Source organism: Cryptomeria japonica, chromosome 3, assembly GCF_030272615.1.
Source record: "Cryptomeria japonica chromosome 3, Sugi_1.0, whole genome shotgun sequence".
NCBI classification, from domain to species: Eukaryota; Viridiplantae; Streptophyta; class Pinopsida; order Cupressales; family Cupressaceae; genus Cryptomeria; species Cryptomeria japonica.
Genome location: NC_081407.1, coordinates 634,183,597 through 634,471,954, shown reverse-complemented (window position 1 = coordinate 634,471,954; position 288,358 = coordinate 634,183,597). Strand labels below are relative to the sequence as shown.

Sequence of the window (288,358 nt, the reverse complement as noted above, 5' to 3'; positions counted from 1 at the left end):
CTCATCGATATCGCAAGGTATCGTGGATTCACGTAGGACTTTGTCAAGGATTTCTTTATGAGTCAGGGAGATACACTAGACCTTGAAAATGGATATTTGCACAGGGGTTTTATTTAGTTGATTGACTACATTGTATGTTCATGTTGGATAAGAGTTTGATGATGTTCCTTGGAGTGCGACCTTGGAGCGACAGTTAGCTACTGCACAATCAGGTTTTTTAACCTTTACTGTAAGGAAGTCAAGTAGCATATCAACTTCCTACACTAACCTTGAGAGGAGGGTAACATGCAAAAAAAAAATTACAAATCATCACAACAGTTATAGAAAATAGAAATAGATATAATAGCATTTAAACCATAACATGGTGATTTATGTGGGGAAAACCCTTTTAGGAGAAAAACTCCACACTCCAAAAAGCCACCCAATATATTATTCAGCAATCAAAAGCATATTACAATATACTTGCAGAGAAAGCTCTTCATAGGAGTACCACTAATCAAAGATTCAGAGGTAACTCAATAGCCATAAGACTCTTACACACAACCTCTATCTCATGGAACTCATATATAGGAGATACAATACAAGAAACCGTCAAACAATATTACAAAACCATGGGGTAAAACCACCCAATAAGTTGTAGCCAACCTTATCTCCCTTCTAGATACCCTATGACGTGTCCCTCCCTTTTTATAGCTCATTTATGTGTCTGATGTATTTTATATTTCCTATTTTAGGAGTACAAAATTTTGGAGGCCATAACTTGAGAACTGTGTGTCTGATTGACAAACTGTTTGAAGCACCGAAAAGATTGCGAAGTTCTCTATTGACTCGTAAACTGCTACACTATTTATGCCCACTTTTCAAGACATTTTGGGGCCTCTAAAGTCCTCAAAATCAAATTTAAACCTTTCATTGACCCCTCCAAAATGAAAAATTTAATATCTTCAAAACTAGTCGTGATCTTGCAACGTAACTTTACCGAAATACTTATCTAGCCAACTAGAAGCTTTGAGGGGAATTTCGCACCATTTCATGCCCAAATAAAAACTTTCTATAAATAGAAACCTTATGTAAATGCAAGGTTGAGACACCATTTTCCCAACATTTATTGTAATAGTAGTGACGATTTCATTGGCTCAACTAATATATTTAATGGTTAATCATAGGAAGCACATGTGTAATTAGCCTATTGTCTAGTGAGTCTGAATAGGAGGCCTTTCCCTTATCATGATTACAAAATGGATTATTAAAAATGGTATGATCAGTGTTTGATGTTTCTTTAGGATTTCCAATATTAATATCTCCTCGATCAATGAGATCTTGAATAAGATTCTTAAGTTTATAACAATTTAATGTTTTACGACCTATAACTCTGTGATATTAATGGAAGTCATTATCATTCCACCATGTCAGTTTGAATAGGTCAGGCTAGTATGCTTTTTATTTCAGGTAATGCTATTACATTCAACAAAATTAATTTCTTAAGTGTAGATTCAATGAGTTCCGGTAGGGGGTATAGTTTTTCTTTGGATTGTTGTTCCTTGGCTCATGTTGATTGTTAGATTGAGATGAATTTACTATGATGGTACTATTATTAGGGCCTTGGAGTTGTTGGAATCGTGTTGTCATTGATGTCAACCAGTATAGGATGGAAATCGGTATGGGAGATGTATGTGCAGTGTTGCCATTGATGTCATCTGGTATTACTATCATGGATGACAACCGACAGTGTGTGCAGTTGAGGCCAACCAGTATGCAAGCTAGAGTCATCGGTATACAAGTTGTTGTTGAGAATGAAGAAACTGGTACCTAGTGAACAAATGGATGAACATGTTAGTATACATGTTGGTACTAACCGGTAAGATGATGATCGGTAAGATTGCAGAGTGCATAGGTCACCAGTATGCTAGTGTGATGCCATCTAGCAGGACTCCCACCAGTAAATGATGTTATCCCTGGAAGAAGAGAAGACTGAAGAAGGAATTTTGCCTGAGCAATGTAGGGAAATTACATCTGCCCAATAACAGGGAAGTCACACCAGTGGCCAGCAGATGACATAGTTCCTCTCCCACTGGTGATTGGCAAATTGTGAACCATGATGTATCTACATCCACCAACCGGATGATATGTGTGAGCCTCCAACATGTGAGATCAGTGATGTGCACCTAATCATCAAAGTAAGTAGATGAGCTATCGAAACAAACAAGGAGTGATGAGTTTGTCACTTTGACAAACCGACAGAGAGGAAAACCTACCAGATGAAGGAGAAGGAAAGGTTCAGCTGCAGACAGAGAGTACAACTGGAATGCAGATGCAGTTTGATGCAAGGACAGTTGAAGACTACTTCCATGATGTTATCATGCATGTTACCGACATGAAGGCAGACGTAGTGTCCACCGGTAAACAGGGCTACTGGTATGCTAGAAAGTACACAAGTGAAAGGCTTTCTTTAGATGAATATGAACATGTTGATTTGTAAGGACAATGACCGATCAATATGATACACCAACAACACAGAGATGAGAACCGGTATGTGTGATGATTGAGTTGACATGATCCACCAGCATAAGGAAGGTGAAGGTATGAAGGTTAACCAGTAAGGTAAGATATATCGATAGGGTTAGAGAACCAGTAGGCAAAGAGGGACCGGTAATATGAAGCATATATTGGTTGTGTGTAATTGGTCGATGACCATGTTGGATTGACATAGTGAGCTAAGGTGGATGCCGATAAAGATGCCACGTGGAGTCGAGGTAGCGGACATGCATACAGTGGTAGATAGAGTGTGCACCGACGAGGTTGTTGCATAGTTGGTCAACATTAAATGCAGACCCCATAAATCATGCGATGTGTTGCAGAGGTGTGCGGCTCAAGGAAGGTCAAATAGAGGTGATCGAAGGGAGGCATTGATCGATGTGAAATGTCCAGGTACAGAATGAGGTTGGTGATGCAATCTGTTGAAACATTTATGGTGATTGACCAAGTGCCTTTCCAATGGACTGTCTATGTTTGTCAAGTATAACAAACGTGCCTTGGAAGAAAGAAGATATGGTAGGTGATTCCTGATTGCCCATAGGTTGTTTATCTTCATGTAAAACAAGATCTGATTGGATACTAATACTCCTCATGATCTATAGAAGAAACCCTAGCGCGCCAATAGTTTGAAGTTGTATTTTGGTGGGAAAGCTCAGCTATAAGAATGGAGGCAAAAGACTGGATTTGATGATGTTGCCAGAAGGTGTGAGGCCAGTTGAAAGAAAAGAGTTGATCTAATTGTGAGAGTTAAGCAACTAAGAATTTGGAGGTGCAACCGGTAAGAAGGCTTAGTAGGGGACTAACCGGTAAAGGTCTGAAATTACAGTAAGTTGTACAAAGTGCATCAGTCAAGACAACCGGTAGTGTTAGAACCGGTAGGAAAGAAGCAGTAGCAAGAAAGAAGCAGCAGTAGGCAAGGATTGAGCAAGGTTTAATGGGTACTGTGGAAGTAACCGGTAACCAGGTGGAAAGGCAAATAATCGTTAGAGCCTGAATCGGTAAGGGAGTTGCAGTGAGCAGAGGTGAGAAAAGAAAGAGAGTGAGAAGAGAGAAGAAAAGGCAGAGGCCGTGTAGAGGAAGAGTCAAAGAAGGTGAGAAGAGAACCGACAGAGAGTAGAGCAGAGGTGGATCGGTGAAGAGACATATCTGTGAGGTTACATAATTCATTTGTAACCAGAATATAATTATTTTATTGAGTTTATCTATTGTATCTCACTGAGTTGGAGCTCGGTGTAGGGGTTGGTGCTCCTTGGGTTGGTGCCCTAAATGTTGTAACCAATGTTTTCATTGTGATTCTGGATTGGAGCAGTAGACTCCAACAGCTTTCTCACTGAGGTTTTTCCCATCTTGGGTTTTCCTCATATATACCAGTGTCATGTGATGTGCCTTTGTGTGATTGCATTATGAAGTCTTTCATTATCTCACCAGTAGGTTTACTTATGTTTGCTTTGCTAACCGATACTCACTCTTAGGATCAAAAGGTGAAAGAGTTTTTGGAAACCACTGATTCACCCCCTCTCAATGGTACATTGTGTTCAACGGGAGGGAGATGACAAGTTGGGCCCTATCGACAACTCTAGCATCCACCACCCCATCATTAGTAACATTCTTATTTTTGGACCAGAATTTGGGTTTTCCATTAGATGTGTTGTTTGTCAAATTGTTCACCTTAGAGTTCATCAAAACACCTTATGCAATAAGTCCCTTTTCTCATTTAATTCCCTTTTCAACCACCCAATGCAATGAATCAAGGAATTTCATTTGAAGGGGATATTTCATTCGCGAGACTATATTTTTCAGTAAACATGTCTACTTGTTCTTTTTCAAGTATGTGACAAGGACTTCTATGAGCAACTGATCACCAACATTGTAGGAAGGAAGTAAAATATTCCCTTTCCTTTTGTTTAGTTGTACACAAGTCCATTAAGGTTATTGTATTATCAATATAATGGGAAAAGTGTGTGATAAATTGTTTCTCTAGTTCTCCCCATGTTTGTATCTATGGTGGGGAGTGAGAGAGCCACTCTAGAACTTTACCTCTTAACCTCCAATGATAGGGGTGAATAATGTATGTATCTTTCTCTAGAACCTCTATAAATGCAGTGAAAAAATATCGGATGTAATCTCTAGGGTCACCCTTCCCCTTATACTTCTCAAATTTGGGAGTTTCAAAATTTAGGAGAATTGGTGGCATACACATTGTTCAATCAAAATGATAAGGGCGGACATATTCCATAGTATAACTATTTTATGTGTTCCTTGTTTGAAGGTTAGAAATTTGTCATTATAATTTTTGGATTTATTGTATGAGGATGTTTGTTTGAACCAAAGGCATATGGACAACATGATTCAGGTTGATAAAATAATTGGTAGTGGTATACACAAGTGGTTGTTGAAAGGTCAAGTGATTAAAAAGTTGAGAATTTTTAAACTCACTTGGTGGTGTGAAATAGGTGAAATGTGTGCTAACATTAGGTTGAGTGCCAACAAATGGGTTATGTGAGCCTTGATTGGGTTGTGAACCATTTTGATAGCTATATGTCAAGCCCACAAAGATGGGCGTGGAAGGTTGAGATGTGGTGGTCATTAATCCCCCAAGCATCAAAGTAGGAATTTGTGAAGTAGTGGAGGATGTTTGAGATGAAATGCTAGCATTTGTTTGAGATGAAAAGTTAGCATTTATTTGAGTGTTTACAGATGATGAACTAAGATTTACACTTTGGGTAGAAGTCATAGTGGCTTGAGTTGATGTTGAATAAGTACTTTGTGCATTTGAAGACATATTACTAGTGTGAGGTTGGTGACAGGGTGACCCTTGTGCTTGTCCTATGTTCGAAAGAAGCATAGCCCCGAGATGCATAATGGTCATGATATCAAAGTCTGATGACAGTTTAGCTCTGTTTTATGTTATCAATAAAAGGTATCTATTTGGATCATGATTGAAAAGGTCATTAAGAAGTGTGAGAACATGGGTATCTCTTTGTGCAGCCTCAAGTTCCTCAAGAGTTAAACTCTATTAGAAGGTTTCTATTGAGAACATGTTATTAGAGTCTGATGGCAGGGTCGTGCCCCTTTGGGCATGTCTCTGTGAGTAGGATGACAAGTTCATAATGCATGTAGGATGAAATTAGGGTCATTGTTTGGATCCATTTGACTCTTACCCTTTTACGATCGAGTAACGCGCATCAAGAACTTCTAAGACAAACTAAAGATGCAAAAATGAGATTTTCATGACAAAGTTAAAGGCTAACTATTATTTTATTTTTTATTTTTTAAATTTTTTATGACTAGGAGAACTGATGGTCCTAAAGGAATTTCCAAGGATTATTGATGATTATGCAGGCTAATGACACTAATTACTAAGAAACCCAAGGACAAAAGAAGACTTAGATGTTCAACCTAGGATATCAAAGATTGTCTTGACCTGAAGATGGATGTTGATTAAAAATTTGGGGAAAAGGTTTGTACCCTATGCTAGAATTATGAGCAAGGGAATTGGATTATGATGATTGGATAATTCATAGAGGTCTCAACTTATCAATAATTTATTTGTCTCGATCTTAAGATTACTATTTTTGGGTAGTTCTTGATGCAACTAAGTTGATGGTGTCAATAAATCTAAGAAATTTTTTATTGCAAAGGCTAAAGGATTTCTTATGGACAAGTAATCTTTATGCACCTATGGACACTAGCAGACTCTATAGATAAAAAAAGGTTTAGAGTAATTTCAATATCAATCATAAATTTCAGAATGACCCTAAAAGCACTAGTTTGTCAGTCAAATATGGAATTGTATCTAGACGAATGAAAAATAGATTTTGGACAAATGCAAGACTAATTTTTGGATGATTGTGGAATAAATACTAGACAAATGACACTAATTAAGGACAAATGTGAAAATAATTTTGTATATATGGGAAAATGATTGGACTCAAATTCAGAAATTTGTATTTTCCTAGGGAATCTTAAAATTCTTGGTTTGCTTCAGAAAAATTTGGACAAGTTGTTGATCAAAATGTCAAAAAACAATAGAGATAGTATGGTTGGTGAACTTCCTAATTCTTACTATCGTAACTATGTATGTTCAAGGGCCAGATTTAACCCCAAAATTTCACTGGTTTCTACACATTCAAAAACACATCAGATAATGCCTATTCTTATGGATAAGGCTTCACTACGATAATCTCAACCCATAGCTTGGAATCTCTATCGATGCAAGTGTAGGGACACCTAAAGGGGTATATTCACTCTTGTCTTTGCAAGAGACGACAGGTAGGGGCCTTCAAGATTGGAAGGATGACCCCATCACTCTCTCCTTGGAAATCTATTCGTAGCTTATGCAAAGTCATGGATTTTTATCTCATCCCAAGGGAGCCATATGATGAGTATCTTGGGGGCACAACTAGCTATGCCCTTACATTGGAACTATCTCAATGTTTGGTCAAAATAAAGGGTAGTCCACTATAGAGATTTCTAGTTGCAATTTAGGGGACTAGCACCCTACGAGCATCTAGCAATTCACTTAAGACTTTCATCAACCCTACTCGAAGTATAGAATACCTCTCATAAATGTGGGTATGGAGTCTCATTTTGGACTGACAATGGTAGAAGCTAATACCTATTAGATCTTGACATTAGTCTCAATCTATATGTATAGCAACCCAAAGGAAAGATCCGCTTAGGGTCGTCCCCTAGAGTCATCAATTCTCTAGGTTGACCCTTTTAAAAAAAAAAAAAAAATAGGTTCTATAACAGATTGTGCAAGCACACCAAACACTTTCAAACAAATTTGTTCTTTTTGTTGCTCCAATTTAAAATGTTTTTTACTCTAAAAATCATAGACAGACTTCTAAACTACCTTTACAAAAACACATGATTAGTAAATTTCTATATTTTTTTGGTCTTCAACTTATGAGCATCATAAACTAAAGATTAAACATTAGTAGTTGGTGAAAACCAGTAATAATAGAAAGCACAACTGAAACTAGAAAATCCAATTAGTTAGATGTGAAATCTGAGACTTGCAAATGCAAAATTTTAAGCTAGTAGATGTAAAATCAATTATGACAAATGTGAAAAGCATTACACACAAATGCGAAAATCATTGTCAACGAATGCGAAAATCTCAAATCACACCAATGAAATTCTACAAACAGATAGTTGTGTGTTCTTAGAAAACAAAGTTAGAACATTAAAATTGGTGTAGGATACATATTATATTTCATTCTATATGCTACAACACGCATCTGGTATTTGGTAAGTTCTATATATTCATCTGGTTTGTTGAGTAGTTATTTTGTGTGTAATATTCATTGGTGTTGTCTCCTTAATTGTCATTGCTCTTCTCTCAAACTGTAGCGTTCTAAATTGTCCTCACTTACAATTTTGCCTGCATCTAGGCCCTCACCTTGGTGTTCATTCTCTAAGGACTGACTAGGAACTAATTTTGCTTATACTATGCAAATTTATCACCATTTTTACTTCACACCTCATCTTGCCTTCAATTTGTGGTCTCTAATTGGGTAGGACCAAGCGTAGCACCCTGGTCCCCTCAAGACCAAAGTGCCTAGTGCCTTGGTCCTCCCAATTAGGACCTAATTTTGGGGCCCTTAACAGTTGTGTGATTTGAGCAAGAATTTTGGCTCCATGTTAGCTCATGTCAGAAAATTAAATTGTTTTTTGACAAGCAAGTATAAAAGGAGGTCTACCCCTCTCATTTTAACTTCCACACACATGAAATTAAATTCAACATCAATCAATCAAGCATTCAAGTTCAAGTGAGAAAGTAATCAATCTTCTTTCAAGCATTGGAGCAGAGATAAAGTCAAGATTCAAGCATTGGAGCTGACATTCATGTTCTATGTTGTTGAAGACTTCATGAAACCCTAATTTTGTGTGGAGACAAACAAAACTGCACGGGGAGGTATAGCATTTTTGTTTCAATCATTATTCACCATCTCCCTCAAAAGGAGAAAATTTCCATTACTGCAATTCAATCATATTTCATTTCTATTTCATGGTTAATTCTAAAATTGGGGTTTGACCTAAGGCAAAACCCTATTCCTAACCTATTTCCCCTCTCTAATGTGTGCAGGAGTAGGTATAGAGCTATGATCTTCAAAATTGGCTTTATTTACACTGATGAATCAATCCCCCATTGGAGTGTAAAAAGTGTGAAGGACCAGAGCGACCACCATCCTGATCCAAACAAATTAGGAGCTCCTTCTAGGAACAAATCCGAATACATTTACATTTCTCAACTCTAGGTTCATGGCTCGATCCGAAGATTGTACCTTACTATTCATGCATTTTTACATCAATTCCAGCACATTTACCCTAATTTCAGCATTTTTACAATTCGACTTAGAAGAGGGAAATTCAATCCAATCCAGTAAATCCAATAGAATTCTTAGCCCTTATCATTAATAACTTGTGGCTATATCCATTAGATTTACACCCCCCCCCCCTCTCTTTTAATGTAATGGTCCCTAAGTCTAAATATTAGTGGTTTTCATACATCTAATAGTGGAAATGCTATTATTTTCACCACTACACAAATGATGTCCTAGAATTTTCAGTTTAACTATGAAAAGCAGCCAATTGTTAGTAGAAAAGACATTCTCCAAAAACAAGTTAAAATTGTAAAAATCAAAATGCTAGAAAGCAAAAATGAAATATTGAATCGTTTATACATGTCTACTATACCTGACAAATGTAAAACTACAAGCAACGAATGCAAAATTTCCATTGATCAAATGTGAAATACAGTGAAGATAATTGCAAAATTTTTGAAGCGATTGCAAAACTGATTTGTTGCGAATGCAAAAGTTGATGTTGTAGATGCGAAAATCAACATTGTAGATGCGAAAATCGACGTTGCAGATGTGAAATATAGAAACACTTGCAAAATGTCAAATTGTTCTTGTAAAACATAAAAAAAAAATCAGAATTGGAATGTTGTCACATTCATGTCGGGTTCACCAAAAATGTATACGAGTAAATTCATCATTCTTTAATCAAATTAACAGGTAACCACCAAGTCCAATCCAATTAATTAACATCTGAATATAATATCAATTTAAACCTACTTAATAATATCCAACGATCAACAAATGAATCCAAACATAGAAAAAAAACCCAATTGAACTTAAGTATAACACTTCCATTGTTCTTTTGCTTCTTACGTGATGTTAGCTCTCAAAGTTGCACTATGAAAATCTACAGGATGATGACACAAGAATTTGAAGATAGTAGTTTCTAAAAAAGGGAAATTGATGCTAAATTTATAGATTCAGAAAGGATTGTTTGGATGGTTGGGATACATTTGAGAATTGAATTGAGCAATAATTGAGATTCAATGTGATAAGTTGGTGTAAGAAGATTACAGATCTGATTTGGATATCAACTAAATTGATTGGGAGTCAAATATGATTGATTGATTAATCAGGGAATTTGATTAAATAGCTAGTTGATTAGAAGACTGATTTGATTGATTAGTTAGCCGAATTATTAATCAGTCAGGAAAAGGTGATTGAGAGTTAGACTCAATGTCAGTGGCAGTTAAGAATTTGACATGAGATGTAGGAAATTAGAATGAAATTTCATTTGATTTGAATTTGGATTTTTAAATATGAAATTTGAATTTGGAGGGAATATGATTAAATTAAATAAATTTAAGAAACTTATTCAATTTGGAGGACATAATTAGATAATTAAACAATTTAAAGAAATTATTTATATGAAAAAACAAAAATTGAATTTATGTAAACAATAAAAATCGTTTAATTAAATAAATAATCTTAATTAATTAAATAATAAAACTATCTAATTAATTTAAAGGGGAATGGTTAATCGATTAAATGATTATGATAGAAATTAAATAATTAGTTTATGATGAAAAAGATGAATATTAGTGTAGAAAAAACTTAAATTAATTAAATAATTAAAATTATTTAATAAATATAGAGGAATATTTAGTGATGTTAGTAACGAAACAATTTTAAGTGTCTACACTAAGTACAACAAGATGCTATTGTAATGAATTTTTCTTTTGTAGTAGATAGAGATATTGAATCCTACTTCTTACTCAACCATGAGACCAACCTATCTCCCAAGAAAAATGCACTGCCGCTAGTACTTTTCCTGTCATCAACATATTCGGCCCAATCTACATTTGCGTATGCCTTCAACATGAAGTCTTCATTCTTTTTATACCCAAGACCAAAATTTGGGGTACCTTTCAAATACCTGGAAATCCTCTTCACTGTTGGTTCCTTTGATTGCTTATCTAGTCTAGAGGCAATTAATGATAATAGTCCTTCAATCATAGATATGTACTTCTTCTTATCAACTTCTAGATATTTATCATATTTGCTCAACTTACAACCAACAACCAAGGGAGTAGCAACCAATTACAATTCTCCATTTCAAACTTCTTCAGCATCTCCTTGACATACTTGGCTCAAGAAATAAAAATTTCATCTTCTAACTATGTAGCTTGTAGACCAAGGAAGAAAGATAACTCAACAATCATTGACATTCCAAATTCCTTTTGCATCTCTTCGGCAAACTCTTTGCATAGACCATCATTTCCTCCAAATATAATATCATCAAAATAAACAACAACAATCAACAATTTGTTACCTTCAACTTTGAAATACCTTTACTGAAATTCTTCCTTAACAAATATCTATCAAGTCTATCATACCAAGCTCTAGGTGCCTATTTGAGTACATATAATGCTTTCTTCAACTTGCAAACCATATCCAAATCTTCTGACAATTTAAACCCATATAGTTGTTCAACATATACTTCTTCTTCAAGTTCTCCACTTAGAAAATCTAACTTAACATCCATTTGATATACCTTAAAGTTCTTATAAGCAATAAAAAGCAAGAAACACCCATATAGTTTCCATCCTAGCTATCAAAGCAAAAGTCTCCTCAAAATATATACCTTCAACTTGTGAATAACCTTTACATACCAACCTTGCCTTGTTCCTTGTAACATGTCCATGTTCATTTAGCTTGTTCCACAACACACACTTAGTTCCTATTACATTTTTGTCCATTGGTCTGGGTAGAAATTCCCATGTATTTTTTTTTTTGTATCTAATTTAGCTCTTCTTCCATTTATTTTATCCAACTATCTTCTTTGATTTCATCTTCATAATACTTTGGTTCAACCTGTGAAACAAAACAATAATTTTCTTGCTCATTTGCTTTTGCAACTCCTCTTCTTGTCTGAACACCTTTATTTATATCTCCAATAACTTGATCTTCTAAATGATTCTTTCTCACATATTTGGCTAGAGTCTTAGGCACTTCCTTAGGCTCTTCTTCTTCTTCTTCTTCTTCTTCTTCATTTATCTCTTTTTCACTTTTTTCTTTGAAATCTATCTTTTTTTCAGCAACAACTCGAATAATCTCAAACTCAATCTCCTATTTTGATTCAAAGGCAGTCTGATCCCATTCCTCACATACTTTTATATTTGTGCTTTCCACTATCATGTTTAGTCTCTTGTTGTAACAATGGTTTGTTTTTTTGTTTGTAGCATATCCCAAAAATATTCCTTCATATGCTCTAGTATCAAACTTTCCTACAACATTTTCATCTCTCTTGATATATCATTTAGTTCCAAATATTTTTAAATAATTCACTGTAGGGGGTCTTAAATTCCAAATCTCATAAGGCATATTAGTATGATTAACTCTTATATGTACCCTTTAATAATATAGATAGCAGTACAACTTTTTTCCAATACACATTAGCCAAGTTAACATCTTTCATCATAGTTCTAGCCATCTCGATAACATTCATATTCTTCCTTTCTACAACTCTATTTTGTTGAGGGTTATAAGGGCAGAAAAATGTCTTCTAATTCTATGTTTTTCACAAAAGCTATCAAATTCATCTGAAGTAAACTCTCCTCCTCTATCAAGTCTCAAACACTTGATTTTAGAATCTACTTGATTTTCAACCATTGACTTGATCACTTTAAATCTCTCAAAAATTCAAATTTTTCTTTCAATAAAGTAACCCATATTGGATATTGTTGGTCATTGTTGCTGCTAGGATGTGTTGTTGTCATTGATGTCAACATACTCCTGTGTATTGCTCTGGTGATTTCAGATTGTGAAGATCTTATGATCCAGTTTGTAGTGTTGTTTTGTTGATCACTATTTTGCAGAGCTCAGTATTTCCTCCAATATATTTTGGTGTGATCAGATCTTGTGCTAATTTTTAGGTATATTTATTGGGATGGTCTTGTGTATCTTCAATTCATATGGATCATGATTTGGTGCAACACAAGTTATCTTTCTTCATGACAGTTGCTGATTGGTTGTTGTTCTTGAGCTTTCAGACATTGACTAATGACAATTTGTTAAGTGGTGTCGGTGCAGTTATTTCTGATGATTCTAACATGCTTGTTGGTGTTTCCTAGTTGTTTCCTATTTGTTTTGATGATCTGCATTGATTGTTGGACAATTTTTTGGTGGTTTCTATGAACTGGTGATAATTTTTGTGTTATGCGGTTTTTCTAGTGGTGTAGCGTGTTGCGGTTGATCTTGGCATGATTTTCGGTGGAGTTGTGTGTTTCAGAATTTATTTTAGGTCTATGTTATGCTATGTAAATCATTATATTGGTCCCATGGTTGATCTTTGTATTGTGTGATGTAATTTTGTAATTGAGGGTTGAGGGTTTAGCTAACCTTGTTATCAAGGTTGATGATTTGTACATATAGGTGATATTGTCATGTAATTTAGGTGTCGAGGTTCTGTCTGCATTATTAGAGAGAGGTTTATGCATGAACAAGTGATTCATCCTTTGGTGTTGTGTTTAAGGAGAGATTGGTGTTGCAGAGCAGACATTTGTGCTTAACCAGAACTGTAATCAAGCATTTGGAGATGCTATTCTTTCAGTTCATTTCTTCCGGATTGTAGTCTGAATCTTATTGTAAGTCAGTGAGACTTCCCTAAGGGTTGTATTCTTCCAGGACATTATATTTGAGCAATGAGCTCTAGGCAGTGTGCCTGAATGCATGTGCATTCCCCATTGTAATATTTTCACATACTACTGCAAATAATCATCTTACTATGGGTAGGTTCCCACCGTCGTTTTTCCCTTCACCGGGTTTTCCACGTCAAAATCTTGGTGTTGTGTTTTGTGCTCTCAATATCTTTGTTGTTACTACATTTTATCAGATATGTGTTTTGTGATTAAGTTTTTTGCTCCGGTGAAGACTGATTCACCCCCCCCCCCCTCTCAGACTTCCTTCTTGATTGCTACTAGCAATTGGTATCAGAGCTAGATCCTCCAATAGAAGTTTAATCGCTTGAGGAGATCTGAGATGGCAGCTCAAGGTGTTATCTTTAAGAAGGACAGTCTAAGATTTGATGGGAGTAACTATTCTATATGGAAGGACCGGATGGAAGTGCACTTGAAATGTCTTAGTGAAGATAATTGGAAGATTACAAAGAATGCCTATACTATTCCTCTGAATGGACCGACTACTCCTGATGAGATCAAGGAAGTTGAACATAATATTAGAGCAAAGGAAGAATTGCTTAGTGCCCTAATTGATTTTGAGATGACAAATGTAATGGGACTTCACATCGCACATGAGATTTGGGTAAAGCTTGAGATTTTATATGAAGGTGATAAACAGGTGAAGGTTGCTAAGTTGCAGAGTTTAAAAGGAAAATATGAGATGTTGAAGATGGGAGATGGTGATAACATACACTCTTTCATGGCTAAGGTGAATGATCTTGTCCTAGGTATCAGATGTATCGGTGGAATGATTGAGGAAGATGAAATTGTTGCCAAGGTGTTGAGATCTTTACCTCCTGCTTATAAACATAAGGTTGTTGCTATTGATGAGATCCAGAGTGTGACTATAGTGACAAGAGATATAATGGTTGGAAAGATTGATGCATTTGAGCTAAGTGAGTTTGGAGAATCACATGGAAATTCTGAGACTACATTCAGAGCATCTGCATTTGTATTCGATAAGAAAAAATATGATCTTGATGAGTGTAGAATATCTAGATATGAAAGAGAGAGAAGAGAGATGGAAGAGCAAGAAAGAGAGTTTGATGAACTTGAATCACTGATTGCCCAGAGATTGCCTAAAGGAGCCAGTAAGTATGAAAAAAAATTGCCTTTGAAATGTTTCTCTTGTAATAAGATAGGACATTTTTCTTCTAGATGTCTCGAGAGAATGGCTAAGTATGACGGGCATGATAAGTTTGATAAGCATGATAGGAATGATAGATATGAAAAGAATGAGAAGTATGATAGACCTTACAAGCCTAACTGAAAGTATAGGAATCAGAAGAACTATTATTATGTTCTTGATGAAGGTATTACAGATGAAGAATCAAAAGGAGATGAAGTTGTATTCCTTGCCATTAAGGAAGATGGACCTATACCTGTTGATTCCACTAGTTGTACTATTGAGGAGAAATCTTTAGCTTCTAAAGTTGAAGAGCAAGATGAATGGGTAATTGACAGTGGTTGTTCACATCATATGATCAGTGATAAAAAAAATTTGTAAGTATGGAAAGATATGGTGGTGGAATAGTTAGATTTGGAGATGACAAAGCCTGTGTTATCCGTGGGAGAGGTTCTATTTCTTTTGATGGTAAGCATAACACTGATGATGTCATGTATGTTGAAGGTTTGAAGCATAATATTTTGAGTGTTGGATAGATGGTTGATAAAGGTTATGATCTACAATTCAAGGATGGAAAATGAAAGATCCTAAATGCCTTCAGTATAGAGATTGCATTTGGAACTAGGACTGAAGGTAACATTTTTCATTTCAATGCTGGTGAGAAAAGTTGTTTGATAGCTCAAATTGATGAGAGTTGTTTGTGGCATAGGAGAATGTGTCATGTAAACTTTGATTCAATGATTAAGACCATCTCTACACAAGATTTTAGAGATCTACCTAATATTGTTAAGCCTGTTAATCTAGTATGTAAGGAATGTCAACTGGGTAAGCAAACAAGGATTTCTTTGAAGAGAAAATAGTATACATCTGATGGACTGCTAGATCTTGTGCATACTGACTTATGTGGACCTACGAATGTTAGAAGTGTGTAGGATGATAGATATTTTATGCTACTAATTGATTATTATTCTAGGATGATGTGGGTTGTCTTTTTGAAGGAGAAATCAGAAGCGTTGGACAAGTTCAAGATATTCAAAGCAAATGTTGAGTCTGAGTCTTGATCGAAGGTGAAGTGTCTGAGATCTGATAGAGGTGGAGAATTTTGTTCTATTGAGTTCAATTAATTTTGTGAGAAGCATGGGATTAGAAGACAATTATCTGCTCCTAGAACCCCTCAGCAGAATGAAGTTGTTGAAAGGAAGAACAAAATTGTCTTGGATGTTTCAAGGACTGTGTTGGTTAAAGGAAATGTTCTGAAGATCTACTAGAAAGAATCCATTAGAATTTTTGTTTACACATTCAATAGAGTTTACATCAAAGGTGATATCGGTAAGACCCCTTATGAGCTATGGTTTGGTCATGTACCTACTGTGAGATATTTCAGAGTATTTGGTAGCAAATCTTATATCAAGAGAGATGAGAATATAGGAAAGTTTGATGCTAGAAGTGATGAAGGAATTTTCTTGGGGTATTCAACCAAGAGAAAATCCTACCTGTGCTACAATAAGACACTGGGAAAGATAGTGGAGAGTGCAAATGTGAAGGTGGATGAGAACCTTGGAAAAGAGATCAAAGCATGTGGTTTTGATGATGGACATCGTATTGCTTTAATGCTTATTCAGACTGAAGTACCTAAGAAAAATGATATGGTAGAGATAATTAATTTGGATGTTGTTGTTGTCGGTGAAGAAGTGCAGGAACCTGATAATCAGAACAATCAGAAGACTCTGAGGTATGTAAGACTATATCATTCTGAAAATCAGATTATTGGTGATAAGAACAAAGGTGTAATGACTAGAAGAAGGTTAGTTGCTAAAGAAGTATGTTTGATTTCTAAATTTGAACCTAAAAACGTTGTTGAAGCTTGCAAAGATGAAAATTGGATGAGAGCTATGGAAGAAGAACTAGATCTGATTGAAAAGAATAATACTTGGGAAATTGTGCCTAGACCTAAGGATAAGAATGCTTTATGTACAAAATGGGTATTTAGGGACAAATTGAATGAAGTCAGTGAAGTAGTCCGAAATAAAGCTAGTCTAGTTTACAAAGGATATTCTCAGACAAAAGGAATAGATTATGAGGAGACTTTTGCTCCGATAGCCAGACTTGAAGCTGTTAGACTGTTGCTTGCTTATGCTACTTATAAAGAATTCACTTCCCTTTTTTTGCAAAGTTTAAAAAGAACCTCATTGCTATTCAGTGCTCCTAAAAATAATCTCACCATCATTTGGGCTTTAAAAAGAATCAAACTTTTCTTTCTTGCAAGTATAAAACAAAGCACCAATTTCACATTTTACTTTTTTGCAAGTTACGATATCATTTGTCATTTGGGGCTTTAAAAGGAACCAACAAACTTTCATTTCTTGCAAAAAGATAAACAGAACAATCAACCTTTTGTTGCAAGATTAAAAGGAACAAGCCACTTTTTGCTTTTGACAAGCGATTTACTTTTGTTGACCAATTTTTTTTATTTTCAAGTTCAAATATATTGTTTTGTGGATTAAAAAAACATCATGCTTGTTGGAGCAACATCTCCAAATAGGACTTAGAAAATTATTGCTATGAAGAGCTAAAAAGAAACATTGTTAGCTTTGTCTTAAGTGATAGGTATATGATATCCCCTTAATTGGGTGATAAAAAAGCCAAACTCATTTTTACTTTATTTCTTTCAATTTAGCATTAAGATAAAACCTTTAGCAGGCCTACCCTCCTGAGGTGCTGATAAGGCCAGTGTGAGGGGAACGACCTAAGTGGGGAACAACTTTATTTCCAATTATTCCAACCCACTATAAACAAATGTGGAGGCTGATGAAAATCCCCTCCAATGGTTTTGCTCAGTGATTAGCCTTCCTCTAGTATCCATGAGATACGTAAAGCCTTTGTTTTAAAGTTTGGGAAGCCTACTGAGGGAGTTTATCACTGAAGACCGAACGGAAGCCTGATTACAAACTTTAGAAGTAGAAACCTCGCCGAGTCAGTTAGCCAAACATTTGTAATATCATAGTGCAAGGGTTGGGAAGAATATGCCCCCAAGAAACTCACCATATATCTCCCAAGAAAATGATCCAATTGAGGAGCAATTCTCTTTGGTTCAAATTCTAGACAAAGGCAAAAAATGGGCACACCTTACTGTGTGATAGGGCTATTTGAGCTGACAGAGTATCAAGTGTGGGCTATTGATATTGGGAATGACCTTTTTGACAATAGTGGAGTCTATCTAATTTGTCTTTTGTTTGTTCGAAAACCTATAAAAACAAAAGCGGATTTGAAAAGATCTTAAACAAACATCAACAGTTATAAAGAGAAAAGAAGAGTTTCTATGTGTTTGTGTGCTTGTCATATCTTCTTGTCAAACAAATCATCCACCCTTTGAAACAAGTTACATCCCAAAAACAAAATTCTTGAAAAAGCCATCAATGATTCATGTTTTCAAATCTCTCAAATACGCGAAGAAGTCAATTTATCGAAAAACCAAGAAGAAACAAAGTGAAAAGAAAGTCCAAAAGAAAAGAAATTTCTTGTACAAAAACCGTAAACTATTTTTAAAGCATCGCACCTTCATCCATCTCTATCACAATTTTAGTAATGGTTTCACTGATGATTTTGAACTAGAACCACTCGCATCACAAGATTTCTTTCAAAGATGAGCTTTATCCTAACAACACAATCAGGGTCAATGCATTCCTTCATCATAAATTCCACAACCCGTAATCACCTATTAGAGATTCCAAAATCACACATATTCTATCTTCTATAATCCCATTTCAAATTCACATTCCAAATTTACATATCTTCCATAATCCCATTCCAAAAATCCACATTTCCAAGTCACATTCCAAATTTACATATCTTCCACAATCCCATTTCAAACATCCTCCATATCTCATATACATTTTAATCACACTTCACATTCCCACATCTTCCATACTTCATCACATTCATAAAGTCATATTCTAAATTCACCCATCTTTCTCCATTTTCTCATAAATCATTTCCACATCTTCGCTCTTCATATTTCCTATTCACCACTCATTTCCAAAATTCATACATCTTCCATGTTCTGAAATCAAGTCATCAAAACATTTCAATATTTCAAATTCACATTTCCAAAATTCATACATCTTCCATATTATGAAATCAAGTCATCCAAACATTTCCATATTTCATATTTTCAAATCATTTTTCAAAAACACATATCTTCCATAATCCCATTTCAAATTCACATATCTTCCATAATCCCATTTCAAATCCATATTCCAAATTCACATTTCAACATTCACCATCTTTCATAAATACCTTCCATAATCACACTTCAATAGTTCACATATCTTTCATAAATCATTCATCTTCCATAAATACTTTTCATATTTCATCTTCTTCAAATTCACGCACTCATTCCAAACACATCACAAATCCATTCCACTCTCAACACACCAAGGTTTTGTCTTTAGTTCTTTTAGGATATTGCTAATCACAACAAAACATACTTTCTAGTGTGTCTCTACATCTAGGATTAGTCATCCTAAGGGGGTATCACTAAGCATCTAGATAGATTAAAACTAGATTTTTAGTACATCCTCTCATAGCTAGGTAGCTTGTGCTTTGTAAAACACAAAACCTCGCTACACCTCATCTCACAATTATTTAAAACCAAGCAAGCAATCTCAAAAAGAGGTTTGCTGATATCCAACCTTTGGTAAAAGGAGATCATTCATCCATACACGTTTCAACACATCTTCATAATTATAAAATCATAGAATCATAAGACAGGAGTCAAACACCCACTTTTTCACCCACAAATGTGTGCTTCAAACATGGCTATGACTAGGTCTCAGAGTTAGAGACAAACTCAAAATGAAATATAGGAAGAAGAAGAATAAAATGTTAACCCCTTTTCCAGAAGAGGAGACCCAAACACCCCTACACAAGCACAAATAGAAGACACGCTTAGCAAACCCAGATTTAATAGACTTTTTAAAGAAGTTCTCAAGGGAAGTGTTGATGTCCATTTTCTAAAACTTGCTCAAGAAGGAGAAAATCTCACCACAAACTTTGACGTATCACAACTTAGGGATGTACCATAACAATCCCAACATAGCCATCGGAAAGAACAAAATCAAGGTGACAGGGGGGCAAGGAATACACATAACTATGATGATAACTATCAACAAGGCAACATCCAGCCTCATCCTACAGAAACATATATGTTGAGACAACAAATGCAAGACCTCATCCAACAAGTACACTTAAGGAAGGTCACAAAAGCAATATACTCTCAAAGATATATGTCCATATCCTTTTGATAGAAATGTATACATGTCTCCTTTCCCACAAACTTTTGAAACCCCAAAGTTTAATAAATACAAAGGAAGGGGCGACCCTAGAGATCATGTGCAATTATTTTTCTCCACTTGCTTAGAGGTTGCATATGAGGACACATATGAGGACACATATTTAATGTGCCTTTTTCCCCAAATTTTGGGAGGCTTAGCCATGCAATGGTTCTCATGCCCACCCGATGGGATCAAGACCTTTGAGGACCTGATACAAAAATTTATCACTCATAATGCGCATAACATAGAACAAGATGTTTCCATGGTTGATCTATGAAATACAAAACAAAAGAATGGTGAGTTATTCTCAACATTCTTACAAAGACACAGACACCTTTCAAGTACACGTTCCTTTCCCATTCCTGAAGAATAATTAGATGAAATTTTTTATTTCAAACTTAAATAAGGAAATGGAATTCTACTTAGACATAAAATGTTTAGACAATTTCAAAGATGTAATAGCTCAAGGACTTAAAATCAAGAAAGCCCTTATCAAAAAGGGACTTTTTAAAATATACAATGACAACAAGGAGGGTCCAATACCAGCCTACAATAGTGACAAACTGAAGTTTTGGGCCAAAAACAAAAACATTGTTAACGATGGTGTTGTGGATGCACGAACTGTCAAAATTGCCCAACCCATTGTCAAAATTGCAGGGCAAGTAGATAATCGCAACAATCCCCCTACCAATCAAGGTAATCTACAAAACAATCAAGGAAATCAAACATCGAATACACATCAAGAGGAACCAAAAAATAGGTACCCTACCTCCAAACCTAATCGCACCTACAAACCCTTGGGAGAACCTCTTGAAAAGATTTTATGACAACTCATCTCTTATGATCTTATCACATTACCTAAAACATCAAACTATGAACCAAAGGTCAAACCTTTGTGGTGGAGAGATAATGAGTATTTAATAAGGGAAAAGGACGCAAAACAAACAACTACCATCGGTTAAAGGATATCATTCAAGATCTCATTGATCGAGGTGACATAGAAGTGGATGGTCACAATGCAAAAACTTCCAATAGTGATCATACCATGTTCAAAAATCCACTCCCATTATATGAGAAAGGAGGTCCCTCCCATCAAAGTAAGAATCACTATAACACAACAAACTATACCCATGCACCATATACTTATATTGTTAATAACCTGTATAATGCCAATAAACAAGTTGCAACCATTACAATCAAAGGTAAAGATCCCGCATGCAACATTGTTACTCGTCATAGTAATATTACTGTACAAGGAGCACCATCTAGAGCTGTATACGTGCCCAAACATTATAACCTTGTGGATCAATTAGATAAGATGCTAGCACTTATCTCCATACTAGAGCTTTTGCGCTTATCACCCTCATACAAAACCATCTTAGACCAAGCTCTCCAAGAAGTGTCAGTTCCACACGACCTTAATACATATCAATTCCAAGCCATGGTGGATAATCTCAAGTAATCCCCATGTCTCACTTTTGTAGAGAATGATGACGCGTCCTTTTAACAACCACATAACGCCCTTCTCCACATTGAGGGATTCATACATAAACACATAATCAAGCGAGTCTTGATTGATAATGGAGTTGGCCTTAACATTTGCACATTATAGTTAATCACAACATTGGGATATCCAGAAGATGTAATAGATGCCAGAAAGAGGATCACAATCAAGGCCTATGATGATGCAGAACACTCTTCTAAAGGGTGTGTTACTCTACCTATCAGGGTAGGACCTATAGTAAAGAATGTGGTTTTCCAGGTCCTAGACCTCCCTCTTCCATACAATCTCCTATTAGGTAGATCATGGATTTGTGTCATGCAAGCAGTACCATCCACTTACCATCAATGCATCAAGTTTTCACATAATGGAGTAGAGATTACTATCCTTGGTGATGCCAACCCATTCACTTTTTGCAACAATATAAGGCATCAACCTCATATCACAGTTCCTAGCAATAGAGAAGCCACTGCCTCATCATCTTACATCCACCCCACAAATCTCAGCAGTCCACTAATCCCTACACCCAAACAAAAAAAATTGAAAATGAAAGTAAAAGACGAAATCCCAAGAGAGTATAATATTAGTCAGCTTTTTTATGTTGCACAACTACCCCTCTCACCTCGGACTCATGGAAAACCACAACAGTCACTCAAGCCACTACACTTGAAGGATTCATCCTAGGCAGATCATAGGAACAGGAAACTATTTATGAATATTTGGTAGGATGGATCTACAAAGACCCTTCCGATACAGCTAGACAACAGGTCAGGATCCCTACAGAAAGGTATGGTAAAGGTTTCACTCTAATGCAAAAGATGGGCTATGATGGCCATAGTGCATTAGGATCCCACAAACAAGGTGTACAAGAGCCATTAAAACCCTTGTTACAACCACAAGATACAGTTGGACTCGGATTCCATCTTGGTTTAGGAGGTTCTTCTAAGCTCCGAATTTTGAGCAAACAAAAGTAGACCACTTCCAAATTCATCCCTTCTAGAAGATGAACATTGTCTATTGCAGATCAATCTACAAGATCTAAAAATGCGAGTCACGCCAGCACTTCTCACTCACCGTGTACACAGACATTGAACATGTGAAGGGATATACAAAGGTCACTCACTTCCATATTGCCACTTCTATCCATTTCAGATACTCAAGCAACACCAACCGCCCTATCAGATGCGACACCTATAATAGTTGATCACAAACCTTTCAACCCTGACAACATCCCTATAAGGTACAGTGACATAATTATACCAAGTGATTATGAGACTAATTCAAATGAATATGAATGGGATTTTATACATGACTCTAATGAGGATTCTTTAGACGATAAAAGAGTTGACAGAGATCCATGGATCAAAACTTTTTGGGATCTAGTTGAGGAGAATAATTCAACAACATATAGGTCACCTCCCAAGCCTAATTACAAAGAGGATAGTACTGACGATGACCTTGATTCCTCCATACTTGCCCTAACTAACGCATCTAATGAACTTAACCTGATCGATGAAGCAATGCCAATTATCCACCCCAAATTCATTGATTGGGACCAGCAAGATTCCCCACATATTGACACCTTCCAAAAGGATGACGCGATCATAGACTTTCTTGAATTAAGGGATAACATACCAAGCAGGGACCACAAAGATTGGTATTCTATTGAACTTAACATCGCGACTTACTTTGGAGAGAATGCCAAACCTTTCAGTCACAAAAATATTACAATCAAAACAAGATCCTCAAGTGAAAACCGTACTATGGCATTTGTGGAAACAAAAAGAGTAAAAATAAAGGACGTATCCAACGGTGAAAATATCTCTGAGGCACCTGAGGATGGAAGGTTTGACATTCTTCCCTTCAGTACTAATTATGAGAGATCGTCTATTCTTATTGAAGAAACAACGAAGGTCAATCTGGGGGCACCCAAAAATCCACACATACTACATCTAGCAAAATTACTGACTCTATCAGAATATCTTGATTTTATAAAGTTCTTTCGCAAGCAACAAATCAATTTTGCATGGTCCTATGTAGACATGCCAGGATTAGATCCAGAACTAGTAACACATCTTTTCACAATTGCAGAATGAGCCAAACCAGTCAAACAAAAGCTCAGAAAGATGCACCCTCAGATCGCACTATTGGTAAAAGAAGAACTCAAAAAGATCTTAGATGTAGGTTTCATAAGACCCATTGACTATGTAGAATGGATCTCCAACCTTGTACTAGTGGAAAAACCAACTGGGGGCATTCGTATCTATATAGATTTTAGAGATCTGAACAAATCATGTCCTAAGGATGACCTCCCTCTTCCAAATATTGATATGATAGTGGACCTCACAATAGGACATGCAATTCTATCACTCATGGATGACTTTTTTAGGATATAACCATATAAAGATTGCTCCAGGGGATCAACACAAAACAACTTTTACATGCCCATGGGGTACATACTATTGAAATGTGATGCCATTTGGTCTCAAGAATGCAGGGACCATATATCAAAGGGCAATGACTACTATCTTCCACAACACGATGCATAAACTAATGGAAGATTATGTGGATGATTTACTAGCTAAATCATTAACAAGAGAGGGTCACCTAGCCGTACTAGACAAAATTTTCACTAGATTGGAGAAATACAATGTACGCCTAAATCCAAAGAAGTGTCTTTGGAGTAACCTCCAGGAAGCTCCTAGGATGCATTGTCTCAAATAAAGGCATTGAGGTTGATCCTGCAAAAGTCAAAGCAATTATGAAAATGTCACCTTATAGGAACATCAGTTAGTTGAGGACATTACAAGGAATGCTACAATCAATTCGTCGCTTCATCGCACAATTGGTTGATAAATGTCATCCCTTCACACATCTGCTTCATAAGAATGTTCGTTTCAAGTGGGAAGAGAATTGCCAGCAAGCATTCTAGTAGTTAAAGGACTACCTCATGACGCCACCATTACTAACACCACCATCTTTAGATAAGCCATTATTGTTATACATATCAGCTATAGCTATGACCTTAGGAGTCTTACTTGTACAACATAATGCAGAAGGCAAAGGATGTGCAGTATACTACATTTCCAAAACACTGGTAGGGTATGAACTCAATTATACCCCTATTGAACGAGCCTGTCTAGCAGTAATTTTGGCAGCGACCAAATTGAGGCACTACATGCTAATACACAAAATACAACTCATTGCCAAGATATATCCACTCAAGTACCTACTCAATAAAGAAGCACTAACAGGTCGCTTGGCAAAATGGGTTAAGCTCCTCAACAAGTTTGACATAGAATACGTGGATCAAAAAGAAATCAAATGACAATTCATTGCAGATCAGTTGGTCGAAGAAACACTCATAGGAAACCATTTGCTCATCTCAAATTTTCCTGATGAGGAAATATTCAAAGTCCTACCAGCACGACAATGGAAGATATTTTGATGGCTCATACACTAGACATGGTTCAGGAGTTGGCATTCTCTTCATCACACCTCAAGGTGATAGCATTCCAAAATCATACAGGCTCACATTCCCATGCATGAACAACATAGTAGAATATGAAGCCTTGATCATAGGAATATGCATGGTTGTGCAGTGGAACTTAAAGGAGGTACAGGTCTATGGCGACTCGCAATTGGTAATATGACATTTCAATGATGGATACCAAACTAAGGATGATAAGCTCATGCCTTAAAAGAAAATGATTGATAGCTTCAAAGAATTATTCACAGCTATCACTTTTGAGCAGATACCTCGAGATCAGAACTGAGCTGCGGACACAATGGCTACAATAGCCTCTCTCCTCGATCTACCCAAGAATTCAACACAATACGAGTTCTTAGTTGAATAGCTTTGGATCCCCGCTTATGATATCCTGGAATCTGAGATGGTATGTCAACTCATCGGTCCCGATTCCTCATGGTATGGTGAGTTTTACGTTTACCTACACGACTAAATCCTTCCACCTAACTAGTCAAACAACCAACGCAAAACCTTCATATGCTACTCTGCTCAATACACCATCATTGCTGAAACCCTATACCAATGAGGTCTTGATGGTACTCTCCTCTGATGTTTAGAGCAAGGTGAGGTGACCACAACTTTAGAAGAAGTACAAGAAGGTATTTGTGGGGCTCATTCAAGTGGCCCTTCATTAGCTAAAAAAATCGTGTGAGCTGGCTACTATTGGCCCTCTATCGAAAAATACTCCTACTACTTTGTCATAAAGTGCAAGAAGTGCCAAGTTCACGAAGATCTGATACATGCACCAGTGCAAGAATTGCAACCCATCACAACACCATGGCCCTTTTGTCAGTGGGGACTAGACCTCGTGGGTAAAATCCATCCAATGGTCACAATCACCTTCTAATGGTTTTCCCTAAAAGTTAGGAACATCCTTTCCTACCAGGAATAAACAATCACCTTCCTCATACTCTGATTCGTCATCTAAAATACCAGCATCAGCCTTAACATAATAGGCTTTCTTATTGAACTTTTCCTTGTTTTCCCTAAATTTTTGTCTAGCTCCCTTTTCCAGACATCTATTAGCAATATGACCAATCTTTTCACATCTAAAACATTTAAAGGGTAACATACCTTTGTACTTGTCGATGCCTTTCTTCAATATCCTCACAAAATTTTCTTCTATCTCATCTGGACTCTCTTCATAATCTGAACCATCTGCAGATACTTTGAATGTTGTCTCTGATTTGTCTTTGTCCTTTCCAAACTTTCTTACTTCAAATGTAGTCAAGGTACCAAACAGTTACTTTTTGGTGAACTTCTTTAGATCACAGGTTTCTTCAATAGTTGAGATCTTATCATTGTAGTTTACCAGTAGTATCATCGGGATTTTGTCAATCACATCTTCATCATTCAATATGCCTTCGAGTTCTATGATCTCATTAACAACGTTGTCAAACTTTTTAAAATAGCTTACAATGTCTTCTCCTTCTTCCATCTTCAGGCTTTCATGCCTTTGCTTAGCTGTTAGCCTCTTTGTCAGCTTAACTCTCTCATTTCCTTCAAACATATCTTTCAGCTTCTGCCAAACCTCATAAGCAATATTCAAAGAGATAACTTTTGTCAATTTAGTTTTTGATAATACACTAAAGATAGCATACCTTGCCTTCTCATTTTCTTCATAGGCCTAAATCTCATCTGGAGTAGTAACACCATTCATTGGTTGAAGGAAAGTGATGGGAAGAATTGACATGACAAGGTGTGGAGACCAAGAGATTTACCATAAAGGCATTTTTTTATCTCTACACTCCTCAAGGTACATGGAGAAGAGATCCCTAGGCACATTGGAAGAATAAAAAGGAATTAAAAATTCCTTGGGAAGAGACAAGGGAATTAAAAATTTCCAAATAGAAATTTCATAGAAGGAATGAAGGAGAAAAGGAATTAAAAATTCTTTGGGAAGAGAGAGCATGGGAATGTGCAAAGGATTTGAAATCCTTTAACATAACCAAAGTTGGTGCATTTAAGTTTTGGAAGGTGGAGGGACAAACTATTTATGACAAATGGTTGACTTACTCCTAATCTCGAGGATTAGGATTGTGGAAATGATTAAGAGAGGTGATTAGGTGGGTTAATGATGGCTTAGAGTGCAAGTGGGAAAGTTAGGAGGATGTGACATGAGGAGAGAGAATGAGTGGAGGAATATAAAATTGGAGAATAATATTAAATCATGGTTCTAGAAGAATTAATTAGAGCTAGTCAAAATTAGGAGAACTGATTTGTAGGAATCACATGATTGGGTTAATTAATTAGAATTAATTAACTAAGAAGAGTTTGAGGAGAATGAATAATTTGGACAACTTTAGAAGAATGAATGAATTGGATGACTTTAGAAGAAGGGAAAATAATTAATTTATTGGCAAATTAACTATTGGACTATAGTGACGAATTTAATTAAACCTGATTTAATTAATTTGGAGAAGAATAAGGATAAACATAATTAAACAAATTAATCATGTAGAAAATCTAAATTAATTAAATATTTAATTTAATTAATTTTGGATGTCTACATTTTGCCCCTCTTTTACACAGTGGCAAAATTGGTAGTGGGTAAAAGATAGAAGAAGATGCCCCAATGTGAAGATGCAAATTGTACACGCCCTCTCGAGAATTTTATCAAAGAATTTTATCAAAGAATTTGTAAAAAACAATTTGGGAAAATTCTTGAAAAGAAGAAAATGATGACAAGAAGGAGAGAAAAGGGAAGAAGGAGAAAAAAAGGAGAAGAAAAATAATTTGGAAGAAAAAGGAGCAAAGATGGAGAAAAGTCGAGAAAAAAGGCGAAGGGAGGCCCTATATAAGTCACACGGGGCCCAAGGAGGGGTCATTGTCACACATAAATTTTATAGAGCAGAGAGAGAGAGAGAGTAAAGCAATGGATCACATTCCACACCAAGAGCATTGTGCAGAGAACATCCAGAGGTACCAGCGACCACCTGAATTTGGCCCACCGATACGTACCCTATCCCCAACTCTATGTTTTAGTAGATATCATTAATTAGGGCAATAAATAGGGGGGAAACCCTAGCGAATCGCAGACGTCGATCACAGTTTCAACATCTGCGCAGGGGATCACCATTTGCGGAGGCGATCCTCATCCGTGCAAACAAACATCATCTGTGCAGACGTTGATCGATAGATCAGCATCGCCGCTCTAGAAGAAAATGGGAAAAAGGGTTGGACTACGGAATGTCATCTCTGCATTGTGAATCGATGCAGGAGTTGCAGTTTCAATAGCTTCACCTAAGGAGAAATGTCATCTCCACGTAGGGGAGAATGGGGGAAAAATGGGATATTAGGGTAGAGTTACGGGGTGTCAATGAGATGCCTCGAGGGTAGCATTAGGCCAGAATAGGACAGAAAAGATAGTTGATGGAGTGGTGTGATTGGGTGCAGGAGGATCTCGACATTTTGTCATCACGGAAGAATTGGCCTTCCACGATGGCATTGTTCAGAGAGCTAGGGGGACAGACAGGATACTCCCAGCATGGTGTGGGCTAGGATTCATAGCACAGTGGTTGTGGATTCATTGCCATGCAGCCATGATGACCACCTTAGTAGAGAGGTGGAACAGTGAGACTTGCACATTCCACTTACCGATAGGTGAGGTTACCATCACTTTGCTTGATGATTGGAAGATCCTGAAGGCGTCGATCAGAGGGGTGATTTTGGAGTACAAGTTGGAACATGAAAAGGATTACCTCCAGAGGGTATGTTGTACAAATGATCTTCCCATGGATCAGAGACGAATGATCTCAAGGAGACTGATGGAGCATCATCGGGGTATCCCACGATTGGTTCTATTCATCTACGAGTTGATCAGTGGGAGGATGATGCTTGATCTCAGGGAGCATAAATTTTCAATTGGTTGGAGTAAATGTTTCTATTATATGTTGAAGGATGGAGTACAGTACACATGGGGCACAACCATGTTAGGATAGTTATACCATGACATGCACAAGTGTGTCTACTGAGGTTATAAGAACCTCAGGACCGATGTCACGTTGCTTCACATCTGGGCATGGGAGCACATTGCAGTTACACGTCCATTGGGAATGTAGGACCGATGAAGGAGATACCCCTATGTCGACAAATACCGAGGGCTTTTGCATTATACACAAGTCAGTGCAATGTGGTTTTGGATATGGAAAATCGATGAGATGGTAGATTTTACGTGGCACCCTTGCAAAGATTGCGGGGGGTGGTAGTGAGATTATATGCTTCCTTGGGTGTAGAGCAAGAGCTAGTTATTTGGCCAAACGGTTCATGTGATTGATCAGTACCTCCCTCACCGAGTTATGAGGTAGTTTGGTCATTAATAAGACATGTTAGGGCATGAGAGTACGCACCCACATATCAACAAGGAGATAGCCACCTGGGGGATACTATTGGACCGTTTGCAATGCACCTCATCTCGACAAGGGCAGTGATAGTGGTTTGGATGAAGAGATTAGCTATTGATGATGTAGGGTGCACCAGGTTTTATAGTAAATGGTGGGAGGCTCATAAGCCTGTTCGGCTCGGCAGACCTGGGGTTTTGGAGGAGGATGATCTTGCACCCTCGGTTAACGAGATAGTTGGGGGAGAGGGGGATGGTCCTAGAGAGGGGGAGGCAGTGAGAGGAGGGGGAGGAGTTAGGGGTAGATGGCAATTATCGAGGAGAGGAGGGAGGGAACAAAGGGCAGTTGCAGCGATGCCAGTGCAAGTACAAGCACCAAGACAGGTTCAGGCTCCAATTGAGAAAGTAGGGCCAATTACATAGGTACAAGGACCATCGACAGATGGAGTGGACCTAATGGACATAACAATTGGTAAATGACAATAAGAGGGAGAGCAAGCAATGAGGTAGATTTCGCAGGCCATTTTGGATCAGACCATTTTGGACAGGGACATAGACAAGGCCCAAGCTCAAAGTTTGGAGGAGCGGCTGACAGCCGAGAAATAGAGGGTTGAGCAAGAGAGGGTAAGTGAAGACAACTTGCAAGTAGAGCTGGACCAGTTCAAGGAGGAGGAGGATTCCTTGTGGAGGTATCTAGAGGCTGCTATCTCTAAGTGAGATAGCTACAAGACAAAGGTCGAGATGACCTTAGTGTTGGCATTTGGCATAATTGATGCAGATGAGGTGATGCAGTTGAAGTTTGATGACTGTACCGGTAAACGATAGAAGTCTATTTGTGATGAAAAGATTGAGATTCTATGAATAGATGACATGATCAGTTATTTGTGTTATCATTGATGGCAACTGATGCTAACTGATGTTCATGATGTTTTGTTTTTTCATCTTAGTGATATGGTTTACCGAAAGACGGGGTTTACCGATAGAGAACTAAAGTCTATGAAATAGGACTTTAACCGGTAAAGTAGAGATGTTTTGATAGGATCTGATGATCAGCAATGATTGGTGATTTGAGGTTTGGATGGTGAACTTGTATCATGGAAAGGTGTATCTGACTGGAACTCAAACTTCTGAAGATTACCAGGAGGCGTGTTTCAAATTTTTGATGAAGTTTTGCTAAGGTTTTAGTAGGGTTTAAGACCAGTGAAGAAATCATCAAACTGGTAATGATTTCTGTTATGATGGTAATCGAAAGCAAGTCTACATGAAGTTGGTAACATAGCACAACCCATGTGAAAATATTTTATTGTTTTTTTGGTGCGATTCAAGGAAGAATTCCTTGGGAATCTGTGAAACGCTTAGTAGAGTGTTTTGAGGGTTTGACTTTGGTACATATCAGATTTTTGTGATGGGTTACGATCAACCAACGATTGATATTGTATTTTAATTTGTTGTAATGATTTGTATATCGATCTGTGATGATCTTTAATGATTTGAATTGTAAATTCATGATGTAATTAGGGTTTAGTGGCCAACCTAGTTGAGATGGCTATTTAGGAAGATACGGTTGATGTTTATGATGTCGGTGGTCTTAGAGAATGTGTTAAGTCATCCAAGTAAAGTGTGAGATCTGCCTGAGAGTTGCAGAGTGTTGTGTATAACTAGATCTGATCAAGAAAGCAAAGAAGTGAAAGTAACATATCATTATTTCACTGTTGTTCCCTAACAGTTGCAATAGGTTAAATCCCTTAACCGGGTAGGTCCTAATAGGCCTTAAAAATTTAAGTCCCCTAACAGGGTAGCTCTCTAAAGAGTGTTAAATCCTCTCACGAGGTTGATCCTAACAGATCATCAAGCTCCTAACCGGGCTGTTAGGCAAATCCCTTAACTGGGTGACTCCTAACAGGGTCTGCTCCTAACCGGGCACATTATAAGCTCCTAACATGGCGTACTTCAAAAGAGTACAAATATTTGTGGGTGCCAACTCCCACCATGATTTCTCCCTATTTGTGTTTCCATGTCAAAAACTTATGGTGTTCATGTGTGGAATGTTTTTCATGTGATGTTCTTGTTTATGTTTCATTTCATGAATTATTTCTGAGACACCAGTTATGATGTTTTATCATAAGTTTATCAAAGGTTATCGGTACTGATAAGGAGTTGTTTGAGAAAGTATTTCATCTGATTGATAAGGTTAATGAGCTGGTAAATGATCAAGTTTATATGATTGCTTTGGTGGTGAGAGTATTAATAGTTGTGGTAAATGATTTGATTAATGTGTTAAGCAAATCTGATAAAGAGGTTGTTAGATCTGATTAAAGAAGTTGAGATATCTTTTAAATGGTTTCAAATCTGAGATAAGTTTGATTTTAAGTTTAAAGTTTCAATTGGTCTTGATACTTATTCACCTACTCCACCCCCCCCCCCCCCCCCCGGCTCTCAGTATTAACCGGATCCTCATAGGATTAACAATTGGTATCAGAGCTTTGGTCCTCTTTGTGCAGAAAGCCTAACCGCTTGTGGAAAAGATTATGAGGAAGTCAAGATGATGAAGAAAGAGGGTCCCAACTTCAACAAGGATAACTACAAGATCTAGAACGACGGAATGAAGATCTACATCAAAGGTCTTGGTGCACAATATTGGAAGCAAGTTGAAACAACATATGTTTCTCCTACTACTACTCCCTTGACACTGGATGAACTTAGAGAGGGGTAAGATAACATGCAATCCCTACAAGCTATTGTAAGTACTTTATCTGATTCAAAGTATATTGATGTTCAAGGATTGGAAACTGCAGGTGAGGTTTGGGAAAAGTTAGAGACAATATATGGAGGAGATGAGAATGTTCAAAGAGCCAAAGAGGAAAGCTTGAGAGAAAAGTTCGATGATATGAGAATGCTTGAAGGAGAGAATATTGCATAGTATGGTCAGAGAATCAAAGAAGTTGTCGGTGGCATAAAGAGTACGGGAGGTAAAATAGAAGATGATGCAATAGTAAGTAAAATGCTCAGGACTTTTCAATCTCAGTATGCTATAAGAGTATCGACAATCCAAGAACTTAGATCTATTTCAAAGGATAAGGTAACTATTGATTCATTGATTGGTAAGCTTACAACTTTTGAGTTAAATAGTTTTGACAATAGTGTGATAAAATCTATTGAATCTACCTTTAAAGCTTCTGTTACCGGTTCATCTGCTAGAAAAGGAAAAGATACATGTCAAAATCATGAGTGCAGGACAAGTCATGGAAGTAACTGGGGAAATGAAGACAGTGAAGATCAAGTGACGGAACTTGAGCCACTGTTAGCAAAAAGATTTCCAAGAGCCACTGGTAAGTATAAAGGAAAGCTACCTTTGAAGTGTTTCTCTTGTAGTAAATTTGGTCATATTGCTGCTAACTGCCCTAACACCGATAAGAAAGAGAAGTTTAGAAGATTAAAAGGAAAGGGCAAGAAACATTGTTATGTTGCAGTAGATGAAGATGTGACCGATGAGGAGTCAGAAGAAGAAGATGACAATGAAGAAATTGTGTTTGTAGCCATGAAGGAGGAACTATCATATGAAAAGGCACTAGTATCTCATATGGAGAATATTGATGAATGGATTATAGACAGTAGCTGCTCACACCACATGACCGGAGATAAAAGTAAGTTCATAACCCTTAATTAACTTTATGGAGGTGTTGTTATATTTGGAAACAACTCTCCTTGCATGGTGAAAGGTAAAGGTTCAATCTCTCTGAATGGGAAGAGTAATGTTGATGATGTGTTTTGGGTTGATGGTCTTAAGCGTAATATTTTAAGTGTTGGTCAGCTCAATGATAAAGGTTATTTGCTTGAGTTTAATAGTCGAGTCTGTAGAATTCTTGGAGGTAATGGTGAACTGATTGCTACTGGGAAGCAAACTAGAGGTAACTTATTCCATTTGAATAGTAATATTAATAATTGTTTGGTTACAAGAATGGAAGACAATTGGTTGTGGCATAAAAGATGTTGTCATGTTAAATTTAATAATTTGGTTAAGATAAGCAAGTCAAGTGTTGTAAGAGGATTACCCCAACTTGTCAAACCGGATAGTGTGATATGCAAAGATTGTCAAATCGATAAGATGACCTCTATTTCTTTCAAGAGCAAGAATTGTATTTCTGAGAATGTTTTAGATTTGGTACATAATGATCTTTGTGGCCCTATGAGAACAAAGGGTTATTACGGTGATAGATATTTCATGATCTACACCAATGACTATTCTAAAATGATGTGGGTGACATTTTTGAGAGAGAAATCAAAAGCATTTAATAAATTTAAATAATTTAAATCTCTAGTTGAGAAGGAAACCAATAAGAACTTGAAGTGTTTAAGATCGGACCAAGGAGGTGAATTCACATCTGATGAAATTGTTAAGTATTGTGATGAACGGGGTATAAAGAGACATATGTATGCTCTGAGGACACCACAACAAAATGGCATAGCAGAAAGGATGAACAGAACAATAGTTGAAGTTGCAAGAACCATGTTATTGTAGGGTAATCTATCCAAAATGTATTGGAGAGAAGCGGTCAGTACTATTGTATACAAATTAAACCAGGTACTAGTAAAGAGAGGTAACAATAAGACACCCTATGAGCTATGGTATGGAAAAACACCTTGTGTAAGTTATTTTAAAATATTTGGAAGTCAATGTTTTATTAAGAGAGATAACTACACTGAGAAATTTAATGCAAAATCTGATGAGGGAATTTTTCTTGGTTACTCTTCTAAGAGTAAGGCATATAAATGTTACAATAAGAGAACTAAGAAAATTGTTGAAAGTGCTAATGTAAAAGTCTATGATCTATCTAATAAGTCTGAAGGTACAAGTAGATCAGAACCTAAAAGGGATGGTAATGAGGAAAAGTTTGTGATCATTGAACCAGAGGCAATAAATAATGAAGAACCGGTAAATGCAAAACTAGATGCTCAACCAGTAAGCGATGACAGTGAGGAAGAAGATGAAGAACCCGATGAAGAAGATGCAGAACCGACACAGGCAATACCTAGATATGTCAGATTGAATCATTCACAAGAGCAGATAAGTGGTGATAAGAATGCAGGTGTGCAAACCAGGAGAAAGATCCAAGAGAACTCATGTTTGATATCTGCAATTGAACCCAAGTCTGTTAAGGAAGCACTAAAGGATGATGATTGGGTGAATGAATAATTAGATCAATTTGAGAAAAATCAGACATGGTCACTTGTTCCTAGACCGGAGGATAAGAATGTAATTGGAACAAAATGGGTCTTTAGGAAAAAATTGGATGAAGAAGGAAAGATTGTAAGAAACAAGGAAAGGTTAGTCTACAAAGGGTATGCTCAAGAGGAAGGTGAGTATTATGGTGAAACATTTGCACCTATTGCTAGATTAGAAGGAGTAAGGATGCTACTGGCATTTGCTACATATAAGGGATTCAAAGTTTACCAAATGGATGTAAAATCAGCCTTTCTAAATGGGATTATAGAAGAAGTATACATTGAATAGCTGGATGGATTTTCCTTGACCGATGATAAGGACATAGTGTGTAAATTGCACAAAGCACTATATGGTCTAAAGCAGGCATCGAGAGCATGGTATGAGAGATTACATGCACATTTGATCAAAATTGGATTCCAATGTACCAGTGAGGACAACAAGATTTATTAGAAGACTGATGGAGACAAGATGCTGATAGCAGAAGTGTTTGTTGATGACATAATTTTTGGTGGAAATGATGACATGTGTATGGACTTTGCTGATATAATGAAAAGGAATTTGAAATGTCTCTAATCGGTGAAATTAAGTTCTTTATTGGATTATAAGTCTAACAACTGGATGGTGGTATTTTTATTTGTCAAACCAAGAATATCAAAGAGGTGTTGAAGACTTTCGCCATGGAAGACTGCAAACCGGTAGGAACACCGATGGTGACAGGTTGCAAGTTGTCAAAGGAAGATGATTCCCCTGTTGTTAGTGAAAAAGAGTACAGGTCTATGATTGGCAAGCTACACTATGTTGTCCATAGCATACTGGACATTGCTCATGTTGTTGGATTAGCGGCTAGATTTCAAAAAGAGCCTAAGCAGAGTCACATGGTGGTTGTGAAGAGAATTTTTTGGTATCTCAAAGGCACAATAGACTATGGTTTGTGGTATCCCTATAAAGGAGATTTTCCTTTGGATGTCTTTATTGATGCTGATTGGGCAAGTAATGTGGATGATCGGAAAAGAACAACCAGTGGAGCTTTTCTACTTAGAGGGAGATTAGTGGCATGGATGAGCAAGAAACAAACACGTGTTTCTCAATCTATAGTTGAAGCATAGTATGTAGCTGCATCCATGAATTGCACGCAGGCAATATAGATGGAACATGTGCTAGAAGGATTCAAGATAGATATGTTTGAACTGGTGACTATCTATTGTAATAATACAAGTGCAATAAACATTTCTAAAAATTCGGTACTTCATTCCAAAACCAAGCACATTGAATTGAAGTATCACTTCCTAAGGGAAAGAGTTCAAGAAAAGGAGGTGAAGATGGAATATGTGAAGAGTAAAGATTAGTTAGCTAATATCTTTACTAAGCCCTTACTGAAGGCTAACTTTGAGTTTCTTAGAGGTAAACTAGGGGTTAGACCCCTACACCGGAAGAATTGGAATGATGGAGATCCATCAATCCTGTGGATTTCATGTTTATTTTTCACTAAGGATTGATGAAGGTGCAGGCTACTCCTTTGGGGGAGCAACTTTGATGTAAAGTTCTGATTCAATGCTCTGTTATAATTTTTCTGATTTGAGTAGCAAAGATGATGGGAGAGGCAGCAGCAAAATTGAAGACAAGTGATGCATTTACATCTTTGACATTGTTGTCAAAGGGGGAGAAGAATAGAAATCATATATGGCAGATATGGGAGAAGAAAAAAAATTAGATATGGAAGTTGAAGATCATATTGAGAGAAGCATTGGTTAAGAGGGAAATGACAAAAGGAGGAGAACCAGTTGATGATGTGATACCGACAAGCAAGTTGCAGATGATGATGCTACTCTGATTGTATACCTGATTAGTGTTGCCATCAATGCCAAAGGGGGAGATTGTTGGCATTTGGCATAACTGATGCAGATGAGGTGATGCAGTTGAAGTCTGATGACTGCACCGGTAAAGGATAGAAGTCTATTTGTGATGAAGACATTGAGATTCTATGAATAGATGACATGATCAGTTATTTGTGTTGGCATTGATGGCAACTGATGCCACCTAATGTTCCTGATGTTCTTTTTTGTCATCTTAGTGATGGTTTACCGGAAGACATGGTTTACCGGCAGAGAACTAAAGTCTATGAAATAGGACTTTAACCGGTAAATCATAGATGTTTTGATTGGATCCGATGATCGACAATGATTGGTGATTTGAGGTTTGGATGGTGAACTTGTATCATGGAAAGGTGAATCTGATTGGAACCAGAGCTTGTGAAGATTATAGGCGTGTTTCAAATTTTTGATGAAGTTTTGCTAAGGTTTTGGTAGGGTTTAAGACCAGTGAAGAAATCATCAAACTGGTAATGATTTTTGTTATGACAGTGATCAACAGCGAGTCTATGTGAAGTTGGTAACACGACACAACCCATGTGAAAATATTTTATTGTTGTTTTGGTGCGATTCAAGGAAGAATTTCTTGGGAATCTGTGAAACACTTAGTAGAGTGTTTTGAGGGTTTGACTTTGTTACAGATCAGATTTTTGTGATGGGTTACGATCAACCAACGGTTGATATTGCATTGTAATTTATTGTAATGATTTGTATGTCGATCTGTGATGATCTCTAATGATTTGAATTGTAAATTGATGATGTAATTAGGATTTAGTGGTCGACCTAGTTGAGATGGCTATTTAGGAAGAAACAGTTGATGTTTATGGTGTCGGTGGTCTTAGAGAATGTGTTAAGTCATCCAAGTGAAGTGTGAGATTTTCCTGAGAGTTGCAGAGTGTTGTGTATAACTGGATCTGATCAAGCAAGCAGAGAAGTGCAAGTAACAGATCATTCTTTCACTGTTGTTCCCTAACAGTTGCAACAGGTTAAATCCCTTAACCAGGTAGGTCCTAATAGGCCTTAAACATTTAAGTCCCCTAATAGGGAAGCTCTCTAAAGAGTGTTAAATCCTCTCATGAGGTTGATCCTAATAGATCATCAAGTTCCCAACTGGGCTGCTAGGCAAATCCCTTAACCGAGTGACTCCTAACAGGGTCTACTCCTAACCGGGCATATTGTAAGCTCCTAAAAGGGCTAAGCTCCTAACATGGCGTACTTCAAAAGAGTACAAATATTTGTGTGTGCCAACTCGCACCGTGGTTTTTCCCTATTTGGGTTTCCACATCAAAAACTTGTGGTGTTCATGTGTGGAATGTTTTTCATGTGATGTTCTTGTTTATGTTTCATTTCATGCATTATTTTTGAGACACCGGTTATGATGTTTTATCAGAAGTTTATCAAAGGTTACCGACACTGATAAGGAGTTGTTTGAGAAATTATTTGATCTGATTGGTAAGGTTAATGAGTTGGTAAATGATCAAATTTATATGATTGCTTTGGTGGTGAGAGTATTGATAGTTGTGGTAAATGATTTGATTAATGTGTTAAGCAAATCTGATAAAGAGGTTGTTAGATCTGATTAAAGAAGTTGAGATATTTGTTAAATGGTTTTAGATCTGAGATAAGTTTGATTTTAAGTTTAAAGTTTCAATTGGTCTTAATACTAATTGACCCCCCTCTTAGTATTAACTGAATCCTCATAAGATTTACACTTAGAGATATTAGAGGCAGCCAGGAGTGGGGGAGCCATTGGATAGATGGGGGAGGAGATGCAAAGGATGGATGAGGAGTTAGAGATGCTCTATGCTAGATTAAGCAGGTCAAAGGTAGAGGCTATTAGACTACAAGGGGAGAGGTATGTGGCCCAACAACTACTGATTCCTACAATATTCTCCGTAATTTTCTCAAAGATTACAAGTGCTTGCCAACAGATCGAGAGATTGGCATGGGAGATCCATTACTACGGGGATCTATATCATTAGGCAGTGCTAGTAGAGCAGAGGGAAACATCCTATGGAGAGAGTACCCCATCCCACATGACACAAAATTAGTAGTCGGGTCCCTCCGTTGGGATGAGAGCACCACAACCACCTCAAGGGGGACCTTCCAATGCAGGAGATAGAGAGAGCATAGGCTAGTGCTCGTATATGTGTGACATTTTGACCCTTCAGGGCTATCATTGTACCATGATTGGACACATTATAATTTTTGAGATACATATGAGTCATGATTTTGGCGGTGGCTTACATGTGTACTTTAGCATGGACTTTATTATGGATGTGTGATTGATGATTTGTGATTTATGATTATGATGATGCATATTATCTGATGTGTTTGTGATGCATGGTGTATGCCTATATAATATGTATGCATATGTTTGTATATGATGTTTCTAATGTGCTATGGATGCAGGGTGGATGCGTGTGATTTGTATGATATGTGTGATTATGTGATATTGCATGATTATTCCTAACCTATGATGTATGCAGGATGGGATTTGAGATGTATGAAATGGATGTTTATGTATGAAATGCCTATAATGATGTGTAAAATATAATGTAATGGACGAGCTTACAAAATTGTACCAGAACTCTTTTTATTTCAAATCATGTCTTTATTACATTGGAGTTGAAATATAGCTTGTAATATAGGTGTGATTGATTTTGAAGTGCATATGATATCTACTTGTGATGATATGAATGCTTCTAAAATGAAAATAATGAATGGATGTAATGAATGCAATGTATGATGGAAAATGCAACTAAAATGATTACGGTGACAAAATATAAATGGTGAAATAACTAAATGAGAATGAAAAATATGATAACTAAATGAGAATGAATATGTTAATGTAATTCAATGATAAATGAAAATGGTAATGATAACTAAATGATGGAATAATAAAATGCAACTACATGACATCCTACGTGTAAATTTAAATGAAAATGCATAATTTTTTTTTTATATAATGAGCCAACCATAAAACAATGATATAGGACTAGACAGAAGAAAGAGAGAGTGGGAAAATGAATAAATTTAAGTCTCCAAAATAGGGGGAATGGAATGAAAAAAATGGAATGAACGGGTGGTGATTTTTGTTGTTGTGTAGATGTGGAGAGAAAACTGAGTTTCATATTGCCAAGGATGATCTACATTAATGATTATAGGAATCAAAATGTTGTGAAAATCCAAGGCGTGGACTAGACTCTCAGACAACAGGTATCTCAATGCACACAGGCTCACAAACATCATGATGATGTAAATGCAAGACTGCAAGATCGTACAAGAGAAACCCTCAAACACACCATACCACAAAAGATGCCCCAATATACACCGACCCGGGACATACTAGGATATAGAATGATCATGGTGGCCCTAGACAAGAATAATCATAGGACATAGAGATGCAAACCAAAACAAAAGATCAAATCATGCAAATGACATACACATGACTATCTCTAGGATTAGGATTAGGATTATGATGGTGGTGTCCAACATAGGAAGGATGCATCCCAATGGGCACAAGGTAATTGACAGGAGTAAGTAGGCAATGGAACAGATGGCATGCACAAGCGAATGAGAATGTGAGATTGATTGTTAGGATTTGATTAAGCTTGTGTGGATGGATGCTTGGATGACGTGCAAGTCAAGAAGAAGCTCAAATTGATGGGATAAGCTTAGAAAAATGGGGAAATCTCAGTGTGATGGGATAAAAGCTTAGTTTATTGGGACGATCCTTATTAGGGTCTGGAGAAAAGCTCATCATTTCATGAGAGGAATGCGATTATGATGGATGTGGGCAAGCATTGCAAGCGATCGAAACGGAAGCGACCTGCACTAATGAGGGGAACGGATTGATGGGCTAAATGCCAAATTAATGGATTGCATGACTAAAGAAATATGGATATCAATGAGGGGAGGGGCGAGGGGTAGGCGATGGCCAAAGTCTAAATGATTGATGCGCAGTCCCATGCATGGAGAGTTGTCTTATCAATGATATCACTAAAATAATAGGCATCTTAGGCGAGTAAGGTGTGATGTTCAAGCGTGTTAGGGTAATCTGGAGGCTAATTAATGACTTACACTAAAGAATATGGATATTAGGCGGGAGGGTGGAAAGGTAATGTAAGCAAGGGGATGAGTGTCTGAAGAGACAGTGGATCTGACTTATTTATCTTGACGCTTGAGACTAGATTTTCAACAAGGAACTTGCCCATAGCACCACAAAGTGGTTTTCACTAATGGATGAATTGCTTTTTTCTTTGCTTTTTTCATTTTTTTTGTTTGTATTTTTTATGATTTTTTTATTTTTTAAATATTTTTCAGATATTTGAAGAGTGGTAACCTTTGAAAAGTAGGTATAGAATCTCTTCAGATTCATGATATTCATGGGTTCATCCAGAGGATCTCCTTCAGGTGTAGTCAACTGGTAGGCTCCTGTGTACAGACATAAACGTTCTAACTTCAAAAACAAAATGAAAACTCTTTATTCTTAAATAAATTCATTTATTTCTTTCACTACTATCCTTAATTCAGTATTGTCATTCAAATATGATCCTTACATACACAAATTTCTATGATTGAAATAATGATACTTATTCAATAAGGGAGTTTTAAATAGTATTTTACAACATGGGGTCTTCATAGTAGTTCATTTGTTCTATACATTATTCATAGTTACATACAATACTTAAGCTTTTCATTTGCCTTAAGTTCAACTAACAAGAAATTACAAAGTAGAGGATGAGATGTGTCCATTTATCTTCAATCCAAAGCTATCTTTACTTCAATCCTTAGAATGAAGATGAGAACAAGATTCAAGTACTTTTTCCAGCCAACCTTGAAGTATACACTTCCCCGGAATTCTTCATCTATTTAGAATACCCGACCCTCCACGAATTGCTTAGCAAAAAGGAATTTGATAAACAAGATGGAATCTGGTGTGTGCCTAGAATGATACATGCATTTTCTATTTTCTAATTCATTTAAGAAACAAGCAAGATCATAACAAGGATATGGTAGAGAACATAAATTAATCCATCTATTTCAATGGTCAATAAGTTACTCGGGTGAGTATGATGTCATGCATAGCAAATAAACATAGTTTGGAAAAGCAAACTATTTTCTCTATAAATTCCACATTCGACACACGTCCCGGAAGGTAACTTTCCCCACAAACACAATCATATCTAGATTTCCTATTGTTCGTTTGATATCCAAAAATGAATATAAAATAAGATAATCTTTCATTAATTAGATATAGAAGAAACAATATTTTGTTAAATAGATATAGAAGAAACAATCTTTCGTTTACAACCAATTGTATCTAATAAGAAAACAATCTTTCACTTATATATTTTTAAGTAAATCAAGGATAAGAATTAAAATTATAAAGGTGTAACGCATGTATGCACATTTTAGCATATATATGAATATAAAATACAGAAATAGAAGTTATGAGTACACATTCTTTCTATCTATTTCTCATAAAAATAAAAATAGGCTTCCACATATACAATAACTCATTATACAATATTTCATCTTCTATGTTTTCCGAATTCAAAATTTACAATGCACAAGTTCTCTATCCTCCTATATGTTTCTAGAAGGTTTGGTTATCTAATTTATAAGATTTACACTTATGTATATCAACAAATTTAGAGAAATATTTCCTTAGTCCATATATGTATATATAATTTACAATAAATGTATTTTGATGCCAATCGATATGATTTTCATATTCAGAAATTTAAAAAATTGTGATTCTAATATTTTCCTATGATATCATCTTAATCTAGTTATATTCAAACTTTATTTCTTTAGATTTCCATTATAAAACATCATTCGAATGAGACCCTACCTGTGAGCTCTGTTGTATTCCAATTGATTCTTATGTGAAAATCTATTGACTGCATATCTTCTCTTTTCTCTGCCTTCCTTCTAAATTTCGTATATTCTTCTTCCTTTTCTGACTGTGTGTCGTTGTGTGTGTTTTACCAAGACAACAGTCTTATTTATATATTTTTTTCCAATTACAATTTCTCCTAGTTTCGGACTCACATTAACCATATTGACTATGTCCTCTGCTAAATACTTAGCACGTCATAGTTAATTCATCAAGTGGCAACCAATATTTACCATGCGCGTGTGGAAATTATAATCCTAAACAACTTTGAACTCTATGAGTTCGGCTGGCAACACACAGTCGATCACTGTATATTGTCTGCTACTGTAATTAATACATATAGAGTTACATGGGGTTTCAACTCTACAAACATGTATATGTATGTATACATACATATGTATACATACATATACATACATACATATGTATATACACATATGTATGTATGTATACATACATACATACATATACATACATACATATGTATATACACATATGTACATACATACACACACACACACACACACACACACACACACACACACACACACACATATATATGTATGTATGTATGTATACATATGTGTATATACATGTGTATATACATATGTATATATACATGTGTATATACATATGTATATATACATATGTATGTATATATATATGTATATCGAGACCACTAATATACATACATACATGTATGTATATATATATATATATGTATGTATGTATATATATGTATATATACATATACACATATATATACATATATACATATATATACATATATACATATATGTGTGTGTGTGTGTGTATGTATGTATATGCGTATTTGTATATATATATATATGTATATGCGTATATATATATATATATATGTATGCATATATATATATATATATATATATATATATATATATATATATATATATATATATATATATATGCATATATATATATATATATATATATATATATATGTATGCATATATATATATATATATATATATATTTATATATGTATGCATATATATATATATATATATATATATGTACATATGTATACATATACATGTGTACATATACATATGCACACATATACATATACATATGTATATATGTATATGTATATGTATAGGTGTGTGTATATATGTATATATATATATACACACACACACATATATATATGTATATACATATATACATATATATATATGTGTGCGCGCGTGTGTGTGTTTAATAAATTGATGACGAGAAATAAACATAGCATTCATCCATTTATTCATATTAACAATGATTCAAAATACATACATAGTCACTTTAAAAACGTTCAAATCAATCTATTTTTCTTTAAATATGAATTCAGTTTTGAGTAGTTGTATAAGAATTTCATCATTCCAAAATTAAACAAGCATTCTATTTAAAGTCATTTAACATACTCATCTATGCAAGATGCATTCAACAAGATCTAATGTGGTGTGTGAGATTCCATCTATTCTACCGAAGTCCAAGAACTAAAACAATTCTACCTGAACCATGTTCTCGCCTTCATTTGCGTTCACCTGTTCCTGCATTCACTTGCAATTGATTTGTCATTAGCAATGACGATCCCCAATTTCATAATAAAATAATACTAATCATTCAATTGCATTTACATATCAAAAAGGAAATCAATTTAAATCATTTCATTGCATTTAAATTTCCTTTTCATTATCATCTAATTTCACTTAGAATTTCAATTCCATTTAATAAGAAAAAAATAAGCATTATTTTCCTAATTAAATAATTATAGATAAATACGGTTCATGACATCTTGATCCATATTTTGCAGTAATAACATAAGGTCCAAGCCAATTAGGCTCAAACTTTCCTTTCTTTGATCCTGGAGACTCTTCTAGTTTTCCATAAGCATTAGGTCACCAATGTCAAATTCCTAGGTTTTGAATTTCTTGTTGTCGCTTATCCGTAAGCGATTTTGATATACCCAAAGATGATTCAAGGCCTTGAGACACCTTCCATCCAACAAATCCAGCTCTTGAAATCTGGCCACTCTATATTTTGCGTTAGGGAGGATGTTCTGCAACAATACATGTAATGAGGGGATATCAATCTCAAGAGGAAGGACAACTTCAGAATCAAAGACTATGGAGTATGGAGTGGCTCCTGTGGGGGTGTGAATGCTTGTGTGGTAGGTCCAAAGGGAAAGATGGAGTTGCAAGTGCCAATCACAACTAACTTCATTGATTTTTTTCTTAAGGATCTTGATAAGAGTTTTATTTCAAGGCTTAGCTTGACCATTACCTTGCGGGTAGTAGGGGGTGGAAAAACGGTGTTGGATGGTGAACTTCTAGAATAATTCTCTAACATCCTGATTTTTGAAGGGTCTGCCATTATCTGTGATAATAAATTTAGGAATTCCATAGCGACAGATTAGGTAATTCGTGATGAACTTGGAGATTTGCTTGCCAGTGGTGAAAGTGAGTGGTATGGTTTCCACTCACTTGGTGAAGTATTCTATAGTAGTTATTATGAATTTATGGCCATTGGATGAGGCAAGATGGATTTTTCCTATGAGATAGATCCCCCATTAAGAGAAGGGCCAAGGTATGATAAACGGTTGTGGATCCTGAGAAGGCGCATGGATCTTATTTCTGACAAGGGATACATTTCTTCACATAATGATATGCATCTTCTTCCATTGTTGGCCAATAATATTTGATGTGCAAGAGCTTCTTAGCCAAAGTGAGGTTGCTTGAGTGTACTCCATAAATACCTTTGTGCACTTCATGTACTACCCATTCAACCTCCTCTTTGTCTAAACACCTTAGGAGGGTTCCGTCGAAATGCCTTTGAAATAGGGTATCATTGAGGATAGTGTAGCGAGTGGATCAATATATGAAGGTTTGAGACTGAGCTTAGTGAGGTGAGGGGGAATGATGTTATTGCGAAGGTAGGTGAAGGTTTCTTGGTACCATGGGGAGTCGAAACCAATGAGGACACACACCATTTTTGATTCAGGGACATCATATGTTGGTACTGGGAGTTTCTCCACCAATAACTCACACTTCAAACTATTTGCGGGCATCTGCAAGAGAGAACCAATTGTAGCCATTGCGTCAGTAGCTCTGTTGTTTGTCATAGGAATTTTCTCAAACTGAATGAAGGTGAAGTGTTGCTTGAGATCCTCAACCATGCTTCGATAAGGGAGAAACTTGTCATCATTTGTCTGATACTCATCATTTACTTGTTTTATGACAAGTTGGGAATCTCTGTATACTTGCAGTTTTGTGATCTTCCATTGAATAGCGATATGAAGTCCAGTAATGAGGGCTTCATATTCTGCAATGTTGTTGGTGCAGGCAAAGGATATCTTATAGGATTTAGGGATGCAATCTCCTTGAGGTGTAATCAACAAGATGCCTGCCCCTGGTCCATTTTGTGTGCAGGAACCATCAAAGATAACTGCCATTTTGTAGATGTGGTGATAGTCATAATCGCATCATTAGGAAATTCTGTTATGAGGGGATGGTTACCTTGAAGAGAAGCATCAACTATTTGGTCAGTTATGATTTGTCCTTTTATTTCCTTCTTGTCTACATACTCAATATCAAATTCACTCAAGAGTATGACCCATTTTGTTGTGCGTCCTATGAGAGAAGCTTTGGACAACAAGTACTTGAGAGGATCAATCTTTGCTATTAGTTTGGTGCGAGTTTCATCTTCTTGTTAAGCATGTAGTGATGCAATTTCTGAGTACTCAAGACTACCGCAAGTTAACCTCATTCTATGGGAGTATGGTTAAGCTCATATCCGATAAGAGTGCGGTTGATATAGTATATTGCATACTATTTACCTTTGTCATTTGTTTGTGCTAGTAATGCGCCCAGTGCCATTGTAGTTGTTGATATGTACAAGAGGAGGGGTTGTCCTAGAATAGGTGGCATCAAAACTGGAGGGGAGGCCAGATATTCTTTCAATTTGTCAAAGGTCTTTTGACATAGGTGGTCCCGCTTGAATTTGGTATCTTTACGTAGAAGGTGGGAAAATGGGTGAGACTTATCTACAAGTTATACAATGAATCGATGGATGGATTGAGGTTTGTCTTAGAGACTGCGAAGCTATCTCAGTGTCCTGGGAGGAGGCATTTCATGATTTTTTTGACTTTGGTCGAGTCCATTTCTATTCCTCTATGAGAGACTATGAATCCCAATAACTTCCCTGATGTGACCTCGAAAACACACTTCTTAGGGTTAAGACGCATCTTATATTTCTCAAGTCTCTCAAATTTTTCCTTAGGACAAGAATGTGTTCTTCTCTTGTTTTAGACTAGCCTACGAGATCATCCACATAATCCTCCATAATGTTGTATAAGAGGTCGTGGAAGATAGTTGTCATGGCTCTTTGATAAGTGTGTCCTACATTATTTAGACCAAAGGGCATGACTTGATAGCAAAAGGTACCCCAAGGAGTTATGAAATTTGTCTTATGTTAGTCTTCCTCTGCGATCCTTATCTGATTGTATCCTTAAAAATTTGTCCATTAGGGAGGGCGTCTTATGTCCAGTTGTGAGGTCTACAATCATGTCTATATTTGGTGTGGGGAAATCATCTTTCGGACATGCTTTGTTGAAGTCTCTAAAGTCTATGCAGATCCTTATGCCCCCAACGGGCTTACCAATAAGTACAATGTTTGAAACCCATTTAGGATAATCTATGGGTTTGATGAATCTGACATCTAGAATTTTCTGAAGTTCTGCTTTAACCAAGAGGGCAACTTGTGGATGTTTCTTGTGTAGCTTCTATTTAAATGGCTTAGAATCTAGTTGAACAACAAGATTGTGCACTACCAATTATGGGTCAAGGTTGGGCATGTTAGCATAAGACTAGGAAAAGTTTATTTGTGTCTCTCGTAGGAAACTCATGAAATTTTGTTTATGTTGATCTGTAAGAGACTTGGCAATAAGCACATTCTTTGTATTGTAATTTGTACCCATGTTGATAGTGTTGGTCTTCTCGACGAGTAGAGGAAATTCCTCCTAATTCAGGGGAACCATGGTAGGTGAGTCAATATCCTCATCTTTTAGCACTTGATCCAAGTTTTCACTAGAAGATACGTCCTTTATTTTTAATTTTTTTGACTTTGAGGGCACCTCAAAGAGGTTTTCACAAGGGGACTTATGATTTTTCTTTTTTATTCTCATTGTTGCGACTAAGGAAGTTGACTTCACTACCAAAGTATGCCTCCCTATTGAGCTGGATTCCATTTATAGATGTGTGGTCCTCAAGGTCTTGTATAGTAAGTAATTTCAGAAGGGCATTGTCATCAACACAGGTGGTCCTCGTTGATTCCAATCAATAAGCTCACAGTGAACAAGTTGAATCTCAGATGAGGTGGAAGGGGTAATAGGGGTGATGGTGTTAATGTGGACATCGTCAAGGTGCTCGAAAGGCATTTCGTGGAATTATTCTTCATCGAAGTCTTCAGTTTTAGTAGGAGGGTATGTTAGAGCACATGTGACAGTGATCTTAGGCACATGTGAGTAACCTAAGCCCTATTATGCTTGTAAGAGATTGGAGAGATAGGTGTTTTTCTTCCTTGTTCTTGTGGTCCAAGACCATGTCCTTTATAGCCCATCTTGTCTATTGTGGAAGATGCCTTAGGATACATCTATTTGGGGATATTTGTTGGTGCTTCATTTTTTTCCCGGTATAACCAAGAAGTGATATTAGTTTCCAAGCTTTCTTCGTCAATTGGGCTCCACTACTGAAAGGTGGTCTTCTTGCACTTCATGGTGGGTTACTTTTGAACCTTGAATTCTTTAGGTTTTCCATATGACTTAGGAGAGGGTGGGAGTTGACCCACATAAAGGGCACTTTGAAGGGTGTGCTCTCCACGACCATTGCCAAGTATCTTGACCTTTCTCTCAAGTTGGGATGAAGTGGATGTGACGTTTGATGGATAAGATGGAGATGGTGGAGTAGGTGTATTGAGAGAGCAATGATAGGGGTGTTTCCCTTCAAGAATTTTGCAATACTAGAAAGGCTGTGGATTAGCCAGGATGGTAATCTCTCTACCATTATAAGGGAATTTTAGGAATTGATGATAAGTGGAAGGAACAACTTGAATGGAGTGAATCCATGGGAAACCGAGGAGAATGTTTCATGGAAGATCAAGGTCTAAGACTTGACACGTTGTTTCCACTGTTGTCAGGCCCATTTGAAGAGGTAGTGCTATGGTGCCTCTCGAGACCCTTTCTACATCATCGTAGGCCTTTATTGTGATCTTATTGGAAGGATCAACCAAGTCTTTAGAGATTCCCAGTTGTTTAATCAATTTATATGTACATAAATTGAGGCCAGATCCACCATCTATAAGGACCCTCTTGATCTTAGGCTTATGGACAATAGCCTCAATATGAAGGGGTTTATTGTGAGATGGATAATTGGATAGGGAATCTTTGGATGTGAAAATGAGGTGGTGTTGTGTAGCAAGGTTACTGATGAGGGCTTGGAATTGGGTTGCGTTAATGTTATCCGAGACACGAGATTCCAAAAGGGCTTGCTCAAGGATCTCTTTATGGATGGGTCAAGTCTTGAGGAGTTCTATGATGGAGATTTGTGTAGGTGTCTTACCAAGATGATCAAGAATATCATACCAGCGATGGATAACATAGGGGCTTGTGGGGGAGGGGATGAGCTCCCTGAATGGTTACTCTTCCTTTACAAGTAGTGATTGTTGGCATTTTGATGATGTTTAGTTGTGATTGTCATTGATGGACACACACTTATTTGATGTATGAGTTATTCTCAACCGATAGTTGTTCAAACTGGTATTGTATGTCAATGTATGCATAGTCTTTGTTTGTTGAAGACTATCGGTGTTTTGCAGAAGAAGCTTACCGGTCATAGCATGACTGAAGACCTCAAGCAGTATGAAGACCTCAAGCGAAATGAGGACCCCTAGCGGCAGTTAATCTTTTTGATCGGAACACTATGTTCCAATTTTCCAGTCTTTATTCGTTAACCAGTAATTGGTATACCGTGTTAAACTAGTATAATTGTAAAGTGTGATGAGTTATCATCCACCGACATCGATGCGGTGATTCAACCGGTAGACTTGTAAAGTGTGATGGGTTATCATCCACCAACACTTTGGTGGTGTTTCTGTGTCATGTTACCAAATGTGTCTAGATGCATTGTACCTAGGAAATTGTTGTCTAATCTCGTTGGACCAACATGAAATGAGATTCCTTTATGAGGACATCATGTCTAGGGTTTTGATGTTGTTGATGTATGCGAGGTGTTGGAGAGAAGATAAGGTCTGTGTGAAAAAAGGTATCTCACAACAGAGATTGAACGTGCAAAGTATAGAAGACTGAAGTAATGTTGCAATGCATTAACAGAGAGTTGTCAAGGATCTAATCAAGCATTTTGTGCTACTATCTAGATCATTCACTTGTTGATTACTAATCTCTTCGACAAGTCTGAAACCCTTAACCAGATAGGCCCAACCAAGCCTATTGTAAATCCTCTAACAAGGTGGTTCACAGTTGTGGATCTAAAATCCTTTAACATGGTAGTCTTTAACAAGACTTATCTCCTAACAGAGATCTAGATTCCTAACAGGATCTGTTCTAGTGAAGAACATTGTAAGGCCTTAACCGGTCTGGTTACTATTCTGCAGATAGTTGATTTGTGAGGTTTACTCACCGTGGTTTTTCCCATTTGGGTTTCCACATCAAAATATCTTGTGTCATGGTGATTGTGCTTTTGTGGGTGAATGCTCTATTTTCTATTTTGGCTTGTTTATGTTTTAACCAGTTTGTTGTTTAAACTACTACACCGGTCTACAACAAAATTGCTTAAGACTTTGGTTAAGTTTTTAGGCATACTAATTCACCCCCCCTCTTAGTATTCATCGATTGGTATTAGAGCCAACCTTTCTCTAAGTTTAACCACTTGAAAGGAGATATGGGGGAACAAAGCATGAGGGAACTCACTCACCATTTTGCTGAATCTGAGAGAGCATATGATGAACTCAAGGTCAAGTTTAAAGCCTCTTTAGCCAAAACAAGAGAACTTGTTGAGCAATTAATGGAATTTACTGAAAATAACTCTTCTAATGAAGAAGACATGGATGCCCTAGTTGGAGAAGTGGAGAAACTAAATGAATCAAAAACTAACCTAAGGAGGGAGCTGGAAGGACTGACTATCAGGATGAGTCAGGAGCTAGAAAACAGAAGAAAAGCTGAAGATTTACTAAAGGACAAGGAGCATGAGATCTCTAAATTGAAACAAGAAATCGGTACCATTACCGCTTATCTCCAAGAGGATAAAGAAGAGAAAGAATAAATACAAGCTGAACTAAATGCAACCATTTCTCATAATGAAACCTTGATGGAGACCGATGAAGCTCTATCCAAGGAACTTGCTGAGACAAAAGAGATACTTGCAAAGTTCAACCTGACCGCTGCAAAATTGGAACAAAAGCTGGAATCAGTGAAGCCATCAAAGGATGCCACTGGACTTGGTTTCTCTACATATGAAGAAGGTGAAACCTCTGGAACCAAGAGTGATGCACCAAAAGAGCAACTGGTACCTAAGAACAACAACAAGAGAAAAGGTAAGCCAAAATTTAAACCTGTATGCTTTAACTATCATAAGGAAGGACATACTACCAATGTATGTAGGAGCAAGGCTTAAAATAACTTTCCTTACATGCAAAACAATGTGGGTAGAACTGGTAGATTTAATGGTCATTGCTATGCATGCAACAAGTTTGGGCATAGAGCTTTTGAGTGTAGGTCAGTTGTGAACAACTCTGGAGGTTATGCACCAAGATCTAAAGGAGTTGTCCTGGAACCTCATATGAACTGGAACCCAAACTGGTACAGAACCTATGACCATTGGTCAAATGGTTATGGAGCGGCAAATAGTTGGAGAGCAACCTGTTTGATCTGTCGTGGTAGCGGTCACACTGCTACAACATGCAGGAAGAAGAATGGAAAGGTGAACATCAACCCATGGAGAGCACTTGGTATGGTATGCTATCATTGCAACAAACCGAGACACATCGCCAGAGCATGTAGATTAAGAAAGAATCCATCGAGAGACATACCGGTTGACTCAAAAGGAAAGGTCGATGTTGAAACCATTCCGACGGATATGGATAAAACATGGAAAAAGAAATCTGCAGAGAAGCCACAAGATGAGCCAGTTTCTGCACTCAGTGTGGAGACCCCTGAACTGGAAAATTGAGCTTCGAAAAGCTTAGGGGGAACATATCAGTAACAATGTTTCAAACCCCTGGAGTATATCGGTAAAGTGCCTTTATCGGTATTAGGTTACCTGTCAACCGATAGAAGAAATGAAGAGGTAAAGTTAGGGTTTGTGCCCTAATGGTGAAGCATTTATTATGGTAGGTAGGAGCATGTTTAAAAGTGATTTTTGTCATCATTTTTACTTACCTACTTTCAAAGAAGAAATTTTCTAGCTTGAGCAGCACAACAAGAGCAATTCATCTTGCATTCAAAAGAACTCAGAAAGAAATCTTGCACAAGATTTTGCAACCATTTCAAGCTTTCAGTGTGGAAGTCAGATCGGTAAAGCAAGCTCTTGAAGAAGTGTGTTGTGATTGAAATCGGCACACCCTAGTTCGAAGTGTGAAGGTATTTCTCGTTGAAACATTCTTGTCATTTGGAATTATTTAGATATGGCTTCTACATATAAAATCCCTTCTAGTTCTACCGAACCTAAGGAATCATCTGAGTTTCTTAGGAAGAAGGTGAAATATAATGCCCTATCTCAAATTCCCACTGGAGTCATTATCGAAGGGGATGTTTTAAGATACATTGATTGCAAACTGGAAGACCTAGGGTCTCTGGTGATTCACTCCCAGTTGAGTCTGTTCTGTGGAGATGTTAAGAAGATTAAACTTGAATACAACGTGATCGAGAAGAAGAAATTCCACAATGCAATATATTTTCTCGAGGAATTTACAGAATATCACATTAGGATTATTCTTAGTAGGGTTCATGGTGACAAGATGTATCTTGAGCGAACCCATGATATTACACCGGAGGCAATCCATGTCGTGACCGGTTTCTGCAATGTTGGAGAAGTCCCTATTCTTCGCAAGATCACCAAAACCAAAGTGACAGAGCTCACCGGTTCTGTGAGCGACCAACGAGCAATGACTGTAAAAACCATTAAAGATGACTTGGTGAAGTATGCGTGCATGGTGATTGGGTATAGAGTATTTTATGCTGGTAGAATGGATTTTGTTCCTACAGCTGTAGTGCATGCTGCTTATAGGATGATCAAGGAAAATGCAAAATATGAATTATGTACCTGCATGCAAAAACAACTCATGGAGGATCTAAAGTCCATCAAAGAGGACAAGACACTAAGGTTTAAGTTCGGTCAACTGCTTGTCGGTTTGTTTTTCTATTTTCAAGGATATTTTCTAGGAGTTGGTGATGTTCAATGGTCGAGAGACCTATTGGTTTCAAGACAAATAAAGGAGAGTCTGCAAGTAGTAGGATCTGCTTATCCGGAGACTTTGAACAAGTATTTTGATGAGTTCAGACTAAATATGAACTAGAGAATGTGAATATCAGGTGATTTGGTTAAAAAGTATGAAGATGATATATGTTTCACAATCAAAGTGGATCACTGCATAATGCAAGCGGTTGAGCCTAGACAAAATAAAATTGAGCCTATGGGCTATGAAGTGGTAAATGATATACTCGCAGGGTATGCCTCTACCCTACTTGCTTCACCATTGGATCCAAAGAAGAAGAGGACCGCTACTTACTCAGAGAGGATTAAATCTATTGAAGTACCGAAGCAGAAGAAGAGGAAAGAAATGCCATCGGTATCGACACCAGTTGCATCTACTACCAATCCTAAAGTGACTAAGAGGTCACCAGCCCAAAATATTAACTGCCGCTAGGGGTCCTCGTTCCGCTTAAGGTATTCATACCACTTGAGGTCTTCATACTGCTTGAGGTCTTCAGTCATGCTATGACCGGTAAGCTTCTTTTGCAAAACACTGATAGTCTTCAACAAACAAAGACTATGCATACATTGACATATAATACCGGTTTGAACAACTACCAATTGAGAATAACTCATACATTAAATAAGTGTGTGTCCATCAATGACAATCACAACCAAACATCATCAAAATGCCAGCAATCTCCCCCTTTGGCATTGATGGCAACACTTAGGGAAATTTGACATCTAAGTGCTTACAAAACAAAAAATGATGTCATAATCAAATTACTCCCCCTAAGCATATACACTACTCCCTTTGCCAAAGTTACAAGCATGTGCAAATTCAATGCTGCTCCCCATAAAATTTTCATGATAGAGTACTACTCCCCCTTTGCCAAAAATGACAAAGTAAAACATGCCTCAGCAATTGACCATAAACATATTACATAATCATGAAAATAGAGTATATGTCTATGACAACAAGGAATAAAACTTCTCAAAAATAGATTTAAAGTTTTTCAAAAAATCCTTCATGTCTGAAGACCAGGAATTGAGAAGTGAGGCAACAATTTCACTCTCGGTCTTCATCTGGAAGGCTAATTCTTCCATGGCATCGATAGTGCTTATCTCCTGTGTGACAGTAATAGCCTCCAAGTTCAGAAAGCATCTTTGAAGAACCTGCAATTTTGGTAATAGAAGCAACTGGAGCTCCTGTAGATCTTGAGTCCGATTGCAGATCTCTGATTCAATCTTTGCAATCTGATGCAATCTTGACCTTTCTCAAGTTGGGATGAAGTGGATGTGACATTTGATGGATAAGATGGAGGTGGTGGAGTAGGTGTATTGAGAGAGCAATGATAGGGGTGTTTCCCTTCAAGGAGTTTGCAATACTAGAAAGGTTGTGGATCAGCCAGGATGGTAATCTCTCTACCATTATAAGGGAGTTTTAGGCATTGATGATAAGTGGAAGGAACAACTTGAATGGAGTGAATCCATGGACAACCGAGGATAATGTTGCATGGAAGATCAAGGTCTAAGACTTGACACGTTGTTTCCACTGTTGTCAAGCCCATTTGAGAGGTAGTGCTATGGTGCCTTTCAAGACCCTTTCTGCATCATCATAGGCCTTTATTGTGATCTTATTGGAAGGATGAACCATGTCTTCAGAGATTCCCAGTTGTTTAATCAATTTATATGTACATAGATTGAGGCCAGATCCACCATCTATAAGGACCCTCTTGATCTTATGCTTCTAGACAGTAGCCTCAATATGAAGGGGTTTATTGTGAGATGGATAATTGGATAGAGCATCTTTGGATGTGAAAATGAGGTGGTGTTGTGTAGCAAGGTTACTGATGAGGGCTTGGAATTGGGTTGCGTTAATGTTATCCGAGACACGAGATTCCAAAAGGGCTTGCTCAAGGATCTCTTTATGGATGGGTCAAGTCTTGAGGAGTTCTACAATGGAGATTTGTGTAGGTGTCTTACCAAGATGATCAAGAATATCATACCAGCGATGGATAACATAGGGGCTTGTGGGGGAGGGGGAGGAGCTCCCTGAATGGTTACTCTTCCTCTACAAGTAGTGACATTGCAGTCATTTTGAGGATATGAAATGGAAGGTGAAGCACCTTGAATGGCTATCCTTGCTTGGGAGGGTTGACTTGATGATAGCAGATGAGGGACACATTGAATGGTAACCCTAGGTCAGTGAAAAGCAGGGGAAGGATTAGCTCCTTGGAGTGTGATGGTGTTGACATGGGTATCAACAGGTTCTACATGACCCACCAAGGAGTCAAAGCTAGAAACGTAATTGGTGTAATCATAATGAACTTCATGAGATGATGAGGCTTTGCCCTTACCATATTTAGGAAAAGGATCGCGGTACATCTTAAGTTTGTCATTGGAATTACTAAGTTTAGCGATTGCAACCTCAATATCACCCTTGCCAATTAGGTCTTGGATGTAATTCTTCAGTTTCATACTCTTGCATGTATCATGACCATTGACATAATGGTACTCACAATATTCATTCTTATTATACCACCGAGGTTTGGGTTGATTTTCATCGGAAGGGTGAGTCATCAGAAAGAGAACGACGCCATCCTTGACAAGCTTCTGGAAGATGACCGTAATGGGTTTGGTGAGCAGAGCGTACTCATGCTGGAGTTGATTGTTGGAGTGAGGAGGTTGACCTTGGACGGAGACATTGTTACGAGGTTGGGATTGATTACGAGGGTTGGGTTGAGTGTTGAATAAATTGTTGTTGGTGGTGGGTTTAGAAGGGACAGTCACGATCTGGACACGCTTGGCATCGACGACTCCATCATTGACGATGTTCTTATTTTTAGACCAATACTTGGGCTTGTAATTATATGAGGAAGAACCTTGATTATATTTTTCGCAATGTTTTAATGTTCCTTCCTCCAAGAGGACACACTCTAAGGCTAGACCTTTATTAGTGATTTGTTCAAAGGTGTCCAGGCATTGACAAGTCAAGGGTTTAGATAGTTATGTTACCAGGTTATGTTAGAATAACTCAATTTGGTGTGACTGGTATGTCCTAAGGAAATTTCTTGATAAGATGCCACCACCTTTGAAGAAAGTTGGCAAAGGTTTCTCTAGGCCTTTGCTTTGCATTGCATAATTCCATCATGGAAACATCATTCTCAATGTTTTAAGTGTAGTGGGACACAAACTTCTCTACTAGGTTTGGGAAAGATTTGATGGAGCCATGTGGTAGAGTGGAAAACCAAGCAAGGGCATCCCCACTAAGACTTTTAGGGAAAAGTCTTCTAAAGTAGACATCACTGTAAGAGACCTCTTGACAAAGGACAAAGAATTCATGGACATGGTCTCTAGGGTCACCCTTACCTTTGTACTTCTCAAACATGGGCATTTCAAAACCAGAGGGATAAGGTGCAACTAAAATGGAAGGGTCATACAGACGAGGACATATTTCTTTGACAGTATAAGGTCTCTAATTAGTTCCATCCTTAAATTTTTTAATAAGGTCCTTCGTGTCTTGAATTTCCTTCAAAATGTTAGGTTGTTGGTTGTCGACATTAGGGACATAATTACCCATGTTAAGCCCTGGGATTTGGCTGGACATGGATGGGGTACCACCACCACCAATGCATTGATAAATTAAATTAGGAGGTTGGGAACTAATTTGAGGATGCGACCTACAAATAGTGCTAGTGAGAGGTAGACTACTGTTGATTTAGTTGGCCAAGTTGTGAAGGGGTATGGATGACCTTGGAGGGTTAAAAATGCTTGGATGAATGGAAATCAAAGGTAAACTGGTCGTAGGTGTAGAAGTTGCAGTTGGTGGATGGAGAAGGGGATTAAGAATGGAGTTGTCTACAAGTTCACCTTCCAGCGATCTATCAAGGATCGATCAGTCAAAATTCAGGGGCAACCGTGCCACTTGGGTGATGAGTTGAGCCACAAGATTATTGGTATTGTATTTGAAAAATCTTTCCATCATTTCTTGATTGTAACAGTCGTCTACGAAAGATTGCACACATGGTGAAATCTCAAGTTGATCAACAAGTTGTTCTTCTTCTTGTTGGGGATTTTGATCTAAGGGGTGACTAGTCTCATGCATCTCATTGCCCTCGGTGGTCATCTTTGCTTTTTGTGAGCGAGTCAAGACCATACATGGATAACCTTAAAAATGAAAATGGTAAAAGAGGACTTTGGAAATGGTTTGGATTTGATGATGAAAGGACTTAACAAGGTTTGGAATTATTTTGAGTACGATTGGATTGAAATTGATTGGGGATGGTCCTTGGATTAGGACAAGAGTGATTTGATTAAAGCGACGCCTTAGCCCTTGGATTAGGACTTAGACGGGGATTGATGACGTCGATCACAAAGCAAGGTTACAACCAAGCTAGGGAAAATTTAGACCTTTGGATTAGGTATAATGGATTAAAACCTTCTTCTACTTAGGACAGACTTACACTCCTAAGAAAAACAGGGCAAAAGGATTAGGGTTTTGATCAACCCAAATGATCAAGCAAAGGTACTTGGGGGAGATTCTTTCCCAAGCACAAAAGCCAATTGATGATTGATTAAAGACAAAGGTCTAAATCAAACTTTCACAAAGTATCGACCTTAGGATGAGGTTGATTGATTGATTGGCTGGCTCAATTGATTGATTGGATGATTGGATTGATTGAGGTTGATAATTGATTGTGATAAGTCCTTAGAAAATATGACAATAATTATGGAAGAAAGAGGGTTTGACTAAAGAAAAGAAAATGTTAGGAAGGCAAAGGTTACCTTAGATGGACAAGTGACTCAATAAGTGATTTTAGGTAATAGCAAGTTGGACAAAGGGATGTGACCACTTTGATTGAGACTTTGGGAAACACGTGATCTTTGATGGAAAGCACAATTTCTCAAAAATTCCTCATCAAACTCGTTGTGACCATGAAGGTAATCGTGTAAATGGTGCAAAAAGGTTCTATGTTTCAACAAGAGCTTGCAGTTTATATACAAGAATTATGAGGCTTGAGGATTTGTTTGTAGCTAGGCTTCTTCTTCTTCTTGACTTTGCGATAGATGGACTTTTGGGGATGTTTGTGAGACTTTGTTTTATGGCGCATGAGTGAAAAATCAATCAAATGTTGGATAAATGAAATTTGGAAATGTTTTCGACTTTATCTACTCTTGGTAAGAGAAATCAAACATGAATAAACACATTGGCCAAGGATAACACTTTATAACAAGTGTGCGAGGGGATCCTAGATTAGTCCAATAACAAAATTACTGGTTTGTAAAATAAAGCCACTTGAAAACATACAACCTAGGTTGAAAATTGGGAACCATTGAATGGGGCCTCTCACACAAAGCGATACCTCAAACAAGCAGACAAATAGATATTCTGGTAGCACTGGCTCCACTCCACGACACTCACTTCTTGGGCATACCAAATTCTCTTACCTCGAAGATCCGAAGATCTTTTAATCGAGGGATTCCTGTCTCATCTTTGAGTGGGTACATGAGAGGTTACTTTGGGGTACGATCTGCACTCTGTGCACCATCAATCATTCTAAGGATTTTGGCTACTAAAAAATAAGGTTCTTAGTACGGGACTCTCTTTTAGGCATCCATGTATGCTCTCTCCCTCGGGAGGCTTCCTTCTTGTAGAACATAGGTACTGGGGAAATCGACATAGGTAGGTAGCTAGCATTCATTGTAAAGACTTTCATCCCATGTATTTTATATAGCGACTAAGAGATGACTTGGCTTTAGCCCATTACCGCTTGGGTCATTCTCCCCTCACTAGCCTTATCGGCTTCTTTGGGGGACAAACCCTCTACCTAAAAAATAAAAATTCGAGTGTGGGTAACACTTTTCTCGTGCACTTAGGATCACGAAGTCCAAGGGGAGAGGATAGTGTGTGTTAGCTATGAGACCGCTCACACAAGTGCAATCACACAAAACACAAAAAATAAAAGTCCTTTTTAGTCCTACAAATATATATTTTCTATTCTAAATGCAAAAAGGAAAGCTACACTAGTGGAAAAGTGTTAATCTTTGGCAAGTGTGCTGCAACAAAAACGTTATTAGTCTGATAAGATGATCTTGGACACATTGGAAACCCTGTAGAACTCCAAATTTGATCAGTAACCAAAAATCCTAATCACCCCAAAGTAGATGTCGAAGTGCAGGCGCAAACGCCGAACGTCTGTGCAAGCACCAAAATAAGGCTTGAATCTAAAAACAAGAATAGAAAGCAGGAAAGATTTAAATTTTAAAACTAGAGGGAAGATCAAACCTATGGAGACGTCGAAGCACAATGTAGATGACGAGAGTTTGCGTAGAAGCCGAAAAAGGGTGTCCTTCAAAAAACAGTTAATTGAACAAAATTTGAAATTTGAAAATTGAAATAGAAAGTGGGAAAATGGTCCGGTGGAGACGTTGCTCCACATTGTAGACACCGAATGTTTGCACAGATACCAAAGCAATAATTCCAAAAAAAGTACCTTATTAGTCTAAAAATCCAAATACTTTAAAAATAAAATTTGCTAAATTTACTATTTTTGTGGTTTTTCAATACCCTATTATGATGTTTTTGTGTTTTTAGTCGAATTAAAGATGAGATAAAATAGAGACACTTTTAAAAACTAAGTGAAGCAGAGATGCCAACGTGTAAAGAGGAGATGCCAATTGAGAACCTACAGGAAATCAGTGAGCACGAAAATTCAAATTTTAAATGCAGATGTTTTTCCAGTAGAGTGGAGACGTTGAACCAGTGCAACACAGATGTCGAAGTGCAGTCTCAGATGCCAATTCAATAATCTTGAGAGAAAATTACTAAAAATCCACAAAAATCATTAGCAAAAAGGGACGTGGGTCCCACCAGGGGTGCCGAAATGAACCAAGGGAAAATCCTATGATGGTGATAATGGTTAGTATCAAATCAAACAAATACATAAAACACAAAAATGCATGAAAATAACCATTATACCTTCACATGTATTTTCTTGCTCTTGAGATTGGACCTTTGATGAAGTGAAGACGTGCTCTTGCTCCACTTGTTTGGATTGGTCCTTGGATTGGAGCGTGGAATGCTCCAGTACACAACAACAAGGTTGAATGATGGCTTGATGTAATGATGGATGTCAATATGGATGATGATGGCCAAGTATGGAGGGATTTGACTATAATATGGATGCTACAGGGAGATTTTTAAGCTCAAAAGGACAACATAAGATTGCACAGAGATAAGATATAGAAATGAAGGGAGGATACTTTATGTATCCAGCTTAATTTTATCCTTACTCTTAATCTCTGTGATTTATTCCAAGATCTTTTGACTTTCATCGAGTTGTGAATTTTTTTTTGTGTTGCGATCACCTGCTATCAACAAGCATTCCTGAGACTCTTGTCTCCAACAAACCTCCTCTCAAGCCAGAATTTCATTGTACTTGGTTTTCACCTCTTTTTCCTTATCAAACAAATCATTTATCAATCCATGGTTCATAATTCTTTCTTGGATCACACTTAATTATTCTTAAGGGGCGCTATGTCTGCAAAGATATTACCAAATTTTAATCTATTCCATTCCTTTAATTTCTCCTTTAGAAATTGTAGCTTTTTGAAAAACTTGAAAGCATGAGAACCCTCCAGAATTGGGGCCTCATCCCACCGCTGTTTGACCAAGTCCCAAAGGCCACAATCCCAAAGCCACATTTTTTCAAATTTGAACTGACAATGAACCGATGCACTATCTAACTGAATAATGAGCTCAACAGGAAAATGATCAAAAGCAACAATAGATTTAATGGAAGATTCAAAGAGTAAAGGTTTATCCTCCCATTTTCCTCCCCAAAATAATTCATCCAACTTTTCAGCAATGTGCCCCAAACCCCACCTCCGATTAGTCCAAATGAAGGCACCACTATTAGTTTTTATCTCACGTGAACCATTGGAGGAGACAAAGTTTTGAAGTTCCACCCAAGAGTGCTTGACGCCCATAGCTTCACCTTTCTTATCTACCAATTCAAGGGTTACATTAAAGTCCCCTCCCATAATAACCAAATGCTCAGCTAAGTTCTGCAGAACCAAATATATTTGTTGCCATGCATCCGACTACAACCAAGCCTTTGCAGGGCCATAAACATTGAAGACAAAAAAATCACAATTCAACCTAAATGAGTGAACTTTACATAATTGCTAGGAGGGAGAATTAATCAACTCCTCAACATCCACAGAAACCGAGTTTCATAAAATACCCAAATCACCAGCAACACCAATCGAGTTCACAAAGATACCCAACCACATCCTCCAAATTCTTAAGAGATTCACAGACTCCTCCTTACCCAGCTTAGTTTCCTGAAAACAAACTAAATTTGGCTTCATTTGATCTAACCCACACTTGATCAAACACCTTTTGTTAGGGACATTGCATCCCCTGACATTCCTACTTATAATCTTTATTGCTCTTCAGGAACAAATACCCCCTTCCCTACTACTAATTTGCTTTGTCCCTTGGCACTTCCTACCATGACAAGTTTGACTTTGTTGGACTTCCACCCTCAAGAGATTTTCTCTCCAAGCTTAGCCTTCTACACTAGATAATCATATTGACTTACTGTTAGAATATCCACAATGCCTCCCTCATCCATCAATCCTCATTCATCCTCTTCCTCATCCAAAGACATATAGTTTGAGTCCTCATTTGCCTCACTCTCCTCCCCCGCATCTTTTACATCATCCACTTCCTATGCGTTTTGATCACTCCCTAACCTATCTTGAGCCCCTTGCTATTCTAAACAACCAACCTTCATTACTTCCATAACTTTCTCCACTTTGGGCAGGGCTTCCCCTACTAAAATTGCCACAGCCACCTAACTATTAAGGGGAAGAACAATATTCTTAGCAAAAAAGGATTGTGCTGAAAAACCATCTAGGCCAGAAGGGGGCGAATTCGTAATAGGACCCTCAAACCTTGAAGAAAGACAAACTGACTGTGAAGCCATATTTGACCTTTCTGCTCTTAAAACATTCGCAATGACCTTTGAAATTTGGGGATCTCGATTTGGAGCAATATCTTTATTAGAAATTTTATCTTTTTGACTCACACTCTCCTCCTGAACAAGCTTCATTGAGCAGCCTCATCATTTACTTCTAAGGATTTACCCTTGGGACCAACAAAACACACCTCCTCTGTGTGTCCATCTTTTTTACAAATTTTACAATGCTCCACATTCTTTTTTATTTAAATCTATTGATGCCAAAACACTTCATTTGTGTTGATTTCCAAGGTTTTTGATAAGGGGAAATGAGGCTTCCATCCAATACAAATACTAGCATACATACTGAAATCTTTCGCCTCTATGGCTTCATCAGATTTAATGTAAAAACCCTGTGTATTTCCAATCGTCATGAAAGTTTCTTCATTCCAATACTTGCGTGATAGATTGTACAATCTTAGCCATATAGGAACTTCCTCTAAATGGGCAATAAGGGGATTAAAATTTGGTTCCTAATCTTTAACGAACAAACCCTTACCCCCCATAAAATGGGGCCATTCTTAAAAACCTAGTTTTTGTTTTCACCATTCTCCACTATCACCATAAAGAAACCAGCATAGTCTTAATATCAATTTTGAAAGGCCATTTGTCAACACACTAGTTTCTTACTCGACTAAAGGTAGGTCAATCCCCCACCTATTTCATAAAAAAGGCTCATGGCCTCAGGAAAGATACCGAGTCATTCCAACTCCTATTATCTAGAAAAAACGATAGGACCTTTGCCTTTGGCTGAGAATACCTTAACTTATCAACATCATCAAACCTCTAAATCTTCTTTGGCCTCTATTCTTCTCTCAAACCTTCATCTAGTCCATTTTCAGGTCTTCTGAAGAACCATAAAAACCCTTAAAGGACGGTACAGAGTTATTCCTCCTCCAACTCGTACCTTGATTCCAGCCACAATTTTTCTTTCTCAACGATGAGAACTTGTCTTCCTGCTCTGATCCTCCCATACCCATTTTGGCTTAGTCCAAGATCTGAAAGAAGAAGGGGTATTAAATCTAGGTTGATCCCTTTGTTGAAAATATCTGAAATCTCTCAATTGCAACCCTAGTCTCTTCCTTGATGCCATCCTTCCCATTTCCATGATTTGGATAGTATCACTTCAACACCCATATATTTTTTTTTTTGGCAAAATGCTACTTAAGGGGTAGCTCCTTTTCCCTAAAAATCAAATAAGTGAGAGTTACATTAGTAAACATATATACTAAAAAACCTCAACCCAAAGATTTGGGAGCAACATTTTAAAACTTTTCTTGAGAGAATTTCTCTTTGCATGCTGATCTAAGAGTCATTTGATACCTGGATGAAGTCATTGGAGATTTCTTCCTCTTTACTTCCATCCAATCTAGATAGGAAGGGGAGACCCGAGTGTCCTTTGGACATGCCTCAAGCCTAGTAGTCACTGGAGAAGTAAGAAGTTCAGACGTTGTAGTATTAGAAGGGGCAAATGAGTCTCCCACTAATGAAATCATCGTAGGTTCAACCACATTGGCCGCCACATGAGAACCAAATGGAAGAGAGGAAGGAATGGCAGATCATTGCACATTCGATCTTATGTTGCTTTTTGGACCACCATGAGATAAATTGGTTTCAGTTTGATTGTTGGGAGGAACAACATAGTCTTGGGGCTCTGCCCTAATCCACCAAGAGGCTTTGCCGACTGTATCCAAATTCCCACACTCCCCACGCTCATGAGTAGTACTCTTTTGACATTGAGAAGTGAAATGATCAATCAAGAAGCATTTTCCGCATCGAGAAACTATTTTCTCATAATCAACTGGCTGCACCCAACAACGACCTGCCACCTTCAGTGAGATTTCTGCAGGGAACCCTTTCAATAGATCCATTTCTACACATTCGTGCACATGTAGAATTTTGCTAGTTGATTGTTTCTTTTGATCTACAAATATATTTCCCTAGTCCATGGCCAATGGCTTGTAAGCAATCTAATTCCCAAAACCGAAAGGGAAGATAGGGGAGGCATACCCAGAAAAAAGCAAAGGAGAAGGTTTCATTTTGGGGATCAAATTACGGATAACAAGATTTCATACATAAGAAATCTCCCTGTAGAGCTCAAGGACCATATTTTAGCACCCAATCCTTGTCTGTACAAGATTCAAATTCCAGAATGAAAAACCCCTTTGCACAGGGGAAAACACAAATCTCTTCTTCTAATTGATCTTTCGAATTTTCTAAAATCCATGCATGCAATTCGCTTAACTTCGGCCATAATTCAGTGAATCTACAAATCAAAGCACGTTCTTGAAGAAATACCTCCCTATCATAGGCCAAATCATCCAAACAAATTTTAGGTATAACTGTCAAGCGGTTGACAAAAATTGTAGGTCCATGAGGAACATTATTGCCAAATGAAGCCACCGGGGAGGAGTGAGGATTAGGCACTTGTCCTTTAGCAAGCCCCAATGCCTCATTTTGTAGAGCTGAGCTGCATTGTGGAGGTGACCGAGGGATTTATGGCTTGGCGAGGGTGTACTGCCTGCCCTAGTTCCTAAATGCAACACCTCAAAGGATGAAATCTCTCCTCCATTAACAGATCCTTTACGCCCAGGATGGCAAGCACCATCAATCATACGATGATACCCCGACCTAAAGCGTCCATTGGTCATGGGCAAAGTAGAGAATGAAGCAGATGCAGTCAAAGACAAAGCAAAGTAGAGGCAGAAAAATATATTTGTGTAATTTAATCTAATTTTTTAATGCTTTTTAAATATTAACATTTAAATACATGACTTATATAAAAATATAAATTAATAATATTATTGCTATTATTATTAAATAATAATAATAATTTTGTTTTAATCTATTTGTTACGTGTACATTTTGATATCCCTTAATGTACTTTATATAGATTATACTTAAGATATACATCTTAGTATTACTCAAACTCTCATCCATTAGAATTAGTTTAATAAAGTTGAGAGTGCTTACATTGCAGAAGAAGATTATGATCCACTAGAATTAGTTTAATAAAGTTGAGAGTGCTTACATTGCAGAAGAAGATTATGTGAAGTTTGTGACTAGAGACTACTTCACCATGATCATTGGATAAAAGTTGCATTTCATATTGCAATGTTTGAAAATCTACAAATCTACATACACAACCAATAGAAAGACAACTAAAATGTATTTTCATGTATGAAAACCTACAAATCTACATACACAACCAATAGAGAGACAACTAAAATGTAATATACACAACCAATAGAGAGACAACTAAAATGTAATATACACAACCAATAAAGAGACAACTAAAATGTAATATAATGACTTGATAACCAAAAATGAATACCAACTTAAAGTAATTATTGACCCATTTTACAAAATTTCCAAAAAAAATCATTTATGAAAAATGTGGTATACTCCAAAGCCACCTAATTGAAATTGCCCAAAAAAACCCCACATTTTAATGATGGGGGATAATCTAAAAGGTCTAACCATTTTTAAAAAAGGAGGAATGGAGCAATATCTCCCATATATGACTGAATTGACTAATTTTAATCTCGAATGGGTCCGGTTAGGCTGTGACTATTCTAGCTCCAAAACAAACCTTTCGTACAACGTGTTAGTGACAGGTAGTCAGTCGCAACCGTTAATTGCAAAATAGTGACAGGCTAGTCAGTCACAACCATTAATTACAAAATCAACGATGTAAAATGCGCTACTAACACGCATATTAATCAATCCGTACTCTCTTTTTGAAACCAAAATTACTACCAGTATTTCTAAATAAGCAATGATCTAATTACATTATTGAAAATATAGTGATCAAATGAAATGATTTGAAAGCTCCGCGCAATCAAGGTATCTCCTTCAGTGACATTCCAGTGTCTCCAATCTTTTCAGAGTGTTATTTTGTAACCTTCGAATAATTCTCAGAGAGAATTGAGAATACTTTCTTCTTGTCCTCCCATCCGATTGTCCCGGCTTGCCCACCTTTTTTCTTTAAGCTGGTCCAGCGCACCCCCCACCCCTGCCATTTCTTCTTGTAGGTTCCCGTCTCGAGTTCCTTCTCGAATCAGCCGAGCGCATAAATGGAATGACCGGTCATCTCTCTGGCCCTACTCAAACATCGATCGAGTGAGTTCTGATGATTATGATTTGTAGGGTGGCATGGGTAGGTAATTGTAGGTCTGCGGCAACTGTAACTACAGTAGGGCATTCAAGTGCAGCAGTTTGTTAGTTACTTTTTCTGTGGCGCATTAAAAAATATAAGGCTTTACGCCTGTGATCTCCTGACTTCGTTCGCGAAGGGTTCGTAGAACGGTACTATTTTAAGTAACTATATTTCGTATGCTCTATAAACTATTGACTCGTCTGATCATCCATTGACTCGTCTTAGCAATAGCATTTTGACAGAAATCGTCTCGTTTCTCACATTTGTTTTCACCACTTACTCCGGGAAGGAGCAATTATTACCAAAAGAATTACTCCGGTAAGAAGGTGAATCTAAAGCATATTTACTTTAGGTCAGCTATTCCATCAGTGCCTTCTCGACTTAATGCCATAATCGTTCAAGTATTAATTAATAAAAGGCGGCTTACGTATAGATTTAGCTTTTCCCCTGCTTCTGAGCTGGTCCGTGGGTAATCAACTGGTTATAGCTCTTGGATAATCCCTGTCCGTTCGCGCTAGCACTTCACTGTTGTTTACCCCACGAACTCAACTGCTTAGACTGAATTTAATATGACAGTCTTAATCTTGATCGGGATCACAAGTGATTCTTGCTGTTTGGTTCAGGACTGGCCTGTTTGTTAACCCTTGAAACAACCACAATCCCAAGACATTCGCATGGATCTGAAAAATGCTCTTGGCCTGGAAATGAGTTTGATCTGTATGCCGTAACCTAGGTTCCTTGAATCTTGTGTTTTGAATGCCAAGATGCAGCTATGTGGGCGGTTGGCGGTTGTTATGATATTTCGGACAATTTGGAATCATGATGATTTTGCTTTTTAAAATAGAGGAGGAACCATTTAGATTTTCAAAAGGTTATTTTCTATTCACATTTTGCATTTCAAAAGTTCACATCATACATCAAATGATTTTATTGATGAATTCTGTAGTAGATTGGCGGTGCTGTTAAAGCAAAAGAAACGTGTGGTTGGATTCGTGGTTTTTAACATAGCAGCAACTATCTTTTGGGAAAAATTAGCAAATCAAATGTATAATATTTCAAAAAAGTGGAGATTTAAACAGCAAAAAGGAAAAAAATGGATTTAAATTTGAAATTTAAAGACATTTCAATAATATAGAGATAGAGAGTAAATAAATTTAGCCCATGAATTGTGGAATTTATGTTTCTTTGGGGTTTTTGAATAATTTTATAAAATGTTCATTTGAATAGGATTCTTTGTACACTAATGCCTTTGGAAGATTTATAAGATATCCATATGATATCATAGAGGTAATGGACTTACTCGTTTTTCTCATATTTGCTTCAGATCAATGGAGTTATGTCTTATTGGTTTATTGGATTCCTTATTTTAAAGGAGATCTCAACTTACATTTTGAAGATTTATGAAAAGTTTCAGGGTGAGTAAGAATGGCAAGTAGAGCGAATACTGCGGCACTGCCAAAACAACAATCAGATGCAGTATCCAAAGGTTATAGCTTTGCTTCCACTTGGGACCAGGTTAATTTCTTCCTTACTATGCTAAATCTGCATATTCTTGTTTGAATTTTAATTCTTTTTATGCATAGAACAAACGTTGATTTCTTTTCTTTCTTTTTGAGGGGCGAAGCGTAATGAGACGGTTCATTTGGTACTGGCAAAGCTTTCCCTATACCTACTTATTTTTAAGTCTGAAATTGTGTAAAAACAATTTTCTGCCTCTTAGAACGCTTTTCTGCCACCTATATAAGCAATTTATGTCTTAGTCAAGACCAAATTTAATGTAAATTATAGTCAGACAGTTACCCTTCCAGGCGATTTTACTGTTGAACTTGACTGTATTTGCAGTTTGCTTCAGTATTGCATTTCACTCTGAAGAGATTATAGTGGTTCAGCTGAACACGAGACATTACTTGTATTTTACGTAGACTTCTTCCATTCTTTTGATTTTCCCCGAATATTTAAACTAACAATTTTCTTTTGCCATTTTAGAAGGGAAGAAAAATAAGAAAAACGCATGAGTATGCAGTAGTATTACAAAATACATCCCCTCTTGTCAGGAAGACTGGGAGAGAAAGTCTTGGAAGCGCCTGGTGATAGTGTACATGTAATTCATGTTCAGAATCTGAGATCATATATCAGGCCATATCGGTTTTATAAAGAGGTGGAAATGTACATATCATACAAAAATATCAGTTAAGCAAAGGAGACCCAACTGATTGTGCTTGTGAGCAAACCTGAGTCTTTTGAAAGATACAAAATAGAACTGAACTAAGGCTTGTATTTCAACATAATATAGAAGATTACTGACAAGAGTTTTGAAACACAGAATTTACTGCCAAAAGAAGCCTGAAAGAAATAATATGGCAGTTAAACATAAGGGCCATAAACATTTGGAATCTGGCATTGATGATCTTTTGTCGTGTTTCACATTTAAACATGAAAATCAGAGAATACATATTGAATGTGTGAAACATGGGATCCAAATTACATTTACTGTAGTGGGGTCTTCAGCAACCTCTTAATCACAGCTTTTATATATATATATATATTACATAAACTTAATGAAATTACCAAAATATGCACGAATAAATAATGAATCAGATGTTTTCTTTTAAATTAGCCTATATTATATATTATTTGAATGAGGAGGATTCACCAACAACTCTATATAGATTTGTCAACATTCAATACTCATAAAATACTTTCCATGTATTAAAATTTGCTCTACTGTTTCCATTTATATGTAGTTTCTTTCTTTAGCGGCTAGTATTTTCTCATCTATTTAATTTTTTTTTAATCCAAGTACTAGATTCCAAAAGAAATACACCAGGTATGATCAACAGTGGTGCTTAATTTTCAGTTAACCTCAAATATCTTTTGAGAGAATCGCTTGGGAGGGTGTTTCTGGAATTGAATCAGCTTGATCCCGCTTTTCATATACCTCTTTTAATCTCTTCCTATCTGAAGGATCCCATCCCTTTAGGTTGTTTGATGTGAAGGAGCATTGACTAATTTTTTTCCTTAACCACTTGAAGATCATCATCCAGTACCCTTTCCCTTCTTGGTCTTAATAGATTTGGACCCCTCGAGTAACTAAAAAAGAAGTTTTTTTGAACACAATTTCATCAATCTTACTCAGGGCTTGATAGTCCTACATGGCTTAACCTATTAAATCTTAAGAAAAGTAGAATCTAGATACATGAAGGATTTCTATTTGTTTATGTTTTGTGTAAAAATCTTTCTTGATCTAATACCTTAGATGTTTTGTGTTAAGATCCTAGTTGATCTAATGGAATGTTACTAAACTGGGCTGTAAGGCCTTAGATGTCCTTTTAGCTTGGCAATAACTATTTTCAATTCTTGAGTTAACATCTTTTTTGCAGTCTGGTTTTTGCTTTGCTTTGATGCTTTTTCAAGAGGTTTTTCTTTGCTTTGACAGTTTTTCTTTTGAGATTGGCTAATAACAGAAACATAACTTGAGTGAAAGATATAATTTTGCAGTCCACCTATTGGTCTCATGTGTAGTCAAGCAATTTCAGCTTAACCGATCCGCATCTGCAAATCCTTGCACAGCTTAGATTAACTTTGTTTTTAATGTTGTAAAAGCCTAAAGGTCAGTTAATATGATCCCAGATAGGTTCCATTTGCTCAAAAAGATCTTGCCAATGTCACAAAAGAAGTTCTGGAGGAGCCTTTGAAGGGAATCCTGAAAGGAATAAAATCTACAATAAATTACCCCATATCAAATTTCAACTATCTCATCTGCATCTTGAAAATCACTAAGAAATAATTTTTGAGCATTCTAGCCACTGCACAAGCCAGATTTAAATTCCACCACTTATGCACTGATTTCTTAATATTTCTGCCTGTGGACATAATGACCAGAAAAGTCCTATTTTTGACAATTGAAGGTGCATCTGTTGTTTGTTCGTCTTCATTGATAGAATATTTAACAGATCCTTAATGGTAAATGGAGTGTTTTCTCCTCAGTATTATCATCCATTATTAGATTGGATTCTCAAATCAGCAGGCTGCCAACACTTTGTCAAACGAAAAGTAATTAGCTTGTTTCCAATCCAGTTAATCATTTAGAGAAATCCCTTACCTAAGAGCTTTGGAATACTGTGTAGGGAAATGCAACTGCATCCTCCAGTCAGCCCCTGAAAACAGAAATGACTGTGTAGAAGCATGTGAACCCATAAACAACCAGAAGAGAAAATCTTACCAAATACTCAAGCAAGATTGGCTCAGATCTTAGTTTCATAGATTTGTATCTTCTTGACAAGAACCTAAGCACATTTTATCTCTCTTGTTTTACGTGGTTTCATGTGCATAATTGGGACACCCATTTATGGCATGGCTTAAGTGCCATCCCAAACAGCAGCTGGTGGAAGGGGCTTGTTGTACCCACACAATTGTTTTGGATTGAGACATCTTTTTAGTCAGATCCTTGATATTACTTGTTTTTTTACCAGACTTGAATCCTTGTTATGGTTATCAATGTTGTTTCCGTTGTCTCTAGTCAATGTCTTTGTGAGGCTAACAAAAAGAACTTTTTAACACCTTATGCAAGGGGACGATTAGAACTTGAGAAGGAAGGGAAGGCAAAAGTGGCCTAAGGCATGAAAACGGTACATTTGGGCATGCCAATGTATTTAGTGATCCAATTTTGGTGAAAAAGTGAAGAAAATGGTTATCAAGACGCATGCAATGCACCTGTAGAAGTATACTTTTTGAGTGTTAAGTTGTGATTTTTGGACATCTAGTGGTGTGGAGAGTGCCTCCCCAAAGGACAACCACTTTGTGAGTGTTAAGTAAGGGAAAAGTGGACGTCTAGACCATTGGCATGTGCCTCTCCATTGAGTGTCCCATTTTAAGTGAAAAAGTGCATAAGTTCTCTCATGTCAACATGAAATTAGAACAGAAGTGATTTAAGTGACAAAAGGGAGTACTTTCACTAAGTGAGCAATGTCAACTGAAAAACATAACAAAAAATGCACACCTAGTGATGGCAAATGCCCTTCAAAGGAGTGCAAACTTAATAGAGAGTCAACATAAAAAAGTTTCCATCTAGTGCAAAAGTATGCTTCTCTCCGTAGGGTTTACTTTTTTGAGCAGAATGAAAAGGGCTCCCTTTCTATTGATGTGTGGCACTCTTTTTATTGGGAATGTTCAACTTAAAAACACATATGGACATTCAAACATGAAATTTTGCCATTAAGAGGAAAAGTGTGTTCCACTACATTAAATGTCCATGTTTCAACTTCAAAACTCAAAAAAGGTGTATATCTAGGGTACGAGCGGCGAGCGCACACATGTGAAGGGGTTTCACTTGTACCAAGGAAGGATGCCCATTAGAGGAAGTTCCCAAGCAGTTTGTGGAAACAATTTGTGTTTTAAGGCCTGTTTTATGTGCAAGCAAACTATTTTTAGCATAGGAATTTTTAGTATGCTTTTTATTTATCTTGATTCTTGATGCAAAATATTGTTAAAAACTTATAAATAAGCAGTATTGGCCCTTGATTTTTCTAATGTTTCTTTTTATGCCTATTTGCAGCTGAGATTACTATTCAAGGTTTGTTGTGATCTTGTTTATGTGTTGATTAGGTAAATCAATTTTTCTATTGAAAATCGCAGGTTTTGTATTGTTGGTTTTATGAAGTGTGGTAGTTGTACTTGCGTTAATATGTGTTTCCCCTCATTTGATTTGCTGAATCTTGTGTGTTAATTAAATTTCAATTTTGGTGTTGTACTTGCGTTTTTAGTCTCTGCATTTAGCTAAAATATCAAGTATGGTTAGCTGTTGTAGTTGATTACTTCCAAAAAAAAAAAGACAAAAAAATCTTATCTTGAGCAGAAATGCTGATAGGCAATTTCTTAAGTTTGGTTGCAATGCGTATGAAAATTCCAGAGATTTAACTTGTACATGTTGTAAAAAACTAGCGATTGTTTCCTTAAGTTCTAGGGTTAGTTTTGTTTTAAGTTACTAGTGTGCTTCTTTGTCTAATTTGAGTAAAGTTTTTGCTCTATACGCCGTTCCCTTTTGTGTTGTCCTAAGAGGCACAAATGAATACATTGACAGTGCTCTTTGTATGTACATGAGCTGCTAGTGACACATGCTAGTTATGTCCTAGAAAACCAGTAATGACTAGAAGAGGAAACTAGTTTGGGGTTAAATCATTAAACTAGTTCACACAAGTCTCTGTAGCAAGTTCGTCAGCTATATATGGGTTAGTAGTTGTTCAGAAACTCCTTCTGGTGAAAGAGGGTTTTTGGATGCTGTTTCCATGAGGTAATACCGTTTCCAAACTTGCATGATATGATCTGTAGTGATGAGCTTGGACACCATCAGCAACTTACCATTGTATGATTTTTCTATAACATTACATTTTACAAGAAACTAGAGAGATTGTTAGCTCTTGCATTTCACTTGTTTGATTCTTCTGCTTTTATAACATTTTGAAATGATCTTGCTAGCTCCTGCATTTCAAAATATGAGATTGCTAGCTCTTGCATTTTATATTTTTCAATTTTTGAAGTCTGTACGTGGTAGTTGTTTTTCTGCTGAATCCTATCTTTGTCTTAGAATTTCTTGAATAAGTAAATATGTTCATTTCAAACTTTATTTGATTGCTTTGCATCTGTAGTTATTTGTATGGTAGCTTTTCATTGATGGATCAATGAGTGTTGTTCTTCTATAGTTTGAACAAGCAGTCTTAGTTTATATAGCTGTATCTAGCATGAATATGAACATCATATGATTATTCTGTCAAGCCCTTTATATGTGGTATCTTCTTCGCATGCAAATGAATGACTTCATATTGACCTCTATTTCCTGGATCTGCATTATGTTATATACATTTGTTCTCGTAACAATGTTATTGTTAGAAACTTAGACTCAAATTTATAAGGTTAGCTTGATAATTTCCAGCTTTCATGTTTGGCTGATTGCAAATAATATGGCGGGGATATATTTCATTTAGAAAAATGTGTTTGTATATTGTAAGAACCCTGCTGGTTCTAACTCTCCTGAAATACTATTGCTGATTTGTTTTGGATTTTCAAGGGTTTTTCAACAATTTTTAAATAAAAATAACAAGTGCACCAGGCAACAATTGCTCATATAACTGAATCGATACCAAATATGGAACAATTGAATCTATATTATGCATTAAGTAACTGCTGCAAATGAAACTAATACATAAAACATACCCGTAGGTCCTCAGCTTATTTTAAATAAAGATCTTTGGAGTTTGCCAGCCAAAACTGGGAAACTGACCAAAATTGAAGTACAAGTCCAAAATACAATTTCTCTAGGCCAAAAATGAAATGAATCCACCTGATTATGCTGGGTGTTTGGAATGGTGCAACTAGATTGCAAATTAGAAAGGCGTTTCAGCCTCCCAGTCAAAATGTCCCTTTCCTGGACCCCAGGTGCCAAGCCTGAATTGTACGGCCAACAACTGGAAACTGTACGACTGCTTATTGAAATGAAATATGCTGCAAAAGGGGCGTCTAACCTGATTTGCCCTTTTTTTATTGGAAAATCTGCAATATCTGAAATAAAGAATCTCTGTTGAAGCACAATAAGACTCCTGAATGAAGCCTTCACAATTGCAATAATTCAGCTGATCTTCCACAACCTCACAATCATAGATCCACGAAGAATTTCCGTTTTCCAATGGCCAAACCTCTGAAACCCTTGTCAAGGAATTCCACAGAGCAAAATAGAAGCAATGTCAAATAATCAATAATATGAGTTTGAATTGCCTTCAATTCCCTTATAACCCCAAAAGCACAAATTCCAAGAAAGTACGCCCAAATGCAATTTTAAATACATTAAATGTATTTAAATCACTTTTCAATAGTTTAAATTCATCTTGGGCGTACTTCTACATTTAAATGATTTAAAATCACTTTTAATATTTTAAGTGACCTTTTAATTTTTTATAAAGTTACTTTATAATATTTAAGTGGCTTATAATTTTAATTAAGTCACTTTATGACTTTATAATATCCATATAAGTTAATTAAAGAACTTAACCACTAAAATATTAATATCTCCCTCAATATTCAGTCTTTTGACGTGTCGTCAGAAGCTGGGGTCAACACTGAATAACCCCCATGTGTCCAGGTGCCCTCACTAAAAATATCACAACTGCCAGATTGATTTACTATAAATAGTAAGTCCCTCAACTAAGCCCATACACTGATTGCAAAGGCCTTGGAACTGAAACCAAGACTGAACTGAAGAAGTGGAACTGCCTCTGAGACTCTCTATCCCAAATGTTAGCCTACGAGAGTCCAAATAATAGGCTAATCCCTCGAACTTTGATGCTCACGAAAATGGGGACATTACATATATACAACTCCTTGACAACCTTTTCAAGTTCCATTGAATTGGATTATCAGTATCTGATTTTTGACCATATGTTGTATGGATTTCTAATCCCAGTGGATATTTGGGTCAATAACTTGGGGTTGACTTTACCAATTGACACTTCCATTCTAGGTTGTCAGCTATATTCTTAAAATTTTAGATTATTTGGAATATATGAATGGGTTATTATTATTCTAGTTGGAGACTAAGAATTAGTTGAGTGACTGTTTCTTACCTCTGTTCATGAAATTTGAGAATTAGGTGCATGATTTTTTTTTTTTAATTTGGTATGAATCAATAGGAGTCAGTACCATACGCAAGCACATCTGGTTGAATTAAGTGAATTCAAATGGAAGTTTCCTGTTGCATTTTTTTGGCATGATCTATTTCAAGCATCTTGTTCTTGGTGAGTGTGTCATTATGGAGTACATATAGAGTTTTATGGTGTATTGAACTGATTGTGATCATGATTGTCATGGTTTTATTACGAGTATTTTTTTTGTATTTGAAATTAGTAATTTTATGTGTCTCTTTTTGAACAAATATGGGAAGATTCCTCCATTCATTCATTTAATAAAGCTTTTTGTTTTGTTTTATAGAATGCTCCACTTACAGAGCAACAACAAGCAGCAGTTGCAGCTCTTTCTCATGCAGCTGCAGATCGACCTCTTCCAAAGAATTTGGTATGTTAGTCTGATTTTGATTACCTTAATGTTTAAGGCTTGAAGTAGTACACAAGATATCAATTAGTATTGAAAAAGTTAAAGTAGATAAACTAGGAATGGTATCCTAATGTGGGATGCTGATCAATTAGTCTTTTTAGTGACACATTGTTCCCGAAATGAGCAAATTATATTTTTCTCGTACTGCATCATTGATTGCAGAAGTTCTCAGTCAAATGTTTTATTGTAACATTTATATTATATATAAAACTGTTGACATCACATTTTACAAAATGTGGAACATTTAAAACTGATCTTGCTAACTAATATCAACCAAATTGTCAATCATATTATAACATGTATGGACAATGGCATATGAACAACAATTACATTTCCAATCATCCAGAAGAATGTCAGATCATGAAAAGTTGTTCTTGTAACAAAAACATAATTGGATTTATCTTCATGAACCCCATGTAAGTTGAAATTGCAGTGAGCGTAATTCAGTCATCTTGTTTGTTGACTTTGTTATCATCTCTATGCATATTAAAGTTGAAGCCTTTCATCCATTTGCTTCATTGGGTCAACAGCAAATTGATTGTTCCTGGACTACCTTATAATTCATCGCACACCTTACCTTTTTGATATCTATGAAAGGTTTGCTATGAATTTTTGAGGCTTTTTCTTGTGCATATTAAAGTTGAAGCCTTTCAACTATGTGCTTCATTGGGTCAACACAAAATGATTGTTCCTAGACTACCTTGTAATTCATTACACACCTTATCTTTTTGATATCTATGTAAGTTTTGCTATGAATTTTTGAGGCATGTGTAATGGTGACTGTTTGAATGGAGATTTGTAACTGTATATGTTACTAAAAATCAAAGTAGCTCAACAACAATCAAGATATCTGTTTACATACTATGAGAAATCACATTGCATAAATTGCCCTGTAAGAAATATGCTCTTAATTGGCTCCATTGATTGAAGTAAATATCACATAGATATGAGAATTAAAGATGTGAAATTGCTGATCACTTGAACTACCAAAAGTTACAGAAATTTTGTTTTGCTTGTTAATTATTTGTTCTTTGGTTTTTCTTGTTTGAATGATGACCATTCTTGTAGAATGCATTAAATTTGCATTGTCAGCTTTAATACAAGTTCATGTTGGTATGAAATTGAAATTTTTTTGTTCCCTGTTTCAGGCACAGGAACCCATTGTTATGAAGGATTCAAGTTTGGCCGTATTGTCTGTGGATAAACCATCACAAGCTTCTTGGCCTACAGAAGTAGTCTTGCTCAATAGTCATCAGGTGAACTCATTAAGCTTGGGACCATTTCACAAAACTTTCTGCTCTTATTGCTATATGCTTGTGAATGATAGTTTTATTTCAATACACTGTATTTATTAACCTAGTTGACAAATTGAAATACTCAATAAGTGAGAAAAGCTTTTGCTAAAAACTGTTTTTTGTTTGCATCAATGTTTCACATCACTCTATGATCCATCATGATGATGAGGAAGTAAAGAGTAAAGACAATAGGTTGCAGAGTTGGCATAATTAAAAATTGGGATTATGTTTCCTGGCTTCCGTGCTTCTAAAGTTTCCCCCTTGCCATCGAATGCTGTTTGTTGTGCTAATTCCACAATCCTATTATCTTTACTTACACATTGTGATGATGGATCATGTAGTTTGATCTGAAACGTTGACGCAAACAAAAGTTTTTTCCAGAAGCTTTTCTCATTCATTTACATGGACTGTGAGAATCTCATGTTCTTTAAAGATTGTGAGGTAGGGTAGAAACAAATGCATTGACAAGAGGTGAATGGACAGTGAGCTTGGAAAGGGTGTGCAAGCTAAAAAGAAGGTTTTTTTTTTAAAGATGGCGAAAAATAGGTTGTGTGAAATGGAAAAAAGATGTGGTCAAAATAGCAATGAAAGACATAAATAGAGAAGAGAGGTAGAAAATAAAAAAAGAGTATTGATGTGTGGGAAGAGACATACATTCATTCAAAGGAACAAATGCAAAGGAGACATGAAAACTAGGGAAAGGGAGTTGAGTCAGAAGAGGCTAAAAACATAACACATGACAACTTGAATTGACATAAGCTACCATTATCGATTTTAAGAGTGTTTAAGAATGATTGCTAGGAATAGCTTAAATTTCGTCCCTTATCTCTTTTGAGGTTGAGAGAGTGCTTGTTAATTTAAATTACTTACCTTAACTTCATTCCGTAATAATAACTGTCTTTCACTAGGACTTTGGTGGCCTCTTGTAATGTCCCCTTTTGGGAGGACTGTCATGTCCCCTCTTTTCTAGTCACCATCCAAGAAGGGTAGATTTGCTTGTTAGCCGTCTCCGCAGGCAAATGATGGGGTTAGGAGGTGTTTGATTCACTAGGAGCTATACTTGGTCAATTTTGGAGCTTGGTGAAGAATTATTCAATAAAGTTTAAAATAAAGGCTTATAAAAGCTTATAAGAGCTTATAAGTTACTATATTCTATAAATAGCAATTTTATTAAAAAGTAACTTTATAAAGTTAAAACTTGAATTGTACCCCATGGCTCGATTTCCTAGGCCAAGTTGATTTTAAAAGGTGATGGTTTTTACCATGATGATTGTACCCTCAAGGCTGGACGCCATATTGGAGGGAAAAAGATTCCTTGGAATCTTTATTTGATGCTTTGTGAGGTTTGATGAGGGTTGAGAGCATAAGAAAGGAGTCTATTCATTTGGAAGGCATCTTGATTTCATTTTTTATGACTATTTTCTGTTTTGCATGGTCTGCAGCAGAGTGTTCCAGATCTGGGAGCCATAGGAGGACGAAAACCCTCCAATTTTTGAAGGTGTGGACGAAACCCCACACTTTCAGCATCACCATGGCAGCATCAAATGTTTAGTATTTGGTCAATAAGGGATGTAGACAGCAAAAGTCCATCTTTGTGAGCATTGCCAGGTCTGATACATCAATTCTGGGCGGTTTGCAGTCAGCTTCCAGCAGTTACAGTAGTATTTATTGCAGGCCGCACCTTTCCCAGGCTAGCCGTACCACCATTCTTTCTTGGAATTCTCAATAAAATAAATTCAAGGGTTTTAATTAGGCTTTTTGGTACAAAATTTATTGTTAGCAGCAAATAAGAAGAATTCCCATGTTTATTTGATGAAATTGGTTCATACTGGAGCTACAGGAGCAGATAAGTGTGTAGAAAGCCCACCAAATTGAAGTCTCTCCTGGGGGAAGTTCGGGAATTGCATTGGAATTAGGAATTCTTGACAAATTTGTTTTAGATAATTATCCTGTAGGTGAATAAAGCTCAATGGAGCCATTAGTTGCAGCTGGAGTTGCTTCATTCAATCTTTCCACCTGTTCAGGTCAATAAAATCACCTTCAATTCCCAGCATTGAACTCCTCGTAGGCCATTATTGGCTTGGGTTGTTAAAAATAATCATTTATTTCCATTTGTTATTTGCTGATAAATAAAATCAGAAGTCTGAAATTCATTTTTAGTCAAGTATTTCATTTATTGCATATTCATTTTGCATTGTCAAATTCCAAAAGTCAATAACACGCAAGTTATCCTAAAAACCTCCTGCATTAAAAAACGAAAATTCCAACCGCTGGTCAAAGAAATCAAACTCAGGAAAACATATCAGATTGCTCCAATCAGCTTTCGACATCTTTCAAGGACACTAAATCTTGCCCAATATACTTGTAGAATTATTGCAGTTATGTATATTCAATCTGCTGTAGTAATTTGGACAGATTCAATTAGATGTTGTTTTGCTCTTCAAATGCACAGGTCTACTGTTTATATCAATCTGATCTGCTACCTATACTCAGATATATATGCGTGTAGGAGAATCCTTTCTATTCCATCAGGTCCGATTCTTTGGTTATTGATTTCATGTTTCCTCTTCTTTTCCTTGGATGCCTGCTTTATTATTGTTTGCAGATTTGTATTTGTGTTCTTGTAATGTTCCCTATTTATAGGCTGTCAATTACCAAGGGCAACATCTATTTAACTACCTTCTATCACTATTAATTGAGCCGAACTAACTAATTCTTTGTAATATAACTTATGATGCCATTAAAAAAAAACATGCCTAAACCCGAAACCAATATGACCCTATTCCCAGAAGAGGGCTTGGCTCCCTAGGGCACTTGACACCACCTCCTTAATGTAACCCAGATTACCGGAACTCAGTCCATTCACCCTTGGGGCTTTCTATTGAAGTGGTTTTACCCTGCCCTTCCCTAGCAGCACCCATCTCCCTTGGGGAATAGAAAATACAGAACTGATTATGGTTTAGGACAAAATTAAGACATTCTGAATTATAATATTGATTATCTTGCTATTTAGTATTTTCCCAGATTACATACTAGTTTAAGAGTTACTTAAACATGTTTGGTTTATATAATTGATTATTATTCTGTTATAGATATATATATAAATATTTAATGCATTATGATAAAGAATTATCAGTACTATGGCAGAAAACGTATAGTTATAGGGATCGGACCAGAATAACATGCAGTCCCTTTTTCTTAATTCCTTTTTGATGCCTTGCTACAATGACGTCAATTCCATATTATACTCTCCCTGATCAAAGGGATTGGTTGCATTCAAACAGCACGTCCCATGCCTTCTCCCTAATCGCATCTCTTGCAATTCGTGCCACTTCATAACAAAAATGGGTTATACAACTCGTGGCTTTTCAGTTTCCTTGTATAACCATTGTTTCATTGGATGGAAATGATTAATCATATGATTAGTCAAGATCGATACTTCTTTGATAGAAAACGAACATGCTTAATAATTTGTTTGTTGATCATTCTCCTTGAGATGAGGATGTATGTTATGTGATAGATGCAACTAATTACCATAATCGATCTGTCTATTCTTCTGCAATTTTGTTTCTCTAGAGACTTTACAAAATTGAGGAAATAGTAGTGGTGTAAGGTCAGGGTTGGGGATATTACAGTTCTGATCTCTTTGATAAATGTTCATATCATTCTTCCAAATTTTCTTATAATTATGATTTAGGTCTGCTCCTAAATCTGCTTTTAATGCTTCAGATATTTTGTTCTATTCAATGGATCCTACCTTCTTGAATGAAAACTTCTACACTTTATATCCTCCAATGTGAGGGAGAGTCACACCTCTTCTTAATGGTCACAACCTTTTACCACCCTTCGAAAGGGTCACAACCTTTCATCATTGCTGCCCTTTTGAAAGAGTCAATTCCTTATCTTCTTCCCATTAATGCTTCCTTAATTCCTTTGCTCCCTTCTTTCTTCCTTTTTCCCCTTTTTTCCCAAATGAAGTACTCTTCTCTCCCTTTTATATCTCATGTTTGAGGGAGTCACAACTTTTCATTTCATGCCTTTTTACCATTTATTAAACTTAACTAAATTTTAATTATATTAATTTTTTATTTATTTTTTTAATATTTTAATTTATTATGATTATTTATTAATAAATCCTATTTCAACAAGAGGACATTACCGTCCGCCCTTCCCAAAATTGCTTGTCCTCAAGTAATGTAGGTTTCTAAGAGCTGAATAAATCAACCCTTGGAGATTCGTATTTGTTCTTTAATTTGGTTGACCCAATGCTTGCACCATACTATGGATATCTCTTTGTGTTAAAGCTTGGGTGATCTTAACATGTATTGAGATGAGGATTTGAAGCATGATACACATCTATGACCTCAAATGCAACTTATATCATTCTAGTCATTCACATATCTAATACATATCAAGTATGAACCAAACACGGAGCATACACATGAATATATGCAGTCACGGAGTATACATGCAAATACACATGTTGTTAGATCCTTCTTATTTTGCTTGAGCTAGAAAGTGGGCCTAACCCCATCTTTCCTCTTGAGCCAGAAAGTGGGCCTAACCCCAACTTTCCTCTGAGATAGAAAGTTGGCCTAACCCCAATCTTTCTTTAGAAAGTGGGCCTAACCCCAATCTTTCTGCTCCTATTCCAATTTGAGCCAGAAAGTGGGCCTAACCCCAATCCTTTTGCTCCTATTCCATTCGGAGCTAGAAAGTGGGCCTAACCCTAATCCATCTGCTCCTAATCCATTTCGAGTCAAAAAGTGGGCCTAACCCCAATTCTTTTGCTTCTAATCCATTTCGAGTCAAAAAGTGAGCCTAACCCCAATCCTTCTACTCCTAATCCATTTTGAGTCAGAAAGTGGGTCTAACACCATTTTTTCTGCTCTTGTATGCTTATTGACGTGTCTTAAACTTTCTCCAGTACGTTTCAAACATTTTCTTAATATGTCCCATAGATCTTGAGGATGTAAGGGCACCATAATTACTAGATTGGTTCCTCCACAAGACTCCATTTGTTTATTGCCCCTTCTTCCCTTGCTTGGATGTTTTTAAGATCTTCCTCATCGTGTCTTGTTTTCTTACTTGGATTTCCTTTTGTTTCACCATCAAACATTACCTCTATATTACGTAATTGGCTTTCTTCCTTTCGATGACTTAATTGCATTAACTAATTTCCCTCAGGCTGGTAGGAACATGCTCTGATACCACTTGTAATGTCCCCTTTTGGGAGGACACTAAATCTTGCTCAATATACTTGTAGAATTATTGCAGCTATGTATATTCAGTCTGCTGTAGTAATTTGGACAGATTCAATTAGATGTTGTTTCACTCTTTAAGTGCAGAGGTCTGCTGTTTATATCAATCTGATCTACTACCTATACTCGGATATATTTGTGTATGAGAATCCTTTCTATTCCATCAGGTCTGATTCTCTGGTTATTGATTTAATGTTTCCTCTTATTTTCCTTCGATGCCTGCTTTATTATTGTTTGCAGATTTGTATTTGTGTCCTGATCTCTTTGATAAATGTTCATATCGTTCTTCCAAATTTTCTTATAATTATGATTTAGGTCTGCTCCTAAGTCTGCTTTTAATGCTTCAGATATTTTGTTCTATTCCATGGATCCTACCTTCTCAAATGAAAACTTATCCACTTTATATCCTCCAATGTGAGGGAGAGTCACACCTCTTCTTAATGGTCACAACTTTTCACAATTACCACCATTCGAAAGGGTCACAACCTTTCATCATTGCTGCCCCTTTGAAAGAGTCACTTCCTTATCTTCTTCCCGTTAATGCTTCCTTAATTCCTTTCTTCCTCTTTCCCCTTTTTCTCCAAATGAAGTTCTCTTCTCTCCCTTTTATATCTCATGTTCGAGGGAGTCACAACTTTTATTTCATGCTTTTTGACCATTCATTAAACTTAAATAATTTTTAATTATATTAATTGTTATTTTTATTCTTTTATATTTTAATTTACTATTATTATTTATTAATAAATCCTATTTCAACAAGGGGACATTACAGATCGCCCTTCCCAAATTTGCTTGTCCTATTATTTATTAATAAATACTATTTCAACAAGGGGACATTACAGTTCACCCTTCCCAAATTTGCTTGTCCTCAAGCAATGTAGGTTTCTAAAAACTGAATAAATCAACCCTTGGAGATTCGTATTTCTTCTTTAATTTGGTTGACCCAACACTTCAACCATACTATGGATATCTCTTTGTATTAAAGCTTGGGTGATCTTAACATGTATTGAGATGAGGATTTGAAGCATGACACACATCTATGACCTCAAATGTAACTTATATCTTTCTAGTTATTCACATATCTAATACATATCAAGTATGGACTAAACACGGAGCATACACATAAAAATACAAAGTATACACATGAATATACTCAAACACGAAGCATACACATGAATATATGCAGTCATGGAGTATTCAAGCAAATACACATGTTTGATCCTTATTTTTCTTGAGCTAGAAAGTGGGCCTAACCCCAATCATTCTTCTTGAGCCAAAAAGTGGGTTTAACCCCAATCTTTCTATTCCGATTCCAATTTGAGCCAGAAAGTGGGCCTAACCCTAATCCTTCTACTCCTAATCCATTTCGATTTAGAAAGTGGGCCTAACCCCAATTCTTCTGCTTCTAATCCATTTCGAGTCAGAATGTGGGCCTTGTTGTGACGTTTTCACACATCGCCCCATTGCAAATGGGGACCCCACTTTTTTCCGCCTTCTAGGGTAGTGGTTAGAGTCTTTTGCTATTAACCTCTGCATTGGAGAGGTATAGTTGGTCAAGAGGCCAGGAGTCGGGAGGATAGCCCTTCCTATGAGAGGTGAAATGAAGTGATGTGAGATGAGAAGTCAAGGCAAGAGGGTCACATAGGGTGAAATTCGTCTAAGTATGGAAAACTTCCATTGCTCATGCTTTGGAGCGAACTTCCTTTGCCTAGACATTCGAGCGAATTTTTTCCTTGACCATCAAAGTGGAGTGGTTGCATGGCATAAACAAGAGTTTGGTGGAGTTCAAGCCTATTCAACTTTGCAAGTATTTCCTTCGTCATCAAGGTGATCTGATCATATTTTAGTGAGAGGTAAGTTACTGGGGCAAAATTCGACTAAGTATCCAAGAATTTCCATTGCTCCTCTCTAGGAGCGAAATTCACTTCCTAATTTTGCTTCCATTGCTCCCCTTTAGGAGCGAAATCCCTCTCCAAGCTTTCCAAATCATATAAAATTACCTCTAGCCATCATGAGATGTCTTGGTTTGAACAATGAATGCAATCTCTGATTAGCAACCTTGAAATGGGCTGTGTGAGGGCCATTTCCATTGCTCCCTCTCAGTTTCAAAATCCTCTTCCTTTGTCCTCACCTTGGAGCGATTTTGCTTCGTGTGCATATTTAAGGTCAATTTGATGAATTACAACTAAAGCAACCTTGTTTTGATCATTTAAAGGATCAACTTCATCAAGTTCATCGTGATTTTGACTAAGGAACGGAGAGGAGATGGCAAATTCGAGGTCACTTCCATTGCTCCTCTCTAGAAGCGAAAAATGTTAATGCATGATAGCTTCGGTAAGATAAATGATTGAATGAGAGATAAATAAAGTCTCTCATTCAATCATTTATCATATTGATAACCATGATAAAACCTTCAAGCAATTAATTCCTCTTTGATAGCCATTCTACATTTGCATATAAATAACCTATTCATTGATAATCATACTATGCGTTTTGTTTATGTTCATCGATTAATAAATCTTGTATTTAGATGTATATCGATTAACATATATAATGATAAATAAATGATTAATGAAAACACCGATTAATATATCGGGTTGCATATAATATATCGGGTGGCATTATAACAAAGGTCACCGATAGTTATCGGGTGTTAAGCCTACACCGATAGTTATCGGTTGTTAAGGCAAACACGCCGATAACTATCGGCTGTTAGCATTGAGCAAACATCGATAGACATCGGTTGTAATACTACTCCCACACCGATTGGCATTAACATTGAACATGCATTTGTTTAGTATAAACAAAGAGGCACGATCAAGTAATGTCTTGATCGGTCATGACCGATCAAGGCATTGCTTGACTGTGCCCCATTTGTTATATACTTATATTTTGTGGCATTCGTGAGATAGGACATAGAAAATATTAAATGCTCCTCTCACTTGCCACAAACAAGAAGATAGTCAGATTTATACATTAAGGCAATAATAAATACAACAAGATTATTTTAATAGAATATAACTTGCATATTGAATGTAAATTGAATATCATTTACATGGTATCAGAGCTATAGTTAAATCAAACTTGAGGCTGTTCAATTTTACGTAAAATTCAAATCAAGTATATATTCAACAGAACATCATTACTAGTATGCTTGATATACAGGTTTGCATCAGATGGACTCCGCTGAAAACCATGATCTGTCAGGTACTTATCAATTTTCATGTACCAAGCCCGAGGAGCTTGTTTCAGACTATAGAGTGCTTTGACTAGTCTACAGACCTTTTGTTCTTGACCAGCAACCTTGAATCCTGGGGGTTGCGTCATGTAGACTTCTTCTTGTAAGTCACCATTCAAAAAAGCGCTCTTGACGTCCATCTGATGGACTTTCCAACTGAACTGGGCTGCCAAGGCAAGAACGAGCCGTATGGTACTTATTTTGGCTGTAGGAGCAAAAGTCTCCTTGTAGTCAATGCCTTCTTTTTGTGAGAACCCACGAGCAACAAGACGAGCCTTATACTTGTCTAGGGTTCCATCAACTTTGTATTTTACTTTGTACACCCATTTGCAGCTAATGGGCTTCTTCCCTGAAGGAAGATCAGAAAGGGCCCAAGTGTGATTCTTCTGAAGACCCTAGAACTCAGCTTCCATAGCCTGTTCCCTCTTAGGTATACCTTTAGCCTTTGAATATGTCTGAGGCTCAAAAACACTGTGTATGTTAGCCATGAGAGCAAAATTAACTGTATGTTGTTGTTTGCTCTTATTACGGGAGGTTCTATCCTCAATGAGCTCAGTATCCCTGAGATCACCAATGGTCTTGGCCCACCATTTAGGCCGGAGAGTAGAAGTGCTAACATCTGGAGGAGCTGGAAGAGGCTCAGGATCAGGAACAGGAGTAGCAGGAGGAGGATTATTCTGTGGAGGGAACTTAGGTAGTGCATCATTGAAAATGGATTCTGCATCATCCCGCCCATTAGGTGAGCCTAATGGAAGAAGAACACTGTGAGGCTGATCCTCAGAACACTGCTCAGAAGAAGGGGACTGAAAGAATCCTCTGTCTTCATCAAATACAACATCACGACTGAAGATAAGACGTTCAGTGTCTATATCTATCAGTTCGTAGGCCTTATGGTGATCACTGTATCCTGTCATCATGAGTTTCTGACTTTTGGAATCCAACTTGGAGCGCTTAGCATCTGAAATCCAAACATAGGCAACAGAGCCAAAAACCTTCAAGTGGCTGATCTTAGGCTTTCGACCAGACCAAACCTCTTATGGAGTCTTCCCCTTAACAGCCTGAGTAGGGGAACGGTTAAGGAGGTAGACAGCAGTAAACACTGCTTCAGCCCAATACTTATTCGGAACACTCCTGTGTTGTAACATTGAGTGAGCCATCTCAACAACCGTACGATTGCGACACTCGACAACACTGTTTTGCTGAGGAGTGTAGGGTGTAGTCAACTGGCGTTTGATTTCATGGGTATCACAGAAGTTGGAGAATGTAGAAGAACAAAATTCCCCCCCCGTTATCTGTCCTAAGAGTAACGATGCTACATCCAGACTCTTTTTCAACTAAGGACTTAAACTTCTGAAAGATACTAAATACATCTGATTTGTGTATAAGAAAGTACACCCACATCTTTCTACTAAAATCATCTACAATAAGCAAAAAGTATTTGCAACCAGTAACAGAAGATGTATTCATAGGACCACAAATATCAGCATGAAGTAATTGAAGTACCTTAGATGTGCGCCAAGACTCTCCATGTGTGAATGAAGTCTGATGGTGTTTGCCAGCTTGACAGGCGCCACATACTCCAAGATGCTGAGTCTGAATATCAGGTAACCCTGAAACAAGTCCCTCCTGAGATAGCTGAGAGAGATACTGAATGTTGAGATGTCCATATCTTTGATGCCACAAAGTGCTGAGAGGAGAAACACGAGCTGCTAGAGCCACTTCAGGAGAATCACCAGTGCCAAGAAACCTGTATAGGCCATGATCCTCTAGACCAACAACAACAATAAGACGAGTCTCCCGATCAATGATGGAACACTTGTGAGCATTGAACACCACATCTAGTTGAGGAGAATTCCTCGTAATCTGACTGACAGAGAGCAGATTAAGTTCCATACCAGGAACATAGTACACATTCAGGAAGATGAGATTCCTGCCACCAGACTGTATTTGAACAGTGCCTCTACCAACAACTGTATACTCCTCACCTCCACCGAATACAACGGAATCACTGAAAGATGAGAAATCTGTAAACCAGTCACGCCGATGAGAAAAGTGACGTGACGCACCAGAGTTGATGTACCAAGCAGAAGACCTGGCATGATCTGAAGACCTCTTAGCCATAAAGGCATAAAAGGCAGACTCCTTCTACTCGGAATGTTCAGCAACATGCGCCTTCTGGTGTGACCCTCCCTGCTTCTTTTGTTCAGAAGCGAGCCTCTGACGACAATCTTTCTTCATGTGGCTGTACTTGTGACAGTAATTGCACTGCACATTCTTCTTCTTAGCAGCATCCTGTGTCTGAGAAGAGCCTTTCTGCTGAAAAGGCTGAGAGGATTGAAATTTGCCGTTATCCTTGTGAAAGGATTTGGCTGTAAAAGCATTTTCCGAGGAGGCTGACGTAGTACTACTACCAAACTGTTGTTTCCAGCGATCCTGCTGTAGAAGTTTGGTGCCCAATTATGAAAACTTCAGGTCAACATTAGTTGAAGTAATATTGAGGGTCTCAATGAAGTGTTCATACGATTTCGGAAAACTTTTTAGAGTGATTACTACCATGTCTTCTTCCTCCATAGTCCGACCAATAGCTTCGAGCTGATCTCGAATGTCCTTAATCCTCGTGAGGTGTTCTTGTAAGGACATGCGTTCATCCATCATAATGGAGAACAACTGATTCTTCAGAAAGAATGCTCGACTCTTGTTGGATGTCTCATGCAATTCCTTCAGATGCTTCCAGATGTCGAAAGCTATCTTGTCGGAAGGAATCTGTGGTAACTGATCATCAGTCACAGAGAGTTTGAGAAGCATAACTGCCTCCCGATTGCGTTCATCAAACTTATCTTGATCTGCACTAGGTGTACCAGGACTGAGCTCTTTTCCCAAAACAAGCTGGTCAAGACGCCTATATTAAAAAATGGTCAACATACGCTGTTTCCAGATGTTGTAATTGTTGCCATTAAAGCGTTGACTGCCTTCTAACATCAGGTTGGTTAGAGAAGCCATTTGCACGTTTCCCAATGCACTGAAAACGAAAAAAAACTGAGAAGAGGCTTTGGCATAGAATTCAAAAATTTTGAATCCCATTGCAGAAACAGAGGCAGATGCAGGTATAGACTTCAAAAAATGAAGTACAGTTGGCATGAATTTCAAGAAAAAATTTCCGGTGACCCAGAAAAATCTGAAGAAAACCTAGAAATCCTTGCAAAAAACCCAAAAGGAATTTGCTGTCGGAATCTAGATCCGCTGGCTCGAAAATCGAGGCACCTAGAAAATTATGACGACAACCCAGTTGAGATCTCGAAAAACCCACCACGAATATGCAATTAGAAAAGAATTTCGACTGAATCTGGAGGGTCAAAACCCTAGCCGAAAATGCAGATTTCCGTCCAAAAATGGCAGAAAAAAATCTGCAGGCGGGAAAAAACGCGATCACAAATAAACCCACACGCACAAGCACAGGAAACAAAGTCGCGCGGCTAAGGATGAAAATCGCGATTTTTTTTTTTTACACAGCAAATGTAGGTGCCTGGAAAACACGCGAACCGAAAATCCGCGGTTTCAAAAAAATCCGAACAGGCTGAAACAAATCCGCGATTTTGTGGAAGAAAATTCCCAAACAAAATTCGAACAGAAAAAAATCCTTCAATTTTGTTTTTCAAAACAATAGAACAAAAAAAAATTCACACTGAATTTTTTGCTTTGAAAAAATTTCGAATTTTTAAGGAACCAGGCTCTGATACCATAAAACAGTGCGAGACACGCAATGGATTTCAAAGAATTGATTGATTTACAGAATGAGCAAGACGCTCATAAATAATACAAGAGTATTTACAAGAATAGCGAGTTTTTAATAAGAAACTGCTGAGAAGATCGTAGAAGATCTTACTAAAATAGAATATACACTATTGAGCATTAATACTAAAATTAACATTATTTTAATATTCTAATAAGGGGGTGACGACTTCTCCGCATGGAAATTCAGAATTCAAATGATTCTAAAAGAAAATAAAGTTGAATCATTTGTAAAGACTGAAACTAAAGAACCTGAGACTGAACCTGAAAAAGCAATTTGGAGAGAAGGAAATGATAAGGCTATCAAAATCATAGTCGATGGGGTAAGGAACAATATTATGCCCATTATAAAGAAACATGAAACATCTTTCAACATGTTCAAAGCACTTGAAGATGCTTTTGAGATATCCAATGCCAGTAGAACATTGGCTCTAAAAAGAGAGATAAATCATATATCCATGATAAAAGGGGAATCAGTCAATGCCTACTTCATGCGAATATCTACCTGAAGGGATGAACTAGCAACCCTTGGATATGAGATCCAAAGCAAAGAATTAACCATCATTGCTTTAGATGGGTTGCATAATATCTAGGAAACGTTCGTCCAAGGCATCAGTGCAAGGGATAACTTTCCAAATTTCAATAGGCTAAAGGCTGACTGTCTCCAAGAGGAATCAAGGCAAAATAAGAAAGGGATCAAATAAAAGAATATAGATGAAGATCTTCAAGTTCTAAATACGAACTCAGACAGAAAGGGCAAGAAGAAGCAATTCAGGAAGATAAAAGGTCGTCACAGCAAGAACTCCTTCAAGAAGGACCTCTCTCAAATTCAGTGTTACAGATGTGACAAATTTGGGCACTATGTTGCCAAATGTCCAGAAAGATCTAAACAAGCCACATTTGCCAAAACAGGAAAATCGAAAAGGGAAGAGGATTCCGAGAAGTATGTACTCTATTCAACACTCACAAATCAAGCATCAAACAAAGTGAACTCCTGGGTGATCAACAGTTGCTCATCCAGACACATCACAGGATTCAGAGAAGTACTAGACTCCATGAAAGAGGAGAATGATGAAGAGGTAACCATCGGAGATGACTCTACACACCCTGATAAAGGAGTTGGAAACTGCACCATCAAACTAAAGTCAGGTGTATCATTACAACTTAGAGGAGTGCTATATGTTCCAGGCATTAAGAGGAATCTTGTCTCAATATCAGCACTGGAGGACAATGGATACAGAGTGACCTTCATGGACAACAAAGTGTTGGCTTGGCCAAAGAACTCATCCATTAAGAAAGCTAAAACAATTGGCCAAAGACAAGGCTACTTATATGAGTTATGCACAGAGCCCAACTTAGCCCTAATTCATGAAACTACAGATGCCAATGAAATCTGGCATAGAAGACTAGGCCACCTAAATTAGTCCTTTATCATCAATGGGAGACCTTGTCACAGGTCTACCTAAGCTAAAGCAATATCATTCAGGGGCATGCACAGGATGTGCCCTAGGTAAAAATACTAAGGGTGCTTTTCAGAGTAGTACTAGGAAAACAAGTAAAATTTTAGAGTTAGTTCATTCTGATGTATGTGGACCTATGTCTGTAAATTCATTGGGGGGATATCTGTATTATGTAATATTTGTTGATGACTACTCTAGGAAAACCTGGATCTACTTTCTGAAATGTAAAGAATCAGAAGAGATCCTTAATAGGTTTAAAGAATTCAAATCACTAACAGAGAACTACTCAGGAAACAAAATTAAAACCCTAAGAACTGATAATGGGGGGGAATACACATCAGAATTATTTAAAGAGTTTTGTAAAAATTCAGGGATTAAGAGGGAGTTGACAATACTTTACAACCCTCAACAAAATGGGATAGCAGAAAGGAAAAATAGGACAATCGTTGAAGTTGCCAAAGCTATGATTCTTGATCAGAATCTAAATATCAATCTTTGGGCAGAAGCAACTAGCACTGTTGTATATATTCAAAACAGATATCCTCACTCTCATCTTGAAGACAAGACCCCTGAGGAAGTCTTTACTAAATCAAAACCAAATATAAGCCACCTTAGGATTTTTGGATGCCCTGTCTATATTCATGTACCTAAGGAGAAAAGATTAAAATTAGAGCCTTCTGGAAAAATGGGAATCTTTGTAGGATACAATGAAACCTCCAAAGCCTACAGGATATATATACCTGGTCAAAAGAGTATTGAACTAAGTAGGGATGTGATCTTTGAAGAAAACTTAGCCTTCAAAAGAGCCCAAAGCTCTCTAGATTCTGAAGTCTATATTCCCAACCCTAGCTTAGATAGAGATCCTACTCCTGAGCTTCAGAGGGAGAATCCTGAGGAAACTATGAGTGAAACTCAAAGTCCACCTAGAGAAAACCTCAAGAAAAGACCACTATGGGCCACCAAAACTGTAGAAGAAGTTCAGAAGTTTGTTGCTCCTTTAGGAACCTTTAGAGAAAGCAAAAGACCTAATAAATTCACTAGCTATGTTGCCCTTATGAATGACCTCTCTAAAGCTGAACCAAACAATGTATCGGATGCACTTGAACATCAAGTATGGAAGGATGCCATGTCTGAAGAGTATCAGTGCATTATGAAAAATGATGTTTGGGAGATTGTTCCTAGGCCAACCAAGAAATCTGTGGTTTCATCCAAATGGCTGTTCAAAATCAAACATGCTGCAGACGGCAGTATTGAAAAACACAAGGCCAGATTTGTAGTCGGAGGCTTCTCACAAAGGGAGGGAATAGATTATGAAGAAACCTTTGCACCTGTTGCCAGGTATACATCAGTAAGAGCTGTATTAGCCATTGCAGCAGCAAAAGGATGGAAGTTACACCAAATGGATGTTAAGACAGCCTTTCTAAATGGTGAGATCTCAGAAGAAGTCTACCTAGAGCAACTTGAAGGGTTTGAAATTCATGATGCAGAGTCTCATGTGTGTAGACTCAAGAAAGCTCTCTATGTGCTCAAACAGGCTCCCAGGGCCTGGTATGAAAGAATTGACACCTATCTCTCAGGACTAGGCTTCTCCAAAAATGATGCAGATCCTAATCTCTACTACAAAAGAAATAAAGGTGATATGCTAATATTGATCTTATATGTTGATGACTTATTAATCACAGGAAATGACCACCTTATAGTTCAATGCAAGAATGATCTATCAAAAGAATTTGATATGAAGGACTTAGGACTCCCTCATTACTTCCTAGGATTGGAAGTATGGCAGAATTCTTACAACATTATACTAAACCAAGGAAAGTACACCTTGGATATTTTGAAGAGATTTAGAATGCTGAACTGTAGACCCATGACCTCTCCTATGGAAACCAACTTACATAAACTTAAAGAAGCAGCAGCAGAGTCACAACCCACCGATCCTACTCAATACAGGCAGATGATTGGATCCCTGATGTACCTGGTAAATACAAGACCAAATATCTGTTATGCAGTTAATGCTCTAAGTCAGTTTATGTGTGAACCGAAGGAGATACACTTGGTTGCAGTAAAACACATTATGAGATACCTACAAGGTACCCTAAACCTTGGTCTCAAATATGAGAAAGTTGATATAGACCTACATGGATTTACAGATTCAGATTGGGCTGGAAGTGTGACAGACAGGAAAAGCACTTCAAGGTGTTGCTTCGGTCTAGGTTCAGCTATGATATCTTGGATCAGCAGGAAGCAGTCTTCTGTAGCTCAAAGCTCCACTGAGGCAGAATACATTGCAGCTTCTATAGCTGCCCGAGAGGCAGTATTGCTTAGAAAGTTGCTTGTGGGGTTGTTTGGGGAACCTATGAAACCCACCGTTATACACTGTGACAAACAGAGCTGCATAAAACTTTCAGTAAACCCAGTGTTTCATGACAGATCCAAGCACATTGAGATTCCATACCACAATGTGCGAGATATGGTAGATAGGAACGCAATCCAACTGGAATATGTTTGTACAGGAGATCAAACTGCAGACATTTTGACCAAACCCCTTTCCAGAGTGAAGGTTGATCACTTCAGAAAAGGTTTAGGTATGATAGAAAGGTAATTTGCTTTGTAATCTATAATTGCATACATATAAGATGTTTAACATGTAAACCTCTTTGTCATGTTAGGACAATTTTTGGATTCTATCCCTTGGGTTCATATCTAAGAGGTACGATCTCTCAAGATAGTGAACACTTGTATGGGGACATTATAAGGTGACGATCTTATAATGTCCAAACCAGTTATCATGTTGGATCTCTGGTGTGTCATGGATGTGCCATGATTGTGTTGTGATAAAACATCTGTATAAAGTGTTAGTGCACATATCACAACTTGGATAAGGTGAGAAATTAATCTTTCTCATATGATTATCCTTAAGTATTGCGTGTGTAGGCAATACTGATATCACATGCTTAGGTGATATCCTGTCAATCACAAAATTGATGTGATGAACTTCAGTATCACGTGTTTAGGTGATACTTCATATCATATGATTAGGTGGTATGATTTCCTAAGAATGTTTAAAATGCTAACTATCAATTGAATTGTGATGCTTGAATATATTGTCTACATTCATCTTACCTAGCTAAGAGGGAGTGTTAATGCATGATAGGTTCGATAAGATAAATGATCAAATGAGAGATAAATGAAGTCTCTCATTCAATCATTTATCATATCGATAACCATGATAAAACCTTCAAGCAATTAATTCCGCTTTGATAGCCATTCTACATTTGCATATAAATAACCTATTCATTGATAATCATACTATGCATTTTGTTTATGTTCATCGATTAATAAATCTTGTATTTAGATGTATATCGATTAACATATATAATGATAAATAAATGATTAATGAAAACACCGATTAATATATCGGGTTGCATATAATATATCGGGTGGCATTATAACAAAGGTCACCGATAGTTATCGGGTGTTAAGCCTACACCGATAGTTATCGGTTGTTAAGGCTAACACGCCGATAACTATCGGCTGTTAGCATTGAGCAAACACCGATAGACATCGGTTGTAATACTACTCCCACACCGATTGGCATTAACGTTGAACATGCATTTGTTTAGTATAAACAAAGAGGCACGATCAAGTAATGTCTTGATTGGTCATGACTGATCAAGGCATTGCTTGACCGTGCCCCATTTGTTATATACTTATATTGAGTGGCATTCGTGAGATAGGACATAGAAAATATTAAATGCTCCTCTCACCTGCCACAAACAAGAAGATAGTCAGATTTATACATTAAGGCAATAATAAATACAACAAGATTATTTTAATAGAATATAACTTGCATATTGAATGTAAATTGAACATCATTTATAAAAAACACTTCCATTGCTCTCCTTTGGGAGCAAATTTCCCTTCTATTGCCCTTGGTTAGGAGCGAAATCATCTCTAAGGCATTCATTGAGGGCTTTTGATAATCTTTTTGTGCATGAAAGCGAAACCTAAGGCATGAGTTGAAAAGACCAAGCTAGAGGATGAACTTGAGTTCATTTCCATGCTCTTGCTTAGGAGCGAAATATGCTTCCTTCGCTCTCCCATGAGAGCAAATTTGCTTCTAGAGCCTCACATTAAGAGGATTCAATGCATTCGAGTTGATGGAATGGAAGAAATGGGTAAAAAGGAGTTAAGTGTCAAATTGGAGGCTATTTCTATTGCTCCTCAATTGGAGTGGTCATTTCCATTGCCTTCTCCTTGGAGCGAAATGTTCTTCCATTGCTCCCCTCCAGGAGCGAATTTCACTTCTATTGCCCCAATCTTAGAGCGAAATCATCCTCAAAGCATTTGATGAAGGTGATTTAATGATTTTGTACACGAGGATAAAAATGTGAAGGAAATGAAATGTTGCAATGAAGGAGGAGGACGAAAATTTGGTTAAGTATCAAAAAATTTCCTTTGCTCCTCTTTAGGAGCGAATTATGCTTCCATTGCTCCTCATTGGGAGCGAAATTGCCTTTCTTTGCTTCTCCTTGAGAGCGAAAATTCTCCCTAAGCAATTTTGGTGATAATTTGAAACATTCCGCATAGGAGAAATGATAATCTTGAGGCATAAGAAGGTGAAATTGATAAAATTTGGCTAAGTGAGTTGAGTTTCCACTTCCATTGCTCCTAAGTTGAAGCGATTTTAGCTTCCATTGCCTTGATATTGAAGTGAATCCTACTTCCTTTGCCTATGTTCAAGAGTGAACTTCCATTGTATTGAGGATGGAGCGAATTCTTGTTCCATTGCTCCTTTCTTGGAGCGAAAAGTTCTTTCTTTGCTCCCCTTTAGGAGTGAATTTGCTCAATGTCAATGGCTAGCAATTGCAAATACATTTGGTGCCAAGCAAAAAGGTTTTAAGTGAAGTAATAAGTTGGCCTTCACCCTAAAAGGACAAATCCTTTCCTTCAAGCGCCTATATAAGGAGACTTCAAGCATTCATTTAATCATCAATCCAAAGCGAATTTCCTCTCTAGCAGCAAATTTCAAGAGCAGACCAGCGATCCCAATCAACATCATCAGCAAATCTGATCAGCAAGACAGCGAATTTAATCTGCAAGGAAGCACATCATCAGCGAACTCTATCACAAAGACAGCGAATTCAGTCATCAAGAGGAGCGACCTCCCCTATAGAAACACATATCAGACCCGCAACACATAAAATGGGAGATCATGTCAAATTGAGAGTATGTAAAGGTTATATATCATGTGTGTTTGATACCCATTTGTTTGCTTTGCAAGAGGTAAAGAAAAAAATCAAAGGGATCAGGTTGGAGGAAGATCAGAACAAGTATCCCAAGGAGGAAATTTCAACATCAAGGTCAAGATACAAGGAAGATGTCTTCAAGAGGACTTCATTGGCAAATACAAGGACATCAAGGAAGGTGACTACACAAGAAGCATTCACTTATACAAGAATATGATCCACACATCCAAGGATGCGTGTGAGAGAATCAACAACATGAAGGGAATCACAAAGAAAGAGTTTCAAAAGAGTGAATAAGCAGCTATGACATCAAGGGTTCATTCCAAGGCAGTATCAAGATCCAAAACTAAGAGGAAGTCAACATCTACACCTTGCACCGCCATGATTGAGACATTCAAGAGGATAGTTTCAGAAGAGTTAATCAAAGTTAGAAGATCATAATCATCACTGCTGAAGCTTGATAATGTTGAGTATCAAGAAATGTTATTCAATACTCATTCATGATGATGAATCCAGTCCACAAAGTACAAGTTGAGGTGTCATCCCAGTCACTACTCCAATCAGAGAAGTCCTACATCAGCATGTCTAGATGCAATGTACTTGACTCGTCCATGATGGCACAAACTCCAATGTACCTACCCCCGTTTTCTATTGGTTCACATTCAACATTGAACCTAAATGTAATTTTCTCATTGCCCAGAGGGAGTTGTCTTAACAAACCTTAATTAGGGTTTTCATCTTGTAATCTCGACTGTTGATTGTGAATCAATCCAGATCATTCATTAGAGTGAGCTCTCTATATAAAGCTCAAGCTCTTCATTTGTAAAGGTTAATAGTATAGCTTAGGAGAAGGAGGAATTGTTGTTAAGACTTGTAAATGGAGATACTCTTTTCATTGACGTTATGGTGAAATGTGTTATTTCAACAAGTCCCATGGTTTCTACTTCTCATTTACTTTCATGTTGATTAGATTGAATGGGGGAAATTGTTGAATCCATTTGCATGGAGTCCATTTAGTCCATACCACTAGCCTCTTGCTGATTGTAAGAGTGCCTTGTGTGGTCAATTGGAATTATATGAGCTTAACTTCAATTGTTATACGTCCATTGCTTATGCATTAATTTGAATGGTAATCAGTGTTTGATGATAATGATTTGAACATTTTTGAATTGCACCTTAGAAGATTGCATTGAGCTTGTGTTAAATCGTTCGACTTGATGGTGAGACCTTGCCTAGTAGGATTCCATCGAATCATTCACTCTTCTCTTACATTCTTAAGAGTAGCGTAGTCTTCCTAAACCCTATGCCTTTTGCCCTTTTTTTATTCTCCATGCAAGTAGATAGAATCAAGTTCCAGCAATTCAAGCATTCATGTGCAACGTAAGACCCCTTGGAGGAACAACGATCACAATGACCAACTATGCTTATCCACATGTCGTGACCCGACATATTAGGAACCTTGGAGTTGTCTCAAGTGATCCTTATGCAAATCTTCAGCATTTGAGAGACTCTGATCAAGAGAGGAAAAAATACTTTTGGGTATTTTATTCTGTGTTTGCATGTGCCTAAAAAACACATCAACAGGCCTAACCCCGATCTTTCTGCTCTTGTATGCGCATTGATGTGTTGTAAACTTTCTCCAATACGTTTCAAACATTTGCTTAATATGTCCCATAGATCTTGAGGATGTAAGGGCGCCATAATTACTAGATTGGCTCCTGCACAAAGCTCCATTTGTTTATTGTCCCTTCTTCTCTTGCTTGTGTTAAATTTAGTGATCAGATTAGATAAACAACAATTCACACAATTGCACAGATATTATCCTGGGAAAAGCTCTTGAAGGTTAAAAACTCAGCAACAAAGTTCCTTATTATATTTATTAATATGTAAGATGTCTTTACAATAGATTAGCTTCACTCCTTGAAGCAGAATCAATCAATTGATTGCACAATCCAATCTGCAAACCACGAACTTTGCAGAATGTATACGATCTGCTGTTTATATGTAATACAATCTGCTCACTGTATATGATGCAATCTGCTGTGCGAATGTAGACTCTTAAGACTGAGATACGATCTGCTGTAGATGGATATATCACTGCTGATGGATGATTGGCTTGCTGATGAATACTATCTGCTTGTGATCCAAACTGCTGGAGGATAATAATAATTCGATGCCTTGGAAGTGAGGAGGAACGGATCTATATATCCATGCATGGGTGACGCCAAGCAACACGCCTTCTCCAAAGGTTGGCTTTTCCATTAATCAAAACGCCTCTTCACCAAGTATCGGTTACATTATAACTAACCCATCTTTTTCACCAAGGGTGGCGGGATTAACAATTAATTATATTTACAAATACAAAATCGGCAAGGATATATATATTAAATCGGTGCACATAAATACATATAAATCGATCCATAAAATGTCTAAGGCCAGAAGGCCAATTAGACATTTAGATTTGTACTGTCAGTTTAGGGAAGAATACTGACCGATGCTATAAACATCAACATCTTGGATGTTCTTAAGATCGTCCTCATCGTACCTTGTTTTCTTACTTGGATTTCCTTTTGTTTCACTGTTGAACATTGCCTCTATATTATGCAATTGGCTTTCTTCCTTTTTCTTTCAATAGCCCCTAAAGCTCGTTAACTTCATTGCATTAACTAATTTCCCTCAGGCTGGAAGGAACATGCTCTGATACCACTTGTAATGTCCCCTTTTGGGAGGACACTAAATCTTGCCCAACATACTTGTAGAATTTTTGCAGTTATGTATATTCAGTCTGCTGTAGTAATTTGGAAACATTCAATGAGATGTTGTTTCGCTCTTTAAATGCACAGGTCTGCTTTTTATATCAATCTGATCTGCTACCTATACTCAGATATATACGTGTATACGAGAATCCTTTCTATTCCATCAGGTCTGATTCTCTGGTTATTGATTTAATGTTTCCTCTTATTTTTCTTCGATGCCTGCTTTATTATTGTTTGCAGATTTGTATTTGTGTTCTGATCTCTTTGATAAATGTTCATGTCATTCTTCCAGATTTTCTTATAATTATGGTTTAGGTCTGCTCCTAAATCTAATTTTAACGCTTCAGATGTTTTGTTCTGTTCCATGGATCCTACCTTCTCAAATGAAAACTTCTCCATTTTATATCCTCCAATGTGAGGGAGAGTCACACATCTTCTTAATGGTCACAACCTTTCACAATTACCACCCTTCGAAAGGGTCACAACCTTTCATCATTGCTGCCTCTTTGAAAGAGTCACTTCCTTATCTTCTTCCCATTAATGCTTCCTTAATTCCTTTGCTCCCTTCTTTCTTCCCTTTTCCCCTTTTTTTCCAAATGAAGTTCTCTTCTCTCCCTTTTATATCTCATGTTTGAGGGAGTCACAACTTTTCATTTCATGCCTTTTGATCATTCATAAAACTTAACTAAATTTTAATTATATTAATTTTTATTTTAATTCTTTTATATTTTAATTTATTAATATTATTTATTAATAAATCCTATTTCAACAAGGGAACATTATGCCTCTAAGTGGATGTAGTGTCTTGTTGTGGATGAATTCTTTGTAATGCTAAGAACAAATCTTTCAGTGCAGTCAAGCTTGATGTTTGCACTATGCTTCGTGATCTTGATGCTAGGAGCATCACTAGTCTTACCAATATACACTTTGATACATGAACATTTAATTTTATACTTTTTGAGTCGTGGAGAGGTTATCTTTGATCCTTTAGGAGACAAATCAAATTCTTAAACTTTCTTCAGAGGTTAAAATGAAGTTAGGATGTCTTTTTCTTTTAGATTTTAGACATCTTATTCTAGATGCCTTCAACATAGGGGAGACAAACAAGAAGGGTGTCCTTTGAGTTGTCAACCCTATTGATAATCTCCTAAATTTTCTAGTTTGTTTGAATGCCCTTGCAATGTGGTTATCTTAGTAATCATGATTTCTAAAATCTTATTTAAGTGAGAGATTTCTTGTTCCGATTGCACATCATTGTAGACATGAAAAAATCTTGTTGCAAGCATCTTTAAAACACCTGCTCTTTGGGCTGGATGGTGATGAGGAGATGCATGTAGTTAGAGGTCAATGTCTGTAGTTTTCCAATACACTTGAAACACAATGGAACCATCAGGTTTTGTATGGAGAAAAATGTTAAAGAAAGGGAGCTTTTAATCATTTTCTAACTTTGAACTTTAGGCTATTTGTCATATTGTTTAGATGAGAATAAAGTTCTTCAATTTTGTCAAAACCATGTTGCCAACTAAGATTTGTGTCATCAGTGTAACACTTCTATAATCTCTATTTGAGAGGGAGAAAGTTAAGGGGTTTCTATTCAAAGAAATCCATGGAAAGGTTCACTACAATCAGAAAAAGCGGGGAGCTCAAGGTAACCCCATCTACTTGTTCACAATGCACCTTTGAAAGAGAAAAATATTGATCTTAACCAGAGTTCTTTAAGTGAATTTTTTCTTTGCCCATGTACCTTTTAACTATTTAATCACACTTTTTTTAATGGAAAAGTTCTTTCTACACCATCTATCATATTTTATTTATCTACTTCCATTAGAATGTATTATTTTGCATGTGCCCTCTCAGCATCTCATGTTTTTATTGTGCGATCTTATCATTTTTCTAACCATACAGTGTTTGTTTTTCCAGAAGCTTCTTGCTCTATCTCATGGACTGTGAAATCCTTATGTTCGTTAGGTTAAGATTTAGGAACAAATTGCAGCCTCATACCCTGATTACAAGTCTTGAATAGTGGCATCACAATCCTGTGAGAAAAAAATGGCCTCCATTGCCCTAGCGAACCTGCATAACAAGCAAAAATTAAAGTACTCGAGGAAGATGAGCAAACCTTGCTAGAAGGCCACAAAAGAGAAGTAAAAAAGGGCTCTCTTCTTCTATTAATGTCTATTGCTGCTTTCATATAATTCCCTTCTTATTAATTTTCGTTGCTGTACTTCTTTATTTTCTTCTAAAATGATCTTTCTTCTTTTCATTCACACACATCACACTCCACAATACACACCCTTAACTATAATTTACAATCTCCATTTATACCTTTACCAAGGGAGCCTATTTTCAAAAGACATCACTCTTCATTCTTCAAGGGAGGCGTCTTTTTCATAGGTTGCATCTCTTAATAATAAGTCATACCTTCAGCAAAATCACAGCTATTAGTAGTTTGTTTATTCTAATAGAACAGCTGCATTATCAACCTCTTAAGAATTCACACTTTGTTATTAATTTCTATTTCTTATTCATGAATCGCTCAACCATATCGTATCAAGTCGCTGCTGTTGCCTTGTATATGAATTAATCGCTGTTCTTGGTTTTATGCTATCATCGCTGCATATTATTCTATTCTTTAGTCTTTAATTTAATCATCATACACATTTCCTTTCTATAATTGTAGAAGCGCTTGCCTTTCTATACTGAGATCTCTGTCATAGTTGTAGGTATCAATGATTTTGGAGTCAGCCAATTTAAGTTTGCCTCAGCGCTGCCATGAATATACAGATCTGTGCCTTATTATTAATTTGCTGTCCATAATGATGATTGTTGCTATCTTTGACTGATTTGTAATGTCCTCCCAGGTGTAATAGACTGGCCTGTTTGTTAAAATTTCCTTATCAAACTTGCTAATGGTATTCCGTCAAACAGTTGGCATACATAACATTTTAGTTCTGATTTTTTCCCTACTTGAATGTGACTGTGGTTTAGTTGGGCCCTGGTGCGTTTGGGTTTTAATGTTTTGCATTCGTACATTCCATTTTACCAATTTTGTATATAAGCAACATGAACATACAAATTAATCTTTTCCAAGAAATACTGAGAAATCAACTATATGAAACTATAAGTCGCAGTCCAAACAGTATTAAATCTCAGATCATTCTCTATTACAGCACCATGTAAATGATCAAAATACATCTCAAATGGCAGCTAAGAACCTGGTTTAATCCTGTTGGTTAGTTGCCGGCTCCTCACTGCTGGAATGACCACGACCCAGTCACTTGCTACGTCCCAGATTTCCTGTTTAGTAACACCTTATGCACAGTTGGCAGCATTCTACCACAGCTCCAGTCGCACCCCTAACTCCCCTTTCAACGCCCACAGAGTGACTGATAAAAAACCGTGTGACTTAAGCTGTTCACCATGGCCTGAAACAATGTAACAGATCAGCAAATAACCCTCAATGTGTAATAACCACAGCCTTAGTCAATGATGTCTTATAATCTCTCCAATCGCACAGTCTGACCACAAGCTTCAACGCTGGTTTGGTTGACTTGCTAATCACTGCTGCTAGTGTTCTTCCTTAAAACTGACACCCCAGTATAGTTTGCAACCAGAACGCCTTTTTACTCCTCGACTTATATTAGACAGAGAACTCCACGGCTATACCAGGCAATCTTCGACTTGTGAAGAGATATTCAATCCCATGCTAAGAAATCACTGCAATATTCCCACGTCTACCTCTGGCAGAACTCCAACCTGTGTAGAAGCATACTTTTCCAAGCTGCACGTTCACTGCAATTTTGTTTTGGTAATTTCTCAGGCCTGGTGTTGCACAGGTGTGGGAAATGTTGCTATTGAGGGATTTCGTCCCCAAAAGCCAAGGTTTCCGGAACTGTATTCCAGAACTCACAATCTTCAAGAATTTCACAATTTCCAAGATATCCCAAATCTTCATTAAATGCTCTATTTATGATTTCAGATGGGCACATTTCCCAAGACACCACAAATGTGGGATAAAGGAAAGATTATTATCCCTTATGTCTCCAAAAAGAAGGGGACTCTAAATTTTTGCCTATTAGCTATAATCCCAGTATTAAATAAATCACTAAAGTTAAATATTTAAATTTAACTTTAGGAACTTTTAATTTTTTTTTGCCCAATTAAGTAATGGCCCATTAAATTTGCAATCTAGGTGAGGTATAAAATGCACCAAAATATTGTCAACCAAAATTGCTTCAAAATTTACCAGTCACTGAGCCCAAATTGACTTGCTATAAATAGTAAGTTTCTGGAAAACCTGTCAAATCACCTCCGATTGGCCTGCAACTGAAATTGCCTTGGCCAAATCCATCAATGATCCCTGTAAGGTCTTGTTTAGCCCTCAGGACCATGGCAAAAAGGGCTAACGACAAATCACCTCGTGTCTGTTAAAAAGGGGACATTACATCAGGCTGGCAGGAATGGTGCTCCGATACCATGTGTAATGTACTCTTCTTGATTTACCCTAGATTTTGCCCACAAGATAAATTATTAGAATTATTGTCTGTTGATATTGTGGTCCTAGACCTGATCTGTTTAGGTTTGATCCAGTTCACATTTGCTGCTCACAATGATCTTCCCTTGGTCTGTATTTGTGTTCTTTGTAGTGGTCGCTGCAGATACTTCAATCTGTCTTCTTCCATTGATTTCCTTGTCTCCTCTTCTATGTCCTTCCTTTCAGCGCTGAGTGGTCTTTTATATCTTCAAAGGGGAGCGAGAGGTTGTGTCCCTTAATCTGAATGCAATTCTTCCAATTGATGCCTTCTTCCTTTATGACCTTTGCTCCTTCACTTTCGGTGGTTTCATTTGTTAAGATGAAATCATTCCTTAATAATCATACCTCATTAATCGAGGTTGCTAGCTTCAACAGATCACACAAAGGAAATCATCTTTTATTAGCCAGAAGTGTTTGTATTAATCTCTATGGTGACAGGGGTGCCTTGAGCATTATGTGTTATTTAATCTGCTATAGAATCAGAGCAATCCACTCGATTATTGGTGGTGATTGCTGCCTCAATACTGCTGTAGGTCACTGGCCTGTATCCACTTTTATGGGCAAATCGTGAAGTCTTAGGTTAAGATGATTTTCCAAGTGTGTGCCTTCTTGTTCATGGTGGAGTCGTGACAAGAACCCAAAATAGTTTAAGTGTACCAAAGTTATATTATTACATTACCAAAGTGATATTATTATAAAAAGTACTTAAAGTACATATGACTTTCTAAACCTACTAAATGTCCATTGTAATAATATGACACTAAGATAACATATAGTATGCTATTAGACACTGCAAATTATGGAAACATTCATCTTGCATCCATCAGCCTGCTTAAGGGATCCAACAAAAATGCTATTATATTTTGTTATAATCCTCTTCCAAAATGCTTTTGCTATCTTATATATTGATCATTGTTTTATTCATCAGATAGATAATCATAAAATAACTCTTGCTTTCTTAAAGCATTTTTTAGGAATTAGATTGTTCATTATTGAAATCAATAGTTTCAATTTTGCTTTTTTCCAGTTTTGTGTAATTGACCATCTTTTCGTCTCGCAGTTCTACAAATGGTTTACAGACTTGGAGTCTGCCATGAAATCAGAGGTTAGAATTGGGACATTTGTTTTATTAGCAATCAACAAAAATGGTGAACTGTGAATTATGCTTCTATGTGATTATGTTTAGTTTGAGTTTTCTTTGGTCAATTGTCAAATGATTTTATGTATACTAATTTTTTCTGCAGACAGAGGAGAAATATCGTCATTATGTGAACACATTGACACAACACTTACTAACATGTGACCAAATACTTCATCAGGTATATGGAGGGTTCCTTGACATTTACTTTGAGTGAACATTGTAGTTGAGATGTTGATAATTTGAATTCTTTTCATCAGTTATCATCTCATGTGGCCTACATATCTCTCTGTTTTGTTTCTGCTATAGGTGGACAGCACACTCACTCAATTTGATGATTTGCAAGCCCAGCATCAAGCAGTTGCTACAAAGACAAAAACCTTGCACGATGCTTGTGAAAGACTTGTAAATACTCTTATTTTCTACCATATTTGAGATAATTAAATATATTCATTTGTGTGGAGGGACTATACAAAAAATGCAAAACTTGACCATTTGTTTTTAACAATGGCAGGTATTGGAGAAAGAAAAACTCGTTGAATTTGCTGAGGCACTACGTAGTAAACTTAACTATTTTGATGAGTTGGAGACGGTAAGGTTTTGTGGATACTTGTCTCTGTTGATTCTGAAATGGGTGTTTCTAATTGTGCATTTGTGCATTTTTGCTTTGTGACATATGTCAATTTTGTTTCTCCTAACTACTTTTGTGCTTGTGAACATTGCGAGATTATTTATTTTGCTTGAATATGAAGAATACACAAAGAATCGCTCACCATTTTCACAAGTTTGTTGAGAAAATGTTATGTTATATATAAAAATTCCTGTCAACTCTGGAATTTTGTTCAATAAATTACTAAGCCATTATTTTTCTGGTACTGGTTTGTCAGATGCACGGCAAGGAATCAAATATCGATAGAGTTTCTTTTTTATCTGTAATGCAAAGTAATAAATTGTATATACCACACAGCTCAAAAAACCTCAAATATAAGGTCTCTTCTTTCTGGCTGATACTGAACGCAGAATCAATTTTGCACGATATTTAATGAATCAATGTTTAATTTCATTATCCCCTCCCTACCCATGTTGTCTTCTACCACCATTGTTTAGGCTCAATGACATTAATTATTTTGGATTCATTGTTTGTCTTAGACTGTTCCTCTTCTTGCTGATGACACCTTTCCTCATACTGTTGTATAGTTTGTTATTGTTGTGCTACATGTCATGTTTGGCATGGAGATCTTGCAAGATAATGTATTGCCTTGTTGTCAACAACTATATCTAATTCAACTTGACCTTGCTTTACAAAGGTCACTGTACCATATATGTTTGTTGTAAAATCAACATTGCGAAACTATTAGTTGCAATTAAAAAGCATAATTGGAATCACATTTATAACAATGAACCTATGCAAAGGCAACTGTACAATATATGTTTGCTTTAATCTACACGACGAAACTCCTTGTTGCAGTATGAAAGAATAATTGGAATCAGAGATCATAACAATGAACCTATAAAGAATATAAATAATAATGCTTTTAATGTATAGGTTGTGTTCAGTACAATGCTTGTTAGGACAGAGATGACTTGTCACAAAGTCAATGCCCTAACCCCAATATTGGAAATGCTGTTTCTGGGACCAATGGTTGTTGCTTAAGACAACTATTTAGTACTGTTCGAAGTACACTTGCTTAGCTGTTAATAATTAACAGTGTACTGAATTTGGTTTCAAAGCATCTGGTTGGTTATATGTTGATAACGATACTTAACATGGTGGACTTATCTTTGTGGTTCCCTTTCATTGCTTATAGTCATATACCATGAATATAAACACCTGGAAAAGATGGTTGTTTGTTTTTCCCATCTAAAATGTGTAATGTCCCCAATTTTAGCCTTTAGGCTAATAGGCGTTATAAGGAAATTAATTTCTTATAAAGTCATTAAAATATATTAATTATTAAAAATGACTATATATTTAATTAATTTAATTATAAAGTGACTTAAGTATAAAAATTAAAAATAATTAAAAGTCACTTAAATAATATTAAATAAATAAAGTGTACCTACCCCCTTCTAGAAGGTGTCTCATGACGGGTTATGGAAAAGGTTAAATAGAAGAGGGTAAGAGAAGGAAAGCAGACTTGATTTTGGATTGAAGAATTAATTGGTTTTGTAGAACCTAGTGGGTGTCTGCAGACTAAGGGTCTTTGGGAACGAAAACTCCCAATTGATCGCATAACTGAGAGGGTGAAAGATCTCTCGAGGGGTTGCTTAGAGAGTGAGGAGTACTTTCAGCTTCTCATATTGAGCGTAAAAGAGGATTTATATAAGATCGTGGTTGTGCTTCAGATTTTCAGACTGGGGAAGGTCACTTTATTGATGTATACTTTGGGCAAAACAAGATAGCTATATCCCTTTGGCACCTTGGCGATATTCATTGGTGATTTGTGGAGGCAGATCAAAGACATAAGGGCCTATCATCAACTGAAGTTGCAGACCTTGGATTCCACGATTTGGCTCATATCTTGCCATACATGCATCGATTCTGATTGGTATTGGTTCCAATGTTCATAGGAGACTGAGGCGATAATTTTGGGACCATTAGTAGGGTGGTTGGGTGTCCATTATTTACTCTGGAAGAGTCGAGCTGTGACAGGTCCGTGGCCCTTGTAACCCATCGATTTTCATAATTTGATGCCTAAGATTGCTCAAAATCATATTGTGAGAAAGGCGCTGTCCTTTAGTTGGGAATCTGATCATTTGGAAGGAGTATTCTGGGTACTTGTATGCAGATTTCATTGTGTTCTCAGACCAACTATGGCAGCAGCAGGGGCGGTATAAGATCCAGTTCGAACTTGCATATTGAAAGCTTCCTTGGATGGGCATTGCTTGATTCTTCAAAGCATCACATCAGCGGTTTATACCAGGTTCCTTGGCAATTCAATTTCATTAGATTTTCAGTAGTTTATGTGAATTTTTGGCTGCCCATTGTCCTCAGAATTTTCCAAGCATTAGATGTCAAGTATCTAGTCATTGGTGAAGACATTTGTAAAGGTTATTTGATCCTCTTCTATTGTAATAAAGGAGGGACAAGTTGCATGCTAATTGTTTGATGTAATGCTTATGTTGATTGAACTCTTGATTATTATATGAGAATTCATACCAAGTGTTTGTCGTAATTCCTACTTGCTGAAGCTATTAATTCTCAGTCATTTATATGCATGTAAGAGTTGAAGTCAGTTGGCCTTTCATTACTACTATCAGTCACGCTTCTCTAGAAGCGGATCCAACATCAATTGCAGCACTCAAACTCCTTTCAACCTCCGATTATCAGACTGTATAATCAGACCAGCAAGCTTGAAGTTGCATATGATGTGTTTGACAATATTCCTTGGGTTAGAATACATCATTTTCCACTCCTAGTTGGACAAGGGATATTACAAAATGGTTTACTTTTTCATTACCTTATGCCCTGATCATAGAAACAAGCATCTTTCTTGGGAATATTTTGACAAACCAAAAGAGAAAGATATTTTCAATTTCTTTGGATAATATTGGGATAATATCAGAAATCTAAAAAATGCAAAATATTTACCAAAAATTAGAAATATTGATTTTTTTTAATATCTAAAGGCATCCTAGTTGCATGGTTAGGGAGATAGAGAAATTAAAAGAAAGGTGCACCGATAATTTTGAAATATGGATGTTTTCTTTAAGATTGAAATCATTGTTTACAATCCACACTATATAGTGTGTTATTACATGGCTCTGCTTCAAAGTTTGAACACTCAAAATAATTCACAAACTACAAAATACAATTGTCAAGCTACAAATAGACCAAATACAAAGAAACACAAGATAAACAAAGCTAAGAAGGATAGCTACTGTGAAGGACAATCCACTAGGGGAATATGGTTCCCAATGATAAAGCTCCAATATTATGCTCATTCCTATGTTGATTCTACTGCTTTTCATGAAATACATTGGCCTCCCCCAAGATCTCAAGGTCATCCTCATCAATTGAGTCTTCCTCATCAACAAACTATTTCTAGTCAAGATCAATTTCATTGATGTCAATTGGTTTATCATCCTCGACACTCCCTATGTAATTAGTTTAAAAGCATTTGTTGAAAGCTTATACAAAATAAGAATAATAATTGCTTATTCAAAGAAAACAATAATTTCAATTTACAAATAGAAACACAACTTTTCGTTATCTTGAATTCTTTTCATCCAAAGGCAGAGGTTTTGGTGGACAACAACCAAACTATTCATTTGTTTTTTAGTCAAATGATTGTGTTTCTTGGAGTTAATGTGTTGAAACACACCTAAAGAACGCTCATGTACAAATGAACTACATGGTTGGCTCAAAATGTGCATTGCTATCCTTCTTAATTTTCTGAACATATTTGCCAAAAAAAATTAACCATTCATCTAGATTTTTTCTTTTTAATCAACATTGTATTACGTCAAAAAATTTCTCACTCTCCAAAAATCAATCATAAATTTCGAAGTACTTGGTCTCGAAGTGTTACTACTGTCTACAACACAAAGAATGGCAAAAGAACCCTTTCCCTTTTGCGCTGTGGGAACTTCTCTCAATGCAATGAAATAGGCTCTCATTCACCTCTTCAGCTTGAGTGAAAGCATAGTTTGAAGACTCTCTGAGTACTCTGCAAAACTCTACAAACTCCTGAGTCCTAGCTGAGTCGAGTCGACTAGACTCCCGCATCAAGATTAGCCAAGTCTTGGAGAGTACTCGGCCAAATCCTGCTCCAAGACTACTCTCCAAGGCTCTCCGAGTCTCAGGCTTGGACTCTAGAGTTTTGAGCTCAAATTCTTTTATTTGATGGTTGGATATAATAGTCACACTTTTTAAAGTGAAATTTCAACATTTTTTGCTCTTATTTGTCTCCCATTTCAACCAATCAAGCATCAACATAGCAAGAAGATGATTTGAGAAGAGAATTTTAAGGATTCAAAGTTGATCAAATCATCTTGGCACAAAAGGGGACAAGGTGATAGTAGGCCTATGGCACAACTTTCCAGTATACAGAAAGAAGGTTCTTTCAGAATACGTGGTCTTAAATGGGTAGCGGGTTGTTACACTATTGGATATAGGAGCTACTCATAACTTTATAGATGAAGGGCTCGTGGCAAGGAGAGGACTTAACAGATGAGTTTGAATGCTTTAGAGTAAGGGTTGCTGATGGTTTCATTCTCACATGCACTAGATGGATTCCCAATCTTACTATGAAGTTGAGTGACTATACCTTTTAGGCAGATTATTATATAGTTGGCATGTGAGATGGATGTGGTTTTGGGAATGAAGTGGTTCCATGACATTGGAGAGTTTACTCTCAACCTTCGAGCAATGGAGATTAAGTTTGAGGTAGAAGGAAGGAAACATGTTCTTAGGGGGATGTTTGATGGAGTGTTACACATCATTTCTTATAGAAGAATGGACCGGATATCTCGGCATGCATGAGCAGAATGGGCAGCAAAATGTTTAATCATGCCCACTACATTGGATCAGAAAAAGGATAACTATCCACCCGATCTTCAAGCTGTAATCAATAGTCACAGTAAGGTGTTCAAAGATATTCCAATAGGAATACCACCTGATAGAGGCATAGAACACATCTTGAGTTAGAGGAAGGGGCTAAACCAATAATCGTTACCCCTTATAGACATCCAAAGACGTTGAAAGATGAGATCAAAAAGACAATCAAATAATTACTTGAGTTAGGACATATCAGACCCAATAAAAGTCCATATGCATCTTCAGTTGTTTTGGTAAAAAAGAAAGATGGGATTTTTCGGATGTGTATACACTACAAGGCATTGAACAAGAAGACAATAAAAAACAGATACCCCATCCCACGTATTGATGAACTTATTGATAAGCTCCATGGAGCATGCTTCTTCTCTAAGATTGATTTGAGATTCGGATATTGATCAGATAAGAGTTAGAAGTGAAGATGTGGAGAAGACTGCTTTTTATTGTCATTATGGACACTTTGAGTTTTTGGTGATACCATTTGGTTTAACCAATGCCCCTGCTACTTTCCAGTTTACTATGAACAGGGTCTTTCAACACCAGTTGAGGAAATTTGTCCTTGTATTTTTTGATGATATTCTGATTTTCAGTAGGACATGGGATGAGCATCTTACGCACTTGGACACAATGCTGGACATATTAGAGAGGGAGTCCTTGTATGCTAAGGAGTCCAAATGTGCCTTTGGTTTAACAGAGCTTATTGTATTTGGGGCATATCATCAGTGTTGAAGATGTTAGAGTTGATCCAGATAAAATTTGAGCTATTATTTTTTGATTGTAACTAGGTAGAATGCGGATTCCAATTGCCTTAAGGCAACATGGAATCCGCCAAGGGCTGGGCCCTTCTCTTTCATCTCACATGCCACACTAAAGGGAAACGTCTTCCCTCTAATAGGGCCGACCCTATAACTAAAAGACACACGCCACTCAAAAGGGAAACGTGTTCTCTCCAATAGGGCCGACCCTATAAAGTAATAAAATAAATAAAAAGGATCAGCACCAAGCCGACCTCAAATAGCTCCTCTTGCCTCATATAAATAAACAACTACTTGACCACATTAATATACAATGACATCACATGCGATAATCATTCTGCAAGTGCGAAAATCAGAAAGAAAGAATTCTCAATGCGAAGTGAAGAAAGTGTGCATTGAGGTTATTGTTAATACAAGGGTGAACTTCAATAGAAGATGCGAATTGCAAGACATATATGAAGCCAAAGACAATTTCCAGATCTGTTCATCTGAAGGTCATCTTGCTGTTATATGCAAAACAGATTCGAGAGGTGTATTGTTGTGTGAAAGGCTTAGACAAATTGGTGTGCCACATCAAAGCTACCAGCTAAGTAATGTACTGTTACAATTGATAATTAATAGTGAGATTTGCGGATCTGTTGGCTGGGTTTTTCCTCCTAGGAGGTTTTCCCAGGGTATTTGTGTGTCGTGTTCATTTTGTAGAATTTATGTTTATGTCTAAGTCTGAAAGTAATTAAACTAAACAACAAATGTATTGATTTAGTAATTAACTTCAGTTTCTGAGTATAGTTTAAATCTGAAAGTCTAAAATTCAACATGGTATCAGAGCCAGGTTCGTACTAACCAGTGATCAGATTTAATCATGTAATTTCAGTCTCTTGTTCCTTCCTTCTTTGGTGACAGGTCCAAATAGAAATCAGATCTGAAGCAACACTGAAACCAAAAGAAAGAATTAGGTTATGGCATGTTGATCAATGAATTAGGTCTATAATTAATATAGACTGTAATATGTATGACAATTTAATAATGATTTTCTATCACTAACTGTTCATATGACGATTAAGTAAATTATGTGATGGAATTTGTAATACCTTTCAATCTCACCATCCAATTATGGGGGGAGACTACAAGGAAGCAAGAGTACTCGCCTCCAGCAGGTACACCAACCCCAAGTGTGGGTCAAGAGGCCAAGTTGATGGGTCCTTGGTGCCCTTGGGCTTGTTGGAGAGGGATAGTCTCGAGGCACCTTGGGTGATTCTCCTTGAGCTCCATAATGGGAACTGGTGTAGGGAGAGAAATGGTTTTTTGAATCCTTCATATAACTATGCAATATATAAGAATGTTGAATATATAGTCTATCAAGGCATAATGGATATGTTGACTAATCTGTTGTGCAGTGTCCAGACCAAGCTTAGTTGACAATAGTGTCCCCATATTGTAATCACTATGCACAGATCTTAATATAAGAGGGTCCCATTAGGGGACATTACACACACACACACACACACACACACAGAGCAGTTGTTGGAGTATGGAGTGCTGAAAAGGGCAAATCTGAAAATAATATTAGACTACTGTTTTATGCTTGATCCGAAGATTAATTCCTTTGATGTATTTGTTGTTGGATGACTAGAGGTTTGATCTTAAATACCTTTATATCCTTTATCGGAATTATTTTGAATATATATACCGCAGCTTACTAATTGCTATTGATTCATGGAAGTATAGTTCTCTATCAGGCTCTCACTATCATTGCTTGGTTAGTATCTTCATTGGTAAGTATACTTCACTCTCCTTGTAAACATTCTATGTCAACATCATTTGGTACTTCATTATTAAAAGGTATTAACACTTCCTCATCTATGATCTGATTGAGTTTTGACTATCAATTGAATAATTCTTTAATAGCTACATAAATCTGACTTTTCAGTTGAGTATTTGTTATCATGAAGTGTGAAGTATTATGGAAATTAATGATATACACTATATCTTCAATTGTTGACTTAGAATTGTCCTAGTTGATAACTATCGTACTTTTGTGAGCTAATTGTAGACTCTATTAGGTCATACTAATGGTTGAATGCATGTACTCTCAAATCTGTGGAAACCCTGGTGAGGCAGAAAATGAACATGATTTAACCCTTATGAGTTTCTTTGTACATCCTTCATGAAAATTAGATTTTTGTTATAACCTGTATGGTGATGTACAAGTTTCAGGTTGTATGTTACAGACTGGCTCTTTTAATTTGTTCACATAAGTATTGTCTCAACATTCTATGTATCATTGGCTATATTGTTAAAGGGATGCATCTAACTTATCATGAATGTTGTGATCCTCACCCAAGGTCATTTTTATATAACCTCCTATAGTAGATGATGTATGGCGAGGGCCAAGGCCATACTGACATCAGAAATCCATAAGCTTGGATTGATGTGGCTTCATAGGGAGCTTTGAAATTAGGCATAAGGATCTTCACACTCAATTAGAAGAAGTTTGAAGATATGTCATGATTATAATTGCGCCATGGATCCAATTCATAAAAGGTGAAGTTGGCATTTCTCATCCTTGTTTATGAATACTTATGATACTATGATGCTTGGCTATCAGTCTGATATTAAGGATTAAGAGGGAGCCCTATGATCTTCAATAAAACTCTTGGTATGAAAGAATTGACAATTACTTGATAAGCCTAGGGTCTTGTAAAAATTCTAACCTGTTCCTTAAAGTATTTGAAATGCTAATTTTGATTTCTTATGTGGATGATCCAACTCTGATTGATAAAGATAGTCTCATAATTTGATATAAGACAGAATTAGCTCAGAATTGAGATGGAAGATCTAAATCTAAAATGCATTACTTCTAGGTTAGAAGTGTGACAAGGATCTAATGAAATTATTCTAAGTCAAGTTTTCTATTGTTATGTTAGAATTATGGATTGTAAACCTATATGGAAACTAACTTGAAGAAGTTGAGTATGTCTGCAGCCAACTATGATTTTGCAAATTCATCTGAATAGAGGCAGGTTGATTGGTGAGTGCTTCAGCTAATCAAAGCTAAGCATATTGTTGCAGCCAAGCATAACTTGATATATTTGCCGAAGCTGCCATCACATTAGAAGACTACTTAGGTTCAGATTGGTCAAGGAATGTTACGAACAAGGAAAACACTTCAAGCATTCACTCGCTGCGATCTCTTAGACCTACATGAATAGTCCTAAGTTGCATTGAGTATTGCTGAAGCTAAATACATTGTTGCAAGTGTTGCATCAAGAGAAACAGTGTGGTTTCTCAAAATTCTTGTTATGTTGTTTTAATTTATTATCAGGGTTGTACAGAGATACCTGACAATTTAGTGTTTTATGGCAGGACAATCCTGTGTTGGAAATATTCTCACCAAGTCTCTTGAAGCTTGAGTACTTCAAAAGATAGGCTTGGAGCTGTGGAGAACATTGACTTGGTTGATAGGGAGTCTCAACCTCAGTGATACATTGTGTTGTATCAACCACCTTCTGCAGGCAATGCAAGGTGGTATTGTACTTTTCTCAGGGAGAAGATCAAATGTAACCATCCTCTACGGGCAATGTAAGATGGCAGAAAAGATCCTCTCCACCCTCTGCGGGCAATGTAAGGTGGATCCATTCTTTGCTTGTGTGCAAGATGGAGGATTATGTTTATTCCATTCTTTGCTTTTGTGCAAGATGGAGATTATGTTTATTCTATTCTTTGCTTGTGTGCAAGATTATTAGATTCCATTCTATGCTTGTGTGCAAGATGGAGGACTATGTTTTCATTTTATGCTTGTGTGCGAGATGGAGGACAATGGTTATGTAACTCCACTCTATCCTTGGGTGCAAGATGAAAGATTATGATGTTACATTCTTCTTTGGGAGAAGACTGAGGTAAAGGCAATGAATGGTGGATATGCGTAATGGATGGCATGGAAAGACTCCATGATGTGCATGAATACTTGTGTATGTGTTCATGACTTGCAAGTATGCAATTATGCATTTTAAAGTTTTGGATTCACTCTCCACAGGCAGTGCAAGATGGATACTATGGGCTACTATTTGTGGCTATTTGTTGTGATCCTCTCTAAGGAGTATTTGAAGTTGACAACTAAGTTCGGATTACAATTTAAACATTGTATGTATTACTTAGGGCTGGACCCTAATCTTGTAACCTGGTTGTAAGATTATCTTTCTCCCTAGTTAAGAGGGAGTGTTGATTGTAACTAGGTAGAATGCGGATTCCAATTGCCTTAAGGCAACATTTGAATCTGCCAAGGGCTGGGCCCTTCTCTTCCCTCTCACACGCCACACTAAAGGGAAACGTGTTCCCTCTAATAGGGCTGACCCTATAACTAAAAGACGCACGCCACTCAAAAGGGAAACGTGTTCCCTCCAATAGGGCCGACCCTATAAATTAATAAAATAAATAAAAAGGATCAGCACCAAGCCGACCTCAAATAGGTCCTCTTGCCTCATATAAATAAACAACTACTTGACCTCATTAATATACGATGACATCACATGCGATAATCATTCTGCAAGTGCAAAAATCAGAAAGAAGAATTCTCAATGCGAAGTGAAGGAAGTGTGCATTGAGGCGATTGTTAATACAAGGGTGAACTTCAATAGAAGATGCGAATTGCAAGACATATATGAAGCCAAAGACAATTTCCAGATCTGTTCATCTGAAGGTCAACTTGTTGTTATATGCAAAACATATTCAAGAGGTGTTTTGCTGTGTGAAAGGCTTAGACAAATTGGTGTGCCACATCAAAGCTATCAGCTAAGTAATGTACTGTTACAATTGATAATTAATAGTCAGATCTGAGGATCTGTTGGCTGGGTTTTTCCTCCTAGGAGGTTTTCCCAGGGTATTTGTGTGTTGTGTTCATTTTGCAAAATTTATGTTTATGTCTAAGTCTAAAAGTAATTAAACTAAACAACAAATATATTGATTTAGTAATTAACTTCAGTTTTCTGAGTATAGTTTAAATCTGAAAGCGTGAAATTCAACATTATTGATTGCCACCCCACTCGAGAACCTCACACAACTTAAAGGATTCTTGGGCCTTTGTGGATTTTATCGTCACTTTGTCAAGTGATTTTCATAGCAGTCTACTCCACTCACAAATTTGATGAAGAAAGGGACTTTTGTTTGGTCTACTGGGGCACAACAATGCTTTGATAAGTTTAAGCAGTTAATGAGCTCATGTCCTGTGTTGGCTATTCGAAACTTTTCTAGACCTTTTGAGCTTGAGTGTGATGCCCCAGGAGAAGGCATAGGAGCGGTTTTGATGCAAGATAAACACCCTATTGCTTTTTAGATAAACATTTCCTAAATCAGCGTGACCTCAATGATAGACAACAAAAATGGGTAAGCAAATTACAAGCTTACAATTTTTCATAGTTTATGTCAAGGGAAAGAAAAACATTGTTGCTGATGCACTTTCAAGGAGACCTCATTTGTGTTCCTTAGGAGAGAAAGCAGCTGATTGGAAAGAGTGGATTTCAACCTAATATGCAAAAGACAAATGGGCTTCAAGCATAATTGATTGTACCATTTAGGATAACAGGTCTACTGTTGTAAATGATCCATCATTTACAAAGGAAGGATATTATTGGTGCCAAGATCAACAATGAAGAAGAAAACATTGAGAGCCTTTCATGATATTCCCTAAGCAGGCCACTCGGGCTACTTCAAGACTTACAAACAAATTTGGGTACCGTTCACTTGGAAAGGGCTCAAAACTGAAGTTTTAAAATATGTAAGAGAATGTCCCACTTGCCAACATAATAAACATGAACATTCCTTGTCGGTTGGATTATTACGGCTGGGAAAGCATTTCGATGGACTTCATCACGGGTTTGCCCAAAGCCCAAGGTAGGGACTGTATTTATGTTGTGGCTGACAAATTAACAAAATTTGCCCATTTCTTTCCTATTTCAACCACATATACAGTAGCACAAACTACTGAATTATTCTTCAGAGAGGTATTCCGATTGCATGGGATACCACAAAACATAGTTAGTGATAGAGATAGTAAGTTCTTGAGTAACTTTTGGTTGGAATTGTTCAGATTGAGTGGAACTAAGTTCACTCCCAGCACCAGCTATCACTTGTAGATAGATGGTCAGATATAAATTGTTAATAAATGGGTAGGAGGCTACCTTCAAAACTACATAGCTGGGTAACAGAAGGCTTGGGCAAAGTGGTTACACTTGGGGGAGTATTGTTATAACACCAATTACTGTATCTCTATCCAGATCAAAGTTTTAAAACTCATACTCGCCGCGGACTCGGCAACCAAAAAATTGGACTCGGACTCGGACTCGTGAAAGACTCGCTAAAGACTTGGTAAGGACTCAGCAAAAAAAAAAACCATAGTTTTACAAAAAAACATAAAGAAATTAATGCATTTAGAGAACATAAGAGCCATAATTGAAACATTACACATGTCATATGATCTACAAACACTCAATATTTGAAATTTCATCATTCATACTCCTAGTTTCAAACTTTAAAATGTATAATAGCAGCATAAGTTTATAAATGTTTACAAAATTACATATAATGATATGTCCAAATGTAAAAATCAACAATGAACAAACTAAAGAGAAGACTACATCTTCCTCTTTCCAACTCTAGTGAAAACCAATGGAGAGATATAACTAGAGGGTCTAGTTCTAGGAGTTCGATGTGGGTTCTCTAGCTCGCCAAAATTAAGTTGAGGGTAGCACCACTTACTGGGGTCTGAGGGTGAGAGAGAGAGAGGGGTAGAGAGATAGGTCTAGATCTTGGGGGAGAGTGGAGAGAGTAAGATAGAGAGTGGTAGAGAGAGGGGATAGAGGAAGAGTGATAGGGAGATAGATAGGTATAAAATTCGGGGCAGATAAAGTGAGTGAGACAAAGAGAGCGAGAGAAGGGTAAAAGGAGCCTACTGATTACTGAAATTTGACTGTCTAAAAATTTAAAAGATCTTCTAAAACCTAGAATTTTGCATTATAACTCCTAGAGATCTGAAACCACTCTCAAACATCCTGCCAATATATACATGAAATATAACTTAAAGTATATACTTAAATGTTATATTTCATGTATATATTTTGATGAAGAGAATGAGGCTGTTTTAATCTTGTTTCCTCTCCTCCTTCAAACCCTACAAATTTGTTTTCAGCAAGCAACAATGCCAAATGAGTGAAAAAAGTAAAAAAAAAAAACACTTAATCGTGGCTGGGCGTGTTTAGTGAATGGCATGATCCAAGTGAAAGACTCACGAGTCCGAGTGAAAGACTTGCGCGAGTCCACTCAAAAAACTCGCGAGTCCTTGGGAAGGACTCGACTCGTGAGTCCTTGGCGAGTCGACTCGGCCCGCTAATGGACTCGCGACTCTTGGCGAGTCTGTGGCGAGTCCCACGAGTTTTAAAACTATGATCCAGATGACACCATTTATGGCTCTTTACGATTACGAGGTAGCCAACTTTCTGGACCTATTACTTGAAGATAGCAGGGTGCCCAAGGCTAAGGATGTGCTTCAAGAGAGTCAGGACATACTAAAGACCTTAAAGGAAAACATTCAAAAGGCCTAGAATCAACAAAAGCAGTATGCTGATCAGCATAGAGTCAAATGTTATTTTGAGGTCGGAGATATGGTGTACTTGATGCTACAGTTGTACAGACAGTCCACGCTCAAGAAGAGCGGTGCTAAGAAACGTAAGCCACGTTATTATGGACCTTTCAAGATCACTTGGAAAGTGGGAGAAGTGGCTTATGAGTTGGAACTACCGATAGAGAGTAGGGTGCATAATGTTTTCCATGTATCTCGTCTTAAAAAGGCACTTGGACATCATGTTGTACCTTATATGGAGCTACTTTCTCTCAATGAGGAAGGGAAATTGGTTTTAGTACTAGAGGCTATCATTGATACCAAGGAACGCACTTTGCGGAAAAGGATCATTAGAGAATACTTGGGCAAATGGAAAAACTTGCCTTTGGAAGATGCCACATGGGAGAATGATCAGATACACCAACATCCCAAGTTGAGATTGCTTGAGGATATCAATCTTGGGGAGGGTGGACTGTAACGTCCCCTCCTTAGCCAATTCCGCTTACAAGGTTAGCTATTAATGGTCCTCGTAGACTAATAGATTGGATAGACGACCCAAGCAGGTTGGTCTCCATAAAAATGTGTTAGGAGGTTCTTTTTTGTTTTTTTGTTTTACCAGAGCATTAAAATAATTACTCCAGTTAAGCTACATCGAATTTCATAATTTCTCCTTGGGTCATTTAAAACATATTTATAACATAAAGTTTCACCCTTCCTATGTTCTTATTTTTGGAGAGAGAGTGAAAGGGGACGTGAGAGATAAAAGAGTGACTTAAGTGGAAAAGGCATATAACATAAGGTGAGCGCTCATAAAGGGAATAGTTGAAAAGTGATCATTATTAAATTAATAAAATCTGATTTGGGGTGATAAGATTTTAACCCTAATTAGGGCGTAACTTGGAGAAGTATTTAAAGGCAAACTTGGGGCAAAGTTGTTATGTTGATAATATTTTCTCTTTCTCGCCTCCCTTGAGTAGCTTGTGGTTTTGAGGACCTTGGAGACGTAAACCCCATGGTTTCTGAACATCTACAACTGTGAGAGACTAGTCAAGGGTGTGAAGAGGAGCTCCATTCATTAGGGGTTTCCATTGAGCTTAAGGTGAATTAATTTTTGAAGTTCTAAAGCCTCCCCCTTGCTTGTGCGTGAAGCCGTAGTTTCTTATTTGGAGGTCTTGGCAATACGTTTTTTGAACATCTTTGCACAAGGATACATCAGAAGCATATTAGAACATATGGTGTGAAGACTTGGTAGTGATTTGAAGAGTTTTTGGACCAGCAAAGGAGTTGTGACAGTGGTTGTAGTGAAGTGTTTGGCTGCTTGGCAGGCCGACCCAGTCTTCTTCTTTTTGCAAGAGCAATACTAACACAATATCCTTCTAATTAGTTCTCTACTATCACACAATCAGCCTCATACAACAAACAGGTTATGAAAGGTTGCAGTAGTGAAAGGAATATCAAAACACATCAAAACATAGACCTACAACAGGCCGTACCATCGGAGGAATTTGGAGTGTACAATAAACCCCAACTCAAGGGGAACCCTTAGTCTATACACTCTATCACTATCACCTTCAGCTGACTACCATATGACAGCAGTTTGGAGAGAAAGGAATTAGATTTCTGATCTCTGTTAGTCTTTTTCTGAGTAAGCACCTCATTTTCTGAGTGAGCACCTCATTTTCTGAGTAAGCACCTCATTTTTCTGACTACCAGATATGTTAGTAGTGGTTTAAGGACTTCACTTGCTTGTAATAGAACTATTATCAGAAGATTGTTGTATTCATTTCCAATAGAATACTGATATAAGTATTGAGCTTAAATATGGTTTCAAAATTGTTTTCAATCTACTTCTTGTTATTAGAAGGCGGCATTTATCTTCTTTCTTTCAAAACTTCAAACAAAAAAACTACATCTTCTACAACTTCTGTCTAGCTTTGAAAGATCACATTCAAAGAGAAGACATATGGTATTGTTAATTTAATTAAAGAACAAGTAGGTGTTCTTCTTCTTCTGCTTAGAATATTCAGTGTCCCAGAGAGGATGGGACATTGCAGTACCTAGCTCAAACTATGAAGAAGATAACTACCCATGTGGAAGGCACTAAATTGAATGTACCTAACCTTATTTTTCATTGGTCCAAATTTAAAGGACGACATGTGTCCAATACATTGTAACTTTCTCATTGGCTGAAGAGGAGTTAGGCGTAACTAACCCTAATTAGGGTTTCATCATGTAATCTCGGCCATTGATCTTGAACCAATCCTGGTCCTTGAATTGTAATTTGGACCTCTATATAAGGTTCATGTTAGTCGCAGGTTGCCATTGATGTCAAACGTTACAGGTCCTACATATGTTTTCAATGCATACATAGTAGTTTGATGATTAGGGTTTGGATACAAACACATGGAAATGTATTAATGGATATCCGCTAGACTTTGATGCATTTGAATCACATTTTAAGTTGCTGTAGATGTTTCTCTGTTTTGTCATCTGTAACAATACAGTGCACCTAAATCAGAACACAAATACAATAAATGACAGCAGATATAATCTCGTGAAATGTTTTAGTAAAGACAATTGTATACCAATCAGTCGTGTGATGATCTCTAGTTCAATGGTTCCGCCGGATATTATGTGATTGAGAACAGAAAAATATTTAGAGACATATTCTTCTTAAACAGCCATGTTATGTCTACAAGATAAAGGTGAACTGTATATTGATCATGATTACAATTCAGTGTGCTGTTGAAATTGGCATACTATTTGTGGTGTTATAAATAGTTGAAGACAGGTTTTATGGGCTTAACTTTTTATAAACAGTTTTGAATAGTAATATGTGTTTTGTTAACAAACAAACTTAAATATTACTTTGCAGTTATAACCGGTGGGCAAGTGATAGTTGATTTTGTTAAACAAACAAACCATAAATAATTTTATACAGTTATAGCCCGTGAGAAACTGTTAACCGATCCAATTCTAAATGCATCTCTATATATAATGTTGATTTCGAAGATGAGGGGGTGTACAAAATAGGAAATCAATTCACGTGATAAGAAGCATAGTCTAAGCAATATTGGAAGCAGTCTCTATGATATGTGAATTCGTTCCAGTTCGAATAGGATATGCAGTTGTCAAGGTAGAGGATTGCGGACATTTTCTGTGTCTATACATATACACAGTCATACAAATGCTGTGATCGAAATTGTGAATGGTCAGATTACACAGTGAATATCATTTTAAGCTGCAACCAAGGTATCTGTTTCTCACAAAGGAAAGGTATTACTCAGATATTCAGTTCTCTATATCATTGAACAGTTTTGTTTAGAGGGTAATATACAGATTTGAATTCAGAAGTTCATATTTCTTCTCTTGGAGTACAGATAATATTTTCTGTTCACACATGAAATGCAATTTACTTAACATCTGTTCTAAGTTGAATCGCAGGAAGAAGAATATCTGAAGCTATATGCTAATTAAATATCAAACAGATCTGTATAGATGTGCTGGCTGCATAATGCCATTTATATTGGATGCTTTCTAAATATACAGAAATTCAGAAGTTAGGAGACTAATAAATCTTGCATATAATATATCTCTGAAAGTCTCAAGGATTGTTATTTCTAATTCTGCAATTATTGTGAAGTGGAACTTCTGTACTGTACTGTGTGGTTGAAGCCACAAAAACAGTAAAACTTATAGACAGGGGTTTGGTGACTCCTTAGGGTTGGTGCCCTTAAAACATTGTAATTGAAGTATATATTGTGAGGCTGGATTAGGACAGTAGATCCTAGCGGCATTTGTCACTGTGGTTTTCTCACATTGGGTTTCCACGTAAAATCTTGTGGTTCGTATTCTTGCTGATGCACCTTTCTCAGTTTCAGTTGTTGCATCTTTTATGTCTTTCAGTTTCCAGATTTAAGCTTGGTAAAAGTTTAAAGTTGTTAAGAAAGACTAAAGTTTTGTGCACTACTGATTCACCCCCTCCTCCTCAGTAGTACTTCTGTGTTCTACAGTTCAGTCCTTTCATTTGTAAGGGTTAATAGTTAATAGTAGATCATTAGAGTTAGCAGTAGAGTAGGAGGAGAAGACAAGAAATTATTACCAAGGCTTGATGGAATAAACATACCACTTTCATTAAAGATATGGTGGATTTTGTGTGTTATTTCAACATGTTGCATGGTTTCTACTTTCAAAGTATTAAGATTTGTTGATTAGTTGAATGGAATATTTTATTGTTGATGAATGGTGAAACCTAATGTTCATACCATTTGGAATTTGTTGATTGCAAATTGTAGTGCATGGTTACACTGAACTTATCTAAAAGCTTAACTTCAATTGCTTTATGCTCATTGTTCATGGTGTTGATGTGCATAGGTGATATGAAAAACATTTGCTTATCCTTAGGAGATTGCATCATCTTTGAGTGGAGGCAATTGCTACTAGTTTAAAGATTTGCTTAGAAGTAGGCATAAAAGAAATTGATATAGAGGGAGATTCATAGATATGTATCAATCGAGTAAAGCAAAAGAGGATAAAGAATTGGATTCTCCAAGTTTGGATTGATGTCGTTTGATCATGTCTAACGTAGCTCTATGACTTTTTGTTGTCCCATGTTTATAGAGAATCAAATCATGCAGCTGATTTTCTTGCCAACCAATAAATTGAATGCTAGTTTGAAATACATGTTCTGTCCTCTCCATCAGATTGGGCTGGATTCAAAGTGATACTAGAGGAAGATTGAAGGGTTGGATAGTGAGAAAATGCTAGCTCCCAATCCTGAAGGATTAAAATCTGTGGCACATAGGAATGGGCTTAATCATGGAGTGGATACCATGAAGCTTTTGATAATTTGTTAACGTTCAAACTCTCCCCATATATTGCGATCCTTTTGGACTCTTTTGACAAAATGGCAGATCATAGGGTCTTTGGTATTGACTACAATTGTCTGGAGAAAAAATGTCAATGCTCAAATCAGACGGCTATTCATTTTCGACATGACAAAATGGCTTTGGCAATCATGAAAATAGCTGGTTGTGAGAAACGGTAGAATGGGCATCTACATGATGGACAAGTATATGAAGCCTTCTTTACAAACGTGCTCCCACTAATTAGAATGGAAAGTTGGAGGTTGGTATTGGCTAGTGACTTGGTGAGGTTGGCACACAAAGATGATGTATTAAAAGTGGCACAAAACATTGGTTTGAATCCTTCAACTGGTGTCATGGGAGGCATATTTGATGCAAGCGCAGTCAAAGTGAAATAGATAACTCAAGAAGCATTGGTTTTCTTTTGGAAAGGATTGTAGAGGAAGAATATGGAGACCTCCTTTTACATTAGTAATTACAGAGATTTATCCTTCTTTATTGTTCAACTTGAGCAGTTGGCTGAGGCCATCGAGGGGACACTTCCTTTAATGTCTCATAGAATCCCAATGTATCGAATTTGAGATCGCAGGAGAAATTGTAATTTTTTTCTTTTATTAATATAATGGGAGCTGCCCCCAAGGCAGCTCACACGCACACACACAGATACACACACACACATACATATGTACACATATATACACATAGACATAGACATAGACATACACACACACACATATATCTATATGTATATACATATATCTATACGTATACGTATACATATACATATACATATACATATACACACACATATATATCTATATGTATACATATACATATACATATACATACACACATACATGTTAGAATTTTGTATAATATATTGCATTCAATATTAAATTTACATTAATTATTATTATTTTATGATTGGTAACACAAGAATTTTTAGCCTGGCTCAAGCTATGTGAGACCACAAATGGGGGATTTCATCCTTAGCGAGAACACACTGCATTGCTGCATATAGTCTAAAACAACAAGCTCAGTAGCCAGTAGGGGCACAAGCTCGTGAGCACACTAACCCTGCAAGGGTTGCGGCATAAAGGCATTGCACTAAAATAAATTATATTTTAAGTTCAATATAAAGCTATTAAAAATATAAAATAAAATTATATAAAATAGAATTACAAATAAAGATGAAAACTCAAATTAAAGGATAGGTGCAAATTTGTGCACCTTATTTAGGATTATTCCTTATGTGGTGGTAGTAGGGAGCCCCCAATTACCAGTGGTCCAGCAGAAACTTTGATGATAACTAGCACCACAAACTGCTAGAATCCAACAAAATGCTTCTTTCATACACCCACTGAACAGACTCATACATGCTTGTATTATCACAAAGAAAAGAATGAAGCCGTAATGGAAATTGTGGTAATTTATCATTGGGAAACTAGAACAATTGGTGGGATTTCAGTAGGAAAAATAAATGGTTTTTTCTGATGGATTTCTTGCATGATTTTTAGGAAAAATGTGCAATTTATGCCAGGATCTGACATCTTGCGATAATCACAATTTTTTCATGCAATCTGTTACTGTGGTCCTGATTACTGTATTGTAATATTGTATGGCATCATAAAATGTATTTTTGTAAGTTCCAATGACTTATTTTATGAACCCTGAACCTATAAACTAAATATTATATATATCTGTTATCATATGAGACATCAACCTAGAAAATAAATATATTAGTTATATATCATAACTGTGGTGAATTTTGCAATGGCAAGATGATAGCTACACAATTGGACACAGAGAGAAACTTTTTGTGGAGACTACTGTTTCAAATCTTTAGAAAAGGGAATAACAAACAGTGATTAGTTGCTAAAAATATGAGTATGTTGAAGTGATATAGATTAAAATTTGAGGTAACATTTGTGAATTGTACGTTTTGATCTCAACTTTCATCTTCCAGCCCCTTTGCATGTCATTGTCTTGCAGTCTTAATGTATGGTCAAATGTTTGTGATATGTCATGGAAAATATGTTTTACTCATTCAATTTCTTGTTTTTAGCTGCTATAAAGGTATAAGCTCTTTTTCTTTCTTTTGTTGCATCCGATGCAGATTGCCACACAGTTTTATTCGCCAAATATGAGTGTTGGAAGTGGTCACTTTCTTCCTCTGCTGAAGCGGCTTGATGAATGTATTTCGTAAGTAAATAGAGATCAGGAGTCAAAAACATTCTCCCATCTCCTTAAATTTATATTGAAAGAAATGTCTTACTAAGTGTAATATCAAATGGACTCTTTGCTGCAAAGTGTGCATTCAAATTTCACTAATTTTCATTTAAATTTATTTTTGTCATTTATACTCAGTTATATGTTTGAAGAGTCTGATTTTAAGTCTGCTTACATGACTCATATGAATATACATGTGGACTTTTGTTGTATCATGGAAGATATGTTGCAAACAATCCACAATATGCAGAGTCTGGCATTTACCTTGTGAAGTTCCGACAACTTCAGGTAGTTATTATCTTGATTTTACCACATGTATTAATTTGGTGGTATTATTGTCACTGACTACTCCATCAGATTACTACTCAATTTTATTTTTAGCCAATAGATACCATAGCTGGTAACATATTGTTGTTTGGACAGTCTCGAGCATTAGGAATGGTGCGCTCACATGTACTATCAGTGCTAAAGAATGCTGCTTCTCAAGTATGTACATTGATGTTTATTTAATAGGACCCAAATTTATTCCCATGTGTTTTCTTGTCAATTTGAAAATGAAATACAAGATACATTGATATGTAAAATTTATATTTTTTAATTTTTAAAGGTGTTCCTCTAAAACAAATTAAACAATCGTTGTTAAATTTTTTAAGCCTTTGTTTGTTTGTTTACACTCTAGCAACAACTTTTACCAGATTCTTCTTGGGCTTGGATATTAGGAGGGAATGGTATTGGACTAACTTGGCTACCATTTCCATCCTTCCCATCTCAAATTTTGAGTTCTAAAGATCTTTTGGGCCCATCCGCTCTTCCTACTGCACTTGAATTATGTGAGCCAATCCTTGTTCTTGCTAGCTGTAACATTAGTACATAATAAATATTTTAAATTTTTTTTTTAGGCATCTTAATTGGATTGAAATTAAAGAACTAAGTAGAGATTCTTACATAATTTGATGTACTAAAATTACCAAATAATTACTTATAATAAATAGCTCTCAAAATTAGATGTGGGGGTGTTTTTACACACATGTACTCACATACATATTAAACCAATTTTGCTAAGCTCTAAAATCTAAAAATAGAAGACATGAAAATTTTAGACCAAGTTATCAGATAATGAAAGTGACAATTAGACATAGAGTTGATTATTAGTGTATTTCCAGAACTTTGAAATTTTACATGCATGCAACTAACAAGAATTAAGAAAACTTAGGAAAAGTGAAATATCATTCATTTTTAAATATTCGTTGAGTAATTTGACCAGTGTTATTATACCTTGGGCCTTTACACTATGTTATATCTTCTAGATTTGGTTTCTTTGTTTCATTATTTTAGTAAGGGTTTGTTTACAGTTGTACTTTTCTATTGCCACTAATCTATCTTTTGAGTATCGTTGGTCTACTTTTGTCACTCATGAAACTTAATACAATCTGTTTATTTCTTTCTTTTTAAAATGATTGCTCTTCCCTTTATTTTTCGATCGGTAAATGATACTTCATATTGATAAAAATAAAATAAAAATACAGTCTCCAACATACTTTAAAAAGTTCAAATCAAAAGAAATCCATCCTCACTACAGCCACCATACAACTTAGTTCAAAATAAGCCTGATACTACATACAGAGCCTGACTAAGAAATCAAAAAACAGCGTATACGATAACTATTGAGGTGCACTAACCACCACGATCTCCTTGCCTTTCTCGCATCCATCCAAAATGCGCACACGCTGGTCCTCTTCATCAACATGATCATCATGAGCTTCCGGGGGGAAGCCAATCCACAACGACCTGCCTCCCTGGATTTTCTTGGAACCCCGAGGCCTTCCACGCTTCTTTTTCGGTGAAGAGCCCGAACTAGAATCCCCACCCACTCTCCTTGCATTGGAAGGGTTCCATTTCTCCAATTCCATGCGAATGTCCGCCTTCTCCCACGTCCGGATGTACTCCTGCACCCCATGCATTCCAATTTGGGCCAATGCTCTGCGAACTTCCTTGCTACAAATCGCGCTCCATAGAAGAAAAGGTCACAAGGGGGGAAGAAACTCACTGGAATGCAACCACACTCCGTTCGGGCACACATCCTTCACCATCCCGCGCCAACCGTATGAAACTCTCCAATCCATCCCTCCAGTCCTCCTTTACACTGTTAGATACCACCCAGTGAACTCTATCAACCCCCACCAGCTCAAAAGCCCAAGCAACAAACATAGACGCGATATTTGAACTCTCCCCGAATGTACTCATCTCCAAGAACAATTTTCACTCTGTTGAGGAAGTCTTGGTCTTCAAACCTGAATACATTAGAAAGTTGCTCATCTGAAATGGCGCTCCAAAAAGCCACCATAGGACGTGTCGCCCTTAGGGAAAAATTCGGCTCCATGACAACACTAAAACAACCACAACCGACAATATTTGATACAAGCACATTCTCTTCCATAATGCTCTTTACCGTACGGCTAAATTGGATGCCTATTGTTATGTTTGATAATATTTGTTATCCGACAAGGTATTAATTAATTGTATTGAGTGGGTTGTTAGTCTCGAGTGGTTATGTGTCGGTTGGTTGACGGTTGTGTACCTCTCGGCAACCGTCGGGTCCTTTAAATATGTCATGTATTGTCAAGGAAGGGGGATGGTATTGTCGGATCTAGTGTAATCCTCGGCCGACCATCTTTGGTCTCTTCTCTGTAATAATTGAATGTGCGAATAAAGATATATTTTCTGCCGTGTCTGGTATGCATTGTCATGTACATTATCATTTCTTGTACTTAACTTACTAGTTGTACCAACAAACAATCTTGTAGTATCCTAGATGGTAGTACCTGCCAGTAGTAATTTTGACTTTAAACAAGAATTCATGTACTCAAACATGTCACTTGAAATCTCCTTTTAATGAAATTCTTTTCCATCACTCAAGGAGACACAATGATCACCTCATGCCTTGCATATTTTGATTTTGACCAAAAGCATTCTCACATTTTTGAGCTTTCAGTGATCTCTTTATCGATGGATGTTCATTCTTTGCCATTCTAAAAGTAATTGAAATTGAAAATTATTCAATCTCCCTACATTGAGGCATATAGAAAAGGACAACAGAAACAACATAGACCAACAAGGCAAATATAACTATTTGAATGAACAGAGAAATGAGATTTTAGCTTTAAAACTTGACACATTATGTGAACCGTACGGCTGAATTGCTTTCGGCTGATGTGAACCGTTTAGCGTATAGTATTAACTTCTTCGGGGCATCTCCACCAGGCTCTACAGCATCCAATTTCAGATCCTCGCCTTGTGAATCTTCTTCGTACACCTCAGATACTTCCCCATTCCCACTCAGCGGCCTCTGTTCATACGATACATGCTCACTTAGTAATTGTTCGTACAACCCAGACACACCAACGCCGGATGTGCACAGATGAATATCATACGATGGACTTTGTACTTCCTCAATTTGGCCAATTTGTAGCATGTTACAGTCGGGGTGGGAAACTTCATAATCCTCCATTTGCCAGTGGAATAATCCATTAAGAGAACTCGTCTCATCTTCAGAGCAATCTTCTAGTTTGAGCACCCCTTCATCGTTGGGTTTCATGCCTTTCCTTCCTCTGTCCATACCTAACTCTCCACCCTCAGAGTCTGAGGGTGCCATTTTTTCACTCACCGCCTGGTTCCTCAAGTCAATGACATGCTTCCTCTCATCACTCTTGATCGAGAGTGTGTTTCTCTTCCAGTTATGATTCGCCTTGGCAGTAACCAACCATCCCCTCCCAAGGAGTGCATCGTACGCCTTCTTCTAAAACCGGATAACTACAAAGTCCAAGAAAAATTGTTGTGTCCCAATCATTACTTTTTGTGCCATCAATGTTCTGAACGACTGGATGTCGTGCTGGTCCGCACCTACCAAGTGGAAGGTTGGCGGCCAAAGCTTCGGCTTCCCCAGACATGTTCATGTGTCTTCTGGTAGTACTTTTACTCCCGAGCCTCCATCGACAATGGTGTTTGTCAACTTCTTCCCCATTATTTCCATCTCGACAATCGCCGACTTCCTCCTGATGCTCATCGCCAACAACATTGGATCACTGGATTCATTCCCTTTGGCTGATGGTTTTTTCCGTAAGTTCCTCCTTGTGTGGCTTACATTGGTTCTGGAAGACTGTGTCGTCACTGACTGTGTTGGTAATTGCCATTCTCAGTTGCGGCATAGTTTGAAGAAGGTCTGCCACCTTGATGGGTACAGTTGTTTGTAGTACCTGCCGGACCATGTTCTTCTCTGACTCCCGCAATGACATACTTGCAGTTCCATTGGAAGTGACTGGTTCCTTTGCCAACACTTGTTCTACTTCGTCTTGTTCCTTTTCCGTACCAGAGTTTGAATACATCGCCTTCTTTGTTTGTGCTCTTGTGATGACTAAAACTGCGGCCTCTTGTTCCTCCATGTCCAGCATATTAATACCCTTCTGATTCGGGCAGTTGGTGTCTTCATGGTCACTTGGTCCACACCATTTGCACAATAATTGTATGTTGTCTTTCTTGTTATGACAATCTCTCGCAAAGTGTCCCCATTCACTACATTGTCGGCATTGTATGATAGGATGTCCTCTGGAGTCGTACTGTATTTGGTTTCGTCCTCGTTGATTTCCATAACCACTTGGCGATACAGTGTGTGATTTCGATGGGCTGGACTCTCCCTGTGTGAAGAGTACTTGTGTACTTCTCATCTTCAAGTTGTACGAGCTCTCCTTGATTGAATGCCCCAACACTTGGCAAATTTCACAAAACATATTTCTAGGACAATTACCTTTCGTGTGCCCCTCCCTTTTGCACTCAATACATCATAGTTCATTACCTTCATTGCTGGTTCCTTTCTCAGCCTTCAATTCTTTCATCATTCTCAACATATCCCGTCGCAAGGCTCGTACGGTTTTGGATTCTTCGTCACTGCTACCTTCGGTGCTCTCATCATCATTGGTCTTCCTCTTCTCTCGAGAGGAGGTTTTATTTTCATTCTCGATGTCCATCGCTCGATTGTACGCATCGGCATATGAGGACAGAGGCACTACTTTCATCTTCTTGCGCAGTGAGGGTATCAATTCCTCCGTGAACCACCTCTTCTTCAACCCGTCGGCTGGCTGGTTTTCCATCTTGTTCAACAGTTCTTTGAGCCTACGGTTGTAAGCGCGTACACTCTCATTTTTCGCTTGCTTAGTATTATAGATTTCGGCCACGATCTCATTATCATCCTTCAAGAGTTTGAATTCCTCCTGGAATGCCTTCTTCAGATCACTCCATCTCGTCTGGTGCTGGGCGTCGAGGTTTGTGTACCAGTCAATGGTGATCCCCTGAAGGGTGGCGAGAAATGCCTTCAGCCAGTAGTCCCTGTCATTGTGGCCATTTGCCTCCCAAATGGTTATGCATGTTTTGCAATGCCGTACCGGGGCCTCTGACCTGTCTCTCGTGAACTTCGGCAGTTTTTGCTTCTCCTGGGTGTTCAACATTATTTTCACTTGGAAGATACGTGTGTATTTGCCTCTTGTGTCGGACCTGGGTGGTCTATTTTGACCGCTACGTTCCAGTGCTTTCCCTGCACTCTCGGCCACGCAGGCATCCTCTACACGTCCACCTTCAGCGTCCCCAACACTTCGAGTACCTCCAGGTGTGTCGGACTTGAGTGAACTGTTCCAGCCGCTACGTTCTGGTGCTTTCCTTGCACTCTCAGACACGCGCACATCCTCTACACGTCCACCTCTAGCGTCCCAACACTCTGAGTACTTCCAGGCTTCGACTCGTCTTTGTGCTCCCTCTGGCCGAGGGTCGGCAAATCACCTAATCGCTTGGTCTTGACCACCCTGTGGCCTCTTCTCACCTTTGATGGGATCTACGGACATGAATCACTCAAGGTTGACCCGATTTCTTCCCTGGCAATGGCGCCAAAATGTTTGCTGGTACAACTGGTAAGTTAAGTACAGGAAATAATAATGTACATGACAATGCATACCAGACATGGCAGAAAATATATCTTTATTCGCACATTCAATTATTACAGAGAAGAGACCAAAGATGGTCGGCCAAGGATTACACTAGATCCGACAATACCATCTCCCTTCGTTGACAGTACATGACATATTTAAAGGACCCGACGGTTGCCGAGAGGTACACAACCGTCAACCAACCGACACGTAACCACCCGAGACTGACAACCCACTCAATACAATTAATTAATACCTTGTCCGATAACAAATATTATCAAACATAACAATAGGCAATTTATGCCGACAACAAAGATTAGACCAAATGCATTACAAACATCATATAGAAAGATTAACTATTCATCTGTCCTAGTATAAAATGTTGATCATAAACAAAGTTTGCTGTATTAACCCCAAAGTGAACCAAATAACATGAATAAATCAGCTTAACTATGAAACAACAATATAATACCTTGTATGAATGATTTAGAATTCTGGTGCAGGTCTGATAGCATTCTATTGCTACTGATAAATTGCCAAACCAGAACTGAAGACACTGAGAGCACACTTTAAACTGCTGAAGACAATAGCCAGAAGCACCCAACACAAACTAGAACTTGTACACCAATCCAAATTGTACGACCAGTGTCATATGCCGTCATTGACCGTTATATATAGCCTATATTAAGCGATCATTATTATTAATTAATAAAATAATTATCAACGAATGGTTATTTGAAATTATTAAATATTTAATTATTTATTCAAGATTATTATTAAATTAATATTTAGTATTTATTATGAATAATATTCTTGAAATATTCTAACTATAAACATTTGGGTATATTATAAATTATACATATTAATAAAACATAAACATAAACAGTAATTATTGAAATTAATAATCTTATGTTAATTAATTAAGAATAATTATTATTTATGATATTTATGATTGCCGTCAGATAGAGAAAGGTGAAAAGGCATTCGCTGCCACAGATAGACATGACTCTCTAAGGAGTCTTTCCCCCATCGTAGGGGATATAAGGAGAGGAGAAGGTGGTAGGAAAAAGGGCCGGTGGAGAATAGGCAATGGGATACGATATATAAACGAAGAAAGAACTGACCAGATCGGAACTGCTATTCGATTACAGGCAGTAACATCTTATTATTGGAAATGCACTTAATATATATGATATGGGAAGGCTGAGAAGGTCTTCATACATAATTTAATAAATATTAATAATAATATAATAATTATGATTTGGAGAAATATCAATAATAATATAATAATTATGATTATGAACTGCTCTGCAGTGATATGCTTACATTGAAGTGTCAATAATAAGATAAACAAATAGGACAATTCAGATTGATAATTATGTAATATCAGAGACATCAATAATATGTTCTTAAACTGTCCAAATCACAATCAGCTCTATACCTTCTATTCCCTAAGGGAGATGGGTGCTGTTAGGGAAGTGCAGAGTAAAATCATTCCAGTAGAGAGCGCCAAGGGTGAAAGAACTCATGATCCTGTAATCTGGGCTGCGGGTCCCAAGGGTGAATGGATTGAGTTCCAGTAATCTGGGCTGGGGGTACCAAGGGTGAATGGATTGAGTTCCAGTAATCTGGGCTGCATTAAGGAGGTGGTGTCAAGCGCCCTAGGTAGCCAAGCCCTCTTCTTGGAATGAGGTTAGAAAGGCTTGGGTTTAGGCTGGTTGATGGCATCATAAATTGTAAAAATTAGTTAATTATTCTTAATTAATATAGTTAGAAGGTAGTAACATAGATGTTGCTCTTGGGAATTAACAGCTTATAACTTGGGGACATTACAACTGGCAAGAAAAACAACCCAATACATCAAGGAACACCTCCAAAATGCTTGCGCTATTGAAGATGATAGGAACCTATTGATTAATGAAACTTGACTAGAATAAAAAATTATAAGATTCTCTTAAAACTAGAATTTGCATTGTAACTCCTAAAGATCCAAAACCCATCTCAAACATCCTGAAACTGATCTCAAACATTCTGAAACTATATACATGAAATATAACTTAAAGTATAAGGAAGTAAATGTCCATATACTTAAATGGATATTTCATTCCCAAACACTAAGAGACATCTCAACACAGAATGATAGTCATATTGAAGCATGTGCAAGTCTGCAACAAAGTTTTCAGCGACTGGTATAGTAGGTACAGTGAGATGTACGACTCCCTTTTGACCATGCAAACACCAAAAGTTAGCCAAACTGGAGGAAAAGGCAATGCTTGATCTTTTAAAAGCTCACCCCCAACTACAGTTACTACTCAACATATGAAGGTATGGTCTCCCCACCAAACTCCTTCAAAAACTCATGAAACTCAACAGCAACATCATTAGCAAACCCAAAAATAACTAATCAAAACACATTGAATATCTCCATCTTCGAAGCATCCGACTAAAACTATACTTGCCAGTGTACTTGTGACCTCTCTATGAAGCCACCAAAACCAGGTACGAGGGATTTTGTCTCCAAAACCAGGCAGGAGGGGTTTTGTCTCCAAAACCATTATTTTGAAGAAAGTTGGAGATGAACACAAGTTCTCTCTGAAGTAGAAACAGATATCATAACATGGCTAACCCCGACAATGAGCTCTCAATCTCCTTTTATAACATTCTAGAGGGAATAAAATTATTTTTTTGTATCCTCCACAAACTCCTTTTTTCAAATTAAATAATAAGCCTTTGAGGGAGTAAAGTCCCCCATGTGCCTAGGCATCCCATTGCAGGCACAACTTAAAAAACTTTTAAATAAATAATTATATCTTAGTCGCATTCTTAATATTTTCTCATTAGGACAACTTTTATAATTATTTAATAATTCAATAAATCACCCAAGTTGCAGAAAGCATGAAAATGGGACAAATATAAAATTCTGACCATACCAATACGTCATTGAAGACTTTGGACGATGAATTAAAGCAATTTGGTGACTGTCTAAAAATAACATGCTCCTCCAAGAAGTTTGGAGAGATCCCAAAAAGTCAAAATTGCATTTTGAAAGCATTATGAGGCTTACCATGATCATTTGAGCTCACTGCCATGAGAAAAACTACTGCTTGACCAATCTTGTGCTCTCCAAGAAAGTTGAAGTTCTCCTTTGTTTACCAATTAGCCTACAAGAAAACTCAGAGAATAAACTAATTGTTCACAAACCAGTTATGCCTGAAAAGGTGATATTTTACTTGGCTGTTAATTATTATTTGGTTCTCCAAGGAACATTAATTTTACAACCATCTCCTATCAATCCCATCATACTTGTTTATTCTTCAACCTATTTTATTGTTTCTTACCTTCTAGTCTGAATCTAAAATTCATTTTTTGCTATTTGGATAATGAAAGCTCTTCTGGCTTAATATCAACACAAATAACAATTTAACATGATCCATGGCTATCTGAATTAGTGAGTCATGCACTTGTAGGTAAGTTGGTTTTGAATTGTCTGAAGCAAAAACAAAAACAAAAGGATGAGTTTCCAGTAATGGTGCAAAAGATGGTTATGTATATGTATTTTGGGCTTCTTTGTTTCTTGCATGAATCTCCACTAGAAAACATCAGTAAGATTGCCTTGGTTGTGCCTACTATAAATATGGCAAGGTGATATAAATTTAGTTATTACTTATTTCACATGTGACATTTAGGCTTATATGCAGGAATTATTCGATCTTACAAATTGTTCATTGTGAATATATTAGATTTGAATTTATTTATTATTTTGTAAATTTGTAGTGATTATTAAAAGTGCATTTTCAAGATAGAGAGACGGAGCTTCCTTGTCAGTGGCACAGGTTGAAGTGCCTTCAGTATGATGGATTGTTTGAACTTTGAGTAGTTAATTACATACAATTGAGAAACACAAGACAACAAAGCATGCTAAGTTAGCACCTGAATGTAACCACACAGTGTTAGCAATAAAAACATAACAGATTGTGGATGGAAGAAGACCTCACCAAACCACACATGATGAAGGTGTCTCTATTTTCAGACTATTTGATTTGCCACCTTCTGGCCCAAAATGAAGACCAATAATCTCAATTGTAGTAATTTCAATCACTTAAGTTGCCATTTAAGCATGTGTCCCCCAGAAATGACTTACAAATGTCATAGCCAAAGGTACCATAATACAAACATCTTTGCATGTCAATCTGCATGATTATATACAGTTCCAAATAATGGGATGATTTTCATATGATTGATATAACAACAATATTCAATCATGGTATGACACATATATGCTCAATAATAGGAGTGATGGACAAATTATAGTTGTCCGTCTATAACTTATTATATCAACATCTGGCTATAAAACCACCATACTAGCAGCATATAATACAATGAAATAGATCAACAACAAAGAGATAACAAAGCTCCATTTGGGCATAATATATTAGTCATCATTGCCAAATTGAAAAGTAAAATGCAACGGAATAGAAAAGAAATAACTACAGAAAAAAGAAGTCTATCTAGGATATGCAAGAATATAAATAGTTGAAAAGTAGAATGTCTTCATTAATATCTATACGGTTGATGTATGTGGAGATCCCCAATCATGCCATGACAATTAGTACAGTCAGGAAGTAAGGGATAATTGTAACTATTGAGTCAGTGATAAATTCAAATTCAAGTGGGTCATAACATAGTAATCAATGAAATTTCTATATTAATGTCCCCATTTTTGTGCCTTCTTGTTATGTGAGCGTTGGCTTAGTTTTGAGGTTTTTGTGGCGTCTAGTGATGGTTTGGAGTTTAGTTGGTGCTCTAGTTAGTGACAACGCTCTTTGTAGCGTTTTTTTCTTTTGGATCTTTCTGGGTTTGTTCTCCTCGGTTCTTGGAGAACACTGCTATAGCATGTGCTTGTTTCAGCACCAGTTTTTCTATGTTTATTCTCTTTAGTCCTTGGAGAACACTGCTATTTAAAGTAAGTTCTTGTTTTGACACCAATCATCATCCTTTAGCATTAGTTATGTTCTGGCATCATTGATTTGCATTTTTGGTGTCTTGGCAAGTTTTTTGTAAGGTGGTTGATAATATTCTAATATTTTCACTAAAGTAATAAAGTGATGTTTTATTACTCATTTTAGTGTTAAAATATTTAAAAGGTATTTTTTTTGCTCCCCAAGTTGGATGCCTAAGAGATGTGGGGAACTTTAAGTTGTTTTAAAATGTTATGGGGTTTTTTTCGAGGGAATATAAAATATTTGAATTTTAAAATGCCCTAATTCCCCCCAAACTCAATAAATTGGAGTTTTGGTTCTCATTTTTATTGTTCAAATGTTGCACACATAAAAGAATGTTGCTGGAAAGAATAGGGAAGTTCTTCCGGGATTGATTGAGGACGGAAACCGTTGTCAAATACATTGGTTTTGATGGTAAAAGATCCATCTTAGCTGGTTTGGTATTTTCACACAAGAAACACATTGACTTTCATGGGGTTTGGTAATCCATGGTTTTGAAAATGATGAAGATTTTTAGGGTATTTTGATTTCAAGTTTTGGAGTTTGTGTTGTTGATGATTTGTATAGGCCTCTATGTTGTTTTTTTCTAGCTGGCCGTACTTTCTCCCATGTTGGCCGTACCCTACAAAATGGATGTGTGAGCTAGGGTTTTGATCAGAATTTTGTGGGTATCTTCTTGGTGGTATTTTGAATTTCAGACTTGTTGCATACTCCATTTTGCCATTTTGGTGATGTTCCATTGAGCTGGATGTATTCTTACTTTTTGGTTATCTTCGCTGGGTGATGGTGGAGAGTTTGGGGGTTGGAATAAGGTGTTTGGGTAGCTGTTGCAGATTGTGTGGAGTTTAATCAGACCTGTTCATTGCTGCCTTTCATCTTTAAGCCTTCCGAGATCTTTGACCTGGGTATTCCGTGAGGGTTGAATATAGTATTTGAAGCTTGGAGGGACGTGAAGGAGTGACTTGTTGATGGGAAACAAATGCAACAATGAATGCCATACTTGCAGCCACCTGGAGTTTGTTGATTGCAGCAGTTAATAGGCAGCATGTTAATTGATTACCCTTTCAATAAACTGGTTATTATGTTGATTGATGCCATTCTTGTTTGAACTGAAAGATGCCATCAAGCCATTTTCATATGTTTTCCTGAACAACAGTGCCCTTGATATTGAAAACTTAATAGCAGAAATTTATATCAGAACTTAGTGATATCAGATTTATCGTATTCTGTGTTCATTGATGTTCCATTTTCGACAAGTAATGCAATGCAAACTATAGCCATCATTATGTCAACAAATAAACTTCTTGTGCAAGAGCATGTTGTGGTTTGATAAACAATTGTCAACAAAAAATTAAGGGGTGATATTACAGAGTTGTTCCTGCATGATCAATTTCCACTTCCGTTGTCTTGGCAAGTTTTCTGTATGGTGGTTGATAATATATTAATATTTCTCTAAACTAATAAAGTGATGTTTTATTATCCACTTTATTGTTTAAACTTTAAATAAATAAAAGGTGTTTTTCCATTCCCCAAGTTGGATGTCTAGGAGATGTGGGGGATTTAGTTGTTTTAAAACCTTATGGGGGCATTTTTGAAGAAAAATAAAATATTCGAATTTTAAAATGCCCTAATTCTCTCCAAACTCGATAAATTGGAGTTTTGGCTCTTATTTCTCTCATTCAGAGTTTTACACATACTGAGATGCTGCTTGAGTGAACAAATTAATTTTTATAAGGTTTATTGAGGACATAAACCCTTGTCAATATTCACTAGTTTCGATGGTGAAAGATCCATCCTAACTGGTTTGGTGTTTTCACTTAGGAAACACCTTCGTTTTCATACTTATTTTTGGGTTGGGGATTGCGGAAAAGAAGAGATTCAAGGTGTTTTTTTGGTTGCAGGTTCTGGGTTTGTTTGTTTGTGTTTGTAGGGATTTCTTGTGGAGTTTTTGCAGGTCTTAATCCAATTTCCAGAACTTGTTTTGCTTTTTGTTTTTTGGAATTAAATTCAATCTTCAAATCCCTTGTGGGTTGTCTCTTTAATGACGGTGGCGATGAGGTTAGGATTGTTTTTCAGGGTATTTGCTGCTGATATGAATTAATTTTTGGAGGCTAACCCCTTGAGCAGTCCATACCTTCGCTAGGGAGCTGGCATGTGAGTTTTAGGGGCCTGTCGATCTGATTTTGGGAGGTTTTTTACCCAACAAGGAGACCTCTGGGCTTTGGCATTGGATTGCAGTTGTTTAATGCTTGGTTTCAGTTCAGTCTGAGGTGTTTTGGTGGAGTTTGCAGGTCGCCCCTGCCTTGTGTCATGGACTTAGGACTGCCCAGAACTTCAGTTTGAGCAATCAGACCTGGAAATGATGTTTAGTCGCAATTTGGAAGTCATTCTTCATGAGCTGGAAGCTGTTATTAAGAGTTTATCATAGCTGGAAGTGTTACATAACTGTTGGAAGGGTTTAAAGTGTCCTTGAAGGCTGATTTTAGCTGCAGATTTAAGAACAGCAGCACTTTCATCAGATTTATTGTTTATTGAAGGACTGGCATGATCAATTGTACTATGACCTCACTGTACTTTCACTTGGTTAATTTAATGTACTTTCACTTGGTTAATTTAATTTACTTTCACTTGAAGGCTGATTTTAGCTGCAGATTTAAGAACAGCAGCACTGTCATCAGATTTATTGTTTATTGAAGGACTGGCATGATCAATTGTACTATGACCTCACTGTACTTTCACTTGGTTAATTTAATGTTAATATGCTTCTTTGTTTTGGAGCCTTAGAGTTGAATGTTCAGTTGTACTATGACCAGCTTATGTGATTGAAAACTCATAATTAGAATCTAGTCAGCCTGGAAACCTATTTGTTTGTGATGAGTTTCATATGATGTAATGTGTATGTAATGATAATCCATTTGATTCTTTAAGTAGCAAGTTATATGAAAGCAATTGAAAATACCAATGAAACTAAATAACAGAAATTTATGACAGCAAAGGGAGTTTGGTATGTTCATCACTTGTCAATCGTAGAATTCAATGTATTTTCAGTTTGTAACTCCATTGTATGTCTGTTGGGTGAAAAGTAACATTTTCTTGAGATGCATGAATGTGCCTCGAACTAGTAGAAGCAGAAGAATACAAATGCCAAAACTATAATAGACCATGTAACAACAAACAACCTTCATATGCCAGTGTGTGTTGTTATTGTTGGCAAAAATTTCCAAATAAATAAATCGGGGTGTTCTTACATCTATTCATGCTTTTCTGTTTACTGTGGTATATTTATGATGACCAACATTTATTCTACATCACTCGCTCCTCTATGATTGCTAGCATCCTTGATGATATTGGTCGGTGGATGTGTAGGGAGTTCATGGTGGAGCTGTCATACATTGAATGCAGTTAGTATTTGTTGGAGCTAGAAATATTTGCAACAATATAGATTGATGATATCAAGATCTTGGAAATAGAGTTCATGAAAAGAAACAAAGGTTGATTTCACATTCAATGTGTTGATCAGACTGCAGATTCAGTTTTATTGGTTTGGTCCCCCAATAATTTTGAGCTTCCATGAAAATATCTAGGGTTGCACGAAACATAAATGCTAAGTAAATATCTTGTATTCATAAAATTTACTTTCATTTCTTGAATCTTTCTTTGTAGGGGTTCCAAATAGAATATATGTAGTAGCTGTGATTAAAGTAGCTAGGTATTTATGTTCCGAATCAAACTATGTTATGTAGTCCATATCGTATAGCTTATAGTCCACATGGTATTGATCAGCTAGGTATTTATTTTCTGAATTAAACTATGTTATGTTGTCTATATGTTGATTGAATGCTACAGAAGTTTCATTCTCTTAGCACTGACCAGGGTTCAATTCCTTTTATGGCCAAATAACATGGGTCCCATTCCAAGGACAAAAAGAGTGTTTTCCAATAAAAAAGGAACATTGTTATGTAGATAACATGTTGATTGAATGCTACAGAAGTTTCATTCTCTTAGCACTGACCAGGGTTCAATTCCTTTTATGGCCAAATAACATGGGTCCCATTCCAAGGACAAAAATAGTGTTTTCCAATAAAAAAAGAACATTGTTATGTAGATAACATTTTGAGTATGTTCAAATTAATGAAGAATCTATGATAATGTTAAATGTTTAGTTTCCTTCGGATTTTGGATGTTATATTTTAATGTCATGTACCATTTGAGGGAATGCCAATATGAAGTTAATAGCATTTCTTCTTTTCCTGTCTGTTTCTGATTACCATATACTGCTAGAACCTCATAAGTATCAAAATATGTCATCTCTTTACAGTGTACTTGGTAACTAAGGAAGCTTGACAATCTGAAATTATATCAGGTACAAGTAGCTATTAGAGAGAATGTTAGCAGAAAGAATGCCATTTCTGAAGGTGCAGAGACATCTGTTCTTTATGTACGCTTCAAAGCAGCAGCCAATGAGGTAAGTGTTAGCATTTAAACTTAGAATCTGCTTAGTGGTGCAACGGGAAGATCTCTTATTTTTTAAATTTTAATTGCAGTGAGTCACTTGGTCATGATAAATGCATATCTCTACTTTGATATATTCTGTTTCACTCTCTTCTTTTGGGCATAACTTAGAGACAAGACAGGTTAATCCCATGCTGATCTGGTTTTCTCAACTTGTAATTTTAAACTGACAAACAAGTAATGTTGTTTCCTTCATGAGGTAAATATATTTTTTATGTTGTTTCGCAGATGAAGCCTGTCATGGAAGAGATTGAGACCAGATCTTCAAGGAAAGAATATGCACAAATTCTTGCAGACTGTCACACTCTCTACTGTGAACAACGACTTTCATTGGTAGGTGATTTTAAGAACTTGGGTGTGTAATTGTGAACAACATTTACCTCTCGAATAAGTTTCATTGTTCAGCTAGGAATACATGCATCTTCTTGATGACACATGCACTTCAGGTAAAGGGCATTGTACATCAGCGGATCACTGAATATGCAAAAAAGGAGCCACTATCCTCATTAACTAGATCAGGTTGTGCGTATCTTATGCAGGTATGTTTGTAGGCCCTTTTTAACTATTTATCTTTTTACTTTATTATATGCATGTACTTGTAGACTTGTAGTTTATCATTATCTTTAGTCCAATGTAATACATAAAAAGATACAATATTTACATTTTATAATGGTCATTGCTGGAGAGGTGGTCAATTGGATTGCCTACTAATAGTTTTACTAACGATAACGTTTCTGTTCGAACTTATAACACCTAGTGACCTACACATCCAATATAGCATTTCTAGCCAATTTAGTGTCCACATGCAAAGAAGGAACTGAATAAAAGAGCATGATATCACCCAAGCACATACCCAAGGGGTTGGTTGCCACATTATCAATTGAAAACTAAAGATAAAAGTGCTTCTAAGTGAAAGGATAATTCAATGTTGTAATTAATTAAGGAGAGGAATACTCCATATATAGAAAATACAATATAGAAATTTCTAAATAGAAACAATGAACAGAAAATAGAAACACAAAAGACAAAAAGGAAACTTCTTAAAACTAACTAAAAATTGAAGACATAAAAGGAGGTTTCTAAATACTAACTAAATGACTAAGATGCCCATTATATCAATATTACAATATTATTCTAATACCTTCCCTTAATGGTCATTCTACTAACTACCCTACAGAAGATGTGACATTATTTGTAGGTTATTTGGCCACAAATGCATAGAAGGCTGTCCCCTTCTCCTCAAAATTCTCTACGACATTGTTGTGACGTTTTCAGATCGCCCCATTGCAAATGGGGACCCCCCACTTTTTGCTTTTTAGGGTAGTCATTTTGTTAGTTTGCTTGGCTTGGCAGTAGTTTCTTTAGTCATTAACCTTTGCAAATAGGTCTTAGGGTTTATGAGATTTACAATGTCAAGGATGCAAAAGTTTGATTTGTATTCATGAGAATCAAATTTCTACTATTCCTTTTGATTTGAGCGAAAATGATGAAATTATTGCAAGATTGATGTGGACTTTGTGATGAACAGGTGAAAAGTCCCTATCCCCATCGATTTTCCACTCCTGGGGAGAGAGTTGAAACAAAGGATTACAAAAGTCCCTAGGAAAATCAATTTTCCACTTGAGGGATTGGATGAGCAAAGTAATTTGAACAAGGAAGAAATCTAAGGATCAAAAGGTCCTTATGGAAATCAAACTTCCACTAGGAGTAAATTCATAGGGACTAATTTGTCCCTATTGAAATTGAATTTCCATGCTTGTGACAATAAATAGCTTGTTGCTTGAAACTGTGCCTGACTTCTAGGCATTCAACATCTGTGGTTTTGGGAGAATTAGAAAGTGCAGAGTGACAATAACAATATGTTATGTTTATTAGAATAATATCTTTCTCTTTGTGTTATTAATGGTCATTTAAGTTGTTTCTCATTTCGCCTGTAGTTAATGATTGTTTCTTTTAGAAACATCATCTTTGTAACACTATTTAAAGGAGCGTTTTCTCCTTGATTAATTAAACAACATCGATTCTTTGAAATCCATATGCATTTGCATTTGTATTATGGTATCAGAGCAAAAAGAAAAAAAAATGTTTTTTCTAAAAATTTTCGAACGAAATTTTTCATCACTGAAAAAACAAATCTAGGGCTTGTGATTTTTTCAGAATTCGAAATTCAAATTTTTTTTCGAAAGGGTTTTTTTTTAGGAAGTTTTTTCTTCTGTTCTTTTTTGTGTTTTCTGTGGCGGATTTCTTTTTAACCAGACCTTCGTCCCGCAACGCCATTAATCCTCTGCGTGTGACACGATTTTTTCCACCTGCAAATTTTTTTTCTGCCATTTTTGGATGGAAATCCGCATTTTCGATTAGGATTTTTACCCTTCAGATCAAGTCAATTTTTTTTTTCCGATTGCACATTCTTGGTGGGTTTTTCGAGAGCTCAATTGGGTTGTTTTCAAAATTTTGTGGGTGCGTCGTTTTCCGTGCTAGCGGATTTCAATTCTGATTTCAGATTCTTTTTGGGTTTTTCGCAAGGATTTATGGGTTGTCTTTGGATTTTTTTGGGTCAGCCGTAAATTTTTCTTGAAATCTGTGCCAGCCATACTTCATTTGTTTTTTGAAGTTTGTACCTGTACCTGCCTCTATTTTCTGCATTGGAATTTGTGCTTGGACTTGTCTCAGTGCATTGAACCTCGTACCTCAGGGTTTGTGCACTTAGCATCTTCTTAGTACCTCATTTTTCGTGCCTTGAAAAGCGTGAAGATGGCTTATGGGCATTGATGTTTGTTTCGGTTTTTAATATTTTTTTACTTGAAAATTTTTTGATGGGTTTTAATTCTTTTTTCTCTTAAAAAAGTCTGGGTTTTTAAATATTTTTTGTCCCTATAAAAAAAATCATGGGAGGGTTTATGATTTTTTCCTCAAAAATTGTACTTTGCTGCAGTCTGTTTTTAGTCGCACCTGGAGTTGTTGTGCGAACATCTGCACTAGTCTCTTGTTTGCAGTCTATTTTTGGGCATCTTGCTCATCTGCAATAGTTTGGAGGGTTTGCCGATTTTTTCCTTAAAATCGTGACAACTATTCTTGGTGTGTCTCTAGTTACAGGGAGGAACAGTTCTCCAACATCAGGTTGGACGGTTGGTGTTGTTTTGGGTATCTCCAGAAGTTCTGCAGTTTCTGGGAGGGTTGGTGGCAGACTCATCTCAAGTGGCAGAGTTAGTGGCAGGCTCTTGTCTTCTGTTGCAGCGTGTTTTGAGAAGAAGGGGGCAACCTTCTCTGTTATTTCTCTTGGTAGTTAGAACGATGACCATTAAGGGAGGGTATTAGAATAATATCTTTCTCTTTGTGTTATTAATGGTCATTTATGTTGTTTCTAATTTCGCCTCTAGTTAATGATTGTTTCTTTTAGAAACATCATTTTTGTAACTCTATTTAAAGGAGCTTTGTCTCCTTGATTAATTGAACAACATCGATTCTTTGAAATCCATATGCTTTTGCATCTATATTAATGTTCAACACTCTCCAAATTAAAGATGAATGCATGATAAAATTGACAAAATTTAAGATTATTGATAAATCTGAAACTGAAAGAGAAGTTAAAGATATAATACAATCCTTTGCAAGTTCAGTTGCTTTTTTGGAGTTTAACTAATGCGTGAAATAAATTAAATTCAGTGCAGAACAATTTTTCCAAACTGTCGATTGTTTATATCATGCTTCCTTTGTTAATGTATTTTTTATTTTTTCAAAATATTTCAGGTTTGCCAACTTGAGCATCAACTTTTCGATCATTTTTTCCCTTCATCTTCTGCAGAGACATCAAGTCTGGCTCCCTTGATGGATCCGTTGTAAGTTTACTAAGTTATATTTATTTTTTAGCTTCTGAATGAAGTCAACCCTATAATTTCTTCTTCTATTTCATTCATTTGGTAAGAAATGTGTATGCTGCTATTAATTTATTAAACATTAGTATTATATAGAATTCTGAAAAATGTAGCATCATGTCAGTTCAATGTACAAGTGCTGTTTTGTTCCAAGGTTTGTTAGAAAATATAAAATCTTATTTTGCCTTTTCTACTATGATTTTTTGCAGGTGCACATTGTTGTATGATACATTACGCCCAAAGTTAATTCATGAAGCAGACCTGGATTTGCTTTGTGAGCTTGTTGACATTCTTAAATCAGAAGTTCTAGAAGAGCAACTAGTAAGGCGAGGAGAATCTGTAGCTGGTTTGAGGCCCACAGTGTTGCGAATTTTGGCAGATGTGCATGAGAGATTGACATTTCGTGCCCAAACTCATGTGCGCGATGAGGTATTTTAATACTGTACAAAATGCTTACCACATTTATGGTTTTGCAAAAGGCCAATATCATCTCCTATAATTAATTTTGATTATGTCATTTCATTCAAGATTTTGATGTTGGGGTGCACTGCTTGAGTGTTGGCTTTAGTGCTTGTTCCAATTCTGTTGGTTAATAACATATTCTTAATTATGTGTGAAATACTATGAGGATTTGTCATTTGAGTAATAGTTGTAAAACGATATGAGGGTGTGATTACCAGCTCCATGGGAATACATTAGGAAGAAATAAAGTGAAAGAATATTAATGTTGATTAATTAACATAGTAGGTTAATGGGATCCTAAAGTAAATTACTGTAGGAAAGTATTAGTCAAGGGAAAACAAAACCAAGGAGTTCAAAATGTTAATATAAACAAAACAACTTAAACATAACTAGATTGGGCAGACTCATAATGTGTAAATCCCAATCATAAAATCCAAGTATTAATATTGAAGTTAGTCCAAGGGAAGACCACTCACAAAACAAGGTGTTAATAAAGTCCAAATTGGAAACTGAGTTTCAAAAAATCTACATTGCCACCATAGTTACCAAATCTGCCCATATTTTGTTCTAATCCAGTTTGGTTTGGATGTTTTGGATCAACCAGCTTTGACTGATTTGGTCTGGATTTACAATTGCTATAAAACATTTGTTTATTTTGAAAAAAAAACTGGATTTCCAAATTTTTTAACCTGTAGAACATATCAAAGTTTCTAGCCTTGTAACTATGACTTCCATACATCTATAATAAAGTTTGAAGCAGAAACAATCACCAACAACCATCCTTTTAGCCACAATTGTTACCAAATCTGGTGCTGATAAAGTCCTCACAAAACAAGGTGTTGATAGATTCCAGGTTGGAAACTGAGTTCTAAAACCTGCATTTCCACCTCAGTTACCAAATCTGGCCATATTTTGTTCAAATCCAGTTTGGTTTGGATGGTTTCGATTAGCCAGATTCGTCTGATTTGGTCTGGATTTTCAATTGCTATAATACATTCGTTCATTTTGAAAAAAAATCTGGATCTCCAAAATTTTTAACCTCTAGAACATATCAAATTTTTAAGCCTCATAACTATGACTGCCATACATTTATAATAAAGCTTGAAGCAGAAGAACAATCAGCAACAAACATCCTTTTAGCCAACATCTATTTCCTTAGGGTAAACCTTTTTCAGAGTATGCAGAGGTGACAAAATTTGGCTTAAGGGTATTTTCTTATAGTGGCGGATCCTTTCTCTATGGTTTTAGTGTAACTTGGGTTATTGTAATTGCATTCATTGTGGATGTGACAGTTGCAGCAGCACACTTTGGTGGTTGTGGGTTATGTTATAATCTCAGTGAGCACCCCTTATTGCTGAGGTTAAGACTCAGACAATGTTAAGAAATGGGTGCAACTGTTTGAGAAGTGAGTATCACCAACACAAAATCAAAACATTTTTGGCCACTACAGCATCTGACATGTCCATAGGAGAAAGACTAGAGATGAGTAGGCTATGTTGGGAAATCCTAGGAGGAAGAATGTTGACGGATGATTCTGATAACCTTTCCTAACATCCAACATCAACAAACCTCTGAAGGTAGGAAGAAAATTGGTAATACTTGTTAGAATATGGAAAACCCTTTTGCCGAGCATGCAAAGTTGATGGAATTGGGCTTTCTGTTTGTAGGCAGGAAATGTATATTCTCACATTGATGGATCCTCCCTCTGTGGTTTGAGTCTTTCATGGGTTATATTGTGATTGCATTCATTGTAAATGCAACTGTTGTGATAGCACACATTGGGGGTGGTGAGCTATGGTGTGAGCTCAATGAGCCCCCTTGTGGGTGAGGACCAACTTGGATGATGCTAAGATATGACTGCAAGTGTTTGAGTAGTGAGCATCGCCAACTTAAAATCAAAATAGTTATGCCCACTGTGGATTCTGACAATTCCCTCAGTAGAAAAACTGGGGATTAGAAGTTTAGGTTGCACAATACTAGGAGGAAGAAAGGTGCTGCTTAGAACTTGTCCAACCATCCAAGGCTGCCAAACCTCCAGAGTTGGGTAGAAAATTAGTAATATGTGCTTGTCCATATGACTTGGGATTTATGTAAGGTTATTAAATTGTACGTTCAACATCTGGACTGTTTGAAAGGATGTATGTAACTGGAGAGAGGTGTCCCATGTAAAGCCCTATACTATAAATGCCATCCTTTCAAAGGAAAAAGGGCCAAGCATTTCTGATCAATATAGTTGAAGTTGGCTAGATAGCTTTCTAAAACTCTATCCAGACATTGAATCCTAGTAGACATGTCACCTCAAAGTAAAGTGCTCTTTGTACTTAACCAGAATAGAGAACAAAGCTAGAGTATCATAGCACTGCAAAAACTGTGGTGGTTTATTTCAATTAATTACTTGGGAAATAAATCCTTTGTTAGCCATCTAAGATGGTAGAGATTGTTCAGCATATGATGGTGCTATGAACAATTTGTAATAAATGCTTGACATAGAAACATATCTTTGGGTTCATAAGTTGTGGGGAAGAGGTCCTAGTGACTTTAACATATAAGTGATAATGAGGATGTAGATCCAAGATTGGACTGCAGGAGCTGATTGAATCCAGCAGATGCAGTGACGGGGAATAATTCAAGACATTCTCTGCTTACCATGACTCCAATTGCCGAGCTTGTTACTTAATGCAACTATGCATTTCTTGTTGTCACATTTTGATTTGGTTTTGGTTCTTAGATTTGAGTTTATACCTTTGTAGTTTGTATGCATTGTTCATGAGTTAAGGGAATAAATATCATATAATAATTATTAGATAGATTATTGGATCAATACTTTGTTAATTTATGATTGCAAATTCAGCATGTTGTATTTACTTTTCAAATTGTTAGCTACTTTTAGTCTTTTTAAGTTGTTTTGTAATTTATATTTGTATTTTTAAATTCATCTATTAATATTATATGCTATTCTAATAGCCATCCCCATAATCTGGAATTTTTTTCACTGCTCCCAAAATCCATCCCCTCATCCCTGAAGCTCAGAGAAATGCTGGTTATTCTTCATCATATAATGCTAGGTACTTTTAGTTTGTTTAAGTTATTTTGTAATTTTTTTGTGATCTCAAAATTCATCATTAATACTATATGTTATTTTAGTAGCCATCTCCAAAATCTGGGAAACATTTTGCTGTCCCTACACACCCTTTCATTGCTGAAACTCAGAAAAAGGTTTTTGTTCTTCATCAATTTGCTCATAGTTTGAAGACACAGACTTGGACTTGACTCGACAACCGAAAATTTTGACTCAGACTTAGGACTCAAGACAAACTTGACGAATAACTCGGCATAGACTCGACAAAGTGCATTTAGAGAACATAAAAGTTTAAGTTGACTATCAATTTGTCATAATTCAAACATCACATGTCATATGATCCTCAAACTCTCAAAATTTGAAATTTCATAGTTTCAAAGTTGAACAATACACTGTAATACAACAAAATTATAAATAATAAATGTATAACAGCATTATGACTCTTTGCATATGATGATATATCAAAATGAAAAAAAGCAACCAAATACAATCTACATCTTTGTGTTTCCCTTCCTAGTGTAACCTAATTTTTCAAGCCTTGAACTACAAGGCAAGTCAATATCAAAATGATGATAGATTGTTATTTCAGAAGTGTCTTTGTTTTCCTTCATTGTATTCAATTGTGCTGCTTCTGTTTGATAATTTGATCAACTTTTAATGCTTAAAAATTCTCTTCTGAAATCGTATTCTTGCTATGTTGATGCTTCATTGGGTGAAATGGGCGACTAAGAGCAAAAAATGACCAAAAAGAGTTGAAATTTCACTTAAAAAAGTGTGGCTATTATGTCCAAGCGCTAGACTAAAGTGTTTGAGCTCAAGACTCGAAAGTCTGAGAATGAGACTCAAAGATTCTTGGAGGAGGACTTGGCCAAGTACTCTCCAAGACTCGTCTAGACTCGGCGTGGGGGTCTGGTTGACTCGGCTCAGCCTACTTAGGGACTTGGGAGTTTGGAAAGTCTTGTAGAGTACTTGGTGTTGGTGTGAATAAGGTCTTGTACCTAGTGTTTGCACTAGTGCCTAGTAGGGGACTTATTCACATGACTTAAGTTTACTTGGTCTTAGGTGTCCTTCTAGAAGATCGATTAGTTATTACATGATTTTATCTTTTCTTTTGACAATTATGTTTTGTTACCTAGGCCATCACTTTAGTTGTCTCAATGCATTGGATTATGACACATGTCAACATTTTGTCTAATCCTACCTCTCATCTTGCCTTTATAAGCAAGGCCTCTCGTGTATATTTTCATGTCCATTCTTGCATTCATAATCAAGCAAGCTATTCTTGCCATTTTCTCTCTTGCCGAAGTTATTTGGGTCTCGCAAGGTTCTTGAGGGTGTTGAGGAGTCACCAATCAACTCCTACACTCAGAGAGTCTTCAAACTATGATTTTGCTTATATTTGTCATTTGAGACTGCTTTGCATTTTGTTTATCACTTTATAATGCACTAGCATCAAACTAACATGGATTATATAAATGATAAAAGCGGTTTTGATGTATCACCCATAAGCTAGAAAAATTCCTTGCAATGAAAATGAAAACTCTTTCCTGAAGTCGAAACGTGTTTCAGCCTTTTTTGTTGATTTTTAGCTAATTGTTAGAAGTAACGAGCAATCATTCAATGTGGATTTAGGTACACGATGGATATCCGTGCTGTGGTTCAGATGTTTGAGATTGTCACAGTTCTGAATTATTTAGTGTCTAATGAATTACAGATTGCAAATTATCTTCCTTCAGCAGAGGACCTTGATTACCCTGCAAAGCTTGAGCGTGCTGTTGAATCGACACCTGAGAATGAGGTAATGGAAATATAATTTGTTTCTAGTTCAGATGGTGTTCATTTTTTGTTATTGAATTTTGTTGTTTTTGAGTTTTACTTTTAATGTGAAGAGTTCTAATGTACTCCAAGTGCTGCCATAGAAGCATTAGAATTAATGTATTGATCTCATCATACATAAAATTCATGTGCATGAATTGTTATCACTTGTTTTGTTTTGTGATATCGTTGCGCAGATCTGCAATAACCTTAGTTAGGTTTCCTTATGTTTTGTCATTTTGTGTTTCTTACTCTTTATTAAGATTTTGACATTGTAAACAATTGCAAGCAGAATTTGTGACATCAGCTGTAACTGTGTTATGTGTTGCTTTGCTTTCTTGAAAGAAATTAGTTGCATAAGACTTTGTTACTTTTATAGTTCCAAAATATGGTGATTGAGTTTAAAATTGAATCTCATATTGCTTTTTTTTTTTGGAAAAGAGTACAATAACTAATATATTGAAATGAAATTCCCCCACTCTTGATTATGGGTTTGGTCTTAGCAGATCTTCAGTAGCTCAAGTGAAATGTCTCCATGCCAACTACCTGACTTGAAGCTAAAATTTATTGAGGCCATCAAAAGTAGCTCAGGGCTTGCTGATGGGGGTGGTGTCTTTCTAGACTCCCAATTTCAGCCTATTTGCCCTAGCTCAATATAGATGATGAGGATTTTCACCCAACCTATGACCCCTGCCAAAACAACCTTGACTACATCAGCCATGTTGGGAAAATTGGTGAACAATAATAGTGATATTATATGTATATAGTGTGCAAGTCTGATTTAACTCAATGACACCTACATATGATTAACATTAAAAATCTGAAATAGAACATGAATAAGCATTTAAAACAGCAATAAAAAATTAACAAGCATGCATGACATTGACTATACATGGAGAAACCATTTAGGAAAAAACTCCACCACCAAAAAGTATACTAAGTTAATAAATCAAGTAGAAACAATTAGATTAATACGACTCATAGAATCTTCTTTAGTCCAACAGAATTGTAGCAGTGTGAGAGTACCTGCAAATAACCATCCCTGCCCCATACCAAGCCTTCAATATATAGAATTAAGGAGGCTCTAGAAAACCACCATAAAATAATACTGTGATACCAAACATGGTTTGAAAAAACCTCGGCAAAAATTTTCACAACCTACTACATGAGAGTAGTCTCCAAACTAGAAAATTACTCCTTTTACATATTGAGGACACCATTAAACCATCTTTTCAATGTCAAGGTGCTCCATGGGTGTGCTTATTTGCAATGTCATTGTCTATCTCAAGAAAGATGCCCCATAACTTTGAATCTTTGATCTTGTCACCTTATTCAATGCCATTACAACAATCCCAAGGAATCTGTAGAACAATCATAAAATAATATCTCTCAACTCCTTATGGGCATCCAAGTCACCGATTCTAAGAAAGATGGGGGTTGCAATTTATATTGCATTATCCTAAAATTTTCCTTTTTGATATTATACATTGCAATGACGTAAATAGGAAACATAAAAATGAATTATGTATTGAATACAAGGACCATGACATCTTTGCCCCTTTTGTAAGCTAATCTGCAACATTATCCAAAGTGTCAACTTTGTGAATCATGGCTTTACCACTCTTCACCATCTCGAGAAAGTGATGCTGGACATCAATATTATTTGTATGAGCATGGTACATGAGATTCCTAGCCAAACATATAGCAGTTTGACTATCACATTTGATTTGACCATTGTGCAATCAAAACCAATTCGTAAACATAATTTTTGTAATTAATTTTCCTCTTTATAGGTATGTGTGACAATGATATGCTTTTGTTCCAAGGTGACTATGGGCTGCTTCTCACTCATCCGGCAAACAACACCTCAAAATTGAGAAAACACAAGCACTACTGAACACCTGACTATCCAAGTGACTTGGTCAATTTGCATCAACAAAACTTTGCATGTCCAATATCTTGCCTGCATCATTATAACCATTATAACATAAGCAATAATCAAAAAGTTCTTGCAAATATCTAAATACCCTATTAACACAAGTCCGATGCTCTTTGCTAGGGTTAGACATAAATGAACTTTGATCTCCCATTGCTTGGGCAATATCTAGTCTAGTACAAACCATTGTATACATTAGGGTACCAATAACACTAGTATAAGACAAATTATACTTGCTTTTGAAATTTTCATCTACCTTAGGACACACATCCAAAAAGATTAGTGCAAATAGGTAAAGGAATATTCATTGGATTACAATCATGCATAGCAGCTGTTGCAAAATAGTGTCAACATACTTACATTGACTGAGCCAAAGCTTTTTGTGAACTTGGTTGCTACTAATTTCCGTTCCCAGAATAAATTTTTTTAATTGTAAATCCTTCATGTAAAATGCACGAGAAAGCGTATGTAAGCTCCTTCATTATTGTCTCATTGTCAATGAACTTGTCATCAACATACAAAATAATAATTAGAATCTGATAATCAATATGTTTTATGCAAACACAATGACCTTTGTTTCTAACATAACCTAACATCAATGTGAAAGCATCAAACTTTTGATACCACATTCAAGGTGATTGTTTTAAACTATGCACTCGCCATTTTAAACTACAAACTGAATTTTCTTTCCCTTTTACCACAAATTCATCTAGTTGCTGCATGCAGATTTCCACTTAAAGACACCCATGCAAGGAAACAATTTTAATGCCCATTTGTTCTACTTCCAAATCATAGCCAACAATAATAGAAAGCAAGAATTCAATGGAATACAATTTAGCAATAGGAGGGAAAAATTTACCAAAAAATTAGTTCTCTTTGGGAGTAGCCCTTGGCCACCAGTCAAGCCTTGAATCTTTCTAACTTATCATATTTTCTGAATTTTTTTACAGATAACCCGCTTGCAACCAATTTTCAAGAAATATAAGTTGATATTATAAGGAATTACTAATGATATCAAGGCATGAAGAAGACTCTAAAGTTGATCACAAGGAAGAATCTAAAGAATAAAACAAGGAAGAATCTAAACAAAAGTATGAGGACTTAGGTACTTGTGAATGAATTTTACTTCCTTTGTCTATGTAAGAGCTGAATGAGCACTAGAAAGATTTGATGAGTCAAATGAAAAAGAAAAAGAAGCATTAAAGGTTTTTGTATATTGGCATAAGAGACAATGATCATAGAGGCACGACGTGGTGGATTAGAACAGTGACTACTGATTTACATTGAGTCAAAGAAGCAAACATGATCGATATGCATGGAATTAAGAGAGCAATGCTTATCGAGATACACATAATTGTTTACTGCTATATCTGATAAATCAAATATAGGAAATAATAATATACATGACAATGCATACTAGACACAGCAGTAAAATATATCTTTACTCACACATGAAATTATTATAGAGGAGAAGACAACAGATGGTCGGCCAAGGATTACCATTGACCCGACTATTCCATACTCCCTTCCTTGGCAGTACACAACATATTTAAAGGACTCAACAGTTGTTGAGAGGAACACAACTGTCAACCAACTGATATTGACTACCCGAGAGTGACAACCCACTTAATACAAACCATTAAAACATTGGCAGATAACAAATATTATCAAACATAACAATAGGCATTTTATGCCGGCGACATATTCAAGAAACAATAGGCATAGTAATACACAATGTTAGAGTAGCATCAATTATGGACTAGCATGAAATCAAACTAGCATAGAGGAAGCATGGCATCATCAAGGACCATCATCTATCAAGATCACATATAGATGGGTGGATGATTGGATGTGATGTCAAGTGTACAGAGATTTTTGTTAGTCATATTAATTGGCCTCTTATGTTTTGAGGATAAAATATGTTAATGGAGGTAGAATGTTAGGATATAAGCTGAGTGGAAGTTATACACTTAGCACCTTTGTTAAGAGAGTGCATTGGAATGTTGACTATTTTTCAGCATCAATGCTCACAAGACACAACACAGAAAAAGTCAAATCATATTACTAATAAGTATTCTTAATGAAAAATAATTGTTAGCATAAGAAGCTGTGCATAGATAAATTAGTGCTTTGCTTGCAAGAAAAGGAAAGATCATTCTCTCTTTAAGCCATACACTAGCATACAGTTTGTTTATTAGTTATTCATGAAACAACTAGAAATTAATATCTTGGAAATGATGAATGACTAATGAATGCATTTACTTAATATATTTATATGGCTAGGGATGGAAGTTTTCCAATAATCCCAAATTTCTATTGCATATTGTTTAATTAAAGTGTCGAAAACATGACAATAATTCATTGCTAAATTGCTAATGCACACACACACACACCCCACATCTCTACTTTCAGTGATTTGGCCTTATAAAAATTTCCTTGTTGCATGCTTGCAAATTGAAGGACATATTTAATTAATAGCCAGTAATATGTATTAAATCTGTGCAGTTGCAGAAAATCTCTTAACTGAATTGATGAATCCCATTTGATAATTTTTTGGATTTTCTTATCTCAGGTAGCCGATAACTTAGATGCTTTTGAAACTTTGTATGCTCCACTGGAGAAGACTTTATCATGTCTTTCTAAACTTTATCGATGTCTGGATCCCACAATATTCACAGGACTGGCTCAGGTTTGTGCTTCCTATCACAGAAACACATGTTACATGCTTGCTTTACAATTTTAGACAATTGTCAAATATGTGTTGGACTATCTTTAACTTTTTTTTTGTTGACTGATCAGGATTTTGTGGGAGTATGTTCAATGTCAATTCAGGTGGGATACATATCCATCTTGGGATCTACTGTTTTGTCTAATTTGCTTGAATTTTCACAAATCACAGGGCACTGGAAATGCCACTACTTAAAAATCAAATTGTAGCAAAGCCGCCTTATTCTCTTAAAAATGAAATGCATATGCTTTCTAATGTAGTTGGTCAACTTTTTTGAATGCTGTCAATATAGAAAATATTGATAGAAATGGTGAAAATTGGACCTATATGCACATCATAGGTTATTAATATGTCATGTCCCTTCCTTGATTGTTATATATATCCTAAATAAAATAATTATTATTATTATTTATATAATAACTATCAACAAATTATTAATTGAAATTTATTGATTTATTAAATCAAAAATTTAAACTATTCTATCTTAACCGACCACCACCCAACAATTATAATGCAATAAGGCAGCGGTCATTAAAGATATGATAAGGAAGAGAAGAAATAATCATTAATGATATTAATTAAGATTAACAAATGAGTGATCCGAATAAGGCAGTGCTTGATAGTAGCAACCAGCATTGAAATTAACATTATATGCTTGACTTATAATTTTTACGGCCAACTTCATTAGAATATTAAGATAGTAGCGATAATAGAGGTGGTAAAGACCAGTATATTTCCTTGAAGACTTTAGCAGATCTAGATTAATTTTTGACGCAAAATATATTGAGAGTTCGTTAATGGAAGTAAGTGGAAGTTGAAATAATTGTCAATTGTGATCCACTTTATGTTGAAAGAGCAGTCAACGGATATTTTGATGTTAATTCATGAATTTGTTTAGCATTAACAAATTGATATTATCAAAGGCAAATTCTTTTTTTTTTTTCGGTAAAAGGCCTAAGCCATATTTTATTAATAAATAAAATTACAATATCCGCTCAGTGCGGGCGCCGATAGGATAGAGCGGAGAGGAGAAAACCTCCGGCCTTGCCCAAGACCATAGGTCCAGTCAGTATCTAATATCATTTATTGAGTTACATATATTCCTTTACAATTTCTTCATTCTGGCCGTTCAAAAAGCCCTTCATAGGTAGTATCTATAATTTTCCATGAGTTAACTTGCCTTTACCAGACTTCGTTGTGTACTGTTGCCGCTTTTGCCATATTTTCTGCCTTCTGCTTTTCCTGCAAAACAGATTTTCAAGACAATCCTGCTGCAAACCACTTCATGAAGTGTTAGTGCAAAAGAAGAAGAACTAGTATTATCTCTGCATACTTTTTCTTTTTTATACTTTCCACTGTTGTTATTATAGCCTAGGCTTCTTTCATATTAAGTCAGCATCAGGATTTGTTGGCTATACTATGAAAGATTACCCAAGCTACAATAATAATAGTCAACAAGAGACTGATAATAACACAACCCATCTATCCTGTAGTTCATGATATTACCTTGATATTCTGGTCTTATAGATGTCTAAATGCAAATGCTGAATTAAACCAATATGTAAGAGTTACGAGAGTACTTCCTGTTATTGCATTTTGCAGATGAATGATTGCGGGTGTCCTCAGGTTGAGCCAACATAAGAGTACATGCCTGACTCAAAGAAAAATCCGGATTCTAACCTCACTTATTTTAGTATATATATATGTTTTGTAAATGCCATCAAGTAAGTATCTTACCCTTCACTATCTATGCTATAATAGAGTCATACATTTCTAAGCCATCCTAATATCAAAGTCCTTTCATAAACAATTCGATATGTGCCTTGTACTAACTGTAGATCCTACATCCCTGTATATTAGAGTAGTTATATTAGTATACTGCAAACAAAACTATATTATGAAAATTTGTTATTCATCCTTATCATCTACGACTTCCATGCAAGAGGCTTGTGTATCCTTAGCCTCCATATCACTAGGATTACCAGCTTGGAACGAGGTCCAACCCTACTCTACCATATAACTTACTCACCATTCACCTTTTGGCTCTTCTACCACACCAAGCCATTGTTTGAGGAATGCAATACTCCTTGTTATCTCTGATTGTCTTTGGCGGCATAGTTTTTGATCTTTGCTGCTGAGAATAGGCCTCTTAAACTCTATATTGAGTGCTTCTTCCTTGTCTATGGCTTCCGCAACTTTGGTGTAATTTTCCGGATAAGGTATTGTTGATGTGTCTTTTGTACACGACCAAACACAGAATAAAATACCTAAAGGTACCTTATCCTCTCTTGAACAAAGTTTCCCGACTACGGAAGATCTCTCCGAAGGATCAGTCGGAGTAACTCCAAGGTTCTGTTATGTAGGTTCTCTACTCGTGGATAAGCTCTTTGCGGTACAATGTGATTTTGCTAGAATCACAAGGGGACTTACATTCGATGACTTGAACGTCTGATTTGTTGGAATCACAAGTCCTATTTACTAACTGGAAGATAAAGAAATGGCAAAAGATACAAGGTTTAGGAAGTCTATTCTAAGACCTAGAATGCGAGAAGATGGATGAATGACTAGGTGGAGTCCTACTGGGTTGGGTCTCACCATCAGGTTGAACAATTCAACACCAACTCAGTGCGATCTTCTAAGGGATGTTTCAAATATGTCCAAATCGTACACCATTAGATACTGATCACCATTCAAGATAATGCGTGAACAACAAAGGTGTTATGACTCGGGATTAAGCTCATTCTATGCTAGTTGACCACGCAAGGTGCTCTTACAGTCAGCAAAAGGCTAGTGATTTGGAGTAGGTGGATTCCACGCGAGTGCATTCAATAACTTCTTTCATTCAATTTAATTATCTATCATCTAAAATGAAGATTCAACAAGAGACCATGCATATTGCAAAGAAACAACACACTACACCATAACTTCAATGAAAATGGAGTTTATTTACAATCAATGGCAACAATTTCTTGCCTTGTCCTCCTAATCTACTCAATTGCTATTCTATCAGCTGACTATTCACTATTTCTAACTATTCACCCACAAATGAGGAGCCATAGCTTTATATAGGGATCCCTTTACAAACATACGACTTTGATTGACTTAGAATCAATGGCTAGGATTACAAGATAGAAACCCTAATTAGGGTTTGTTACAACAAACTTCCTTAGCCAATTAGAAAATTACATTCCAAGGGTGAGGACCAATAGGAAGCAGGGGTAGGTACATCAAAGTTTGTGCTGCGTCCAGTAAATTAGGTACATTGAATCTGGTCATGCTGAGGTGGACCAATCCGACTGGAGGAATGATGACTGGGATGCCACCTTGTCTAGTACTTGCTCGTTCCTCTTTTAATATTCAATTTGATGATGCTGAAAAGTTAACTTTGATTAACTCTTCTGAAACTATGTGCTTCTTCAACGTACCCTTGCATTGACCTTGGTTGATTCTCCTCTGTCTTTAATGTGCTTGATGAACGGTGTGCCTTTCTTTGACTCCCATGTGTTTGATGAGGTTTCCTGACTGTCAAGTCGTCTTTCTCTGGAAGTACACCTCACCTTGAAGTGCTGGCAAAGCCTTTCTTTTTTATCTTGTGGTAGAATGAGGTCTCGAGGCTAACTTGAATTCCTTGAACACTCCTAGTCATCCAATGCCTCAAAGCATCTTGAGTCTTCCCCTTTTGCCTGTGGAGCGTCCTTGATGATGATGGACTGGAAGTGGTCGTCCATGCCCTGGCTTGGTCTTCTTCCATTTGCAAAATAAACCAAGGATGATTAAGGACACATAATAAATTCATTCAACATAGCATTTTCTACCTTAAAACATCAACAAGAGTTATCAAAATGAAGTTCGCTAGAGATCCTTCCCAAGGACAGGACCTATAAGGGATTTTGCCCTGGACCCTTTGGAAAGGTCAGGAGCAAAATTTGCATTCCAGGACAATTCTATCACTCCTTTACTGCAAAACTTCTCCCAAGGCAAGCATATGCTTAGTTTTCTCTTCTCCAAAGCCTAGGGATCCATGTCCTGACCTTGGTTATGGGCAAGTTAGGTGAAATCGAGAAATTCGCTCTGGACCCTTTGGAAGGGTCAGGAGCGAAATTCAAGCTTTAGACTTATTTCTTGACTTCCTTCGCTTCAGTTCACCTAACAAGGCAAGAATACCTCACTCCACCTTCAACCATGCCATAGGAATCAATGTTTTGGCTTCACTCAAGGAGAAAATGGTTGATTTGGAGAATTTCGCTCTGGACCCTTTGGAAGGGTCAGGAGTGAATTTCTCTCTTTGCTTGTTTTCCCTCACTCAACTCCATTTATTTCACTTTGTTATTACTTGATTCTCCATTTGAATCTTTTTCTCAACTTGACAACACTTACTTGGCCTCAAAAATGGCTAATAAGGAGAATTTCGCCAAAAACCATGGCCAGGGACAGGACCTATTTAGGATTTCGCCCTGGACCCTTCGGAAGGGTCAGGAGCAAAATCCTTGTCCTAGCCTAAAATCTTCATTTTTGATGGCCAAAACCCATTCCAAGACAATCCTAGGGGCATCTCCCAACTTCTCCCACCTTGGTCTAGGCTTAGCTTGGCATAAAAATGAAAGGAAAAGGTAGTTTTAAGGAATTTTGCTCTGGACCCTTTCGAAGGGTCAGGAGCGAAATTCATATTTTGAGCATATTCTTTGATTCCTCTCACTTCCATCCACCTTGAAAGGCAAGGTCACACCACTTCACACCCATCCAAGCCATAAAAACCAAGGAGTTGACTTGCTTTGAAGGGAAAATAGGTGATTTTAGGAATTTCGCTCTAGACCCTTTGGAAGGGTTAGGAGCGAAATTCATGATTTGGCTCAATTCCTTCAAATTTGATAATCACTAGCAAGTCAAAGTCACACCTAAGGACACTTCCAATCCTAATTCACCTTGAACCACCCTAGACTTGGCATAAATTGAGGGAAAAGAGTGGTTTTGTGAAATTTCGCTCTGGAGTCCTAGACCCTTTGGAAGGGTTAGGAGCGAATTTCTCATTCTAGACTTGACTCTTCATCTTTTCAATCCCAATCTTATTTGCAAGGTAAAATTCCATCACTCTTCACCCAAGGAACAAGGTTTGAAGCCCAAGCATGGAAGCAAATGAGGTTAATAAAGAATTTCGCTCTAGACCCTTTGGAAGTATCAGGAGTGAAATTCATGTTTTAGGCAAAATCTTCATCTTTCAAAGCGTCCAACTATCTCTCAAGGCAAGAACATACCCATCCACCCTCCAACATGCCAACGCCTAGCCAAAACAAGGAAGGAAATAAGAGCTATAAGGATTTTCGCTTTGGACCCTTTGGAAGGGTCAGGAGCGAAATCCTCTTTCTAGGTTGATTTTGCACTTCATTCATCCAATTATTCCTCAAACACAATCAATTCAACTTCCTTTCATCCTAATCAAGGCAATTCGCTATCAAACTAGCTCTAGACAAGGTCACTCTAGGGCCTAAGGCAAAAAGAAGGTCAAATGGAGGATTTCGCTCTAGACCCTTTGGAAGGGTCAGGAGCGAAATTCTCCTTCCAGGTTGATTTCCATCATTTCATCGCCTCAAACCTCCTCTCCAAGGTAAATATGCATCCAAGTCTTCCAAACCATGCCTTAGAAGTTCCAAACTTGGTCAAGTTAAAGAGCAAAATAGAGGAAATATGAATTTCGCTCTGGACCCTTTGGAAGGGTTCGGAGCGAAATTCTCGTTCTAGGCTCATTTTCACTTTTTTCCTCCCTTCTTTGGCTTGGATATAACTCATTAGGCTTCTCCTGATCATCCTCCAGTCCAAGTTAGCATTCACTTCAAGGCTTTGTGAAGAAAAAAGGGGCTCATATGAATTTCGCTTTGGACCCTTTTTAAGGGTCAGGAGCGAAATTCTTGTCTTGGTTAAAAATCCTTCACTCCTTCACATTCTATCACTTGGAAAGGCAAAGACACATCATTTCCCTTCCAATACGCCCAAGGAACAAGGTTGGTAGTCTAAGCAAGGAAGCAAATGAGGCTTATGAAGAATTTCGCTCTGGACCCTTTGGAAGGGTTAGGAGCAAAATTCCTATTTTAGGCTAAAATCCTTCACTCCTTCACTTTTAGTCACTCCCTAAGGCAAGAACATATCTATCTACCCCCACCATAACCAAGGAACAAGGCTTTCAGTGCAAACAAGGAGGAAAAAAGATGTCTTCTAAGAATTTCGCTATGGACTCTTTGGAAGGGTCAAGAGCGAAATTTCTTTTAGGCTCAAACCTTGACTTCATCTCTCACATTCTTCACTCCAAATAAGTGTTTAGCCCTCAATAATGCCTAGGAATGAGTTAGTTCTAAGTTTGGATCAAAGTAGAATGTCTTATGGAGAATTTCGCTCTGGACCCTTTGGAAGGGTTAGGAGCGAAATTGAAATTTGCTTTGGACCCTTTGGAAGGGTCAAGATCGAAATTTGACATTTTGGTCTCTCCGTCAGGATTCATATATGGAATATAACATTCTTTCTCCTTTCTTATACTTTAAATTATATTCCATATATGCTGTCAGGATGTTTGAGAGTGGTTTTGGACCTCCAGGAGTTATAATGCAAAATCTAGTTTTTGGAGGATTCTTCAATTTTCCAGACTTAGTCAAATTTTAGGATTAGAATGACATTCCAGACAGCCAAATTTCAGGACATTTGAAGATCTGGATGACATTCCAGACTTCATCACTCACCAATTTGACCTAACTCAGATCTTCAAAGATGATATTCACTCACCAAGCTTCATTGACCTCCTCAAACTCAAACAAGATACAATTAGCAACAAGAGCAAAAACTAGGCCTAAGGGAGACTTTCAAAGAAACCCTAATTCTGGAGCATCGTGAACTCACCTTGGCTCAAGCAGAGCCTGCAATTTGGGTAACACTCAGCATGCAAAGGATAATATACAAAACCCTAAAAGACCTAGAAACAAACCCCAGAAAGCAAAAAAAAAAATGTAGGGGTCCCCATTTGCAATGGGGCGATGTGTGAATACGTCACAACAGGTATGTATAGCTTATCATCCACACATTTAATAGCCATTTCCAGGTTAACCAGATATTCTTTCTTTAATATTAGCCTGCATAGTGAGACTGTGATTGCCTTGTCTTCTCCCATTGTGAGTAATATTGCTGCAAACCCCGTGGGGATGCTACTATTGACTCGTTTCCTATGTTCTGAGTTTATAATCTCATTGCCCAAAATCCTCTTGGTCGCATGGATAACCAGATCTTCTTTCGATCTCAGAATAACTGACTAGCGTTTGCTAGATATCTCTCCTACAAAGGACATCTCACGCTTCTTAGGGCATAGACAAATACCGGAGTCCATCTTTTTACAGAGATAAATGGTGGGTGCCTCTTCTTAGATATACTGGTTTTGTTAACCGGTATTATCGGTAAATCGAGTTGTAACCTTGGTTGTGACAGGCTTTTCTCATGATGGTTTCCCTTCCTCCTGGTAAATATTATGATTGTTCTCTGATAAATCTGACAAATTTCCATCCCCATATTGCCCTGCTGTATCGACTGTAGGAGTGTTGATTGCTTTTTCATGATTGTCTGTTAGCCTTACTCCCTAGCTTCTCCAATATATGATTGCTTAAGCAGTCGAGCAATGCCTTTATGATGATGTCTGACATAATATGTATAAGCATATGTATATGTTATATATATATGTCTATATATATATATATATGTATCGGTCTCTATGTGTATATACATATATCTATATATATCTCTATGTAAATATATATATGCTTAATTGTATTTATGTTTATGTATGTATATACATATATAACTATATGCATATACATATATACATATTTATATGTCTATATATATGCATATATATGTATGTATATATAGATTTAAGTATATAAACATGTTTTGTGTATACGGATTAGCATGTGTATTTCTGACAAATCTGAGAGATTTCCATCCCCATACTGCCCTACCATATCGACTATAGGGCTGTTGATTGCTTTTCCATTATTCTCTGTTGGCCTTACACCCTAGCATCTCCAGTGTATGATTGCTAAGCAGTTGAAAAATACCTAAATGATAAGGTCTTGACATATGATGATGTCTATGCATATCTATCTATCTATATATATATGTATATATACATATTTCAGTCTCTATGTATATATATATATATATATATCTATATATACAGATATATATATATATATATCTATGTAAATATATATATTTTTAAATGTGTGTATGACTGTGTGTGTATATACATATATAACTGTATGCATGTGTAGATATACATATTTATATGTTTATATATATATGCATATATATGTATGTTTATAACCATATAGGCATACAAACATATTTTGTGTATACAAATGAACGTATACATCTGCTATATTGAGAAATCTATTAAGAGCCAAAGGAGGGGTTATGATGAGCTCTGCTCTAAGATTATTATTGATAGGTATATATATGGATATATACGCATATATCTGCATATGTGTGAGTATGTATCTATATATATATATATATATATATATCTAATACCACATATATGCACGTATGCACATATAAGTATAAATATATACGTACATATATACCGTTGTTTGTGCATATACATATGTATGCCTTCCAATATGTGTGAATGTGTTGTTCAGGATTATAGCTAAACCCCTGCTTGCCTATAAGTAACCTGGTCTGATTGCCTAGATGTTAATGATGTGGTTTTGTTTATTCCATTTGCCCCTAAATTGTCTAGATTATCTGCCAATGTATTAGCCTCCCTATATATGTGATTGAGCGTGTAATCTGAGAAGCTTTCCATTAGAGATAGGGCTCTGTCCAATTAACTTCTGAGTTCCCAATTTGGTATTGTCCTGGTCCTCATTGCATTAACTATAATGGCAGAGTCCCCTTCTATTTCCAATCTGGATATTTTTAATTGTTTGCATAGGTTTAAACCCTCTATTAGGCTCAACATTTCTGCCTTATTGTTAGTGCATTGACCTAGATATCTGGATCTAGATCCAATACAGATCCCCTCATCTGAGTGAATTATACAGCCTACCCCTGCCTCCCCTGGATTACCTCTGGATGCTCCATCAAAGTTGAGTTTGCACCATCCAACCTCCCGGGGCACCCATTTGCATGCTTTCCTTGCTTTAGTCTTGTCTATGCCACCCTTCCCAGTGAACGGAGGGATTTTAATCCCCTTCCACTGCCTTCTAATGCAGTTATCCCAGTCTGTAAATGTCTTATCATGTTGGGGGATGGTCCCATTCTTGCTATTGGAGATTTCTGTGATGGAGGCTTCTATTTTTGTTATAAGATTCTCTACCTTCATTTCTGCTTCTTGAAAAATTCCCCTGTTCCTCTCCTTCCAAACCTCCCAGATTACTATTGCTGAGCTGCATATCCATAAATTGTGGAAGATGCTATTCCTTCTGATGATTGGCCAACTTCTGAGCCATTCCTTTAGGGAAGGGATAAGGGCACCTGACCAACCTAGTTGGGCCATCAGCCAATACCGACATTTCTATGTGTAGTTGCAGGTTGTGAATATATGGTCATTTGTCTCCTCGTCTTCTTTGCATAAGAGACAGATTGAGGGTCCTTCGTAGCCCCTAAGTTTAAATTGTTCAGCAGTTAGGACCTTCCCCTGAAATGCCACCCAGGCAAAGAAGCCAGCTTTTGGGAGACAAAATTTGTCCCAGCATAGTGTATTAGGGATGTAATCCTTGACAGTGTTTGCCTCATCATATATGGTTTTGAAACCATCTTTACAGTTGTATTGTCCATCCTTTGATCTAGACCATATAAGCTCATCTGGCCCAGGTCTGAATATTATTATTCTGCAGTCAAGAATTTGCAACAGTTCTTGGTCTTTGATATCCAAGAATGGGTGCATGTTTTTCCATTTCCATCCCATTGTCGATTTTGGTTCCATTGTTGTATAATCCCTTACATGATTACCCCATAAAGATTTCATTTGATCCTTTATATTGGTCGTATTCATTAGACTGTCGATCGGGGGGTATCCCCCCTAGGAATCTTCCCAAAACAAGGCGGATTTACCGTCGCGAATATCCCTAGATAGATGGTTCGATATGAGCATTCGACTTTCTTTTATAAAATCCCAGATTCTAGATCCCTTGGGTGGGTCTATGTCCCTAAACACTGCCTCTCTCTGATTTTGTGATATATATTTGCTCCTATGGATTCTGGCCCATTTGGCTTCTCAGGATGTGTACACTCTCCATGCTAGTTTTGCCCCTAAAGCCTTATTTTGCCATAGTAATTTTCTTATTCTCGTGCCTCCATCACTCTTTTCTCGACATATCTTGTCCCATGATATCAGTTTCATTTTATTCTTATCCTCTGCACCATTCCAATAGAAATCTCTGATTGTGTGAGTTAATTTCTTATAGGCCCCTCTCAGAAGTGGTATACATGATAGTAGATAGGCATTGCTGCTAAGACTGTTTTTATGAGGGTTAGTCTTCCTGCCCCTATCAGCCGTAAGACTTTCCAAGATGACAACTTCTTCCTCACCCTTTCAATCAGGGGATCCCATAGTTTGTTGGTTCTAATACCTTTGTCCAGAGGCATTCCTAAATACGAGACTGGTAGATGACCTATTTTGTATCCTAGACACGAAGCTATTCTGTATTCCTCCTGTGCTTCCATATTGAAAAAGAATATCTCCGATTTCTCCTTGCCATCTTTTCGGATGCTAGCCCATAAGATTGTATAATATTTTCCTGATTTCCTTGGCTTCATTCAACTACCCTTTCCCCAGAATCATTGTGTCATCAACAAACTGTTGATGAGTACATGGATCTACCCCTTCGGTAATCTGAATCCTCGCCAGTCTGCCAGCTCTCTGTGATGCATCCAGGCTTCTTCCTAAGGCTTCAGACATAATGATAAATAAGAATGGGGATAAGGGATCTCCCTGTCTGAGCCCCCTAGATACTCCAAAGAAGCCTTCCGGTTTCCCATTTAGTAAGATAGAGAACCTAGGGTTTGATATGCAGAAGTAAACCCAATTAACCCATTGTTTGTTAAAGTCAAAGGCCTTCATGAAGCTACAAAGGAAATACCAATCCACTCTATCATAAGCCTTTTTGATATCTAGTTTTATCAGCATATTAGGTTGCCCTTGGAACTGACAGGAGTGGATGGCTTCTTGGACGATAATAATCCCGTCCAAAATTGATCTATTGGGTACAAAGCCAGTTTGTTATTCTGATATTATGGCAGGCAGTAATTTTTTTAGTCTATTGGCCATGACTTTAGCTAGTAGTTTATAAGTCATGTTGCATAGAGAAATGGGCCTGAATTCTTCCCACTTTGAGGGGTTCTCCTTCTTTGGAATTAAGGCCAAAAAGGTATTATTGATCTCTTTTAAGAACTTCCCTGCATTGCGGGCAAATTCCAAGGCATTAGTAACCTCCTCCCCTAAGATGTGCCAGCATTTTTGAAAAAAACCAGCAGGGAAGCCATCCGGTCCAGGGGCTTTGTCTCCTTGAAATTGTGCCAGAGCCATTTTGACTTCTTCATGGGTGATTTTGGAGTTTAACATTTGATTACCACCCTCTGTTATCAGTTTGGGTATGTTATTTAATAAGGTTCTATTGTTAGGGAGGTCCGAGTGCTCCTAGTTATTGAGAATATTTTCAAAGTACTTGGTAGCATCTTTTGCGATCAGATTTTGATCCGTAATGATCTGATCACTGTCATGGATGATCTGAGTAATCTTATTTGCTGCCCTTTTCATTTTGACACTGTTGTGAAAAAATTTAGTGTTTCTATCTCCATCTTCTAACCATGTCTCTCGAGATTTCTGTTTCCAGTATATCTCTTCTCTGGCCATAATGCCTTCATATTCACATAAAATCATTTTTTCAGCCTCGTATGTTTCACAGGTCATCTCGTTTTGCATCACAACATTATTTATTGTTTCCAACTCTTTCTCAATTCTTGACTTCTCGAAGATGTTTTTGAATTTCTTTTTGTTCCAATCTAACAGTTTATGTTTAATCTCTTTCAGCTTATTGACAAGACAGTACATTTTAGATCCTTCAAAGACACTATCCTTCCACCATTTTTGTATGTTGGGGAGGAAGTCTTCATTTGTAAACCACATCATTTCGAACTTGAAGGGGCACCTAGTTTGCTTTGCTTCCCCCATAAGTTCTAATAGCACCGGGTAATGATTAGAGCTTGACCATGGCAATACGGTAGTTTTTAATTCTGTTTTGTGGTCCGTTATGTCTCCTTTGAGGAAAACTCTGTCAAGTATTTCTGCAATGTTGGAAAAACCTTTTCTTCTGTTATTCCATGTGTGAAAACCCGTCTCAGTCCTGATTTCCAGAAGGTTATTATTATATATCCAGTTTGCTAAGTCTCTTTGTGGCTGTCTTATGGTTTTTATCCCACTGCTTTTAACAGTTGAGTACAAGATGGTGTTGAAGTCACCACCTATGATGATATGTTTCTCATCTTGATTGTTTAAGTAGTGTTCAATTTCCTGCCAAACTAATCTCTTTTTATCTGTTGGAATTGGGCCATATACATTAATGATAATAAACTCAAGATTTAGATTAAGGGCTCTTACTTTACCAGCCATCCAATTTTGCATCTTGGTATGGCATGTAAATGCAACTGCGTTTTTTTTCCACATTATGCCCAGTCCACCCGATGCCCCTATAGACTCCACCATTTCCATCTGCCATTGGATGAATTTTCTGCTAAAATTGTTCATATCAGTCTTACCCAGTTTTGTTTCTTGTATCATAACTAGGTCCATAGTAGATTTCAGTATGCTTTGCTTAATTAATCTTTGTTTGTTAGGTGCCCCCATACCCCTAACATTCCATGTTAGTATGTTTATTCCTTTACGAGGGGGAGGGGAGATTTTCCTTGCCACAACAGGGTTGTGATTTTGGCCTGCCCCTTTGCATCCTCGTCCATCTTTCTTTTGTCTAAAAAAGACTTCCGACCTCTCTTGTTGCTCATGGATTTGCCACAATCTGGAGTTAGTTTCTTACCTCCCATCTGGAGGATACCTCTGTTTTGTGGGTTGATTGAGCTATTATATGCTATTTTCCCCTTTCTTGCATACTGATCAGTTCATTAATAATGAATTCTCTTTCCACATTAGCATTCAATTCCTCTAGAGTGGGCGAAACTGTGATGTTTTCCTCTTGAGCAACCTTAGTTGGGTTGGTGTTTAGTGAGGGGGTTTTGAGGGGGGTCTGAACATATTCTGGATTGGAGATGATGACATTATTTGCCCTATTTGTCGGAGTATCAATGAGTACCTCCTCGACAAATTCTTCAGCTAGTTTCACCATTAAGTTTTCTATAACATTGTTCAATTCTGCTTGGATTTGATCCTCATTATCATAAACAAGAGTTTCGTTGTTGTTATCGGCTCTGTCTGGACTGTTACTCAAGACCGGCGAAGGAGGTGGGGTTGGGATATTAACATTCTCTTGCTGACCAGTGTTTATAATAAAGCTGCCCTTGTCATTATTAAATTGAATATTTATTATGTCTTTTGGAGCTCTGTGGTTATCTCTTGCCTTTTCTCGAGACTTCTGTAAATTAGGGTTCGACCTTTTGCAGAATGCTAAATCTTCAGATACCGGGCCAATATACCATACCGGTTTTAGGGTGTAATTACCATCTTGTTTCTAGGGTTATGTTTTTTAGGTTTTCCATGCCCTTATTTACTTCTATTAACAATTTTATATCAGATTTATCTGACCAGTTTTTCTTTATGGCTATGAATTTGCCCAATTTATCCCCAATTTCTATAAGAATTTTGGCATGCATTAATTCAACAAGAACATTATGAATTTCTACCCATTTCGATACTGTTTTGAATTCATATCTATTAGCATCAAATTTAGGTTGCCATTCAATGAAATTGAAATTTGCACCTTTGTAAAAAACATATTCTTCATGCAATAGCTTGGCTTTTAGAGATTTTTTGTGGCATTCAATGTACAAAAAATTATTAGCTAGGGTAGTGATACTTACCTGACCGTGGAATGTTGTTTTCCACAATTCAACTATTCTGGTGAGAGGTTAATTATTCCCTCCCCATTTTGCAAAGAGCCCGTGCCCTCTGCAATGGTTGCCTAAGTCCATGGCTTCCCTGGGATTCGAAATTTTGATGCAATCCGGGTTGGGGTTTATCACTGCTAGGGCACCCTCGCTCCTTGTCACTTTTATAGCACTCTTGCTCTCATGGTGGAGCGAGTTCCCCAGCTTCGAAGCTGGCTTTAAATTGACTAAATTGGGGCCATGATATGGCATTGCCCTTCCTCCATCCATGGCAGGTCTTCTACAACCCTCCGCGCGATAGGTATGTGGGCGAGATAAATGCTGTAGCTTTCGAAGGGGATGTCTAGGACCAGAAGTATTTGCTCGAAATCCCAGTGGTATGCGATTTGCATTGGTGGCACAGCCAGGGATTCGCGAGGTGATGGGGATCGCCCATATATATTTGACCGTTCCAGAGAAACCCTAGCCTCCCTCTTCTCTGCCCTAGCAGCTCTTCTGCCCTTTACCAATTGCCACAAATGGTTTTGTGAAGACGTTTCCCTGCCGGATGGAGGCCTGCCAACCACGTTGCAGCTCTTGCCCTGATGAGAATGATGATCGCCGAGGTGTGGATGCCGATGTGCAGAGCTCCTCATTTTTTCCAATTTTTTTTCCATTATTATTATTTTTCCCCTTCAAGGCAAACTTGTTCACGCTACATCAAAGGCAGATTCTTAGTAGTAATCGCTTCACTTGGAAAAAGGTGCATCTCTTACAAAATGATGCTTCTTGCTACATAGACACCAACGTATAAATAACATTTGAAGATCATAGGGAAAGGGAGTTAGGCTGAACACGTATGCTTAATATATGAAGTCTAATAATGTTTAAATGCAGAACTTAAATAAGACTGCAACACGTATGACAGTCATTCTTAATTTCTTATATAGTGGCAGACCAGATCTGACATTTGTCAGATCTGTCTGCCCTTACACTCCACTAAATATAATTTTTGCTTTTTAGGCAGTGATGGTATTATTAAGTTATATATTCAGTAATTACAAAATACATAAATATTTGATAATATAATTTAATTCCTTTATTTATTTATATTCCAGTTAGACAAGGATAATATATTTATCTATATAATAATTGTCAGCAAGATTGTCCAGATCAGATCAGAACTGTCATTAAGTTATTGGCAGTATTCTCTTCTTGGTGGCATGCACAGTGATGTGCTCAATATGATGATCAAGATTTGAAGCCCGATAATGATCATATGCAGAATTTAATATTAATATAAATATAGATATTAATATAATAATAGATATTAATATAATAATTATAATTATTATAATATCATTTAGAAACTGTTCTGCAGTAATGCATAATAATTCATATAACTAGTTATTAATAAATATGTAAATATTTTATAATGAATCAGAATAAGATTAATTATCTAGTATGGTAAATTAGCAAGTACTTGATAGACTAAGGAAGAGAGAATATCACAGATTTGATTCACATTGGGATAGACTTGTCTCTTAATCAAGTTAGTTCCAGTCATAAGTACATAGAAATAGATTAATTATGGTTATAACAGGTCTAAACCTAGTAGGGGACATTACATAATACATAAAAAAGACCAATCTACAATTTCTGCATCTAAAAGTATTGTCCCAAGATGTTGTGTAAAGTCAGTCAGCGGGTAATCTAAAGAAAAGGCTCAATCGTTCTTGGGGTCAACTCCTGGCACTTGATTGACTTAACTGTTGGAACTTGGGACTATAACAAGAAATAGAACAGAATAGGTTAGGAATCAGGATATATGGAGTTTTCAGGATGACTTGAGAACTGTCTTTTTTCTTATGGATATTGAAATATAGAATATATCAGGTTTAATGATATCGTAAGTATTATCTAATTTCTTTTTAGAACCAGTTGTGAATTTGGTAATATAAGAATTAACTGAAAGATCAAATATTGATGTTATGCACAAGATATTGAATTGACACAGCATTCTTTTGATGAGCTGTTAGCATGCTGCTTATTTGTATCTTTTGATTGAAATTAAATATAATATTCTGGTTTTATTGTAGCGTGCAAGTAAGGTGATAGAAAGGAAGGCCTCACAAATGGATGGGCAACTTTTCCTTATAAAACATTTATTGATATTAAGAGAACAGGTAGTATACCAACCTTGTGTTGCTATGACATTTAATGCTCCATTTTATATGTCAACTTTCTATTTACATAATCTGGATGTTTCAATATGAATCATATTATATTGGAATTTCTTTTTACAAAGACTCTTTGAATCAGTTTAGCTTGATGATAAATTCAGATTGCACCATTTGACATTGAATTTGCCGTAACGCACAAGGAGCTTGACTTCTCTCATTTGCTGGTAAGTGCATATTTTCAAAGTTTCATGTAAAACATTATATTTTGTTTTAGTTTTAAGTTGCCATTTTCATTCTTTATTGAGGAAGATGTTACTACAGAAATCTTTGATGTGATCAAGGCCCTTAGGCCTTTGATCTCTTGTGTGCTGGACAAAGTCAATTGTATGTGCAAACAGGAAGAGAACTATGACTTGAACAAGGATGCAAACACCATTTCCCATATTAGAAAGTCTATTTCTATATGTACAATTATATTATATATAGTTATGTTTTGTATCACATAAGGGTACCTTTAGTTACATCCACGAAATCAAAGTTGAGAAAGTGTGATGCATGTTTACCGCTACAACTGGTAAATTAAATACAGAAAATAATAATGTACATGACAATGCATACCAGACACGGCAGTAAAATATATCTTTATTCGCACATTCAATTATTACAGAGAAGAGACCAAAGATGGTCGGCCAAGGATTACAATAGATTTGACAATACCATGCCCCTTCCTTGGCAGTACACGACATATTTAAAGGATCTGACGGTTGCCGGGAGGAACCAACCGACACATAACTACTCGAGATTGACAACCCACTCCATACAATTAATTAATACGTTGCCAGATAACAAATATTATCAAACATAACAATAGGCAATTTATGCTGACAACATCATCCCCCCCCAAAGAAAAAGTCGTCTTCCAGACGACAAGCAAACATCAAGTGATATTCAGAAAGACTAACGATAGATAGTGACTTCGACTGGACACCCCCAACTTGTAGTGTACCTGCCAAATCAAATGGGGATTTGGAGCAACGCCCCCAACGGGGTCAAGGGGTAGCGCCCCTTGTGGGGGTCTGGGGGCAACGCCCCTCGCAGGGTCCCGGGGCCAACACCAAATTACAACCTTCAAACCCACATGAAACTCCATGGCGTGCATCAATTTTCTACTTTTTTAAGACGTCAAGAACGAGGCCAATGAAGTCAAAATTTTGATCAAGGTGCATTCTCCTGTACGGGTATTGTGTTTTTTGACTTGTTCTCCTTCCATATGGGCTTCTTCACCTGCACCGTATGGATTTGATTTCTCCTGTGGCTGGATGGGAATGTTCCTTCCCTCTCTTGATTTTGTCTTGCTGTCAAGTCTGCTTCCCCGACTCTCCCTTGATCGTACGGATTTCCAGCACTCGGCTTCTCTAGTTTGTACAATGTAGTTGGGGCTCTTAGCCTCGTGTGGTAACCTCATCACGTCGACGCAACCTGGACTCTCGAGAGCCAACATGCTCTTGTCTGCTCTGAACCGTACGACTGAATTACTTTCGGCTGATGTGAACCGTTTAGCGTATAGTATTAACTTCTTCGGGGCATCTCCACCAGGCTCTACAACATCCAATTTTAGATCGTTGCCCTATGAATCTTCTTCGTACACCTTAGATACTTCGCCATTCCCACTCGGCAACCTCTGTTCATACGGTACAGGCTCACTTGGCAATTGTTCCTACAACCCAGACACACCAATGCCGGATGTGCACAGATGAATATCGTACGACGGACTTTGTACTTCCTCAATTTGGCCAATTTGTAGCATGTTGCAGTCGGGGTGGAAGACTTCATAATCCTCCATCTGCCAGTGAAATAATCCATTAAGAGAACCTGTCTCATCCTCAGAGAAATCTTCTAGTTTGAGCACCCCTTTATCGTTGGGTTTCATGCCTTTCCTTCCTCCGTCCATACCTAACTCTCCACCCTCATACTTAGAGTCCGAGGGTGCCAGTTCTTCACTCACCACCTAGTTCCTCAAGTCAATGAGATGCTTCCTCCCATCACTCTCGATCGAGAGTGTGTTTCGCTTCCAATTATGATTTGCCATGGCAGTAATCAACCATCCCCTCCCGAGGAGTGCATCGTACGCCTTCTTCTGTAACCAGATGACTACAAAGTCCAAGAAATTTTTTTGTGTCCCAATCATTACTTTTTGTGCCATCAATGTTCCCAACGGCCGAATGTCGTGTTTGTCGACACCTACCAAGTGGAAGCTTGGCGGCCAAAGATTCTGCTTTCCCCAACATTTCCACGTGTCTTTTGGTAGTACGTTTACTCCCGAGCCTCCATCGACAATGGTGTTTGTCAACTTACTCCCCATTATTTCCATCTCGACAACCGCCGACTTCCTCCCGATGCTCACCATCAGCAATATTGGATCACTGGACTCATCCCCTTCGGGTGATGGTTTTCTTGTCAGTTCCTCCTCGTGTGGCTTACATTGTTTCTGGGTAACTATGTCGTCATTGACTGTATTGGCAATTGCCATTCTCAGTTGCGGCATAGTTTGAAGAAGGTCTGCCACCTTGATGGGTACGGTTGTTTGTAGCACCTGCCGGACGATGTTCTTCTTTGACTCCCGCAATGACATACTTGCAGTTCCATTGGAAGTTGTTCGTTCCTTTGCCGACACTTGTTCTACTTCGTCTTGTTCCTTTTCCGTACCAGAGTTTGAATACATCGCCTTCTTTGTTTGTGCTCTTGTGATTGCTAAAACTGCGGCCTCTTGTTCCTCCATGTCCAGTATATTAATACCCTTCTGATTCGGGCAGTTGGTGTCTTCATGGTCACCTGGTCCACACCATTTGCACAATAATTGTATGTTGTCTTTCTTGTTATGGCAGTCTCTTGCAAAGTGTCCCCATTCACTACATTGTCGGCATTGTATGATAGGACCTCCTCTGGAGTCGTACTGTATTTGGTTTCGTCCTCGTTGATTTCCATAACCACTTGGCGATACATTGTGTGATTTCGATGGGCTGGACTCTCCCTGTGTGAAGAGTACTTGTGTACTTCTCATCTTCAAATTGTATTATCTCCTTGATTGAATGCGCTAGCACTTGGCAAATTTCACAAAACATATTTCTAGGACAATTACCTTTTGTGTGCCCCTCCCTTTTGCACTCAATACACCATAGTTCATTACCTTCATTGCTGGTTCCTTTCTTAGCCTTCAACTCTTTCATCATTCTCAACATATCTCGTCGAAGGGCTTGTACGGTTTTGGATTCTTCGTCATTGCTACCTTTGGTGCTCTCGTCATCGTCGGTCTTCCTCTTCTCTCGAGAGGAGGTTTCTTTTTCACTCTCAATGTCCATCGCTCGATTGTACGCATCACCGTATGAGGACGGAGGGACTACTTTCATCTTCTTGCGCAGTGAGGGTATCAATCCCTCTGTGAACCACCTCTTCTTCAACCCATCGGCTGGCTGGTTTTACATCTTGTTCAACAGTTCTTTAAGCCTACAGTTGTAAGCGCGTACACTCTGATTTTTTCCTTGCTTAGTATTATAGATTTCGGCCACGATCTCATTATCATCCCTCAAGAGTTTGAATTCCTCTTGGAACGCCCTCTTCAGATCACTCCATCTCGTTTTGCGCTGGGCGTCGAGGTCTGTGTACCAGTCAATGGCGATCCCTTGAAGGGTGGCGGGAAATGCCTTCAGCCAGTAGTCCCTGTCGTCTTGGCCATTTGTCTCCCAAATGGTTACGCATGTTTTGCAATGCTATACCGTGTCCTCCGTCCCGTCTCCCGTGAACTTCGGCAATTTTTGCTTGTCTTTGTTGTTCAACATTGTTTTCACTTGAAAGGTACGTGTGTATTCGCCTTGTGTGCCGGACCTGGGTGGAATTTTTCAATCGCTACGTTCCGGTGCTTTCCCTGCACTCTTGGCCACGCAGGCGTCCTCTACACGTGAACCTTCAGCGTCCCCAACACTTCGAGTACTTCCAGGTGTGTCGGACTTAAGTGAACTGTTCCGACCGCTACGTACCGGTGCTTTCCTTGCACTCTCAAACACACGTGCGTCCTCTACACGTTCACCTCCAGCGTCCCAACACTCCGAGTACTTCCAGGCTTCGACTTGTCTCTTTGCTCCCTCCGGTCGAGGGTCGGCAGATCACCTAATCGCTTGGTCTTGACCACCTTGTGGCCTCTTCTCACCTTTGATGGGATCTATGGACATGAATCACTCAAAGCTGACCCGATTTCTTTTAAGGCAATGACGCCAAAATGTTTACCACTATAACTGGTAAATTAAATACATGTAATAATAATGTACATGACAATGCATACCAAACATGACAGTAAAATATATCTTTATTTGAGAAATTGCTTGGTATAAATTCAATAGGAGAAAATGATTTCTATAGATAGAAGACAGATAATATAACAATTATTAGGTTTGTGGGATCAAGATTGCTAAAGATTATGTGCCATTAGGTGCAGGCAACTAGTCACTTTACTGCTTCATCCAAGCCATACTTGGAAACATGGGTTTTGAGAATTGATTCCACCTTCAATTTACGTTGGACTCTTGCTCTAGTCCTCTTATGCTATAGTTGGTATTCTTGTAGCCTTGGATACTAGAGACTTGTATCCATGAAAGTTGTTTTCTACTACAACAACAATCCTTCTTTCTCTCTATTCCTCTTTGTGCTTGACAAATATCATATGTTGTTATGCCTATTCCTTCCACATGGAGGATTTCTGAAGAGAGTCTGTAACTGATGTATGGGGACTAAGGGATGGCTTTAAATCTAGTCTGGATGCCATGCATAATTCAGTATCACCAATTCTATGACCTTTTCCTTGGAATCTCTGACCATTGGTTATAAGAGAAAATGGGTAATCAAGTACTGCCAAGGAACGCATCTAAGCCTAGGTTAGTCCTTTGTTGGTGTTTTTAGATTCTGCATTGTGGACTTTTTAATGGCTTGGGTTTCCACAGAAACTTGCTGCTACATAATTTTTCACTAGTGATGCTACAGATTCTATATTAGGATGCTTTCTCTGGTGATGCCCCATACCATCCCGCTTTGTGAAGGCAGATTTGTAACTAGCTGTACAGCTCTGTGGGCGTGATGGGGATCCCATATTTGCCAGTGAAGGCTATTTTCAGCTTTTCCCAGGAGTCAATAGAAGATATTGGTAGGTGGATAAACTAGTAAAAAGCGTCTCCTCCTAAGGAGTAAGAGAAAAGCCTACATGCAACATCTGCATATTCAATCCGCCTATTGCGGAGAGCATCCTCACATATCTTTATATGTTCTTCCATGGTTTTGTTTAAGTCATTTGGATGAAAGACGAAACATAACTTATCCGGGCTCTTAGGCATATCATGGTAATCTGTGAAGACCAATGGGGACGGGTTGTCAACCAACCAAGTCGAGCGATTTGGAGCAGGTTGTTGTTGGGCCATTTGTCCCTGAACAGGTGGAACTAGAGGGGCTGTCTGAGCGGTAACAATTGGGACTATGTGAACAGCGTTCACTGGGACAACAAATTGTTGGTTTGACTTACTGGGTTCGCTTGGGTCTGCAACCTTGCGAGAATTTTTACGTTTGTAGAACTGAAATCCAACAAATCTTTCTCGTTCAAGGGTGGATCTTAAAACCCTTTCGAACCTCTTTAGAGAGAAGGATCCGATTCTATCCAGCTTGGGCCCTCCTTATAGCGCCAATTCTGTTGACGTGGCTAAAATCGTATTGCTACAACTATATCCGGCCAACGCAAAATAGAATTATTTTACTGAGTATTCTATCCTCTCTTTAAATAAGGGATCCCTAATGCTGTTTTTAATTGATCAACGGGGATGACCTCAAGGTTCCAACTATTAGTTCATGACTGCAGGATAACTCAGTTGTTTGATGTGTTTTGCTGGAAGCACAAAGGGGATTTACGTGGTTAGATAAAATCAGTTTTGGTTGTATGGGTTCCCTAAGACTCTATAGCCTTGACTTCATCAAATTTGTCTTTAATATGATGCTGTTTTGGACTTCAACTTTCTGATAGAAAAAGGGAAAAAAGAGGGGAAAAGAGGGATAAAGCAGCTAATTAATCTACCTAAGAGAGCATATTCAGGAAAATTGACTGAAACGTTCAAAAAAACAGATTTAACTTTACCAGCTAATAAAGCACAATTATGTAAAATCTAATGCAATCTTCAAGGAGAGTTAGATTTTCATGCTATTAAACATAAAATGTAGAACTTTTACATCCATCCATTTGATATTAAGCATTTAATTGGGTTTAGATTAACCATGCAGGGGGAGTGACAATCAATCAATCCTTAATGGTATGAACTCCAAGGTTTCTATCAAATACTTCAACAACCTTCACCAGATCGAGAGGAGGCATAGGCGGATATAGCATCTGGTAAGTAGTGTCCTTGCAGTGATTATCCACCTTCCTACCACTTGGTTCCAGTCAGCTCCTTCAGTCCCATACTCTCGCATAGCTGCTTGGAATTTGCTGGCACATGTTAAATCATTAACAGTGTATGCACCTCCTTTTTTTATCTGGCCTTCCCAAAAAAGTTTGAATTCACTCGGATCCATGTCTGGTCTCTAGCCGTCGATTAGAGCCTTCAAGAGTTTCGTTGAGCACTACTCAAGATAGAGTAGAGTTGCCTCGCTACTTTCCCAGTCATCATTGAGGTTGTTTAAGACATCATGCTTCATTGATATAGCTCGGAACCAATCTTCAAAAATACTGAAACCATAAGGCTCGAAGATTTGCTGCGCATTTGGAATGTTTGAGCGGGTCCAAAATAAAGCTCTCATGATCAGAAAAAGCTTGCCAGTTATCTCCCGTTTCTTTCCAATGTCATCTTTTAGGGACTCGACCCTTTGGATGATTTTGTCTGCATTCCGCCTATAATCAACCAAGTGGCTAATCACCGTGCCCTCCATTCTTGTGATCTCCTCTATCCATTCCCTGATTGCTTTGGCGATGTCACGCACTCCTTTAAACTCAACTGTAGTTTTTTGTGCCAATGCCAATGGGGGACTATAGGACTCAACAGTGTGTTGCAACGGTCTTAACAAGTGATCTACGTATCCCTCGGGTTGCTCAACACGAGCTCGATACATATCTCTTTCAGTGGTTATTTCATCTAGTTGCCAGAGCATATTCTGCACAAAATCCTTGAATTCTTCTCTCTCCTTCTCTTTGGTCGCTCTCCCTATCGGGACGAATGTGAAGCTATAGTCAGCCAATGTGACCTGATCTGCTGGTTTGTCTGTGGGCGGAGCACCAATATGAATCGTTCGATTCCTTTGCTCGTCCTTGGTGATCCTGGGGTAAGTTTTTGGCTTCTTCTTTCCTTTGGCTTGTGCTTCTCCTATCCGAGAGAATATGTCTTCCAAGTTGATTGGCGGCTTGACAACTGCTTTCCGTTTTGCCCGGGCTATCAACCAGTCATGAGGGATGGTTTGTCTTGATGTAACCACCAAATCCGCACTTTGTCCTTTGGATGTCTCAGCTGATTGATTGCCTATACGCGGCTGATCAGATGTAGAAGGAGGATTGGGTGCAGTATCTGTTCCTTTACTCACAGTTTTCTCCCACTTCACTGAGAAACTGTTGTGCAGATTCTAATAGAGGTTGCTCTTCAGTCTTACTGAGTTCTTGGGTTCTATCTTCTTCCTTTTCTCTCTCAACTGTGGTACTACCCTTGGTATCACCTTCTTCTTGGTGTGCCTTGAGCCTGCATCCTTGCATGGGCTCTTGTTTGTCAGTCCCTTGATCTCGCACAATTTCTCCATCTTCGACTTGATTTTCAGGTCCCTCCAAGCTAATGATCCGTGTATCTGTTTCTTGCTCACTTTGCGTCCGTGGATCATTCGTCTTTGGTGCAATTGGATCATTCTGTGAAGGTGGGGTTGGTAGATGATCAAGCTCGACTATATTATCATCCAAACTGGGATCCTTGGACAAGGTAGTAACTTCTTGCCTCCTAATTGGTATCTTTTCCCTTCTTGTTCTCTTTGATGTTCGGGTTCCCTTACTAGCCTTTGCCTTCTTTTTTTTCTTCTCAGGTTTTTCAGCCTCTTCTTCCCTTGGCTCACTTGACGCTCCTTCATCCTCTGAAGATTGGGAATCAAGATTGCCCATCAGATTATAGGTGAAGTGAGTCCCTTCGTGAGTTAGCCTTTCTATCTGCTGGGATAGCCAGTTATCGGTATATCTTCTAGGACCTTCCATGATGGCCTCCAAGTCCGTGATCGGGTCCTGAGCCCAGTTAATGGCGGGTGGGAGGTCTTTGACTACCTCATAATCCTGGGTCTGCAGGCAATCTCCATAATCAACCACCTGATCCGAGACGTGGCGGTACTCAAAATTTCTCATTTGTTGAACATTTAACCTTGAGTATTCACGCCGGCAGACTTCAAAGTCATTTAGGCAGTTAGCCTAGTAGTCCTCTATGGATGCCTTAGTGCTGTAACGCCTGCCACAGGCCTTCTTTCCTAGCCCAGCAGGGTCAAAGTATTTCCTGGGAAGATGCTCTTGCAAGCCGTGTGATGCTAGTTCATCGATGGATTTTTCAGCCTGCACAAAATTCTTGAAGTGCACATCATTCTTGCCTATGACCATTGGGAATGTGAACCCCGACTGCTTCTTTTCTCTGAGTATGTTGCTTGTTAGGTGCGCTTGTTTTGCAACCTCCATGAGGACCATTCTGTCTGATGGCTAACGGAGAAGCCGGTATGGTGCTCCTTTGAAGCTCGAGATTCTGATATAGGAAAAGCGAGGGAACTGAATGAACCACACCCCGTATTTCCATATGAGAGCGGTAGCTTGTTTTGACAACGTTATCTGTAATCCCCCTGCATCATCCTAACCATGCGCATTGTGAATGCATCATTCACGTGCTCATACTGACCAATTGCAAAGGCAACGTTGGTTTTCTCCCTTTGAGCTATGTTATAATAGTGTTGTTGGGGGTAGCAGTCATATACCTTTACCTGATTCGGCCCATTCCCAATCTCACCCTTTTTGATCAACCCTGGCAGCTGCTAATGCCTAGCAAACATATAGACTAAGAAGGTGGTCATTGTGAAGTATCTCTTCTCCTCGAGCTCAACTAGCTGCGTGTGAATGTTGTCGCTAATGATCTAAGCCCAGTCAAACTTAGCCTGCCCATTGAAGACCTGCTTGGTAAAATAGAACATCCATTCCTCAAATAGGTTAGACTGGGGAAGCCCCATGACCCAATTGAGCAGAGTGACCATGTTCCCGTACTCATCATTGAACTTGCATTTGTGGGTCTTTTTGCCTAGCATAGTGCTGGGGGCTCTTATTGTTTTAAACCATTCTTCGTTGATTAGTATCTTGCACTTACTGGGATTCATGTCATAAGCGAGTTGTGCTTCATCTATGGTTATTGTGGTGGCACCCTTAGGTAGCAGGATATCAAATGTCTCTCCTATAGCCTCTGGAGAGAAATCAACCATTAGCATTCCCTTTACCACCACCATTCTGGTTTTCGGCTGATAATGGTTTACGACCTAGACCACAAGGTCATGATTCTGTATTGCCGGTTGGAAACCAGCACCCTGAGCGATGCTGGTCTCTAACATCCGTCTGGGTTTGCCATATGCATTGGGAGAGTACACTCTATCTCTGAAGTTTTGAATGTCTATATGCCCAAGGTTTGTATCCCCAATATTATCCCAATCGCTCTGGACCTTTGATTCTTTGATCACCCCCTGATACCGATATTTCATTTTTTCCAGCTTGCGGGGAATATCTGCTTTGAACGTCTGTGATATGCACGGTGCGTTGGGTGCCTTTGAAGACTCTGTCGTCCGATAAGGCATTTATCCTGCACACCTGGACATAGATTACGAGACAAGTTTCAAAGCGAAAACACGGTTTAGTAGTGCCAGAAGTTGGCGTTAGCATAAAAAATAGTTAAACAGCCAGACAATTTAACGTTTGAAAATGTCTTGAAACAGGCTATTTAAATAATTTTAATTCTACGTTTTAAATACGATCGGTATAGTGAAGATTGGCTGGTTTTTTGGTAGCCGATTCAAGCAGAATTTCAAAAAGAGTTGCTCTTGATTATTGATGGTTTGGAAAAGTTGCTATGGCTATCTGTTTGCACGAATGAGCATTTTTAATTTTTAATTTTGTTTTACGCTTAATGTTTCAAAGATGATCGTGCTTGCAATTTTCCAGAAAGATGATCCTATGTGTTTTGTAATTTCTGCTAGAAGGTCGAATTTGATAGTTAATGGTTGCGTTGATTGGGTGTTTTAGTTTTCAATTTTAGTTTTACCTTGTAGAGCAACATGATAATTTTGCACAAATTTAAATCATTTTGAAGGAGGAATTTGAACTTACCTGGTAGCAAAAAGCTTGTCATAGGTGCCCTTCTACTTGGCAAAAATCGGCTATCTGGCTAAGAATGCACGATTTTGGAGGGCGCCTTGCTTTGATCTCTGGATTTTTTGCCTTTAGAATTCTATTTGACCCTTTTTGCTTATTTTCGCCTTTACAGACCTCTCGTACGCAATTTGGACTTTGAATGATTCTCGGCCAATTTGAAGGTGTTGCGCGATTTTGGAACCAGTGAAGATTTTTGGCCAAAGAAAACCCTTTGCGTGAATTGGGAGTCCTGAACTTTTTCTGCCTAAAACATTATGTTGTGTGATTTGAATATTTATATCATTTCGGCCTATGAGGGGGATTTGCGAATTTGAAGCCTGTGCAAGTGCACTTTTTGATTTGAAGCCTTTTCAGCTAAACGAGCCGATTTGTAAATTTGTGGCTCCTTATAAGTTTTTGGCCTATAAGGCTTTTTTTGGCGAATCTAGTACTTATGATTTTCGGCCTAAAAGAGTGGATAGTGCGATTTTGGCATTTGAAGTTTATTTTCTTCAAGATTCGACTTCTGAGTCAATTTTGAGAGAGTTGTTCAATGATTTTAGGGCAAATGAGTCATTTGGGGTGATACTTTGGATTTGCTCTACGATTTTCGTCTTACAAGATGATTTTGGGCAGTTTAGATCCCTTTTCGGCCTCTTAAGACGTTTTTGCAAGTTTACTCGAACTTTGTATTAGCTTTTTCGGCTCATGAGGCGATTTTGAGAGCCTTTGATTAGTTATTCTCCTAGCGTGACTTTGTTCTCTTTAGTCGATTTCAGCTTATTGCTCTTCTTTGTGCGATTTTGGTCCCCAACCTTATTCTCAGCCTTTTAAACGACTTTGCCATTTTTGGCCTATTGAGTCAATTTGAATGCTTTGGGCGAGAATCATTCACTTTTCGGCTTAGAAACCAATTTTGTGAGCTTTATTAAATTCGTCAATTTCGGCCCGAAAGCCGATTTTACAAACTTAATCGCCTTTGACCTTTTTTGTCCTGTTTGGCAAGATTTAGACTTGCTTCTCTTTTCGGCCTTTTAGGCCGATTTGCACGATTTAAATATTTGGGGCGACTGTAACTCTTGGAAGCCTTTTTAACCTGTTTGACAGTTTGCTCATCATTCCTTTCCATTTTTGGCGTAAATAGTCAAAATGCGCGATTTTCACGTTCTTTGACTATTTTCAGGCAATTGGTTTAAAATGCAAATTTGTGAACCTTTTTTTAGTTTTTCAGCCCATGCAGTTTAAAATGCGAACATAGGCCTGTATTAGCTTTTGGCCTTACAAGGCGAATTGCATGATTTACTTGAAGTGAAAATGTTCTCTTAGTCAAATTTGGCCAAAATTGGGCACTTTGAGAGATTTTAACTTAGTGCCTGTTGCCTTTTCTTCAACAATTTCGGGTAAAATGGGTTAAATGCGAGATCTTTGATTTGCCTTGAGCATAAGGCTTCAAACTTGCTGATGAACAGTCTTGGGTTTATCAACATCTTGGGACTTCACTTGATGCTCTTCCTCACTCAGGTAGCCAATTTTCTTATCAGTTCAAGACCCTCTTGTCAGCTTGGCGATCTAACTTAACTGCAACATCTTGCTTCTCATTTTCAAGATGCGTATCGTCCGGTATCTAGGACTTAGGACATATCATCTTGTCAATGCTCAAACTCGTAACTACCCCATCTTCTCTCTGCAAATTTACCAAAACTCCCTACTCGAGACCTTAGTGAGGACAAGACGAGAAAGGGGGGGATCCTGTCGACGACGGGAGTGTGTGCAAGGCACAACAAATGGCGACTTTGCTGGAGAAATATTTCCAATCATTTCAAGGATGTTAGTCTGGATCTAACCCAAAATCTTTGGTTGGCCACCACTGGTTGGACGAAAAGATAGAGAAAAGTTTTTCAAGACTAAATAATTTTGCAAGTCAAATCAAATCATGTGTTATCGGATTAGCCAGCGTGTGCAATGAGGTTCATTCTAGCGTAAAAAGAGTTGAAGCATCAATGTTTCACTATGTCAAGTTACCTTGTGGACTCATACTCCAAAAGCAACCTGGATAGAGCCCCCCTGCCAACAAGCGTTCATAGCCTCGACGGAGTTATCGCTTGTATGCTCACAGAGATTGCTTTGTTTCTGGTAGCTTTTCTTTTTTTTCGATACTGGCAAAGGTGTCTGCACTCCCTTTGCCAAATTTGTTTTGATATTTCAATACGTTTCGGGTTTCTTTCCTTTTGATTTTCTTTCTTTTTTACTTTCACTTTTGGCATTGTGGGCAATGAAGCCTACGTGGGATTGAGCATGATAGTGGTCGTTGAAGCAGAGCTTCAGATTTTGACATTGACACAGTGTCCTTTTGACGAGCAACTAATTCCATGCAATCGCTAAGTGTATTGTGCAGTAATCATGATGTTGAGGATGAATTTTGATGAGAAACAAGATTTTGAGGTGAAATGTTATCTAAATCGATCTAACCTCTCTATGGGGCATTCCGGTGATTAAGTGTGAGAATTTCCCTATTACAAGTTTTATTTTTAAGTTATCTTTGTGACTTGTAAAAGGAATTTATTTTCCCTTTACTAGTCTTTTGTTGAGTTGTTTAAAACTTGTAAGGGGAGTTTTATTTCCCTTTTACATGTATTTTAAACTTGTAGTTTGCTCTCCCAAACCTGATTTTGCCTTATGCATGAAAAGTGAACAGTTTTAAACTTGCAAATGGGTTTTAGAAACCCGATTTTATGTTCTTTGCAATTTTAAACTTGTTGCCCTTCCCCAAGAACCCGACCAGCTATAGAAGTTGGATTTATTGAAAGATTCCAATGATTTTTGTGGAGAAATTCAAGGAGGAGGAAGGCGTTTTGATTTCGTAGCTATTTTCATGCATCTTCAAACTCTTTTTATGCCATTTGGAAGATGTTTTTGCTGGTTTAGAGGCTTTCAAACAACAAACACGTGTTTCATGAAATGCCACGATTTACTTCATGAGGTGCCACGAATCTTGATTCTTTTAAGTTGTTTTGGCTTGTATTGCCTAGGCGTGGAGGTTGGAAGCATCATTTGACCGATTCTTCATGCATTTGATAGGCGTTTTGCTCCATATGGTGTTTTTGTAAAAACGTGGCTAGGGTTTGAATTGCCTTCTTTTGTCTATTCAAGAGATTCAATCTCTTCTTTCAAGGATTGCTTCTTATTCTTGGGAGGTTGTTTTTGTTGATCAAGGTATGCTTTCTTCCCTTGTTCTTGTTTTTGTTTGTTTTGGTTTCCTTGATCAAGTTGTATATATGTTAGTTTTGTTTTACACATGGCTAAAATCAGTTTTGTGAGAGATTTTCCCTTTTGTTCCAAGTTTGCAAAGCAATTTGCAAATTGCATTGTCTTTCCCCATTTTCCCTCTTTACTTGCATTCGGGATTTAAAAACCTGACTGCAAGTGAGATGAAAATAGTTGATCTACCCCTTTGGTTGAAAAATCTTAACCATCTTTTGTTGAAATTCCAAGTTTCAAACTTGGATAATGTTCATCCTTTCAAAATCGGGTTTTAAAACTGGATTACAAGTTAAAAGTTCTTCCCATTTTCATAAAGACGATCTTCCCAAAACCTTTTCATTTTCACTCATATTCATTGCCATCATCCGTACATACCATTCCCACCATTTCCTACATATCAAAATCTCATTTTTCACTCACTACTTCATTTTCCTTTTTACAAGTGTACTTGCATTCGGGTTTCCAAAGCCAATTATACGTTTGTTCTTCCCCACTTGTATACTTGTAAGACGTTCTCCAAGATCCGAAATTGGTCAAAAGCCAAGTTCCAAGCATCCCTATTTATTTCCCATCTTCCTCTCACAAAGTTGTGAAGTGCAAGAGATAGGATTTTTCCCATTTGAAGAAGCAAGATGATAGTTGCAGCTGATCTTGATGTTGCTTTGACACTTTTAAGTCTTCATTGCAGCATATCAGGTTGTTCTTCAATGTCAGATTTACCATCATCTTCCGTTCCGAAGAAGATGAAATACAAATTTGATAAGTACTAGAATGAGGTCTCCCCTTCACAAGTTTCCTTTCCTATGGATCATATCAAGGATACGGAAATAGGGCATGTTGACATGTAAGATTTCATGAAAAGGGTGGAGGATCTGCAGGATAGTAATATGCAATGATTGTTGGAGAACCACATTCACCATGCTTCTTCTTTTCCGGTGGCTGCCCTAGAACCCGAGTTCGTTCTTGCTCGTGCTCACCATTTTGATAAAGAGACAAGAACTATCAGAAATGATGATGGGGAGGCAATAATCTGTCTTGATGCGGATACTATTGAAAAAGTTTTTTAGAATACCGTCAGCACCTGTGTATATGGAGATTTCCAAAGATAGTGCATATGGAGATTTCCATCACATCTCATGGGGTGAACTCATCAGTGATGCTTTGTGTGAACAACTTGCGGCAGTCCCTATCACCATGACGTTCTATATGAACCATAGTTCCTAGACTCGGACTCGGCTCTGACTCGGCAAGGCTGACTCGACTCGTGACTCGGCTCGGACTCGGCAATGACTCGACAACGACTCGGCAAAATAAGAAAACCCTTGAAATTTAGAGGTTTTTAACTATTTAAAACTTGTTTCATACACCCATTATTGAATTAAGCTTAAAGACACTATAACATCATCAAATAGAAGCTAATTTGATCACATACATAAACATACATCCATCACATGCGTAGAAATGTAAATTGTAGCTGAAGGAATTAGAAAACATAGATATATAGAGTTATAAATGTTGTCCAATGTATAATATAAAATCCATGACTACAAATGTTCCCAAACATATATCTAACTGTAAAGTGTAAAAAAAAACAAGTCTATGGCTCAGGCTCTGGCTCAGCCTCGTCTATCTGCCTCCTACATAGGCGTCTAAGGTAGGTCCTGGATGACTGAGTCGCCATAGTCTCTGCCTGTGATGTGCCAGTCTGAGTAGCCATAGGTGTTGTGCCTGATCGTGCTCTATCCTCCTCCTCTGCCATAGCCGCAGCCTCAGCCTCTCTGTCTGCCTGGTCAACCCACTCAAGGTCCTCATCAGTGAAGACTGGATCGGTGGACTTAGTGAGCCAATCGGACTCGGGGTCGACTTCCTCTAGAGTGATTGGAGAGGAGTCATCGTCCAAAATCTGTCTGGTCCTGAGACGGAGGTTGTAATGAACAAAGACTAGATCATTCAACCTCTCCATAGACAATCTATTTCGCCTCTTCGAGTGGATGTGCTCGAACATGCTCCAGTTGCGCTCACATCCAGAAGCGCTGCACGGCTGGCTCAATATGCAGATGGCAATTTTTTGAAGGTTTGGGGTTGAAGGCCCAAACATTTGCCACCATCTATCTGAGATAAGGAAAAGAAAAAAACATTAGTCTCATTTCCAACTTTAAAGGTAGATTATAAAATGAAAAATTAAAATGCATGTCATAAACTTTAGAATTTTCTACCTGGCTGCAATTTTGTCCGACCTTCTTTACACAATTGGCTGGCAAAGATTGCCCCTGATGCATTATTAAATGCATCCATCTCAAGAAGTGTCGCTGTGGTATCAGTGACCATCCGTTGTACTACTGAATATAGCCCGCTAAGAACCTCCTCATCCGCTTTGAAATCAGCACGGAAACGAAATGATGGATTGAGGTAATAAGCTGCTGCATGGATGGGCCTATGAAGTTGGTTATGCCATCTTCTATCAATTATGTCCCAAATGGGCCTATACTTATCCTCAACTCCAGCATATATGGATCTAATGGCCTCCTTGGCCCTATCCATGCCCTCATATATGTAGCCCATAGCGGGCTTCTCCCCATCAACAACTCGTAGGAGAACTACTAGGGGCTCAGTGACCTGCAAATAATGTTAAACAAAAATAGTTAACTCACAAGTGTGCATGAAAATAAGAAAAATTGCAAAGTTGCACAATACAAACAAAACAAAAATATGCATGTAATATTATAAATTTATAAAATTACCTGCACGATCTCTGCACAAGGGATCCAAAAACCTAGCTCATCAAAAATGCAATCTACTACATCCATCCCTGCAATGGTCGTAGCATAGGATGAGGAAGTCCACTCCTCACCAACAAACATGCGCCTCAAAGATGCCTTTGATTTTAACAAGGATTTCAATGTGAGGAAATTTGAGGCAAATCTCTTTATACCAGGACGAGCCAACTCCCTTTCCCCCGTGTATTGCCTCATAATGCTAAGGACCAATGCATGATTGTAAATAAATTTGCATATATTCTTGGCCCTTTCAACGCATTCTTTCACCCATCCAAGCTTACCTATATCCTCTAGCATGAGGTCAAGGCAATGGGCTGCACATGGAGACCAAAAGATTTTTGGGTGCCTCTCCATCAAAAGTTTTCCTGCAACAATTTTAAATTAGTTAAAGAATTAGATGTGATAACTTATAAGTATCAAGAAATTTTACCATTAATATTTAAAAGTTAAAAACTTAAAAGTTTAAAAGTTAAAACTTAAAACTTAAAAGAAAACTTTTAAAGTTTACCTGCAGCAACATAACTTGCTGCATTATCCGTCACCACTTGCACCACATTTTCTTCCCCCACCTCATCTATAACTTCCTCAATGGCCTCACATAAGTATGCCGCATTTTTGACATGTGAGGAAGCATCGATAGACTTCAAAAACATGGTGGATCCTGAAAACAAAACAAATTAATTATCAATAAATTAGAATGTAAATTATTCAATTTCAATCACAATGCATATAGAGAAGTAAAATGATCAATCACCTCCGCTGGAAACAAGAAAATTTAGGAGTGTGCTATTCCTCCTATCAGTCCAACCATCTGTCATGATGGTGCAACCCTTCTGGCTCCAAGATTGGCGGTGGTCTTCTAGGTCAACTTTCATATCTTCCACCATTTCCAACAAGAGAGGGCCACTCAACTCAGTATCACTGGGGGCTTTAAACCCCGGCCCACAAATGGTTACTGCATCAATCATGCCTTGCCAATAAGAAGACTTGTCACAAATTGAAATAGATTAAATAAGAAAAGTTCAATTTCAATTTCAACTTTCAAATTCAAACCATAAAATTTTAAATTTTAATTTAAAACAATCAAATAAAAAAGTACCTGGCTGCAATAAATGGAATGTTGCAGAAGTACCAAAACTTGCAAATTGCTTTTCTTCCTGCATCATGGACCTCCTTGTTCCAAGACATGCTCTCAAGCGAGGGCTGTGCGCCAGGAGTAGTGCGTGGTACAAAAAAATTGTCTATCTTAGATTTTCGCACTCTAGGACCAAAAGTGTGACTAGGAGTAGGAATAGAAGTACTGGCACTAGCAGAAGCACTAGGATGAAAGGGAGGCATAGAAGAACCCTCTCCAACACAACCTACGGATGCAGCTGTGGATGCGGAGCCAGATGCGGATGTGGGTGGAGGGGAACCAATATGACATAACTCCTCTCTTTGTCTTTTTTTTGTTTGCTTATGTATTTCAAAGTTTTCTAATAAGACGTAACAAAAACGGATTGCTTCAGGAGTTGCCTTGTCACAAGGCTCAGTATCATGACCACGTATGCCAGCAATATGATATTTTAATCTATTTATCCCCCCATGGTTAATTTCCTTACAAAACATACACTTGGTTTGATTTCTTTGTCTACTAGGAAATTCTTCAGTGTATTTCCATGCCTCATCTTTTTGACCATGTTTCCTAGGTGGAGGATTAGGATGAGCCATTAGGAAAAAAAATTGTTTTCAAAACGTGAGGGCTGCTGCAATAAGACAATTTTACAAATCACCATTTAAGCATTGTGTTGACAAAGTTTTAAATTTAAAATTTTAAACTAATTAAAAAAAATCAGCAAAGACTAATTTGTGCATTGTGTTTTTTCTTGAAAATTTTCAAATTTCAAAGAAAGAAATTAACAATTCAAAAAAATCAGCAAACCCTAGGTTTTTTTTAGAAAAAATTATAAATACATGTATACAATTTTTTCAAAAAAAAAAGTCTAGGGTTTGCTATGCTATTGTTCTATTTATGTCATTGTGATTGAATCATTGAAGTATGCAAGCAGCAATATAGATTTGGAAAGCTGAAGTTTAAAAAAAAATAACAAAAAAATGAAAAAATCCATAAATATAGAAAAAAAACCAACATAATCAACAAAAATTAACACTTACCTCTTTCAAATTTGTTGACAAGTGTTTGAAATGAGCTCCTTGATGCTCTCAATGCAACTGTAGTGCTGCCCCAATGTGATTTGTGCTAGCTTTTCCCCTCTTCCTGTCTGCTGGTTGCACAACTATGGTTTTCTTTTTTCCTCTCTTCCTCTCTTTTTTCCTCTCTTCCACTCATAAAACTAAATGGCAATCCCTTTTAGGGTTATAACAAAGGCAAATGGCACAAAACATAATAAAATTGTGTTGTGTTTTTTTTAATTTTGCGTCCACTTTTTGCAAGCAGCGCCAGCCGGGTCACGACCCTCGGACTCGACGAGTCAGAGGGTGACTCGCTGACTCAGCGAGTCAGGCGAGTCATACCCTGTGACTCGTACGGGCCCGGGTCAGGGTCGCCGTGACCCGGCAGAGGTCACTCGGCCCGCTGACTCGCGCGACTCGCGTGACTCGCCGCGAGTCTCGGAACTCTGATATGAACTCATATCTTGTGTATCTAGCAGCATCACTTAGACACTTACCTGGTCTTTCTACCAAGGGTGATCGCTTGCTTATACCTGTGTGGGAGTACTATGATCAGATGCCCTTGAGGCCCAACAAATTGCATTATAGAAGGGTTCAAGATGCTTTCTTTGGTCACTACATGTGTCAGTTTGACAAGACATTGAGAAACAAAAGAGTGTCAGACGAAGCACGGAAGAAGGTGAATGAGTATGGCTGTTTGTTTCTTCACTTCTCAACTTTCACATACATGAGAGTTGAATGTTACAGTGGGCAACGATACATGCTTCCTAGATACCCAACTGATAAGATTATTCTTATGGAGTTGGGAAGACAAATCATGGCTGTTCATGCACATCAATCTGTCAGGCATAAGGTTGGGATGGGGATTTCTACAACTAACCCATTGAAGATTGGTTGGTACTCCATCATTACATCCACCAAAGCCAAAGCTATGGAGACCGAAATGCAAGAGATAAAACTCAAAAGGTTCAAATCAAGGGCAAATTTTGACTACCGAGGCATGAAAGAAAGGATCAAAAAATCCTTTATACATGTGCATCAGATAAAAGACATTTGGGCGGATCTTCGTACAGAAAAGAAGGTTCGTAAGATTGACTATTGTAGGCTCACCCTTGAGCAGATTATTGATTTGAACTTAGTGGACATTCCGCAAGGAATGATTGATGATGGGAATGTGCTTGATCCGGAGTATGTCTCACAAAGAGTTGATGAAGCTCCACTCTCATTAATTCAGTGGTCGAACAAAGAATGCACATCCATTCTTGAGAGATTTCAGCCTATCCTAGCTAACACCAACACTTGGCTCAAAGGTAATGGTGTTAAACTTATCAAGATCAAATTTGGTAAGGAAGATGACTCTACATGACCCCTTGGTCGCAGGTTTGAGATTCAGATAGATAACAAGGAAAGCGCATCGTCTTCAGGCACTAGAATTAAGTTGTGGGTGAGTCGAGCAATGGTACTTCCTCCTGAGGAGGAGACAGTTCGTGGGAAGGTTAAATCCCAGCTTCATATTCATGTGATTGATCCTGAAAATCCAGAGGAAGAACAACATTTAGATGATGCTCCTAAGTCACTAGCTTCAAAGTCATCTCATGAGGTCCCTTCCTCAATCCCCATGGAGCTACCTTTATCTCCTTCTGACACAGATGTGGATGCTTCTTCCCTTATTCATGATGTTCCTATAGTAGTGGATGAGTCTCCTCAGACTGCCATTCCCATTTCAGCAGTTGAGCCACCTCTTGATTATCAACAAGAGAGTTTGTTGGAAATCTTAGAGGATACTCCTGTATGTATTCATTTGTCAAAAATTGATACTTCTACTTCTGGAGTTGAGGAGTTTATGAGACAAGCTTCACGCCCTTTGGTTACCGAGCAAGCCATGGTTGCCATCCAGACAGATACTTCCCCCAGGATGACCACGGTTGTTCAAACAGAAACTGCTTCTCCTCAACTTTCAGTTGCTACATCAGGAGAGCTAATGGCTTTACCTCCATGGCTCAGTTCTTTCACTCCCAAGAGAAAGAAGCAGGAAATTTCTCCTGATGTCTTTGATTATCAGCAACTTAAGCAATCTAGGCCCAAGGTTGCTAAAAGAGCCAAGACAATCTCAAGGGTAATTAGTGACAACAACAAGATGAAGGTGGCTGAAATTGTTGAATCTCTTGAAGACAAGCCACATGAGGAGATGCAAGCAGCTGATTACAGGGTCACAAGGGTAGAATTGGGTAAGCAAACACATGAAGTAGTCAAGCATGATGCCCAACAGTCCGTAGCTTCACTAGTACAACGATATGATGAGCTTCTAGCCAAGAAGGACAAGCTAGAAGAGGAGAATAGGCACTTTGTTCCAGCTGTTCAAAAGATCACCAAATCCGCTAGTGAAGGGAGCAATCCTTCAAGTTATTCCGGTCCACAAGAATCAATTCAAGGAGTTGAGAGAGCTGCTCGAAAGGTAGAAGCATTGGAATCTTGGGTAGATCAACTTCATGATTTATGTGCACAGGTTTTGAAGGAGGTTTTTCAAATGATGGTTAAATTGAAGACCATTGAGGAACAATTGAACCAGGTTTCTGACACTTTCAAACAGAATTTGGAAAAGGTAGAAGATAGCTTGACAACATGGCTCAAGATTCTTCAACAAAAGTTGAGTGTTCTTCTAGAACATCAGGTTATTCCTTCGAGGGTTGTGTATCTAGAATACCAGGAGCTCTTGGAGAACAAAGCCCTTGTTCTCATGTCACTTGTTGAAGACATTGATGATGCCATGAGATTGCAAGTGGAAGTATTTCAGGATATTGTTTCTCATTGTGAGAAAGGTTCTTGTAATATCATGAATCAGAATGGAGAATTATTATTAGAAGAAAGGGTTCTCTTAGATCTACAGTTGGAGATTCATCATGAGTGGAAGAGTGAACCATTTTTAGCTGCATCTATTCAAGCTTTGGTTACATACCAAGTCTTCTTACAAGAAATTCAGTCTTCCTTTGAGAAGAATAATGCCACAATCCTTCGTTGCAGCGATGTTATTGTGAAAACCATGATCGTGGCAAAGAATACCCATGAACCGAATCCTGATGAGCTGCAAATGATCATCTAGAAGTTTAAAGGATTCATGTTTACACACGCTGCAACCTAAGTGTTTTTCAACACTTAGTTGCATTTTCAGAATTGTAATCTCTTAGTTGTAGTTTCTCTTTCAACATGTTTACTTGTAAAAATATTTTGTAACTTGCAAGTCAAGTTATTACTTTCACTTTTGTAATTAAAAGTAGAAAAGTTACAATTCTATTTAGAATAGGACTTGTAACTTTGAAAAAGTCATAGTTAGTTATTGAATAAGTCTTGGTGGTTGAGAGAATTTCTCAAGTTAGTTAGGATCCTCCCACCTTTTTCTCAAGACTCCTCTCCTATAAATACTTGAGGGGGTCTATTGTAATCTTTATCTTTTGGAAATCAAGCAAAAACTCTACCAAATTCGCAGCAAAGAAGTCTTTGAGTTTTTATGTGAAAATTGAAGAATTGAAAGATATAGAAGAAGATTACTCGAGTGTTGAGTCTTTGTGCTACATTATTGAGTTTGTGTTCTATATTATCTTTCTTGCTAATGTTTCTTAGAGAGCTTAATCAAATTTGATTTGCAGTCTTTGTGCTGCAAGTATTGGAGGTTAATATAAATTAGAGTAAATATTCTCTTGGAAAGAGTTGTAAGTATTTGTGCTCACACTTATTCTTGAGAGGGAGATTAGAAGTAGATTTTATAATAAGAAATAGCTGTAAGACTTTGACCTCACACTAGTTCTTGTTGTCTTGTGTAGAAATGAATAAGTTATTTCAGATTTTGTGCTGTCATATTTTGTTCTTGTTATTATTAGTATAGAAAAGGGTAGATAGGACTTCACATATTCAAGACTTTGAGCTTGATATTGCTGTCCCGTTTCGAAGGAAGTGACGAAAGTCTTTGAGCTTTCAGGAAACTTCATTTCCTTTCTCTCATTTCATTTCAAAAGTTGTTACTGTTGTTTTATGTTAAATTGCTATCACTTTTCTATGGAGAGAAAAGGATACTGGCTTTCTTGAAAAAAGAAGAAAGACTGTTGTTCCATCCTATTTTAGTCTTAGTATTAGATAGATAGGGGGAGCCTTCCCTTAATTAGGAAAGTATCATACTCACACACTGTGGTTGAAACCACAATTTTGTATATTTTCCCAAGTGTACAAAATTTTCAACCAACAAAGTTTGCACCAATTAGGTAGGAGTATGTCCTCAACGGAAATTCTGCGATTCAAGTGTTGTGCTTGCTCTGCACATTTGTAGAAAAAGTCTCTGAATCTGCCGAACAACTCATTTTCTTTTGGTAATGATAGGACATCATGTTCATTTTCCACTTAAGTGTCTTCTGTGATTTTTTTTAGATTTGGAACTGGTTCTGAACATTGCACTAGCAAAACATCATTTGTGGGGCCCATATCAGGCCTGCAGGTTCCCATATCCGACTCTAAAACGAGTCTCATTGGTCTGATTATACTCCGTGATCATCAGCTTAAACCTGGGTTCAGATTCAATTCGGATTTGGTTTGCTACACCTCTCCATGGCATCCACATTTGGGTAAAGCTTGAGTGCAGCCATCCATTGAGGACGCGGGTCCAATCTCTGCTCAGCAAAATACCATATGCCCCAGGAATGTCCAGCACTTGGATGTCAATGTACATCTGGATGTGCGGATCCGCTGTCAATTGCATATGGATGTTGTTTAATTCACCCACCACATTTACTTAGATTTGTCTGTGTTACTTTCCTATTGGTCTTAGTGGGGGTTAGGCCTAAAGTAGTGCATATAGATAGAGGCATAACATTAGCTGAAGCTCTTGAATCTATGAGATGGTTATGCAAATTTTAACCAAAAATCCTAAGCATCAGCAAGAAAGGTGGGGGCTCTAGCTTTTACGTGAACAAATTAATGGTCGGTTCTATCGGAATTATATCATTTTCTGTCGCTGGGTTAGTTTGAGCTCTTCCTCGGGCGCTGACTTCAAAACCAGGTGCTATGGACTGATCAACTGGAGATTCCACTTGTGCCACATAATTCACCTTCGCACCTCTAGCATTTGCTGGTCCTCTTTCTCTTACTTCATTGTTGATTTTCACAGGTTGTTCGGGTGAAGCTCTATCTCCTGAGCTCTCATCACCCTTTTTTGTCTGAATCGGCGAACCTTCCCTAAGGCTGCCCAATACTACATCTCTTACCTCAAAAACCTTCATTAGTTTAGCGGGTGACAGACTAATTTTGACCTTCCTGAACTCTTCTGCCACCAATTGGCCCAGCCTATTGATTTTTGACTTATCGAAGAGCTGCTCTACTTGAGATGGTTGAGCGGTTGTATTCTGGTTTGGGGCAGCAGTTTGCTTGTTTGAGAAGACATGTTCTTTAAGGGGAGCTTGTGCTTTTTGAGGTGGGCCTTGGTTTACATATTGCCGTGGCGCCCGTGGGTAGCCTGGGTTATTATTTGCATTTTGGTCCAGAGGGATTTGAATGTCCTTTGGAGGTGTGGAGGTGGTATACTGGCCACTATTGCTTTTCTGATTGTTGTTGTTATAGTACCCCCGATTGCCACGTTGGTACTGCTGGAATGCATTCACACCTATGGGCTAGCTTGCATCCGCCACTTCATTTTCCTCCTGATTAGGGAAGAAGAAAGGAGGGATATAGGTCTCTAGAGCCAGGGCCGTGTCGTACCTCGGCGACAAACTTATCTCATATCCAGTAGGAGGAGGTGTCGACTGAGACGCTGCATTTTCAACTTCCCACTGAAATATGTTTGCTGCCACTTGAAATTCATCGCATTGTAATTATGAGTGCTGGTCGGTGTTGTGCAACCTGCACCAATTGGATAGAGCGGCTTCAGCAAGGAATACCTTGTCCGTTGGTCTGTTTTCAGATGCGGGTGGGTTGTCTAGCAGCGTAGGAACTCCACCATTATTAGGATGGGTATTCCATGTCCTATTTGGCCTTTGATAATTCTGATTTTGGTGTTGGCCTTGGTGCTGATTCCTTTGTGCATTCTGCAACTGATTATTTTGGCTGTGCAAATAAGTGATTTCAGAAGAGAGCTTCCTCATTTGGTCAGTTAACTCACACATTTCATCCTTCTCTTCCTACGTCCTGGTAGATATTGCGGTATTTTGCAAATAAACAGGCTGGCTGTTGACGGGAATAATCATTATGTTATGTTGTTATATTATGTTTATGTTGTCGTCGGTAATAATGAGTTACGGCGGTTAGTTAGTTGGCCGATGGGTAGGTAGTTGGAGTCGCGACGGTTGTGTCGCACCCCTTCGGGTATTATATATTGTGTACCTTTTCTTCGAAGTGGGATCATGTTAGTCGTGTTACATGTAATGTGGACGACAGATTATAATATGAACATCTTTTGACATTAATGGAAAGCTTATTTTGGTACCTCCTTTGTAATTGCATTGTGCATTGCTGTTCAATTTCTGTATTCTTCCTGTTTACCCAGTGAGGTAAACATTTGGCGCCGTTGCCAAAATTATTTCGAGAGGGATGGGAATATACTACATGGCACAGGGATAATGGGACAACCATTGCCCGAGGGGACGAGCAGTAACCCTGACGAGGATCACCGAGAACTGTTCGAAGGAGAACGAGCACTCACAAAAGATTTCTCTTGCATCCTTCAAGCAGCCATCGAAACACACGTACGGAGGGAAGCCACCATTGAGGCTGTTCCAGAGGATGCTGTGTGGGGCGCGCTTGGTGTAAGCCCGGCGGTGAATCGGTTAATGAGCAATTTGCCTAACCTTCTGGCTCAAGCATTTTTGGCTCTTCAAAACCGCAGAGAAGACACCTACCGTGAGAACCGACGACAACAAATCTTACGAGAATTTCATGAGCGCCAGGATGACGGACGTAGGGAAGACCGACGAAGGACAAATAATCCTTAAATTGTGAAGGGAGAGAAATAAAGAACACTGTTCGAAGCAGAAGAATTATGTTGATTGTATACAAAAGAATGAATTAATAAAGACGTGTGGTGTTTTGGTTTGTGTTGTGAAACATGAAATTGTACCACAATTAATGCCCAATTTATTGAATAAAGACAGAAATAAGAAATTAGAAACCGACGAGTGGGAGGCTGTGCAAAAGTCTTTGATTCTGGAACAACGTGTAGAACGTAGACGGAGGCTGAGGCAACTTGCCGAAGGATGACCTGCCGAAGGGTTGCCCGAAGGGAACCAAGGAGGTGTCACGGAAGGTGCAGAAGCCGAGGGGAATTTCTACGCGTCGCTAGACTACTGAAGAGCAAGAAGCCTCGAAGAGTTTCTGGAGGAAACTAGGTTACGGAGAGAACTAGTTGAAGAGACTCGAGATCGGTTCAAAAATTTATCTCTCACGCCACAAAGGGAGGATCACCGAAGGGAGCCGGGCACGGGTGACGGCGAAGGGGAAGCTAACCGCACAGTAGTCACTCTCACGCCACAAAGGGAGGATCACCGAAGGGAGCCGGGCACGGGTGACGGCGAAGGGGAAGCTAACCGCACAGTAGTCCCTCTCACGCCACAAAGGGAGGATCACCGAAGGGAGCCGGGCACGGGTGACGGCGAAGGGGAAGCTAACCGCACGGTAGGTACAAGGCAGAACACCGTACCTTTGGTCACCACCACAAGAGACATCGGCGGCATCGGAGGGAGCAGCGCCGGAGGGCAGACACGGCCACAACCACCTCCAAGTGGACGACTTCCATCAATGGCGACCAAACAGAAGTTGCCCAAATTCAACGGGGATAGCAAAGATGATCCCGCACGGCATTGCCGTACCTGCGAAACCATCTAGACAACCAACGGGGTGACTGACCAGGATGAATGGATGAAGCAGTTCCCCGCCACACTGAGAGGAGTGGCTATTGACTGGTATTCAGACTTGGATAAAACCGGGGTAACTACGTGGGATGAATTGAAGAAAGCATTCGAGAAGGAATTTCGGCTTCTCCGAGATGATAATGAGATAGTTTCGGAAATCTATGGAACAAAGCAAGGAAAGAAGGAGACCGTACGGGCATATGGCCGCCGGCTGAAGGAATTAGTCGGAAAGATGGAAAGCCAACCGGCTGATGGCTTAAAGAAGCGATGGTTTGTCGAGGGTCTGAACCCTAAGCTACGACGAAAGATGAAAATTGTGCCTCTGACATCCTACGATGATGCATACAACCGGGCCATGGACTTGGAAAGTGAAAATAAGACGGCCAAAAAGAAGAAGAATAGATCTTCGTCATCCTCTGAAGATGATACGTCGGAAGAAGAGAGTAGCAGTGATGAGAAGCCGAAGAAGAAAGTCACGGCCCTTCAGAAGGATATGGAACGGATGTTAAAAGAGTTTAAGACAATGAAGGGGGCCACAAGCAAGGATGATGAACTGTGGTGCATGGATTGTAAGGAGAGTGTCCACACAAAGGGTGCCTGTCCCAAGAAGGCATTCTGTGACATCTGCCAGATCATGGGACATTCTACGAAGGAATGCCCATACAATCTGAAGGCACGTAACCAGCAAGTGCTCTTTGCACATGAGCAGCCCTCCACATCGGATTCAAACAATAATGCATCTTCCGGAGGCTACCGAGGAAACCGACGAGGCGGACGGGGGAATAATAATAATTCCACCAGAAACAGGGTCCAATACGATGCGAAGGGACGCCCGATGATTCAATGTAGGGCTTGCAATCAATGGGGTCATTACGCACGAGAGTGTAATAACAATGACACCGCTCAAAAGCTATGTCGGTGGTGTGGCCCCGGTGACCATGAAGATGCCGATTGTCCGAAGTCTGGCGTAGGGGCCAATCTGATTGATATCGAAGGCAACACACGGGGTAAAGAAGCCATCCTTGCTCTTACCCGAGGGCAGGCAAAGGAAGCCCAATACCCCCATCCCCGCACGGAGAAGCAGAGAATGACGGAGGCAAGGGAGGAAATAGAAAGGGCCATGAAAGCCCAACAGGGAGAGACACACGACCCATCTAGACCCTATTGCACAGACGCGGAGAGGAACATTGTACGGCAAATGCTCCAAATGGAGGTACCTGTGAAATTGGAAGACCTCCTACACACCATACCGCAATTGGGGACAGTGCTGTTGGGCGCAAAGGTTGATAAACCCAAACCGAGAGACATGGACGCTCCCATACTAGGAAGCTCAGCAACAAATCCAGTTGTACTTACCGTCAACAATGGCCGACACCCAGCCGTGGTGGAGATGGGCATCCTGGGCACCATCCTGACGGATACTATAGTAGACGGCGGTTCCGGAGTAAATGTCCTTCCGGAGAACACATGGAAAAAGCTAGGAAAGCCCACTCTGTGGCCACCTACGTTTAATCTGCTAGGTGCAGACCAGCACGGGATTAAACCCCTCGGCATGTTGATGGCACAGCAAGTCACCTTGGGTGCACAACCTTTTGTACTCGACTTCGTGGTCATTCCATTGAAACAGAAAGGGTATGACGCCATACTTGGAAGAGGATGGTTGGTGGCAGCGAAAGCAAACCACAACTGGAAACGAAATACACTCTCGATGGAGAGCGGAGGCAAGAAATTCACTATTGATCTCCGGACGCAGTTGGTGAGTGAGGAACTTGCCTCTTCCTCGGGATCTGAATCCGAGAGGGAAAATGACCCACGAGACGAAGGGAGAGAGGGGATGGACCCAGATGTCGAAGGCATATTAAAAATCGGAGGTTGCTGTTCGGAGGATGACACAGATTCACTAAATGGATTGTTCCATTGGCAGCAAGAGGACTATGAGATGTTCTCACCCTCCTGTAACGTATTAAGCGTCGAAGTAGAGGAACCAGAGCAACCAACAGAGGTGTACCTGCCAGAATACAGAGAATATTGGAAGGGAGACGCCCCAAACCTTGGCGACGTAAATAATCCGAAGAGTGTCGGCAATGATTGGAACCCTGTGTGGAAGGCCGCAGCCTTCAAAATCTTTATTATCCTTCTTCTTCTTATGTACAGGAAGGAGGTCGTGGTCCCTGTAGAATTTTTGGTTCCAGGTCTTCGGATGGCCATGGAAAATAAACTTGCCACCAATAGGTTCAAATTGAAACCCTACCACGCGAAGCGCGCAGGGGACCCGAGAGGCCGGACGGACACCCGAGAGCCCAAAGGGGGACCTGAGCGGATGGAAGGGGACCTGAGAGGCGAGGCAGGCGACTCAAGAGGCACAGGACCACAACAGGAGACCCTTGGGCAAGGAAAACTGAGAAGGATGAAGGGCGATCTCAGAGACAGGGGACCCCAGCAGAAGACTCTCTAGCAGAAAAAAAAAAAAAAAGAAAAAAAGAAAAAAAGAAAAAAAAAATCGTATGGCCGTACGTGTCAGTTGACCGTACGGAAAAAAGAAGAAAGCCACGGTGGAACCACCGTACGGTAGCACCACCGTGCGGTGGAACCATCGTATGGTGGGACCACCGTGCGATGGAACCATCGTACGGTGGCAACACCGGCGGTGGAACCATCGTACGGTAGCACGTCCACCACCGTGCAGTGGAAACCACTGCTGTCGCGGAGCACGAAGACATAAACGCAGCCCCCGCACAAACAAACACAGTCGTACGGTGGAGGGTGTTGACTGCATGATCGGAGGTGCCAGTGCTGTTGTTGACCGTACAGGAAGGTTGTATGGCCGGGGTGCCATAGGTGACATTACAGTGCAAAAAAAAAAAAAAAAAAAAGACGACGACGGCCAGATTTAAAATGATTTGCTAAAGTCTGGAGCCTAGACACTGAAAATATTGGAGTGTAGAAGAAGGGTTTTAACATCATAAAATATCACAGAAATGATGCGCGCCATGGACTTTCGTGGGGTTTTGAAGGTTGTAAATTGGTGTTGGCACCTCCGACCCCGCTGGGGGCGTTGCCCCCAGACCCCCAGTTTATTTTTGAGCTACAGAATACCATGGGAAGTGTTGTGGTTGTCCGTATTGTGAGAAAGAAGCTTGCAGCTAAGCATTGGTGGGGAAGCCATAAGCCGTAGAGGGAGACGGATTTGGAGGTTGGGAACAAACAGAGTTTGAGGGAAGGCATTGCAAGTCCGCGCAGTTGTATGACACCAGGGAGTTATTCAGTTCAGTTTTTAGCCTTTGGGGAGTGTGATGGAGGATTTGAGGTGTCTCCTAGCATTTGTGCCAGCGGATTGTGGCCACCTCCAGGCATGACTGGCACGCTTTGAGGAACTCGGAGTATGTCTCGGCTGGACGTGAGGTTGCCTTGGTGGATGCACAGAGGGCTCGGGAGGAGCTGACCACCAGGTTGGAAGCAATAGTCGCGTGAGACTTAGTTCAGCGTACCCAGGAGTTGGATGCCGGGAGAGCAGCACGGGTGGCTATCGAGGACAAATTGGCTAGGGAGATAGTATCATTTGAGTAGCAGTTGGTGGAAGCTGAGACTGGAAAACGTGTTTTGCAGACAAGTTTGGGTTAGGCACAGGAGGACTGTGATGGCAAAGGAAGCAATATTGGTGAATTCCGCACTTGAGCATTGGATGGTAGCCGAAAAGGGTTTTCAGGCGAGGACGCAGCGAGTGTATAAGATCCGGGCCCGACTGGCATCAGTAGTTCCTGCCGTTCATCTCTATTTTGTATTAAGTCGTCGGAGTCGACTTCTTTTCTTGGGGGGGATGATGTTGACGGGAATAATCATTATGTTATGTTGTTATATTATGTTTATGTTGTCGTCAGTAATAATGAGTTACGACGGTCAGTTAGTTGGCCGATGGGTAGGTAGTTGGAGTCGCGACGGTTGTGTCGCACCCCTTCGGGTATTATATATTGTGTACCTTTTCTTCGAAGTGGGATCATGTTAGTCGTGTTACATGTAATGTGGATGACAGATTATAAGATGAACATCTTTTGACATTAATGGAAAGCTTATTCTGGTACCTCCTTTGTAATTGCATTGTGCATTGCTGTTCAGTTTCTGTATTCTTCCTGTTTACCCAGTGAGGTAAACACTGGCTGGGAGTTATTTGGGATATAGGTGGTCCAGGATGGAGCACCAATTGGTTTGCGGGCTGCGAGGGTTGATATGCCGGTTGTGGGATTCGATTCATGATGGGCACTTGGCGAGCTAAAGCTTGGTTGATTCCTTGAATCTGGTTGGGCATTGTAGGCGGTCCTAATTGGAGAAGGGGTCCTGCGACGTTCTGGCCCAACTTTTTATTGATCTCCATGGGCTTGGCATACGATTCTGTCAATGTGGTTGAGGTAGGCTGCGATTGCCAGACAAACATCGCTGTTAGGTAATCCAGGGCTGAATAATAGATTTCCCTTGCTGAAGCGTCACTTACCACATAAGGATCTTGCAACCGGGTAAAGGCCTTGTGAAACTTGTTGTTAATGAAGCTGATCGGTTCATGCTCTTGCCTTTTTACTTCCACGAACTGTCTATATAGCTCTCTAGGCATGATGGGGATCCCATATTTTCCAGTGAAGGCTATTTTCAGCTTTTCCCAGGAGTCAATAGAAGATATTGGTAGGTGGATAAACCAGTAAAAAGCGTCTTCAACTAAGGAGTAAGAGAAAAGCCTACACGCAACATCTGCATATTCAATCCACCTATTGCAAAGAGCATCCTCACATATCTTTATATGTTCTTCCGCGGTTCTGTTTAAGTCATTTGAATGAAAGATAAAACATAACTTATTCGGGCTCTTAGGCATATCATGGTAATCTGTGAAGACCAATGGGGACGGGTTGTCAACCAACCAAGTCGCACCATTTGGAGCAGGTTGTTGTTGGGCCATTTGTGGCTGAATAGGTGGAACTAGAGGGGCTGTTTGAGTGGTACCAACTGGGACTGTGTGAACAACGCTCATTGGGACAACAAATTGCTGGTTTGATGAATTGGGTTCGCTTGGGTCTGCAACCCTGTGGTAATTTTTACGCTTGTAGAACTAAAGTCCAACAAATCTTTCTCATTGAAGGGTGGATTTTAAAACCCTTTTGAACCTCTTTGGAGAGAAGGATCCGATTCTATCCAGCTTGGGCCGTCCTAGCGCCAATTCTGTTGACGTGGCTAAAATCGTATTGCTACAACTATATCCGGCCAACGGAGAATAGAATTATTTTACTAAGTATTCTATCCTCCCTTGAAATAAGGGATCCCTAATGCTGTTTTTAATTGATCAACGAGGACGACCTCAAGGTTCCAACTATCAGTTCATGACTGCGGGATAACTCAGTTGTTTGATGTGTTTTGGTGGAAACACAAAGGGAACTTACGTGGTTAGATAAAATCAGTTTTGGTTGTACAGTTTCCCTAAGACTCTACAGTCTTGACTTTATCGAATTTCTCTTTAATATGATGCTGTTTTGGACTTCAACTTTCTTATAAAAAGGGGGAAAAAGAGGGGAAAAGAGGGATAAAGCAGCTAATTAATCTACCTAAGAGAGCATATTCAGGAAAATAGACTGAAACCTTCAAAAAACCGGGTTTAACTTTACCAGCTAATAAAGCACAATTATGTAAAATCTGATGCAATCTTCAAGGAGAGTTAGATTTTCATGCTATTAAACATAAAATGTAGAACTTTTAGATCCATCCATTTGATTTTTGATAACTGAACTAAGCATATAATTGGGTTTTGATTAACCATGCAGGGGGAGTGACAATCAATCAATCCTTAATGGTATGAACTCCAAGGTTTCTATCAAATACTAACCTGAAAATACTATCTGAAAACAAAATACTTGACATGAAAATTATAGTGAAGAAGGAGACCATGCACTCATATGAAAATAAAACAGCTTTAATTTCCATTAAATTTGCATAAAATTCGCCAGAGTTTCAATAACAATCTTAGAACTTCTTACAAAAAAGAGGGAAAAGCAGTTCCTTATATAGATTTTCAAAATTGGATGAATGGCTTAGATTTAAACTTTACAAGTGGCCCAGATTCATCCTCTAAGGCATGGCTGCCCATACCTATTAATAAGAATCAAATATCTCCCTACCAACTATTAACTAACTAATAACTACCCAAAATAAAGCTGCCCCCCAAAAAGTGCACTTCGACGGAGCTCAAAATCTTCAATGAACTTGGGTAGTTGGAAAGACATAACTAACTCTAGAAAAGCACTTTTGATTTGGGATTCTCTCTCCAAAAAGTCACTTTCTATATCTAAATAATTCTCCCAAATATCCCGGTTTGCCGTGCGCTCCACCCGAACATGCTCTAAAAACTTTATGCACATAGCCTTCACCAGATCGAGAGGAGGCATAGGCGGATATAGCATCTGGTAAGCAGTGTCCTTGCAGTGATTATCCACCTCCTCTACCACTTGGTTCCAATCAGCTCCTTCGGTCCCATACTCTCGCATGGCTGCGTGGAATTTGCTGGCATGTGTTAAATCATCAACAGTTTATGCACCTCCTTTTTTATCTGGCCTTCCCAGAGAAGTTGGAATTCACTCCGATCCATGTCTGGCCTCCAACCGTCGATTAGAGGCTTCAAGAGTTTCGTTGAGCACTACTCAAGACGGAGTAGAGTTGCCTCGCTACTTTCCCAGTCATCATTGAGGTTGTTTAAGACATCATGCTTCATTGATATAGCTCGGAACCAATCTTCAAAAATACTTAAACCATAAGGCTCAAAGATTTCATGCGCATTTGGAATGTTCGAACGGGTCCAAAATAAAGATCTCATGATCGGAAACAACTTGCCAGTTCTCTCCTGTTTCTTTCTAATGTCATCTTTTAGGGACTTGACGCTTTGGATAATTTCCTCTGCATTCCGCCTATAATCAGGCAAGTGGCTAATCATCGTGTCCCCCATTCTTGTGATCTCCTCTATCCATTCGTGACTGCTTTGGCGGTGTCACGCACTCCTTCAAACTCAGCTGTAGTTTTTTGTGCCAACGCCAATGGGGGAATGTGGGACTCAACAGTGTGTTGCAGCGGTCTTAACAAGTGATCTACGTATCCCCCAACTTGTTCAGCACGAGCTCGATACATATCTCTTTCAACGGTTATTTCATCTAGCTGCCTAAGCATATTCTACAAAGAATCCTTGAATTCTTCTCTCTCCTGCTCTTTGGTTGTTCTCCCTATTAGGATGGATGTGAAGCTATAGTCAACCAATGCGACCTGATCTGCTGGTTTGTCTGTGGGCGGAGCAGCAATATCAATTGTCCGATTCCTTTGCTCGTCCTTGGTGATTCTGGAGTAAGTTTTTGGCTTCTTCTTTCCTTTGGCTCGTGCTTCTCCTATCCGAGAGAATATGTCTTCCAAGTTGATTGGCGGCTTGACAAACGCTTTCCGTCGTGTCCGGGCTATCAACCAGTCATGAGGAATGGTTTGTTTTTATGTAACCACCAAATCCCCACTTTGTCGTTTGGATGTCTTAGGTGATTCATTGGCTTTCCGCGACTGATCAGTTTGCACATGCGGATCATTCGTCTCTGGTGCAATTGGATCATTCCATGAAGTTGGGGTTGGTAGATGATCAAGCTCGACTATATCATCATCCGAACTGGGATCCTTGGACGAGGTAGTAACTTTTGGCCTTCTAATTGGTATCTTTTCCCTTCTTGTTCTCTTTGATGTCCGGGTTCCTGTATTAGCATTTGCCTTCTTTCTTTTCTTCTCAGGTTTTTCAACCTCTTCTTCCCTTGGCTCACTTGATGCTCCTTCGTCCTCTGAAGATTGGGAATCAAGATTGCCCATTAGATTATAGGTGAAGTGAGTCCCTTCATGAGTTAGCCTTTCTATCTGCTGGGATAGCCTGTTATCGGTATATCTTCTAGGACCTTCCATGATGGCCTCCAAGTCTGTGATCGGGTCTTGGGCCCAATTAATGTCTGGTGGGAGGTCTTTGACTACCTCATAATCCTGGGTCTGCAGGCAATCTCCATAATCAACCAGCTGATCCGAGACGTGGCGGTACTCGAAATCTCTCATTTGTTGAACATTTAACCTTGAGTATTCTCGCCGGGGGACTTCAAAGTCATCTATGCAGTTAGCCTAGTAGTCGTCTATGGATGCCTTACTCCTGTAATGCTTGCCATAAGTTGCCTTTCCTAGCCCACCGGGGTCGATGTATTTCCTGGGAAGATGCTCTTGCAAGCCGTATGATGCTAGTTCATCGAAGGATTCCTCGACCTGCACAGAATTCTTGAAGTGCATATCATTCTTGCCTATGACCATTGGGAATGTGAACCCCGACTGCTTCTTTTATCTAAGTATGTTGCCTGCTGGGTGCGCTTGTCTTGGAACCTCCATGAGGACCATTCTGTCTGATGGATAACAGGGAAGCCGGTAAGGTGCTCCTTCGGAGCTCGAGATTCTAATATAGGAAAAGCGAGGGAACTGAATGAACCACGCCTGGTATTTCCATATCAGAGCGGTAGCCTGATTTGACAATGTTATCTGTAATCCCCCTGCATCATCCTAACCATGCGCATTATGAATGCATCTTTCACACGCTCATACTGACCAACTGCATAGGCAATGTTGTTTATCTCCCTTTGAGCTATGTTATAATAAAATAGTTGGGTGTATCAGTCACATACCTTTACCTGATTCGGCCCATTCCCAATCTCACCCTTTTTGATCAACCCTGGCAGTTGCTGATGCCTAGCGAACACATAGACTAAGTAGGAGGTCATGGTGAAGTATCTCTTCTCCTCGAGCTCAACTAGCTGCGTGTGAATGTTGTCACTTATGATCTGAGCCTAGTCAAACTTAGCTTTCCCATTGAAGACGTGCTCGGTAAAATAGAACATCCATTCCTCAAATAGTTTAGACCGGGGAAGCCCATTGACCCGGCTGAGCAGTGTGACCATGTCCTCGTACTCATCATTGAACTCACTTCTGTAGCTCTTTTTACCTATCCTAGTGCTAGGGGCTTTTATTTTAAACCATTCTTCGTTGATTATGATCTTGCACTTACTAGGATTCATGTCATAAGCATGCTGGGCTTCATCTATGGTCATTGTGGTGGTGCTCTCAGGTAGCGGGATATCAAATGTCTGTCTGATAGCCCTAGGAGTGAATTAATTCATTACCATTTCTGTTACCAGTACCATTGTTGTTTCCGGTTGATAATGCTTTGCGGCCTCGACCACAAGCTCATGATTTTGTATTGCAGGTGGGAAACTAGCAGCGTGAGCGATGCTGCTCTCTAACATCCCTCTAGGTTTGCTATGTGCATTGGGAGAGTACACTCTATCTCTGAAGTTCTGAATGTTTATATGCCCAAGGTCTGTATCCCCAATATTATCCCAATCGCTCTAGAGCTTTGACTCTTTAATCATCCCCTGATGCTGATATTTCATTTTTTCCAGCTTGCGGGGAATATCGGCTTTGGAGGTCTTTGATTTGCCTGGTGCATTGGGTGCCTTTGAAGACTCTGCCGTTCAATGAGGTATTTATGTTGTACACCCTGTCAAGGATTACGAGAGGTTTCAAAGCGAAAACACGTGTTATTAGTGCCAGAAGACGACGTTAATATAAAAAATTGTTAATCAACCAGACAAATTAAAGTTTGGAAACGTCTTGAAACGAGCTATTTAAACAATTTTTATTCTGCATTTTAAATACGATCGGGATCCTGAAGGTTGGTTGGTTTTTTGGTAGTTGATTCGAGTAGAATCTCAAAAATAGGTGCTCCTGATTGCTGATGGTTTGGGGAAAGTTGTTATGACTATTGGTTTGTGCGAATGAGCATTTTGAATTTTGAATTTTGTTTCGCGCTTAATGTTTCAAAGGTGATCGTGCTTGCAATTTTCCAGAAAGACGATCTTATGTGTTTTGTAATTTTGGGCCAGGACTCCTAAATTTTATCAAGTTTGAAATTTCGGCCAGAAGGCCGAATTTGATAGTTAATGGTAGCGTTGATTGGGTGTTTTAGTTTTCAATTTTAGTTTTACCTTGTAGATTAAACCCTAGGCTAAGCAACCTGATTATTTTGCATAAATTTAAATCATTTTGAAGGAGGAATTCGAGCTTACCTAGTAGCGAAAAGCTTGTCTTAGGTGCCCTTCTACTTGACAAAAATTGGCTTTCTTGCTAAGAATGCACGATTTTGGAGGTCGCCTTGACTTTGATCTCTGGATTTTCTGCCTTTAGAATTCGATTTTGACCCTGTTTGCTTATCTTCAGCTTTATAGACCTCTCCTGCGCGATTTGGACTTTGAATGATTCTCAGCCAATCTGAAGGTGCTGCGCGATTTTGGAACCAGTGAAGATTTTCGGCCAAAGAAAAAGCTTTGCATGAATCGGGAGTTCAGAACTTTTTTTATCTGAAACGTTATGTTGCGAGATTTGAAGATTTATATCATTTTGGCTTATGAGGGGGCATTTGCGAATTTGAAGCCTATGCAAATGCACTTTTTTATTTGAATCGTTTTCAGCTAAATGAGCTGACTTGTGAATTTGTGGCTCCTTATATGTTTTCGGCCTATAAGGTTTTTTTGGCAAATCTAGTGTTTATGATTTTCGGCCTAAAAGAGTGAATAGCGCAATTTTGGCATTTGGAGCTTAGTTTCTTCAAGATTCGGCTTTTGAGTCGATTTTGAGAGAGTTGTTCAATGATTTTAGGTCAAATGAATCATTTGGGGCGATACTTTGGATTTGCTCTATGATTTTCGGCTTCCAAGCCGATTTTGGGATGTTTAGACCCTTTTTCGGCCTCTAAGACGCTTTTGCAAGTTTACTTAAACTTTGCATTAGCTTTTTCAGCTCATGAGCCAATTTTGGGAGCCTTTGATTAGTTATTCTTGTAGCTTGACTTTGTTCTCTTTAGCTGATTTCGGGTTATTGCTGTCCTTTGCACAATTTTGGTCCCCAACCTTATTCTCGGCCTTTTAAACGACTTTGCTATTTTTGGCCTATTAAGTCAATTTAAATGCTTTGGGCAAGAATCATTCACTTTTCGGCTTAGAAACAAATTTGTGAGCTTTTTTAACTTCGTCAATTTCGGACCGAAAGCCGATTTTACAAACTTAATTGGCTTTTACCTTTTTCGGCCTGTTTGGCGAGATTCATACTTGCTTCTCTTTTCGGCCGATTTGCGCGATTTAAATATTTGGGGCGACTTTAACTCTTGGAAGCCTTTTTAACCTATTTGAAAGTTTGAACATCATTTCGGCTAAATGAGCCGATTTGGAAGTTTTAACCCCCTCCTTTCCATTTTCAGCCTAAATGGTCAAAATGCGCGATTTTCACGTTCTTTGACTATTTTCGGGCGATTGGTTTAAAATGCGAATTTGTGAACCTTTTTAAATTTTTTTAGCCCATGCAGTTTAAAACGCGAACATAGGCTTGTATTAGCTTTCGGCCTTACGAGGCGAATTGCGTGATTTACTTGATTTGAAAATGCTCTCTTTGTCAAATTCGGCCAAAATTGGGCACTTTGAGAGATTTTAACTTTGTGCCTGTTGCCTTTTCTTCAACAATTTCGGGCAAAATGGGTTAAATGCGAGATCTTCGATTTGCCTTGAGTATAAGGCTTCAAACTTGCTGATGATCAGTCTTGGATTTGTCAACATCTTGGGACTTCACCTGATGCTCTTCCTCACTCAGGTAGCCAATTTTCTTATCAGTTGAAGACCGTCTTGTCAGCTTGGCGATCTGACTTAACTGCAACATCTTGTTTCTCATTTTCAAGATGCGAATCCTCCTATATCTAGGACTTAGGACGGATCATCCTCTCAACACTCAAACTCGTAACTACCCCATCTTCTCTCTGCGAATTTACCAAAACTCCCTACTCGGGACCTCAGCGAGGACAAGACGAGAAAGAGGGGGACCCTGTTGACGACGAGGAGTGTGTGCAAGGCACAACAGATTCTTATATGTTAATGTTCCATGTAAACCATCTTGACTTGATTCTAGATCTACAAATAATAGGAATATTCATTATGTAGCAATCATAATAAAACCTTAGTGTGTGTTGTGTTCATGATATCCATTAGTACTTGGAGAGACTACAAATCAGGTTTTTATGAAGACCATATGATCAATTCAATGATCTAGATTACAACTTTGTAAGTGTTTAAGTCAAAATTTGTTTTGATCTCAGGTTATGCAAGATGCATTGTTTTGGTTGTTCAAACTGTAATAAGTCTTGTTTGCTTAGCTCAAAGTCACAAACATAGTTTGTAAATCAATCGGTTATAATTGGTTTCTTTCTTCCAAAGAACTAAGAGTGAATGATATGGAAGTAATCTTTATGTCCATGAGTGGCCAAAAATAAATTATAATCAAGTGACTCTTGAAGGATAGACATTCAGACAATGGGAAAGCCTAAAGCATCTCCAGTTATTTATAGAGTATAATATAAAAGTATGACTAAATGTTGGCTGAAGTAGGCAAATAGATAGAACGATAACCATTGTTCTAAAAGAGAGTGCGCAAGTGTCCATGGTGAATACCATAGGATGGTGATGTCATCCAAAGTTTTGATGTTATCAAATAGACCATGTTCCTTCATATCACTGACGACATAAAAATGTGGTATTGATGGTTGAGCATTCTATTGGAATGGATTTCTATGAATTTTTTCGTGGAATGTCCTCATATAAATTATCTGATTGTAAGGCTGTTTGTGGCTTGTGCCATCTTGAAGCTGGAGATATTCTGAGCTTAATAACCTCAAGGAGTCTTTGCCAAGGATGAAGGATTTGCAGATGAACATGGCGATGCATCCTCAGATGTCATGAAAATCCTTATTGAATCATTGGGATACTGCAAAAAATGTGCTTGATAAGCCATGTAAATCTGCCAGAATATTCATTGTAGACAAGTCTCTAAAGGTGATTCTTTTTCAATAGAAATTTTCTCCATGTCACAAAATTTATGGGCATGATTCACTTTATCTTTCATAGGTTCATATCCTTGAGTGATTCAACTTTTGGGAATATGAGGTACCCCTACTTAGTTAGCACTTTGTTCATATGAGAGGATTTCTTCTTTTGGTCCCATTAGTCATTGATGGCGGTAGTATGCGAAGGTCACTTCACTTTTTCAATTTGTTGATAGCTTTATTGATTGGTTCCTTCACAATATTCCTTAGATGCCCCTTGCCTTCTTCTATTGAAGTTGGTGTTCATTTGGGTGGTTAGAGATGATACCTACTAGCAGTATGTCGAGTTAACTTGGAGCTCTCCTCCTTTTCTTCCCATTTGCAAGCTTTCCTTATATGTTGAGCTTTTCTTGCAAATCATGGATGGCATGAACATTCAACCTGTTTACCCCCCTTATCATTGGTCACACGGATTGAGGATTCCCCTTGGGTAGTTGAGACTTTTTTTTCCACCAGCTTCACATTGAGGCTAACCTTCATATCTCACACAATGATACATTGTACTAGTTTGCTTCCCACCAAGAGGCAATTATAGAGTAACACTTCATGTTTAGATGTCTTATTTACTATGATATTCAAGGGAGATACCTTTGCTTGTCTAGAGGCTTTGGTGCCTCATTATCTACTTTCTTTTGCTACTTGTTTCAATAATGCTTGGCTCTTTTATTGAGGGAGGTTGTCATGTTCAGGTGTAGGGCTTTATGGGGGACCACTATGGCCACTAGGTTGGCTACCTCATTGTTTTTGCCTATTGTTGGTATTGGAGACATTAGGTTCCCTTGGGATACCCCACACAATTGATGACAAATTAGTGAAATGACATATTTTCAAACACACTACCTCTCCATGCACTTGGACCCCTTACTTCTTGTTGGGATCCCCTATTTAGGTGTATGTCACTAGTTTCTTTCCCATGTCTAGTAGTGTTTTAGATGATGATGAATCATTGACCATGAATGTTAGGAGAGCTTAAAAAGAGTATTGGGACTACACACTTTGCACACCTAATGTCATCCATCGAGGTCCTCTTCATGAAAGGTATTCTACATGAGACATTATTCGACCTTGTATGGGTGCCTTCATAGTTATTGCCGAGGGTGTTGGTTCCTCATTTAGTTACATAGATTAGATGTAGTTCACCCCTTTTGGTGTCCTAAATTGAATCTTTTTTGGCAATGTGCCCTCTCACTTGGATATTTGGATTATTTATGAACTATTTATTTTAACCTTGTTGGTCTTTCGGATCTTTCCCTTTTGATAGGATTAGGGTTGAAGAAAACACACACACACTCTTATACTGAGAGTGGGAATGAATAAGTATAAGGGCAACTTTCCCAACTTTAAATTTAGTAATCTCAAAGCAACGAACAAAGCATTCACACAATTAAGATCTAACAAAAGAAGACAAGATGCATACACAATTTTACGCTGAAACCCTTTCGGGAGAAAAACATGCCAAAATATTGCTTCTTATATATAACTTCGTGCAACTTCTTAGGCCCCAACCTCTAGGGGTTGGCCTACATGTAGAAACAATTATTGTTTGAAAATTATTTATGTCAGCCTCCATAACATCTCAACTCCTTATTTTATGGCTGTTCCTTATCTATTTATAACATCTCTGCTCTTATTTATAGTTGCTAAAGATAAGACTTTGAACCTCATACTTTGCTCCAAAAAGCCACTGATTAGCTCTTGACATCAATGACAATTAATCCAACAATCTCACCCTTTGTCATTGATGGCAACAAAAAAAAATGATCTTTTGAATGCAACTGCGTCAACAACCCCCCTTGACTGAAATGCTCCCCATGACTTGAGTTCTCCCTCTTTGACATCAATGGCAAAGGGTATCCAAGTCTAACTGAATAAGACAATGAATAGCTCCCCTTGAACACATGCTTCTCATGAGAACTTAGTGAATGGATGAGAGTGACATCACTCCCAGTTTGTCTATTAGGTATTCAAAGGTCTCTTTTGGAATAGCCTTTGTGAAGATATCTACAATTTGCTCCTTGGTAGCAACATACTCCAACTTTACTTGCTGCTCAAGTACTTGCTCCCTCAAGAAATGATACTTGATTGGAATGTGCTTTGTCCTAGAGTGCATGACTAGATTCTTTGATATGTTAATGGCACTTGTATTATCATAGAGTATGGGAATGGGATCCTTATACTCAATATCCTTCAATGTCTATTTCATCCATAGAACTTGTGTACAACATGCTACTGCTGCAATATATTCAGCCTTTGCTGTATAGATAGTTAAACTGATGCTTTTTTTTTACTTAGCCAAGACACAAGACAATTGCCAAGAAAGAAGTCTTTTCCACTATTGCGTTTTATATCATCAATACTGCCAGCCCAATCCGCACCAGTGTATGCTGTAAGACCGAAATCTTCACCTATTGGAGACCACAATTTGAAATCCCTTGTCCCTTCAAATATTTCCATATTCTCTTAACCGCATTAACATGGCTTTCCTTTGGAGCTGCTTGAAACCGTGCCACCAAACCAGCTGCTTGCATGATGTTGGTCCTTGTAGCTGTTAAATATAGCAAGCTTCCAATCATGAATCTATACAAAGTTTGATTTTCTACAAGAGATTGATCGTCTTGGTTCAATTTGCAACAAGTAACCGTGGAAGTACACACTGGATTACAATCCTTGAATCTAAACTTCTTTAACATTTCGTTAACATACTTGGTTTTGAGAAATGAAAAAAGTCTTTTTTTTGACTGGGAAATTTGCAAACCAAGAAAGAAATATAACTCACCTAGCATTGATATCTCAAATTCCTTGTGCACATTTGAAGTGAAGTCCTAGCACATCTTATCATTGTCACCTCCAATAGTGATGCCATTGACATATACCACAACAATCAGTAATGTATCTCCTTCACTCTTGATATATAGATTGCTATCCACTATTCCTCTTTTGAACCCTTGCTCTTGAAGATATTTGTGTAACCTTGAATACCACGCCCTTGGGGCTTGCTTTAGTCCACAAAGAGCTTTCTTTAGTCCACACATAATCCTCATTCTTTGATAGAATTATTCCTTTAGGCTATTCAATACACACTTCTTGTTCAAGATTTCCATTTAGAAAAGCTGATTTGAAGTCCATCTGATACATTATGAAACTTTTGAAACTTGCAAGAGCTAAAAACATTCTGATGGCCTCTAATCTTGCAACATGAGCAAATGTTTCCTCAAAGTCTATTCCTTCAACTTTTGTATAGCCTTTGTACACAAGTGTAGCTTTATTTCTAGTGACTTCCCCATCTTCATTCAACTTATTACAAAACACCCACTTGGTTCCAATAATGTTCTTGGCCTTAGTTCTTGGAACAAGCTCCCAAGTCGCATTCTTCTCAATTTGATCCAATTCTTCCTCCATGGCCTTGATCCAATGTTTGTCTTCACTTGCCTTTGAAAAATTCTTCAGCTCAATTTTGGAAAGCAAACATAGATTTGCATGTTTTGTTGTATTTGCAAGTCTTCTTGTTTGAATCTTTGTGTCTTTGCCTCCGATAATCAAATTTTTCAAGATGGTGCTTTTGAACAAAATTAAATGGTGTCTAGGGTGGTGTTTTTGGAATTCCTTGCTCAACTTCTTCAATTTCCTTTTCTTTCTTTGTTTCTTCTTTTTTTTACATTTTTCTTCCTTTTGATAATCAATCTCTCGTACTATCTCCATTTGATGCGTTTCTTTGTCAACTCTCACATTTGCACTTTCAACAACTTTGTGTCATCTCTTGTTATAACACTTGTAAGCTTTGCTCCTTGTGGAATATCCAATGAAGATACCTTCATCGCTTCTGGAATCAAATTTAACCAAATCTTCCTAGTCCTTATATAGCATTCGCTTCCGAAAACCTTGAAATACTTCATTAATGTAGGCCTTCCCTTCCAAAGTTCATATGGAGTTTTCCTGTTGTAAACCCTGATTTGAGCTTAGTTGGAGATGTACACAATTGTATGAACTGCTTCTTTCCAAAATTTGTCAGCGATCATGGATTCATTGAACATGGTTGTTGCCATTCCTTCGATGGTTCTATTCTTTCTCTCCACTACATTTTGTTGTGGAGTCATTACGGCTGAATATTGTCTTCTTATCCCATGCCTTCACTATTATTCTTCAAACTCATTTAAGGTAAATTCTCCTCCTCTATTGGATCTAAGGCTCTTGATCTTCAACCCTGTTTCATTCTCTACTAGGGCTTTGAATGTCTTAAAATTCTCTAATGCTTTAGACTTTTCTTTAAGAAACGCTACCCACGTCATTTTGAAATAACCATCAATTGACAACATGAAATAGCACTCACCTTGCAAGCTTTTTGTCCTTGTGGGCCCACACAAATCAGTGTGAACAAGTTCCAAAGGCTTTGATGTAAAATAATCCTTCAATTTGAAGCTTGTCCTTGTTTGTTTCCCATATTGACATTGTTTGCGAATGGTATTTGATGGCTGTAATGTCCCCTACCTGATCAACATAATTTACCTATTTCAATATACTAAAATTGATTGAGAGACTAATCATGAGAACCAGTCATTGATATTCTTCAACTTATTAGTTATTAAGAAGTGCTTATTTATCTTCCTTATTAGATAATTAAATTCATTATTCATAGTTCTTAATATAGATATCAAACCTTGCTACTACTTCAGTTTTAAGGGAGAAGGGTCTATGCATGTTACCAAAGCGCTTAGAGACCAACTACAATAGGTTCCCTCAAAGTTTACAGATCCAAGCCCTTACCTATCTTGGGTCTATACCCTCAAGGCTTATGGGTCGCTGATCCCCACCCTATCTTGGGACTTAACCTATTGCTTGGATTTAGACTGCCCCTCTTTGGAACACCTCATCCCCGTCTTCATAAATACTGATAATAGCAGCAAGAATGAATAGTATATACGTATTCTTCTTAATGTTTATTACCTTAAGAGTTCTTTCTGATTTACAATCTAATATTATTATTTTTTCTAATCAAGACATATATATATATATATATTCATTTATTTTTCAGATATTATTATAAATAGATAACTGCAAAACAGTTGTCAGAAAGAAGCCTCGATACTATTAACAATTTATGAATAAAATATACCGATGGCAGCAAGATACATCAATCTGCTTGTATCCACCGATCTCTATTTTCTTCCCTTGTCATTCGATGCCTTCTTCCCCTTGGGAATCCTGTCCTTATAACCTTTTTCAATGGTCTTGTGTGCAAGGACGTGGCTCTTAGTCAACACCATTTCCTTGCACCCTCTTCCGTCATCATGAGTTTCTTAATAAGCTGTTGCTAAGAATTAATGGAATCATGCCTTTTCAAACAGCACTTCAATACTTGGGATTTATTTATTATATTATTTAATATTAGTTATTATTGATTATTAAATTAATATTAAATATAAAACATTGTTGATAAATTAATATTTAGATATTGATTATATAAGAATATAAGATAGAAATTGGTTATATAAGAAATAAATTAATAAGATGAGAAATAAGATAATTGATTATATATCTCAATTACCGGTTCTTCCCTAAAATGCCTAGGTCCTGGTCTTGGTTCATGCCCGGTCTTGGTTTGACCTGGGTCCCACCTCGGTCCTGCCCAAGCGGCTGGGTTCCTGTGGGTCCTGCCACGTAGGACCCACAGGGAACCCAGCGGCCTGGGCAGGACCCGGGTGGGACCCAGGTCGAACCTAGGGGGACCCAGGTGAACCCAAGCGCATGGGTTCACAAAAGCAGGGAGCACGGGTCAGAAAACAAATAAAAACAGTTTTTTTAATGCTTTTTTATACTTTACTGTGTCATGACATTTTCACATTTTGAAACTTGAATCAGTTGAAACTTGAAATTTGAATATTATCTTTTTTGCAAATTATGAATATGATATTACATTTACGATATATGAATATCAGAATATTTACTGGCATTGACAATCATGGATTTATAATTTATGATCTATATGTTATCATTTATGTATCATTGTATGGGAAAGTTACATTGTATGTTTCATATTTGTATGTTTGAACTATGAACATATATATTTATAATTTTGATGTTTGAACATATATATAATATATGACATGTGTATATATATATATGTGTGTGTGTACGGACGAACCCGTACCTATATCCAAGAAAAAAAAAAATTGTCGAATCCGTGAATCCGTACCTGAATCCGAACCCGAACAGGTAACTTAGTTATATATCAATATTTATGTAGGGATATTACAGTGCTTCCCTCCCAAAATTGCTTGTCCTCAAGCAATGATCATTCACTAAATTTTCTTAATATAAAGGTTCCTTACTAACTCTAACTGATTTGTAATCTTAAGAAGAGTTTTCTCTCATCAATTGTAATTGTAAGAACTATGTTTAGTTGCTTCCTTGAGACAAACAAAAGTGAAAAGCATGACACACATCTATGATCTTCATATCCCCTTTGGTTCACTCTTGTTATTCATATTCTAGATTAACTAAAAATATAGAGCCAAACACAGAGCATGCACATGGATATATGAAGACACAGAGCATACACGGAGTATACACGTGAATATACTCATTGTTAGACCCTTCTTATTGGCTAGAATGCATTCATTATTTTAGCCTTACCCTACAGGATGGCAAGATCAAGGCTCTGATACCATTTGTAATGTCCCCTATCTGATTAACATAATTTACCTATTTCAATATACTAAAATTGATTGAGAGACTAATCATGAGAACCAGTCATTGATATTCTTCAACTTATTAGTTATTAAGAAGTGCTTATTTATCTTCCTCATTAGATAATTAAATTCATTATTCATAGTTCTTAATATAGATATCAAACTTTGCTACTACTTCAGTTTTAAGGGAGAAGGGTTTATGTATGTTACCAAAGCGCTTAGAGACCAACTACAATATGTTCCCTCAAAAGTTTACAGATCCAAGTCCTTACCTATCTTGGGTCTATACCCTCAAGGCTTATGGCTCGCTGATCCCCACCCTATCTTGGGACTTAACCTATTGCTTGGATTTAGACTGCCCCTCTTTGGAACACCTCATCCCCGTCTTCATAAATACTGATAATAGCAGCAAGAATGAATAGTATATACGTATTCTTCTTAATGTTTATTACCTTAAGAGTTCTTTCTGATTTACAATCAAATATTATTATTTTTTCTAATCAAGACATATATATATATATATATATTCATTTATTTTTCAGACATTATTATAAATATATAAGTGCAGAACAGTTCTAAGAAAGAAGCCTCAATACTATAACAATTTATGAATAAAACATACCGATGGCAGCAAGATACAACAATCTGCTTATATCCGCCAATCTCTATTTTCTTTCCTTATCATTCGTTGCCTTCTTCCCCTTGGGAATCCTGTCCTTATAACCTTTTTCAATGGTCTTGTGTGCAAGGATGTGGCTCTTAGTCAACACCCTTTCCTTGCACCCCCTTCCGTCATCATGAGTTTCTTAATAAGCTGTTGCCAATAATTAATGGAATCATGCCTTTTCAAACACCACTTCAATAGTTGGGATTTATTTATTATATTATTTAATATTAATTATTATTGATTATTAAATTAATATTAAATATTAAACATTGTTGATAAATTAATATTTAGATATTGATTATATAAGAATATAAGATAGAAATTGGTTATATAAGAAATAAATTAATAAGATGAGAAAAGATAATTGATTATATATCAATATTTATGTAGGGATATTACAATGGCTTTGTTAATTTTGGCATGTCTCTTACAGCTTGCTTTTTGCTAATCTTCTCGATATTGTCAAAATTTAGGTGTCCCAACTCTTGTGCCATAGCCAACTATCATCTTCTTGCCCGATATAGCAATTTTCACTTCTGACCTTTTTGAGAATGTAGATATTTTCATCCGTTCTATAGGGCATCAGCTATTAATTTTCCATCTTTCATAATTTTACACCCTTTGTCACACATTTGACTCATGCTTAGTAGATTATTCTTTAGTCTTACTTATAAAACATCTTTATTTTTGGTTCTTCCATTGTCTAGATTGAGTGCACCTTTGCCTTTTATGTTTGTTGTAGGATTGTCTCCAAATTTTAGTGTTCCTTTAGCCACCTTCTTCAAAGAGAGAAATTTGCTCTTGTGGCTAGTCATGTGAGTTGAGCATCCGCTGTCAACATACCATTGGTTTCTGTCATCTTGAGAATTTAAAGCAACCTATACAAGCATGGATCTCTCCTTTACCTCTTGCTCCTTTTTCTTCCAAACCTTATTTGGTTCATTCTTTTTCTTTTTCACAAGGATCATCTTTCTTTTCTTGTCTTGGAGGCTTAGAAAAAATACTTATTGTTACACTTATAACATATGGTGTTTTAATCCATTAGAGGAGCAAGTGAGTTGAAATTTCTTATTGAAAATCTGAAATCATTCCTTGTTCGCATTCTAAATTCCATTGTTGTATGACCGTATTGATTGCATGATAAACAATATCCAAGCAAAGAATGATTGAACCTGGAAGTGCATGGATTTCTTTTAGAGAATGTCCATTTAAGATCGTCCTTGTTGGCTCTTTGAAACTGTGAGGCTTTATCCTCCCCTTTGCTTTCTTCTTTGTTTACTTCCTTGCTTGCTTCTTTGTTAGAATATTTGAGGGCCATAACATAATTCTTGCTATCCAACTGCTTTGTGGTTTGCAAACTTTCACCATTAAAAGCAAGTCCTCTTTTCGCAAAGGTTTATCTTTGTGAATTAATAAGGTCTTCTAACATTTTCGAACTCATGTCGAACTTCATGTATTTGCTCAATTGCTCTTTGGTCTTTTCTAGCTCCTTTATTAGGGAAATAATCTTTGATTCAAGCTTCTAACATTCCGAGATTTTTGCCTTTAGATGCTCTTTCAAGATATCCTCAATGTGTTTGGCTTCTTTAGCTTGAGGCTTTAAGTGCATAATTGTCTTCTTGAATTTGATCTTTCAGCTTTGACAACTGTAATGTTCCCATTTTTGCGCCTTCCTAAGGATTAGTTATTTTCAGAGATTAGCCTATTATCAGTGGCCCCTGTAGGCTAATGGAGTGTTTAGGGGACCCTTTGTGGCTGATTCAGGGCTTTTTGGCTGACCCTTGTATATTTTAGTACTCTCCATCTCAGAGATTCAATTTTTTGGTGGTTTTCCTTCTTGAGGTATTTTAGGCTCCGTTTATAACTTTATACTTACTATTTTTAGTAAGTCTCTTGAGCATTTAGTCCTATACTATTTATAGTAAGTCATTTGGAGGGGTGGAGCATACCATGACTATTACTGGGTAGTTGACAAATTAATTAAATGTTCCGATATTGACATTTATTGGAGTTAATGCTTAATGTTAATTTATTAAAGTTTTGACTTTAATAATATTAATTAAAATAATGACTTTACATCAAAGGGATATATGGAGTATTAATTGCATAAGTAATTTTAATGACTATAAAGTCATTTTATATGCCTTTACATTGGTGCCAACTACATTAAATGATTAATTGAGATGAAATAAAATTATAAAATTGCATTTCATTTCCTCCAAGTCGTGGGAAGGTTATAAAAGGGCTCTTGAGATGTCATTAATTCATTCACGTTTGGAGAAATCAATGAAGTCCCTGGAGAGCAAGGGTTTCCTGATGAAGTTTCAGTCTTTCTGAGAAACAAAACTCTCAGAGGAATCAATGTCTGCAGGTGTGGAAGATCACCCAAGGTCACTCTTTGATAATCTCACTCAGATATTATATTTGTACACCATTGAAATCAGTTTGCAAAGTTAATAGGGCATTTGGAAGTAGATTGTTTGTATATTGGAAGAGATTGAAGATCATTTTGGAGGGCCGTAGCATTCGCTAGCCCAGTCGTACCTTTCTTAACATGGCCATACTAGTTTATGGTCCAAGCGTAGGGTTTTCTGAGCTTTTTCAGATCTGATTTGAAGGGTTTGTTAGTGGTTAAAGGGCAATTATAATTAGTGGAATTTTAGGGGCAGACTAATCTCTTGTTTGTAGTCCCAGCCTGGCCGTACCATACCTACTAGCTGCTGTACCTTCATTCCAGCTTAGCTGTATTGTCTAACCTGCTTATATGTTATCCGGATGGCGTTTGATTAGAGTATGTATTGTTCTTAATTTAATCAGCAATGAAGTTCTTTATTTTTTGTAATTTGAATTTAATTATTAGTGTTTAGAAAGTTTTTCTAGCATTCCTCTTTAAATTCCTGCAATTTTTTCATTATATCTTAGAAACCAAAAAAAAAAAAAATTTAGAAAAAACCAAAAAAAAAGACAAAATCAGAAATTTAAATATCCACAGAGGGGTGGGATATTTCAAGTTCCCTTTCTTGAGTCTTTTGATTTCATCAATAACATCAGTAAGTTCTTCAAGATCTGCGATAGTGGCCTCCTTGCTTTCAGGTTTTTTATTTTCTGTCTTCACAACTTGGAGCTTTTTCTTTCATTTCTATGGCCATGAAGAGAATTTCTTTTCTTCTAATTTTCGAAAAGCTTTCATCACTTTTAGATGAGCTGTTACTTCCTTGGGCATATAGGCTGTTCTTGTCTCTTCCAAAACTCCTTGGATTTTCCTTGATTGTGCTTCGTCTTACTATGATGATTTTTCTTGTCTTTTCTCTTATCATAATATATGATATCTTATTCACTGCTTTTACTTTTAACTTGTGGACATTTGGCAGCATAATGATATATATTCCCACAATTAAAACATTTAAGAGTATACTTACCTTTGCGCTTGCTTGATCCTTTATTGAATTTCTTCACAAAGAAGGCTTCTTCATTGCTTGAGCTTTCACTTGATTTTGGAACTTTGTTCTTCATCTTTCTTGATACTTTAAAGGCAGCTTCTCACTTTGATGTTGTTCCATTATCGGTCCTCATTTCATATGCCATAAGAGTGCCATTCAACTCATCCATCTTGAAGCTATTCAAGTCCTTAATTTCTTTGATGGCCGAAACTTTTGCATCAAATCTCATGGGAAGAGATCTTAATATTTTTTGCACTATAACATCTTTAATCTTTTCCCCAAGGTCGTGAATAGTGTTTACAACTTCATCCACATGGAGAAAGTAGGCAGCAACATTTTATTCTTCCTTCATTTTTAGGCTTTCAAGTTGTCTCATGTGGGTTTGGAGCTTAGCCTTCTTCACTTTGTTGTCACCTTCATAATTCTTTTAAATTTTTTCCCATGCTTTGGTTAGTCCACTTAGAATCGCATTCATAACTTTTGCATTGTTCTCAAATGCTCTTTTTCCGGCTTGATTGGTAGGTGGAGTAGAAGGCATCATATAGCTGTCCATAACTACAGCCATATATCCAATCCATGAGCCATCAACTAGGTGCTCATTCTAAAACTCCAAAAAGCATAGTTCCCATAGAACAATGGAGCTCAGCCTGAAGAGAACCCTTCTTGACTTGCCATGTGTTTTCTTAAGATCTTTCCTTCAAGCAGTTAGGCTTTTTTGAAGGAACTTGCCTCTGATACCAATTGAACAAAACACACACACTCTTATAATGAGTGGGGAGGGGGGTGAATCAGTATAAGGTCAACTTTTTCAACTTTTAAATTTATAAATCTGAAAGCATTGAACAAAGCATTCACACAATTAAGATCCAACAAAAGAAGACAAGATGCACGCACAATTTTACGTGGAAACCCTTGTGGGAGAAAACCGCAGCAAAATATTGCTTTTTATATATAACTTGGTACAACTTCATTGGCCCCAACCCACAGGAGACACCAATCCCCTCCATTGAGCTCCGACTCAGCAAGAGACTCCAATCTCAACAGGGCAAAAACATTTCTCAGAAGTGCTTATATTATATTTATTACTTGTGGAGACACACAACTCTTTGCATCTCTAAATGTTTTATTATTGTCTCTTGATTGTTTCTCCCCATTTCTATTTTCTTAATTAAATATTTTGTAGTGTAGTTGAATCTCCAATCATATATTACAATTAAGTATTGCTTTGAAGTTTGAACATGCCCAAGAAAAACAACCTTCTCTTTATTTTCCTTTGAAGACTATCAGATGACACAAGAAGCTATTATGATATGCAGATTAGGAAAAACATAGACATAAATCACCTAAGAATGTTTACTGGATAATGAATGAACTACAATTTTTTTGCTGTAAACATGTTAGAGATCCCTATAAATGGGAGAGGTGGATAGAGTAGTGGTACTTGTTTGCATTTTATGACACCCTTGGTCCATCAGTGAGAACCGATCAGAGATATGTTCCATGCACCAGGGCTGCCCCAGTTGATCAAAGCGAAAACAATGGAATCATGAAGTGTGAAGTGTTGTCTTGTTAGAAGGAAGTTCCTAAGTCCTCAACCCCAAAACTCCGGAACCACGAAGTTCCCAAGTTCCTAAGTCCTCTACGTCGAAATCCCGAAATCGCCAAGTCCTTGCCCTTCCCTTTTTCGGAATCCTTGAATCCCAAAATCCCAAATCCTAAGTCTTCCCAACTCCGGAAACCCAGGTTTCTGAAGTCTTCCCAATTCTGGAAGCCCAAGTTTCCCAAGTCTTCCAACTTCCTTCCGGCTTGCAACACTTCCAAATGGTGTGATCAACACTCAAAGTTCTTAATGCTCCACCAACTCTTGCAACTTGTACACCTTCTTACGTGGAGCTACAGGGGCGCATTTAATGCTTTTTGCAGGATTTCCATCAGGTGGAGTACAAGTCCATTCTTATTTGTGGTTACTTATGTCATGCTTGCATGCTCTGACTTTGTAATGTCAGGCAATCCATCTTCTAGAAGTACCTTTCTTCTTGGGATTGCATTGTCAGGGTATGGCTGGGTTGCTTGCATGTACACAATGTCAGGAGCATGCACTTCCTTACATTCCCTGATTGACATTTCCCTGCACACACAAGGGTCAAGGCTTCTCTTCCTTGACCAATGGTCTCTCCTCTGCGACCAGTTTTTTATATAAAGGCTTTTAAGCCTCATTTTAAAGGGTTCTCTCCTTGCTGGCTTGAGCTTTCCTATGCTCTTTCACTTCTCTTGAAGACTTGTATTTATCTTGCATTTATGCAATTGTAAGTTTGGCCATTGGCCTTACAATGAATTGAAATCATCATTCTTGCCTTACTTCAACCTATGCATGTTGTGTATGTGTTCTTACCTTCATTGTAAGTGTATGTTGTTGCCGGGAATAATCATTATGTTATGTTGTCATATTATGTTTATGTTGTCGTCGGTAATAATGAGTTACGACAGTCAGTTAGTTAGTCGTCCCGAAGGGCAGTTGGATGCGACGGTTGGTCGCACCCCTTCGGGTATTATATATTGTATACCTGTCCTTCTTAGTATCATCATGATAGTCATATCTGGGTTTAATGTTATAAGCACTTGATGTACATGGACTGTTGAATTAATACAGAGACTGGTTATTTAATATATTTCCATTATGTTCTGTGCATTTACTTTTTGCATCTAATCGTTTACCCGTATGTGGCAAACATTTGGTGCCGTTGCCTAGACATACTCGGGAAAGGAAGGAACGAATGGCGTACGGACACGATGGGCCTACCTGTCGGTGAGATTAACCCAGAGGCCGATGACGCGCAAACGGAACAATCGTCGTTGGGACGTAGAGCGTGATGGCAAGAGGCGAAGGGGAAATTGAACCCTGTAATAATCCTGGCAAAATGTTGATAGAAATTGTGGCCGAAATGGAAAATAAAAAATGTTGGCATTATAACAGACAAGAGAAGATTGTTGGCAATTTCAATAAGGATATTGAGAAGGTTGTTGATGATTATGGATATAACTGATTAAGGATGTTTATTGTCTTAACAATATTATTTCGTCATTGATGTCAAGAAATTGATTTTCCGATTTAGTATGATGTTGCCATATCTTAAGAAGTATGTTTTGAAGAGAATTAAGATGTCGGTAAAAGACACAGAAAGAATGTGGTGAATAAGGGGAGGAATAAGTTATTCAATGGGCAACTATTACCGAGTTAGACAATGATGAGATCATGATGTTTAGATTGTTTTGATATCCTACATATGCTATTGTTTGTAAGGTTAAATACTATACTATGTTATTGAGCAAGGAACCTAGTCGGTAAACCCTAAGGTTATCGCTATCGGTTAATGAAGGTGGAATGTCTACCGAGTGAAGTTTAGTATTTACCGAGTTGCAACCGAGTAATAACAGAATGCATTGGATGAATACATGCGTTATTTAATGATGGAAGCTGATGAGCTAGATATGATTAAATGATTGATACAACGTGTATGAAGTTTGTTAAGGATCTATGGCAATGGAAGATCGGCAGGAAGATCTACAACTCAGATTGAACCACAATACCCTAGCATAAGTTCCAAGGCGAGGTAAAACGTTTTCAGATCAAAGGATACATTGAACCTGGTCAAGATTGAAGATCTGATGGCTATGATTGATCATGGGAAATGTGATCAAGGAGATTAAGCGGTTAGCAAATCGTTTATAAATAAGGAACTGTTGATAAACAATGTATGCGGGCAAGTGTAAGCACAGGGATGCTACATAGTGATTACCGAGCACAGAAGCTTGAAGACTTGTTTGAATGACAGAGTAAGGAGCCCAGCAGAGGAACAAGATAAGTCCTATGACTAGATTGTATTGAGCAAATAAGAATCTGCTTTAACATTTTAGATGCAAAGTTGCAGACATACTCATTATTGTTGTTTATTTGTAAGTGACAGAAAATCTCTTAACCAAGTGGACTTAACAGTCTTATTTGTAAATCCTCTAGCAAGGTGACATTCTGATTGAGTGTTTGAAACCCTTTAACAAGGTCACTTCTAACAAGGTGAAGATCCTAACAGATCTGAGGGAAATCCCTTAACCAGGTCACATCTAGCAATGTGTTTGTAATCTTTAACAGGATTTGCTTTTAACCGAGCATACTCTAGAAGAGTATATCTCTTAGTGGGTCCGAAATCCCATAGTGGTTTTTCCCTATTTGGGTTTCCACGTTAAATCTGGTGTTATCTGTTTATGAGTTTACATGTTTTACAGGTTTGGTTACATATATCTGTTAAAGCTACTGAGTTTGAATCTGTTGAATATATTGAAGATTAAGTTTGTATGATTCACCCCCCACCCCCTTCTCATCTTATTAACAATTGGCATCAGAGCTAACAAAAAAATAAAAAAAATAAAAAAATAAAAAAATTGTGTACATGGTGTGTGCTTGCTATGTACGGAAATGATTTATGCCAAATATACTAAATAAGGACAAAAATAAAAAGATACAAAGTGACGAATGGGAAGTGGCACAAAGAGCGTTGAATCTTAGACAATAAATAGAACAAAGGCGTAGGCTAAGGCAGCTTGTTGAAGGACGATCGGCCGAGGGGTTGCTCGAAGGGAACCCAAGAGGTGTCACGGAGGTTGCGGAGGCAGAGATAGACGAAGAGAATTACACTCTCTACACTGTCGTAGGGTTGCCCAAAGTGAACCTAGGAGTCACTGAAGGTGCCGAAGGAGAACTCTACAGTTCGCCAGAATACCACCGTAGGGTAAGAAGTCGCGAAGAGTTGGTGGAACAAACAAGGCGAAGTCTAAACCTGATCGACGCTACCAGAGACCTAGTAAAGAACTTGTCCATTTCGGAGGACAACCAAAGGGAGACGATCGAAGGTGACGGTACGGCTGACGGTGCCGAGGGAGCACAAGGGTACCGTACGGGAGGCAATTTGTTCGGTTCGGGGTCAACAACCTTCTCCAAAGGACCCACGTGTGGAGGGTCAGGTGCAGGAGGCAGAGGCGGAGGATCACCGGGTACAAGCACACAAGGCACCAAAGGAGCGAGACCCAGCGGTGGGATGGCAAGTAAGAAGAAGCTGCCGAAGTTCAATGGCGACGGGAAGGAAGATCCCGTACGCTATTGCCGCACTTGCGAAACCATATGGTCAGCGAACGGTGTTACCGACCAAGACGAATGGGTTACACAATATCCAACAACCTTAAGGGGAGTGGCCATCGACTGGTACTCAGATATGGATAAGGTCAAAGTCGACACATGGCCCGTCCTGAAGGAGGAGTTCGGGAAAGAGTTCCGCCTCCCCAGAGACGACAATGAAATAGTAGCCGAAATGTATGGCACAAAGCAGAACAAGAACGAGATTGTCCGAGCCTATAGTCGGCGGCTCAAGGAACCGTTGGGGAAAATGGAGAGTCAACCAGCGGATGGGTTGAAAAAGAGATGGTTCGTGGAGGGACTGAAACACTCCATCCGGAAGAAGATGAAAATTGTTCCACCAACCTCGTACGAAGATGCATATAATAGAGCTATGGATCTCGAGAGTGAGACCAAGACATCCAAGAAGAAAAAGAAGAAGGATAGCTCGTCTGAGGATGATGACTCTTCCGAGGGAAGTAGCAGCGACGGCGAGTCTGGCAAAAAGGTGCAAGCCCTACAGAAGGACATGCTGAGGATGATGAAAGAGCTGAAGGTTATGAAGGGAGGTCCGAGCAAGACCGACGAAGGGGAGCTTTGGTGCACGGAATGTAAGACAGACGGCCACACGAAAGGCTCTTGCCAAAAGAATGCCTATTGTGATATATGCCAGTTGATGGGGCATCCCACTAGGGAATACCCCTACAACATGAAAACATGAAACCAACAAGTATTGCTTACGCAGGAACAACCAACTACATCGGGCGGTACGGACAGCTCCCAGGCGAACAACAATGCAACATCGGGAGGCTACCGAGATAACCGGTGGGGAGGATGAAACAACAATAACAATACAAGGAGCCGGATCCAATACGACTCCAAAGGCCGACTGATGGTACAATGCAGAGCGTGCAGCCAGTGGGGGCACTTCGCCCAAGACTGCGGGAAGGGAGAGGCCACACAATATTTGTGCAAATGGTGCGGACCGGGAGACCACGAAGATGCCACCTGCCTGAAGTCGGGTGTCAACTTGCTCAATATCGAGGAAACCAAAGAAGAGGAAGTGTTGGCTGTAACTCGCGCCCAAGCTAGACACAATGTGCCCAGACCCAAAGACGGAGAAGCGAAGGGTATGTGAAGCACGGGAAGAAATTGAGAAAGAGATACGAGAAAGGACGAAGGCGAAGGGTACAGCAGGTACTTCCAGCCGACCGGAGGCGGAGGAGGCTATACTAAATCAAATTTTAAAACTGGAGGTCCTGTGAAGGTACACAACCTCCTCCAGACGATGCCTCAATTACGAACGGCGTTGCTGAATAATCTCTCCCAACCACGCACCAATACCAACCACCGCACAGATGTTCCTGGGGGGTCTGCAATAGATCCCAGGCTGCTGGCAGTTAACACTGGAAGGAACCCGACCATTGTGGAGATGGGTATCCTTGGCACCATTCTAACCGATACCATCGTCGATGGTGGATCAGGAGTGAATGTTCTTCCAGAAGAAACCTGGCGGAAGCTGTGGCCATCTACATTCAATTTGCTGGGAGCAGATCAACATGGAATCAAACCTATCGGGACACTGATGGGCCAGCAAGTTACCATTGGGATGCAACCCTTCATACTGGACTTCGTGGTAATCCCACTAAAGAAAAAAGGGTATGATGCGATCTTAGGGAGAGGGTGGCTGGTGGCAGCCAAGGCCACCCACAACTAGAAGAAGAACACTCTGTCTATGGAGAATGGAGGAAGGAAGTTTATCATAGACCTTGGGACGCAGTTGGTTAGTGACGAACTGGCATCATCTTCGGAATCAGAGGGTGACGGAAAAGGCGACCTGAGGGACGAAGGACAGGGCTACAGGGAGCCCAACGACGAAGGGATTCTCAAACTAGGAGAGTGCTCTGAGTACGAGACGGGGTCATTGAACGGGTTCTTCCATTGGTATACGGAGGATTACGAAATGTTCCAGAGCTACAGGCTCGAAGTAGAGGAACCATAGCAAGTAACAGAGGAGGTGTACCTGTCGAAATACAGAGAATATTGGAAGGGAGACGCCCCAAACCTCGGTGACGTAGATAATCCTAAGATCATTCGTGTCGGCAACGATTGGAACCCTGTGTGGAAGGCCGCAACCTTCAAAATCTTTCTTCTTCTTCTTCTTCTTATGTACGGGAGGGAGACCTTGGTCCCTGTAGAATTTGTGGTTCCAAGTCTTCGGATGGCCATTGAAAATAGACTTGCCACCAACGGGTCCAAATTGAAACCCTTCCACGAGAAGCGCACAGGGGACCCAAGAGGCCGGAAGGACACCCGATAGGATGGAAGGGGACCTGAGAGGCCAGTAGGCGACTCGAGAGGCACGAGACCAAAGCGGGAGACTCTCGAGCGAGGCAAACCGAGAAAGGGCGATCCCAGAGGCACGAAACGTGAGCCGAATTTGGACAATTAGAAAAAAAATTAAAAAAAAAAAAAATCATCGTTGACAGTGGTGGTGGGACCACCGTACAAACGACCACTGATGATGGAGACAGCGGTGGAATACCACCGTACGGTTGATTGTTACTTGCGTTGGGCGTGCAGAAGGAGGCCCGTACGGTTGGTCGTGTATGAGGCTTGTACGGTGTGTATGGTGGACGGTTGGTCGTGTATGAGGCCCGTACGGTGTGTATGGTAGAGGGTTGGTCGTGTATTCCGTATGGGGTGATCCGTACGATGTAGGGGTTTTGACTGCACGGGAAGGTGGCCGTATGATTGGAGGTGTCAGTGTTGTTGTTGGCCGTACGGGCGGTTGTATGGCCGGGGTGCCATCGGGGACATCACAGTGAAAGAAAAAAAAAACGATGACCACATTGAAAAATCATTTGATGACGTCTGGAGCCAGGACACTGAAAATATTAGAGTACCGAGCATAAGGGTTTTGGCATCTTAAAATATCAGAGAAATGATGTGCTGCCCCAGACCCCGCTAGGGGCATTGCCCCCAGACCCCCAATTTATTTTCGAGCTACAATACACTTTTTGAGTTGGGCGAAGGGCATTCAGAGAAGTCACGGTAAGTGTTGGGGTTGTTCCGTACTGTGAGAAAGAAGCCTGAAGCTAAGCGTTGGCGGGGAAGCCATAAGCCATAGAGGGAGACGGATTATCAGCCTTTGGGGAATGTGATGGAGGATTTGAGGTGTCTCCTAGCCTTTGTGCCAGAAGGTTGTGGCCACTTCCAGGCATGAATGGTATGCTTTGAGGAACTCGGAGTATGTCTCGGCTGGACGAGAGGTTGCCTTGGTGGATGCACAGAGGGCTCGGGTGGAGTTGATCACCAGGTTGGAGGCAGGAGTAGCGTGAGACTTAGCTCAGCGTACCCAGGAGTTGGATGTCGAGAGGGCAGCGTGGGTGGCTATCGAGGACAAATTGGTTAGGGAGACAGTATCATTTGAGTAGCAGTTGGTGGAGGTTGAGACTGAAAAGCATGTTTTGCAGACAAGTTTGGTTTAGGTACAGGAGGACTGTGATGTCAAAGGAAGCACTAATGGTGAAATCCGCACTTGAGCATCGAATGGTAGCAGAAAAGGGTTTTCAGGCGAGGACGCAACAGGTGTATGAGTTCCACGCTCGACTAGCGTTCGCAGTTCCTACAGTTCTCTACCTTGGTTTTGTTTAATGTCATCTCTATTTTGTATTAAGTCGTCCGAAGACGACTTCTTTTCTTGGGGGGGATGATGTTGCCGGGAATAATCATTATGTTATGTTGTCATATTATGTTTATGTTGGCGTCGGTATTATGACAGTCAATTAGTAAGTTTTCCCGAAGGGCAGTTGGACGCGACAGTTGGTCGCACCCCTTCGGGTATTATATATTGCATACCTTTCCTTCTTAGTATCATCATGATAGTCGTATCTGGGTTTAATGTTATAAGCACTTGATGTACATGGACTGTTGAATTAATACAGAGATGGGTTATTTAATATATTTCCATTATGTTTTGTGCATTTACTTTTTGCATCTAATCGTTTACCCGTATGTGGCAAACATATGTTTGTGGCTTTCTTTCACATATATGTTGTGTTAACCTGTTTCTGGGGGTGACTTGTGGAAAACCTTCTCCCCTCTTGACATTTAGCAAGTTCTAACCTCCATACATGTGTTGAGGTCATTCATGAAACTAAAGTTTGTGCATCTCCTTGGTATTTCAATTGGTTCTTTGTGCCATTTCGGGTGGGGAGAGAAACATCTCTTATCTTAGTGCATCACCTCCTTTCATTTTAAGCATTTCTCTCTCCCCTTTTCCTCGGCAAGATGTTAGGATAGGTTTAGAAGTAAGATTTGGAGGGTTGAGTTGGTTCAACACCTGCACCTGGATGGAGAAGGTGGCTGGCCTTCTCCGGAGATTCGACCCCCTTGTGCAAGGTCCCACACTTCGGGGTTGTTTCCATGTTTCACAAGGTTGCCGAGTTGATAGCTCAGCAAGGGTGCAAGCTTTTGTGACAACAATACTTTCTACCACTTAATTAATTGCAACTATTTAATTAGTAATATATGTATATAGTGAGTAGCATTGCATGTATTGTATTATAAGAAATAGAACAAAGTACACAGGAAGAAATGCATTTGCAAGAACAACTCAGAAAGAAGTCAGAGTAGACATGTTGTCCCCTACTAGGAGGCTGCCTATTTCTCAATGAATTAACACACATTACTATACATTATTATGCTTCAATTCATATTTCTTAAACTATTACACGAATTAGTATTCATAACACATTCAACATTTATTACATTAAGTCCTATCTTAGCTTCTTTCCTAATCGTAATGAGGGATGGGGATTTACTGTCATAGGGCGCTGAAACCAACTACAAAGAGGCTAGGTCCCTACCCATCTTGGGCTCACGATCACTTGTGATGGGTTTACTCGCCTTTCCCTACACACACCAACCTATCCTCTCATAGGCATCAGCAAATGAATTAAGATCTAGGCCATTAATATAATAGTCTTTCATGTACTATTAATGTATATGAAATTAAGTATGACTGTCATATATATTGCAGTCTATATTAATATTACTATTAAATTCTGCTTAAAATTTTTATCAGGCTTCATATAATAAGCATACATATTAAGCACATCCCCATGCATACCACCAAGAACAAGGATGTTACTGCCTGTAACTTAATAACAGTTCTGATGTGATCTGATCCATGGTGATGTCACTGGATGCTTTGATCCCTTTCCTTTATATCTCTCAATGTGAGGGAGAGGTCACACCTCTTCATCATGTATGCCTTTTGGCAAGAGTCACGCCCTTTCACCATTAGCACCCTTTGAAAGAGTACAACTCTTCATTATTTCTGCCCTTTGAAAGGGACACAACCTTTCACAATCAGATCTGCACTTCTGATTCCCCAAATTATCCCTTTTTCAAATGAGTTCTCTTCTCCCTTTTATACCTCATATTTGTGGGAGTCACAACTTATCATTTCATGCCTTTTGACCATTCATTAACTTTTAGTCAAGTTTTAATTATATTTAATTGTATTTTTTAATATTTTAATTTTTTTTTTAATTCTTTTGCATTCTAATTTTATTATTATTATTTATTATTAAGTAATAAATAATAATAATATGAAGTATGTATATAATTGGCTAAACTGGCCTGTATGATTCACTTTTGTAAAATCTGTATTATAGACTTATAGTAATGTATAGGCTTTCTTCTCTGCCCCCTTATACATATCTGACTAGTTTTTTCTAATCATGCAGCATATTCCTTTCAATTTGTTTTTCAGTTTGTCTACTTTTTATCTTTGTTCCATGCTTCTATGTTAGTTCAATTAATTGTGATAAAACTTGATTTACAACTCAGGAAACATCTTGGTTATTTTTTTTTGACATGCTTTGACAAAGGATGATCACTTAGGGTTTTGGTTAGTGATTTTGCTGTGCACTTTATTGGAGCAGGAGCACCTCCGACGTATTCTTCGAGGGCAGGCTTCATTATTCGACTGGAGTAAATCAACATCTTTGGCCCGGACATTCTCACCTCGTGTGCTGGAAAGTCAAGTTGATGCAAAGAAGGTAATTGGTGAAAAGTTGAGTGGAGATCCATGAGCATTTTTGTTGATTCTTTTAGGATTCAAATGTATTCTTTATTTGTTTTCTGGTTTCACAAATAGAAGGATTATTGTACGTTAGTTTTAATGTTGTGTGCAGGAGGTGGAGAAAAAACTGAAAACAACATGTGAGGAATTCATCATGTCAGTTACAAAGCTTGCTGTTGAACCCATGCTTTCTTTTGTTACCAAGGTTAGTTACCTCCATCATCTTTTGTTTTAAACATTATGACTGCCTTTTGTCTGTGTGGGTGCTATAAAATTGGTTGTTAAATACTTGCATTGGAAGCTGGTGACATTTTTCAGTCATATATTATACGCTAATTTTTGGTTTTCTTACACAAGAAAGGCCTGTACATTTTGATTCATTTGGTTTTATGTCCCCGATGGACATTTTTTCTTGGTTTAGTATACCTAGAGTTAAAGAAATCTAGACCTGCAAAAAAGGAAAGCCAAATGTACTCCACTCAAAATGGGTATCGTTATTTACTGAAGGCATACCTGGCACAAGGTAAAACAATTATCATCTCTAGACTTACCTGGCTAATGAGATCAACCAGTCTGAATAATTGGAGTTTAAGCTTAAACTTGTATGCTGCCCATGATAACTGAAGCATCCTGTATTTTCACGACTGTGAATCAGATGCAAATCAGAGCCTATCTACTCTCGTCTCTTAATACTTTGCTCATCACATTGTAATCTCTCCTAACTGCTCATTCATATTTTTACTTCAATTACGTATGCAATATGTAAGATCTTTTGAACCAGCAGCAAAACAAAAAGTTAAAAACATAATCTAAGTACAAGCTTTCTAAACTTATGCAGGTGAAATAAAGAAAGTCTATAAATGCAAGGTCTCCAGGGCCATGCTTTCCCCATGCATCAAAGCAAATGGCTTAGCACATCAAATCAAAGGCTTAGTTTTAATAGCCTGCTACCCTGTCCATGGGAATTCCGTTCCTGCAGAGGTGTCTGAAATGAAATAAATATGCATTTAAAGTATTACATATTTTTTAATATTCTAGAATTATCTCAGTGTAAACATTGATCCCTCATGGAACTGTGTCATTTTTCTCATGTGAGGAGTCAACATTGACGAAATGTTCCTCAAAGGAGCTCCTAACAGATGAAAGGAACCAAAGCCTTATCCAAGCTGTCTGGGAGAGTCAGGGTGAGATGCCTAGCTACCAAAATCATGATCTCTTGAAGCGTCTTCATTCAGTTCCACCTTCTAACCAGTTATATTATTTCCCTATGTCTAAGGTGCCAGTTTGGGCAGGCAATACAGAAAAAATTGTTTTCCCAGGTTCAGATACGGGCTCATATGTATATACTATATTATATTAAAAAATCATATATTTAATAATAAATATTAGAAAAATATAAAACAGGAATAGTATATATATAAACAGAAATACTCATAATTGCCAAAAAATCAACGTACCTCCTGATGACCTGAAAAAAAGAAAATAGCTATAAATTCATAATTCATTGATTTGTCAAATTTCAATGCAAAATGAAAATTAAAAATACGATTAATAATCTTCATATTGCTCATCATTGAGAGCATTTAAGTCAACATTTGGTTTTTTTGAACTACAATCAGCTACAGTTCGACTCCCACTAGCCATGTCATATGTAGAATCTATCTCATCTGAAGAGGCTATGGCAAGGTGTGCAATAGAAGTTGGCACACTCAGTAGGTTAGACCCCAATTCCTCGTTGGCCCTCATAATTTGGTGTCCTATGTGACAAGAGACATAAGCTGGAATATACATAATCTAAATTGTCAGCATTCTTTTGCCGCCAACCATTTATGTTTAACTAAGTAGATAAAGGAGTTTGTATTTCATTTCTACTCAGCTGAAGAAGAACTCACAACCTATTGCAATTGTATAGTCTCAATATGACATTTGCAAATATAAAACATAAAGTATAAATTTATATTATATAGCAATGAAAGAAAAGTAAGGAAGTTAAAGAATAAAAGAAAATGCATACATGATATAGAACTTTTATTGCAGGAAGCTACATGAAAATAGAGACTTCACCATGTATATACCACCATTTATGATTGTCTCGAAGACTGCAAACATAGTGATTCCTTGAAAAAAATGGAATGGCTAAACTCGCTTAGGACAACACTATGAATATCTATGTGTTCATTTGAATGTGGTTTTGTACCCAACAACTGCCTCTTTATCTCGATATGGGTTCATCCTACTTCACAAGGAAAGTATCTCCGTGTTGTAATTTGGAGGGAAAGCAAATGCTAGGAGATGTAAGAGTGTGTGCTCATATTATTCCAACAGTTCCCAATGATTTTAACCCTTTACAAAAATGCTTTTGTGGTGTCATTCTCCTTGAGTTTTATTATGGTCCCCTTCTTCCAATCATGAAGATTATTTGTTGATGTGTTTTTAATGCACTTCATACACAAAATAAAATACCAAGGTATCTTATCTTCTCTTGAACAAAATCTCTCAAATGCTGAATGGAAAGATCACTTGAGACGACTACAAGGTTCCAAATGTCAGGTCTTGACATGTGGATAAGCTCAATGGTTTGATGTGATATCACTGGTAATCCAAGGGGACTTACATTAATACTTGAACTCTAATTGAATGCGGCTGGAATGCAGAAATTTACTTAGCTTTAAAAAAAAGGAAAAAAGAGATGAAGGATTTAGAGAGATCTAATCTACTCCTAAGATTAATGAAAATAATGGATCATGCTTGGATGGACACATTCCTTCAACCGAGCTTTGCTTCACCATGCTACCAACAGCTACACAAAGGCCATTGCAATCTTTCAAGGGAAACGGAAGGTTTTCATATCGTGAATCATTTATCCATATATCCAATACACTGGCGCAACTTGAATAAACATACCCACAATGGAACTTAGCACATTTTGATGTTCAGGCTAACTATGCACTGTAATTGAAAATCATCCAACTACAAATATGATGAACTAAGGAATTATCGACATCCACACATTACTCCATCACAATCAATGAACTTCATCTAACATGAGGGTACAACAAGAAATCATGCAATATGTAGAAGAAACAACACATTCCACCATATCTTCAATGAAAAGGATGTTTATTTACAAGCTTGGCAACAATTTCTGCCTTCTCCTACTCTACTCTACTTCACTTCTAACTACTTGCTATTGTCTATTACTGAACTATTAACCTTTACCAATGAGGAGAGCAAGCCTTATATAGTGCTCTCAATACAATTAAATGGCCAGGATCAAGTCCAAACTAATGGCCAAGATGTTGGACACAATGGATCACTGAGAGGGGGGTGAATCAGTGATTTAAACACTTCTTTCTTCAATCAGGGATATATCGGTACAATATAAAACAAACAGAGTGTTGACCATTAAACCAAACAATGCAAACTAAGTGCGTGAAAGGTTTTGCTATAACATCAATATAACATATACACAAGGATGCATCACATAACACCAGATATATGAGGAAAACCCAATGTGGGAAAAACCTTGGTGAGAATAGCTGTTGGAGATCTTCTGATCCAATCTAGCCTCACAATGAAAATGATTTGATTACAATTTTAGGGCAGCAACCCAAGGAGCACCAACCGCTAATTTATGAGCACCAACTCAAAGGAGCACCAACCCCTTAACAATTTATAGGCTACAACCTAAAGGAGCTACAACCCTTGCACTAAGCACCTACTTAGTGAAGACAATATGAAGATTCAAATACACAAATAAATTCCCTGTTGCAAATGAAGTTTTGCAACCTTTCAATACTCTGCACTACCGGTTTCAATCTTACCGGTCTCTGAAAAACTCCACACACCCTGCAACAATGCCTTTCTGCATATTCTTACTCTGCTAAAACTTCTCTCCCTCTGACTGCTGGATTCAATTCACACTTGACCACACTTTGCTAGATTCTGCCTTTGTCGGTTTTGACACCTCTGTGTACTTCACTTACTCTGTCAGTTTGACCTTTACACTAGTTTTCTTGTTCCTTCTCACCGGTACACAAACACTTCAGATTTTTCCTATCTTTCACTCAACATTTTTTCACACACTTTCACTCTCCAGCATAAATCCCATATCAATCTCAGGTCGACACCTTTAAACTTTTTGGCTTTCTGCCAAAAACTAATTCAAACATAGGATAGTTAGGGTTTCCCTTTTCCAATCAAATCAATATCCAATCTGATTCGATCTGCCTTGGATTGCTCACCTGCTTAGAGGAGATAAATCATCACGTGTTTTTCATTTGTCCAAAGCATATTTGCCAACAATAGCAAACCTAACCCTGTTTTCCGGCCTTGAAATCTGTCGACACATTTATGATCCAGCAGTTTCTTTCTCAAGGTCAATCTACAATCGTATTTCATGCTTGGATCACAATCCCTCAACTGTCTGATCATTCTCTGTTGTCCAATCTTCCTCGAGCCGCATCAGTCTGTTATCAACCCGTGATCTGCGGTTTTATCATTTAATGACCACCTACTACACAGACAACCATGTCGATGAACATTTCACCGAACTCTGCATGTTTTCCACCTCAGCTCCACGGGGCACACATCAACATACATTCAACTCACCGACAAAGAGTCGGTTCAAACTAGAACATCTCTACCAGTACAAACCCTTACCGGTATGTCCAACACACTGAACAATCACTCTTACCGGCAACACATCATCCTGACAATTCATCTTGCCTTCCGGTATGTCTTCATGCCATTCTTTCTGTTCTGCTCACTGGGTGTTGTTGTGATTCATCTAATATTCCACCTCTTCATCACAAATAAACAGCCAGCCTTCATACCGGTTTATGCCTTACCGGTTATTACTCAAGCGTGCGAACACACTCCTGCATCTCACCTCATACCGGTGATATCATCTGTCAACTCAGAACATACTTCTCTTCTTTATGCCGGTTCAATCTTCTTCATACCGGTTGACACACTCTACCGGTAACTTGCAATACCGATTGACATCAATGACAACTCAATGCCAACAATCTCCCCCTTTGGCATTGATGTCAACACTTTCTGTACCGGTTTCTCTCCCCCTTTGACATCAATGGCAAAGGGAACCTTAGTCTAACACCAATCATACTATAGAGTCCAACCTTTCTGTACCGGTTTTGTCATGTCCCCTCCTTGATCGTTATATATATCCTAAATAAAGCAATTATTATTATCAATATAATAATTAACATTGAAATTTATTTATTTATTTATTAAATATTATTATTTAATTAATATATATTATTAATAATATTCTTGAGATATTCAAAGAAAAATAAAATAATATTATATTATAAACATAATTTATATATTATAAATTATAAACATAATTTACATATTCTTAATTGTAAATACAAATTATATACTTAAATAATTAATAAAATAATAAATTAATTCCAAGAATATAAATTCTTTATTAACAGTAATAATTTAATTAATAATTTTAGGTAAGAATAATTATTATCAATTATTAATATATTTATGATATATTATCTAATCACTAATATATTATACACACATAGATTGAAATAAACCAATTTATTAAGAAGTCGGCAAAATGCAAATAAAACCCGATTCATTAAAGAGATTTTACAAACCAATAAATGGTTAATGGAAATAAGAAGATGTGGGATTCACTTGTTAATAAACACACAACAACGATTCAATAATGGAGTATGACTATTGTATGAAGCGCTAGGATTTAAAAGAAAGAACTTTAATAAATGATAAAAACAGTGCTAAGGCAACGATTAGGAAAAAAGGCAAAGGGTGTGATCAAAGTAATTTGACTAATGTAAAAGAATTAATAAATACAAGGACATGTCTCTTCATTTTAAGAAGCATGATCTTTAGAAATCGAGGATATATATAAGGGATCAATTTTGGAGATTGAAGGGGAATATAATATATCTGGTTTCTTTACTCCAGTTTGGAAGAGTTTGAAGGGAACCGATCAGCTAAGATCAGAATTGTTATTGAGTTACAGGCAGTGACATTGGTTTCGGGGGTGGTATGCATAGGGATGTGCTTAATATGTGTGCTTGATATTTGAATCCCGATAACATTCCTATGCAGAATTTAATAGTAATATAAATTTAGATAATAATAATAATATAATTATAATTATTATAATGTTTTATAAGAACTGCATCTGCAGTAATATAATGATATCAGATAGAATGAATAATGTATATAAATATAAATAAAGCTATATGTATATAAATATATAATAAAGCTATATGTATTTATAATAAATAATGTATATAAATATAAATAAAGCTATATGTATTCATAATAAATATTAGTATATAAATCAGATAGAATGTTTAAGATTATATCAGGAAGAAGCCTATGTTCTTCGTTATCACTGATTGGATTCATGTTAAAGATAGTTGTCTCCTAATCAGTTTAGTTTAAGCCAAAGTATGTCGAGATGGATTAATTATGGTTAAAACAAGCCTAAACTTAGTAGGGGACATTACAGGTTTCTCTCCAACCTTATTACAACTCATGCGTTCAACCGGTAGGACACATTCTCCCGCTGTGTCCATGCTTGATGATTCAAGAATCATAAGATAATAACAATTGTTGACTCCCCCTGAACCATACATCTCCCTACACATTTAAGTGCTGCCTAATGGTGGGATAACTCCCATCTTTTGTCTCAAGTACTCAAATGTACCCAAAGGAAGCGGCTTGGTAAATATGTCAACAATCTGCTCACCAGTTGGAACATACTCTACTATGACCTCCTTGTCTGCTACCTTCTCCCTCAAGAAGTGATACTTGATTGCAATGTATTTTGTTCTTGAGTGCATTGCTGGATTCTTGGAGATGTTGAATGCACTCGAGTTATCACACCGGATTGGAATAGGTTGTGGTATCACACTTGAGTTATCACACCGGATTGGCCTCAACAGTAGATAATGACACTGAATCTTGCTTCTTGCTATGCCATGATACTAACCGGTCTCCTAAGTAGAAAGCACCTCCACTTTTACTCTTCCAGTCATCAATACATCTTGCCCAATCTGCATCAGTATAAGCCTGCAAATTGAAGTCTCCTTTCTTTGGATACCACAGGCCATAATTGATTGTTCCTCGCAAGTACCTTAAGATTCTCCTGACTGCATTTAAGTGAGGTTGTTTAGGAGCAACTTGGAATCTTGCAATCATGCAAACTGCTTGTACAATATCTGGTCTAGATGTTGTTAGATATAACAGACTACCAATCATAGACCTATACAGTGTCTGCTCTACTTCCGGTGACTCATCTAGTTTGCTCAATTTACAACCGGTAACCATGGGAGTACTTACCGGTTTGCTGTCCTCCATTTGAAACTTTTTCAACATGTCTTTAGCATACCTGGTTTGTGAGATAAAAATTCCTTTCTCCTGCTATGAGATCTGCAAACCAAGAAAATAGGACAACTCACCCAGCATGGACATCTCAAATTTTGTCTTCATCTGTGGTAACACCTTTCTTCACCACTGAGCCAGTTCTGCTATTAACATGTTTGTCAAAGTGACAAACATATCCTTCCTCCTCTGTACCAGCAACTCATCATGTCTTCCAGGTTGATCCGGTGCACATCCCTGATCTCATGCACCTAAGGCAACTTAGTGTTTCACCAGTTCATCCGGTGTGAGCCTTCAATTACTTGCCTTTAACTCTGTTGTCTTATCTCCAAGAACTATGATGCATTTTATGCATAATAGGAGATAAGCTCCACTTATCGGTGGGAGTGGATCCTTGTCATCTGCATCCTGCAATGCACCAATGTAGCTTCCCTATTTGCAGATTCTGTCACCACCAGTATACACCTCTCACAGACTCATTGGCGGACTACTGGTTGCCTCACTCTTAGCGGTTGAACTTTTCAACCCAATTCTCTCTCTCACACAGTCTCTCCTCTAATACACGTTGAGCACTGACTGATTTCTTCTTTCATGTAGCAACAACACTCTGTCATTTAGCAGCAACACTGTCCATCGATTTTGACTTGCATATTTATAAACAAGTCTTCCCGCCAAAAACCAATTCAAACTTCAGGTGGTTAGGGTTTCTTCACCGACCTCGAGGCAAATAAATCTAATCAGATCTCATTAGATCTGATCGCCTTGATTGATGATCTGCAACACATCAATCAACAACGCCATTGTCGTGCCTTCCAGAACACGCCTTCCATATTTAGCAATCTGTTTTTAATTTGTTGACGGATCTCTTGGTCGATCACCAAGAATGGTTTTGCGGTTTCCTTCACCTACTTCGATCTGCTCAATTAGTCTGTCCTAGATCTCTGTTGTCAGTTTGACCTCGAGCCGCAACCCTCTGCTACACATCCCATGAATCACGCAGTCAACATAAATGTCGACCTGCCACCATCTACCTCGTCGACAGACACTTCACCAACACACCACGCCGACCTATGCATGCATGCTTGCCACCTAACTCCACGTGGCATCTTTGTCGGCATCCACCTTTGCTAGGTTGGTTGTGTCGATATTGGATGGGATCACTGACCAACCACACAACCGGGTTCATCTACCGGTTCACAGACCCTGTCGGTTATACCCTAACCGGTCTGTCATCAACCTTGCACCTTTCTTCTCTTCCGGTGGAACACCTTCACTAGTTATCACTCTTGCCAAAACACTTCATGCACCTTGTTAGCTTTACCGGTGGACATACTTACCGAAAAACACCTTGATGACACCATGTCATCAACCTTCAACTACCTCCTTCTGTCTCCTTTTTCCTTCTGCGACAACCTGATCGATACTCTGCTTGCTTATTTGACAACCGATAGAGTCAAATGTGAACTTGTACCCTTTGTCACACATCTAAATTACACTCAGCAGATTATGCTTTAGTCCTTCCACATAGTACACATCATGAGCTTTGAACTTTCCATCAATATTCAATGTACCACAACCCTTAATCTTGATAGAGGAGTTGTCACCAAACCGAATAGAACCACCATTCCAATCATCAAGCTTGATAAACTTTTTCTTGTCTCCGGTCATGTGTAATATCCCTTGCCCAAACTGACTGATTTTGGCTCAAGGAATATTGTCAAACACTTTGTATGCTGTCTTTCTCTATTCTGATTTTTGTATTTCAGATTGTTTGATACACATTGAAAGTTGCCAAGAAATTTAGGAAGTTCACCAATGATGTTGACAATACCTCTTACAATGAACTAGTATGCGTGTGCAGTTCTTTTTGGTAATTTTAATGCATATACATGAAAACTAGATATGGAATGCATACCTACAGCCAACTGACATTTCGACAAACAACTGGCATGCAACTATTATGCTGATCATATATGCTATTAAAAGGACATTTCGTCAAACAAATGGTATGCAACATATATCTTCTTTATTGAATTCATTCCTAAGTACAATGCTGCTATGGATTTGCCAAGACTAATTGGCTTGCAAAAAGACTACATCAATGCCAAATCTGATTCTAAGTTATCACTTACAACAGCAAAATTATATGCCTAATATTTCAATACTAGCTACTAATAGTTGCAAGAGGAACCTGATAATAGTGATGCTTAATGATGGAGATGACAGTTGCAATCGGAATCAAGCAAAATATTGTAGCGCGGCACTGTTCACGCGCACTGTTCACGCGCACTGTAGCAGCAAGAACAAACTTGCAATCTGCTCTTAAAACCCTGAATAATTTGTTGATAATCTCTCCCAACAAGAATGATATAACTCCATGTGCCAAAGAAGGACGATTCACAACCAATTATAAATGTTATCCAACAATAAACTTCAAACCCTTGTAGAAAAATTCACCAATTTGCACAAATGAAAGAACTGAAGTATTCTTTCCCACAACTGCAATAATTCAGGTGTTATTTCACACCTTCAAAATTACTATCAATAGGAAGTTTTTCGTTTCCTATGATCAAAGAAGAAAATTGCGAAAGCCCTAGGCTCCACAATAAAAATCAATCAAAATACTATTCATCAACTGGATGCTGAGAATGAACTCTTGTCTTTCCTTTTATTCTTTCCTTAAGAGAGCTCAAACACCTTCCTGGCCAATGTGGGATAAAAGATTTATTCCCACATTAAATTATTCACTTAACGCACTTTATTATATTAAAGTGACTTTATTATTATAAAGTTACTTTAGAACTTTATAATAATATTAAAATATTAAATAAATCACTTAAGTCACTTAAACTTTAATATCTCTTGATGTACTTGTCTGATTGCTAAACCGTCTGAGCCAGGAGTCGACTCTCCCTGTTCTCCATGTGATTGGATGCCTGTCTAAAAATAGAAACCCTGAATAGTGACTTACTATAAATAGTAAGTATGTGGAACTGAGTCTAGAAATAGCTGCAAAGGCCCAATCAAGGTTGACACTGCCAATAAGCTCTGCTCAGGTGTCTTTCTATTAATAGGAACCTTGACTCTCCCAAAATAGTAACTTACTATAAATAGTAAGTATGCCAATCTGAGTCAAAAAACCTGTGCAAAGGCCAAAACCTGAATCCAGCTGAAGAGTAATGTCTCTAATCACCAAGTAACTGCCACACGAGGCCCTCTATCAATAATTATTAGCCTACGAGGGTCAAATGATAGGCTAATTCTTACAAACTTTGATGCTCGCAAAATGGGGACATTACATCATGTGATTTGAACAACCACTATCTACTACCCATAGATTCCTCCTTTCAACATGTAGAGCAGTCTGCACAATCAAGCTTGACTCTATCTTGTTCTTCTCCTTCTCTATCCAAACCCGTTTCTCTTCTTTCTTCTCCTCTTCTGTCATATTGTGTTCCGGTTTTGTCTCTATCTTCTGATCCGGTACTGTTTTCTTTTGCTCGTTAGTTCTTAGCTTACAAAGCCATGCTATGTGACCAAAATTTTGACACTTATAATATTTCACACTAGCATTGAAGGATGTATTCAAAGCATTCTTGTAGGACATCTGCACATTTCTCCTACACTCATAACTCTTGTGTCCAAACTCATTGCAATTATAACATGTGATATTTGTACTTTGTAATGCAACAAATGAGTTTCTACTCTCAAAACTGGGGTTTACATTCATCTTCCTACAATCTATCTTACTGGTTGATCCCTTGTAGCAGCAGCATATGACTTCTTTTTCTCAGATTTACCAACGGTGAATACCTGCTTGACCTTACTCTCACTGGATGACATGAACTGTATCTCCTTTTCGGTTTAGTCCTTGCTTCTGAAACTCTGCCCCTTTTTAAATCCAAGTCCACCTGCATCTTTTGAAGACTTTTGCTTGCTCAACATTTTATCTAGGGCCTCTGTGCTGCTTTCATACTTGCTTCTCATCACCAGTTCATTCTTGCTCTTCTCTAATTCCTTCCGGAGCTTAACAATTTCTTCTTTCAGGTTCTGATGCTTCTTCTCCTTTTCACTCAAGCCGGTACTAGTAACTTCATAGATCCTTTTGGCCTCTTCCAATTGAAGTTTTAGATCTGCAATTGTTTTCTTGGATTCTTCAAGAGATTGCTCCAACATCTCTTGTTCTTCAGCTGCAACCTTTTTCACCTTCTTTAGATCTGTTCTTGTTTTCTTCAGCTCTTCCAAGGCACTGATGAGCTCTGCTTCAAGATCTATTTCTCCTTCTTGCTCTTCTTCTTCTCCTTCTTCTGCTACCGGAACCTCTTGGGCCATTAATTTGCTCTGACTTCATCTTCACTGCAACAGTCATATGAGGCACTCTCCTCATTTGTGGTTTCATTTTCATGTGTGTAAAGGCTGCTCTGCTTCCAGTTGCCTCTTCTACCATGCCGGTAGACATTCTTCTTCTTGTCCTTACCGTTTGATCTGCTACCACTTGATTGATCATCTTCATTCTTATCACCATAGGGACATTTGGCAGCAAAATATTTAATCTTTCCACAATTGAAACATTTCAAGGGCAGCTTGCCTTTGTATTTGCCAGAACCTGTCTTGAGTCTTTTGACAAAGTTTGCCATGATATCATCAGAATCTTCACCGGTTCCATCTTGAGTAGAATCTTCTTTTCCTTTCCTTGATGTTTTGAATGCAACTTCTTTCTTCACAACCTCTGTATAGACAATCCTCATCTCATAAGTAGTTAGGGAGCCAAATAGCTCATCCATTGTAAAGGTTTTCAGATCTTTTGCTTCTTCTATTGCTGAACCCTTTGTATCACTTAGATGTGAGAGATCTGAGTACTTTTTCACTACCACATCATCTTTTATCTCTTCTCCAAGCCCTCTAATGGTGTTTGTTGTTTCATCAATCCTTTGGAGATAGTTAGCAATCTTCTCTTCATCTCTCATCTTCAAACCCTCAAACTGTGCTCTCAAAGTCTATAACTTGTCTTCCTTGACTTTAGCATCACCTTCAAATATTTTCTGCAACTTATCCCAAGTTTCTTTGCCAGATGAGTAGTGCATAACCTTAACGAACTCATTATCAGATAACCCACTAAGAATGACATTTTTAGCTTTAGCATTGTTCTCATATTCTTTCTTAGCATCTGGATTAGTAGGGGGATTATTTGGGACTGTATACCCATTCTTAACCGACATCCACACATCAAAACCTAGAGAGGATAAACAGGTTTCCATTCTTCTACTCCAAAAGGCATAGTTGACACCATCAAACATAGGAGCTTTTGAAGAGGCAGATTCATTTCTTGCCATTCTGCACACTTGACAGGATCTACCCAAGCTAGAGAACGCTTTTGACAAGACAAGGCACCTATGCTCTAATGCCAATTTCAAACAGTTGATGGATTTTGATCCAAGCATGAAATATGATTGCAGATTGACCTCGAGAAAGAAACTGCTGGATCATAAATGTGTCGCCAGATTTCAAGGCCGAAAAACAGGGTTAGGTTTGCAATTTTTGGCAAACATGCTTTGGACAGATGAAAAATGCGTGATGATTTATCTCCTCTAAGCAGGTGAGCAATCCAAGGCAAATCGAATCAGATTGGATACTGATTTGATTGGAGAAGGGAAACCCTAATTGTCCTAAGTTTGAATTAGTTTTTAGCGGGAAGCCAAAAAGTTTAAAGATGCCGACCTAAGACTGATATGGGATTTATGCTGGAGAGTGAAAGGGTGTGAAAAAATGTTGTTTGAGTGAAAGATAGGAAAAATCTGAAGTGTCCGTGTATCGGTGAGAAGGAACAAGAAAACCAGTGTAAAGGTCAAACCGACAGAGTAAGTGAAGTACACAGAGGTGTCAAAACCGGTAGAGGCAGAATCTAGCAAAGTGTGGTCAAGTGTGAATTGAATCTAGCAGTCAGAGGAAGAGAAGTTTTAGCAGAGTAAGAATCTGCAGAAAGGCATTGTTGCAGGGTGTGTGGAGTTTTTCAGAGACCGGTAAGATTGAAACCGGTAGTGCAGAGTATTAAAAGGTTGCAAAACTTCATTTGCAATAGGGAATTTATTTGTGTATTTGAATCTTCATATTGTCTTCACTAAGTAGGTGCTTAGTGTAGGGGTTGTAGCCTATAAATTGTTCAGGGGTTGGTGCTCCTTTGAGTTGGTGCTCATAAATTAGGGGTTCGTGCTCCTTGGGTTGCTGCCCTAAAATTGTAATTAGATCATTTTTTGTCGTCCAATCTTCCTTGAGCCGCATCAGTCTGTTATCAACTTGTGATTTGCGGTTTTATCATTTAATGACCACCTACTACACAGACAACCATGTCGATGAACATTTCACCGACCTCTGCATGTTTTCCACCTTAGCTCCACGGGGCACACATTAGCATAGATTCAACTCATCGACAAAGAGTTGGTTAAACTAGAACATCTCTACCACTACAAACCCTTACCGGTATGTCCAACACACTGAACAATTACACTTACTGGCAACACATCATCCTAACAATTAATCTTGCCCTCCAGTATGTCTTCATGCCATTCTTTTTATTCTGTTTATCGGGTGTTGTTGTGGTTCATCTAACATTGCGCCTCTTCATCACAAACAAACAACCCGCTTTCATACTGATTTATGCCTTTCCGGTTATTACTCAAGCGTGCCAACACACTCCTGCATCTCACCTCATACCGGTGATATCATCTGTCAACTCAGAACATTCTTCTCTTGTTTATGTCGGTTCAATCTTCTTCATACCAGTTGACACACTCTATCGGTAACTTGCAATACCGATTGACATCAATGACAACTCAATGCCAACACAAGATTGAAAGATAGAAACCCTATTTAGGGTTTGTTACATCCATAACATAACATTTAATGCTTGACCAATGTTAAAATTACATTTTATGGGACACATGTCCTTCCTTGAATGTTCGACCAATGAATGATGAGGTTAGGTAAGCTAATCAATATTTGATGAAGTGACTTGTGTCACTTGCTCCACCTTTAAATGAGTTAGGCTTGTTGAACTTTGTGCCATCATATGTGGTAGTTATCCTCCTCATTGGATGAGTCAAGTGCATTGAATCTGGACGCCTTGAGTTGGAATGATGTGATTAGGTTGAGGATGACTAGGCGCCACCTTAGCTTACTTCTGTAGTAGATCATCACAAGTGTTTGTGTTTGAGGCATATCTCTTGATACTCAACATTTCCAAGCGCCTGATGTGATGATGGAGGGAATGAGATGATGGTGGGAGATATTCCCAAATTGCATCATCTTGCTTGACTTGATAATCTTCACCTATTTCTCCTTCACTGAGTCTCACCCTTCAACAGTGGATCCTTCAACTTGATTGCCCTTGATCTTGAAGCTTTAGTCTTGGATTACTGACTGGTTATATTGGCAACAATTCTTGGATTTCTTAAGGAAATTCAAGATAGGTAAAAAAAATCCTTCCTCTTGTTGATCCTTACACTTGTGATGATGGGTCCTGTTGTGACCTTTTTCACACATCACCCCATTGAGAATGGGGACCCTCTCCTTTCCTACTTTCTAGGGTTTTTGTTAGTGTCTCGTGGCCTTCCGCTTCAGTTTTGCTCAGTTCTGTCAAGTTTTGAACGGTTTGAGTCTTAAGGATTGAAAGATAGTGTTTGCAAGACAAGTGATAACAAAGTCTACACACCATCAAAGTGCCTAGAAAGGGCAAAGGACGAACGCAATTGATTTGAACGAATTCAGACAACTTTCTATTTTTGGAAAGTTTTCTTTTTTGCCTTTTCCTATTTTTTAGGAAGTTTCGTTTTTGGCATTTTTAGCTCGATCCCCGGGATGGCTATTTTTAGAAAGTTTTCCCTATTTTTTAGGGATCTCTTCTTTTTTGCTTTTTTGGAGTGGGGACCTAGGGTTTGCACCGGTACCACTAACCTGCATCGATCGCAATCGAATATTTTCAAGTTTTGACCCAATAAGCTAAAGTTCTTACATTTTAGGGGTCATGGCGCTTCAGATGGGTTACTTGAGTATGGATTTCAAATATCATGTTAATTTGGCTAAAGTTGAATAAGTTATCAAATTTTGAAGTTTTCCAAGTCTTTCTCTAAGTCTGGCTAATCGTGTTTGGTGTTGAATGTTATGTCAGGAACTCCAAAGTCCGCCCTTGAAAGTGCACATGTTTTGGGAAAGTTTGCCCAAGGTGCAAGTGCAATGTACCTCAAGCTTCACAAAGTCCGCCCTACTCTTGATAGTATTGGAGCATGAGTGATAAAGTTTGCCCTAGGGGTGTGTCCAAGGCAAAAGCATAATCATTTTCCTCTTGAAGTCCGCTCTAAGGTGAGATAAGAAGCAAGTAAATGTTGCATAAGTCTAACCAAGTCCGCCTTGAGGGAGATTTGAAGGCCAAGTGCATAAGGTAAGGAAAGTCTGCCTAGGACTAGTTTGCATTGGGAAGAGAACAAGTAAAGTCCACCCTACAACTTATGGAAGTAACACTCAAGGAAAGTTCGCCTAGAGGTGTGTGAGCATGGTCAAGGTAACAAGAAAGTCCGCCTTCATGGTGTAACACACAAGGAAAGTTCGCCTAGAGGTGTGTGAGCATGGTCAAGGTAACAAGAAAGTCCGCCCTCATGGTGTGTGCCAAGGGTATCAAGTATTTCCCTCACCTTGGTGCACAACCTAAGTGAAGTCCGCTCAAATGAAGAAGAATGGAAAGAACCAAGGAAATCCACTTTGAGGAGAGATAAATTTGATTAAGTTAAAATGCAAAGTGCACATGTTTGATAAAGTCCGCCTTATGCTGCAAAGACAAAGTTCCTAAGTGCTATAAAGTCCTCCCAAGCAATGTGGCATGAAGCTGATGAAATCCGCTCTCCAAGGTTTCTAAACCTTCTCAAAGTCCGCCTTGAGGGAGATTTGGTTAAGTTAAAATGCAAAGTGCACATGTTTGATAAAGTCCACCTAACCTGTAGGTCTGTGGTGCCTAACTTCAGCAAAGTCCACCCTCCAAGGTTCCCAAGTTAAACAAAGTCTGCCCAACTTTGCAGCCAGCAGTTCCTAAATCTGATGAAGTCCGCCCCATGGTGGAGAAACTCATAAAGTCCGCCATGTGAAAGGAGAAGAAGGGGAGAAGCAATTCAAGTCTGCCCAAGGGTATGAAGATGGTGCCTAAGTCAAGTGCAGTCCGCCCTTGATCAACATGAATGGTGCCCAAGTCAGACAATGTCCGCCCTGCTGCAAGTAAAGCTCATAATGATCAATGAAGTCCGCCTTCCTCTACTTGGGAAGAGAATCAACAAAGTCCGCCCTATCTATGATGGAGGATGAAGCAAGTCAAAGAAAGTCTGCCCTGTCTTTGATAAAGGTTGAAGCAAATCTAACCAAGTCCGCCCTTATATGGAAAATATTGACAAAATCCACCTTGCTGTCAAGAAAATCTGCTAAAGGAAAGAAGAAAGTTTTTAGAAAGTTTTGAATTTGGAAGGAGAAAGAAAGATAGAGTTCGATTCATGAACTCAAACTGAAAGTAGAAACTTTCTCAAGGAACTAAACTCAGACTCGATTCAAAACCAGAACTTTCCCATGTGACTGAGTTCAACTGAGAATGAAATTAGAAACCTTCTTAAGAGACTGAACTCAACAAAGAAACAAGACATGTCCAAGTTCGATGAATGAAGAGTGAATTAGAAACAAATCCTTGTGTTTCTAATTATGAAATTTGAACTTCATACAAATGCTTGTCATTCTCTCATTTCAAGAACAAGTTGAGAGGCATTTTGAGCGAAGTTTTGTGCAGGTTGAGAGTATTTTGAAGAATTTTCCGCAGATTGAAGTAATTTCGAAGGAGATTTTAAGTTTAAGTCTGAGATCTCCAACATTTTTCACAAGTTCACACGCAGATTGAAGGAGATTCTTGATTGTTTTGGAGAGAAAATCCACATATTTTCTAAAAATTTGAAGGTGATAGAAGTAATCAAAGACAAATTTCACTCCCGAACCTTCAAATCGGATTTTGTTTTCAAGGGTTTCTAAAATTTCTAAGTGTTCGCAGCTTGTTAAAGGCTAAAAGTGTTGGTAAATTGGAGTAAAAGGGACCAAAATCAGAGCACTCTGCCATCAAACCTTCAAAATTTACACTCAAAGATAGAATTTTAAATTTATTTTCTTTTGGTTTTGCAGGTTTTGGGTGATGGCTGAACGCAATGAATGTCTGAAAAGCTGAACCAAAATAAATTGGCAGCTGAAGGCGGGATCATTGCAGAAAACACGAATGGAGTTTCGAGCCAAATTCAGAGTTGAAGACAAGCGAGGTTCGTCTGAGCATAAAGATGGCCAATTTGGCTAAGTATGGGAAGAGCTATTATGACGAAGGCCTAGAGGAATTCTTCTCCTAATTCAAGGCACTTGAAAGAATCTCAAGGTATCAAGAAAGAAAAGTTCTCAGACTTGGTGAAGATATGGAAAAGTTAAATAAATTTCCAACTTGAAGGATTTCATCTCCTGAAGAAATTTAATAAACAAGTTCCCAATCAAAATCAAATGGTGACAAGAAGAAATCAAATTTTCATACTTAGACAATTTCTTCACACAAATTGGAGAATTCAGAAAAGACATCCAACACGCTGAGGTGGCGCCTCGTTATCTTCCAACCAATCAGATTGTTCCAAGTCAGCATGTCCAGGTTCAATGAACCTGACTTATCCAGAAGCTTCTAGAAGGGCACACTTCACAATGCAACAACCTTCTATTTTCATTGTTGGTTCATATTTAGCAAGAAGGACAAGTGTCCCCAAATGTAATTTTCTCATTGGTCGAGGGGTAGTTAGTTTTGGTAAACCCTAATTAGGGTTTATATCTTTCAATTTGTGCCCTTGATCGCTATTCGATCTCGGTCGTTCAAAACTTTTGTATGCCTATATAAGGCTACCTCCTCTCATTTCGAGAGTGAGGTTTTTGATATATTGTTGCGTGAAGGTCATTTTTCAAATAATACATTGCATGTGCGCTTTCTCTTAAGGCTTTGTAATCTCTGTTATTTGAGTGATTAGCATGGTTTCAATTTCCTCAACACATTAGTTAGAAGTTAATTTAGATTTGCTTTCAAAGTTGTTAGAGTTGAATGAAGGATTTGATAAGTATTAATTAACGATGTATCTCCGCTCATACTTTTGGTGAATGGATGATTTCCATTTCACTGTGCAAAGTTAGTCTGAGCGTATCCCCTGTGTATGCCAAAACTTCGATCATAAGCACAACCCATTGAAGATTGCACCTGCTTTGTGTAGTTGTCCTTAGTGTGGCGAAGCAAAGTGTGGTTTCCTGAGAACACCTAGTTAATACCGTCTCCAGAATTCGTAGGTTTAGATCAGCTTTCTTAACCCTATCCCCTTTTCCTCTTTTTGAAAGCCTAAATCTCGGAAAATCCAAAAAAAAAAGAGAGTTTGAAATTGACAAATTTATCTAAGTCCAGAAAAGCTTGAAAGACATTTGTAAACGTAAGTCCCCTTGAGATTTTCAGCATACACTACCCAAGTAGCTATCCCACTAAAGTCGCTTGTTTGCACATATAGACCTTGGAATCGCCATATGATAAGCAATGATTTTTCAGGAGAGGATAGAATACCTTTGGGTATCTTATTCTAGTGTTCAGTATATGATAAAACGTACACCAACAAGTCCTTACCTTCCTTTGCAATTGCATTGCCATGCTTCCCTTATTCTTTCTTTGTAGTGTGTTACTTGTCTTGATGTTGTCCTTTTGTCATAACCCCTCTTTGGACATTGGATTAAATAAATACGATAATTAAAACATTTATTAATTAACATTTAATAATATTGGAAAATCGTCTCATTTATGAGACTTCACGATTTTCCTCTAATATATGATTATTAATGTTTATTATTTGTTATGATTATTATTTATTATTATTGTTTTATTTTAATGTAACGTTCATATTTCAATTATTAATATTATATTAACTATTAAAGAAGTTTTACCATAAAATACTATTAAAACATAAAATAGATATATTGAATATATTACACTTACCATATAACGTGCTATTTAATAAATATAAAATATAACATAAATTGTCAAAATACATTATAATTATTATTTGGAATAATATCGTATTAATACGATACCATAAATAGAACCAATATTAATATACAGTACAAATTTCTTATAATATATCAATACCTTATAAATCAACGCTAAACCTGGACTATATTACAAGGGGCATATTGCACCCGGCGATCGCATTGTATGGAATACAGTGCGTGTAGACTAAGGCGCCCGAAAGGAGATACAGGTGGACCAGGGAGCGGTGACTCCAACAGTCACCACCGCATGTGCCTTTGGGATGTCCCCATCCTTTTTCACATTGTGTCAACCAAGTATTTCAATTTTGTGAAGTCTCTAGGAGAGATAAAAAATTACAAATATGTATTGAAATATCATTATAGGAAGTAGGCAATGATGGTTTACAAGGAACAACTAAAAGAATAAGAAACAATGAGTAATGAATAACATATCCTATGAGCCTGAATTATGATAGACAATATAACAATCAATATATTGAGGTGAGAGACAGCAGCGATTGGAATGACCAAAGTATATATAATGAAAATGATATTAAGCGAACAACATCAATATATGATTAAGGAAGTATTTATCTGCAGATCTCAAAGTCGTTTATCTGTCGTCATCGACATCTTTAGCACCAACAATGATTATATTTGAGAGAGCGATATAATCAAACAAACTATTCCTTGTTCCATGGGCATCATGGAGTATTAATACAGGTGGCATAAATAATTTTTGTTTTGTCTAATTTCAGATTAAGGAGTTTTGCAGTGCACAGCCAATTGTGGTCCTTGAGGAGGCCGATCCTTGTCAAAGGAATATCAACACTTGAAGAAAGTGTTATAAATTAAACATCGATATCAAAATACAAAGGCATGCCACTATCCATGTTTACGATCATTGCGACCAGAAGTCGCCATTCGGTGAATATAAAATAATGGAATGGATGCCTTAATAGAGGATTGTGATAAGAATGGCATCAACTTACTACCTCTTAGCTTGAGCAATTGATTAATAAGGAGCGATCAAAGAAAATTATACTAATCACTAAGATTGCGATTTATGAAATAACAAATAATCTTTAGTGTACAATCGATTAGTTTAATGAAGGGATGTATTTTCCTTATGAAGCGATACAAGACGGAAGGGACAGGTCTCTTAGTATTAGCCTACCCTATCAATTTGCAAGCTATAAGAAGACTATCGATCTCTCTCAATGGAACAGGATGGATTGTGTTTATATCTTATTTCTTATTCCAGTTTGGAAGAGCTCAAAGTGAGGAAGGCCAAAGGCCCATAATCAGGTGCATATACCAATCAGATTTATATCCAAGGCAACCCCATCGTCATTACAAGTATTCATTGCCAAGATCAGAAACAACATATCATATAATTTTTGCAAGTAATTATATCCACATCAGAAACAACAATTATATTGCTTTAAGCGATATTACTTGTTATATATTTGCATGTATGAAGAGTCATATTAGAGAACACAAAATACATATTGCTTTAGGCAATATCACATCTCATTGCATATCCATATTGCCATACTTGACATATTAGAGATCCTAAGAGATCATTGCACTTAATGCAAATCAAATCAATTCACTTTCAGCATATATATTATTGTATATATCACAAATAGTAGGTGATATTGTTCTTATTCTTCATTACATAGTTCAATTGCACAAAAATAGATAGTGGAAGTGTGAGGAATTGATGTAATTGTCCCGATATTCCACGATATCCTAAAAGGGGACATTACACTTTCCTTTATTCCTTGTGGAGTTCTCCCTTGAATGTTCATCCTCTGTCTTGAATGTTTTGATTATCATCCCCTACCTGGAGTTTTGATGTTTATCTTGTATGTCTAGTGGACTTGATACTGCTATGTTCTCCACCAAGCTTCCTTATACTTAAATATCTTGAATTTCCATATAAATCTTTTCACTGAATAAAGATATCCCTCATGCCTTGAAAGCTTTTCCACCGCTGAATCTTTCACCTCCTCTTGAGCTCCTTGTATCAAACCTTAAAGACTGGTTACAATATCTTGTATCAAACGTCAAGAGAAACACCTAAATAATCAAGTGCTTAATCTAGAAGTGGTATTAACATGAGGACTGATTTCTGATTTCAGGCTTGGTCTTAACTTTATAGGTCTGATTTTCATCTGTTTGCCCTTGGCCGTGGATCTTAACATGTCAAGACTGCTTGCTTAAGATGTGGCTGGACTTTTGGGCTCGTCAAGAAAAAATGAGGAGAATGGCCGAACTTTTGGCCTTGTACACCTTGAGGAAAATGGTTGGGCTTTTTGACTTGCGCGGCCATGAAGTGGATGGTGGTCGGGGATTTTAGGGGGTGCTGCTATGTGTGAATGAATGGTCGGGGATTTTGGAGGCTAAAGACATGAAGTGTGAGAACTGGTCGGGGATTTGGAGTGGTGAGGACAACTTGCTCAAGGTGGCCAGGCTTTTGGAAGGATGAAGACATTGTGGCCAGACCTTTCGATGCTTGCAGACAAAATATTATGTCACATTGTTCACCATCAGCACCAAGATTTCTTCACTTAACTTATCTTTAAAACGTTTCATCTTGATACATCAAGGCAATCTCAAAACTTCTCGAAGCACTTGATCTCCATAAAGTGTTGATTCTAGCAATTTGAAAAAAGCATCATCCACCTTCTTGGTCATGGATTTGAGGGCGTCAAGACAAGATGCTAAGGATGGCTGGACTTTTGAGGGTGTCAGGACATTTTGCTAGGAAGTCCATAGATCTTGAGGAGTGAGGAAGTGGAACTTCTTCCTTAGTAGAATTTCACCAACCTAAGTTGTTGATTACATCAACCACATTCATTCCCCACCATCAAGGCGACCTTAAAACTCCTTCAAAATTCATCAAGCACTTGATCTCTAATTGTTTTCTCATCACACTTGAGATTCATACTCTGGCTGGACTTGACGGTTGCACTATCAAGCATCATCCAATGGTCACCTTGACCTCTATCCATCACCTTTCACGCACCTATCACTTGAACATCTAGAGCTGAGAAGACCTCAAACCAACCTAGAGTAAGACTCGACTTGATCACTTCTGAACAACCAAAGGCACTACATCTCACAAGCAAAAGGTTAATAACACTAAATCCACTGCTAAGCTAGACAACTAGACTATGACAACTATGCTAGGAAGCGAAAAAGTGGAGGTCCCCATTTGCAATGGGGCAATGTGTGAAAACGTCGCAACAATTATATGGTCATAATTTAACCCAAATATGGCTGATTTGTATTAGCATACCTTATTATACTCATGATGGGCTTAGCGAAACTTAAAACACATTTCATATGAGCCCATGACTCATCATTAAGGAGTAATGCTTTGATCTCGTGGGCTCTCAATTAATTTGCTTGCTTCCATACCATTTGAAGACAATTGCGTGTATTGTAAATTGAGTCTTGAAAACCTAACATGTTTTAAAAAAAACAAATTAAAAAGTAAATGACATAAAAAGATTGTAAATATTGATAAAATTACCTTAAACACATTAAAGTTTGAAAAGGTCATGAAAATGGCTTGTGAAATATGATGATTTGCTACAACCATTTAATCTCCTCAGCTGAAGTGTAGATTTCTTTGATCCATTTGATATCTTTTCCAGTCTTTTGCATTATCAAGTTGAACAAGTGGATTGTACATGGTATTCTAAAAGTATGCCCATATCAATGTTGTCGAGAGACCAATAGTGGTATTGGTATGGATGATTGGTACTAGTATCGATACATCAATTTTTTGAAAAATAGGAGATGGGGGTACATGGAGATACCATTTTTTAATATAATTTAATTTATTAATTTGCTAACATTAAAACTTAAAATTTCATGACATTGCACTTCCAAAACAAGAGTGTTGGTAAAGGTTAAACATTAACTTCAAAGTTCAAACACACAAATGTCAGAGAGTACTACATGTTTGATATTACATATTGTAATTCAGAAATGTTGATAGTTTGATAGGCTGATACACATAGAAATGTTGAAACAATGGACATTCCTAATTTGGGCCATGTATCCTTGATTTCTCTCAATGATGCCTCTACAAAAGCTTTTTCTTTGGCCAATAAAGTGGTTCACACCTTTTCACACTAAGGACTAATGTAGTTGACAAGTGCATTAGCAATTGTCTTTACCATTTCATGCAAATATGGTGATTTGACAAGATTGAAAGGAAGCTTATTTCCATAAATGCAATAAGAAATGCTTTGTTCTACAACCTCCCTTGACTCATTCTAGAAGGCCTTATCCAGTGGCCTCTTTTATGTGAAATAATGTTTGTCTTCTTGGGAAGATGGTGGTGGCATAAAAGGATGTGAGCTATCCACTATTATGAAGCTACTAGGAGGTTTATGCAATCCTTTCTCGAATAGAGGATAGGATGTTTCCTTTGCTCCATTCAATCCTATCTTGATATCCTCTTGTTCTTTGATATTTGCCATTATTTGTTCCTTTGGCAACCCTTTTTTGTTTGGCCTTGAACAAACTCTTATATATAAGCTAGTCATAGCACAAAAGTGAGCTTTCAAATTTTCGATCAATTTTATGGGCTCTTATACTCATTTTGACATTAGATACAATGCCAGCGAAAACCCCCACCTTCAGGAAGTTGCTCAATCATGCATGTATGTTGCCAAAGAGGGGGGCATTCAGTCAATTTTGAACACCCTCTCAGCCATTGAGTCAAAAAAACTATCAGCCATTCGGAATGAATAACAAAACAAAAGCATTATAACTCTAAACTAGTTCAAATACAAAAAAAAGTGCATTGTAACACCTATATTAAGTATAAATGGTTCTAAACTATATTCAAAACATTTCTAAAAATGAGAAAAGAATGCAAGAGAAAAAAAGAAAATCTTGAATAAATTACAATTTCACTCACCTTTTATAGATGAATTTTCTTTTTGCAGCTCTTTCTCTCTTATAGCCTTCACCTCTGAGGTAAAATGCAACAATCTTTGATCTACTCATTTCTCTTTGTGAAATGAGGCAAGAGTGAATGGCTCTCAGTTTAGGGAAGCAGTTTTTGGTTTTAAAAATATGAAATTAAATATGTTTTTAACTAATTTACTGGTTCAGGTTTGGTTTTGGGTTTGACGGTTCACTTAATGGGTTTGTTCAAAATATTTTTGGGGGTTGGGTTCGTTTTGCATTTGTTGATACAAAAACATATAAAAATCAGAAGAATATACATATTTGCAGAAGGAATTAAGTTCAAAATGCACCACCATATTAATAATCAAATATTAGTCAAACATGAATGTCATGATATATATCAAACTTTAAAGCTGAAAAATAATAATGTCAATTGTCAACAATCAGCCATTGATCAAATATCATATGGGTCATCAACTATATCATCATCACCATCCATAGTAGATGACTATTTTCCTGTAGATCATTTGACTTGGGTTTACTTGACATGACAATCATTTGTGATTATGAGCTCTATAGACTGTAGTCTCAATAGACTATGAATGACATTTCATAGATGGCAACTTGATGACTATCATATCCATGGCTTGTCATAGAACACTGTGATATATAGGATACTCTTCATAGAACACTATGATCTTTCTTTTGATACCACTGTCATTTGAAGTTTACTATCACTCTCATGATGGCTTCCCTGTATACTATCTTTAATTGGTGCTGTATCACAAGGTCTTTATGCATATTAAGACTGCTTCTTTTTGAGTTTAGGACATTAAAGTGTGTCCAAGAATTTGGATAAGGCTTAAGGTATCCTTAAAGTAATGAACTGGCCCTAAGGTTTTAACATGGTTTAATTATTGCTTACTTTTATCTACAGATCATTGCCCCTACACACTTCATAGAGTACTGAAGGAAGCCATTTGATACTCTTGAAGACACAATCCACTATCCTTAACAATGATAAACATGATTCATGCATTGTTAGAAATTTGATACCATTAAAGATTGAGAATTGAATATGAAAGGGTTTATGCTTTATATTAGACCTTTCATTTTCTTTTTAGCATAGCAAGCCGGTGATTATTCCTCGATGCCATACCGTTGACAGTCTATTTACCACTGCTATAGATGGATACCTTACAATAAATCTCAAAAAAAGTGTAAAAGATAAATAAAAATACACTCAAATTCCACTCTTGAACTTGAGATACAGAGAAGGAGCTAGACTTGGCACTTGAATTAATATTCTCAGTCGGTTGCACTATACATGTTATCCTTCATAGAAATGTGATTTGTAATGTCCCCAATTTAGGAACTAAAAGATATACGATTTAATAAGTTTAAATTAAAGATTGAAACTCATTTATTGGCAAACATAAGGAAGGGAGGCTCCTAATGTCACTAATGCAAAGAATAAATATTCCAAGTATTCTGAAGGCTAATACACAACAGTCAAAGTATATATGCTAAACATCGATCAAGCATATCTAAAGCCTACGCAAGACCGAGGAATACCATTTAAGACCAAAAGTCAAACATATTACTTCATGCATCGACTATTAATGAGACAATTTGTAAATAAAGGAATAGTCAGAGATATCAAATATCATGGATTCAATAATTATACAAAGACCAAATTACAAATGATTGAACCAAGAAGCAGTGATTATAATTATCGAGGGAGATAGGTGTCGTAATTAATAAGGCATGTCTACAGGGGATGGCAGAAGAAAAGAATATAGGCCATGCAGGAGTCGGTGGATTTCTAAGACAATATCGGTTATGGCAAATGAATGATAAACATTTCTATTGCTACTTAAGTTACAGCAACTGACTAGTCAATCAGCAGAAGCGATAAGATGGTGCGATTATTGATGATTATAACATCTCTATCGTGTCATTAATGCTGATTATTGCAAGGATTTCTTCATTGTTGAACAAAATGTTTAAGAGCACTGTGCAATTCATCTTTTCTCATTTAATTTATAAAATATAGAAAGATTTTACAAAATACTATGTTTCTTGTCCATAAATTGGGCACCTATTAAGTGATTAGTATTTTTTAATTACATAGGAGTCATGTTTGAAAAATACAAAAAAAATAAAATTGCAGACTAGAGTCCACAAAAAAGAAAAGCTGACATGATTTTTTAAAAGGATATAGAAAATAAAACCCATAGAAATAAAAAGGATATGGAAAATAAAATCCATAGAAGCAAGATAACTTTTATTTGGAATTTGAATGATAGAACATCTGAATAAAAAGAGTTATCACAGGGAAATCACACAAAACAAAATCTATGCTTGAGAGGATATAAAAAATAAAAAGGTACACGTTTCTTAGGAGAAAGTCAAGCCAGATTTTAATTTAGCATATACAGTCTTCCTTCTGGAAGCCTTTAATGAGATTTATTTCAATTTACCTTATATATTGTTCAACTTGAAATAGTGTACCTTTGGGTTTTGTGTTCATGATTAAGCTCTGGAGACAATCAAATGTTACCGACCCAACAGTCTTGTTTCAGATTTCTGGCTTAATTCAATTCTCTAATGTTTGAAGGCTGTGGCCAGAAATTAACCCTGCCCATATTGATTATAAAAGAGAAATGTTATGTTCATATGTGCTGATGTCAAAACATGAAACTTGCCATGCCACATTACTATGCAAAATTGCAAATGTTTGTTGTGAATCCATTGAGTATGAGTACAACAACACACATAAAGATCTAACGAAAAATTGCTGCACAGGTCACTGCCTTGAAGCTTGCATTCTCATCTGCAGGCCGGGAACCGTCTTCAGAATCTGATAATTTTAAGCCCTTAAGAAATCAGGCATTTGCAACACCAGAGAAACTGGCAGAGTTAGTGGAAAAGGTCTGAAATTAATTTGGTGCTATTGTCTCCAGCTTTATTCTTCCATTTTGATTCAAATTCTTTTCAAACGTTAAGATATTTAACATATATCTTTTAGTTGAGTTTGAATTAGAACTAGTGGTCCTCTTGAAAGTTAGACGAATCCGTCCCTTCACTTGGATGATTTATACTTACTCTGTATATTGTAAATCGACAATTGGCACTGTAGGTTGACAGAGCAATTGCAGAGGATTTGCCAGGGGCAGTTTCGAAAATGAAACTTTACTTGCAAAATCCTTCTACTCGCTCTATTTTGTTCAAGCCAATCAAGTAAGTATCACACAAATTTAAGTTTCAACAATTCTCTTTAATATTTTGGTTAAAAATCCTCCTGTGTTGAAGCACTCCAAAATAAAGACTCTTCAATTTATGATTTTCCTTGAACATAAATTGGTCTCATATTCTTATTTTCTATTATCAATACAATATATTATTTTTATAAGAAAATAAGTCACTGCATTGCTGTTGATTGCTTTAAATTCTGTGGATAGGACATAATTGTTTGTTTTATAAGCATGCTTGAAACATTTGATATAGATTGCCTGTAATAGAGAAACTGATCAGATTAGGATCTTACTATGATAGTAAGTTGGGTTTTGTATAATATTTCATTAAGAATAGTCATCCTTTCCTTCATTTTATTGGTCCTTATCTCTAACAAGTGTGTACTTAAACTTGCAGGACAAATATTGTTGAGGCACATATACAGGTCTTGTCACTCATAAAATCTGAATATTCTGCAGAAGATATTGTTAAGACTGGCATGCGATCAATATCTGATCTACAGGCTTACCTTGATACGCTTGCATAACACAATTTTGAATAATGCCCTTGAAGATTCTTAAATTCGATTGAGCTCAATCTTGGTAGGAACTGATACAGAATTTAGTCAAGCAAGAAGTATCTTGGGATGGACTATTTAAGAGGGCTCCTAAATCATAAATTGAAAGATATTATCCATGTTGTGGAACTCAATGAGATATTTAGCTGTTTAATCAAATGATATTTCATTGCTTCACTAATAATGTTCTCTTAGCTCTAAGTGTAGATCAACCAATGATGGAATCTGATTGAACAGTATTTTTGCTGTTGTAATTGCTTCTTTGACTTGAAGTTTTGATTTTGTATTTATTTTTGTTGAAGTAAAAGAGGTATTTTATAAATTCTGCTAAATCTGTATTGAAGCTGGGAAATTAAGAGCATCCTTGATTAAATGCTATAAGATTTATCTACTGGGGCATGATGGATTAGTCAACTAATTTGCCCTGGCATGAATTGGAGAGAATATTACATGGGAATATGTCCCTGCGTTTTATCTTGGAAACATACTGCAAATGAGCAGTGGACCAGAGGTGGAGGGCATGGGAGACAGCCAAAGATATTTGGCTGTCCCTGAACACCCCCTATGAACAAACAACAAAACTAAGAAGTAAAGGAGTAGCAGGCCCAGAAGGCTCAGCAACCCTCCTTTTCAAAATCTTATACCTAAAGAAACCATTTATAAGCTAACGTAAGGCATCAATTTTTCCATTTTGTGAGATGAAGAGAACAGTGAGAAGAAGAGATGAGAAAGGAGAGGGAAAGAGAACAATAGCAAGAAGAGAGAAGAAAGGAGAAGGAAAGAGAACAATATCAAGAAGAGAGGGGCATCAACACTTAGCTAAGTGAGGTAAGTTTGGGATCCAATGTTTATCTTTTTGTATCTTTTCTTTCGTTCGAAGTTTTTTCCTTTTTTTTTGTTTTTTTCCCTCACAAAAACAAGATGAGCAGCAGTGTGGGTTATTCTAGTGAAGAGCTTGATATTGAACAAATAGATCAAATAAGTGTTGGAAGTTCTTATGGGTGTGGGAGTATTATAGGTGAAATGGGAAGTAACCATTTTAAATGCCCTTCTGTTTTTCTAAAAGCTCATGCAAATAGCCTTTTCAGTGCCATCAAAACCATTTTGCAATTTGTGATAACTTAAGACAAAACCCTCCAAAATTATGGTGTGTAGACATTGGTTGTATTGTGTACAAGAAGGATTTCAAAGGGAGCTATACTGTGGGTTTGAATTATCTTTTGTGCATGCCTGGGCATGAGGTTAAGATTTTCAAAAAATTACTTAACCAAGAAGGACAAGTTTTCTAATTTGTATGTGGAAGTTGAGGCAAGAGCTAAGGATCTATCACTAGAATCTATATAATCTCCAGTGCTTGTGGATGTTTAGACTCAATGGGGAGATGATTCTATCAAAGGAAGTAAAAGCTACTAATAATAAGCCAAACACAATTATAAGGATGGTGAACTTACAACCATAAGAAGAGAAAGAGGATGCAATTGCTAACCTTTTTAATGCCATTGTCATCTCATTTAATGTGGCACATTCTCTTTATTTCAGAAACATGTAAGGTACCATAGACTATGTACCATCATTCTTGATGTACGATATTAAAAAATGAGTTTATTGATGGAAGGAATTGTTAGTATCATTGTCATTGATGTCAAAGGAGTATGAAGGTTTGTTGGAATACTGTTATTGATAATGTCATTGATGTGAAAGGGAATTAAATGAATGAAAACAAGCATGACTGAAGATAGCATATTTGAAGGCAAGATGAGCTTACTTCCATGACTAACAAAGAGCTTATAATAGGAACTCGCCTACCCGACCCTGAGAATTGTATTTTGAAGGATGAATTGCAAAGAACATTTGGAATTGAAGTGTTGGATTAAATGATTAGAAGCGTGAAGATGGAAAGATGGATATGCTGACATGTTTACAAGATTCCACAGATACAGTGTTATACAGAGCATTAAAATAAGAAGCCACAATCATGATGGCCAATTGGAAGATATTTTTGTGAAGCATGGAATATTAAAGCAATGGCCGATTCCACTGATATGTGGACAAACAATAACGGGTGTGTACAAAATTCATCCTCAACTATATCCAATAGTAGAAGTATGCATAGTATGACTCTAGTTACTAATGTGCATGGATTATGGAGGGACGCTACAAAGAAATGCAAGTCTAGATTTCACTAGAGCAAAAGAGAATATTGTCAATAAAGTAGATGCTGGTGCTTCACATGGCATAAAGGGAGAAAGTTGTGCTCATGCATTCAATGTTAATAAATTTGGATAGTTCATTGAAGGAACTAAACCGCACAAGACTACCATTTTGGCATCCTTTGTGGAATAAGTTTATGTACGGCCGACTACATCAGTGAGATAAGCAAATTCTATATTAATATAAGAAGTGATAAGATTTTGAATGCAACAATTTGAATAATGTGCAGCAATTAAGTTTTCATAAAGGCAGCAATGTTTATTAGAGAACAAAGACAAAATTAGAAAGGTAGCACTAAGAATTATGAATACTTAATAAGCAACAAAGCATATGACAGCAATCAAGTATAAAAGTAAGTTTATTAACAAATGGTAGGCTGAAGTCTGAAATGAAAAGCGTTTTCCTTTGAACAGTCACACCCATCCGTGAGAAGGCATAGAGCTATAAGATTGGAAAGAACTGAAAGTGAAATGTCTTGCCTTTAAGATTTACCGCCAACAGCACTGGTTTGCAATGTGGAGCAGCATGTGATGTATCCATATACACTAGCCAGTTTATTTACTATGATAAGAAGGCCAATTTGACTATGCAGAAATAAATAAATGATAAATAAAAGAAGCATGATTATAACTGCTAGTTCCTGAAGGGATTTCATAAAGCTCCAAGTAAAGAAAAATAATTAGAAGTAAAATTTAAGAATAGCCAAGAGACATTTGAAGAACGGCAACTATTGATAAGATAAAAAATAAAAGAAAGACCAAACAAAAAGAAAAAGAAAAACGGAAATATATCTTTCAAGTAGATTTTGGATGAAGAAAAAATAAGAAATATGTGAGAAATAAAAGAAGCGGATTTCAAGAGAGAATTGTAAGAAGAGTAAATGCAGAAATGAAGCATAGAGAAGAGAATAAGAGATTTCATGACGGAATTGGGAAGAGTTCTGAAGCAAATTTGTGAAAAGATTTATGGCACATTTGTGAAGAAAAGTAAATAGAGATTTAAAGAAATTTATGCACAGAAGATCCACGGGGGCTTCACTAGTTAGGCAATATTATATCACATGCATTCATATTGGGGGGTTTAATATCTGAAAATGAGGGTGCAATATATTGCTTATTAGTGAAAATAGGGGGGTTTTTAATTTCAGCCATGAAAAAAATACAATATTTGGTGAAAATAGGGGTTTTTTAATTCGGGTTGTGTACTGGGAGGGGTGACAAAAAAAAGAGTTTAGGGCAATATTTTTTAAAATAGGGGGATTCTTTAGTATGCCATGAACACACGTGCTATAACCCAGGTTCACTAAGTGAAGCCCTCGTGAGAAGATCGAAGAGAAGATTATGAATATGAGATTTATGTGAGCAATATATAAAAGAGACTGAATTGTCTATCATCCTTTGATGGAGCTAAATAGAAGGTGGTACTTTTCTTTGGAAGTTGGTGCTTCCTAAAGGAGGTATTGGTGTCTCTCTAGAGGGTTGGTTCTCATAAATTGAATGGAGAGGATTGGTGTCTCTTATTGAGTTGGTGCTTCTAGTAGGTTGCTGCCTACAAATCTTTGTTGTGGAGTTAGTGTGTCTAGTCAGTTGGTGCCTATGAATCTTTGTAAAGGGGACTGGTGTCTCATGTAGGTTCGTGCCTACAAAGTTGTAAGAAGAATTTATATAAAAGCATTATTATGTTGTATTTTTTTCTTGCAAGGGTTTCCACGTAAATCATGTGTTTTACTTGTGTTATGTAATTGTTGCATCTTATGTTGTTATTATGCAATTGATATGCTTATGGTATTAAAGTTAAAAAGGTACAAAGATCATTGTTAAATTAATCCCTGCCCCTCCCCCTCCCCTTTGTATAACTGTGTGCTATCAGACGTGAAGAACTTTGGCTAAGAATTAGCTACTTAATTCTCATGGATAGGTGGACTAATGTCAGACATCAATCACTAATCAATGTCATACTTACATGCATGGTTGACAAGCTTTTTTTTATCATTGATTTCTCAGGGAAGTGTAATGGTGCAAACACCCCCAATTTTAAATTTGAGAGGAGGCCATAGAGGAGGTTGGGGTTGCAAATGTTGTACAAGTTCTGATTGGCTCATCACATGTTTGTACATTTATTTTCATGATGAAGGGTACTTACAAGCACATGTTTTGGGATCTCATTTGTTCATGTTTTGAACATCACATTGAAAGAAATAGGAAATATAGTTTGGGTGAAAGCAATGGTAGGAAAAACTAGACATAAAAATGTTCATATTTACAATCATATTTCATTTACTTTATTTAACACTTTCTTAAGGAAATAATTCCTCAAACTTATAGAGACTAGACATGTCAATTACTTTATCTTACTAGTGAGGATGTTTGAGGTGTAGGAGCCTCTACAGTTAATGATGGTTAATAATGAGTTGCATAGGTGGGTAGAGGCCAATATAGCTTAAGGAAATCTTTGAAGATGACTGGTGGTTCATTGTGGGGGAAGAAATTTATATTGTTTGTAGCTTGTAATTTTAATTTTTTTTCCTTTTTAATTAATTAAAAAAAAAAAAAAACATTCATAATTTATGTGTTGAGTCTCAACTCATGTTTGAAATTTTGTTCTCAAATACATTGCTTTTTAATCTTGTTTATTGTGCAAGTGATTAGGTGTGTTAATGCATATTCTCCTAGAATTGGAGATATTTATGAGTCATTTGGCATCATGCTTGACTAGATTAAAGAAACAATACACAATATGGCCCTTAATTTGGAATTTTATAAGGAGCATATCATGCCTATTGTGATGCAATAGTGAACATTGTGGACATGCCACTTCATATGACAACCTATGCTTTTTTCTCAATTGCTATGCACTAAGGATTGGTAGAGTGCTAGCTTTGGAAGATGAAGAGGTGAAAGTGGTTTGCAAGGACACTTCACAAGTTAATAGAGTATGGACGATGCATCTAGAATTCAAAAGAAGTGGATCACTTTTATTAATCTTTTGGGTTCAATATTCAACAAATTGTAGGATATGGTAGAAAACGTTACATTAGCTCTACACGATCCCATTGGATGGTGGACACAACATGATATTATTTTAATTGAGTTAATGATGCTTTCCATTTCTTTTCATAAGTTTTTAGTATCTTAGCTATAGGGAGGAATTGTTCTATTTGCAAATCCATCAAGCTTGTTAGGAGGAATAACTTATTTGTTAACAAGTCAAATTATTGGTGGCCATGCATAGTGCCTTGGGACTTAAGATTGACATAATCCTAAGTATTATCACTTTGGATACACATTGGAATGTTGGTTTTAAAGATGCCATACATAGTGATGAAGCACACAAGTGAGTGGTTGGTGTTTTGATTTAGAAATAAACATTAAGACAAGATGCTTATTACATTCCCCTTATCTATCAGTTGAACCATTACATATATAAAGGATTGGAATTCTTTTGTATAGTTTTACCTGAATTCTTGATTTAGTGAGTTGTTAAAACAACTCATAACCAATCCAAACTAGTAACTAATAATAGTTTTTCAACATTGCCCCACTTAGTGTGAACATGGTAAGACCATTCACACTTTCCTATGCAATAAGACCAACTCTTTTGGCTCACAATCTTGATTTAAATGAAAGGAACCTGTTATCAACCTTCCATGATCCTCACACAGGTTTACCACAAACCTACACATGAACAGGAACACACTCATCTTTTCACCTCATATGGTTTTTTGGATCAACACTAACCTTTTCAAGATCCATGTATTGTATTATACTAGTGTTGTTCATTACAATATTTTACACTAGGAGGTTACATAAGGAAATAAGCAACACATAACTAGAAATTGCAATTGTTGATGATCACGCCACTCAATCTCTAAGAATAAAGGAAATTTCATTGCAACTAGAGATGTAATACTGATGTTATATCTCCCCCAGGATGTGAAATTTCCAATTATTAAAATCATAGAAAATAGAAGCACACATCACAAGAAAAATGCCACCAAAACTAATAAGCGCCCTTGTCGATGGTGACTATCGAGAGGGTTGAGTGTCCTCCAATTGCCTCCTACCTCCAAGATTGAATTATTTAAAACACGTATTCCTCATCACTAGGACAAGATAGCTCTTCATCACTAGCATATTCTTTCAAATATGTTTCTTCAGCCAAGGAAGCACGATGATCTAGTTTATCATCCAGTAAATCTTGTGGCCTCTTCTTACAATTCAAAATTACATGTCCTTCATTACAATACAAGCATTTTATTTTCCATTTTGAAGAGAAATTCTTGAATTTGTACTTTACTTTTCTTGAAAGTGAACTTTCTTTGTTATGTACATATAAGACTTCTTCAGACTCTGAGTCTTCGTTATGGTCAAGTAGAGTAAAGATTACTCCTTCAAGACTAATGTTTACCTTGCTCAATGCAAACAAAATATCAGACATAGTTTGAGGTAAACTTTTCAAAAGTATTGCTTTGGCATCATCATCCTTTACTTTCTCATTAATACCCGCTAATTGATTTAATAGGGAGTGAAACTTACCTATATGATCTGCCATTTTTGTAGTTGTACCCATCTTCAATCAATACAGTCTATGCTTCAATGTCACACTTTGTGCTTCAAATCCAAAGAGCTTGTTTAATGATTCTTGAATCTCTTTTGCAAACTTTATGAAATCCACATGATGTAAGTATGCTTTTGACAAGCCAAGGCCAATAGTCCCCAAAGCTTTTTGATTTTTGATATTCCACTTGGCAAGCTCATTTGTATCAATTGACCTAAGACTGAATTTGGTTTGACAACATCCCAAAGGTCTTTCTCTATCAGATGTAATTGCATCTGTATCTGCCATATATGAAAATCTCTACCTTCAAATTTCTCGAACGATTTGCCAATCGAAGCCCAGTCATATCTGTTTTTGTTGACCTTGCGGGAGGGCTGCAAGGTTGGAAGATGGGACAGGAAGGTATGCTGAGCGAGATGCTTGCTTTCATGCGAGAAGAGCCCTAGGTAAAAGTTTCAACTAGAATAATTTACCGACTACAATCCTTGACAGTTCTCTATATAGGGCCTGAACTGACCACTACAATCTCTCACTCCCTGATCTTGTCCATGACTACTACTTTAAACAAAAGAAAATAAAAAGTGTTGGGCTTCATTGATAATGCACCTCGATTTTCAAATTATGAGACAAAATATCTAACCCAAAATATCTAAAAATATATATAATAATGAGACACTAGATGGAAGATAAATTTTAAAAAAAATTTAACTTCTCAACTATAGACATAGACTTTTGAAAACACTTAGCTAAATAAGCCTAAATTACAAAGTTAAATGGCTAACGACTGAATGGTCGTGACAACTACACAACGCGAACAACCAATGAAATTTTTGGCAATTATTTTTCAAACCATACAAACCAAAACACACACATCCAAAGCAACACAATATCACATCACTCTTATGTGTCATTTTCATTACCAAGCTTGGCAGTATCAAGATTTGACGATATCCTCACTCTTGATGACAACACAGGTTCAAGTTTAATGCATAGGGATCAACTCGGATAGCCTCCAACTGAGGCTCTTCTCTATGAGTCTTAAAAACAGATATGATGCAAATGTGTCTGGCATGAGTCCCTTCCTCTTTAAAAATTCTGCAACATCAAGCTTCTATGTAACTGAACTGAAACATAAATACTCCTGAACAAAACAGGTGATGGATTAAAATAATGACTTCTATTGTTGTGTAGAGCTAAATGTAGTCTATGCCCTATGAGAATCTATACCCATATTGCTTCACCAGGTAGTGTTCACTGTGGAATCATCTAATCCAGAAAATAGAACTTGCACACTCCATCCACGATTCAATGTTGCTACTGCGATACCATATTTTTGATTCAAAACTAAACATTAAGACAAGATGCTTGTTACATTCTCCTCGTCTATCATTTGACTATTACATATATTTAAAGGACACGAATTCTTTTGTACGGTTTTACCTCAATTCCCAATTTAGTGAGTTGTTAAAACAACTTGTAAACAATCCAAACTGAGTACTAATAATAGTTTTCCAACCGTTAGTGTATAATTGGATGAGGTAGTCCATATTCAGAGTGACCTAAGAGTCAAAAACTATTATTTCGATGTAGAGTTTTTAAGTAATATGTGCTTTTTTTTGTATTTTTTGTTATTATGTAGTAGTATTTTTTGAATTTTTTTTGCACTTGTTATATATGAACATGGGCAATAACGATAAAAAATGTTGACATTTGTGTAAATTTTTGTGGGAATTCTCAATTCAACTATAACATTATGTAATATGGTTCTATAATGAATATGATGATTATCTTATAAAATGAATAATTTGAACTTTTGTTGGGGGTGGCCTAGGCTGAAATGGCTACGAACCATAAGCATGGAAGTCAAATTGTTAGGCCCCAAGCTTTTATCTATGACATTAATAGACAACAATTGGACAAACAATTTTTTTTTGCAAAAAAAATATGATACCAAGCATGCCACATTGCACTCTTAGTGCATCGGATAACAAGTCATTGCTTAACCCACCCGACATGTTTTCTAATGCATTACACATGGTGACACAAGTTGAAGGATAATTGATTGACAAGCCTAACGTTGCACTCACTCACTCAAACACTGAGATCTATGGAGCATTCTCATGTTCTATACCTAGGTACAAGAACTTGCTTGATCTTCATCTCATCCTTCAAGCATATTGAAATGTGGAGACTCAAAAGATAAACCCTATTGGTTTGGGCTTTCAAGAAATTGCAAAAAATTGGGCTTGCAAGTCAAATCTACATGCTAAACAACTCTAGCTTAGGGCTCAAAGATGAAGATATCCTAAACTAGTGTTGGTTGAAAATTTTGTACACTTGGGAAGGCGTGCCAATTATGATTTCAGCCTTAGTGTGTGAGTTAAAAACTCTCCTAATTTTAAGGGAAGCTTCCCCCTTTCTTACTTCTTCTAACTATTACAAATTGAGTATAACCTATAAATAATAATTTAACTCGAGTGGGACATCATCTTTTTATCTTTTTTAAGAAAAGATGATTCTTTTCTCTCTTTTCAGAAAAGAAACTACAATTAAAGTAACCAATTCAGAGATTTTAAGGAAATTTCAACAATTATAAAAGTGCTTATACAATAGGAAGTGAAGTTTCCATAAAAGCACAAGTCTTGTGTCGCTTCCTCAGGACTGGAAATAAAAGTCCAAAGTCTTCAACTTTTCTATTGTCCTATCAACCTTATAAAATGATTATTATGGTTACAACGTACAACATACAACAACTCAAAGTTTGTCAATATAATGCATTTCTAAACTAGTATGAACACGAACAATTACAAGCACAAAGTCTTGTAGCTTCTTCCTATCATGAACACTTAACTATGCTAATTTAACCCTCAATATTTGCATCACAAAGTCTGCAAGAAATCAAATTAAAGCTCTTTCCAACAACCTTACTAGAATCTCAAGTATATGCAGAACATATATCACTGAGACATAAGAACATAATGAATATATGAACAAGTTATCATTACAAAGTTTGGAAACTCCTTATATTGCTTGAGAGTCATATTTACAAGTATAAAACACAAAGTCTTTATTGTTGTAAATTTCTACAGAGTTTTTCTTGCTTGTTAAATAGATCCTATTACAAAGAGCACCCTCCAATATATAGGAGAGGGGCTAAGAGCAAAATGTGGGAGAAATCTAACTAAGACTGAATGAGGATAAAATACCCTTATTGGCCAGGGAGAAGATTTCAAAACCAAAGAACTATGGTGGGGTGGGCTTGAGAAACTAGCACAAAATGAATGAAGCTATGGGTGCCAAGATGGTGTGGTCCATTTACGAAAACCCTACCCAATTATGGCTTCAAATTTTGAGGCAAATTATTTGGATAGCATGGAGAATCATAGGATTTTCACTATTTTGAAACCTCCCAGGGGTTCAATCATCTGGAGTTTCATTGTGTCATGCAAAAATGTTATCACAAAACATATGACTTAGTGGGTTGGTGATAGGAGATTGGCTGATTTTTTGTTGGATTCTTGGGATGGGATGAAAATTCTTGGAAGAGGTGGTGATTTGGAGGTGGTAAGGAGGATTCTTTGTAATATGTGGGGGACTAAGATTAGAGATTATATGGCACCATCATTGATTGATGGTAGATTGGAGTGGAGCTGGAAGTCTGTTGATGGTATTCTCCTGGATGAGAACCACAAATTGCTCATGGAGAATTTTTTCAAGAGCAGGAAAATCTTCCTTTTAGACAAAAAGGATGAAGTAGTGTGGAGTGGAGCGAAGCATGGGGCTTATTCAATTAAAATTGGCTATCATCTTATTGATCGAGAAGAAAGGGTTGAAAATTGGTCGTCTAATCTATGTTGGGGTGAAAAAATGTCTACCAAAAGCAGGAGCTTTTGCTTGGTTGGCAATAAAGGGTAGAATTCTTATAGGTGAAAGAAGGAAAAGGTTGGGATCTATGCGACCCACAAAGTGTTTTTTGTGTGAGAAAGAGGAAGACTGTGTGGATCATTTGCTTTTAAAGTGTGAGTTTGTTGCTCAATGCTAGAGAATGGTGCAACAAAAATTGGGTTGGAAAGGGCCTTTGTTGACAACTTTGAAGGATATGCCCATGGGATGGCCAATCTATCATAGGAAATCAGTGTTCTCTTGTGTCTTGCGCATCTGTCCTTCGATGGTCATTTGGGAGATTTGGAAGGAACGTAATCAAAGGATTTTTCAAGATAAATCAGAAATTGTGGATAGAATTTGTAATAGAATTAATGGATCCATTGAAGAAATCATTGGTACAACAGCTTCATAGTTTTATTCAGACAAGATAGTGTTTAATTGGAGGATAGTCGTATTCAGATTTGTTGGTGAGGGATTAAATTCAGGCCCGTTCATGGGCCTCACGAGGTGAATCCAATTCCAAGTGAGAAATCTGCAGTAAAATGGGAAGCATTGGAATATGGGTGGTATAAGGCCCACTTTGACGGTGCTTCAAAAGGCAATCCAGGTATCTCGGGTGCATGGTTTGTCATTAGAGATTGGTTGGGGAATATTGTGGTGATGGGAGCTCAAAGACATGCTCATGGCACAAATAATGAGGCTGAGGTACAAGTGACCCTTCTAGCAGTTCAGTGGGGGATCAAAATGGGGGTGCAAAAATTCACATCTAGAAGGGGACTCACAAATTGTTATTAATGCAATTATAAAGGGTGAAACAAATGCTTGGTTTTTAAACAAATTTATTGCCAAAAATAAAGATTTAAATTTGCTTAGCAATTATGTCATTTCACATGTGAGAAGAGGTGGAAATGAGGTGGCTAATGTGTTGTCAAAATGGGCAACATCATTCAGAAAAGTGCATGAGCCACATGTTGAAGATTTTAGTAATCTAAATGAGGATGATTTGGATAGTGGAGTACAAGGGACTTTTTAATCATTGTTATTACTTGGTATGGTTTTGCTTGTGTGATGTGAGGGGCGGTTATTTATAGGGACCCGAGCCCATTTTGGCTGTATTGTATGCCGATTGTTTGATGTGATGCCAAGTATGGAGGTGAATTTCACATTGTACACCAAAAGGCAACAATTGGCCTTTGTTGGTGATGTTTTAGACAAGAGACTCAAGTGCATTTTTAAGCACTATGATGACGGGTTTGTGGAGATCATGAAGATGTTGTTGGGGGGGAGTTTTCTCAAGGCAATGCACAAATATCAAACGGATGTGGACATGGTGACGATGGTCCTGGCATGGGGTTTCGAACTTGGTGTGTCGAAGGAGGAGTTGATTCTTGTTTTGCAATAGTGTTGATAATGAATGGCTCTATGATTTGGGAGAAATTTTAGATTTGTCTTTACCTAGAGTTGGGTTTGATGTGGGTGAAGGGTTGGATATTGATGGGATTCATGAATTGAGGGAATTGGTTCCCTTTATCTGTTAGCCACATGGAATGGACCGAGATGAACGTAGAATGGAGGCAGCCCTCGCGTGGGACTCCCTCAAGCTTTATCTATGAGAGAAATAGCTATAATCCCAAGGCTCTATGAGTGGTGGTCCTGCAAAAAAGAGTAGTAGAGGCAAGGGTAAGTGGAAAGTGTTGAGCAAGTGATGAGTCATCTCAGCCCAGGCGAGGAGGTTGAACGCTATGGCTGACATGGAGAGTGGTGGAGGTTGCAATGCGGGTGATGGACCGAGTGATGCTATAGAAAATGTGCCCTAATCATGGAAGGAGAGTTTCTCCTTCTATTCACAAGGGGTGTTTCCTTGGCTCTACCTTGTTTTGTTCTGAAAATGTGAAATAATTCTATGACTTGAATGGTTTTCTGTGTTGGGTCTATGGGATGTTGGTTTTGGGTTGGGTTTTCTTCAGGGAAGGATGGTGTGCGGGTTTCAATTCTAGTAGTTTTGGAGGACACCCTGTTAATTGTAGTAATGACAATTTTGTAAAGCAAGCCAACCAGTAATATGTATATGCCTAGTGGTCTCAGGGGCGTGGGGATTACTGTAAATGTCTGGTGATGTCAGGTTTTCTTGTTGTTTTCCTTCTTTGTTTTGTTGGTATGGTGGCAGTAATGTAAAGAAATGCCACCTAGTATATGTAAGAGTTGGTTGAATGGTGTTCACAGGGGGTAGGGTTTGTTCATGATTGCATGTAAACTCAATCATTTTGAAATTTTGAGATGTAATACTTTTCTTGATATTAATATACCGATAAAAAAAAAACTATGACTTATTCCATATTACAGTCCTATTGTCTTTCAACTTGTAATTTGTTTACATGTAATTACAAGTTACAAGAATACAAGTAATGTGACTACTTGCAATTACAATTTTTTGTTTTACATGTAATTTGTGAAAGGTAAATTACAAATGCATAATTGAAACTAATCTAAGTGTCTGAGACATTACTCTATTTACATCATCATTTCTCTAAGAGGTATTCATGTTGCTGGTAGCTAAAGTATTCAAGATCAGTGAGCTTATTTGTCTAGGAACATCAACTTGCATTATTTGACCATGAATGGTAACCTTATGAAGATCAACCACTAAACTTGAAGAATAAATATTATTTATTAGCCACTGTGATAGTGAAAGTCATTTCTTTTTACCACATAGCACTACTTTTTGTCAATGTCTTTCACTTCATTTATCACTGCCATAATGCATTGTAACAATGCATTTCTCTACTACATTACTCCTTCACTTGTCAAGTCCTCTCTTATTGTGGCATTGATAGCCACATTTAGTAAAGGAAATAAAATATTTGCAATGGTGAGACTAGGATTGTCATCCATGATTTTAGATAGGATTTGACTAAATAACAATACTTTATATCAGTTTTACAATAGTGGTAATTCAATGTATCGCATCTGCTCTACATAAAATTTTGATCTCTTTACAATACCTTGGCCATTGATCTCTGCTTCATGGTTCATGATTTTTTGACCCTATTTGTGCATATGATAGTGTATTATTTTCATTTTACATCACTACTGTCATTAACATTTGAAAGCACTAGCTTTTTCTTACTATCTTTACATGCATTAAGACTGTCTTTGCAAGTAGGGACATTTTATTCAAATTGCAAGTCAATTGTCTTTACCTGTAATCGGGTTTTAGAAACCTGATTACAAGTTAAATTGTTTTTATGTAAAGTATTTATGCACTCGCAATCGAGTTCCTAAGACCTTATTACAAGTAAAGTTCGATTTACAAGGAAATTAAGTCACTTGCGAATTACCTTCCCAAACCCAATTCCAAGCTAGTAGCTTGTTTTTCTTGTCAAATTACATGAATTTTGTTGCTCTACATTTGAGATCGGATCTCTAGACCTGCATTGCAAGTACCAATAATTGCAACTCCACATGTAGGTTGGGTCACCTGACTTGCATACTCTCATTCAAGTGACCAAAGTGTGTCTCCTTGTATTTGGGTACTAAACACCTGATTGAAAGTATTGATCTTGCAAAGGTAAGATGTGGGAATGAGAGTATGCAAGTCGGGTCTTAAGACCCAACCTACATGTGGAGTTACAATTATTGGTACTTGCAATGCAGGTCTAGAGATCTGATCTCAAATAGAGAGCAACAAAATTCATGTAATTTGCCAAGAAAAACAAGCTACTATCTTGGAATTGGGTTTGAGAAGGTAATTCTCAAGTGACTTAATTTCCTTGTAAATCAAACTTTACTTGTAATTAGGTCTTAGGAACCTGATTGCAAGTGCATAAATACTTTACATAAAAACAAGTTAACTTGTAATCAGGTTTCTAAGACCCGATTACACGTAAAGACAATTGACTTGCAATTTGAATAAAATGTCCCTACTTGCAAAGATGGACTCAAAACCCAATTTTGAATAAAAGGCTACGAAATGGAAACAAAGGCCAACAGAAATTTGGACAAAGATGACAAACACACCAAAAAATGATTTGACATTAACAAATATGATTTTTAAACCTTGTAAAACATGCCTTAGAGAAGAAAACTACAAATTTTGAGTAAAAATTTGTAAGGGTTGTCTATATTTGAAAATTCAAATATTGAGACAATCGTTGGCTTTGACTGGGGAACCGCCTTCGATCGTGGAAATGATTGAGGGTAGTAGAATCCAAAACCTAAATGCCTTATCATCCATTGGGCTACAGATTCAAGCAATAAAGACACAAACGACAAGGAAGATGATATGACTGATACAAAGCAAACCAATTGAAAACAAGATGCAGACTTGTGCAACCGCACTTATTGAAAAGGGAAGCTAACCTAACCTAAACTAACCATGGAAATCCTCCTAAATGAAACCATTCATGAGATCACCAAAGTAGTTGCCTTTTCTCAATAGCTTGCAATGCCTTGCATGATCATAAGCAACGACAAACAATTGAAACACAAACAATTGTACCATAGCTTGATGCACCAATCCTTGAAAAAGATGAACAAATTCACCTGCTTCCTCAAATAAATCACACATAATGATGCTCCAAAGTGGATCAGTGAATTTGGACTACCCTTTCTCAATGATAGATGCATCCTTTATCATTTCCTTCATTGTATCTTCGTGCTTAGGAGCAAGTGTAACCTTTGAGGAATTGTCGGCTTCCAACCAACCTAGATCTCTTATAAGACATCCTCTTGAAAGGACAAAAACATAACTCATCTTACTGATTCCACCTTTATCAATTTCTCCCTCAACCATAACCTCATGCTAAATATAATGAGTTTCCTCATGTGAATTAGGTGAAAACATGGTTGCATTGCTTACCTCAACATGGTGTTCACAAACTTTAGCTTTGGGAAAATTTGAATTGTCATCAAGACTTGAACAAAATTCCTCTCTTATGTTTGTGAAAAGGTCTTCATCATGTTCCTTGTTATCTTCATGCATATTCATCTTTTCACATCTCAAGACATGATTGTCCTCCTTTACCAACACCTTGGCAAAGTGGCTTTCATCCTTTTGCTTGCTATTCTCCATGGTATCTAGCATGGTCTTTTCTTTTTGTTCATCAACTTTCTGGTACCGCATAAACTAGATATGAGAGTCGCTAGCTATGTTTGCTTCCTCCTCTTCGAAGAGACAAGAAATATCACTTTGTTCAAGTTCAAAGATCCACATTGCTAAATTTGTTGGTGGTGCCTAAAGAGCAAGCATTTCTAGTGGTGAAGGAATCTTGTTCTGATTCTTGGTTGCATAATTGGAAGCGTTATATAGATAAGTTCTTAGGATATCCATGTGAGAGATCAAAGAAGAACCTTTTGATAACATCTTCTTAAGGGATAACACTTCAATAGATAGCCTTTGTACCATGGGATCTGTTCTACTGGTAGTAGAAAATGATTCCAAAGAAGAGTTTTCTTTGGACCCATTTAGCTCTATCCTTATCTTACCTGCAAGGATAAGATCATCTTCAATCCCAATTGCCAAGGTTTGTTTTGTTGCGAGATTAAATGGAGTTTCTCTTCTCAACAAAAAACATACCTCAAGCACTTGAGCATTGATAATGAAGCACTTCAAATCTTCACTGGTAGGTTGAGCAAAACCTAGAATTTTATTTGACAACTTGTTGAATTTAGCCACAAACTCTCACATGGGTTCATGTGGCTCCTTTTTTATTTGAGTCAATTGTGCTAACAATGCATGCACATCCTCTATTGGCTTGAACCTTTCCTTAAACTTTGTTCTAAGAGTAGCCCATATTGTGATGGTTTGTGGTGCAAGGTGGTAGAACCAATCTGCAACCACACCTTGTAGAGTTTCAATGAAAAGTCTCACTGAAACATCCTCATGTTCCACACCAAGCACACCACATGCAGTATAGAAAGCAACTATGTTCTCACCAGGATGTTATCTTCCATCTCTTAAGAACTTGGGAAAGTTCTTCCTCGAACCATTAGGAAGAGCATGTAAAGGTGGTTTCAAATGCAATGGACCAAAAGCATACCCCCAAGGACCCTGAGCAGTCATTTTACATGTCCCTAGTAAAAGCCTGACAAAATACAAGAAAACAAATTACAATGAATAGGATACTAATATACTTCAACCAAAAGCGTGAGGCCTTAGGATGTGTATCGTATCCCCAATAGAGTCACCAAAAATTGTTGGTTAAAATTTTGTACACCTGGGAAGGCGTGCAAAATTATGATTTGAACCATAGTGTGTGAGTTAAAAACTCTCATATTCTAAGAGAAGGCTCCCCTTTTCCTACTTATTCTAATTATTACAAATTTAATATAACCTATAAATACTAATTTAACTTGAGTGGGACAACATCTTTTTCTCTTTTAAAAAAAAAGATGATATTCGTTTCTCTCTTTTTAGAAAAGAAACTACAACTAAAGTAACAAATTCAGAAATTTTAAGGAAAATTCAACAATTATAAAAGTGCTTATACAATAGGAAGCAAAGTTTCCATAAAAGCACAAAGTCTTTCGTCACTTCCCCAGGACTGGAAAATAGAAACTGAAATCCAAAATCTTCAACTCTTCTACTATCCTATCAATCTCAGAAAATGATTATTATGGTAACAACGTACAACATTCAACAGCTCAAAGTCTGTCAATATAATGCACTTGTAAACTGCTATGAACAAGAACAATTACAAGAACAAAGTCCTTTAGCTTCTTCCTATCATGAACACTTAACTATGCTAATTTAACCCTCAATATTTGCAGCACAAAATTTGCAAGAAATTAGATAAAATCTCTTTCCAACAACCTTACTAGAATCTCAAATATATGCAGAAAAATATATTATTGTGACATAAGAAGACAACGAATATATGAACAAGGTGCCAAAAAAGTTTGAAAACCCAAGTGTTCTCCTCATATTTCTTGAGAGTCAAATTTACAAGTATAAAACACAAAATCTTTATCATTGTAATTTTTTGGAGAGTTTTTCTTGCTTGCTAAAAAGATCCTATTACAAAGAGCACGTTCCAATAAATAGGAGAGAGGCTAAGAGCAAAAAGTGGGGAATTCCAACTAACTAAGACTTATTCCACAACTAACTATGACTTATTCCAAATTACAGTCCTATTGTCTTTCAACTTGTAATTTGTATACATGTAATTACAAGTTACAAGAATACAAGTAATGTGACTAGTTGCAATTACAATTTTTGGCATTACATGTAATTTTTCAAAGGGAAATTACAGATACATAATTGCAACTAATCTAAGTGTCTGAGACATGAATCTATTTACATCATCCTTTTTTAAGAGGTCTCCATGCTGCTGGCAATTGAAGTATTCAAGATTGATGAGGGTATTTGTCCAAAAACATAAACCTACATCATTTGACCATGAATTTGAAGATAATAAACATTCTTTATTGCCCACTATGATAGTGAAAGTGATTTTTTTAACTGCATAGCACTCTTTTTGTCAATGTCTTTCACTTCGACATTTATCACTGTCATAATGATTTGTAACAATGCATTCCTCTACCGCATTACTCCACTTGTAAATTCCTCCCTTATCGTGGTATTGATCTCCACATTTAGTAAGGGAAAGAAAATATTCCCAATGGTGAGAATGGGACTGTCATCCCTGATTTTAGATAGGACTTGACTAAATAACAATACTTTATATTAGTTTTACAACAGTGATCATTCTATTGGACATTGTTGCTGATAGGATATGTTGTTGTCATTGATGTCAACATATTCCTACTCTGGTGATTTCATATTGGTTTATTGGGATCATGGTTTGTTGTATGGCATACTTATAGTATCATATATTCTTCTGTATTGGTTTTGGTGATCCAGGAAGCTTAATTGATCATAGCATATGATCCGATTTTGCAGTTTGTCTTTCTAATCAGTGATTTGCAGAGTTCAGTATTTCCTCCGATATATTTTGGTGTGATCAAATCTTGAGCTAAGATTTTGGGATATTGTTTAGGATGGTCTTCTGTATCTTCATTTCAGATGGTTCATGATTTGGTGCTCTACAAGTTACTTTCTTTGTGACAGTTATTGTTGTTTGAGTGTTCTTGAGTTTCAAACGTTGACAGGTGAATATTTGATAAGTGGTGTTGGTGCAGGTGTTACTAATGATTCTAATGTGCTTGTTGGTATTTCCTAATTGTGTCCTATTTGTTTTGACGATCTACATTGATCGTTGTGCGAGCTCCTAGTGATTTTGTTGAAACGGTGATGTTCTTCATGTTACGCGATTTTCATGGTGGTGTAGCGTGTTGTAGTTGGTCTTGGCGTGATTTCAGGTGGTGTTGTGTGTTTGGAGATTTGAATTAGGTCCATGTTATGTCATGTATATCATTATATTGGTCTAGTGGTCGATCTTTGAATCATGTGATGTAATTTTGTAATTTTGAGTTGAGGGTTTAGTTGACCTTGTTAAGGTTGATGAATTGTATAAATAGGTGATATTGTCATGCAATTTAGGTATCAAGGTTGTGTTTGAATTATCAAAGAGTGGTGTATGTGCAAACAAGGATTCATCTTTCAGTATGGTGTATTGAGCAGAGATTGGTGTTGCAGAGAAGACAATTGTGCTTAACGAGAATTGTCATCAGGCATTTGGAGATGCTATTATTACAATTCATTCCTTCCAGATTTAGTCTGAATCTTGTTGTAAGTTAGTGAGGCTTCCCTGAGGGTTATATCCTTTTGGGTCATTATCTTTTGAGCAGTGAGCTCTAGGCAGTCTTCCTGAGCGCATGTGCATTCCCCATTGTAATATTTACACATACTACTGTAGAGATAATCTTATTGTGGGTAGGTTCCGACCGTGGTTTTTCCCTTAATTGGGTTTTCCACGTCAAAATCTTGGTGTTGTGTTTTGTGTTATCAATTTGCTTATATTTGTTATTGCTGCAGTTTATTAGATCTATATTTTTTATTTATATTGTTGATCCAGTGAAAACTGATTCACTCCCCCTCTTAGGTTTCCTTCATTGTTGTTGCCAATAATTGGTATCAGAGCTAGATCCTCCAGAAGAAGCTTAACCGCTTGAGGAGATCCGGAATGGCAACTGGAATTGGAGGTGTTATCTTTAAAAAGGAGAGTTTTATATTTGATGGAAGTAACTATGCTATATTGAAGAACTGAATGGAAGTGCAGTTGAGGTGTCTTGGAGAAGATTACTTGAAGATTACAAAGAATGCCTATTTTGCTCGTCTGAATGGATCAGATACTGCTGATGAGATTAAGGAAGTTGAACATAACATTAGAGCGAAGGAAGCATTGTTGAGTGCCCTGACTAATTCAGAGATGACTAATGTAATGGGACTTCAGACTGCACATGAGATCTGGGAGAAGCTTGAAACCCTGTATGAAGGAGATAAACAAGTAAAAGTTGCTAAGTTGTAGAGTTTGAAAGGGAAATATGAGATGCTAAAGATGGGAGAAGATGAGAACATAAATACATTTATGGCTAAGGTGAATGACCTTGTCCTAGGTATCAGATGGGTCGATGGAACCCTTGAAGAAGATGAAATTGTTGCTAAGGTGTTGAGGTCATTGCCTCTTTCTTATAAACATAAGGTAGTTGCTATTGAAGAGATCCGTAGTGTAACTACAATAACAAGAGATATGTTGGTTGGAAAGATTGTTGCATTTGAGCTGAGCGAATTTGGTGAATCACATAGAAAATTTGAGACAACATTTAGAGCATATGTATCTGAAAAGCAGAAGTATGATCCTGAAGAATGCATAATATCCATATATGAAAGAGAGAGAAGAGAGATGGAAGAGCAAGAAAGAGAGCTGGATGAGCTTGAAGCATTGATTTCCCAAAGACTACCTAAAGGAGCTAGTAAGTATGATGGAAAACTGCCTCTGAAATGTTTCTCTTGCGATAAGGTAGGACATTTTGCTTCTAAGTGCCTGGAGAGAATGGCTAAGTATGATAGGCATGATAAATTTGATAAGCATGATAGAAATGATAGATATAAGAAGCATGAGAAGTATGATAAGCCTTACAAGTCTAACCAAAAGTATAAGCATCAGAATAACTGATATTATGTTGTTGATGAAGGTGTTACGGATGAAGAATCGAAAGGAGATGAAGTTGTGTTTCTTGCCATTAAATAAGATGGAACGGTACATATTGATTCCACAAGCTGCACTATTGAGGAGAAAGATTTAGCTGCTAAAGTTGAAGAAAAAGATGAATGGGTAATTGACAATTGTTTTTCACATCATATGACCGGTGATAAAAGCAAATTTGTGAATATGGAAAGATATGATGGTGAAATAGTGAGAATTGGAGATGACAAAACTTGTGTGATCCATGGTAGAGGTTCTATTTCCTTTGATGGTAAGAATAATATTGATGATGTTTTGTATGTTTAAGGTTTGAAGCATAATATTTTAAGTGTTGGACAAATGGTTGACAAAGGTTATGATTTACAATTCAAGAATAGTAAATGCAAGAACCTAAATGCCTCTGGTATAGAGATTGCATTTGGAACTAATATTGAAGGTAATATTTTTCATTTGAATGCTGGTGAGAAAGGTTGTTTGATCGCTCGGATTGATGAAAGTTGGTTGTGGCATATGAGAATGTGTCATGTTAATTTTGATTCAATGATTAAGATCAGTTCTACTCAATCTATTAGAGATTTGCCTAAGATTGTTAAACCTACTAATCCGATATGTAAGGAATGTCAGTTGGGTAAGCAAACAAGAATTTATTCAAGAGCAAACAATATACATCTAATGGATTGCTAGATCTTGTGCATACTGACCTATGTGGACCTACAAATGTTAGAAGTGTGCAAGGAGACAAATATTTTATGTTGCCAATTGATTATTATTCTAGGATTATGTGGTTAGTCCTTTTGAAGGAGAAATTTGAAGCATTAGACAAGTTCAAGATATTCAAAGCAAAGGTTGAGACTGAGTCATGATTGAAGGTGAAATGTCTGAGATATGACAGGGGAAGAGAAATTTGTTTCGGTGAGTTTAATTCATTCTAGGAGAAGCATGGGATTAGAAGACAATTATCTGCTCCTAGAACCCCACAACAGAATGGAGTTGTTGAAAGGAAGAACATGATTGTTTTGGATGCTGCAAGGACTATGTTGATTGAAGGGAATGTTCTGAAGATCTATTGGAGAGAAGCTATTAGCACAACTGTTTACACATTCAACCGAGTTCATAATAAAGGTGATACCGGTAAGACTCCTTATGAGATATGGTTTGGTCATGTTCCTACTATGAGATATTTCAAAATATTTGGTAGCAAATGTTATATCAAGAGAGATGTCGACATAGGCATGTTTGATGCAAGAAGTGATGAAGGAATTTTCTTGGGATTTAATAAAGGTACTACTAACAATAATCTGTATTTTAAGATTGAGAATGATAACATCTTGATCGTTGGAGTCTTTGTTGATGATATTATCTTTGGAGGAGATGATGATTTGAGCATGAAGTTTGTCTGTGATATGCAGAAAGAATTTGAGATTTCTATGATAGGAGAGATGAAATTTTTCTTAGGTTTGTAGATTTCACAGATTGGAAAAGGTATTTTTATATCTCAAACTAAATATGTGAAGGAATTGCTGAAGAATTTTGGGTTGGATGACTCCAAACCGGTTGGAACTCCTATGGTGATGGGCTACAAATTGTCTAAAAATGATGAATCTCTGAAAGCTAATCAGAGTTTTTATAGATCTATGGTTGGTGGACTGCTATATCTTACTCAGACTAGGTCAGACATTATGCATGATGTGTGCATAACTTCTAGATATCAAGTTGATCTGAAAGAGAGTCATGTCACTACTATAAAGAGAATATTCAGATACTTGAAGGGAACTGTGGGTTATGGTTTGTGGTATCTGAGGAATGATGATTTCATATTATGTTCTTACACTGATGCTAATTGGGTTGGTGATGTTGATGACCACATGAATACCTCCGATGGTGCTTTCTTTTTTGGTAAGAAATTGGTTTCATGGGCTAGTAAAAAAAAGGATTCAATGTCCCTATCTACTATTGATGTTGCTGGTAGCTGGACTCAAGTATTTTGGACGAAGCAAATGATGAAGGATATCATAGTTGTCTATGATGAGCCTACTGTCATATATTGTGATAATTCCAGTGCTATTAATATGTCAAAGAATCTGGTGCAACATTCAAAAACTAAACATGTGTCGATCAAATATCATTACTTGAGAGAAAAAGTCAATGAAGAAGAAGTAAAGTTGGAATATGTATCTACAAAGGAACAGATTGTTGATATTTTCACTAAGCCTTTGCCTGCAGATACATCTATCTATTTGAGAGATAAGTTAGGGGTATCCACCCCTCATTATGAGAACTAGATGCATTGAGTTTCATCAATCTGATGGACTTCATAGTCTTATTCCTTTTATCTGGATTGATGGGTTGGTGTTGCTCCTTTAGTGGAGTAGTCTGTTGGGTTGGCTATTTGTTTATGGGTGAGATAATCATGATTTTTTTATCTAAGGGAGATTTTGGTTTTCTATTTTGGGATCTTTTCCATTGTTGTCAAAGGGGGAGAAGCATGTGAAAAACAATTTTATCTACTTGATCTTAGGAGTCTGTTGGATATGTTTTCCTTCTTTGCATTGATTTTTTTTCGCATTCATATGTTGCCATCAATGCCAAAGGGGGTGATTGTTGGACATTGTTGTTGCTAGGATATGTTGTTGTGAATGATGTCAACATAGTCCTGCTCTGGTGATTGCATATTGGTTTACTGGGATCAAGGTTTGTTGTATGGAGTATTTATAGTATCATTATATTCTTCTGTCTTGGTTTTGGTGATCCGAGAAACTTAATTGATCATAGCATATGATTTGGTTTCGCAATTTGTTTTTCTTATCAGTGCTTTGCAAAGTCCAGTATTTCCTCCGATACATTTTAGTGTGATCAAATCTTGAGACGAGATTTTGGGATATTGTTTGCGATAGTCTTGTGTATATTCATTTCATATGGTTCGTGATTTGGTTCTCCGCAAGTTATCTTTCTTCGTGACAGTTGTTGTTGTTTGAGTGTTCTTGAGTTTCAGACGTTGATAGATGAAGATTTAATAAGTGGTGTTGGTGTAGTTGTTACTGATGATTTTGATGTTCTCGATGGTGTTTCCTAATGGTGTCCTATTTATTTTGATGATCCACATTGATCGTTGTGCGAGCTCTTGGTGATTTTGTTGAACCGGTGATGTTCTTCGTGTTATGCGGTTTTCTTGGTGGTGTAGCATGTTGCTGTTGGTCTTGGCATGATTTTAGGTGGTGTTGCGTGTTTGGAGATTTGAATTAGGTCCATGTTATGTCATGTATATCATTATATTGGTCCGGTGGTCGACCTTTGAATCGTATGATGTAATTTTGTAATTGTGAGTTGAGGGTTTAGATGACCTTGTTAAGGTTGATGAATTGTATAAATGGGTGATATTGTCATGCAATTTAGGTATCAAGGTTGTGTCTACATTATCAAAGAGTGGTGTATGTGCGAACAAGGATTCATCTTTCGGTGTGGTGTATTGAGAAAAGATTGGTGTTGCATAGCATACAATTGTGCTTAACCGAAACTGTCATCAGGCATTTGGAGATGCTATTATTGTAGTTCATTCCTTCCGGATTGGGGTCTGAATCTTGTTGTAAGTCAATGAGACTTCCCTTAGGGTTTTATCCTTCTGGGTCATTATCTTTTGAGCAGTGATCTCTAAGCAGTGTGTCTGAATGCATGTGTATTTCCCATTGTAATATTTACACATACTACTACAGATTATCATCTTATTGTGGGTAGGTTACCATCGTGGTTTTTCCCTTAACCAGGTTTTCCATGTCAAAATCTTGGTGTTGTATGTTGTGTTATCAATTTGTGTATCTTTGTTAGTGCTGCAGTTTATCATATCTGTATTTGTGATTATGTTTGTTGATTTGGTGAAAATTGATTTACCCCCCCTCTCAGTTTTCCTTCATTGTTGTTGCCAACACATTCAATGTATCACATCTATTGTACATAAAATTATGATCTCTTTACAGTATCTCGGTCATTATTCTTTGCTTCATGGTTCGTGATATTTTGACCCTCTTTGTGCATATGACAGTGTATTCTTTTCATTTTATATCACTATTGTCATCAACATATGAAAGCACTAGCTTTTGCTTCCTTTCTTTACATGCAGTAAGACTCCTTGCAATCGTGTCTCTAGGACCCAATTGCAAATGACCAAAGTGTGTCTCCTTGTAGTCGAGTCCTAAAGACCCGATTGCAAGTATTGATCTTGCGAAGGTAAGATGTGGGAATGAGATTATTGAGGTCGGGTCTTAAGACCCGACCTACATGTGGAGTTGCAATTATAGGTACTTTCAATGCAGGTCTAGAGATCTGATCTTAGATAGAGAATAAAAAATGTCATGTAATTTGTCAAGAAAAACAAGCTATTGGCATGGAATCGGGTTTGGGAAAGTAATTTGCAAATGACTTAAAAACCTTGTAAAGAGAACTTTACTTGTAATCGGGTCATAGGAACCCAATTGCAAGTGCTTAAATACTTTACGTAAAAACAAGTTAACTTGTAATTGGGTTTCTAAGACCCAATTACAAGAAAAGACAATTGACTTGCAATTTGAATAAAAAATCCCTACTTGCAGAGAGGGACTCAAAACCCAATTTTGAATAAAAAGCTAAGAAAATGAAAACAAAGGCTGACAAAAACTTGGACAAAGATGAAAAACATGCCCACTAATGATTTTACATTGACAAATATGTTTTTTAAACCTCGTAATATGTGCCTTAGAGAATAAATCTATATATTTTGAGTAAAAATTTGTAGGGCTTGTCTATTTTTTAAAATTCAAAAATTGAGACAACAACTAGGACTTCAAATTTTGAGTTTCCACCCCAAGTTGACTTTGTCTTTAGCCCTAAACTAAGGTCTCTCTTACGTCAATTTCTTGAGTTCTCAATCTAAACTATGGATCCTTGGACTTTAGAGTGTGAGGCATAAACTACAACCCAAGGATCTTGTGAGACCAAGTCTGATACTCCAAGCTATTGCACCTTGAAATCACCTAGCTTCTACCTTGAACTAAAAAATTTTGGGGACATACAATTCCCTACAATGATTATTCAAGAACCAAATTGAATATTGAATACCCTTGACACTTATTGCAAGCTTCATAGTTTGAGTGACAATCAATGAATTTTTTTAGGAAAATCACCCTGCATTGAGGTGCTAAGCACCACAAAATTTGGGGTTCAATGCACAATTTTCTAAGATATAAAATTATACTAGTAGCGTTGATCTCTGGAATGTTGAAGGTTTGGATTCAAATTTTGGAGTCTAAATTCCATTATTTATTTTAGATTTTGTGGTCCAAGATGCACCACCTAAACCTCAAGCTAGATAGACTTATGCAGGCTTGAAACTTTGAACTTTAGGGTTCAAATTACATCATGTATTGTGAATGTCACATACAACCCCCATAACAACTTCTAAACTAAAAGTTCAAACTTTGGGGTCTAAGAGATAAACTTAAATTACCTTTTTTATTGATAAGGCATAACTCTCTTGTTTTGTGAATTGATTGATAATTGATTGGACCAAGTACTCAATCATATGTGAGCCTGGCGTCGGCCAAACACAACATTTCCCCAAAGCCTTAAAAAGTAGTCCAAGCCCATGCAAAATAGAAAGCACTTTCCCAAGAACATGCCATTGAAGAAAATGACAAGGTTCATACTGAAAAACCAAGGAAAGGATGGAACAATCAACTAACCTAAGAATATTAAGACATATAAAATGGAACATGAAACCCCAAAAATTTCATGATAAGATTAGGCCCAAAAGACTAGAATTCATAATTCACAATTCACATTTCTTAGCTACATAAACATGATTAAGACCATTAAGGAAACCATACAAACTTTGATTTCATGGTCATAATACAACATAATAATTGAATTGAATTACCTCTACCCAAAAGTATCTCATGTATTTTATAAAAAAGGGCAACAAAGGTCCTAATATTATCACATTTATACAAGAAAGAAAAAATATAAAACAAAGGATTAAAAATGGAATTACCCACATTATTTGGAATTTCATGCATGCTCTCCAAGTTGCTCAAAGCATCCTTGAGCCTCAATGACGGTTTAACAATACCCAACTATGTGGAACCCTGAAGTCTACCCCTTTGAATTGGGAACAATTTGAGTAGCCCAACACACTCACAAAGCATACATTGGATTCGACAAACAAATACACATACCACCACACAAAGAACTCAAGCAAGAAAGAAATATGGATCACATCCACCACTACATGCATACAAGCACTAAAATCATTACCACAAGATCCATCATGTAAACATGAATAAGGAAATATTCAATATTGTCAAGGAAGCACTTGAAATCTCATGTAAGGCACAAGATATGCAGATAAAGGATATTGGAAAGGTCAACCAAAGAACATAAACAAAGAGACCACACATTCTTATTTAATGAGCAATTCAAGGTAAAATAATCCAACAAACATGAGAGGTAAGCAACCTCCAAAATAGGTATACACATGCTAATTACATCAACACATCATTCTAGCCTAAGATTCTCACTCTTAAAATTTCATTTACAAAATCACATAACCCAAACATGGATGATGGAGTTCAAACAAGCATACAATAACCATTGCCTCTCCATCGCATTCCATCACTAATCATGTCACCACATTATACATGTTTAATTACAATCGCAATTTCAACAATGCATAAACAAGCTTTTCCAATATGAGGGCTTTAAAATGAATTTTTCACCAAACCATCAAACTCCAAATCTAAATAATGTAAGCATACCCTTTTAAATCCAAGGGTGTAGGAATTATTCTTTTTAACTTTCAAACATATTCATGATTTTTTTTGCTAGACTTTCAACATAAAGTTCAAATATTTTAGATGCATGCCATGAAAATTGTTGAATCAATTCCCATCAATTCAACAATCCATACAAACCATTTTTCCTACAAAATATAAATCCATTACATTCAATTGAGCTAAGCATGACACAAATACAAAAAATAACTAAAAGAAATGGGGTTTAATCTTTGACCTTGTAGATGAGAAAAATCAAAAAGAAGGAAGAAATGGATTTAGAAGTGCATTTTTCTCCTCTTCTATCATGCAAAAAACCACTCAACTCTAATTTTGAAGAAACCAACTAGTTCAAAATGTCCAAGAGTGTAAGGTAATGGAGGATGCAAGTGCTCAAAACAATCAACAATCTCCACACCCAACTAT

At 37.5% G+C, this 288,358-nt stretch overlaps 1 protein-coding gene across 7 annotated transcripts; it reads left to right on the top strand.

The window, feature by feature from the left end:
- Positions 1 to 65,704: 65,704 nt before the first annotated feature.
- LOC131072078 (conserved oligomeric Golgi complex subunit 3) lies at positions 65,705 to 260,666 on the top strand. Of its 7 annotated transcripts, none has more exons than XM_058008104.2 (27): positions 65,705 to 65,784; positions 67,325 to 67,384; positions 67,512 to 67,612; positions 75,074 to 75,157; positions 76,345 to 76,452; positions 103,839 to 103,883; positions 104,023 to 104,097; positions 104,226 to 104,321; positions 104,431 to 104,508; positions 124,822 to 124,907; positions 125,156 to 125,222; positions 125,358 to 125,420; positions 140,267 to 140,368; positions 140,644 to 140,748; positions 140,862 to 140,954; positions 144,166 to 144,254; positions 144,500 to 144,719; positions 149,546 to 149,629; positions 154,155 to 154,271; positions 154,382 to 154,414; positions 170,480 to 170,566; positions 170,725 to 170,787; positions 231,988 to 232,104; positions 232,240 to 232,332; positions 259,371 to 259,496; positions 259,705 to 259,805; positions 260,217 to 260,666. In XM_058008104.2, exons 3-27 carry the CDS (start codon positions 67,523 to 67,525, stop codon positions 260,344 to 260,346), a joined length of 2,352 nt encoding a protein of 783 aa, XP_057864087.2. In that variant the 5' UTR covers positions 65,705 to 65,784; positions 67,325 to 67,384; positions 67,512 to 67,522; the 3' UTR covers positions 260,347 to 260,666. The 7 variants fall into 7 exon arrangements, with proteins under 7 accessions (XP_057864087.2, XP_057864088.2, XP_057864089.2 ...); XM_058008105.2 differs by having other exon boundaries at positions 65,745 to 66,968; XM_058008106.2 differs by lacking the exon at positions 65,705 to 65,784 and adding an exon at positions 65,791 to 66,060.
- Positions 260,667 to 288,358: the final 27,692 nt, after the last annotated feature.

Coding starts and splice junctions, on each gene's coding strand:
- LOC131072078 (XM_058008104.2), top strand. CDS start 67,523: ATGGCAAGTAGAGCGAATACTGCGGCACTGCCAAAACAACAATCAGAT. Junction 124,908..125,155: donor CGGCTTGATGAATGTATTTC/GTAAGTAAATAG, acceptor GTATCATGGAAG/ATATGTTGCAAACAATCCAC. Junction 170,788..231,987: donor TTGACTTCTCTCATTTGCTG/GTAAGTGCATAT, acceptor TTATTGGAGCAG/GAGCACCTCCGACGTATTCT.